General features: G+C 40.6%; 3 protein-coding genes and 1 long non-coding RNA gene across 8 annotated transcripts; 2 read left to right on the plus strand and 2 right to left on the minus strand.

The window, feature by feature from the left end:
• The first annotated feature begins 51,761 nt into the window (after positions 1-51,761).
• On the plus strand, positions 51,762-214,224 carry PDE3B (phosphodiesterase 3B). Its single transcript, XM_072619546.1, is given in 17 exon segments — positions 51,762-52,073; positions 52,075-52,804; positions 147,032-147,082; positions 153,152-153,397; positions 159,629-159,780; positions 165,737-165,828; positions 167,335-167,545; positions 169,627-169,703; positions 171,497-171,804; positions 172,375-172,512; positions 177,517-177,628; positions 183,748-183,861; positions 196,177-196,376; positions 201,369-201,572; positions 205,999-206,160; positions 211,403-211,679; positions 211,848-214,224. Coding segments are annotated over 17 exon segments (3,426 nt in total). The 5' UTR covers positions 51,762-51,900; the 3' UTR covers positions 212,027-214,224.
• A 1,182-nt stretch (positions 214,225-215,406) lies between these two features.
• On the minus strand, positions 215,407-226,843 carry CYP2R1 (cytochrome P450 family 2 subfamily R member 1). Of its 3 annotated transcripts, none has more exons than XM_072619547.1 (5): positions 226,530-226,840; positions 222,476-222,617; positions 220,434-221,066; positions 219,433-219,762; positions 215,407-217,035 (listed from the first exon to the last, which is right to left on the minus strand). In XM_072619547.1, the coding sequence occupies exons 1-5, from the start codon at positions 226,764-226,766 to the stop codon at positions 216,860-216,862; spliced, it is 1,518 nt and encodes a 505-aa protein (XP_072475648.1). In that variant the 5' UTR covers positions 226,767-226,840; the 3' UTR covers positions 215,407-216,859. The 3 variants fall into 3 exon arrangements, with proteins under 3 accessions (XP_072475648.1, XP_072475649.1, XP_072475650.1); XM_072619548.1 differs by having other exon boundaries at positions 225,970-226,531; XM_072619549.1 differs by lacking the exon at positions 220,434-221,066 and having other exon boundaries at positions 226,530-226,843.
• A 10,886-nt stretch (positions 226,844-237,729) lies between these two features.
• Positions 237,730-242,920, minus strand: LOC140510730 (uncharacterized). 2 transcript variants are annotated; one of them, XR_011969353.1, is made up of 3 exons: positions 242,636-242,920; positions 241,708-241,992; positions 237,730-239,881 (listed from the first exon to the last, which is right to left on the minus strand). It is a non-coding gene; the product is annotated as an uncharacterized lncRNA (long non-coding RNA). The 2 variants fall into 2 exon arrangements; XR_011969352.1 differs by lacking the exon at positions 242,636-242,920 and having other exon boundaries at positions 241,708-242,356.
• A 153-nt stretch (positions 242,921-243,073) lies between these two features.
• CALCB (calcitonin related polypeptide beta) lies at positions 243,074-250,039 on the plus strand. Of its 2 annotated transcripts, XM_072619551.1 has the most exons (5): positions 243,074-244,548; positions 246,381-246,476; positions 246,563-246,697; positions 249,162-249,340; positions 249,810-250,039. In XM_072619551.1, the coding sequence occupies exons 2-4, from the start codon at positions 246,391-246,393 to the stop codon at positions 249,313-249,315; spliced, it is 375 nt and encodes a 124-aa protein (XP_072475652.1). In that variant the 5' UTR covers positions 243,074-244,548; positions 246,381-246,390; the 3' UTR covers positions 249,316-249,340; positions 249,810-250,039. The 2 variants fall into 2 exon arrangements, with proteins under 2 accessions (XP_072475652.1, XP_072475651.1); XM_072619550.1 differs by lacking the exons at positions 249,162-249,340; positions 249,810-250,039 and adding an exon at positions 247,783-248,363.
• The last annotated feature ends 32,646 nt before the right edge of the window (positions 250,040-282,685 follow it).

The following is a 282,685-nucleotide window of genomic DNA, read 5'->3' on the forward strand; positions in this document are numbered from 1 at the left end:
GATCTTGTGTTATCCTGATTGTATTTCCATAATACTTGAATTGTTTCTTTCTAGCTGCTTGCAATATTTTCTCCTTGACCTGGGGACTCTGGAATTTGGCCACAATGTTCCTAGGAGTTTCTCTTTTTGGATCTCTTTCAGGTGGTGTTCTGTGGATTCCCTGAATATTTATTTTGCCCTCTGGTTCTAGAATCTCAGGGCAGTTTTCCTTGATAATTTCATGAAAGATGATGTCTAGGCTCTTTTTCTCATCATGGCTTTCAGGTAGGCCCATAATTTTTAAATTGTCTCTCCTGGATCTATTTTCCAGGTCAGTTGTTTTTCCAATGAGATATTTCACATTATCTTCCATTTTTTCATTCTTTTGGTTTTGTTTTGTGATTTCTTGGTTTCTCATAAAGTCATTAGCCTCCATCTGTTCCATTCTAATATTGAAAGAACTATTTTCTTCAGTGAGCTTTTGAATCTCCTTTTCCATTTGGCTAATTCTGTTTTGGAAAGCATTCTTCTCCTCATTGGCTTTTTGAACCTCTTTTGCCAATTGAGTTAGCCTGTTTTTCAAGGTGTTATTTTCTTCAGCATTTTTTGGGGTCTCCTTTAGCAGGGTGCTGACCTGCTGTTCATGCTTTGACTGCATATCTCTCATTTCTCTTCCCAGCTTTTCCTCCACCTCTCTAAGTGGATTTTCAAAATCCTTTTTGAGCTCTTCCATGTTCTGAGCCCACAGAATATTTAGTCTGGATGTTTGGGATACAGAGGCCTTGACTTCTATGTCTTTGCCTGATGGTAAGCATTGTTCTTCCTCATCAGAAGGGAAGGGAGGAGATGCCTGTTCACCAAGAAAGTAACCTTCTATAGTCTTATTTCTTTTCCCTTTTCTGGGCATTTTCCCAGCCAGTGACTTGACCTCTGAATATTCTCCTTACACCCACCTCGCCTCCTGATCCTCCCAGCCAGCGCTTGGGGTCTGAGATTCAAATGCTGCTCCCCAGCCTCGGGGCTTCGGCAGGGGCAGGGCTGCTATTCAGTGTGAGATTAAGTTCAGGTGCTCAGGTTGGGGCAGGGCCGCCTCTCAGGCTCAGTTCCCTCAGGGGTTTTATGCACAGACCTTCAACAATGAATCCAGGCTCCTGCCTGCTTGGGGAGCCCTGGTCTGCCACTGCGTCAGCTACTGCCTCCCGAGGGGGCCTGAGTTATGGGGGTACCCCACTCCCCTCTTGACCTGCCAAGAAGACCCTCTCACTGACCCCCTTCACCTGTGGGTGGAGGGACCCGCATGGCCGCTGGAGATCCTGTCCCTGAAGCCCGCTCAGATCTGCTCCTCTCTGTGCCGCGGCTGTGGCAGGGCTGGGCTGGGCTCCACGTCTGCAATGCGACGGACCTTTTGCGAGACGTTTGCAGGTCCCTCTGGAACAGAAATCTCCTTTGCTCCACTGTGCTGTGGCCTCTACTACTCCAGAATTTGCCATGAGTTCCTTTTTACCGATGTTCTATGGGTTGTGGGTTCGGAGCTATGTGGATATGCGTCTTTCTACTCCGCCATCTTGGCTCTGCCCCCAAGTTAGCCTATTTTTAAAGGTGTTATTTTCCTCAGCATTTTTTTGGTTCTTCCTTAGGAAGCTGCTGGCTTACTTTTCAAGGTCTTCTGTAACCTGAGCCCGTTTCATATTCATTTTGAAGGTACTAGAGGCAGAAGCCTTGACTTCCTCTGATGGTATGCCTTGTTCTTCTTCATCTGAAAGGATAGAAGGAGACACAGGTTAATCAAGAAAGTAACCTTCTATGGTCTTACTTTTTTTCCCCTTTCTTTTACCAGCCAGTTACTTGACTTCTGGATTCTTTGTCAAGAGGAGGGTCCTAGTGCTCCTCTTCCCCTCAGCTCAAGGCTGAGATTCAGATCAGCTGCTCAATTCCCCTAGGGGCTTTGGGTGGGGCCTTGGCTGCCACTGAGAGCTGAGGTGCAGATCAGCTGCTCAATTCCCCCAGAAGCTTTAAGCTGAGCTGTCTGGACAAGGTACCAGGTTGCTTCTGTGGCCACCATAGCCACCTGTTGCCTGTTGCTGCTGCTGCTGCCACCTGTGCCACCACCTGGGGCCAGTGCTGGGGGAACCCCACTCCCCTCTTGCCTAGCTGGAAAAGCCTTCCCACACTGACCTTTGGAACTTTCTTTGTCACTTTTGGGTTGAGGGATCTGGGACCCTCTGTTGCTATTGGGAATTATGCCCTGGAGGTCTGTTCAGGTCCTGTTCCTCCCAGTGCCAAGTGACCAGGGCTGGACTCCACTGTACTCAGTATCCCATGAGATCGACCTTTTCTGTCAGTTTTCCAGGCTGGAAACCTCTTTCACTCTGTTGTTCTGTGGCTTCTGCTGCTCTAGAATTTGTTGAGAGTCATTTTTTACAGGTATTTTGTGGGTTGTGAGGAAAACACTAGAGTATATGCATCTTTCTACTCTGGCATCTTGGCTGTACTTCTCCCATTACAATCCTTACTGTAGAAAGCTGCCTGTGGGTAGAGGGCTGAGTCTCAGTCTGCCCTGGGTCTTTGAATTGAAACTGGATAGTAGGGAGCTGTCAGCTAGCACTGTCCCATTATGGTGCTTTGGTATGGATCTGGGACTTCTTTTTGCCCTTGTGAAGCCTTTGCACCTGAACTCTGGAGTGCTCACTGTGGGTGCTTCTAGCCAGACCTTGTCCCCAGTTTCCCCAGAATACTTTTTCTCCCTGTCCTAACTTTGGCAGGAAAAATGACTCACTGACTTTTTCTTGGATTTCACCATCAAGGTTCCTCTGAAGGCTTCAGAGTGGGCCAGAAACTGGAACTGAGATCCTGCTTCACCTCTGGGGTCAGAGCCACATAGGTGTTGCTTGCTTCTGAACTTGTTCCTTGTTACTTACATAAGGGGGACCAAAATCGACTCCTCATCCTGGACAGGATCCCTAGGCACAGATCACGTCCTTTGTTAACTCTAGATGTGTGACTCAAAACTGGGTAGAATAAAGCTGCAGTTGACATCTGTTCACAAATTTGAGGTGCCCTGCTGTGGGTCTTGGACCTCATCTTCCCCTGATACATAGCTTCATCCTAAAGTGGAATTCTCCTGCACAGACTCTGTAACCAGTGCCCATGGACTTCTCTATTTCCCTTTGCAGACCTGGACTGAAAAAATGACTCACTGTTACTTTTTCTTGGATTTCTTGATCAGGAGTCAGTCTGGTGCATTTTCTAAATTTATTTGGTGAATTTGGGGATGGGGTAAGAGAGAACCTCATTGTATTTCTTCCTGTTACTCTACCACCTTGGCTCTCAACAGTATCATTTATAAAACAACAAAGAATTTAGTATAAATCAGGCAGCACAGAACTTGGTCCTTTACATAGTTTTGATTAAACTGCTAAAACTTGTTTTGAGTGGGCCACTTTCCCTTCAGAATAGAAACCTGTTTTCTTCTTACTTTCATAGGCCCAAACTCTCATCTCTGCAAAAATGAGATCCTTATTCATATGGAAAAATCACAAATCACAGAAAAATGCATCTTAAATACACCTACAGACACTCAGCCACACTTCCCCAGGGTTCAAAAACACAAGTGGGCTTATTGAATCAATATGTTTTTAATGGAAGGAGTCATTTGTTTACAACTATAGGAAATTCTACAGAGGGCAAAGGATGCCAGAATGAAAGAATACAAAGGCTAAATTAAGTGCCGCATTCCCAGACTTACCTGATGTTTAACATCTCATTTTATAGGAGAACTTTGGATTTGTTTGAATGGTATGTTCTCTGTATGCAGCCCTAAGTCAGAACATGTCCCTTAGTTTTTCTGGTATTTTATTAACCCCCTGGACTTCCTGCCTTGCTCTGGTTTTTATATGTCACATAATGAGAGCGATGCAGTATGTCTTAACATCTTTGGGATTAGCTGAGTCAACCAGAACACTGCTCTTGGGAAACTTCTCAAGCTCAGGACCATTTGAAGATCTTATGACAAGCCTAGCATCTTGCAAAAGAACTGGGGAATATATGAAATCTTCTCCAGTGTCTGCAGAACATCTTATGAAGGATAACTTCTATTCTTTCTTGTGATAAGTATCTTGAAAAGAATAGGAAAAGTAGCTGACAAGCAACCACCTCAAACTAACAACTACTTGAGGCTGTTTGCTGCCCTTAAGTCACATTATGAAGTCCTTTTCCCCTTTGTTCAGACAAATTTGTAGATCTTGCCACTGTTGATGACATTTCTATTTTCCCAGTTACCCTATTGACCTTCTAAGTTGTCTTTGGAGTCTAAGAAGTCTGGAAACCACCACTGCTGCCAATGATTCAGTCATCCTGAGGCCTGCTCTGGGTTTGCTGGGCCTGGGGCTATGCTGTGTAGCCTGTATTGGACAGTGCTCCACTCTAATTCTAGTGCAACAGACCTTTCCTGCTGATCTTCTAAGATGTCTTGGGATGGAAAATTGTATCACTCAGTCTTTTTGTGGGTTCTGCTGCTCTAGAATTTGTTTAGAGTCATCATTTAAAGGTATTTGGAGGGGTTGGGGGAGAGCTCAGGGGAGTACCTGACTTTGCCCCACCATCTTGGCTCAGCCTCCTATCTCATAGTTTTCTTGCTTCCTCGCCCTTATTCTTCTGCCTGAAATGGCCTTCTCTTCTCCACCTCTGTCTACCGGACTGGTACACATCCCTCAAAGTCCATATCGGGTTTTATTTTGTTTAGGAAACTTTTCTCTAATCCCCACCCATGATGACATGTCCTCCTTTGAACTTATGGGACGCTCTGTGTATTCATTTCTTAGAATATGTTAGAGTTCTACCTTGTCCCAAGTCTCATCTGTCCTATTAGACACTGAACTCTTTCCTGGTCTTATTTTTTGCATGTCCCACGTAGATGACCTTTAAGCAATGGTATGCTGAAACCAGCCCAAACTAGCCATCTAGAGCCAGTTGTTAAATTTGCAGCATGACCAATTACACTTTAGAAATCAGCAAATGCTACAACTCAGAACTTGATGTATTGTTTTGTTGACTTGAAGGTAGTGGAGAAAAATGTTAATAGTGGAGATTAAATGTAAAAGTGTATCTTGCATACATTTTTGGGGGAGCAGTCAATTGTTAAACATTTACCAACACACCCCTGACTTTAAGAACTGGTTGAATGAGTTGAATGAATTGAATGAGTATGAATGTAACCTAAGACCCAAGACTCTCTAAGCTACTCCAGGCTCACCTAGAATGAGTACCCACCTAGACAGTTTGATCTCAGAATGTCAATTTCTCTCTTGGCTCTTGCCACCGTCCCAGAATTTTACTGAAAGAAAATTTCTGGTATGAAGTTTAGGCATGTCTTATGTATAGGTATTCAAATGTGGGTAATGAGATCTTTAATACTTATAAAATCAGGTACCCAACGTGAAATATGAGTATGGGATATAGAGGCAGGGCTGTGCTTGAACCAGCTTGTACTATTTTGAGAGCCAGTTGTTAAACTTTCAGTATAAGCATTTACATCTTGCAAATAAAACTACTAATCAGGGCTTGGTTTATTGTTTCGTCAATTGTCTAGACTTAAGAAAGTGATGAAAAACCAGGAGAACATTAGACACAGCAACAGCAACATTGTGTAATGATTAACTATGCTACACTTAGCTCTTCTCAACAATACAATGATCCAAAACAATTTCAAAAGACTTGTAATAGAACATGCTAACTATATCTCGAGAAAGAACTATGGCATCTGGATGCAAACTGAAACATACTATTTTCACTTTTTTGTTGTTTTTCTTTCAGTTTTCCCCTTTGTTCTTATTCTTCTTTCACAGGATGACTAATGTGGAAATATGTTTAACATGATTGTACATGTATAACCTATATCAGATTGTTTGCTGTCTTGGGGAGATAGAGGGAGTGGGAGGGAGGGAGAAAAATCTGGAACTCAAAATTTTACAAAAATGAATGTTGAAAACTATCTTTACATATAATTGGGAAAAATAAAATACTATTAAGAACAAAAGAAGGTGATGGAGAAAATGATAATACAGTTTAAACTTAAATGTATGTTGTACATTTTTAAAGAAGTGTTGTTAAACATTTATCAGTACATCATTGGGTATAGCACAACTTTTATTTCATCTACCATGGAAAATGCACAAGATATCAAGGGCTCACAGAAGCTTTTGAACAAACACAGAAGTGAGAAGATACTCAAATTGCCCATCATGTTTTCCTCAGAAGGTAAGGAACTTTTGGCAGAAATTAGGTTTAGACCAGCAGCTTATATAATATTTCACAATAGGGTCAAAATGAATATATGACTTGAATATTAAAGTTTTATACCATAAAAAATTAGAAGACAACCATATCAGTTACCTTTCATAGTTAAAGCCAGGAAGTAAATTTTTTAAAATTCATTTTTGGTTTTCAATATTCACTTCCATAAGATTTTGAGTTCTAAATATTCTCCCCCTCCTTCCTGTCCCCCTCTGCAAGATGGCATGCAATCTGATATAGGTTCTACATATGCATTCATATTACATATATTTTCACATTAGTAGAGAAGAATTAGAACCAATGGGAGGAAACACAAGAAAGAAGAAACAAACCAACAAAAAAAGAAGCCAAATAGTCTGCTTCCATCTGCATTCAAACTCCATAGTTCTTTCTGTTTATGTGGATAGTATTTTCTGTCATGAGTCTTTCGAAGTTGTCTTAGATCTTTGCATTGGTAAGAAGAACTAAGTCTATCAAAGTTAGTCATTGCTCTTACTGTGCACAACATGTTCTTCTGGTTCTGCTCACTTCACTCAGCATCAGTTCATATAAGTCTTTCCAGGTTTCTCTGAAGTCCACCTGTTCATCATTTCTTATGGAACAGTAGTATTCCATTACATTCATATACCATAACTTGTTCAGTCATTCCCCAACTGATGAGCATTACCTCAATTTCCAATTCTTAGCCACCACAAAAAAGAGCTGCTATAAATATTTTTGTACGTGGGAATCCTTTCCCTTGGGATACAGACCTAGAAGTGGTATTGCTAGGTCAAAGGGTATGCACATTTTTATAGCCCTTTGGGCATAGTTCCAAATTACTCTCCAGAATGGTTGCATCAGTTCACAACTCCACTATCAATGCATTAATGTTCCAGTTTTCCAACATCTTCCAGGAAGTGAATTCTTAACAAAACAAGGGATAGAAATGATTACAGAAGATAAAATAGAAAATGTTGGTGACATGAAATTGAAAAGATTTTGCATGAGCACAATTAATGCAACTAGAATAAGAAGGGAAGCTGGCAACTGGGAAAATTCTTTCAATCAAATATTTCAAATATATTGAGGACTAGCACATATATATATAAGATCAAGGATCATTCTGCTCTTGATAATTTTCTCCCTTTAGGAGGCTGGTGCTGGACTACTCGAATTCTGTATCTCTTAGGAATTCTTGAACTTATATGGAAAATCCATTCTCAAGAATATTCTTCTCTGACAAATGTTCAAAAAAAGAAATAGAAAGGCAGGAGGTAGCTAAGAACTTTAGTTCCTTGAACTCCTCTCTTATGCTACCAGGATTCATGCAGGTACTATTAACTGCTCCTGGAAAAAGAGGAAGGGAGAAATCATCTCCATGTCCCCTCAAATCCGGAGAAAGTACAAAAGGGAAACTTGGAGATTAAAAGAAGTAGCACAGAGCATCCACTGCACTTGGTTTTACTGCCCATTGAATGTTCCAGTCCCTAGGTATATCTCCTTGAGTCTCAATCACTGGGAAGCAGTGTCTTAGGAAGGATGGGCCCATTTTTGAAGGAGTTGCCCCTAAATTAGCTTTGGACAAAGATTCACACATTGTGATTTCATTGGGTTGATGGAGGAGTTCATTACATTGATGTAGGGCTCCCTGATGGAGTCCACAAGCCAATTAGCTCCACCTGAATTCTAGTACTCCTATTTTGAAGCCATCCCAAGACCCTTAACTGGTGATCTTAAATGACATACAAAAAAAGAAAATGTAGCATAGAGCCTTTGGAAACATCTTTCACATCTGACTGACTCCATTATTTTCTCATTTTGGTCAATTTTTCATCCAGATTGTAGTTCCTCTCCCATTTCCTTTGCTCATATGGTTCTTGTCCATGATTTTAGGGAATACTCAAAAGATCTGTGATTCAATCATTATAGGAATCTCCCACTGTGTATACTCATGCATGTCATCTTTAACTTCATAGATAAATCTTAAAGTGTCTCTTGAAAAACTTAGAGATGAAATTACTTTCTCAGAGACACACAGCTAGTAAGTTTCAGAAGCAGGACCTCAACCCTAGTGTTCCTCTTTCTAAGCCCATCTCTCTATCACTGCTTCAGAGTGCCTTTCCTTTTAGGGAAGTCATGTAAAATATTGAGATGAAAATATCTTCTCCAATGTAAGAGAGACAAACTTGGCTTGATACAAGAATTGAAGGCAGATAACCATGTTTTCCTTACCTGCCTTTCAATACCATACGGAAGGCACTTTGCAAACCTGACACCACCACAGAAACAAGAATTCTTTTTGTTATGACTTCGATGCCAGGATTCTGTGGAATAAAAACTCATACTTAAAAATGCCTGTTTCATTGAAGACCTCTGATCATTACAATAACTAATCGTGATTCCAGAGGACTGATCATGAAGCAGGTTACCCACCTTATGACAGAGATGTAATGAACTTAACATATAGAATAAGACTCAAATTTTCAGATTTGGCTAATTGTTTTCTGTATTTGTTACAAGGGTTTTGCTTATTTCTTTTCAATGGGGTGGGTAGGTGGGAAGGAGAAGAGAACTAGAGATATGATTGTTCTCTCAAGAAAAAAAGCAAAGAAAGAAAAGAGAGTATTTGAAGATTTTTTTTTTAAATGCACAGAATGAAACAAAGGGAAGGCCCGAAAGAATCAGACAAGCAGGTTAGCTTTGAAAGTTACATGTTAACTTTACTATATTACATAAAAAGAAAAGCAAGCAGCACATAGAAACTTGCACTTTACTGTTCTTTATCTTGCTATGTATATGAAAATTCCTGCTTCATTTGTTATTAAGGTCAGAATTTTTTTAAAAAGTAAAGGAAATAAAAATAACCCTGAGAAAAACTCAAACTGGAACATTGCAGTTACAATGTTCAAGCATGATTCCAAAGTAGTGAAGAGAAGAGGTACCTCTTTCCATTGTTTGCAGAAGTGAGGCCTGTGAGTGTAGAACGTTTCATCCTGTCAGAGTCTATTCACGTATTCCATAGCTGTGATGGACTGCTTTTTTCTCCTGTCTCTTGTTTTTTGTTCTTTATTATAGGGGTTGACTCTGGGAGGGAGGTGGGGGGAGACTATCTTCAAATAAGCAGAAACTAGTGAAGGTTAGTTCAGGTGTGATCTTGAACTTTCTTCTGACTCACACCTTCAAATTCTTTTCTTGAACTTTAGAATGTTCTTCAGCAAAGTGGAAGGAAACTGAAGTTTCAGTTTCCTTGCTGTTAAAGAACTTATCTTTTTTCTCTCTCTCTTATTCAATTAGATTACTTGGAGTGCTGGACTCAGGCTTTGAATAAAATCCTAAAGCGACAGAGAGCTACCATATATCAGGGGAAAGAGCTGAGTTTCTTTTGCTTTTCACCCAAAACTATGTTCATTCCTGGCAATCACTGAAGGGAGTGGTTTTGTATCAAACTTTGCCCTGTTTGCCAGCCTTGGAGAGTCTTGCCCAAGTTTGGAGGGTTGTAACAAAACTTGACAGCAGACAAGTTTTATGTGGTCTGGAGTTGATTGTGAAACTCCTGTCTAGTTCTGCTTTTCCCCTAGTTGTCAGAAAACAGCACAAACCTTCATCATGAAGTTCCATCACTTACTAAACATATCTTTAGTTACTTAGTAGCACGTATTAGCTTGATAGATAAATATTATTATTTGTTTTTTTCTTTTCATTGGGAGAGGGAGATATGAGAGAGAGGAGAACTAGAGATATGATTGCCCCCCTCCCCCATTTGTCGATGAGCAGTAAATTATTGTATAGGGAGTGAAATTCCATTATGTGAAGCTTTATGGAGAAATAGCCTGTCATAGTATATAGAAAGTCAGACTTAGAGTCAGGATTATCTGAGTTCAAATCCTGTTTCTGCCATATATTAACTATGTGACCGTGGGCAAGTCACCTAACCCTTTAATGCACACAGACGTCTAATACTAGAAAATGCAGAATAGGTGCTAATCAGACTGTATTGATGGGGAGCAGGAAGAACTCACTATATCAGTGTCTGGATTTTTTTAAAAAAAGATTTACTACTCAAATATTTCCAAGTCAAACGATGTCAGAGGCTAAGTAGACATTAGAATGTAGAACACAGAATGCCAACATAGGAAGGACCTTTGTTACTGGTTATAACCTCAGTACATTTTACAGATGGAATAATCAGGGTTCCAGGAAGTGTCTTGTACAGAACTACAACAACAAGAACTCAGGCTCCTCTGCTTCATGGCCAATGGCCATTCCTTGATTCATGTGTATGAATTTATATGTATATAAGTGGAGCCCTGGGCTCTTGGGCTCCAGCCTAGATAATATTTTTGGAAAGATAAGAGTTTCTGGAATTCACCACTAGATGATATCTTTTATACTTGGCCATTTTGCAACTGCATTTTTGGAGAATGCTGGGAGAAAGAAGCCAAAGGAAAAGAGTCTGCTCTCCATTTTGTGCCATGTGGGTTTGCAGGTCACATATCATGTCTGATCTCCAGATAGATGCTTGCTCCCCTCTCTTTCCCTATTGAGAATTTGGTGGTATGTTCTTGCTGGATGGAGTAATTGGATCTGTAAGGTACAGAGAAATTCCCAGGAGTTAAAAGTTGTGGATGGTGAAACAATGTGAACACTGCACCAAGATGTCTCTGCAGATGGACCTCATTAGGATATCTATCTATTTCCCCATCTCTAATTCCAAGTGAAGAAGCAGCTCTCCATTAATTCCCTGACCTGTTTTGTCTCTCCTGTCCTGTAAAAGGGAGGAGTTAAAATGAGAAAAAGCTTATTCCATTTCTTCAGTTGAGAGTACAAGTTGCCAGATTCTTTCCAATGAACTATTTATTCCCTTTCTACCATTGCTCACTGTCCTTTCATTACTTTGTTTCTCTTTACACAAAAGAAAATCTAGTGGCTTCCAAATCTTTGTCTGGTGCTACTAATGCTGGCACAGGGAGATATTAGGGGGAGAAGTCTGCAGCTCTGTAGACAGATGGGAGACCCATCGTTGCTTTAGCGTGGTCAAGCAGAGCTGACGTTAACTCCATTTGGAAGGGCAGTGTAAGCATGTTGAAATCATTCTCATAGGTAAGCATAAGTTTCCATAAACAGGAGAGTCTGTAAGCAGAGAGAGAAGACTTTATATGCAGTCCTAGACCGAGTAAAGATAAGCTCTTGAAGCGGTAGTAAGCCAAGCCTCGGAAGGGGTGATTGGCTGCCTCTGGGAATTCCTGTCACTCACCATAGATAGGGACCCAGTTCAGTACCTGCAGGAGCCCATAACTGAATCTCTAAACAGGAGAGAATTTGCAGCTCCCTGGGCTGTAGTAGTCTGTCCCAGGATCTGTGGGGATTGCACAGTTCTCTTCCAAGTGGTATCACCTCCCTTAAAATAATTTGTAAGATGTAATAGACATGTACACATATAAAAAAATCACAGAATCTCAGGATTTGAAGGGACCTCGATAGGCAAGGAGTCTAATCTATATTAGAATAGGAATTTCCTCAATAACATTCCTGACAAGCAGTCATTTAGCTTTTACTTGAAGACCTTCAGTGATGAAGAACCTGTCACTTCATGAGGTAACCCATTCCGTGTTGAGATAGCTCCTGTTGTTAGAAAGATTTTCCTTCCTTGATCACCAATTCTGGCTGAACTTTATGAATATATTGATATGCATGAATCAAAACATAATATTGGTCAAACTAAACAGTAAGTTTATTCCAAACATTTAAGAAAAAAGTAAAAAGCCTATAAACTCTTCTTCTGCTAAAGTTCTGTCTCTCTAGTACCTTTAACACAAGCAGTTGCTCAGAAACAGAAGTTGCTGGTAGGTACAGTTAGTAGCTTGAAATGGTCCAGACTACAATGGGATTTACTATTATTATTTACTATTATTAATTCATTCCTCATGGATATGTTTTTCTTTAGAGAAATGGGAATCAGGGAGGAATCTTTATTAGTTGGGAAGTGGGGCTTAAGAAAATGCTGCATGTTTGGAGAACCACACAAACATACCCAGGAGACAAATTAATGAAATTAAAGTGAGTAAATTCATTGTTGGTGGAGCTGTGAGCTCATCCAACCATTCTGGAGAGTGGTTTGGAACTATGCCCAAAGGGCTACAAAAATGTGCATACCCTTCGACCCAGCAATATTGCTTCTAGGACTGTATCCCTAAGAGATCATAAAAATGGGAAAGGGTCCCACATGTACAAAAATATTTATAGCAGCACTCTTTGTAGTTGCCAAAAACTGGAAATCAAGGGGATGCCTATCAATTAGGGAATGGCTGAATAAATTATGGTATATGAATGTAATGGAGTACTATTGCACCATAAGAAATGATGAACAGGAAGACTTCAGAGAGGCCTGGAAGGACTTATATGATCTGATGCTGAGTGAAAGGAGCAGAACCAGGAGAACTCTGTGCACAGCAACGACCACAGTGTGTGAGAGTTTTTTCTGGTAGACTTGAAACTTCGTAACAACACAAGAACTTAAAAAAAAAAAATTCCCAATGGCCTTCTAAGGCAAAATGCCTTCCACACTCAGAGAAAGAACTATGGAATTCATTTGCAGAATATAGCAGATCATTTGTGTGTGTGTGTGTGTGTGTGTGTGTGTATTGTGTTTTGATTTGTTATATAATTTCTTCCATTTATTTTAGTTCATCTACACAGCATGACTATAGTGAAAACGTATTCAATAGGAAAGTATGTGTAGATCCTATATAGAATTGTGTGCCATCTTGGGGAGGGAGGAGGGTGGTGAGGGGGGGAAAAATCTAAGTTTTATGGTAGTGATTGTAGAACATTAATAAAAAAGAAATTAAAGTGAGTAGTGTGGTGGTGGTGGTCTGGTTGAAGGTAGATTCAGAGAATTAGCCCTGGAAATGTCCTCAGAATCATCTAGCTCAGCTTTCCCAGCACTTAGCATTTAGCACATAGTAGGTGCTTAATTGTCTGTTGACTTGATTTCTCATTTTCCAGATGTGGAAACTGAGGCCTAGAAGTGGGCAGTGACTTGCTCAAAGTTACACGGAATATTAGTGGCAGAATGGGACTAGGTCATTCTAGTCAATTCGAATCAACTCATATTTCTGTGTTTATCCTATTGCACCATACAGTTGGATATTTCTCAAAGATTTATAGAGAGAGGAATACTCACCACTGGTAGAAATATGTCGATATTTCAAAAATGCAGATGAGAGAACCCCCTGGGTTTCTACTCCTGCTGATGCAGATTATAAATCAGCTCAATCTTAGTGTCTAGTTGTGAGTTATTATGACTGAAAAACTCTTTACTCTGCAACCAAACTTTTGGTAATGAATTTTTCTTCACTTAGTGAGGCTGTAGCTTCACTAACAAGCCAGAGCTTGTGCTCTGCTGGCATTGCAGCAGAGGGTCCAGGGTCATCTGTGTTCTATGAAGAAGGATTAAAGGAAGACTTTAATGGGAGGTTGACACAAAATGAGTAGAAGGGAATTTGGATCACTGGGTCACAGAATCACAGAATGTCACACCTGGAAGAAACTTTAGACCAAAATCAGAGTTGGAGGGGGCTGGAAAGGACCTTCAAGATCATCAGGTCCAGTTCCCTCACATGACAGACAGGAGGAAACCGAGGCCAAGAAAAGAGCAGTCACTGGTAGTCAATGGCAGAGCTGGGCCCCATACCCAGGTCTCCTAGTGTCCAGTGGCACTATTTTCACCATATGCTTCAGATTCATTGTTTGCACAGGGGAATCTTGTCACAAAGGAAGAGTATGACTAGTAGTTGTCTAATTAATTGATACTGTCTGAAACAATCAAGAAAATCAGTTACTTGCAAATTGACTTTCCCTTCTGCTTTATAGATGCATCTTTGATGTGTATTTGTGTGGACCAGGAACATTCTGCCCTCATGTATCTATGCTAACCTCACACTAGAATCAAGAGTGTTGCCTAACATGCACTGTTCATTTAAAAAAGTCTTATTGGTAACTTATATTTTTATATCATAGTCATTCCTGAATATAAACCCTTCCTTCAAATCGTCAATAAAATTGAAACTTCCCCTGTAATGAATAAAAAGAAGTTAATCCAAAGCAACCAGCAAGTGGCCTTGTCTGACAGTCTACGCAGCCTTCTTATCCAAGTCTATTCCTTAGAGGAGGGAAGTGTATTTCATTATTTGCTTTCTAGGATCATTATTGGTTTTTCAGTTGCTTTGAGGAATGGTTCTGGTTCTGATTATTACGTTTAACTTCAGCTCACCATTCACAAATCTCCTCATATCTGTGACTTCTTACTGCACTATAACACATCACTACTTTCATATAGCACAGTTTGTTCAACCTTTTCCCTGAGTGATGGGCATGCAACATGTCTCCAGTTTTTTGTTACCAAAAAGAGTGCTGCTGTGGACATATATGCCCAAAGGCAGGATTGCTGGATTAAAGAAGATGAACAGTTTAGACACTTACCTTACATAATTCCGGATTAGTTATACTATTATTATTTACAGCTCCTCCAATTTTATATTAGTGTGCCCATCTTCCCATAGCCCTTCCAACGTTTCAGCTTTCTGTCATTCTGGCCAATTTGCATGGGATGAGGTAAAACCTAAGAGTTTTTAAAAATTGCTTTTCTCATTACAATAACAAGTAAATTGAAGCCTGTTTTCATGTGCTCATTTATAGCTTACAATTCTTTTGAAAATAGTTTTTTTCATATCCTCATCCTCTGAGGGTATAGTTTTATTAATGTCAACTCATGTCAACTTCTGATGTAACTTGGATATTGTTATCAGTTATATTTGATGCAAAGATTTTTTCCAACTTTCTTTTTCTTTTTATTCTATTAGTCAGTCAGTCAACATTTATTAAGCACCTACTATGTGCCAGACACTGTGCTAAGCACTAGGAATATAGAGAAAGGCAAAAGACAGCTCTTGCTTTCAAGGAGCTCACAGTGTAATAAAGGACACAATATGAAACAACTACATACTAACAGGACATCCATAGGATGCATTGAAAACAATCAACAGAAGAAAGTCACTAGAATTAAGGGAATCTGTTACAGATGGAGGTGCCATTTGTTTGCTTGGCAAATGTACCTTCTCCATGTATAGGACTCTAGGGAGCTTGCTTCCAGGATAATGGTGTAAAGGAAATGCCTTGGAGAGATGGTGGACCATGTGTAGACATTTTCTACCTGGTTCTGTTTGCCTTACCACATAGAAGGTAGGTAGTTGGCTACAGAGGTTGTCAAAGGGGCCAGTCAGCAATAATCATGGCCTCTTTGCTTCATTTGCATCTAGGGGAACTCAGTGATTCTTCTGCTAATGGTGTGGAGTGAGATACCATTGTTGTTATTGTGTTTTTTCCTTCATTTTCAAAGAGATCCATGACATCAGAGAAATGATGACATGATTTGCAATTGACTTTGTTTTGAGTGAGGGAGGGCTGTGTAAGGTCACCAGTCTCACTTTCTTCTCCTGAGTCATCTGGATCCAGTGACCAGATATTCATCAGGATGACTAGAGATGGCCCAGAATGCAATGGGAGACCTTGGCTTTTTAGATTAAGGCCTTTTCAGGTACTCACTTAAAGTGAGGTAATGCCCATTCAGTGAACAGGCCTCTTTAAAAAGTAATCAAGGGGATGACCCCTTTAATAGAAAAGAAAAAAATAAATACATACATCATGCTGGGAGGGGCAGGAGCCTCAGGATTGTTGTATTCAAGAGAAACTGTTACTATTAACATTCACTCTAAGCCAGGAGGGTCCAAAAACAGCCATTGAGTGGAGGCTGGGCAGGGACCCTTCGTTATTCAATCCATGGGCATCAGCGTGCATGGGGTCTAAGGTTTTACGGGTGACAAGAAAGAAAGAAAGAAAAAAGGAAAGGAGAAAGAAAGGAAAGAAGGAAGGAAGGAAAAAAGGGAGAAAGGAAGAAAGTAAGAAAGGAAAGAAAGAAAGAAAGAAAGAAAGAAAGAAAGAAAGAAAGAAAGAAAGAAAGAAAGAAAGAGAAAGAAAGGAAGGAAGGAAGGAAGGAAGGAAGAAAAAGAAAGAAAGAAAGTAAATGAAAGGAAAGGGTACTGGGTCCAAAGTTTTAGGGGAGGCAAGAAAGAAAGAAAGATACCATGCTGAGATACCATGCTGTAATGTGAAAGGCCTTAAGACTTCATCCCTCTCTGAGGTTATATGGCTCCTAGAAACAAGCCATTGGCCTTTTTGTTCTTTACTCTTCTAGGTGAAAGGAGTGGAGTTTCTAATCTTGGAAGTTTCAGAAGGCTTAGGTATTCTTTCATACCCTCTAGATTTTATATAACAGAATGGAATTTGCTAGAACCTAGGAATTCCAGTGAATGTGAAGCCAGAAGAGAGAGCATTTCAATAACCCCCTGAGGAAGAACTGCCTGGAAAGAGAGAGTAGTCTTAGCCTATGTTTTTCCTCCCTTCTTGGCAGGAAGAAGACCTTCTGAGATTCAAAAGATGTTGGACTTCTCATATTCCCAAAGGAGTCCAAGTGTTATTCCCAAATCAGCTGATGGCAATGTCTGCTTTAGAAGCCAAAGACAGATTAGACACAGATTCATAGCTTCACGAGGAGCAGAGAGAAGAATTTTGCCACATGCAAGGAGAGCTTCTCAAGCATTCCACAAATGAAAGAAAGGATTTCTGGCAAACAAGAGTTTTGACTTACCTCACATATAATTTCTAAGACTAGACCCACTTTCCTCTGGATTCTGCATGTTCTTGTGGGAGACTGTGTTATAGACTTTTGGGGAGAAGTTTTATATCAGTTATTCTTATTCTACCATTTTGTAAAATAATCCCTTTTTAAGAGCCCTTAAGGTTGAATTATCAAATTGATTCTTAACTGATAATCTTGCAGGCAAATACACTGGTGAGTGTTTGAGTTGATGGCATTGAAGAATCATATTTGATTCCTTGGGTGTATTCCTAGAAATTTGAGTGGGAGATGTAACCAAGACTCATCTGTGATAGTTAAAATGAGTATCCTCAGAGCTATTATGAGTTACATTATGATTCAGAAAATGATGGGCTTGAGTTTATTTAACTAGTGACTGTTAATCAGATCTCTGCTGTCACCAAACTACCTGGATCTTGGAGGCAGTAAAAGAAATATGACTGCACCATAGCTTGGGAGTTCCATACGCTATAATAAGAACTATCTGAGTCAATAGCAGTGGACATATAGGTTGAAGTTGTAATTATATTTATTTATTTATTTTATTAAATGTTTATTTATTTATTTATAGATTTTGACACTCATTTCCACAAAATTTTGAGTTCCAATTTTTCTCCTCATCTCTCCCCTCCCCCACGGCATAATACCTGGCATTCTGATTACCCGTTCCTTCAATGTGCCCTCCCTTCTATCATACCCCACCCTTCCCTTATCCTCATCTTCTCTCTTTTCTTGTAGGGCAAGATAGATTTCTATACCCCATTATCTGTATTTCTTATTTCACAGTTATATGCAATAATAATTCTCAACATTCGTTTCTAATACTTTGAATTCCAACTTGTCTCCCTTCCTCTCTCCCCACCCATCCCCACTGAGAAGGCAAGTAATTGAATACAGGCTATATATATGTGTCATTTTGCAAAAGGCTTCCATAATAGTCATGTTGTGTATTATTAACTATATTTCCCTCCATCCTATCCTGCCCTCCATTTATTCTATTCTCTCATTTGATCTTGCCCCTTCCCAAAAATGTTTACTTCTAATTACTCCCTTCTCCCATTTGCCCTCCCTTCCATCATCCTCCTCACCCCACTTGTTCTGTTCTCCCCTACTTTCCTGTAGTGTAAGATGATTTTCATACAAAATTGAGTGAGCATGTTATTCCCTTCTTAAGCCATGTATGAAGACAATAAGCTTCACTTTTCCCCTCTCACCTCCTCCCTTTTCTCATCCATTGAAGAAGATTTTTCTTATCTCTTTTATGAGTGATAATTTGCCCTATTCCATTTCTCCCTTTCTCCTCCCAATATATTCCTCTCTCATCCCTTAATTTTATTTTTTATAGATATCATCCCTTCTGATTCAACTCAATCTGTGCTCTCTGTCTATTTGTGTGTGTGTGTGTGTGTGTGTGTGTGTGTGTGTATAATCCCTCCAAGTACCCAAATACTCAGAAAGGTCTGAAGAGTTACAAATATTATCTTTCCGTATAGGAATGTAAACAGTTCAACTTTAGAAAGTACTTTATGATTTCTCTTTCCTGTTTATCTTTTCATGCTTCTCTTGATTATTGTGTTTGAAAGTCAAATTTTCTATTCAGTTCTGGTCTTTTCATCATGAGTGCTTGAAAGTCCTCTGTATCACTGAATGACCATTTATTCCCTTGAAGTATTATACTCAGTTTTGCTGGGTAGGTGATTCTTGGTTTTAATCCCAGTTCCTTTGACTTCTGGAATATCCTATTCCAAGTCCTTCTATCCCTTAATGTAGAAGCTGCCAGATCCTCCATTATCCTGATTGTATTTCCACAACACTAAAATTGTTTCTTTCTAGCTGCTTGCAATATTTTCTCCTTGACGTGGGAATCTGAAATTTGGCTACAATATTCCTAGGAGTTTCTCTTTTCATGTCTCTTTCAGGAGGTGATTAGTGGATTCTTTCAATATTTATTTTGCCCTCTCATTCTAGAATATCAGGGCAATTTTCCTTGATAATTTCATGAAAGATGATGTCTAGGCTTTTTCTTTGATCATGGCTTTCAGGTAGTCCCATAATTTTTAAATTGTCTCTCCTGGATCTATTTTCCAGGTCAGTTGTTTTTCCAATGAGATATTTCACATTATCTTCCATTTTTTTCATTCTTTTTGTTTTGTTTTGTAATTTCTTGGTTTCTCATAAAGTCATTAGCTTCTATCTGCTCCACTCTCATTTTTAAAGAACTATTTTTGTTCAGTGAGCTTTTAAACCTCCTTTTCCATTTGGCTAATTCTGCTTTTTAAAGCCTTCTTTTCCTCAGTGGCTTTTTGGATTTCTTTTTCCAATTGAGTTAGCCTATTTTTAAAAGTGTTATTTTCTTCAGCATTTTTTTGGCTCTTCTTTAGCAAACTGTGGACTCACTTTTCAAGCTCTTCCATGGCCTAAGAGCACTGCATATTTATTTTGGAGGTACTGGATGCAGAAGCCTTGACTTCCTCTGATGTTATACATTGTTCTTCCTCGTCTGAAAGGATGGAAGGAAATACCTGTTCACCAAGAAAGTAATCTTCTATAGTCTTATTTTTTTCCCCTTTTCTGCACATTTTGCCAGCCAGTTACTTGACTTCTGGATCCTTTGTCAAGAGGAGGGTCCTAGTGCTCCTCCTCACCCCAGGACGGTGCTTAGGGCTGAGATTTGGATTAGCTGCTGGATTGCCTGAGGGGTTTTAGGGGAACAGCAGGGCCACCACTCAGGGCTGAGACTCAGATCAGCAGCTCAATTCCCCCAGGGGCTTTAGGGAGAGTACTTCACTAATGGATGCTGCAGCTGCTGCCACCACTACTGCTGCTGCTGCCTGGGGCCAATGTTAGGGGGGAACCCTTCTCGCCCAACTGGGAAAGCCCTCTCACTGACCTTTGAAGCTTTCTTTGGTGCTTGTGAGTTGAGGGATCTGAGACCCTCTGCTGCTACTGGAGATTCTGCCCCAGAGGTCTGTTCTAGTCCTGTTCCTCCCAGTGCTGGTGCCATGTGGCCAAGGCTGGATTCTGCTCTGCTCTGCATCCCATGCAATAGATCTTTCCTGTCAGCCTTCCAGGTTGCCTTTGGCTGGAAATCTCTTTCACTCTGTGGTTCTGTGGCTTCTGCGGCTTCTGCTGCTCTAGAATTTGTTGAGAGTCATTTTTTACAGATATTTTATAGGCTATAGGGGAAGAGCTAGAGCATATGCATCTTTCTACTCCACCATCTTATTTACTTCACCATCTGTATTTAAATTGTATTTAAATCGTGACCTGTGGTTGCCCTGGAGTCAGGAGAAAATTCTATCTTTGAAATTTATTGGTAAGTGTGGTAATGGGTAAGTCCTAAACCTCTGAACTGCCATTTCTTCATCCATATCCACATCTATTATACCTTGAAGTGCTGCATAAATGTCAGTTATTACTGTAGCCACCAGGGGGCATTGGTAGCCATTCATTGGGGAGTGCCCCATTTATCCTAGGGGTTTGTATATGCCCTGTTGTGTGGAATTATTGGCAAGTTTTGTGCTCTCTGGAGCTGTCAAAGAGTCAGTGACCTTCTATGCCTTACTTTTACCTTTTTCTTCATAGCATTACAAAATTGTTATCATGGTGATGTGTAGATTTGTGTATCGATCCAATTAGGAAATTAACTCTGAGTTGTTGGTGAATTATACTTCTTTTTTTCTTCTTCCTTTTTCAGTTGTTTTCTTTTTTTATTACTCTTTAAAATTATTATTTTTTAACATTCTTTTCTTTTTAAAATTTTGAGCTCCAAATTCTCTTTTTCCCTTCTACCCTTCCCCTATTCCCTGAGATGGCAAACAATATATTAATCATACATGTGAAATCATTGGCCATAGTGTAAAAAAACCCAATAAAATAAAGTGAGAAAATTATTCCTTAGTTTGCACTCAGAGTTTATCATTTCTCCATCATTTGAGGTGGATAACATTTTTGCATCACCAGTCCTTTGGAATTTTTTTGGATCAGTATATTGATCAGAATAACCAAGTCTTTCACCAGTTGGTTATCATTATGATATAGTTGTGCCAATGACCTCCTGGTTCTTCTCACTTTACTTTGCATCAGTTCACATAGGTCTCCCCATATTTTTTCTGAAACCATCCCCTTTGTCACTGCTTACAGCACAATAGTTCTTCATCACAATCATATGCCCCAACTTGTTCAGCCATTCCCTAAATGATGAGCAACCCCTCAGTTTCTAATTCTTTGCCATCTCAAAAAGAACTACTATAAATATTTTTGTACATATTAGTCCTATTCTTTTTTTTTATCTCTTTGGGATACAGGCTTAATGGTGGTATTGCTGGGTCAAAAGGTATGTACAGTTTTATAGTTTCAAATTTTTCTCCGGAGTGGTTGGACTAGTTTACAATTGTAGCAACAGTACATTAGTGTACTTATTTTCCCCCATCCCCTCCAGCATTTGTTATTTGTGATAAGGATTAAGTGGTACCTCAGAGTTGTTTTGTTGTTGTTGTTGTTGATTTTTCATTCTTGAAATGGACCAATGACATTATGAGGGTGATATCTTGACTTGCAAGTGAATTGGATTTAATGGAGGCAGAGCTGTTCAAAGTTGTCATCACTATCTCCTTCTCCCCCTCATCAAAGTCCTGTGGCAAGACAAAAGGCAAGACGACTGGGGATGCAGTGAATGACTTTGACCTTTCTAAATTAATAGCAAAGTTGTTTTACTTTACATTTCTCTAATTAATAGTGATTTAGAATATTTTTTTGTATGTCTATAGACAGCCTTGTTTTCTTTTTCTGAAAACTGCCTATTCATATCCTTTGACCACTTGTTATTTGGGGAATGACATTTTTATAAATTTGATTCAGTTCTCTATATATTTGAGAAATGAGGCCTTTATTAGAGAAATTTGCTTTTTTGTATTATTTCATTATCTATGATACCTTTTAGCAAAATATAGTTTCCCTGATTATCTCTTTTAATTAATTTTATTTTTGCTTTTGCTTTCCCTGAGATCACAATTGCCATACCTTTCTTTTTTACTTCAGTTGAAGCATATTAGATTCTGCCCCAGCCCTTCTAACTCTACATGTGTGTCTTTCCATTTCAAGTGTGTCTCTTGTAAGCAGCATATTATTTTCTTACTTCTAACTCATCCTGCTGTCCATCTCCATTTTATGGGTAAGCTCATCATATTCACACCCACAGTTATGATTATTAGCTCTGTATTGCTTTCCATCCCATTGTCTTCTATTTATTTCTCTCTCTCTTGTTATCCTGTCCTTTCTCAAAAGTCTGTTTTGCTTCTGACCACAGCCTTCATTAATCCATCTGCCCTTTTACCCTTTTCTCTTATCCTCTTCCCCTCCTGTTTCCCTATTGGATAAGGTAGATTTCTGTGCATAACTGAGTATATATATGTGTATGTGTGTGTGTATGTATATTCTTTTCTCTTTGAACCAATTCTGATGAGACTGAGGTTTCAGCATTGCCTGCAGCCTTCCGCACTATTTTCCTCTCCACTTTCATGCCTCTTTTGTGTAAGAAAATTTTCTCCTTTCTGTTTGTTCTCTCTTCTGTCATTACATTCCTCTTTCTCACCCCACCGTGTTTTTTGGAGATCATCCCAACATAATCAACTCACACCCATGTCCTCTGTTTATGTAGACTCCTTCTAACTGCTCTAAAAATGATAAAGCTCTTAGGAGTTACAAGTATTATCTTCCCATATAGGAATGTAAACTTTATTGTTTAATTTAAATTTATTGAGTCTCTTATGATTACTCTTTCATGTTTAACATTTTATGCTTCTCTTGAGTCTTGTGTTTGAATGTCAAATTTCTATTCATCTCTGGTCTTTTCATCAGGAATACTTGAAAGCCCTCTGTTTCAGTATATATCAGTTTTCCCCTTGAAGCATAATACTCAGTTTTTCTGGGTAGGTGATTGTTGGTTGAATTATGCTCCTTTGCCTTCCATAATATTGTATTCCAAGCCATCTGATCCTTTTATTTTTTAAAAATATTTTTGATTTTTAAAATGGCTCTCATCCACCCCATCAACCTAGTATCAGTAATAATTATATACATAGTTCCCAATTTGTGAACAAGTTGTATTTCAAGAATTTGTTTAGAGTTCAGAACGTATCCTCTCAAAGAGACAATTTTGCAGTGCTAATCTGAGTACTGTGGTCTTAAATTAGAGTTCAAATATAGGGGAAAGAATGCTACGTTTGTAGTCAAGAAGACCTCAGTTCATATTTCAGCTACTGAGTTCTCTCATCTGTCAAATGAGAGGCTTAGACTGCATGACTTTGATGGTCAAATTCAGTACCTTATCTGTGAGAGTGTCTGCCCCCTTTTCTAGGTCATAAGCAAAATTTTGCAATGGTCAGAATTGTTTTTGGTATCCTCCATGCTTTTTCTGGGCTCCTTTCCGCAAACCACATGTTTCTCTACTGAGGTACATATTCTGGTAAAGTTCTCCTTCCTCTCCTTCCTTCCAATCCCAATTCTCATTCCTTCAATATGGATTTCAGGAGCAAAATGATTAATATATGAAGGATTGAAAGTGCTTCATCACTTAGGGAAGAGTTCATATTTTTCTTTTTTTCATATAAATTTGTTTATTTTCAGTTTTCAACATTTACTTCCACAAAATTTTGAATCTCAAATTTTCTCTCCATCTTCCCCCTACCCCTACCCCTACCCCATGACAACATGTATTCTGATTGCCCTTTCCTGCAATCTTCCCTCCCTTCTATCACCATCACCCCTATCCCCTTCCTTTCTATTTTCCTATAGGGTAAGATAGATTTCTATACCCTTCTGCCTATATATCTTATTTCCTAGCTGCATGTAAAAAAACAACCCCTAACATTCATTTTTAAAGCTTTGAATTCCACATTCTCTCCCTTCCACCCTCTCCACACACCCTCATTGAGAAGGCAAGCAATTCGATAAGAGTTATACATGTGTGGTTATGCAAAACACCTCCATAACAGTGATGTTGTAAAAGACTAACTATATTTCCCTCCATCCTGTCCTGCCCTCCATTTATCCAATTCTCTCCTTTGACCTGTCCTTCTACCAAAGTGTGTGCTTCCAATTACCCCTTCTCCCAATCTGTCATCCTTTCTATTATCCTCCCTCTCTAATCTCCTTCCCCCCCTGCTTTCCTGTAGGGTAAGATAAACTTGCATACCCAATTGAGTGTACGTTATTCCCTTCTGAAGCCAAATCTGTTAAAAGGAAGGCTCATTTATTCCCTCTCACCTTTCCCTTCTTCCCTTCCATTGTAAAAGCTTTTTCTTACCTCTCTTATGTGGAATGATTTACTACATTCTACCTCTTCCTTTCTCTTTTTCCTTGTACATTCCTCTTAACTCTTAATTTTCTTTTTAAAATATCATCCTTTCGTATTCAGCTTACCCTGTTTCCTCCTCTCTCTCTCTCTCTCTCTCTCTCTCTCTCTCTCTCTCTCTCTCTCTCTCTCTCTCTCTCTCCCTCTCTCTCTCTCTCTCTCTCTCTCTCTCTCTCTCTCTCTCTCTCCTATGTATATTCCCTCCAACTATCCTAATACTGAGAAAGGTCTCATGAGTTACAAATATTTTTTTTCCATGTAGGAATGGAAACAGTTCAACTTTAATAAGTGCCTTATGGTTTCTCTTCCCTGTTGGATAAGGTCAAATTTTCTATTCAGCTCTGGTCTTTTCAACAAGAATGCTCAGAAGTCCTCTTTTTCGTTGAAATTCTATTTTTCCCCCTGAAATATTATGCTCAGTTTTGCTGAGTAGGTGATTCTTGGTTTTAATCCTAGCTCCTTTGACCTCTGGAATATCATATTCCAAGATCTCTGATCCCTTAGTGTAGAAGCTGCTAAATCCTGTGGTATACTGATTCATTTTTCATGATTTTCTTGCATCACTCTCATTTCTCTTCCTAATGTTTCCTCTACTTTTATTACTTGATTTTCAAAATCCTTTTTGAGTTCTTCCATGGCCTGAGACCAATTCATATTTTTCTTAGAGGCTTTGGATGCAGGAACTTTGTCTTTATTGTCTTCTTTTGGCTCTAAGTTTTGATCTTCCTTGTCACCAGTGATGTAAGAAAATACCTCTTCACTGAGAAAATAAGAATCTATAGGCTGTTTCTTTTCCCATTTGTTCGTTTCCCCAACCAATTACTTGACTTTTGAACTTTGTTAAGTGGAGGTCTCTAGAAGCAGCCTCTGCTTTGGCAGTTGCTGCTGCCACCTTGGGTCTGGGTCTGGGGCAGTACTACGCTCCCCTCTCAGTCAAATGAGAGACCCTTCCCACTGACTTTTGAAGCTTTCTTTAGTGTTTGTGGGTCCAGAAGTCTGGAATTCACAGTAGCCACCAGAGATTCAGTCTCCTAAGGCTTGCTCCTGCTTTGTTTATGCCTGGCTGAACTGTGCTTGGCACCCCACCTGGTGCAATAGACCCTTCCTGTTGACCTTCCAGATTGTCTTGGGCTGGAAATTTGCTTTAGTCTGTCATTTTGTGACTTCTCCTGCTCTAGAATTTGTTTAGAGTAATTTTTTACAGGTTTTTTGTAGGGTTTGGGGGAGAGCTTGTAGCAGGTCCCTGCTTCTACTCTACCATCTTGGCTCTTTCCCTCCTTTTATTTTTAAGTCATTGTAGAGGCCTTTATTTAGACAACTGAGAACAATTAGATGTTCGGAAGCAGTGTAAAATGAAAGAGAAATCAAACCAAACACTTTATTCTGTACTCCCTTCTTTACAACGAAAGCAAAAGTCTTTCTGCTTCAGAAAAAGTAAAATAAATAAAATAAAAGTAAATAAAAGTAAAATAACATAAATTTAAAAAGTAAAAAAAAATACATTATTTTCCCTCCATAATAAGACAAAATAACTCCTTATTATATGAAAATCACTAAATCTTATGTGATCCTAACTGTGAATCTCTGATATTTAAATTATTTCTTTCTAGCTGCTCATAATATTTTCTGCTTGACCTGGGAGCTTCTAGCTGTTTTCTCCACAATATCATTAACCATACCAGAAACTCTGCCTTATAGGCACTTCTGTCGTGGGGCCCCACTGTCCAGATTGGTGACTATATCTTCTGGTTCACTATTTCAGGAAAACCTTAACTATCATACTTCACTTCCTTCCCTCCACTTTGGCCATTCCTTCCACAGTCTCGGCTGCCAGTGGCATGTGTTCCCATCTCTCACCCATTTCCTACATCTTCAGTTCTGGAACCATGAACCATGGACATATCACTTCTGCCATTATCTCTGAAAGAGGTGTGCCAATCTACTCTTCTGTAACTTTTTAGACCAAATTGTTTCTCTGTGAATATCACTCATGTACATATATTGTCTCCTCTACTAGAATGTAAACTTTTTGAGAGCAAAGACTGTCTTTGGTTTTGTATTATTTCCCTGATGCTTTGCACAGTGCTTAAAACATAGTGAGTCCTTAATGAGTTTCATTTGTTTTCTTTCATTCATTCCTTTTTGAACTTGTTGTACTTCTGTATTAGTCACTTGACCTCACTATAATGGAATTGGCTCTCCACAGAGGCAGGCAAACAAGTTTGAACACTGAATATAGTTGTTTTTAATCAACGTATGATTGACGAGTAAATAAACAAAACCTATTAACAAGGAAAAATGCATAATAATAAAATACATATGATAAAACCTATCAACTGAAATCCTGCTTTATTCTTCTAAATCCTGAAAATCTCCCAGACATAGGGTCAATCCAAATCCAGGAATTCTAGAAAATATATATTTGAGTTTGTTTAGTTCCTTACTATTGCTCCCTTTTAAGTATACAAAGGAGTACCCACTCAGTGTTTGACTCACTAGGCAAGAAGGCAGAAACTCCGAAGGAGCTCTGAACCTGGGATTCAGATTGCAAAGAATGGGATCTATTGCAAACCAGAATTCAAGAACTTTAGAACTTATGGTAGGCTCAGTTGTCTAATTCCTAATGGATCCCTGGTCCCAGTTAGCTTAGCTTGGAACATGGTGAGTGGATTCAGCACGCATATCACTTAAGTAATCCTGGTAGCCCATTATCTCCTGATCTTATGGCAGGTATACTTCTGCCCCAACTGTTATGCTACTTCCTTTCCACTTTCCTTGCTAGCCTAAAGACTCCATAGGGGAAGCTAGGTGATGCAGTGAATAGAGCACCAGTGCAGGAGTCAGGAAAACCTGAGTTCAAATCTCACCTCAGACACTTGACACTCATTAGTTGTGTGACCTTGGGCAAGTCACTTAACCCCAATTGCCTCATCCTGGGTCATCTCCAGTCATCCTGATGAATATCTGGTTACTGGATTCAGATGGCTCTGGAGGAAAAGTGAGGCTGGTGACCTGCACAACTCTCCCTCACTCAAAACAAAGTCAAATGCAAGTCATGTCATTATTTCTGTGATGGTGTGGTCTTCTCTGGCAATGAAGGATGAACACATACAAAAGGCTCCATAGTAGCAGGGATGGCATTACATCACTATATTATGATTCTGAAAGTGGATGGCTAGAGGCAGAAACAGCATTTACTAGGGAAGGATAATGGAAGGATCCCTAGATTTGGCAAGAATGCTGGATTTGGAGTGAGAGGACTTTGGTTCAAATCTCAGCTCTTTTATTTCTTACCTGTATCACCTTGGGCCATGTAACCTCATCTAACCTCTCTGGGTAAGTGAGCTTCACTATTTTCATCTATTAAATGATAGAGTTGAATTGTACTTAATTGTACTTAATTGAATTAAGTTCCCCTCCTGCTCAAAATCTGTGAGTCTGAGAACCAAATTTCAGTCTGGGCTTTTCCACTAACTAGCACTGGGACATTGGACCAGTCACTTCCCCTTTCTGACCCATAGCTTCTTCATCTTTAAAATAAAAACAAGCTCTTTACTGCTTCCCTCTTGGGACTGCTGTGGGATTGAATGAGACCATGTGTGGGAAAGCACGTTCTGATTTGTGGAGTGCTCTGCTTATTCAAAAACCAGACAAGATGTGTGATTCGGCTGCTTTAATAGATCTCATCTATGAGTTTCAATGGCTAAAAAATGTCATCCCTTTGGTGTCTAGCCTTTCCACGCTTAGCAAGGCTGGTCCTCAGATAATGGATACAAACTCTATCACTGTGTCCATAGTGAAGTTTTATCAGTTTGTTACATCTGTCAGAGCTGATGCTCTGCTGGTATAGTTTCCAAATAAGTACTTAGTGTCGGTTCTGTGTGAAGTATAAGAAGGGAACTTGAAAGGTATGGGGGCATATAAATTACAGTGAACTGAATCTAAGGTATGCCTTATCCTTTCCTGATAGGAACTCCAACAAAAGACTTCTACTACATGAAGAAGTTGTTTGGTATGTACCTTGGCTAGCCCTTGCTTAGCACAAGCACCCTGTGAAACTAATGGAACACGTCTCCAAAGACCATGACGTTTTGTTTTGTAAGTCTATGCTGAATATGGAAAACAGTTTCTGTAGAATCACACAATACTAGCGAATGTTCATTATTCCAAGTCTCACAACCAGGCTGGAAACTATCGGTAGCTTCACCTCACAGCTGGACTCTCTCTAGGCTCTTCTTCACCCATACCTGTCTTATTGCCATTTTGGAGAACCCTCCATCCTAAGGCCTTGCTCTTCTGGTGGGTGATTCCCTCCCATGTGCAACCATTTCTAGTTGTTCTTCACCTCCCTTGTGCCTGGACTTTCTCTGAACTCCTCCCTGCCTGCTGCATTTTTCCTTGCCTGGGCACATTTTCTCCTCAACCCCTTTCCCTTTTACCCTCATATGTAGTTTTTCCTCATTAAAATATAGTCACCTTAAGGATAGGGACTATTTTGCTTGCTTGTATTTGTAACCCACTTCTCAGCACAATCCCTGGCATGTAGTAAGTGCTTAATAAATGCTCTAAATTTTCTTTCTTTCCTTTCTTTCTTCCTTGCTTTCTTTTTGACTATAATATTAATTATCTATTTGTTATTCTTATAACAATGAAGGACTCTAGACACAGCTACCTCTGACCATTAGAAAGGAAAAATAGGTTGACATTCAGAGTCATTTTTATGTATATCATTGGGGGTGAGGGAGAGTGGGAAGTTCCACATCTGTGATTTAATTGTTCTAGAGAACTCCCTGGGGATGAAACTTTCTCTGTCAATGCAAATTAGCTTCAATTCTGTAACTTAGAGAGCTGCCTGGGTCCTTGAGAGTCCAAGTGATTTGTGTAGGGCCAAACAGCCATTATGTGGCAGAAGTGGGATCTGACCTCAGGTCCTTCTCACTCTATAGCCAGCTGTCTCCATACCATGCCATGTTGTTTCCAGGTGGTGTATCCACATGGGCATAAATATTACCACAATAACTGTGTTCCAGCCTAGTGCTGCACAATTCCCCTCATGTGAAAACAGTCTTTTATTTTTGGAAGATGGTGACTTGACTGCATTAATGGGATTAGTTATGCCATAGGTTGTAGGCTCTATTTTCTTGTCTTTTTTTTTCTTTTCCAAATCTAGCTGCCTTAGCTGCCAGACAGCTTGTGTTGCATGATAGTATGTCAGTACCTAGCAAGGTGATCATTCTTCTTTGTTAATATATCCTGTTTTTCTAGTTTGTCATTGTATCTCAATTAATTATTTCCTTAGTTACTGATTGACTTTATGAATCCAGCTTTCTAGACATAATTTCTGAACTTTGCCTACTACTGACATATTATTTTGCCCATTTGAGCCACAGTCATCTATCAAATTGCCCTGCTATTTTTATACCCTTTTGGTTCACTACTGAGCCTCCTACCAGGGGTCAGTTTTCAGTGCATCAAATTATCTTGGGCTCTCAGTAGCATTGTTCAAATGTGACATTGGTGCCCTTGACTAATCAAGCCTAGATGTTTGATACACTAGCTGCCACATATTTTTGTGAATATTGTATGAGTTTTTGAAGTTCTTGGCATCTAGATCAATGGGCATTTAAAGGGCAGGGAACACAAACACTTCTCTGGAAAAGATCCCAGGTGAATCTGGTTTTCCACAATGGGGTTTCCATTGCATGATGGTAAGACTTCTGGTAAAACTTCCCTCTACTTATTGAACCATGTCCACTCTTGTTTGAATAACTTACAGAATATTTTCTTACTCTGGCTGAGATAAACCAAGTATTCTATACCTATTCTCATAGACATAAGCTGTCTCTTTAGCAAAAGTATTTTTTAATGTTTTCAAAGTACTTCCCTCACAACCATCCTGGGAGGAAGGTCGTACAAGTCATTTTATAGTTGAGAAAACTGAATTCTGAAGCTAGGCTTTGAACACTGCTAAATTTACTATAAATTCAAGGTCCTGAACAGGGGATGCTTTAATCACTCATCTTCAAACTACTGGATTGGATTTTTGATAATCTGGGGGTATATCTCTCTTTAGGGGTATTATGAAATCCTTTAAAAAAATCCTCTAAAGAGAACTTTCAGTTAATATGAGAAACACTTTGCAAACCTTAAAGTGGTATATAAATACTATCTATTATTATTAATATCAACTAATTGATTATTTACTTTGATACTTTGAAAGATCCATGATTTCATCAGTGTAGAGATTCCTTCCATCAACACAGATTGAAGTTCTTTGTAATTTTTCATTTCATAGAATTCTTGCCTATGTTTCTTTCCCCCCACAACTTTCCATGGGATCTGCTCACTGTTGGGGATCTACTCAATTCACTGAGGATTCCCTTTTGTTCTTTTAGTATTCATTTTAATTCATTTAATAAGTATGTCCCATGCAAAAGGAATTTTTTTTTCAGGAGAAGCTAGAGAAGGAAGATAGTGAAACCTAACAAACAAAATAGAGTTGTCAGAACTCTAAAGAGGTTGTGATCATTGCCCTCATACCCTGGAAATTCAAACTTGGATATCTCAGACTAGGTTACCTTTCATTTTTGGTTAATGAGCAGAAGGAAAGTAGAAACCAAGGGCTTTTTTTTTTTTTTAAAGAGGGAGTCTACTTCCTCTTTTTAAAAGTTGCCATAGGGTGAATTGTATAGGATCTAAACCTATCTCTTGAAGTCTGGGAAATTTTTTTTTGAATTTGTACTGCTGGCAAAAAGGAAATCTCTTTTTATTCCTGGGCATCTAGCAGTAAGGAGGAGTGTTGATTTCCTTTCTATTTTAGCTACACAAACATACATCTTTGGTGTGGAAGAAGGAGGTATTCATAGTATTACAACTCACCAAGAAGCTTAACTTGAATTCTTTCAGAGGGGTGACTACAGGAGAAGAGAGAACAAACAGGATTTCCTTTATAGCTAATATTGACTTAACATTATAGGGTCCCAAGCCTAAACTCCTCTGTTTATTCATGAAACTGACCCACACTGTAGTCCAATGTGATTTACTTCTAACCTTCCCAGTTCAAGTTCAGGGGTCAGTTTTAACTCTTAGCTTCTCAGCTGATGCTGCTCACGAAGACCATAGGCAGAACCATGGTAAGGCAGAGGACTTGGGGAGTGATGAGGCGGTAGTCATGGTAATGAAGATGTTGAGTGCTTTCACTTCCCTGCTCTCCTGTCATACAGCAATCTCTTAGTGACCTTAGCCCTTCTTAATAAGAGCTGCCTTTTGGAAGGGCTCTCAATTCTGCTCTGGGTGAGAGAGCACCTACACTGTGGAAATTCTGCCTCCTTGAAATAATCCATTGCAAGTTTACAGACCAGGAAGTGGATGCTTGGAAAAGTGACGTGTTTGGCTCAGGGTCAAAGTAGGAGTTAGCAGTGAAGTCTCCAGACCCTGAGCCCTAGTCATTTGGACTTTCCATTAATGTTACTAGTTGCCTAACTCAGTGGCAGGGCAGACATGGGTAGTTTTGTGTAATTTTGTTTTTCAGAATTGCTTATGTTCTCTCATGAGAGATAGCATGATAGTGAAGGCCTGGGTGATAAAGATTAATGAATTACTGAACAAAAAAGTTTTAAGTGCTTTTTCTGTGCCAACTATAAGAACTGAGCTCTAAGTTCTGGAGATACAAAGACAAAAAGGTCCCTCCAGGACCTTTTATGTTAATGGAAGAGATAAAATATAGAAGAGTGTTGGTCTGGGAAAAGTATTTTGGTTTGAAAAGTAACAGGGGTGGGCAGAGCCAAGATGGCAGAGTAGAAAGATGCATATACACATAGCTCCGAACCCACTACCCATAGAACATTGGTAAAAAGGAACTCACGGCGAATTCTGGAGTAGTAGAGGCCACAGCACAGTGGAGCAAAGGAGATTTCTGTTCCAGAGGGACCTGCAAACCTCTCACAAAAGGTCCGTCACGCTGCGGAGGTGGAGCCCAGCCCAGCCCTGCCGCAGCCGTGGCACGGAGAGGAGCTGATCTGAGCGGGCTTCAGGGACGGGATCTCCAGCGGCCATGCGGGTCCCTCCACCCACAGGTGACGGGGGTCAGTGAGAGGGTCTTCTTGGCAGGTTGAGAGGGGAGTGGGGTGCCCCCATAACTTAGGCCCCCTCAAGAGGCAGTAGCTGACGCAGTGGCAGACCAGGGCCCCCCAAGCAGGCAGGAGCCTGGATCCATTGTTAAAGGTCTGTGCATAAACCCCTGAGGGAACTGAGCCTGAGAGGCGGCCCTGCCCCAACCTGAGCACCTGAACTTAATCTCACACTGAATAGCAGCCCTGCCCCTGCCCAAGCCCTGAGGCTGGGGAGCAGCATTTGAATCTCAGACCCCAAGCGCTGGCTGGGAGGATCAGGAGGCGAGGTGGGTGTGAGGAGAATATTCAGAGGTCAAGTCACTGGCTGGGAAAATGCCCAGAAAAGGGAAAAGAAATAAGACTATAGAAGGTTACTTTCTTGGTGAACAGGCATCTCCTCCCTTCCCTTCTGATGAGGAAGAACAATGCTTACCATCAGGCAAAGACATAGAAGTCAAGGCCTCTGTATCCCAAACATCCAGACTAAATATTCTGTGGGCTCAGGACATGGAAGAGCTCAAAAAGGATTTTGAAAATCCACTTAGAGAGGTGGAGGAAAAGCTGGGAAGAGAAATGAGAGACATGCAGTCAAAGCATGAACAGCAGGTCAGCACCCTGCTAAAGGAGACCCCAAAAAATGCTGAAGAAAATAACACCTTGAAAAACAGGCTAACTCAATTGGCAAAAGAGGTTCAAAAAGCCAATGAGGAGAAGAATGCTTTCAAAAGCAGAATTAGCCAAATGGAAAAGGAGATGCAAAAGCTCACTGAAGAAAATAATTCTTTCAAAATTAGAATGGAACAGATGGAGGCTAATGACTTTATGAGAAACCAAGAAATCACAAAACAAAACCAAAAGAATGAAAAAATGGAAGATAATGTGAAATATCTCATTGGAAAAACAACTGACCTGGAAAATAGATCCAGGAGAGACAATTTAAAAATTATGGGCCTACCTGAAAGCCATGATGAGAAAAAGAGCCTAGACATCATCTTTCATGAAATTATCAAGGAAAACTGCCCTGAGATTCTAGAACCAGAGGGCAAAATAAATATTCAAGGAATCCACAGAATACTGCCTGAAAGAGATCCAAAAAGAGAAACTCCTAGGAACATTGTGGCCAAATTCCAGAGTCCCCAGGTCAAGGAGAAAATATTGCAAGCAGCTAGAAAGAAACAATTCAAGTATCATGGAAATACAATCAGGATAACACAAGATCTAGCAGCTTCTACATTAAGGGATCAAAGGGCATGGAATAGGATATTCCAGAAGCCAAAGGAACTAGGACTAAAACCAAGAATCACCTACCCAGCAAAACTGAGTATAGTACTTCAGGGGAAAAAATGGTCTTTCAATGAAATTGAGGACTTTCAAGCATTCTTGATGAAAAGACCAGAGCTGAAAAGAAAATTTGACTTTCAAACACAAGAATGAAGAGAAGCATGAAAAGGTGAACAGCAAAGAGAAGTCATAAGGGACTTACTAAAGTTGAATTGTTTACATCCCTACATGGAAAGACAATATTTGTAACTCTTGAAACTTTTCAGTATCTGGGTACTGGGTGGGATTACACACACACACATGCACACACACACACACATAGAGACAGAGTGCACAGAGTGAATTGAAGAGGATGGGATCATATCTTAAAAAAATGAAATCAAGCAGTGAGAGAGAAATATATTGGGAGGAGAAAGGGAGAAATGGAATGGGGCAAATTATCTCTCATAAAAGAGGCAAGCAAAAGACTTATTAGTGGAGGGATAAAGAGGGGAGGTGAGAGAAAAACATGAAGTTTACTCTCATCACATCCCACTAAAGGAAGGAATAAAATGCACGCTCATTTTGGTATGAAAACCTATCTTACAATACAGGAAAGTGGGGGATAAGGGGATAAACAGGGTGGGGGGGATGATGGAAGGGAGGGCATGGGGAGGAGGGAGCAATCTGAGGTCGACACTCATGGAGAGGGACAGGATCAAAAGAGAATAGAAGTAATGGACAGGATAGGATGGAGAGAAATATAGTCAGTCTTATACAACACAACTATTATGGAAGTCATTTGCAAAACTACACAGATTTGGCCTATATTGAATTGCTTGCCTTCCAAAGGGAAGGGGTGGGGAGGGAGGGAGGTAAAGAAGTTGGAACTCAAAGTGTTAGGAACAACTGTCGAGTAATGTTCTTGCCACTAGGAAATAAGAAATACAGGTAAAGGGGTATAGAAAGTTATCTGGCCCTATAGGACAAAAGAGAAGATGGAGACAAGGGCAGAGAGGGATGATAGAAGAGAGAGCAGATTGGTGATAGGGGCAATTAGAATGCTCAGTGTTTGGGGGGGGAGGGGACAAAAGGGGAGAAAATTTGGAACCCAAAATTTTGTTAAAATGAATGTCAAATAAATAAATTAAAAAAAAGAAAAGAAAAGAAAAGAAAAGTAACAGGGATGGTGATTAGAGTCGTAGGGTAGTAGATTGACACACCCTTCGGAGTAGCACTAGCAGTACTAGTTTGATAATGGTTACAGAACTGGAAAATAAGGCAATGATGATGGCTGCTGAAAAGGTGGCTATTTAGGTAGTTTAGTCAGGTGACTGTTTAGTTTGTGTGGATTGGAAGGCCCTGACCCTTCTGAGATTTCTATTCTCCCTGGTGTGAGAGCAAGCCCTACTTTTGCCATTCTGACCTCCATGTACTGATCCCCCCTCCCCTCTTCTTACTACCTTTCACTGTTGGAAGTGTAAGGGATGGCTCTGGGTTATTACCAAAGGCTTAGGGCTTGATTCTAAGCAGTGTCAATAGAAGGGATGTGAATATTGTAAAGTGCATTAACACCCAGAAAACTGCTTTTAGAATCACCAAAATCATTTGACATATGACCACATAGTTGCTGTCAGAGGACTTGGTTACCCTCAGTCTTGGGGGTGGGGGGAGGCAGCTAGAACATTATTAGGGTTTCTGTTATTTTGGGCAATTCTCTAAGTTTCTGTAGCAATGATTAGGTCAGGAAATGGACGTCTTTTTCTGATGCAAATACATTTTTCATTTCTTTTATTGGTATGGCATCTTTTTGTTTTCTTGCTTGACTTCTTACAGATTTGACCTGTATTTGTTAGAAAAGCTGAAAAAAATAGTTGTAAGAGCTTTTATCCGAAATGCTGCTTTGCCTCCCTTGTCATTGAGAGATTAGTTTTACCACAGTAGAAAGTTAGAGCTGTGAGGGATCTGAGAAATTATCCTGACCCTCTAACTCTTGAGAAGGGAGGGGAGAATTGCCCACTAGATGTCACTGTGCAGGGTAGTTTGGCTGAGGAGCACTTCTCCCTCCTTTCGGGAGAGGGTGTAGAACTGATTCTCCCCGACCACTTCCATCCGCTGGGGCCTGCTTAGGGCATGACCTTGTCTTGAGGTGCCTGCCTCTGCTCTCCTTCCTCTCTTGCCCGTGTGTGCATAGAAAACATGATGTCCTCATAGGCTCAAAGAAGTCTGTGAAATGAGAGATAGAAAGATGAGCTCATGAGGATTTTAGTCCAGAGCAAGAGTACAAGTTGCATGAGGCTTTTCTTTTCTACAAAATCAAGAAATTTAGGAGTATAATCTATTAATTAAAATTTACTAAAATGCTCTGAGGTGCTAGGTGTTATGGCACTCATATGTAATTCTGTTACCACGGAGCCTGAGACTGGTGAATTCTTTGAGCTGGGAAATTCTGAACTTTGGTGGGCTAGAGTACCTGGGTGTCTATACTAGCACCAGTACCAATGGAGTGAGTCTTCAATAATGGGGGCCACCAACCTGCCTAAAGAGGGGAAAACCAGCTCAAGTCTGAAACAGAGCAGATTAAATTTATAATACCAATTAGTAGAGTGATCAAGCCCATAAACAGCAGCTTTGCTTCCAACCAGGCTAAGAGAGGAAGACTCAGTCTCAAAAAACCAAAACAGAATGAAAAGCTATTCTGAGGACCCAGGAAATCTTTTGATTGTCAAGCTAAGAAGGTTAAAATTTTTCACTGTTTTACCCCTAACCACATTCTCTATAGCAAAACCACTCATTTAGGATGCAATAAAATTATCTTGTCTGTAGAAAACCATCATTAAAATACAAGAAATCAGAAAGCAAATCTGAAAGAGCAAAGAACACCTATTGGCAAACAATGCTAGCCATGTACAAGAAGCAATAAAACAAATAGGGGTGAAAGAGGGGATTCACCATTATTCTGCCAACTTCTCTGGGAAGGAATGGTTTTGTTTTGTTTTGTGTTTTGTATTACTTTTTTTTTTAGATTTTCTTTTTTTAAAAGAATAATTTATTTTTTAATTTTTAACATTCATTTCCACAAGAATTTTGAATTCAAAATTTTCTCCCCATCTCTCCCCACCCCTGCTCCATGACAGCATAAAACCCACCCACATCTTCCTCCAGTCTGTCCTCCCTTCTATTACCCACCCTTCTTCCATCCCCCTTCCCCTCTATTTTCCTGTAGGGCAAAATAGATTTCTGTACTCCATTGCCTGTATACCTGAATTTCCAGTTGCATGCTAAAACAATTTTTAACACTCATTATTAAAGTTTTGAGTTCCATATTCTTTCCCTCCCTCCCCACTCACCCTCATTGAGAAACCAAGCAATTCAATATAGGTCACACATGTACAACTATGCAAAGCACTTCCATAATAGTTATGTTGTAAAAGACTAACCACATTTCCCTCTGTCCTATTCTACTCTCAATTTATTCCATTCTCTCTCTTGACCTGTCCTCCCACAATAGTATATATTATATAGTAGTATATATATAATAGTGTATATAATATACCTACACATAGATAATATACACATGCATACATACCCATACATGCCTACATGTATGTATTCCTTCTAACTATCCTAATACTGAAAAAGGTCTCACAAGTTACAAATAACATCTTTCCATGTAGGAATATAAACAGTTCAGCTTTAATGCATTCCTTAAGGCTTCTCTTTCCTGTTTACCCTTTCCTGTTTCTCTTGATTCTTGTATTTGAAAGTCACGTTTTCTATTCAGCTCTGGTCTTTTAGACAAGAATGCTTGGAAGTCCTCTATTTCATTGAAATTCCATTTTTCCCCTGAAGTATTATACTCAGTTTTTCTGGGTAAGTGATCTTGGTTTTAATCCTATCTCCTTTGACCTTTGGAATATCATATTCTAAGCCTTTCAATCCCTTAGTGTAGAAGCTGCTAAATCCTGTATTATCCTGATTATATTTCCACAATATTTGAATTGGTTTTTTCTGGCTGCTTGTAATATTTTCTCCTTGATCTGGGAACTCTGGAATCTGGCTATAATATTACTAAGAATTTTCCTTTTGGGATCTCTTTCAGGAGGTGATCAGTAAATTCTTTCCATTTCTATTTTACCCTCTGGTTCTAGAATATCAGAACAGTTTTCCTTGATGATTTCTTGGAAGATGATGTCTAGACTCTTTTTTTGATCATGATTTTCAAGTAGACCAATATTTTTTAAAATTATCTCTCTTGGATCTATTTTCCAGGTCAGTTGTTTTTCCAATGAGATATTTCACATTGTTTTCTATTTTTTCATTCTTTTGGTTTTGTTTTATAATTTCTTGGTTTCTCATAAAGTCATTAGCTTCCATCTGTTCCATTCTAATTTTTAAAGAACTGTTTTCTTCAGTGAGCTTTTGAACCTCCTTTTCCATCTGACCAATTCTGCTTTTGAAAGCATTCTTCTCCTCATTGACTTTTTGGATCTCTTTTACGATTTTGGTTAGTCTATTTTTTAAAGATGTTATTTTCTTCAGCATTTTTTGGGTCTCCTTTAGCATGCTGTTGACTTGCTTTTCATGATTTTCTTGCATTGCTCTCATTTCTCTTCCCAATTTTTCCTCCACCTCTCTTACATTTTCAAAATCCTTTTTGAGCTCTTCCATGGCATGAGACCACTGCATATATTTTTTGGAGGTTTTGAATGTAGAAGCCTTGACTTTGACATCTTCCTCTGGTGGTATGCTTTGTTCTTCCTCATCTGAAAGGATGAAAGAAAATACCTTTTCACCAAGAAAGTAATCTTCTATAGTCTTATTTTTTTCCCCTTTTTTGGGCGTTTTCCCAGCCAGTTACTTAAATTTTGTTTGAGTCCTTTGTCAAATGGAGGGCATACCACCCTAGGCTTCAGATGTTTTGTGCAGCTGTTCTCTGATACATCTCTAGAGACCTGTAAATTCTCAGTTCCTCCAGGGTGGTATGATCAAAAGAAAGGAGTTTACTCCTCTCCTGGTCTGGACTCTGGTCTGTGAGCAGCCACAAGCACTCTTTTCTGCCTTGGAACTGTGAGTAGCATTCCCTGTCCACAGCCACCACCAGCTCCACCATGCCAGTGCCAGTGCTACTCCTCACCCCAGAACTGCCACTCAGGGATGAGATCCAGATCAGCAGCTCAATTCCCCCAAAATCTTTAGGCCAAGGGCTCTAAAAGTGACTGCTGCTGCAGTAGCTGCTGCCACCCTGGGACAGGGCTTCAGCTGAACTGTGCCCCCCTCTCACCCAGGTGAAAGAGCTTTCTTACTGACCTTTGAAGCTGTCTTTGGTGTTTGTGGGTTAAGAAATCTGCAAATCGCAGTTGCTACCTATGATTCCATGCCCTGAAGCCTTCTCCAATGCTATCTGTGCTGTGTGGCCCAGGCTGAGCTGCGCTCTGCTCTGAGTCTGGTGGAATAGAGCTTTCCTGTCGGCCTTCCAGGCTGTCTTGGGCTGGAAATCTGTTTCACTCTGTCATTTTGTGGCTTCTGCTGTTTCTAGAACTTGTTTAGAGTCATTTTTTAACAGGTATTTTATGGTTTTATGAGGGGAGAGCTAGAGTAGGTCCATCCTTCTACTCTGCCATCTTGGCTTCCCCCCCAAAATACATTTTAAAAACGAACAAAACTCCATTTTCTCTCCCTTCTCTCTCCACCCACTGGAAAAATAGAAAAAAAAAAACTCATGACAAATATGCACAATTGATCAAAAATAATTTCTACATTGGCCATTTCCAAAAATATGTCAGTATGTCCCCTGAGGCCATCACTTCTTCATCAGTAGGTGGGCAGCATGTTTCATCATGAGCCCTGTGGAATTGTAATGAGCCATTTCACTGACCAAAGTTCTTAAAGTTTTTCTAAGATGTTTATCTTTACAATTATTATGTTATTATTATTACAGTTATTATGTGTTATAATACACATTGTTCTCTTGGTTCTCTGCATCAGTTCATATAAGGTTTTTTGAAACAACCTCTTTCCTAATTCTTTCAATATCATATTTTGTTACATCCACGTACATAACTTATTCAACCATTCTTCAATGAAGGGCCACCCTCTTAGTTTCCCTTTCTTTGTCACTATAAAAAGAGCTGCTATAAACATTTTTGCTTGTTCTTGTGTGGATCCTTCCCCTCTTTCTCCAATCTTTGAGAAGGCAGTTATTTTTCTCCTTGCTGAATTCTGTTAGTAGGCCTAGTGGCAGCACAGGGAAAGGCAGTTTGCAGCTGCTATCAGACTTAGTATCTTTGAAAAGTATTCTCCATCACAGACTGTTTCTGCCACTCTCTGTTGCCCCAATTCACTCTCAACAAATCTTTTCTTATCTCTTTCTAGAAAAATTTTTAAAAATGCAGAAGTAGCAGAAAAACTCCTCCCTTCAGTTCTGATCCCATGGTAATGGGATCTTTTCCAGAGCTGAGAAGAACAATTCTCAGAGTCTTTAGTGATTTCGCCCTCTTGCTAAGCAGTCAGTTCAAGTCTTTTCAGAATGATTGTGACCTGCCCAAGGTCACCTAGTGAATGACTGATGTGTTGGAACTTGACTTGAACTCCTGATTTCTGGTATTGGACCTTTCCATGAAACCCAAGCTTTTACAGTGTAATGTCCTTATTTTCTTATGAAAACAGGAATTGAGGGAATAGGAAAAGTCCAACTTTAGGAATACTATTTTATGTAGAGTACTTTTATTTTATTTTCTAAGTTGTATTACATTTTACTTTGAGAAAGAAGTCCTTTCTAGCATTTGATATTTAAAGACTTCGGAGCTGACAAAAGGTTTTGTAAATTTGTTTTTTAAGTATAGCATGCTGGTAATAACTTGGCTCAATAGTTGCATTTCTCTACTAGGTTAAGGGTCTCTATAAACAATCTTTTTTTAATCAAATTTTATAATCATTTAAAAAATTTTCCTTGAAAATATCCCATAATTGGGGGAAAACTACCAAACTCTTTCATATTAATATGCAATTCAGAGCTCTCATTTTTCGTTTATAATTTCCTTTTCTGTGGAGTTAGCCTTATCCCATTGCTTTCTGTTTTTTGTGACACTTTTTTGTGACATAGAACAGAAATCTGGGTAACAATTTTAGCCCTAGAACAATCATAGACTCTCAAAGTTGGGAGGTACAGAGATCATGTGATCTATCCCCCTCATTTTACAGAAGAAGAAACTGAAGCCAGGAGAAGGGGAAGTAAGTTCCCAAGGTCACAGTACTAATGATTGTCAAAAGCAGGAAGAGCGCCCTGGGCTCCTGACTCTCAGGCAGGTCAGGGCTTCTTTCTCTGTATTTGGCTAGCTCTTCCAATGTTCTGAATTTCTAAGGCTTAAATTATTAGGGATGTTTGTGAATGCATCAGGTCCAACATCTTTTTCATCTGTATATTCATACATGAATTATTCACATATTTACATATGAATATGTAGATTCTTTGTATATCCATATAAAATGTACACACACACAAACTCCATTTAGAGACAGTATGGCATGGTGGATGGAAGACCTGGGTTCAAGTCTCCCTTCTTATGCATGAGAGCTATGTTACTCTGAACGTCACCTAGCCTTTAAATATTCTAAGCAACTCTTTAAGGCTCTAAGTTGCAGAGAAGGTGCTGACCTGCATTAAAGGAGGGAGATTCCTTACCAAGAGTCCCCTATTGCAAGGAGATCACAGGACCAGTCTCTATCCCTTATGCATGTGTCTATATGGAAATAATAGGGTCACTCGGATCTGGAAGGGATCTCAGAAGCCGCCTTGTCTTCTCATTTTACAAATGATGAAACTGAGGCCTAGGAAGGATGAGGTCACATAGACAGTACATATTATGGGGTGAGGTTTGAAGCCAGGTCTTCTGATTCCATAACCAGAGCTTTGTCTACTGCATGTGCTGCCTCCTGAATAACAGAACTGGCACAAAGGAGAAGAGTCAGCAGGCTCTTTGTGGAGTTTCCCCTTTCTACCTCTTTTCTCCCTTCACTGCTGTGGAAATGTGGCCTCAGCTGGCAAGAGCTTACAAACCATGTTTGTGCACCAGCTCTTGAAAATTTCTCTCCAATATTTGGTGTGTTAACGCTGGGTTTTAAGAAAAGGGACCTGTAATTTCCCTATCGCCTTTACTCCTGTTTTTAAATAAGGCAGAGCCTAGAGAAGAGCCAAGGAATGAAAGGAAAGCAAATATGTTCCTTCCATTTAGCTGTATTTTTCTTACAATTTGTAGTTGTAATATATAATACTATTCAGTGTCTGTTCTGTTGCCATGGACTGCAGCTCTGGCCACAGCCAGACATCTGGCAGATGTCTGCCATTGGGGAATCCAGGCAAACCCATCCCCACCACTGGGAAAACTGCTCTGCAGGCAGGCTCTGCTCAAGCTGACCCCCAAGGGAAGCCTTCACAGATGAAAATTCAAATGCCTGACAGGTTGTCATCTCCAAGAGGGAGGACAGTTATTTTGCTTGGCACCAAAAAGAGAATTAGAAGCAATGAGTGTATATTAGGGGATGCACCGTCAAGAGAATTTTTCTGACCATTAGAACTGCTCTAACATGGAATGAGCTGCTTTGAGTGGGGAGTGGGTGTTGCATCACTTCTCAGAGGTATTATATAGAGGTTTTTCCTACCCCTGCTCATTAGACTCTCTCTAAAGTCCCTTCAACTTAAAATGTTATACAGGGTAGAACATTATTACTGCCTAAACTGGGAGTTCTAGATTCTGTACTCACTGTAAGCCTTAAAATATATAAAAAGATGAGTCCATATTATTATTGCTACCATTTAGGCAAGTTCTTTAAACCAACTGTACTCTTTTGTAATATCTCCCTTTGCATTAGGGTGCTGAGAGATGAGCATCATGGGATCATAGACTTAGAACCACAAGGGTCCTTTTAGGTCATCATGTCTTATCCCCTCATTTTCTAAATGAAACCAAGGCACAGAGAAGTTGAGACTTGCCCTGAATCACCCTGCTAGTAAGGGTCTGAGGCAGGATTCAAACTCAGGTCTTCCTGCCTTCAAATAGAGCACTCTTCCCTCTTGACCTCCTTACTGGCATATCAGATGGACAGATGAAGACCTCGTGTGTATAATGAGCATGCTTTAACATATCCTTTCATTTTTATGATGACTATTTCTGGTATAATGTGAGAGAGTCACCTGTGATGACTTACCTGAGTATAGCAAGAGAATAAGATGGAGATTAGAAGTCTTGACTATTCCCCTGGGATATAAATGAAATCTGACTGAGTCCTAAGTCATCTACTTAGGAGGGAGCACTTCATTTCATCTCCTCACCACCACCCTTTGCAGGGTACAATGCTAGAGATCTGGTGTGTTTGTGAAATATGTAGGAAGCAGACTTAAGAAGACTGCTGTAACTAGAGCAGAATGACTAGGGGTTTGCCTCAGGGTGATGAAATCTTAGGGGGGGTGCTGCACATTGTCCCCACAGCAGTCCTCTAGCCGGCCAGTCACATGTCACCACCGTGTACACCACAATGTAACTGTTCTTTCTCTGGAATAAATAAGCGCAAATAGCAGGCTACTAAATGGGCCATGGAAAACTCCTAACTAATGTAGAGTGCCCTATATTCGTTGTTCAGTCATTTTTCAGTCATGTCTGACTCTTCATGACCCCATTTGGAGTTTTCTTGGCAAAGATACTATAGTGGTTTTCCTTTTCCTTCTCCAGCTCATTTGATAGATGAGGAAACTGAGGCAAACAGACTCAAGCAATTTGGGTCACACAACCAGTAAATGTCTGAGACCAGATTTGAACCCAGGAAAATGAGTCTTCCTGACACTAGGCCTAGCACTCTAACTACTGCACCACCTAGCAGCCCATATATATACTTGAATAAAGCCTTTCTCCTGTTCCTCATCTAATCCCAGGTATCCCATTGCTGTTATACTCCTCTTCTGGGACCACCGCTACCTCCGTCTCCCAGGAGTTACGGGGTTAAGGGATTGTTGGCTGTGCCACAGGGTAAAGGTCTGAACTCTTTGGAGGACCAAACACCTACTCCAGCATGACTACTCCTGAAAAAATTATTTTCTACACACACAACCACACACACACACAACCATGCGTGCACACCTAAACACATATGAACATGCACATGTACATGTTCATGCATATACACAGAGCATACTCCTGTACACACAAACACACATCTCACAGAAACACACATGTACACAAACATGCATTTACACACGTACATAATGCACACACATCACAATGCATACAAGCACACAAAAACATGCAACATACATACACACATGCCCATACCCTCTACCCCCAAATTTTGTTTCGGGCTCCAGAAGAGCTAGTAAAGGCTGGGAATAGAAGAAAGCTCTGACTATTGGATTACGCTGATATCCAGAACAAAAATGATGTGGAGGTGGAAGGGTGAGGGCTGGGGATAAGACAGATCTGACCTGGCTCTAATCCATTTTAATGTAAACCCAGGATATTACTATAAGGTTTCTAAGACATCTGTATCTTGGTAACTTCCTCATGGCAGTTATTTTTACCCCTGCCTGTTTCCTTGTAGTTTCTGGCAGTAAAAACCTTTCAAACGAACTGTATGCTCATCTAGGGGCAGAAGCTGTGGAAGGCTGGCCTACCCTTTAGTAGGTCTGGGAAGAGAGAGCTTCATGATTCTGGAAGGGAGGAAAGGACAGAGCAAAGGGGCAGTCAGCCCTTCACAATAAGCTTCCCCAACCCATGCTATGATCTTTGGGCCATCACTGATGGGTGTGGGTGAGAATCTCCAGGGAAGAGGGCTAATTTTTCTTCATAGAGCTCCAAAAAAGTTTCAGCTCCTGGGCCTATTAGAAAAACTGTAGGGACATGGAGTCTGTGTTCAGTTCATCAGGGTGAAAATAAAGGCCTGAGATTGAAATGCATTTGAATTTCTGAAAGAGCAGGGAATTGAGAAAGAAAATTGATTTAAGTGAAGGAATTTTGATTGTTAGGGGAGCTAGGAGCCCAGAGTTTATTTCAAAACTATTTTTAGTATACGTTTAGTCAGGTTCATTCCTATGAAGACTTGGAAATGTCTGGCCTGTTTTATGGCACAATAAAACCTCAGGGTTTCCTGGTTGGCTGGTATTTGTTTAAAGAAGAAAGTGAGCTTCTGGTCAGGATAACATTGGAGAGGGGAAGAAAAGGTCCCAGGTGAAATGTTTCACCTGCAGATAGTCAGAATGGCAGCAGGAGAATTTAGACATATCCCAGAGGGTTCCTGGGCAAAAGAGACACACTGGGGAGTCAGGATATGTTGAGCACTGAGTGGGTGTCACTTATCACTTTAAACTTTATCATCAAGCCCAAATATGCAGAATTAAAGTATTTCATATGTAGTGGTGCCTCTCATTTTTTCCCACATTTTATAACTTCATTAACATGGAAACTAAAGTGTTGAGCCCTGTCAGCCAGCTGTGACTGGGAGTAGTCCAATCATAATGCTGGTGAACAGGAGTACCACAGCTAATGCAGGTTGTTTAGTGTAGGAAGGCCACACAATCCCTTTGCCTTTACCTGAATTATCCATCTAGATGTGTTCAAATTCCCTGAGTAATTGTACAGATTTCCATTTTTCCTGAACAATGAACGTTCTGAAACTCTTTAGTTAGGAATGAGGCAATAGCTCATGCCAAGAGAAAGGAGACTCAGTCTCACCTGTGAAGGTCCATTCTATCTACCTCTAGGAACGCAAGCAGGAAATCAGGGATATGTTGAGGATATGGTTTCCTGGACATGTTCACATCTCTCTCCCAAGAAGCCTAGGTGCAAATTCCCTCCTTTATGCAGATATGCATTGTTACCTTGGCCTTAACTCCAGTAGTCAGGAGTGTGCATGCCAGCAGCACACACAGTGCTGCAGACTGGGTTAGAAGTCTGGCTTCCTATACACAAGTACTTTAGATAGCACTCTTCTATTGCTATGTACAAAAATCATGGGATGACAGAGCTGGATGTCATTGCACTTCATCAGAGACAATTGTTTACAACCGTTTTCTTTTGCAGATGAGGGAACTCATGTATAAAGGGAAATAACCTGTGCAAGGTGAGTGAATTGAAGACAGAGCTGGACCTGGAGCCCAAATCCCCAGACCCTGGCCATTCTTTCCACTGCACTCTGGTGCCTCTCATATGTAAAGAGTATACTAGCATATCTTGGTAAATAATTACATTGCTAGTGTTTGTTTCTTATTTATAGGACAGTCTCCTGCCTGGTGAGTGGGTCTTTAATAGCAGATATAAGGGAAATATGGACAAGAATCACAGAGGAGGGGGAGGCAGGAAGAGGGTACCCACAGAGCCTAGAGATCTCTGATCCTTTAAAATAGAATATCCTTTAAAATAAAATATTCATTTTCTTTTAGAACTTTTACTGTCAATAAAAAGCCCCTCATGCATATAGTATATACTTAGTAAACATATATTTGATTAAATGAATTCTGGTAAATAAATTTAATAAAATTGTAGTTAAGTTGAGGGGGGAAGAAAACATTACTTTCTTCTTTTTGATAGACTGACCCATTTCTGGCTCCACCCTGAAACTGGAAGTGGCTCCTGTCTGGGGGCGAGCAAAGTGGGAAGGCAGTTTGCTCCTGCTACCTCTGGTAGCCGGCCTGGCCTGGCAGTCTGTCATTCCCTGGGCAAGAGTCCAGCTTGTGGTAGTGAGGTGGTTTTGTGGCAGGACTCCACAATTAACCACAAGTTCAGTGTCAACGGTAGGCAGCCCCCACTGGGGCTCTGATCCTGCAGGTCTGTTGGGATAGGCAGAGCAGAAGAAACTCCTGCTTGTCTGAGAGGGAAACATCAAAACTTGGAAAGAGTTTGTATCACTGTTTATTGTTCAAGGGTCAAGGCTTGGGTTTAACCCCAAATTCTGGGAAATTTCAGATTAACAATCAGGTATTGATTTAAGGCTTTAACTAGTTGTTAAATTTCAAAAATGTACCAAGCTTGTGACATAGATACCTTTAGTTCCTCTTGAAACTGGAGGCAGAAAAAGGAGAAATGCTTGCAATGCTAGAGGATATACTTTCATGGGAGAGGGGGTGGGGAAAGTAGTAATTATTGCATTTAAAATATAGACTACAGGTGTCTTAGTTGACTCTTCTTTGTCACTTGGATCTCAGATGCTCCCATAGAACTCAAGCATGTATGTCAATTTTCTTTGATCCTGGGAGAGTTCTTTTCATAGGTGTTCAGTCGCAAATGCTAGCAAGGGGCCACACCACCAAGGACTGTTAAGATTGCATTTCAGAGCAGGAAAACCTATTTTTCATTGAGGGCCACTGACCTCCAAAGAAAACACAAACCAATAAATAAAATTCAAGGATTCCTCAAGTAAAGAGAAACCTGTTATTTATTCAGTTTTTTGGAGAAATAACAATCATTGTCATCGATTGAAAAATCGATCTTTTAAAATTGAGGGAATATAAGACTTTATTCAGTTAACATAACAAATTACAATACAAAATGTACTTCAGGCTTATATGAGGCTATCTCAGAGCTGAGGGAGAGACAGAGCTGGGGTGAGAAGAGCAGGTATATACGGGGAAGCCAAATAAGGAGGGAAGGAAGGAAAAGGAGGGAGTTAAGGGGGAAGAAAGAAAAGATTCTAGGAAGGAAGAGGTAATATAGACTACTCTATATTTCACTTAGGATGTAGGCATCAGACTAAGTGGAGAGTCCTTGTTGAAAACAATATTGGACTTTAAAGCCAGGAAACAGGGGTTCAAGTCCCTAGTTTCTCTACTTACTAACCTTAGGTATCTTACCATCTCTGAGGATCAGTTTGCCTATCAATAAAATAGGGATGATGATAATATTTATACTACCTACTTCATAGTTATTATGAAGAAAATACTCTATAAAGTTCTGTATAAATGTGAGTCATTATAATTATCACTACTATTTGGAATTACTTCCTCTTTAGAACTTTAAAATTTGCTTTTCGGCCCTAGAAAGAGCTACTCTGATTTTATTTTCAGGCTTTAATTGAAATTTAATTTCACTGAAATTTAATTGTGAAACAAAGGCTCATTTTCTTTCGAAATTCCAAAGGTTTTCTGTGTAAGAAAAATGACATATTAAACAATGACTTACATTTTCTGTGCAAGAAAAAATGACTTAGGTTTAACAAATTTTCTTTGGAACTTCAGAAGTGTTAGCCAATTTACTAGCTATTTCTGACAGTTTCTTTGATGTTTAAAGCTTGTCTCAGTGACTGCCATAACTCTCTACTTTGAGAAACCAGGGCAGCCCATTCCAATTCCTAAGGATTACATTTAGAGCTAATATTTTTTTTTCAAATCTAGTTTTTTGACTTAGCTGGCTCCTAGCAATGATAACTAGAGGTTAAAGGCCTTAGTGAAAAAAAAAACAACCTCTAAATGGATTAACCACTATTCACAACTCTTCAACTGTTTTTTTTCAAACATTGAAAGGCTTCTCTTGTAATGGGATAGGCACAGCAGCTCACTATGGGGGAAACCATTCAGGGGAATGCAGAGCCATAGCCAGAGCATTATCGACTGACTGTAATGGCCAGGTGAAATCAAGCCAAGGCTTGGACTGGATCCTTCCAGAGGTTGACTGTGGTTGATATCTGTATCCCACTTTGATAATTGTGATAAAATTACCAATAGGTGGAGCTGCTGAAACTTGAAAACAGATTCTAGCAACTAGACCTTGAGTTTAGAAAAAGAGTAGGTACACTCTATGATTTTTAATATGTAAACTGTTGGGTCAGATGAGGCTCCACATCCCACTGTTGGAGAGAGAGGAGAATCAATGAGAGGGGACACCAGTACCAGAAAGAGACTCTGCAGAGATCAGCTAAGTGGCCAAGATATTCTGGTGCTTTAGGGATATTTGCACATTGGATAAGAGTTATAAACTCTTGGAACCAAAATGAAGAGCAATATAAACCCTTTGGTACTTTGGCTGTCTGAATCTGGCAGAACAATAATTTAATTTGACTTCTAAGAAATGTGGCCAAGCAACAGTCTGCGACAAAGATTGTAAATAGAAGAGGGAGTTGCTATAAACATACTAGCTCACTCTTGCTGAACATATTTTAAGTTTAGTTAACTTTTGGTGATCTTCAGAGGCATATAATCAGAAATGTCATCTTCTAAAGCTACTCAGGCTTGGTGTTCCCATCTATGCATCCCCCAACTGTAGGTGACTATGACGTATCCTTTCTCTACCACTCAGTCATGTGATTTTTGGAAAATCACTTCATCTGAGCTCCAGTTTTTTTATCTGTGAATAATAATTCTGGTCCACCTTACAGGGTGGCTATGAGGACCAAACAAAATAATGTACAGAATGTGCTTAAAGTACTACGTAAACGTCAGCTATTAACATTAATTCAAGAAGATCCATGAAATTCTGGGTGGCACTCAAGAAAAAGAGTATTTGATGGAAGATTAGGGAAGGCAAAAGTACTAAAAAAAATGTGCATTTATCTCTTCCATTTAACCCACTGATCACTGAGGACTTGATTTGTTGGTTCATTTCTCTCCACTACAAGCTTAGCTTAGTTTGAACACAAATTTATGTTTACAGCCCCTGTCAGGGGAAGGGTCTCTTAGCAGGGCACATTTTTGGCATAAGCTCAGATTCAGAACTGGAAGGGACCTTTGGAGTCATTTAATCCTAGCCTCTTTTTATTTTATACGTGGTAAAATTAAGACCAAAAGAGGTTATAACTTGGTCTAGGCCACACAGCAAGTTTAAAAGGTAAAGCCAGACTACTTCCCTTCCCTGTGCACCTGGATGCCTCCCCTGTCTTATTCCGTTTTGAAATTATTGATCAGTTGTTAAAATTGATATGTTAAGAGGTAGTAGAAGGAAGAGTACTGGAGAAGAGAGCCCTGAAGTTAGAGTCAGGGGAACTGGTTTCTAATCCTGCCCTGATGGCTAGCTATTTGTGAAACCGTGGTGGGCAAGACATTTAATCTTTCTGGGCCTGTTTCCTCATGAAGAATGAGGGCATTGGAACTTGATTACCTCTGATGGAAGGGTGAAACTGCTTTGTGATTTCCTGCTATTACTTAAAATGGACATTACATGATGCTTTGTTAAGATGCAAGATAGAAATCTATTACTGGAGAAGAAAAGGTAGCCCATGGAGTTATTAGGAGGTTGGTATATATCCTCTCAGAGGTATGCAGCCTTTAGACAGGTAGTCCGAAAGGGAAATTCCACCATGGAAGGGAAAAGCATTGACCTGAGAGTTGAGATCTTAGTAGTAAGCCTGGTTCTGTCATTAAATTACTGGGTGACCTTGGTTAAGTCACTTTACTTCAATTCTCTGGCCTTCACTTTTAAGGTGTGTAAAATAAGTGATCTCCTAGTTCTATGAAAATCTATTTTAAAATATTGTCCTATAAAAAGGAGAAGATAGGACAAGGATCTATGTTTTTCTCTCAACTCCCTCCTGCCTTTTTTTTGTCTTCCCTCAATCCCTAACTATATCTTAAATTGCTTTAAAAAATGAAGCCCCTTTGTTGGACATGCTTGTAAATTAAAAAAAAACAAGACAAACGATGTGTTTTTGGGCATGCCTATGGGTAAAGATCAGTTGGGCCTGCTTTTGTGGGATTCAACACATATTCGCATTCCCTGTAAGATGCCTTAAATCTTTCTCCATTGTGAATGATTTAATCCTTGGCTCCCAAGGCATCCATTTCTACCAACCGTTGCTGTTCAGGAGACACTGCTAGGACTATAAGTCAAAATCCTCAAACCCTTCAAAGTTCACAAAGCCCTCCTCTGGTCAAGGTGTGGAAAAGGAGGAGTTTCTACTGGCCTTGGGGTGCGAATCCCTCCCTTTCCCCCAGCAATTCTCTTTTAGGGGCTTGGCTGGAACTGATTTCTTCTCTGCTAGACACCTGAATGTCCAGCTGGAAGTTGATTCGCTATTTTATACAAGACCCACATTGTGTGACTGGACATACATTAATTTAATGCTTTTGACTAACTCACTAGAGATGTTTCAACCCGATAAAGGCATCAGGGCTGGAGTATTTTTGTGTATTTAAAGTGCAGTGGGGAAACAGATAGACTCATATGAGGCACCCCCCCATCACAGACTTTCTATATCTAATCCAACCCCCACCCCATTTTACAGATCAGGAAACCAAGGCAGAGAGGGGTCATTTGTCAGGGTCACACAGCTAGAAAGTAAGGAAGAATTTGAACCCAGGTGCTGAACAGATGAGTGCTTAGTAAATGCTTCACATTGTGGACTTTTGGACCCCAAAGCCAGTTTTCCACCATGAAGATTTCTATTGCATCAGAGCTGCAGGTAGAAGGAAAACAAGCTCCAAGAGAGGTTTGAGGACCTGACTTCAGTGTCCAGGTGTCCTTTGTCATTTATGTCATTATCCTATGTGATCTTGGGCAAGTCCCTTGCTCACTTTGGGACTCAGTATCTTCATCTGTAAAATTCGAGGGTTGTTTAAATCTAGACCATCTAGATCTTTGTGCTATAAATTCTTGGATTTCTGCACTTGAGGATGCCACTGAAATTACAAGGAAAGGGAACAAAGTCCTCTTAAGGCTCAGCGAGGTGCTCTTCTAGCAGGGACCTGGACCACTGAGGACCTCATCCCTTAGTCCCTAGCTATGAAACCTTTGAGGTCAAAGGGTAAGAGTGGCTCTCTTTCTCAGTCTATCCATCATTTCCTCTAAAGGTCCAGCCCTGGGATCTCTTCCCCACCACTGGGTCCCTCCCTCCTCCTCCCCCTCCCTGGGGCTGGGGTGTGTGGGGAGGGAGGAGGGCGGAGAGGTTACCCAACACTTCTCCCCGAGCCCCACTGGGCATGCCCAGTCAGTGGGGTCAGTCGGTCGGCCAGTGGCCCTCACCCTGGACGGACCCGGCCGGGGCGGCGGCGGCGGCGGCAGAGGGGCAGGCACGCGGGCACGCGGGTGGGGCGCGCTCCCAGTGGGGAGGGAGGTGGCGGCGGAGCACGAGGAGGAGGAGGAGGAGGAGGAGCGCGCGCCAGGAGCCCAACGGACCAAGCCGGGCGGCCCGGCGGGGGCGGGGGCGGAGGTGCGGCCGTCCCAAGTTCCCAGAGCGGCGCCGAGGAGCAGAGCGGGCGCAGCGGATCCCCGGCCCCTCGGGCTGAGCCCCGCGGCACCATGAGGCGACTCCCGCGGCGGGACGGGGCCGGCCCCCCGCGGGAGAGCCTGCGGAACGGCTACGTGCGCAGCTCGGCCAGCCCGCTGCGCGAGGACCCTCCGCGCGGCTTCTGGTACCACGTCTGCCGCCTGTGCAACGTGGAGCTGCTGCTGCCCCGCGCCGCGCCCTCCGCGCCCCCCCGGCCCCGCGCCGCGCCGCGCCCCAGACGAAGCGCTGGGCAGCTCGGCTCTGGGCGCCCTCGCCGGCTTGCTGCTCGCCCGGCTCCTGTGGCCCGAGGGCTGCGCCCGCCTCGGCCGCCCGCTGGGGCTGCTGCTCCGCGGGCTCTCCCACGTCCTGTGCCCGCTCTTCAGCCTCGCCTGTGCCTTCTTCTTCTTCACCTGCTTCCTGACCCGGTCGCGCCTCCGCCTCCGCCGGGGCACCGGCCGGGCCTGGGGGCTCCTGGCGCTGCCCGCCTGCTGCTTCGTGGGGGACCTGGTGCTGGCGCCGTGGGGGCCCTGGCCCGGGGGGCGGCTGGCGGTGCCGGCTCGGCTACTGCTGGCGCTGAGCTGCGCCGGGGCGCTGAGCCTGCTGCAGCCCGTGCCGCCGGCGCGCCGCGTCCTGCTGCTGCTCTTTTCGGGCTCGATGTGGTGGGTGTCGGTGGCCAGCCTCAGCCTGCTGCCCCCCGCCCTACGGCCCCTGCTCTCCTGGCTCGCCGGGGGCCTCGGCACCGGGCTGGCCCTGGGGCTCGACCGCTTCTTCCCGATGCGGGAAGCTCCCCCGGTGCCTCGCCTGAGCGGGGACGGCAAAGTGCCGGTGATCAGACCCCGGAGGAGATCGAGTTGTGCGCCCATGGGCGAAACTCGCCCCCGCTTCGGGAGCCAGACGTCCCGGAGACCTTCGCTGCCTTGTATTTCCAGAGAGCAGGTAAGCTAGCGGAGCGCAGCCCGGGGAGCTGGGGGAGGTTGTCTTCTCTTGGGCTGCCACCCTCGCCCAGAATGACCCTCGAGTGGGGTCTTTGGAAGCAAACATTTCCATCTTTCCTGCTGCACGCAGCCGCTGCTTTACTGACTTGGTGGAAAAGGCAGCTGCCAGCCCTGACCCTACTGCACGCTTCTCAAAACTTTGTCCAACAGACGTACTCATAAAACTAGGACCCGGTGTTCCATGCTGGCCGAGCGAGCCCACGGAAACGCCGAGGTGCGTCCTTTGAGGGTCAGCTGTTGTGTAGAATGATGATCTCCGGAAGAATGTGTATGAATTGTAACTAGGGCACTTGGACCACACTTTAATGGGCTCTTTGAAATTGTATCGAATTGTATCGAAGTTACTGTTACCACAGAAGGGAAGTCAGGTAACATAATTAACTAGCATTCTCTTGGAACTTGGGAAGTAAGATTTCTCAATTTGGATGAAGACTAGTTGAAGTGTTTTTAGAGATCATGTGGTCAGCTTTCCCCATGATGCCCCCCCTCAACAACGACAATCACAACAAACCCTCTGTGTTGTAAAGCGAATAGACTTTTTTTTTGGGGGGGGGGCAAAACAAGAAAATGTATACCTTCAATGTTTAGTAATTTGTTTTATAGAAACTTTTTCTTGCCATGTGTAACCTTTAAGCAGTGTTTATTAATGTCTGGAAAGATGCCTGAGAAAGTTTGACTTAAGAAAACCTATTTTTAAGGAATTGAAATTTTCATCTGGGAACAAACCCTTTGCTATTTGTAACCGAGTGAATCTACTTGCTTTCCACCATCAAGCAGCTTGTTTGAGGGAGTTTTGTGGGGAAGAATGTTAGTTGTGGTTCTGTTAAGAGCAAAAGTAGATTTGTCTGTGCAAATAGACACCTTAGTCCCTTTGTCATGAAATTGCTGTTGAAGCTGCCAGGAGTCTGTTGTGGTCAGTAGGGTGTTCAATAAACATATTTTTCTGCCTTCCATTTTTCCATTTTAGTTTTAGTGATAGCTGATATCATTTAGAAAAATCAAGAGTCAATAGTATTAGAAAAAATTGCTCTGGGAAAGAATGTACATTGTGGAACAAATGGTATTAGCTGATTTCGTAAGAATATCATTAGGTTGAAAAGAGCATTTTCTGTTAATCAGTGACCCTTTTAAGAACATACTGTCCCAAATGAATAGTATTGTAGTGGAGGTTTAATTAGGGCAGTTAAATTATCAATTTGGTGCAAGTTTTATTAAACTGAGCATTTCAGTTTAATGCGTTTTAACTTTGCTTTGATCTGTTGGTATAGTTAATCATATCTACTGAGAGTTGATAGTCCGTTTTTAATTTACTTTTTGTTGAATATTTCTGTGAGAGTGTTGTGACGTAGTGGATAGAGAGCCTGTTTCTAAGTCAGAAAGGCCTGGGTTTGAGTGCCGACCCTGACATTCATGGACTGTGACTGTGGGTAAAGCACTCAGTGCTCTGGGCAGCTGCCAAGGGGCAGCACCTTCTGTGCCTTGATGGGGGGGTTTGCTCACCCAGGATTTCTTATTGTACCAATGAAATCAGGGGTCCAGACCCTAGTCCTTTATAACTTAGGTTTGCTTTTTAAAATAGAATTCTAGAGAGCATTTTCGAGTTGGAAAGGGGTCTTGTGATTAGTGAAGGCCTGATGAGATGCAGTGAGGTGGTCCCTACAGCTGGGAGTGGTACGCTTTTGCTTCAGTTTTATATTCTTTGTACCATACCATGCTACTGTGCCTTTTCCAACCATGTGTTTAAATTGTGGTGTTTCTAGGCCAGGTAACCCTTGTGTTCCTGTAAAAATGATTTGTAATGTGTGAAAATGCCCTCTATGCTTCTGATAAAAATGATGGTGAAGAAACCATCTGCAATTTGGCTTTGGGATTTGTATGTTTGTTTGGTTTTTTTTGGGCATGAATATGTGTGCTAGTTGTACAAGGATCTGGGTCTCTCATCGAAGTTTTACTTTGACATTTTAAACTTGACAGCAAGATCTTTGTTCCTGTTGTCCATAGGGTTAAATAGTAGATCTGTGATTTTGCATTGGATAGAATAGTGTATTAACATGTTTTAGGGGAAGTCAGAATTTTTATGGGAATTAGAATGAGGTTTGTGTTATTGAAATGTAAACTCTGTTGTATAACAATTGGAGAAGTCTCTGCAATGCTATAGAAATTGAAAGGAAGCAGCTAATCAGGAGTTCTTAACCTGAGGTCCATGAATACTTTTGGGGGCGGGCAGGGGTTAGTGAAGTTGGATAGAAAAAGTTACATCTTTTAACATAAACTAGGTTTCTTTCTATTTTATGCATCTAGAAACATTATTCTGAGAAAAGGTCCATAGGTTTTAACCAGATTGCCAAAGGGGTCCATGACACCAAAAAAGGTGAAGAACTCTTGCACTAGATGCATGTTTTATGAAAGGACCGTTGGGCTTGGAGTGAGGGCACCATTCTCCTCCTAGTTTTGCCCCAGAAGCTTCCTGGCCCAGAAAGTTGTTGTATAAAAGGTTAGAAAATATAACCATGGTGGTGTTAGTGCTCAGTGCACTCGGACAGGAGTAAGGGACCCTGGACTGTCCTTTGCCCTGGGACTTGTGCATCGGACCTGGAGCCAGGATGTCTTCTGTTCCACCCCTGGCTCCTGCACGATGAACATTAGAATTGTAGTACTTGTTCTACAGGCATGTTGTGAAGCTTGTATGGTTTGTGTAACATACTTTGAACGTGTTCTGGGTACTACACAAATACCTACCTTTATTACCATTCAGAATCGAAACACTTCCATTTAAACAGAAAAATGTAGGCTGGGTGTGACTGGACTTATCTGATTCCTAGCTCTGCCATGGAAGCTACGTTGGAGACTTTGGGAGAGTGGAGGCCCAAGGGTATAGTGGCTAAGCCTTAGGCCCGAAGGCATAACTGGGCCCATTGGGAAGAGCCCAAAGTTGGAGGCCTGGTTTCACACACAAAAGCTACCTGGAGAGAAAACTCCTATGTAACTGTTTAGCAGGCAGGGAGCTGGGTGATAGATTGGGGCTCCAGGTGTGGGTCTGCCAACACCCGTGGGGCTTAGAAAACTGCCGTTGAAGTGACTAGAAAAAGTTAGGAAGAGTAGTGTCTAGTCCTTGTAGTGTTAGGCTGGGAGGGAGGAGAGGAGGCTTCTCATCTGGTTTCTTCCACAAAAGCCAAACAGCAAAGAAACGTTGGTTTGAATGATTTGAAAAGAATGGGCATTATGGTGCCATGTGCCCAAATCTGACTGTGTCACTTCCGTGCTCCAAACCTTCTAGTGATTCCCTCTTACCTCTTCGATCCAGTGCAGATTTCTGCGTGGCCTTTGGTGCCAGCCTCCCTTTTCAGACTTCTTTACTCACTGTCCCACATTCTACCTCCTAGCCCAGTGAGCCTCTCTGCTCTTACAACAGACTGGACCATTTTCTGACTGAGGTTAATGGGCTGTCTCACTTGCTGCAAATGCTCTCCCTCTCACTTCTGTCTCTTACATAGAATCCCATCTTCCTTCACAATTCAGCTTAACTTCTGTCTTCTGCTTGAAGCCTGTACCGATTCCCTCAGCAACTGGTGCTTTCCCTTTCTTCTCAAAAACCTTAGCAGATTTGTATACATGCATGTCTCCCCAAGTAGAACATCCTGCTCCTGGAGGGCAGGGACTGCTTTATTTTTGTTTGGATATCCCTAACACAGCTCCTGAAACATAGTAGATGCTGCTCAGTGAATGGTTGTTGATAAATGGACTCCAAGTCTGGAGACCTGGATTCTTTTCTTGGCTCTCCTACTTACTATCTAGACCTTTGAATGAGTTACCTTGTTCCCCTGCACCTCAGTTTTCTCATCAGTCAAACAAAGGGGTTGGGTTAGATCAGGAGTGGGGAACTGGAGGCCTCGAGGCCACATGTGGTCTTCTAGGTCCTCAAGTGCAGCCCACCACATGTGACCTTGAAGCCTCTGGTTCCCCATCCTTGGATTAGATGATCTAGAAGGTTCCTTCTGTGACTTCTAGGTGGCAAAGTAGATGGAGCTTCTGCCTCCTATCCGGGACCTGGAGTCAGGAAGATCTGAGTTCACATCTGGCCTCAGACACTTACTAGCTGTATGACCTTGGCAAGTCACTTAACCCCATTAGTCTCAGTTTCCTCATCTGTAAAATGAGCTGGAGAAGAAAATGGCAAGACGCTCCAATATCTTTGTCAAGACAACTTCAAATGGGGTCATGATGAGTCAGACATGACTGAACAACAAGGTTCCTTCCCATTCTGAAATGCTCTTTTCCAATTCACTGTCTTTTGTAAGATAAAAATAAGTTCAAGCTAGCATAGAATCTTAAAAGCTTGACTCGTTGTTGTTATATCCTGATATTCTCAGGTTAATAGTTCTTGAAAGTTTAACTTTGGATATCAATAATCACTTTCTTTTTAGTTTATAGTTTATTGGGGGAAAATATGGGGAGTAAGAAAGTATTTGCCATTTTCTAGAAGGGAGAGAATTTTAACTGGTCTACTCAATTCTTGGAAAAAAAATGTCACAACTTCTATGTCCCTTGTGTGTAGATGATTTTGTAGGAATATAGTAGCAAAATCATTACATACAGTCATGTGTTTTTTTCTATGAATTGACTAGACCAGTGAATGCAGATCTTTAATAATTATTAAAATTCTTTTGCAAAATATGTTAGTTTAAATCTGGTTATTGCTGACAGTTTGTGTTTTGCTTTCTTGGGTTGATGGAAATCCAACAAGAAAAAAATATTAGGTTTATATTATGTTTTCTAATAGTCAGCTAAAGTGAGATGAGGAAGAAGTTGGGGAAAAAAAAAGACCCAGCTGCTTTTTGATACAGACTATGGACATTTGAACAACAAGCTACAATTTATGACATATCAAGTGTTTCTTGCATAACTTCACTTTCAGCTTTTACTTGATCACTTTGTGATGCAGATTTAGGTAATACAGAATTGTGAAATACTGAAAAATTCACGCATTTGATATTTCCCCAAATTGAAATATTAAGTATTTTCTAAATAAGCAAATATTTTTAAGGTTTTGATAACTTCAGTCTATGCACATTACATAGAGTACAATTTATTTAAAATGCAGAAGGTTACTTCTTTTTTCCTAAGTGTTTTTAAAACATCCTACATTGTTAAGAACATTCATTTGTTTGTGAAATTAAGTGATTTAATTGATTGCTAATTAGACATTGCTTCTCAGAGTCCTTTGTCCAGTCTCATCTCACACTGATACTATTTTATATGATGAGTTTGATAGGACTTAAATATACCGGATTTCCTAAAAAGTATCATTAAAAATTCTTTTTGTTGATTCTAATAACTCATTTTACGAACTTGAAATATGTATATGAATGGGTATTTCTGCATAATAAGAATTTTTATGTAAAAGTTATGCATTTTGGAGACATCTTTCCAAAATCTGTTTTTTTTTTTGTTGCATGTGAAATGCAGTGTAGGTTGGATGTAAAGCCCGGTGCTGGGGAGGTGGATACTGATGGATTGTTTGAGTTTGGGAGCTCTGAGCTGCAACAGGGCTAAAGCTGATCATGTATTTCCACTAAATCTGACACTGATATGGTGAGCTGCCACCTCGGGAGTGGAGAATGGCACCAGGATGCCAAAGGAGGTCTGAAGCAACCCTCCTCAAGTAAAAGTGTCTGTGCTCATGAACTTTGGGATGAGGCCAGTGAAATGAGTGATTATTGTGCTTGGGAGACCAGTCTTGCCAACCCTCCTCTAAAAAATAAAATAATTGACAATATGAAAATGAGTAGTATGCACATTTGGATTTTTTTGGTTAGGGTTATTCCTTTAAATTCAGCAAATGTATGTTGAACATCAACCATGTTCCGGATACTACCCGGTACTAGGGATATAAAGAAAAAAATTCCTGCCCTTAACAAGCTTACATTCTATATAGAGGGGCACAGTGTGTTGTGGTGTTGTGTAATGTTGGGTCTGGAGTCAGAGGACTTGGGTTTGAATACTGGCACATTTGTGTAACCTTGAGCAACTCACCACCTTTGGTCCTCCCTCTTGAGAGAAATCATTATTTTACTCTTATATTAATAACCAAGTATTAAATTGAGATCCAGGCTTTTCTTCTGTTTCGTCATTGAAGCCCAGCTCTTGTCTCTGAGGGACACAGTTGATTGAGATTACCCCTACATTCAAGGAATATGCTCTTTAATCTTGGATGGATTCCACCCAACTAGGAGACCTCACTTATGTTTAGCTTCTAAACAGACTCCAGTCTGGGCTAGTTTTTACTTTGGGAAAGAAGCCCCTGTCCTCCTACCTCTCTGTTAGAGTTTAGGATGACCCAGTTCATGTAGGAGAAAACCAAGAGAGTGGTCTGGGTGGAGGTGGATTCCCCTGTCCAGGTGGTATTTTCAGCAGGAGAAGCTGAAGATTTCTCACTTACCTCCTCATTAAATATCCACCAGTCAGGGTTGATTTTTCCTTGTCCAGGAATTCCCTTTCAAAAACTGTTTAAGGCTTTCAGACTCTCTATGGGTTATTGAGATAAACCACTGATCGTCAAATTTATTGATTGCTGGCTACTTTAATAAATTGATTATAAATTACCCAGAAACTGTCTCTTTTTTTTTCATTCATTACACTCTGTTATTAGCAGAGGTTTTTTTTTTTGGGGGGGGGGGGGGGTTTGGTTAGACCTTTGCAAATTAAAGAATGAACTGGAAGGGACTTTAAAGTACAATCTAGCATAACCCATTTCCATTTAAGAGATAAGGAAACTAGGACATGAAAAAAGAAATGACTTGCTAAGGTCACATAGCTGATTAGAAGCCAGGACTCTCCCTCATGCTTAGTATTCGTTCTGTTCTAGAATGGGTTGCCTGGCTTCCCAGCAGTGTGTGTGTTGTACCATCACTCTGCTGGAGTAATATGTTTTGTCTACTTAGCTGAAAGTCAAGAGAGCTCACCCTATGCTGTAATAATAACGGAAGCTGACATTTAGGTAGCGCTTTAAGGTTTCCTTTCGTTAGGTCAAGACTGAAGTCATGAAATCTACCCAGCAGCTCCAGCCTCTTTCTGGACAGCTAGGGGCCGGTATCTTCCTGCTTTTGAATACCACGCTGTCCTTATCCAAACAGGAAAAAATGGTATCACGAATTTTGGTAGACTTTTGTAGAATCTGTAGAAACTTGTAAACTGATTTCATTTTAGCGTAACTGAGTTTTAATCATTGGGTCACCTTAATCAGGCGATTTTGTATGAACTCATAGAATTTAAGGTTGAAAAGGGATATTTACTATCCTTTAGTGAAAATAGTTTGTGTATGAGGAAACTGAGGCTTAGAGATTCAGGCTGTGGTCATGCAGTAAATTAGTGGCAGAACAAAGACTAGAATCTAGGCATTTTTGTTAAGGCATGGTGTGTCATTTTCTGTGCCTACCTCTTCTCCCAGGGAAGAACCCATATGGGACATTGTGGCTAATTGTGGGATGAAAGGATTTTCTTTCATTCAAGCAATTTCAGATCTTGACAAGCAGGTGGAAAAATGGTTTTTTCATGCCATGTGCATGAGTTGGTTCTGAGAAGAAATATGATTGAGATGTCTCTGTATAGGTATTAGGTTCCTGGGCCATGGCTTATAATCTAGGACTGGCCTTTTAAAAGTGTATTTGCCTGGATTTTTGCAAATCTAATTCCAAGAGTCTTAAATGGAAAAGGAAGGAGGATGGAGAAAACTCTACTTCTGCCTGTCCCTACTGGAATACAACAGATACTCTGAAACTTACTACCTTTGAAATCATGAGTAAGTCACCTAGTTGTCCTCAATATCCTCAGATCTTTTCTGTGTTAGAGCTACGATAAATTAAAAAGAGAGCCAGGCATAGTAACACCTGCCTGTAATCCCAGTACCTAGAAGGTTGAGGCTGGACACTCACTCTTTGAGCTTCAGTGGTGGATTGTAGGTGTGGAATATTTCTTATGATGTCAAATAAAGTAGATCGGTTTGTTTTACTTAACACATTTTCTTTTGTTACAAGAAAAGACTTGTGGGGGTGGGGTGGGGTAGGGTGGGGTGGGGTGAGGAGAGATGGATATATCCAGAAATGACTGTGATGTAAAAACAAAAAGCAGCAATTTCCATTCTGGAACAGAATGAATACTAGGCATGAGGGAGAGCCCTGGGTTCTAACTAGCTGTGTGACCTTAGTAAGTCATTTCTTTTTCCATGTCCTAGTTTCCTTATTTCTTTTAAAAAAAAAAGCAATTAAAATGTTAACTAGAGGAGATACTTGGAAGAGGCAGAGTGGAATTGTTCTTTTCATCATTGCATATTATAGACCAGTTGGACAGAAAGGAATTCAGGAAACATCAGTAGCCCTGGCATACAAATATGATCCAGTAGTGATGGGACACTTCAGTTATCTGGATGGAGGATCAGAGATTTAGAACTGGAAGAGACTTTAGCAAATATTGATTTTTACCCCCTCATTTTATGGTCCAGGTAATTGAGTTTTAGAGAGGCTAACTTATTTGCCCAGGGTGGCACAGCTAGTAAGTGTCTGAAGTGGGATCTGAGCTCAGGTCTTCCTGACTGCAAGGACAGTGCTCTATCCCTTGTACTTTGCTGCCTCTCACATGAGGGGCTTTCTCTCATCCCAAAGCAGGGCAGCTAATATTTTTTTGACTAGACTTGATGGTAATTTTATTTTTCAGAAGGTGAAGGAAGCTGTGAAGGTAACTGCCATTCTGAATCTGATTTTCATAAATGAGGAGGAGCTTTTTTAGAGGGTTAATAAGCTCTCAAAGATGAAATCATGTAGACAAAAAGAGGAACATTTCCAATTAGAATGGAAAGGGGGAGTTCTCTAAAGAGACTTGGGGGTGCATAGAGAGCTCATCAATCAATTTGGACTTTAAAAGGTCGCCTAGAGAGGAGGAAAACCAGGGCTGGTAATGCAGAATGAATACAAAACATTAAAAACTGTTAGAAGTCTAGAGCCTGCTAAGAATGCCAAAGGCTTTCCCTCCCCCAGGCAGTTAAGGAGAAAAAAGGATTGAAGAAAGGGGTTTGAACCTACTGTTCAGGGGGGAGACAATAATTTTGCTTGTTTTCTCTGCCAAGAAGAGTGGTCTTGAACTTGAAAGGACAGACATGGTGAATAAGGAGTTAAAAACTAGGCTAAGTAGGGACATAAAAACTGATTACCCAGCTGCCCTGGATCGGCTTAAATCGCCAGGACCAGATGATCTAAAGCCCAGGTCATCTACAGAATTGGCAGATGTGATTGCTGGACTTCTGTTGGTGATCTCTGAAAGGTTTGGGGAGAACTGGAGAGTTGCTGTAGCCCTCAAAGAGGCAGATGTTTCCCTGACAATGATAAAAGGGATAACACCCAAGTCTGCAAACTATTCTAATGAGCTTGACTTTGATTCTTGGGAAAATTGAAGAATATTATTGAAAGGGTGATTAATGAATGTCTAGAAAGAGAAATAAGGATTTCAAAGGACTCCTCCAAGGACAGGGCATTCCAAACTAATCTAATTATTTTTTGTCTTTTTTTTTTTTTTTTTGGACAGGGATTCTTTCCAGGTAGATAAGCAGAATGGTGTAGGCATAGTTTACCGTATTAGAGGGGTATATGAATATGGGGATTCCATTCCTTTTGATGATGTATTTGAGGGGAAGATTTAAGGAATGAACTTTTGCAAATGTTTCAAAACAACAATGTCCGGAAAGAAAAGGAGGAAACAGGTAGAAACACATAAAACCAGCAAAACTCTTCAAGTTTTGATGAAGTTTTAATGCCACTCTTTTCCTGAGTTTCAGTTTGGAGGGTTAGCAGGAGGGATCTAAATTAGGAGGAGCATGCCAGGACCCTGGTAACCTCTCAGAAAAGGGAAGAGGCAGGAAAATATCTGGCTTATAGTAACTCAGCAGTGAAATCTTTGTGATGCTGTGACAAAGCCCTCCATACTAAGATACTTTTTCTCTTAGATAAAATCTAATGTATTGGAAAGAGTATTGGACTTGGAGTCATAGGGCCTTCTTGGATTTCAGCTTTGCTTTTCTCCACCTGTATGAACTTGGGCCAATCATTTAACCTCTTTTGCCTTGATTTCCTCATCAAGAAAGTGGAGGGGTTGGACTAGATGATCCTCTGGTGCTATTCAGTTCAGTTCATTAAGTATTAAGTGCCTTCTATGTGCCCAGCACCATGTTGGGCACTGGGGACATAAAGACAAAGAAGGGGAAACTTTTTGCATTTGAGGAGCTCACATTCTGTTGAGGGCACATGGGCACAACATGGGCACCACTAAGTAAATGGAAAATTTGTACAAAGTAATTATTGAGGGTAGGGATGGGGAGAAGCCTCATCCACTTGGGAATAAGGGAGACTGGCCAGAGAAGATCCAGTCTGTGGAGGGTGTGTGGTGGTCTCTGCCTTCACGGAGCCCAAATAGACAGGCTCTTGGCTCACTGTCCTCGCCATCTCCCAGGGTGGCAGGTCAGATCTCCAGGGCAAGTCCCTCTCCCCCAGGTCTCTGTGTGACCCAGAGGTGGTGGAGATGACTCCTCATCTAAAGTGTTTCCCCCCAACCCCACGCTAACAGCTAGCCAGTAATTAATAATAGCAGTGGCTCACATTTGTATGGCACTTTAGGGTTTTCAGAGTGCTTTCCATATATGATCTCATTTTATCACAATACCTGGGAGGGGGCGGGGAGAGGAAGTGCTGTTATTGTTATTGTTATTTTACAAATGAGAAGACTGGGGCCGTGGGTAAGTGGCTTGTCCAGAGTCATACAACCAGTAAGGGTCTGAGGACTTGTTTGAACTCAGGAATCTAGTTCTGGAGAACTCTGGCCCTAACTCCAGGTCTAGAGCCCTGGCTGCTGGCCCCCAAAGTAATATTAACCGTTCTCTCCAAAGGGATATTAGCAGAAAGATATAAAAAGGATAGAAACCCAAAAATGCCTCTCTGAACTGGGATGTGTACTCATCTCTGTACCTCAGTGTCTGGAGAGAATGGACAAAAACTTATGAAGTGGTTCCTACAAAATATTCCCCTAGAACTGGGGAACACTCTCCTCTGTCACCTCCATTTCTGGAGAGAGTAAGCTCAGACTTAAATGGGTAAACTACAGAGCTTTTTTCCAACCAAGCCTATTTCTTGGTGCATCATGGCCAATGGATTATTTGTTTCCTTGCTTGTAGGATAGCTGCTGGATGGACACTTGGGGTCAATTGGTTGTTCCTCAGGGTTGCATTGGACTCAGCTGCTGAGACTGTGCTCTGGGCTCTCATTGCTGGACTTTTTCAGGCTCTTTAAAACTTCCGAGGCTTTTTGGGTCATTCTGTCTCAAACTCATTCATCTAAAATCAAGGAAGACTAAACAAAACAAAAGACATGGCATCCAGGTGGCAGAAGGGCTCCCCTATCAGGAGGCATAAAGGAGTTCCTCCTACTCCCTCAAAGCTGCCAGGGACAGAGGTGTTTGTGCCTGGTTGTGCCTTTTAACTGCATATTCAATTCTGACTCAGCAGTCAATTTAAAAAGTCTTCACCGTGTAGTAAGAAGATAGGAAATAGTTACAGAATGCATTGCCCACCCATGCACTGAATTGGGTGCAGGGCCCCTCCATATGTGTTACCAGCATTTCAGGAAGCACCACATAGATAGGTAGGAGGCAGAAAACACAGGCCACTTTTTCCTGTTCTAGGGTGAATCAGTGAATCAGAATCTTGATCTGAGTCTTGAAGAATTGGGGGAGAGGGCCTGGGACTGTTTGTAGGCAGTCAGGTAGGAGTCACTGGGTAAGTACAGAATGAAAATGAATGATGGGAAGAGATGGGAGGGGAGGGGATGAAGAACATAAGTATAGAGGAATTGACCTTATCTTGGAGAAGAGCCATCTCTTCCTCTGAGGCTGGAGCAAAAGAACAGAGTATAGCAGATGATATTGAAAAGATTTGAGGGATAGAATTTATGAGAAGAGGATCCCATGGTAGATGGCTTCCATCTTTTTCAGGGAAATCCAGCCCCTTTTTTGAGAGGGAGGAGGAGGAGCTGTGGGAAGCTGTGAGGGTGATGTAGGTGATTGGAGAGAGGAGGGTGTTGAAGAGCCCATTGTGGTGAGTGAGAGCACAGGAGCTGAGCACTGAGGGCTCAGTGGAGAGCAGGTAAAAGTGGTTGGGGCTGCATCCAGTCAGCACCATTGCATGACTTGTACTACTACCATGCAGCGGAGTATGAGTAGTAACAGAGAGGGCAGATGATGGGAGTGACCCAGGGTTGGAATTTGAAAAGGGAAAGGGATTCAAGGATAGAGGGCAGTATAAAGTTGGACTCATTAACTGTAGAGTCAATATTTTGAAGAGAGGAAAGTAAGATCATACATTGCAGGGTGATGACCTGGGTAGAGAGATCAGAGGTCATTGGTCAGGGCAAAGAAAAGTTTAAAGGAGAGATGAAAGGATAGGAGCTTGTGATCAGATAAAATAACTTGAAAGGTTTCAGTTGTGGAAGTAGACTGTCCATTCATGGTTGATGGTGAGATCTCTAGGGTATGACCTTTCCCGTGTGTGGCTGAAGTGAATGAAGAACTGGGGTGCAGTTGTTAGAGGGCACCAGCATAGACACAGACAGCTTTCCACGTGAGGATGGTGTTAGGTTGGAAGGGAAGACTGAGGCAGATGTTGAACTTGAACAAGGAATAATAAAAATAAAACCGAGAACTGCTAACAGGTCCTGGTTGGGATTATATATTCAGTTGCAGTAAACCTCAGAGGGAGGAGAGGTTGTTGAATAATGGTGGTAGGGGAAATGTCTGGAAGTAGTAGCGAGAAGCAATGCCTCTTCTTTCTTAGCTTAAGAGAAGCTACATCCAATGTTGATGAGGAAGGCTAAGGCCATGGTGTCTGTCGGGAAGAGACAGGTTTCAGTGATTGGGAGAAGGGAGGAGGAATATAGAGGAAGAAGTACATTAGAAAAGAGGGTTAATACTAGAAGTAAAAGGGGAGGGCAGTGGGAGAAGGAGGCTAAGGCATGGGTAGGGCTGACATGGATGAGTGCATTCTGTTTGGGCAGCCACTTAATCTCTGGCATTCAGGTTGGAGAAGAAGGATTGCTAGGTATAGGACAATACTTTCTCCTACCCTTCAAAGTAATACTGCCAGCTAAGCCCCAGGCCTGTGGCTCACTGTTTGGCCAGATTGGGTGGGTGGGTAGGGGAAGGGGCAAGGTAGGACAGCTGGTGAGCTCTACTCTGCACTTCTCTTCTGGAGTTCCAGGTCTCTAGAAAATCCTTTGTTAAAAACAAGAAAACTAAACTAAACTAAGTGGATTGTTTTTGATTCATTTCCCTGAATGCTCATGAAACACCTATATTTAGCCCTATTTTTATCTTTAACTGTTCAAGTTCAAAACTAGTTACCAGTAGGAGCTACTTTTTAATGACACTTCAGAGAATATTATGGAGGTAAGCATATCTTCAGGAAATAAAGTTCAGGATAAGTGAATTTTCCAGATAAGGAAAATTTACTAGCTTGAGTGATGATACATAAAATTAAAACGATTTGGAATAAAATCTTTGTAAATTGTTTTATCTATTTCTTGACCTTGTTTTCTCTTTAAAGAGAATATTTTGACTAGAATTTTAATGTTTTCTTGATAATTCCATCTCATCACCAAGAATATTAGTATATTTGTGTTGAAGCACAATGTTGGTCCAGATAATAAGATTGATGGATAGTCAAGTGAGATGTTACAGTATTATTGGTGTAACACTAGGAAGCAATGCACAGAGAAGAGAGATGTTGTCTCTGCTATACTGTCAATCCAGTCACACACCTAGCTAAGGCAGGGAGAAGAGCAGGGAAGGAAGAAGAAGCGTTACATTGAAATTCTAGAGCCTAAGATCTTTGGCATGTTAATAATGGCTTGACTTTCTGTGATCCTGTGAACAGCTCACTCCATGACCTTCCCCTCCTTCAGTTAGACTGATATCTTCCTAAGGGTGGGGGCCATCCTTTATCTAACATTTCTGCGTCTCCCAGCATCTGCCATGGTATTATACACATAGTTGGTACTGAAAGGTTTATTGAATTAACTTGAAGTCTTCTGAAGAAAATGTACAGCTTATTGCTCCTCCAAGAACAGAAAGATGCTTCCCTCAATCTTCACTCAATCCAGCCACCATTCCCTTTCTCCTTCCTCCCTCTCCTCTTTCTCTTCTTCCTTCCCACTCATTGCTTCCTTTTCTTCTCTCTCTTTTCCTCTTCCTCCCCCTCCCTTCTCTTCTCCTTCTGTCTCCCTCTCTATTCTTCTGCCTGTGCCTTCCTCCCTTTCCTTCTTTCCCTCCCCCCATTCTAGCATTGCTCATTTAAGTAGATGAGTATTAAATCCAGTCCACCTAAGATAAGGAATTTTGCTCAGCTGTATAGTCCTATGAAGATCTCTCCATGTGTGTCAGAAATGAAATTCTTTACCTAGTATCCAGACATTTGAATAAACCCTATGAAAATGATAGATGTAACCAAGGCTGCAAAGCAAATGATTCAGGACTCAAGTTATTTAGATCTATGTTCCTTTTCCTATAAAATATTGTGACTGCTAACTTGGATTTTCTTCAGATATCAGTTTTTCCCTTACTTATATTCAGTGCCGTATCAAACTACCAAAAAATTATTTAATAGAGCTAAAAAAAATATCAAAATTCAACTGGAAGAACAAGAGGTCCAGAATATCAAGGGAATTAATGAAAAGAAATGCCTGGGGAAGGTGGCCTAGCCCTGCCAGATCTTAAATTATAGAGAGGCTTAGATCAGTGGAACAGTTGCAGCCAATGACAATAGCAGTCTGCTGCTTGATAAACCCAGGACCCCAGCTTCTGGGCTGAGAACTCACTGTTTGACAGAAACTGCTGGGAAGGCTGGAAAGTAGTGTGGAGGAAACTGGGCAGAGACCCATGCCTGACACCGTACACCAGAATGAAGTCCAAATGGGTATGTGATCTAGGTATAGAAACTGATACTATAAACAAATTAGGGAAGCAGTGAATAGTGTATTTGTTAGATTTATGGAGAATGGAGGAATTTATGACCAAACAGGAAGTAGAGAACATTATGAAATGCAAAATGGATAGTTTTGATTACATTAAACTGAAAAGTTTTTGCATAGAGTCAGTGCAACCAAGATTAGGAGGGAAGCAGAAAACTGGGAAAGAATTTTTACAACGAGTGTCTGTGATAAAGACCTCATTTCTAAAATATATAGAGAACTGAGTCTAATGTACAAGAATACAAGCCATTCCCTAAATGATAAATGGTGAAAGGTTATAAACAGGCAGTTTTCAGAGGAAAAAATTAAAGTTACCTATAGTCATATGAAAAAATGCTCTAAAGCACCACTGATAATTGCTGATTAGTATTGACTAGTATTATATAGTATTAGTATTTGATTACTATTGTTTTGTTTTCACTATGCAAATCAAAACAATTTGAGGTACCACATCACACCTCTCAGATTGGCTAACATGACAAAATAGGAAATGATAAATGTTGGATAACATGTGGGAGAGTTGGAACACTAATTCATTGTTTGGGGAGATGTGAGCTGATCCAACCATTCTGGAGAGCAATTTGGAACTATGCCCAAAGAGCTATAAAAATGTGTATACCCTTTGATCCAGCAATAGCGCTTTCTAGTGTTGTATCCCAAAGAGATCATAAAAATGGGAAAAGGATCCACCTGTACAAAAATACATAGCAGCTCTTTTTGTGGTGGCCAAGGAATGGCTGAGCAAATTGTAGTATATGAATGTAATGGAATACTATTTTGCTATAAGAAATGACAAACAGGTGGACTTCAGAAAAACCTGGAAAGACTTATATGAACTGAAGCTGAGTGGAGTGAGCAGAACCAGAAGGACATTGTACGCAGTAACAGACACAGTGTACGAGGACTGTTTTTGATAGACTTAGTCCCCCACAGCAGTGCAAGGACCTAAAACATCTCCATAGGACTCATGATACAAAATGCCTTCCACATCCAGAGAAAGAACTATGGAATCGGAACGCAGAATGAAGCAGACTATTTTCTCTTTTGTTTTGATTGGTTTTGTTTAGTTTTACTCATGCTTTTTCCCATTCATTTTAATTCTTCTATGCAATATGACTAATGTGAAAATGTGTTTAATAAGAATGTATGTGTAGAGCCCATATAATTTTGCTTGCCTTCTTGGGGAAGGAGGGGGAGAAAATTTGAAACTTATGGAAGTGATTGTTGAAAATTGAAAACAAATAAATAAATTTGGAGGGAAAAAAACCCATGTGGTATAGAAAAAAAGTGACTCACTTCTCTAGAGGTGTATCTTTTCTCTTTTTAGCAAAAGATTGTCTTGTTACTCTTTCTTGATATTTTAGCAGTTTGGTCCCATGCTACTTAAGGAAGCTAAAGGCTAACTAGGAAAAAAAAAACCTAAAATTTTGTTACCATTATCCACATTTTGTCAAATAAATTCATTTTCCTTTAGAAACTATTTGATATTCATTCTCTATACATAGACATGAATAGATTCATCGGAATTTGATCTAAAGTACAAAGCCACTTGTCCAAAGTGAGTAAAAGGTGATATCAGGTAAGTAGAAGATAGTGTTGATTTTACTTGGCTCAAGGGCAGGTCGACAAATACTTTTTTCTAAAAGGTAGGCTGGAAAACTTTTTATTCTCACTTTCAAGATAGTCATATTAGCAATTTCTTTATGAAGTTAAGGAGGCTAAATGAATGAACTCTTTAATTCCTGCCATATTCCCACTTGTTTAAGAGTATTCATGGGAATGTATAATTTTGGTAACTTTTTGATAAGTGGAAAGGAAAGGACAAAGAGGGACAGATAATAAATATGTTCCAGGTAGCTTTTGGGGATAGACTATCAAGGACAAATAGATGAGTGAAGAAAGATGTATAAATGCAAGCATACACACTGATACATACGTACACTCATTAAAATATTCAAGTTAGCATGAACAAATGATCCAAGGTCATCAGGTTTATTTCAAAGTATGAAGAGCTTTGAAGTTGAAGGTTTTGTAGTTCTGATATACCATGTGAGAGGAAGCCAATAGATGGTCTAAAGAGTCTTGTATGGTCTTGACAAGAATTCATGATATTTTATATCTGGGGAGAAATTTTGAGTTTTCAGAGTTACTTTTGGCAGGTTTGCTTTCTATATCATCCTGTGCTTTTCATTCTAAGTCAAAAGCTTTAGTAACCCCTCCTGCCCACCAGAGGGCATGTAGAGACAGTTGGCCAACATCGTTGGCATCACTATGAGGCAAAGGATATATAATATTCCTCTTCAGAATGCCTGGGATGAGGAATCTCTTACTTCTTTTAATTCTACCTTTGCAAGTAGAATCACTTTCACCATTGCAAGTTTCCTGTTCTTTCTGTAGTTCACTGGGTGAGATTGAATATGGAACCCACTAGTGGTAGAGTGTAGGACTGGTTTAGGGATCAAAAAATAGTTTCAGAAGTCACTAGGCCTTAGCTCCCTCTCATCTGCAGATTGATTCCCATGAGTGGCTTAATTCCTACCTAATTCCCTCGTTTTCCATATGTTTAGCATCCATTTTCTTATAATATGAGATTGAAAGAGATTCTGGATAGACAAAGCTCGTATATCCTGAATTATGGCCATCTGTGTGTGTCAGTGACTCCCAGTTCTTTATGTTGAGTCTAGCCTTTCCCCTGAGCTCCAGTCCCACATTGCTTGCTGCCTGGTGGACATTTCAGACATCTCACTCAGTATGTCTCCAACAGAACTCACTGTCTTTCTCTTCTTCTCCTCCTCCTCCCCATACTACTTCTCCTGTCAAAGGCAGCCCCATTCTGGTTTCCTAGATGTGTATCCTCAGCACCAGCCGGCCCTTCTCATCTCATGTGGCCTGTCAGCTGCCAAGTCTTGTTCCTTCTCCCTCCTCACTCTTCCTAAACACTTTGGCCTTTCCATTATTTCTCTGCCTCATTAGGCCCATCATCTCCACTGCTGTGAAAAGTGCCTTTCCCCATGTGCAGATGTCACTGTCCTATTTAATAAACCTCGGTGTCTCCTTCTTGCCTCTTTTGACTCTTAAAGACCTTTGTAGTCTGGCCTTAGCCTCTGTGTAGCCTCATCATAGATTGTCTTCCTTCTTGCACTGTATGATACCATTAACTTAGCCTTCTCTCTGTCCCATATGACCCTCCATTTCCCATTTCCAGATAAGAGCCAGCCTGGCTCATTCTCTGCATGCCTCCTGCTTCCCCTCTGTCTGCCTCTTGAAATTGATCTTTTCCTTCAAGATGTAGCTCCAACTCTAGCCCACAAATGCTAATCAAAGGGAGCCTGGGAGGTAGTAGGGGCCTTGGTGATCAATTGGTACTAACCCCCTCATTTTATAGATGAAACCTGGAGATTTTAAGTGATTTAAGGAGGCAGTATGGCACATGAAAAAACAGTGAGTTTGGAATCAGCAGAGACTTGGGTTTCCAACTTGTGCTTATCCTCTCAGGTAGTTTCCTCATCTGTGATATGGTAATGAATGTAGCACCTGTAGCTACATCTTAGGGTTTTCATGAGACTCAAATGAAATGTAATGAACATAAAATGTTGTGCAGATCTTAAAGCTCTGTATAAATCTCAGCTATTATTATTATTGTTGATGTTCCTTATTTCTTAGCTAATAATGTCCTGAACCTAAACTGGCTGCTGACCTTCAGTCTTGCATTACCAACTGTCTTTCAGACATCTTGAACTGGATGTCCAGGACACTCAGTATGAACAAAACTGAGCTTAAAATCTTCCCCCTGAACCCTCCCTCCCTCCTCCTGGCTTTCTTATTTTTGTAGCTGGCTCCCAGTCCCTCAGGCTTGCAACCTTGGAGTCATTGTGGACTCCTCTCTGCCTCTGTATTTCTGCCTCTTTCTCTCTTTGTCTCTTGTCTCTCCCTCTTCTCTCCTCTGATACTGCCTCCACTCTGAATATCAGGCCACCGGACCCAGATGACTCTGGAGAAGAAAGTGAGGCTTGTGACCTTGCACAGCCCTCCCTTACTCAAATCAAAGTCAACTGCAAGTCATGCCATCATCTTGATGTCATGGTCCTCTTGGCGAACAAAGAACGAGCACAACAGGAAGCTCCAACTCTGCCTTCTCTGAGCCCCCCAACCAGAGAGCCTTCAGGAATCGCCCTTGTCTTTTGCTATCTTGCTTTTTTACTTTTTATTTATTCTGTATGCCTCTCTAGCTAAATGTTATTTCTTCTGGTAAGATATAGATTCCTTGAGAGTGAGGGATTGTTACATTTTTTTGTATTTGTATCTTGGGTGCCTGGCATATTGTTTGGTACATTGTAGGTGCTGAATAAATAATTGTTGATTTGGTTGATAGTTTGTGAAGTTTATTGTTTTGGCAAGTAGCTAAAAGTATGCCTTTTCTTGATTTCATTTTTAGCATTAAAAAAACACCTTTTAGTCAAGAGTTTAATAGTCATATTTGTTTCTTGTCACTTTTTAGTAAGTTGTCAGTAATAATACGGGTTTGGTTTCAAAGCACTATTTTAAGTATTTGGCAGCATGGATGCTTTTTTTCTGTGGAACCAACAGAACATCAGAACTATGCACATTTTCAAGCTTTGTAGGTAAATGTGCTCACTGAATCCTAGCAACTGAAGGCAAATAGACAGATGCGTCAGTGCTACACCGACAGCAGCAGTCAGTCATGTTTGCTTGTGAACGCTTTGGTTTTCGGAGGTTGTTTACAATGGGCGCTTCAGTGGCATAGGGCTGAGTGACTGAATATGTACTCAGGGCTGTGCTAATCCTTCCCTCTTTTTCATAAATTTTAGTATGTGGAGAGTTTAGATTCATCAAACTATTAGCAATTGCAATAGAAAGATTAAATGATGTTTTGTTTCTTTTTCTTTGCTGGGAATAAAATTTCATTGTTGAGCTCTGACCATTCATAGTAGACAACTGAATATTCATTGCTGATTTTTTTTTACACCGTGTTCATGATAATACTGTTTTTCGGAGTGTGTACTATTCGGTATGGAGCATTTTTCAGAGGAAAATTCTAGTGGTTAAGAATGCAGTCATCTTAATTGGTCTTGATCAAATTCCCTGGCTTCATAGTATGTTAATTTTAATTTTATTTTTAAAAAATATTTTTATTTATTTCATTAACTATTTCCCAATTACATGTAATTTTTTTTTAACATTTGTTCTTTAAAAAAATTTGAATTCCAAATTCTCTCCCTCCATCCCACCCCTCCCCTACCCATTGAGAAGGCAGGTGATATAATGATTATCCTTATGAAGTCATACAAAAAGTCTATGCCTATCTTATTTATGTTGCAAAAGAAAACACACACACACAAGAAAAATTAAGAAAATTTAAAAAAAAGGTATGCTTCAGTTCTGCACTCAGAGTTCAGCAGTTCTCTCTTTGGAGATGGATAGCCCTTTTTCATTGTGGGTCCTTTGGAATAATCTTAGATCATTGTCTTAGTCAGAGTAGTTAAGTCTTTCACAATTGATCATCATTACAATATTGCTGTTACTATATACGATATTCTGGTTCTGCTCACTTCACTTTGCATCAGCTCATATAAGTCTTTCCAGCCTTTTCTGAAACCATCCTCCTCTTCTTATAGCACAGTAGTATTCCATCACAATGATATATCAAAACTTGTTTAGCTGTTCCCCAATTGATACGCATTCCTTCAATTTCCAGTTCTTTGCCACCGCAAAAAGTGTCACCTAAATATTTTTGTACAAATAGGTCCTTTTCCCCTTTTCTTTGATATCTTTGGAATGCATTCTACTAGGTTGAACCAGCAGTGCATTGTTGTCCCCAATTTTTCCATATCCCCTCTAGCATTTGCCATTTTCCTTTTCTGTAATGTTAACCAATCTGGTAGGCGTGAAGTGATGGTATTTCAGAGTTGTTTTAAATTGTATTTCTCACAATAGTGATTTAGAGCATTCCTTAATGTGACTATAGATAGCTTTGATTTCTTCTTCTGAAACTCCTAGTTCACATCCTTTGTTGTTGTCAGGTTTTTTTCTTTCATTCATGTCTGACTCTCCATGACCCCAGTTGGGGTTTTCTTGGCAAATATACAAGAGTGGATTTTTATTTCCTTCTCTAGTTCATTTTTAAATATGGAGGAAACTGAGGCAAACAAGTTTAAGCGACTTGCCCAGGTCACACAGCTAGTAAGTTTATGAGGCTGAGTTTGAACTCAAGTCCTCCTGACTCCAGGGCTAACGCTCTATCCACTTTACCACCTAGCCTTTGACCATTTATCAGTTGGAAAAATCTTAATTTTTCTTAGCGATCCTATAAAATGTATTGTAAGTTTCAGCTATTTATTGAATAGCCATTTATCAGTTGGAAAAATCTTAATTTTTCTTAGCGATCCTATAAAATGTATTGTAAGTTTCAGCTATTTATTGAATAGGTATTTTTTGACTGTTGGTATTTGGAAAAGGAGTGTTGGGAAGTACAACATAATAAAGATGGTGTAGTATACAGCAGTGGACATGGTTGTGTTTGTCCTCCGTTCAGGAAGAAGACCGTGACACCAAGATGATGACGTGACTTACAGTTGTCTTTGATTTGAGTGAGGGAGGGCTGTGCAAGGTCACCAACCTCACTTTCTTCTCCTGAGTTATGTGGGTCCAGTGGCCTGATATTCATCAGGATGACTGGAGATGGCCCAGGATGCAGTGGGAGACCCTGACCCTTTCAGGCTAAGGTCTTTTCACATTCTCGCTTTGAGTGAGATACAACCATTCAATGAATAGACTTCTTTAAGTAGTTGCTCAAGGGATGGCCCCTTTAATAAAAAAAAATAATAATCAGACTGGGAGGGGGAGACCCTCCGGGTTCCTGGGTAAAACAGAAACAGTTACTATTTAGTAATTACATTCACTCTGTGCTAGGTGGGTGGGGACTTGTCCAGTTTACGAGTTCGAGAGTGAATTGGGTTTAAGGCTTGGTCTTTGAGCAAGAAATGTAGCCAGTAAACCCAAAGGAAAAAAGGAAGCTTTTGGCCATGGAGTGTACCTTCCCCTGGGGAGAGGAGAGAAGAGGAGCTGCTACTCACTCACAGGTTGTGTTGGTTCTTCGTTCTCGAAGAGGATCATGACATCAAGATGATGACTTGACGCAATTGACTTTGATTTAAGTGAGGGAGGACTGTGTAGGGTCACCAACCTCACTGAACATGGTATCAAGTGGACCTGGTATCAAGAAGAGGAAAGTTCAGCTCCAACCTCAGATACTTCCTAGTTCTGGGAGCCTGGGTCTTTGTTTCCTCATCTATAAAAGGAAGGATCTGGATGTGATGACCTTCCAGGTCTCTTCTATCTCTGAATTTATGACCCTTTGATCTTAAGAAGTAGACATGACTTGAACTTAGCACTGGAGAAATGATACAGAATAGCATTAAAGGCTGTCTTTTCTAGTGTATCATAATCGGGCATTTATGAAACACCTGTTATATGTCAGAAACTATTCTAGGTTTTGGAGATACAAAGACAAAAATGAAATAGTCTGATCATCGGGGAGCTTATGTCTGGGAAAACAGCGTGCCACACATATGAGCATACAAAAATATGCAAAGTAAATTCAAGATAATTTGTGGAGAGAGGCTCTAGAGTTGGGGATCAAGAAAGGTCTTACGTACATAGGTGACGTAAGCTGAGTTTTTAAGGAAACTAACGATTCTCAAAGCCAGAGGTGAGGAAGGGGTCATTCTAGGCATGGAGCCAGAGGTGTGAGGTTGGAATGTCATATTTGAACAGAAGGCCGCTTTGGCCACATGGTAGGGTGCAGGAAGCAGATTAACATTTAGTAAACCTGGAACAGTAGATGGGTGCTAGGTGGTAAAAAAAGGAAAGTTTATGTTGGATCCTAAAGGCGATATCCAATTTTCTGTATGCAGTGTTCTCCTGGTTCTGCTCATTTTGCTTTTCATTATTTCATGCAAGTCTTTCCATGTTTTTCTAAGATCACTAAGTTTATCATTTCTTATAGCACAATAGCATTTTATCGCTATCATACAGGACAATTTGTTTAGCCATTCTCCAGTTGATGGGCATCCCTGCAATTTCCGGTTCTTTGCCACCATAAAGAGAGCTTCCATAAACACTCTAGAAAATATCTGTTCTTTTCCTTTTTCCCTAATCATCTTTGGAAACAGACCTAGCAGAACAGTTTTTCAAAATGAGAAAAAAGAAAGAGCAACAAGGGAGTCAGTAAAAGTTAAACCCAAAGACATACAGATTCTAAGAAGAAACATAATATATGCTCAGAAATTTAAGTGTAGACTTTCATTTTGTACTAAAATGAAAGATTGAATGAATCAAAGCAGACTTGGTTTGAAACCATAATGAAAGTTCATTTAAGACAGTAGGGGACCTTATGCAAACCAAAACACTTTTAGTTCTATCTTGAAGGTACCAATATATTCTTATGTAGTTATTCTCCTTCCTCCCCCCTATCCCATGATATTTTTTTTTATCCATTTGAAGTTTCTTCCTAATCTAAAATCCTTTTCTTATTAGGAATCCACACACAAACGGAACAGCATCCCCCTTGTAATAATGATTCATGTCTTTGAGAGAATAATTGCATCGTAACCTTCTATTCCCATTTCTTTTAATCTTTCTGTCCCTTTAATTATCTGTCATGCTTGTCTAACCCTCTCCAGTTTCTTCACATTAATTTTTTTGAAAAACAAAATGATTAAAACTGGACACAGTACATTAAAAGCAGAGTGCTGTAATATAAAAATCATAGGAGCCCATGGTTGGAAGGAACCTCAGAAACCATCTAGTCTGGTCCTTATCCAAAACACGAATTACCTTCACAGTATCCCCATTGGGTGACCATCCAGCCTTGCTTCAAGATCTTTAGGGACTAGAAACCTTCTATCTGGACCCAGTCTATTTCATGTTAGGAGAGCTCTGATTGTTAGATCTTGGTTTAATAAGGTACACTATCTCCAGATTTTTACTTCATCTTCTTATTCTAGTTTAGATAATTAGATGGCAGCAAGCAGAAGTCTGATCCTTTTTATAACACAACTTTTTAAATATTTGAGGACTACTTCAAAATTTCAAATGATATGATTTCATTAGTGCGGATATTCTTTGTAGTATTGCAAATCATTGTCCTTCTACGCCCTTGTAGACTGCTTTATGAGTTGTTGAGGCAAGAACAATATCACTTAATGGCTGGTCGACTGAGGATGATCCTTTCCAGTATTAGCTTTGAGTAGGAGTCACAGGCAAGCTTTTTTTAGGATGTGGAGCTGAAAAGACATCAAGTGCAGCCCAAGTTTTGTTGGCATAGTTCAGAGGACCTGTGGTCGCCTCTGTCTGTCATGAAGTCATCAGAGGAGGACTATCATGAATGAGATATTTGAAGAATATCTTGTGACAAATCATAGAAACTAGACCTTGAAGAAACTGTAGAACTCACTGAAAGATGAGCTAGCTTTCTTACTGTTCAGATGACTTAATGGAGAGGGAGGTCAGGGGGCAGCTGCTGAGTGACAGCTGGGATGGAAAATGGAAGTACTTTCTTCTCCATCTCATTGTGGTTCCTTTCCTGAATTTTCATATCACTATTAAAAAAAGAAAACAAAGCCCAAGCACCTCTCCTCTCGTAGTCATTTACAACCTAAAAGCCCTTTTCTTCTCGACATGGGCTTAGCTATTCATTCTCAGGACCCTATTTGAAACATTTTTTTTTTGTATGTGTCAAAATGTAGTGCTTTGAAGAGTTTAATTCCTTTTTAAAGATTCTCCTCCTTTAATTGTTCAAGGTAAATTTCAGTTTTAATAACATGTTAGCAGTCCTAACCAATACATTACTCCCTGTAATTTTCTTGAACATATTTTTGATTCTTTTGTCCAGATCATCAAGAAGGATGTTAAGTTGAATAAGACTAATTGCTGAAGAATCATTAGGATGCCCATTTAGTATGCCAGAGCCCACTTTCACCTCTGAGTCATGGACAATTACTCTGCTATCTGTGCAGCTGTCAGGTTGGTTGTTCACCCATAGCTGTGAGAAGGTTACGATGATGCTTTGTAACTCTTCATGTGGGAGAAAATCAAAAGTTTTATTTAAATCAAGATAGAAAAGTGGAAAATAGGAGTTGTAATCTGTGTGGGCTGTTGTTTTCAGGTGTAGTCTTTCTCCTAAACTCCAGTCATTCACATCACACCTACCCACTGGACATTTCAAATTGGATATACTTATATATATGTGTATATATAATATATCCAGTTTGAAATGTCCAATACACACACACATATATATGTATATGATATATATATATATATATATCTCAAAATGAACTATGTGAAACTGAATTCATCGTTATCCTCAAACTCCCCTCCTCTTCTGAATTTCCCTATTTCTGTTGAGGACACAATCATCCTTCCAGACACCTGGATTTGTAGCCTTGGAGGCTCACCTTGGCTCTTCACTCCCACACACCCCTTTGCTCCATCTTGTGATTTCAGCCTTTCCATCTCCTCCTCTCCATTCAGAGCTACCCCTGTGTTTTAGGCCTTCATTCCCTCTAGTTGGTGTTATTGGACTTCTTTCCTGATTGGTTTTCCACTCCAATCCCTCCTCCTCACAGCTGACAAACTGATTTTTCTAAAGTACAAATCTGACACTGCCTCTCCTCCTCAATAAACTCTAATAGATCTTTGTTATATTGAGAAACAAATATAAACTCCTCTGTTTGACTTTTCAAGTCCTTGATAGCCTGGCCCCGACAGAACTATGAAGCCTCACGCTACTATCCTCCATGTGCACAGCTGCAGTCCAGCCAGGACCTAGCTCAACATCTGTCATCTCCATGTGCCTTTGCCCTGTCTGTTCCTTCTCCCTCCAATACCTGGCATGCTCTTCCTCCTCACCTCAGCTCTCAGAATCCCCAGTCTCCTTTAAGGGCTCCACTAAATGCCACCTTTCACATGAAGCCTTTTCTGATTCCTCTCTCACTTCTTCCCCTTACCATCACCTTGTATTTTATTTTATATGTGCCTCAGTAGACCCATGTTCTCTTTGAGCTACCCTGTAAGCTCTCTGGCTGCAGTGATGATTTCCATTTCATGTTTGTAGCCCCAGTAGCCAGCAACATGTCTGGCACATGGGAGGCTTGTAGTAAATTCTTGATGCTTGGTTCACTGTTAAATTGTCGTAGAAGAAAGTTACATTGGTCTTATATGCCTGTTTTTGCCAGTCATAGATTAATATGTAGCATCTTATGTTATTCTAGGTACAAGTATTAGCTACATATTTGTATAAAATCTATTCAGCATTCTAGGGTAGTGGTTGCTGAAAGTTGGGGTGACTGTGGCAGTTTCTTAAAATAAGACCACGATGAACTTTGCTCATTGATTGACACCTCCTTTCACTTGAATATTTAGAAGCCACTGTAAGGTTATTAAGGCCTAATTGCAATATTGTTTTCCGGGAAACAGGGAAGCCAGAGCAGAGGGAGAGAGAAAGGTCAGTGGAGCATTAGAATACATGCAACATTTATTAATTGAGATTGGCATCTTATATGGGTGGGGTTCATGGTGATCCAAAACAATGACAGTAGTAATATCAAAAATCACAGATCCCCATGACAGATGTAATAATAATGAAAAGGTTTGGAAATATTGTGATGATTCTCAGAATGTGACACAGAGACTTGATGGGAGCATGTGCTTTTGGAGAAGCGGCGTTGGTAGACTTGCTCGGTGTAGGGCTGCCACAGACCTTCAGTTTGTTAAAAAAGAAAAGCAGTGTCTTCTGAACAGGATAAAGTGAAGCATAGCAAAGCTCCCACTGCCTCTCAGAGGGGGCTACTTCGCTTTCTGAGCGCTCAGTAGTAAGTTGAGCCTTCCTCTCTGGCATCTCAGCACCGCGATGGTCACTGCAGCCACGGCTGAATGAAGGGTTCGTTTGCTTTCTGCCGACTGCTGGGAACTATTGTTTCTCTGACTAGCAAGGGCTTGGAGAGAATTTTCTGGAGTTGAAGAGATTAGCTTGGCTATCTGCCTGAAACTTGGGGTGGGCCCTTCTCAGCCTGGTATGTTTGATTGCCAGACCTTCCCTTTGGCTCCTTAGGTATTTGGATATTCCCACTGTGCCTTTTTACAGTCAAAGTTCCTGATGGGGAAGTAGATGCATTAGCATTACCGTCATCGTAGTTGTCATCATCCACACTTTTCTGGGGCTTTAGCATTTTCTACAGCTGCCTTTGGAGGCATGGAGTACATGCTCTCGGTATTTTTCCTACTTTATAGATGTAGAAAACAACTTAGGTTAAGTGACTTCCCCTTGCCCAGAGCAAGATGGTAGAATATCATCAATAAAAGATTTTCTCACTTCAAGTTTTTCTGCTGCCCAGGTGATACCTCTATATCCTGAAACGTGTAAGAATTTGGGGAGGTGAGTGTGATTAGCTGGGATGTATGAAATGGTTTATAAGATTTATTCACTGCATTAATTTCACTGAAGTTTATTGACATTTTTATTAAAGTCGAGGAAGCTTGAAATGGATTGATTTTTTTAATAAAGTTTGTTCTTTTTTTCTATTTATATAATAGTAGCCCCTACTCACTATGGTAGTAATGTTACTACATGAGGAATTCATTAATTTGGTAAATTACACAAAATGTTTTTCAGAAAGGCATTACTCAATAGCTTTATAATTTACTCATGTTGAAAAATTATTTATGTTACTTACCAGCACCTATTTCCTGATTTTATAACCATTTCATTTTTGTTTGAGATTTCTGATGGTAATAATGATAGTTGACTCCGTTGAGAATTGTCACCAAATTATAGAGCTGAGTCTATTATTTAAAATGCACAGTGTGCCAATAACATGATTTCGTTAGCTTCATTATGAAATCCCAAGAAGTTTCTCATTTCCGCATAATGTGATTAGTGAGTCTGACTCTCTTTGATTTATACAAATTCTCATTTTAAAAGTGACATAGTTGGAAAAAAACCCATATTATTACAGCAAACAAATAGTATTAAAGGCTAGTTACTAGGGAGCTTTCTTCCAGAAAATGTCATATAGATTCTATATTATATTATAGCATTTTAGAACTGAAGGGTACCTTAGAGGTGAGGTGGAGAATATTGAGGGTTGAATAAAGTTAATCAGACTTGGCAATTAAGAGATCATTGGTAACTTTGGAAAATCTTCTGCAGACACTGTTTAGGAGGCCCATGACACACATACAAAGCTTAAGAACTGATGTAAAAAAAGGGTAAAATTTTAATGTGCTTTGTAAATGAAAGTAATAATAGATTTGGCAAGGTTGAATACGTCAGTCTTGGATATGTTGGAAGCATCAGTCATGACAAAAGGTTTCCATCCTGCCTACTTCTAGCGATCTTAATCTTCTTGAATTCTTTCATGACTGGTTGTAACTATTTGTTTGGCACATATAGCATATACCCCTTTTATGACAGAATCATGTACTACATTCTCTTAATGTCTAACGTAGTTCCTTTCACACATTAAATCATAACAGTTATTTGAGAAATATTTTATTTGGGGGTTTCTTTTATGAAGTGATTGGTAGATTCTTTCAGTTGCTATTTTGTCCTCTAGTTCAAGTTTTCTGGGCAGTTTATCTTTATAACTTCTTGAAGTATGATTTCTAGGCTTGTTTTTGATCATGGATTTCAGGTAGTCCAGTTTTTCAGTTTCTCTTCTCAATCTGTTTTCCAGGAAAGTTGTTTTTTAAGCCTATGAGATAGTTCACATTTTCTCCTATTTTTCATTTTTGACTTTGTTATATTGTTTTTTTGATATCTTATGAAATCATTAGTTTCTACTTGACCAATTCTAATTTTAAAAATTATTTTTCCTATTTTCTTTTCATTTATTTTGTTAGGTATTTTCCATTAGCTTTCCCAAAAATATTATTTAAGCATTTATTTTTAAAAATTTTGAGTTCCAATTTCTCTCTTTTCATCCCTGTCCCCACCTATTTAGAAGGCAAGCAATATATACATTATGCATGTGAAGTCATGCAAAAAGTATTTGTTTTAGCTAAGTTGCAAAAACAAAGCAAAAAAAGGTAAGAAAAATAAAATGTAAAACATTATGTTTCATTTTACACTCAGAGTCCATCATTTGTGTCTCTGGAGGAATACACACATGTGTGTGTGTGTATACATATATATATGTGTATTTATCATGAGTCCTTTGGAATTGTCTTAAATCATTGTGTTGATCAGAGTAACTCAATATTTCATGGTTGCTCATCATTACAATAGTGCTATTACTGTGTACAGCGTTCTAGTTCTGGGCATTTCACTTGCATCAATTTATGTGTCTTCCCAAGTTTTTCTGAAAACCATCTCCCTCTTCTTATAGTGCAGTAGTATTCCACTATAATCATATACCACAACCTGTTTAACCATTCCCCAAATGATGGGCATCCCTTCAGTTTCTAGTTCTTTGCTAACACACAAAGGAACTGCTTTAAATATGTTTGTACGTATAGATCTTTTTCCTTTTTATTTGTTCTCTTTGGGATACCTACCTAGTAGTGATATTGTTGGGTCAAAGGGCAGAAACAGTTTTATAGCCCTTTGGGCATAGTTCCAAATTTTTCTTCAAAATTTTTGGACCAGTTTACAACTCTACCAAAAGTGCCTCAGTATACCAATTTTCTACATGCCCTCCAGCATTTGTCATAATCCTTATCTTAGCCAATCTGATAGATGTGAGGTTCTGTCTCAGAATTGTGTTAAATTTGTATTTCTCTGATTTGTGATTTAGGGCATTTTTTTCATATGACTATTGATAGCTCTGATTTCTTTTTCTGAAAACTGCCTGCTAATATACTTTGATCATTTATCAATTGGGGAATGGCTTTTATTTTTATTAATGTGGCTCAATTCCCTATATATTTGAGAAATGAGGCCTTCTATCAGAGAAACTTGCTGTAAACCCCTGGAATCCCCTTCCTGTTTTTCTTTCCTTCTAATTTTAGCTGCATTGATTTTGTTTGTGCAAAACATTTTAAATTCAATGCATAGGTTCTCAAAGTGGGAGATATTGCCCCTCTGGGAGGCATTGGAATGATTCAGAGGGGTAGCAGATGCAAGTGCAGCTGGGGGTGTTGGAAAAAAAGGGCTATCCTAATCTAACTCCAGGGGAGTGATGAGTAATTTTTTTTTAAAAGGGAATGGTAGACCAAATAAGTTTAGGAACCTCTGAATGTAATCAAAATTATCCATTTTATCTCCTGTGATCCTGTCTCTTGTTTGGTCATAAACTTTTCCCTTATCTATAGATCTTAAAGGTACATTTTTCTATGCTTCCCTAATTTTCTTGGGCAGTTAGGTGGTACACTGAATAGAATGCCAGGCCTGGAGTTGGAAGACTCATCTTCCAGGGTTCAGATCTGACCTCAGACACCTCCCAGCTGTGTGACCCTGAGCAAGTCACTTAACCTGGTTTGTCTCAGCGTCCTCATCTGTAAAATGAGCTGGAGAAGGAAATGGCAAACCAGAATGGTATCTTTGCCAAGAAGACCCCAAATGGGGTCATGAAGTCAGACACAACTGAAAATGATTAGATAGCAACAGACATTTACTTATGATTTCACTGTTTATGTCTGTCTTGGTATGTGATGTGAGATCTTGGTCTATGCCTAGTTTCTTCCATCCTACTTTCCAGTTTTGCCAGCAGTTTTTGTCAAATAGTGAATTTTTATCCCCGAACCTTAGCTCTTTGGTTTTATCAAACACTAGATTACTGTGGTCATTTGCTACTCTATATTGTGTACTATTCTATTGCTCCAGTACGCTATTTCTTAGCCAATACCACATTTTTTTTCATAATTATTGATTTGTATTATAGTTTGCAATCTGGTACTGGTAGCTGCCATCCTTTGCATTTTTTAAATTGGTTCCCTTGATAATCTTGACCAATTTTTTTCTTCCAGATGAATTTTTAAAATAATTTTTTCTAGATCTAGAAAATAATCCTTTGGTAGTTTGATATCATACTAAATAAGTAAATTGATTTAGTTAGGATTGTCATTTTTTATTATGCTTACAGCATAATAATAAGGCTTACTCATGAACGATGAGTATTTCTCCATTTGTTTAAATCTGACTTTGTTTGAAAAGTGTTTTGTAATTGTGTCCATGTAGGCCCTGGATTTGTCTTGGCAGTTAGACTCTCTAGTGTTTATACTGTATGTAGTTATTTTAAATGGAATTTATCTTTCTATCTCTTCCTACTGAATTTTGTTGGTAATACAAAGAAATACTGGTGGTTTATGTGGGTTTGTTTTATATCCTAAAATTTTGCTAAGGTTGTTAATTGTTTCAACTAGTTTTTTAGTTGATTCTCTGAATATACCATTACATATTTACAAAGAGTGATAATTTTGTTTCCTTGTTGCTTATTCTTACTACTTCAGTTTCTTTTTCTTATTGTTCAAGTGTGGCTCTTTGATTGAATCCAAACTTCACAAAACAAATCCCCTTGATAAGTGAATTTGTGCTGTAAAACTTGGACTCAGTCCAAAGGCCGTGTCCAAGGACCTGGAAGGCCATATGTGGCCTGGAGGCCACAGAGTCTCCACCCTGTGGAATATGGAATAGTAACAGTGTAACAGATGTCTTTGCTTCATTTCCGATCTTACTGGGAATGCTTCTAGTTCAATCCCGTTACGGATAATGTTTGCTTTTGGATTTACATGGTTACTACTTAGCATTTTAAGAAAAGTTTCACTTATTCCTTTGCTTTCTAGTGTTTTTAATAGGAATGGGTGTTGTGTTTTGGTGAAAGTTTTTTCTGCGTTTATTGATGTAATCATATGATTTTTTTGTTGCTATTGATGTGGTTAAATATGCTTATAGTTTTACTAGTATTGAACCAGCCTTGCATCCCTGGTATAAATTTCACTTGGTGATACCATCTTTGCGATATATTACTATAGTCTCTTTTTTATTAACATTTTTTACATCAGTATTTATTGGGGAAGTTGGTCTAGAGTTTTCTTCATATTTGTGTTGTCACAGAAGGAATTTGATAGGATTACTTCTTTACCTAATCTTTCAAATAGTGTATGGATGGTATTGGGAATAATTGTTCTTTTAATGTTTAGTAGAATTCACTTGTAAATCCTTCTGGTCCTCATGATATTTTCTTAGGGAGCTCATTTATGGCTTGTTCAATTTTTTTTTTCTAAGAGGATTATTTCCTCTTTTAATCTGGATAATTTATATTTTGGTAAATGTGATTGTCAGTTTTTTGAGGTATAATTGAATTGCTCTAATTTCGTCTTCATTGGTGATTCATTCATCTTTTTCAGTTTTTGATACTGGTAATTTGGTTTTCTTCTTTTTAAAAAAACAAATCAAATTAGCCAATGGTTTATTTTATTGCTTTTCCCCACTCCCCACTAAACCATCTAGCTTTTAGTTTTATTTATTACTTCAGTATTGTTGTTGTTTTACTTTCAGTTTTGTTAATCGCTCCTTTGGTTTTTCAGGATTTCTGTTTTAGTGTTTAATTGGGGATTTTTAATTTGTTCTTTTTCTAGTTTTTTTTAATTGCATGTCCAATTCGTTGATTTGATTTTTTTCTCTTTTGTTATGTACTATTATGTAAGCGTTTGTTATTCTTACATTTATTATGTATTTTTTCTAAGTTGAGAGATACATTGTCCACTTGTTCTTTAGAATTAGATTATTTAGTTTCTAATTAATTTTCAATTTCTGCTTCTGAGGCTCTTTATTGAAGGTAACTTTTTTTTTTTTGCATTGTGGGACCAAAAAAGGTGCATTTACTATTTCTACTTTTCTGCATTTGTGAGGTTTTTACTGCCTAATACAGCTCCAATTTTTGTGAAGATACCATTTATAGCTCAGAAAAAGGTGTATCCTTTGTATTTCCATTCAGTTTTCTCCAGAGGGCCATCATATTTAAATTTTCTAAGTCTATTCACCTCCAATTCCAGTTTTCAAGGAGTTATTTTCTTTAGTGAGGTTTTGCACCTCTTTTTACCATCTGATTTTTTAAGGAGCTATTTTCTTCAGTTTTTTTTTTTTTGTTACACTTTTAGCATTTGGCGAATTCTGGTTTTTAAAGAGTTATTTTTCTTTAGTATTATTTGTGCCTTTTTTTTTTTTTTTACCAAACTCCAGTTGATTCTCTTTTCATGATTTTCATTGCTCTTATTTCTTTTTCTGATTTTTTCCTCTGCTGCTTCTATTTTATTTTTAAATTAATTTTTTCCTCTTTTAAAAAAATAACTTTCACTCTTTTAGGAATTCTTTTTGTCCTTGCATCCATTCTGCATTTTTCTTTGAGGCTTTGCTTTTAGATGTTTTCAAGTCATACTCTTCTTCTGAATTTGTATTTTGAGCTTACCTATCATCATAGTAGTTATTTATGTTCAAGTTCTTTTTTGTTGTTTGTTCATTTTCCAGCTTTTTTTTTGATTTTGGATCCTATGGTAGAGTAGGATTCTGCTCACCTCTGAGGGTGGGGTAGGAGCTTCTGTCTTTTATAGACTTCTGCTACTTTTAGCTTACTGGGTGTCTCTAAGTTTTTGGTGCTTCCAAAGTGGTATGATCTGAGGAGAGGTCTGATCATTGCCCTTGTGGCTTACATTTTTTATCTTTACACAGAGCCCCTCTTCCCTCATGGCTACAATCCAAACTAGGTAATGGGCAACCAATTGCCATGAAACTGTGACCTGGAACTAGATATGGGTGACAGTGCTGCCAAATGGCCCCCAATCCTGTACCCAGTGCTAGTATAGGGGGTTTCCTGGGATCTCCTTCTGACCAAGTGTTCAGCTCCCTTACCATCTCTGGACACTTGGTTTCTCCTGCTGCTGTCACCCTCCTGTCAACAGCTAGTGCTGCTTCTGCTGTGCTGTGCTTCCAGCCAGACTTCACTTCAGTGTCTGTAGACCTCTCTTTCTGTCTTTCTCAGCTACCCTGGGCTGGAAAGATGATTCACTCTGACTTTTTGTTAGTTTTCCCACTCAGAATTTGGATTGACATATTTTATAAAAGTTGTGCTAGAGGGCTATGTTGGAAGAAATCTGCAAAAATACTGACCTCTTTACTGTCTTGACTCTCCCCCCCAAATATACATTTTAAAATATCTTTTCTTCAATAATAATAATAAAAATTTGTCTTGACTACACATGTATAACCTACATCGAATTGCTTGCCTTCTCAATGAGGGAGGAGTGAGAATAGAGAAAGGGAGAGAATTTGGAACTCAGAGTTTTAGAAATGAATGTTCAAAATTATTTTTTACATGTTATTGGGAAAAATAAAATACTAAATATGAGGAAAAAAGTTTGTCTTGAAGCTTTACTGACCTACATTTAGAACAGTTTGAGCCTTTTGCCATTCAGGATTCTGTATTCCATATAGGATTCATCTGGGCCACCAGGTAAACCATGACTAAATATGGTCTTGACAAGTTGTAGGAAAATCATAAAACTGCTGTTGATATTGTTCCTTGGAATCTCTGATTGCATTCTTTCATGTATTGTAGTGTGTTCTCAGTTTCCTAGGTCCCTACAGACTTTTTTTAAAAACAAACTATTCCCTTACTTTTTTGCCATGACATGTGGCATGTAGTAACTAGGTTGTACCAGTACTTGGTACTTGGTACCAGATGCTGTCAAAAACAAATGTACATTTAAAAAGTTTTGGCCGATGTTTTTGGGAAAATGGTTAGTCTTGAGTGTACATGTACAATTATTTTTATCATAATTGAATGCCTGCTTATACAAAATATCAAGATGGTTATGATTTCATTCCTTCTGTAGTAAGTCCACTTATTGGACAAGAATTTCACTTTTAGTCTCCTGGATAACTAAGTTAAAGTTTACAGTAAGTCTGAAAATTGTGATTTTCTGCCATCACTACAAAAGCTAACCTGGGCTTCCCAGAACTGAGGGCCATTTTGTGTTTTTCTTTCTTTTTTGGGTTTCCATGACCAGTGAATTCATCACCAAGTATCCAGTCTATAGGTTATGCCTCTCTTGATATACCTAGGCTAGTCTTCAGAAAAGAAGCTCAGTTTGTTCCCAGAATTATACCCATCATTGTGTGTTTTCATGTATAGAAGTGGTGTGAAAAGCGGTAGCCCTGGACCTGTTTCCTCAGCTATGAAATGTCAGGGTTGGATTGTCTATTTCTGCATTCCCTTCCACTTCTACATCTCTGATTCTAAGAATTATATGAATCCTATGCTAACGTGGATGATCTGCAATTGCTGTGGCAACCAGCAAATGGTTAAGTAAGCAGTGTTGTGTGTATGTTACATTGGCTGCTTAGTGAAACAGGAGGCTAGTGCCTGCATCGTCAGACCGAGGGCAAACAAATGAAGAAATCCTGGAACTGGCCCTTCAGAACTTGGGCTGTTGTCAGGGAAACCATTTGCGTCATATTCACTAGCAATTAGCTTAACTGCTTTTTATTTTTGATGATGACTGTGCAAAGCTGAAGTTGACTGTAATAAAGGAAGAAATGACTTTAGCTCAGAACTTTCAGTTGTGCATGTAAAAGGCGATGTTGAATTTGAGAAAAAAACCCCAAATTTTAAAGTACAGTATTCTCTTTGAAAATGGAAAATTGATCAGCTGAGTTCAAATCATTTTGAAAAAATATATTGATGTCTTTTGTTTTTAATATTACCATTATTTCAAGCTATAGTAATCTTCCTGAGAGAGCCACCTTTTGTGACAAAGAATAAAAAATGGAAGGAAAAAAGTATAGCCCAGCCAATTAACCCATCTGGATCTGACAATATTTGTCTGTCGTGTTGCACACTCATTGTCTCCGTGTCTACAAAGAAGAGAGGAAGGTGCAGCTTATCCCTTCTTTTTTTGGGACAGTTACAGTTTCACTATACTCTTTCCTTTGTTTTGTTGTTTTCTCCTCATTTACATTATTGTAGTCATTGCTTCTTATTTTCCTGGATCTGTTCACGTTGCTCAGCATCAGTCTCGGTGTTTCTGTGTTTCACTGTGTTCTTCACATTGAGACTTTCTTATTCTTTCTTATTCCAGTCTAACATCCCAGTGTTCCATTGCATTCACATACCATGAAACTTTAGGTGATATTATTGTGGACTCTTGTTCGTTTTTTGTTTTGAAGAGGACCGGTGATATCTCGTAACAGTGATGTCTTGACCTGCTTGTTAATTGAGTTTAAGTGAGACAGAACTGTGCAAAGTCGTCAGCCTCACCCACCTCTTCCAGAGTCATCCAAGTCTAGTGGCAGGACAAAAGTCAGGATTATTGTAAATGGCTGAGGATTTAGTAGATAACCTTGTCATCTTGGATATCTGTGCAAGCTTTAAGCGCTCCCTAGAATCTACTTCAGCGGCCAAAGCCGTTATGACAAATTATTCTCATCTGCCCTTTCCAATGGGGGAAAGTCTTCATGTGCTTGACAGATACCACCTAACTCATTGACAGGTTTGCAGCCCGCCAGTTGCCCTCACCCAGGTTTAGCCCATCTCCTGAGAATATTTTATTGGGGTGTGGCTGCTGCACATACCAGAACTTCTTGGAACCATAGTGGAGAGTTGAATGGCAGGTGGACACCAAATGTGGATGAGCAGCCCTGAAAAGGGCTCAGCAAGTCCTTCTACTAGAGGTGTTGATCCTCCCTGAATGGCCTGCATACCCCTGTGGACACTTACATTTACCCCTAATAGGGAAGTGAGGCTGTCACATCTACTGTGTTCCAGTTTTTTCTACTACAAAAAGTAATACTTTGGTGTATGTAGGACTACATTTTCAACCTTTGACTCTGAGTTACATGCCTGGCAGTGGAAACTTTGGGTCTGAGATTGTGTATGTTTTAGCATATTACAGGCAGGTGCAAAGCTTAGGAAATTCATTTACTTAAAAAAAGAATAATTCAACTAAAACATGCACAACCGCAGTACTATTTAAATAATTCCAAATTTCTTTCTAAAATAAATATACCATTTTATAGCTCCATCACCAATGTACTACTATGCCTATCATTCCACAACCCCTCCAACATTGACTCCTGCAATTTTTAAATCATCTTTCCTAATTTGCAAGGCAAGAGTTGAAACCTCAGGGTTGTTTTGATTCGCATGGCTCTTATTATCAGTAATTTGGAGCATTCTTTCACGTGATTTTGAGTACTTTTCAATTCTTCTTTTGAGAGCTGTTTGTTTTATCACTTGACCACTTCTCTGTTGTGTGATATGTATTTGTCTCTTTCTTTTCTTTGTATATACATATGCACATAGTATATTTGTCAATTACTTATATATCTTGGATATCAAACTCTTATTAGAGAAATTTGATGCAAAGATTTTTTTTTCCCATTTGACTATGTATCAGACTCTTACCAGAGAAATTTGGTGTAAAGATTTTTTTTTTCATGTGGCCACTTCTTAACCCAGGTACATTAATTTTGCCTGTGCAGAAGCTTTTCAGTTTCAAGTAATCAAAATTATCTATTTTATCCTTTGTGATCACCTCTCTTGTTTGTTTAAGATACATTTCCTTATCATTCCTGTGAGATGTGTGTCATCCTGTTTTCATAAATTTTGTATAGTATGATCCTTTAATATTAAAGTCAGGGTTTTGGCTTAGGGTAATTTGTTTTCCACTTTATCACACATTGGGTTATTGAGTTCTATTGTTTCTGATTCTCCCTTGTCTAGTCTATTTCAACGATCTTTTTCTTTTTTTAACCAATATTATCTGTCTCTGTTTTTTAACCATCAAAACCAGATTTTGATGACTGTTGCTTTATAATATAGTTCGAGGTCTGGAAGTGCTATTCTCCTTTGCCTCTGCTTCTTTTCATCATTTCACTTGATATTCTAGATCTTTTGTTTTCTGAAATTAAGTTTGTTGTTATTTTTTCAGATTCTGTAAAGAGCTTGGTAAGTTGATTGGCATAGCATTAAAAGTATAAATTAATTTTGGCGGTTTGCTCACTGTTGTTATATTGTCATGGCCCAGCCATGAGTACTGAATATTCCTCCAGCTACTTGAGTTGCTCTGTATTTCCTTGAGGAGCACTTTATAATTGAGTCAATGCAAGTCTCTTGTGTATTGTTGTAGGTTGGTCCCCAACCATTTGATGCGTTTTATAGTTATTTGGAAAGGTATTTCTCTTTCTATTACTGCTTCTTGGGCTTTGCTATTATTATATTATTATAAAGAAATATATGTTATGTTATATATTATTATGTAGAAATGCTGTTGAGTTTTGAGGGTTTATTTTATAGCATGTAATTTTGCTGAAGCTACTAATTATCTCAATTAGTGTCTTTGCTGATTCTCTAGGATTTTCCAAGTATACATCATACCATCAGATTGTTCTGGGTAATATAAAAATATGCCAATCTTCTAGGAACTGTAGTAGTTAAAATAATAACTCATTACATTGTAGATTAGATGTCTATAAATATCTATGTAAAGGAATTATGCAGTTTTTGCCTAATTTTCTGTATTATATAAAAACACGACTTAAAGGTAAGTAGCTCTTTCTGAATAATCTGAACATGATTCTCTTTTTTATCCTGGCTCCAAAGTGAGCATTACCTTTTTTCTTATCTTTGTTGCTGAAGGGTAATAGTAGAAACCCATCAAGGGAATTTTACATGATTTTTGGGTAGCTTTTCTGCTTTCAATGGCTTTGTAAAAGTTGCCATGTTTCTTTTTAATTAAGATACATATGTAATATATAGGGAGAATCTACTGGTAAATGGGAAGGAATACTTGGAAGTATAATAAAAAAATGCCATTTTAAACTCATTGCTCTCTTTCAAGATCTTAAGTATATCTGGGTACTATCCATATCTGCAGTTGAGTTTTACATTTTATCCCAAAGATGGTGGTACAATTCTCAGGATGTTGTCAAAACTTAACTGAAATGTGGTGTGTGTATGTATGTATAAATGAGTACTCAAATGGTAACAGTAACATGATCACCAAGAGTATTTATTGTGAGATTTAGGGTTTTGTGTCCAAATTGGAGTACAAGTGATTTTTTTCCACAGTCTAACCCTGACCCCTTTCTACCTTTCCTGTTTTCTTAAGCCTCACTTACCTCCTTGTACTCTGTGGTGATTCAGTTGCTGTTTCTTGAACATGATAATGTATCTCCTAATTCTCTGATTTTTTACTAGCTGTCCCCCATGCCTGGAATTCTTTACTTGCTTGCCTCTGACTCCTATTTTCATTTGTCCCCGCTAAAACCCTATCTTCTACAAGAAGTCTCTTCCCCTTCAGTGATAATGCTTTCCCTCTGTGATTATCTCCAGTTTATTTTGTTTATGTATCTAGAGGTCGTATTTGTACATAGTTACTTGCATGTTATCTCCCCATTAGACTTTTAGCTCCTTAAGAGCAGAAACTATCAAAAAATTTTTTAACCTTTCTTTGTAACTCTAATATTTAGAACAATACCCCGCACATAGCAGGTACTTCATAAATGCGTGTTGACTTGACTGATAAACTGCCTATCCCCTGCTGCCTGATATATCTTTCCTGCCATTTTGCTTTTCCTTTTCCTGTTCCTTGTGCCTGGAATGCTCTCCGACCAGCTCTTTTAAATGTTCAGCCAGGTGGAGAGACTGACTCACTTGTTACAGAAAGTTCCCCCAGCTGATCCCACAAGCTTGGACCCTAAATTGGAATCTCTTATCTATTTTCCAATGATGGTGAAGTGAAAATATTTGTGAACACGTTTTAATTTAGCACGCACCTTTGGTATACTTTAAGTTGTTCTTAACTTAGTGTATAAATCAAAATAAAAAGTTGTTTCTTTTTGACCTAACTCCCCTCAGCCCCATCTTAATATTGGAAAGTATGCTAAATACCTGAATGTACTTTTACACTTATCATTGTATATTTTAGAAAAAAAATTGTTGAGAAAGGCTAAAGCAATTGGCACACAATATCTTTGTTTCAGTTTATGGATAACTGTCCTTCACTCTTGCATACAATTTGACATATCATCCAGTGGTTTTATACATTTGTATTGAAGTCATTATTTAGCTGTTTTAGTGGAATGACCTTTAATAAAAAAATTTAGCTTTAAGAAATGACATAATAGGTGCTTTTCATTCCAACTCTGTAGTCACATAAAAGGTCATTAACCTTCTTTCCACTCTTACTATTCATGGCTACACAGCCTACAAACCTGCTATTGTAAAACATAAATGTGAAGAAATACAATTTCAAGGGAACATTTCCCTCCTCCAAATCAAAGTTCAGGAACCATCATCAGATACATTTTATCGATTTAGATAAAAACTAGATTTAGAAAAATCCTTTCCATCCTTCAGTCAAGCTGAAGTCCTACTTCCTTCAGGAAGTCTTCCAAACCTAACTCCAACCCAGAGTAACGTTTTTTTCTTCTGAATTTATAGCATTGACTGCTTGTACCATTCATTTAATACTTAATCAAGTATTGTCTCATGTTCCTTCTGTAAGTTTTTTAGCTTTTCTTGTACTTATGTTTCATCTTCCTAACTTGATCATAAGTTCTTTGATGGTCTCATATGTCCCTATCTCCTGTTGCTGCTGGCACCCTACTTTGCACATAGATAACCCAGTAAATATTTGTCAGTTGATTATTAATGCAAACTTGAAGAGAAACAATATAATATAGTAGTGAGCACTGGATTGGATTTCAGAGGACCTGAAATCCTATTTTCCTTTTTACCTGTTTAACTGGATAAGTTTTTTAAACTCTCTGGATCTGAGCTGTCTCATCTGTAAAAATGAAATTGGATTGAACTACATGATGTCCGAGATGTTTCACTTCCAAATCACAGCATACATGCTTTCCCCAGCTTCTTGAATGACAATATATTTACCTTCTCTCAGCATCTGCAGTGTGTAGGAGGGTACCTGAGTTTCTGATACTGTTTGAAGTGATCATTTATTTTCATGGGTAATTAAAAATAATCCTATGTAAGTATGTTGTTGCTTACCCCAAGCATTGTTTGATCTTGCTAATATGTAGTAAAATTGTATAATCAAATGGTTATATGACTGATTGCCCTGTTCACTATTGGAGCTACTAATAGAATTTACTGTATTCCCATTGAAACTTCTTATTGTAGGTTTCTTAGAGTAAGGTTATACTCCTCTACTTGCCTAGTTTAACCCATAATATAAAATTATAGTGCTTTTGTTTCCCATTGGAAATAAAGGGGGGGGGGAGCAGAATTTTCTTCAGCTGTGTGGTGCACTGAGTATGAGCCCTGGACCTGGAGGCAAAAAGGCTTGATTTCAGATCAGGCCTCAGACTCTTAGTAGCTGTGTGACCCTTGGCAAATCACTCCACCTGTTTGCCTCAGTTTCTTCATCTGTATAAAATGGAGGTGATCATAGCACCCACCTCAGAATTACTGGGAGAATCAAATGAAATTAAATATGTAGACTACTTTACACACCTTGAAGTGCTCTATAAATGGCTATTTTATTTTATTGGCTCCCCGCCCCTACTTCTTACTCTAACCTACTCACCTGATTTTGAACGGGCTCTGTCAATTCCTGTGTTCAGAATTTCCAGGCTTGTGTGCTTGCCCGTTCTGGGAGGAGTAAAAATTGACATGTCATATTTCAAAAGCTGGCTTAGATAAGTATGTCTAACAGATTTGATAGATTAAGCTCAGGGAGAGTAATGGCTATCATAATTTAATGTGTTGGCTTTCTAGAACCTGATTTTCCGGTGAGGGTTAAACATATTTATATAATCATATGGTTTGCATTGTCTATACTCTTAACAAAGATTTTGCACATTAGCTCAGACTGCTGACACTTGATAACCTTTGTTTTGTTAACGACTTTTAAGGTATTAAAAGATAGTACTTTTGTTTTTCTAGTGTGAAATTCTTGTAGTTGGCCTATTCAGTAGTATTTCTTTTTATAATGACACGTTGATGTTAAATTTTTCCCTCAGCGTGTTCGCCTTGAAAAGTTTTAAACTTCATTTGTTTGTAAAATTTGGTTTCCAGGAAAGAGACAGATGTAGTGTACATCTGTATTTGTATGTTCTAGTATGTTCTAGTTCAGTATGTTCTAGGCAGTTATAATAAAAAATCGTACTTTGAGTTATCCTTATGGTATTTGTAAAGATCATGAGTTTAGCCTAATGATAATAGAAAATAAAAATTCATAATTTTGATTTTGGCCTTGTGTTTGTGTGACGTTGGCAAGTCGTTTACTGGTACTTTGGTTCCCCATTTAATAAATGACAGTAATTCCTGGTGCAAGGAATATTAGCCTGTTTTGCTTGTTTTGGGTATATTGGTGTTTTGTTAATTTGCCTTGTGTTATAATATTTCTGCCTTTTTAGTACATCACAGAAGAACAAATAATTTATTTCCTAGGATGATGAGATTAGGAAAAATAAATGAGACCTGTTTCATGATGTGCAGTTGAAGCTTGGGTTGGGTTAGTATCAACTGACCCAAGAAATTCTTTATTTTAATTTTTAACCTATAAACAATAGTCCACAAATTTCATTTACTAAAAATGTGATGCTTTTCTTTATTTAACCTCCTACTTTTTTGTTATTCCTTTATTTTTTCATACCAGTAATCTTATTTTGATATTGTAAAATGGCATTGTATTATTTAATTGGTTTACACCCTTTTTGGGTATATTTATATTACTCCCATAAAAAAGGTAGCATACATGAGGTTCTGTGACATTTTCTGGTTTTTGCCCTTGGGATTTATGGTACTACTGTACTCTAGGAATCTTCCCTAAGAAAACATCGGTTAAAATACATGCCATCTTTAGGGAAAAATAAATTTTTTTGTAAATTGTAAATGTTTAGTTTTATCCCATTGAGCTACAGCCATTTTTATCTGACTTTAAGGACATCTGGTGAGAGTGCTATGTCTACCCACTTTTCTACCAACGGGCTACTGTGCTTAGGACTTACTAGTGGGGTACAAAGGGGCCCATTCCTGTTGAAACTTGTTGTCTGATGAGAGAGATGAGGCTCCTTTTCTCAACTTTTTGACTCCTTTATGTCCCCTACCTTAGCACTCTAAGGAAAATTGCTGAAGGCTTAATTTTTGACTCTCATCTAGGTCTCCTCACAATGGGGAGGGGTAGTAGAAAAGTTCTTCATGTATACTATGAATCAGATATGGGACAGGTGTTTGTTTCCTATACACAAAAGAAATGCTAGAAGACAATAACGACTCCACAATGCTAAGACAGAAGCAATCTGTACGTTATAACTGCTATCACACTCTGGAGGGGTAATATGTGACAAACATCAAAACATGAAGCCATTTGTGGCACCACTGAATAGGCACAGCCATATTTCACCTTGTTTCTGCACGGTCTAAACAACTCCAGGTCATATTTCTGCCAGTGGTCACCTTCTCCAATGAAGACCCTCCTTTGCTGACAGTCAGGGGCACCCAATGGACCCAGGACCTTCAAACCTGGGTTACTTCTTAACCTGGACATACCCATTTTCACTGATGTCAGATCACCTATTTAGGAAACACCAAGGGGAGAGGCAACCAGAAGCCCAGGCACAAGCTTGCCTAGGTGAGTCCAAGCTTTTCTGAAGAAGCAGAGTGAGATTGACACCCATTCTCCCTCATTCCATTATGGAAAGTCTACTAATAGCACCATGAGAGAGGGAGCCCAGAGCTGTCTATCTCTTCTTTTTAACTGATGCAGTTCTACCTTGCCCTTCTTCCCCCTCAGACCTCCTAGGTTTTGTCACATTATACAAAGTGCCAAGGTTCAGTGCTGAATCATTCCTGGCTCCAGGTTCATAATCCCCAAATTGCCAAGTCCCTTCAGTCCTGAGTCACACATGTAAGTGGGCTAGAAGCACAAAGGTCAGTTTTGCATATGCTCCTTTCTACCCTTTATACTCAAAATAGTGGAATGAAGGAACTGGAAAAGTCCGAGTATTTTTGTTTTTTCTGTTTCTCTTCTAGAGGTTTTCAGCTCTGCTTCCCTTTTTTCTGCACAAAACAAAACAAAACAAAACAAAAACTTGTATCTTCCTTAGAGCAATCACCAAATTAACACTTCTTGTCTCCATCCAACATGACTTTTCCCTGAAATTTAGAAATGTATTCTCCTACTCTTCACAGAGGACACTTACTGTTTTTAATAGGAGTTACTTGAAAGATGATCTCTGTTTGTCTGAATTACAATCCTTTTCTAAAGTGGCTAATTTTAAGCTGTTGCAACTCAGCCTATCGATGATTTTAATGGGTAAACAGATCACTACTGTTAAATGTCAACTAAGCAAATGCCTTATCTCTCAACCAGGCTAAAATGTGGGTGAATCTTTTGATAAGGCCAGAATACTCCTTTGACAGCTTTACATGAATTTGTAATTTGGAGGTTCTGTACTGGGTTACTGAGAATATTGCTATTAATTAATAACATAAAAAAATCCCCTTTGCTTAAATTTTACTTTTCCTTCCTTATCTTGTTTGATTTATTCATCTTTGGTTTTTAATTTTATAGTTTATTTGTGTTTAAGAAAACAGGCAGTGCTCATGTTTTGATTGATTTGGCCATTTCCTTATAAGGTTTAGAATGTTTAGACTGTCCCAGAGTTGCAGTATCATGTTTTCGTTTCCTATGTGGAATCTTTTAAGATGTATGACATTCCATTAAGGCAGTGATGAAAATCATGCTCATATATCATGAAAATGGTGTGTTAGAACTGTTTAGATGATGTCTTCTTTAGGTTTCATCCAGTTTTGAAATGGAGTAAGTTCTATCAATATTTGAAACTATAAAGTTTCTGTTTTTTCACGAATGACAGACATCCTATTGTTAGCCTTAGGTGATGGCTCTGCTGGAGAAACCATATTACTCTGGATGAAGACCATTGGTAGTTCTTTGAAATCCTCCCATAAATTTAAAATAAGGAAAACTGAGCACCACAGAATTGATGCTTTCAAATTGTGGGTCTGGAGAAGACTTTTGAGAGTCCCTTAGACAGCAAGGAAATCAAATCACTCAGTAGTTAAAAAAAATAATGCAAACTATTTGTAGGAAGAATAGATACCAAGGCTGAAGGTTAAGCACTTCTGCCACATAATGAGAGCACAGGGTCCATTGGAGAAGTCCCTGATGTTGGAAAAATTGAAGACCAAAGGAGAAAGGGACGACAGAGGATGAGATGGATAGTGTCATAGAAGCAACAAACATGAGTTTGGATAAACTTCAGAAGATTGTGGAGGACAACAGTGCTGTGGTCCATGGGGACGTGAATAGTCAGACACTGCTGAATGAATGACCAACAACAAAATAGATTAAAAAATAATTTTGAGTTATTACTTGAACAAACACTATGGGATTATGGCAATGATAGTAAAAAAATTAAACAACCTGTGATGCCGCTGGCACTAAGGAGAGCAGCAGTAGAAATGCGTTTCTCGTCATTGTTCTGGAAATTAGTCTTCCTGGGGTATATCTACTTCTTTACGCAATATAATTAATTAGTATCTTTAAATTTATTCAATGAATACTCTAGAGAATTTTTTTTATTTATACTTTCTTTTAGCTTTTTAAAAAAGCAATTATGTAAATCCCTTAAGGGGATTTCTTTTCTGGAGATTTATTAGTGACAGAAAATAATAACCAAAGCAAATTTTCCTTATTTTATCTCTTCTTGGTTAGTTACGAAGAATTTATGAAATTTCCACTTCGCCCAGCCACTCTGGAGGGATGAAAAAGAAGCATGAGATGACCTAGTCCTTACCCACAAGGAACTTAAAAAATTTTAAACTTAAAAAAATTTTGATACAAAAGTAAATTACTTTGAAAGTTCATTTTGCTTTCCTTTTCTCAATGGGATGAACTAGGTGGTCATGGAAGTCTTTTCTAACTCTCGCATTCTGATTCTGGGGTCGTCTCTCAGTTTTCCTGTAATTTTGATAATACAGAAAAGTAGAATTTAGTTACCTCTACTGTGTGACTTAGGCAATTATATTTAACTTAGTGTTTATACATTTTCAAGACATTTTCATATATGTTAACATTATCTGGATTCCTGTTGAGTAATGACATAGAAATTTTAGAAATGCTTTAGTCAATTGAAGACAGAAGTAGCAATCCCTGCTATTAACATCTCCAGTAGATGCTCCTGAGCCTTCGCTCCAGGGCCTTCAGAGATAGGGCAAAATGAGAGAACAGGGATGGAGGATAAGTGAGGGAAGATTAAGGAGTTAGCTAATGACTTGAAGATATCAGTCAGGTTTTAAATTTTTACTGTTGTTAACCACTTAAGCAAAAATAGGTTGACTTTTCCTTCTTGTTAAAGCAGTACTTCATTTAAATTGTTTGCCCACCTGAACTTTTTTTTCTTTTTAGCATTACTAACAAGGCCCCCAAATGAGGGATTCTTAAAGAGCTGACCATAAATCCACCTCTGGAGATCTCTGAGATCTTTTTGGGTCCTTGAAGAGATCAAAACAATTTTCAAAATCAAATTTTCAAAATGTTAAAAAGACATTATTTGCCCAATAAACTACTCCCTTTTCCAAACACATATCTGTGTGAGACTGGATTTTTTTCATGTACTTTAACCCAAACAACATATTGCAACAGATTGAATGTAGCGAGAGATATGACAATCTAGTTGTCTTCTAAAAATATGACAGTGACACTCTTCTTACTAAATTTTTTTTTGTTGTTTTGGAAAAGTTATTTTCATAAAATGTTGTTTATGTTAATACATAATGGATTTATTATTATTTTAAAATAAGTATTTAAAAATTTTGTCAGTTTTAATTTCTAATATGGTAAATATCTATACTAGATATGGATATTCACCATATTAAATAAAAGCTCTTGGAGGTTTTCAGTAACTTTTATGAATATAAAGGGGTCCTGAAGCCAAAGAGTTGAAGAGCCACTGCTCTAAATGAAACACTGTAAAACATCTTTAAAGCAAAGACAGTGGTATCATTGGTCATTTCTGATATAAGGTATGCCAGAAGTCTTAGTGCAGTAAAGCTCTTTATGCTATTAGAGCTTAAAATTATACCAGAACTCTTTGGGGACATATATGTATGTATGTATATATACTTGCAAGGATTACCATGATAAGTATTTTAAAATTTACTTGGGAGGCAGTTTTGGTATAATAGATCAGCATTTAAGCCATCAAGAAACCAAGTTTCAAGCTGATACTATAGAAAAATTGCTTCCTCAGGGAAGGAAAAGGCCTCAGTTTCCTTATCTGTAAAATGGAGTTGAATTAGATTACCTCTGAAGACCCAGATTCCAGCTTTATATAATTCTGTATGCTTTATATAAAGAAACTCTAAGATATAGTGTTATCCTCTAAATCAAGAATTATGAGAGATTGAATAACTTGCCCATTTTGAGATACTATTTGAATGCCATTAGCCTAGTGCATAAAGTTCCTGTACTTGAGTTTTACTGGCTGTAGTTATTGGGAAATAAGTAATATTGGCCTATTCTACGTTCTACAGAGCCTCAGGACATTTTACGTTAGGAGAATTTCTAACAATTACCTGAAAATTTCAACATGCACCCACTTGAAATCTCACTGCTACAAATGACCAATGGACAGTCTGCTATTCTCTTTTATTTATTATTTTATTATGAAAATTTAAATTTTCTAATTTACCCAGGATCACACAGCTAGGAAGTGTCAGAGGCCAGATTTGAACTCATAAAGATGAGTCTTCCTGATGCCAGGCCCAGAGCTCTGTGCACTGTGGTATCACCTAACTGGCCTACTATTGTAGCATATAGTAGGTGCTTAATAAATGTACATGTGCTAATTGAAACTCTCAGACTTTGAGGACAGATTTGTAAATATGTATAAAAGTGCTTAAAATACTTCTTCATTCCTTAATTTATCTTTTCTCCCCAGCTCCCTACTTTGCCTTCTTTTTTCATTTCCCTTTCTGCCTCCTTGACTGTAGTATGAAGCTAAATGAATGTTTTTAGAACTTTTTCAATAAAGTTTTATATTCTCTATTTTAGTTTAAAAGATGAGATAAATGTTTTATGTTATCAAGGAAAATAACTTTAAATTATGTTTTCGCTTGTTTATTTTGTGTGGTTTATCATCTGGGTATGAAAAGATTCCTTACTCTTTGATAAGCATCTGATGACCTCTGGCCTTGGAGTCGGAAAGACCTGAGTTCAAATTTGTCCTCAGACCCTTACTAGCTGTGTGGCTTTGGGCAGATCACTTAACCTCTGTTTGCCTCAGTTTCCTCAACTGTAAAATGGGGATCATAATAGCATTTACTTAGAAGGATTGCTATGAGGATGAAAAGCACTTGGCACAGTGCCTGGCATGTCGCAGGCGTCGTAGAAAAAGATGCTCAATCGCTGTGTCCGACCGTCATTGCCTTCGATTTTTTTCGCAGATGGGGTCTCTTAGTGGATAGTACCCATGTGCATAAGTAATGAAAACAAACCTCCGGGTGTGCTCCCTCATAGTGCATATACGATGCCAGTTACACAAAGCAGACTAATAGTGAAGGTGATGCTGCATATGCAGATCTTTTGGAAGTAGGTCTAAGATCTGGATAGGAAACTTTTCCTCAAAGAACTTTTAAGTACTTCCGAAGGCAAAGATTCTTAACCTTTTTGTGTTTTGGACCCCATAGGCAGTCTGATGAAGCCAATGAGACCCTTCTTAGAATGTTTTAATATCCATAAAAATAAGATACATAAGATTACAGGAGAAATCACTTGTATTGAATGTAGTTATCAAGATAAAAAAAAAGTTCACAGATCCCAAGTTAACTCTTATCTAAATTTTCTCTGATAGGTTGGGAAGGAAGAAACTATTGTTACATTTAATAGCAGGATGGTAATGCAACATTTTGGGATGAACATTCTAAGTCTTCATTTTTACTCTAATGAATGCATTCCTCAGGTGGTTCTTTTGACATTCACACTGTGAACTCTGGGGATTCAAGAATTAGAGTGGTAAGTGGTTACAATTCAAGTGATGCAGAGCTGTTCCTGTGCTTGGTACAGATCTTTATGATGGGGCCAGCAGCCCACATGAGCTTTGGATTCACAACAGGGGAATCCAGTTAAGTTCACCTACGTTAGGACCTCGGGCAAGGGGGTGTTGGTAAATGCTCAACAACCCTGGGGGCTAGAGGTGGGGTTGTGTACACACTTTTACATTTAATCTGCATTTTTAACACTTTCTTTAGTCTGGGCTGTCAACAAAACAATAAATCCAGCCGAGATTTGTAGCGGTTGCCAACTTCTGAGGTGTAAATTCTCACACTGAAAATTTAGCAGTTGCCCCTCTGAGGTTTGAGCCTCTAACCCTATGGTAGCGATGGGAGGGGGAGAGAAGGGGAGAAAGAGGGCAGCAGAGAATGGGAGTTTTTCCACCCTTCTTCCCATAGCCATAGCTGTAGCAGCTTGGATCTAATGGGATGAGATTAGATACCATTCCGTTGTACTTGGTGGTTTATAATTAGTACTATGTATTCAGGTAACTTTGTTTCCACTGAGCGCTTAGCTCAGTAATGCTAATATTTAACCAATGTGTGGATTTGGGCATTTGGGGGTTTTCTTGTGTGCGCATACAAACACACATATACATAAACATACATATACACACATATACATGTATGTATATGTGTGTATATTATACATACACATGTATATTATACATATATGTGTATGTTATACATATATGTGTATATATTTACAAACTTTTATTTATGGTTTCTGTTATTAGTGTGAGGTCTCAGGTAGATGCTTGGCCAAATCAGTTACAAAGAGAAATGTAGAACTCACCTGCAGTTTTTTTCCTTTTCTTTTTCTGAGAAGTTGGACCCCAGATATAAGGGTGGCTGCCCCTTCATTGTGGTGCTGTGCTGGAAACGTGCCATTGTGGGATCCAGTTCATTTCTGATGAATATTTCTGAAATTCCTCAGCTTGTGGTGTGTTAGTTTTTCCTGCAAACACATGTTTATTATGACTTTGCCTTTTTTTTTTTAAATTTTAAGTATGTAGGCTCTGTTCCAGGGGAAGAAAACCATTGCTGCAAAAGAAATAATATTAGTGTTCAAGACCACATGTTGAATTTTTTTTAGCCTTAGCCCAGGAGAGAAATGATGTAATTTTCATTAGGAATTGTTTTTGTGTAATATGACATTTTTTCTCTTAATTTAAAGTTAACCTTTAGGGTCCTTTTAAAAGTAGCTTTCACAACAGATTTAAGAGTATTAAATGAATGTTGCTCCAGGGGGATTTCTTGATTTTCCCTTAAAGACACTTTAGTATAAAGCCTTGTTCCCCTTTTCAGATATCATTTGATTCAATCAAATATCAGTTTGTGCCTTAAGCTCACTGAAAAAAATGTAACTTCTTCCAGGAAGAGGTTGGGTTCATTTTTGTCTTTGTATTCTCAGTGCTTAGTACAGTTCTTTCCACGTAGTTGCTTTATAAATGATTGTTTAACCTATTATTGAAGCCGAGATTTTACTTTAATACACCTGTGATTTCAGTTATATAGGTGCTTCTCTATCAGTTCCAGCGGCAGCCCGTCAGCGCCTTTGTGTCTAATGCAGTTTTTGTCTCACATCTTTTCATAAATGCTTCGTAAAGATCTACCTGAGGTACTGAAGGGCCTCCTTTGACTCTTCTGTTTCTGCTAATGTCACTCTCAGATTGTCTGTTATCTTTGATTTTAGTTACACCACTGGTCTGCTTCCTATTGAAAATCCATATTTTCTTTCTTTTAGTAGTATTTCCCCCCAACTACATATTGATAGTTTTTAGCATTCATTTTTACAAGATTTTTGAGTTTCAAATTTTTTTCCCTACTTCTCCTCCCTCCCTTCTTCCTAAAATGGTAGGTAATTTGATGTAGATTATACATATGCTATCATGTAAAAAGATGAAAATGCATATTTTCAATCGTGTCTTTCATACTGCCTCTTGCATGTGTGCCAGGGTTGTCAATATGTTGCGACATATTTAATCAGTAGACATTTATTTTCCAGATGCTAAACACGCCCATTGTGTCTTTTAATTGCCCTTTGGGTCCCCTTAACTTACCTTTATATAAAGCCTTAAGGTGCCTAGTATAATCATCTTGTTTAGTAGGTAGTAGAAGTTATTATTCCCATTTTATAGGTGAGGAAACAGTCACTTTCCTGAAATCACACAGCTTTTGAGTATCTGAGGAAGAGATGAATCCAGCACTCTATCCAAAATATATTTTTATGCTACATGGCTTTTCAGTTATTATTTTTTCCTTGATCAGAATTTGCAGCCTTATTCTGTTTCTCTGTGTAAGGTTCTGGGGAAAGACACACCCCTCTACACTGCTTTCACATGTATCATTTCTCATTTGCTCCAGCTTGGGCTCTCGCTCATTTAAGCAAATCCATTTGTAGCCTTTCGAGAACAGCTCTCTTCCTACCTAGGTACATCTATTCCTTGCACGTGGAATATGACCTTCCCTTTCCCCCTCACTTTCCCTCACTATCTAAGTCTTGTCTTTGACTGGTACTAACTTTGTGACTCCGGGCAAGTCACCTGACCTCTGTCAACGTAGCTTTCCTTCCTTTCATTCAGCCACCCTGGACTGGAAGGATAACAGGTTGGATTGCTCTTTTAATGAACTCACGTTTTTCTCTGAAACACAGGCTAGTATTCTTAATACCAGTTGTCTTGTGCCATTTTTGTATGGCTTCAAGGCAAGGAACATGACAGTTTTCAAAGAACTGAAGTTTAGAATCAAACAAAGGGCAATGGTGAGGTACGTAGTGGGAAGGAGCAGGTTACATCACATGACAAATAAGAAATAATAAAATAGACACATATAAGTGAAAAAGAGGATGTGCCGATCACATGGCAAGAACAAATGATGAACCACAGACAAGCTAACATGACTCAGACTCTTGCCCAGGGGCAAGAGCTGTTACCTTATGCCCAGAACTAGGTCACCTGGGCACTTCCCAGATACCTCCAAAGCATGCTGCTGATCACACCCCCTCTAACGTTGACTTTCTCTGTTAGAATGCAAACTCGGTGAGGCCAAGGGCTGTTTTGCTTGTCTCTCTGTCTCTGTCTCTCTGTCTCTGTCTCACACACACGCGCACACACACACACACACACGCAGTTTGTATAATAGATATTGATATGCTAATTTAGCGGGCTCTTTAGTGAGCACATCATCCCCAGCCAGCCAGCCACCTTTGCAGGACATCTTTATTTATTGGGAATTCTGACTTGGATCTAGATGTGCTTTGGCCAACACATGGCCTTAGACACTTATTAGTTCTGTGACCATGAGCAAGTCACTTACCTCTGTTTGCCTCAGTTCCTCATCTGCAAAGTGAACTGGAGAAGGGAATGGCAAAACACCGTAGAGTCTGCCAAGAGAATTGGACACAGCAACAGCAGCAGCCACAGCAGCAGCAACAAGAATGACAACAGCATTCCTGAATGATGGAGATGTTTGTTCATCTGTCCTTAAGGGGGAATGTGTATTCTTGAAAGGCAGGAATGGAGGGGAGGCTTGTTTCCTGGAATCAAGATAGCACAGATGAAGAGAAGGCCTCAAGCGACTAAATCTCAAGCACCTGTGGCGATTTCCAGACTTTACAACCCCAAAACGCTGAGGACAAATTGGAATGTCAGTGGAAAAACCCTGTGGGACCTGTGTGAGAGAGTAGAGTGGTCTGGCCCCAGCCCCAGGGCAGCAGAAGGGGTGGAGGAGCCTGCATCAGTAACAGGGGCCACTGCAGCCACTATTTCCAGAGCATTAGACTTGCAGATTATGGGGGGATCAAGAGGCTGACAGTACACCCCCAGCCCCACTGGAAGCAGAGAACTACCTTGACAAAGAGCTCAAAAGTCAAGTAAATGACTGGGGAAGTGAGCAAAAACTGAAAAAAGAATCAGACTATAGAATCTTACTTTGGTGACAAGGAAGATCAAAACATGCAAACAGAAGACAACAAAGTCAAAGCTCTTCCATCCAAAGCCTCCAGGAAAAATATAAAGTGGTCTCAGGTCATGGAAGAGCTCAAAAAGAATTTTGAAAATCGAGTAAGAGAAGTAGAGCAAAAATTGGGAAGAGAAATGAGTGATTTTCAAGAAAATCATGAAAAACGAGTCAACTGCTTCTAAAGGAGATCCAAAAAATGCTGAAGAAAAACACTGGAGAAAAATAGAGTAACCCAAATGACAAAAGAGATCCACAAAGTCAATGAAGAGAAGAATGCCCTAGAAAGGAGAATTGGCCAGATGAAAAAGGAGGTCCAAAAGCTCACTGAAGAAAATAATTCCTTAAACATTAGAATGGAGCAGAGGGAAGCTAATGACTTTATGAAAAAAATCAAGAAATTATAAAACGAAGCCAAAGGAAAGAAAAAATAACAGGCAATGAGAAATATCTCATTGGAAAAACAACTGACCTAGAAAATAGATCCAGAAGAGACAATTTAAAAACTATGGGACTACCTGAAAGCCATGATCAAAAAAAAGAAAAAGAACATGGACATCATCTTTCAAGAAATTATCAAGGAAAACTGCCCTGATATTCTAGAATCTGAGGGTGAAATAAATATTGAAAGACTCCACCAATCACCTCCTAAAAGAGATATGAAAAGAAAAACTCCTAGGAACATTGTAGCCAAATTCCAGAGTTCCCAGGTCAAGGAGAAAGCATTGCAAGCAGCCAGAAAGAAACAATTCGAGTATTGTGGAAATATAATCAGGATAGCACAAGATCTAGCTCCATCTACATTAAAGAATCAAAGAGCTTGGAATATGATATTCCAGAAGTCAAAGGAGCTAGGATTAAACCAAGAATCACCTACCCAGCAAAACTGAGTATAATACTTCAGGGGGAAAATGGTTATTCAATGAAATAGAGTACTTTCAAGCATTCTTGATGAAAAGACCAGAGCTGAATAGATAATTTGATTTTCAAACACAAGAATCAAGAGAAGCATGAAAAGGTAAACAGGAAAGAGAAGACATAAGGGACTACTAAAGTTGAACTGTTTACATTCCTACATGGAAAGATAATATTTGTAACTCTTGAGACTTTTCTCAGTATTTGGGTAGTTGGAGGGATTATATACATATAGAGAGGGCACAGGGTGAGTTGAATAGGATGGGATGATATCTAAAAAAAATAAAATTAAGGGGTGAGAGAGGAATATATTGGTAAGAGAAAGGGAAAAATGGAATGGGGCAAAGTATCTCTCATAAAAGAGGCAAGGAAAAGCTTTTTCAAGGGAGGGGAAAAAGGGGGAGGTGAGAAGGAAAAAGTGAAGCTTACTTTCATCACATATGGCTTAAAGAGGAAATAACATGCACACTCAATTTGTTATGAAAATCTGTCTTACACTACAGGAAAGTAGGGGAGAAGGGAATAAGTGGAGTGGGGGGGAATAATAGAAGGGAGGGCAAATGGGAAGAGGGGGTAATTAGAAGTAAACACTTTTGAAGAGGAACAAGGACAAAAGAGAATAGAATAAATGGGGGACAGGATAGGATGGAGGGAAATATAAGTAGTCTTTCACAGCATGATTATTATGGAATTCTTTTGCATAACTTCACATGTATAGCCTATATTGAATTGCTTGCCTTCACGGTGATGTGTAGGGAGGGAGGAAGGGAGAGAAGTTGGAACTCAAAGATTTAGGAATGAATGTTGAGAATTGTTTTTGCATGCAAGTGGGAAATAAGAAGTACAGGTAATGGGGTTTAGAAATCTATCTTGCCCTACAAGCAAAGAGAGAAGATGGGGATAAGGGCAGGGAGGAGTGTGATAGAAGAGACAAGTGATTGGCAGAAGGGGTAATCATAATGCTTGGTGTCTTGGGGTGGGGGGAGGGGAGAGATGGGGAGAAAACTTAGAGCTCAAAATCTTGTGGAAATGAATGTTGAAAACAAGAAATAAATAAATTAAAAAAATAAAAATATAATAAAAAGAAGAGAAAAAAGAAAAAAAGAAGAAATTATCAAGGAAAATTTCCCTGATATTGTAGAACCAGAGGGTAAAATAGATACTGAAAGAATCCTCTGATTGCCAACTGAAAGAGATCATCAAAGAAAAACTCCTAGGAATAGGAGGCAAATTCCAGAGCTCCCAGGTCAAGGAGAAGATACTGCAGGCAGTCAGAAAGAAACAATTCAAGTATTGTGGAAACACAGTCAGGATAACATAAGATCTAGCAGCTTCTGCACTAATGGATCAGAGGGCTTGAAATATGATATTCCAGAGGTCAAAGTAGTTAGGATTAAAACCAAGAATCATCTACCCAGCAAAACTGAGTATAATACTTCAGGGGAAAAATGGTTATTCAATGAAATAGAGGACTTTAAAGCATTCTTGATGAAAAGACCAGAGCTAAATAGAAAATTTGACTTTCAAACACAAGAATCAAGGGAAGCATGAAAAGGTAAACAGGAAAGGCAGATCATAAGGGACTCATTAAAGTTGAACTGTTTACATTCCTATATGGAAAGATAATATTTGTAACTCTTGAGAGTTTTCTCAGCATTAGAATAGTTGGAGGGATTATATACATATAGACTGAGGACGCAGGGAGAATTGAATATGAAGCGGCGATATCAAAAAAAATAAAATTAAGGGGTGAGAGAGGAATATATTGGAAGAAGCAGAGAAGGAGAAATAGAGTGGGGTAAATTATCTTTTACAAAAGAGGTAAGAAAAAGCTTTTTCAATGGAGGGGAAGGGGGAGGCAGTGAGAGGGAAAGAGTGAACTTTACTGTCATCACATTTGGCTTAAGGAGGGAATGACATGCACAATACATTAGGTATGAAAATCTATCTTACACTACAGGAAAGTAGGGAGAAAGGTCATAAGCAGAGTGTGGGGGGATGATAGGAGGGAGGGCAAATGGGAGGAGGGGGTAATTAGAAATAAACACTTTTGAGGAGGTACAGGGTTAAAAGAGAGAATAAAATGAATGGGGGCAGGATAGAATGGAGGGAAATATAATTAGTCTTTCACACCATGACTGTTATGGAAGTCTTTTGCATAACTACACATGTGTAACCTATATTGAATTGTTTGCTTTCTCAGTGGGGATGGGTGGGGAAGGAGGAAGAGAGAGAAGTTGGGACTCAAAGTTTTAAAAATGAATGTTAAAAATTGTTTTCACATGCAACTGGGAAATAAGACATATAGGCAGTGGGAAACACAAATCTATTTTGCCCTACAAGAAAATAGAGGGAAAGAGGTTGAGAGAAGGGAGAGGTGTGATAAAAAAGAAGGCAGATTACAGGAAGGGGAGTATGTACAATGTTTTAGGGTAGGCAGAGGGGAGAGATGGGGAGAAAATTTGAAACTCAAAATCTTGTGGAAGTGAACATTGAGAACTAAAAATAAATTAAAATTAAGAAAAATAAAGTTCCTTGTAACCCTAAAAAAATGGTCATCTTAAATTTTACGTGGAAGTGCTCATTTTATATTCTGGTTATTTTCTTCCTGGCAGCCTGAATTCCTCTGTTTTCAAATTTCCTCCTGTTACTGGAAATAATCTCCTCACAATGTTGGGTGGTGAGTGGAAGAGGAATCTGATACAGGAAGATAAGCTAGGTGGGTCACCAGATTCCACATCCATGCTTTGTGGTCAGGAGCCTGGCAATGTTTTGATGTTTTGAGGTTGAGGTGACATTGACAAAAGAGAAAGAACAGATCACCTCCCTTGCATAGCTATTTGCAAACCAAATTAACTAAATATTTAGCTTGTGGTAAGGTATTTAAATGTTTATGCATCCCCAAACTAGTATGAAATAATTCTATTTACAGAAGTGTTCATCTTTTGAGGAGACTTTGAAAAACTTGGTAGTTGTCATTTCAACAAAATAGTTACATTAAGTTACATTGTTGTTTCTTCCTTAGTCTAACATGGTACTTATTTTTAATTATCCAGTTTTTATAGGAAATGATTTGGTAAATCGACATGCATGATATATGAATATATGCCAAATTTGTAATAGCATTATTTTCAAAAATTAATTTTTGTTGTAGTGTGCAAATTCCAAGAATTTAAATGTTTAAATATAAACTCAATCTTCTTTTATCTCCTGATGTAATTAAAATAAAATTTTATTTATTTACACGTTTCATTTTTCCTGTGCAGGTAGTATAGTGTTTCCTTTAGCACTACTACATATATAATAAAGATTATTAATTGTACTTTATCAACTTAATGTGTAGTTATAGCTTAGTACTGTACTAAAGAGCAAGAAAAATTTTTTAAAGGAGGTGTTTTATTTAATTACTGAATTCTGAGAGTGAATTCAGATCATGTCATACTCTGGGAGGCAGCCCTCCCCCTCATTGAAGTCCCTACCCTTAAAAATGCTTGCATAATTGAGTACTTGTTCTGTGACTTATTGATGGCTCCTGGGTATGTTTTTGTTTCTGAACCAGGTTGACCAGAATCCCGGTTTACATTGGCATCTGTTTTGTTTTGAAGCAGGTGGCCTGAGAGAGCAATACCTACCCGTGCATTAAAACATGGGCTTTTTCTATGGATTTCACATCTTTCTGAGAAAACTTCTAACATTTTGGCATTGATGAAATTTTGAAGTCACAGTATTATATTTTTAGCATTTGCAAATAGTTTATTTTCACCTATATAGTGCCCATATCTACATTCTATTTATCATCATCTTTAGTTTCAGGATGTAATTAGGTTTGTACCTTGTTTTGATTTAGAAATGTTCTGCAAAGATAAAAAAATTATGTTTTCTTTGGGGAAATCCTTCTGTTCTAGTTATTTAAATTCAGATCCTGATGGAATGGATTAACATTTAACCCATTTAGCAGTTACACTTAGAGGGGAAAAGCTTTTCAAAATTTGGTTGCCCAGAGAAATTCATCAGTATTGTACGTCAATTTCATGATGACTTGCTTGCCTGGGTTCTGGATAGCAGACAATGCTCTTGTGCCTTCTCAGTCACCAATGTAGTGAAACAAGGCTGTGTGCTTGCTCCCATGCTTTTTAGCATGTTTTCAACCATGTTGTCAAATGCCTTCATTGGAGATGAACATGGCATCAAGGTCAACTACAGCACTGATGGTACATTTTTCAATTTGGAAAGGCCAAGATCAAAGTAGAGAAAGTATTGGTGCATGATTTTCTGTTTGCCGATGATTGTGTACTCAATGCAGCCTCCAAAGCTGAGATACAATAAAGTATGGATCAGTTCTCTACTGCTTGTGCTAATTTTGGTCTAACAATTAACACCAAGAAAACACAGGTGCTTGATCAGCCACTACCTCATCATTCATACGTTGAACCGTCAGTGGCAGCAAATGGAGAAGTTTTGAATGCTGTGGATAAGTTCACTTACCTTAGTAGTATACTTTCCAGGGATGTATACATTGATAATGAGGTTGATGCATGCATTGCCAGAGCTAACTCAGTGTTTGGAAGGCTTAGAAGGAAAGTATGGGAGAGAAGAGGTATTATTAGACTGACTACCAGACTAACGGTCTACAGAGCTGTTGTGCTGACCTCGTTGTATGCCTGTGAAAACATGGACAATTTACCAATGCCATGCTAGGAAACTGAATTGCTTCCATTTGAATTGTCTTAGGAAGGTTCTGAAGATCACCTGGCAGGATAAGTTATCAGACACTGAGGTCCTTATTCGAACTAAACTGCCAAGCATTCAAACTATGCTTCAGAGAATGAAACTTGGATGGGCTAGGCCATGTTGTTTGAATCAAAATGTACATACGTTTGCCAGAATATTTTATGGAGAACTCACACAGGGCAGGAGATCACATGGTGATCAGAAGAATTGATAAAGGGTCACTCTTAAGGTCTCTCTCAGGAACTTTGAAATTGATTGTGTGACATGGTAGACATTGGCACAGGACCTGTCAGCATGGTGTGCCCACATCGGAGAAGGTGCTGTACTGTATGAGCAAAGCAGGATTGAAATGGCTCAAGGGATATGCAGGATGAACAGATTTGGGGTATTTGTGCCCAGTTTGTGGGAAAGCATTCCTAGCTGGTATTTGTCTGATCGGCCATGGTTAGACACATTGAAACTTGATTTTTTCATAGAGATATCATTTTGGTCTTCTTCAAGAATGAAGGACAGCAGCCAACGAAGGGGAAAAGTTTTTCTATATTTTATCACTATGGTTGCATAGAGGAAAGCCTCATTTGCTTGATTCATTATACTTGGTGACCCTTCTACACGTATTTTGCATAGTAGGAAGGGTTAAGCTAGGAAGGAATGAGACTGGGAAGGTGAAATTTGCCTCCATCTCTCTAGCTTATTTCTTGATAGTACACAAATAAATGATTTTAATATTATTTCCTCTGTTTTATTTCGAACTTTTGTCCTTGGTAATTGTGAGTTGACTATAGTTTTATGTGAGTAATAGAATATGAAATTTTTCAGTACTTGAATAATTAATTTTTCAATAGAGGAGATACACTAAGGAAATAGAAAGCTACTTGAAAGCTAAAACTTAAAAAAAAATAAAAGCATAATAAATTGACTTTAGGTCTGAGAGTTATCTAGTAACTTAGTTTTTCTAATTAGTTTTCTAGAATCATAGACTCTTAGAGTTGGAAGGGATCCTCGGCCTTATCTCATCCAAACTTCCCCCTTTGTGTACAAACACTTTTTAGTGCCCTGATAGGTAAGCATTCTGTTTCCTTTTTGTATACTTTGGAGATAGAGGCTTTAGGTAAAAAAGAAGGTGATTGAATTGATAGTCTTACAAGTGCTCAGAAATAAGTTATGTGTTTACTGTAACTGAAGGGAATAGAAATAGAATTTTCAGGTTTTTTTTTTTTCAGAGAATAAAAACTTAGCAGATCTACATATTGCTAGATGGATATAATCTTGAGCAACAGAGAACTGGAATTAGAGTCTCTTTGGAGATTTGATAATAATTGTCATTTAATTGAAACAGGAGAAGCAATGATACTTTTTAGTAACTTGTATGTAATTTTCTGTTATATAGTTAATTGGGTGCACATCTTAAAAATCTCATAGCGGTAGAGGCTCATTTATCATTTTATCTCCTTCAAGTACCTTGTATGCTTCTTTGTAAAATGTGGGTAGTTAATTGATATTTTTTTGGATAGATGAGTTCTACAGAGGGACTATATGTTTTTTTACGGGGCTTCCCCAAGTTGAGTTCAGAGAACATGTACAAAACAATTTAAGAAAGTACTCCCAGAAAATGTTTGGCACGTATATGTAGAGATTGACTCAACACCAGATATATCACGTATCATAAAACAATTTCACATAGAAAGTCGAACTGTAAAAAATAAGTATAAAGAGACAAAAGAAAAGGATTATGTTCACATGACCCATACTTCAGTGAAAACATTGCTACCCATACACTGCTGTTATGTAAAAACACACACAAGCACATATAGAATTCCTGAATGCTGAGACCTTGGCTCTTGGTAATGGCTCATCCAGTTAACTTGACAGAAGATCGTCATCATTGCAGTACAAAGCCATTTAAAAAAGTGCCACCAAATAAAAATTTGTAATACACAAGCATATTTATATGTGTACATTAGCTACAAGTGTATTAAAGGGTAAGCTTATTATATGTATATATAAATAGTAACATAATCTATTTGATAAATGATTTTACAAAGAAAACTGAATAGTAAAAATATGTAAGATGCAAGACTTAAAATTTCTTTATTCTTTTTTTCAAGTGCCCATTGCCTCTCCCTTTGGACATTGATTTTTCTTTGAAAACACTTAGTATGGCAACAAGCAGCAGGAAAATAGCTTCTTTCGATGTTCTTTATTTGGTTTCACCCGTGAATTTGTTTTGCTCTCTTTTGTGTCATATTTATCGGGAGACATGTCTTGTCTCTAAGATTATAAGCTCTGTGGGGCAGTATTTCAGCTCTCTTTACCTCATTGTTCAGTATAATATTTACTGCATAGTAAAGAGACAGTGGGTCAGCCTTGGGGTCAGGAGAACCTGAATTTGAATTCTGCCTCAGACATTCTCAGCGTCATCCTAGGCAAACCTCTCTGCTTCATTTTCCTCCATAACACAATGGAGAGAGTGGCAGCATCAGCCTCACAGGGATACTGCGAGGACCAAATGAAGTAACAAGTGCTATAGAAATGCTAGTTAGTATTGTTATTTCTTTTAGGCACTTAATATATTATTAACAGAATAAATAGATTGTAGAGAAACGTTATTGGGTATTAAAAAGAGGCTTCCAGATGTGAAAACTGGGTGTTATTTAACACAGAGAGATATTTGTAATTTTCTTTGGGGTTAAATTAGACACATTACTCTAAGATGTGATTTCACTGAGTCTCATTTTGAAAGTGGCATCCTTACCCCTTAATGCTTATCATGTTATAGAAATGCACAGACCTTTACCATAATTTTCATTTGGGGATGGAGAGCAGGCATTCAGATTGCAGTGTAGTGCCTAATATATCCCTTCTCTATAGTAGTTAATAAATGTTTCTTCAATTGATGCAGCATCAAATAAAATTCCAAGGAAAGGTGATTTTTTTAAGGAGATAGATTTGGCAAATAAATTCCTATTAAAGTCACTAAATCTACGAAGCAAATCTTTTTGAAGCTTTATTATATGTTAGATCATTCATAAGCACTGTGGTGGGAGAAGACGGTGGTAGCAATTCGCTTCCTTCCCAGTTGTCCATTTTTCTTCAGAATTGCAATATAATGTAGTAGAAAGATTGCTGGGTTAAGAGACTGGTGATCTAGATTCTAGTCCTGACTCTTCCTTTCATCAGCAATGTGACCTTGGGGAAGTCCTTTGAACTCCCTGGGTCTCTGTTTCCCCATATGTTAAATTCAAGAGAGTACATTGAGTGATATCTCTGGTGACTTTCAGCTGTAATGTTCTGTGACCCTGTGATTGTGTAGAGTTGGTGGCATGTTATGTATTGGTCTTGGAGTCAGGAAGAGGTGTTTAAGACCTGTCTCTGACATGAACTGGCGGTGTTACTATGGGCCAATTACAACCTCTCAATACCCTAGATAGCATTACAGTTAATGTGCTTATTTGGTAAAGTAGGTGTCATATTTGGAAATAAAATTATAAGCCTAATGTAAACAGAGTTTTCTAACTTCCTCCACTAGTTCCTCCAAGGTAAGTATTTAAGTTCTAAGGGAGTTCTATTTATAAACATGCCACAACTTAACTCAATGTATTTAGTTTTAACCCTAAATAATTTTTTATGTGAAAACAAGATTTATTAGAAGAGAAATGAGCATGCATGTGGAACCTAAAGGGTTCTCAGTATTTTTTTTAAAATATGATTTATTTATTTTCATTTTTCAACATTCACTTCCACAAGATTGGAGTGGCAAGAGTGGAGTCAAGGCTCCTACATATACCCACACATATGTAAATATACATACATGCACATGTACCTACACATATGTAATATGTACACATATTCCCTTTACCCTAATACTGAGAAAGGTCTCATGAGTTACACGTATCATCTTACTGTGTAGGAATGTAAACCGTTCAACTTCAATGAGGCCCTTATGACTTCTCTTTCCTATTTACCTTTTCATGTTTCTCTTGATTCTTATATTTGAAAGTCATATTTTCTATTCACTCTGATCTTTTCAACAAGAATGCTTGTAAATTCTCTGTTTCTTTGAAATTCCATTTTTTCCTTGAAGTATTATGCTCAGTTTTGCTGTGTAGGTGATTCTTGGTTTTAATACTAGCTCCTTTGATTTCTGGAATATCATATTCCGAACCCTATGATCCTTTAGTGTAGAAGCTGATAAATCCTGTGTTATTCTGATTGTGTTTCCACAATACTTGAATTGTTTTTTTCTGGCTTCTTGCAATAGTTTCTCCCTGATCTGGGAGCTCTGGAATTTGGCTACAACATTCCTAGGAGTTTCCCTTTTGGTTCTCTTTCAGGAGGCGATTGGTGGATTTTTTTCCATTTCTGTTTTACCCTCTGATTCTAGAATATCAGGCAATTTTTCTTGATAATTTCTTGAAAGATGATGTTTAAGTTCTTTTTTTGATCATAGTTTTCAGGTAGACCAATAATTTTTAAATTCTCTCCCCTGGATCTATTTTCCAGGTCAGTTGTTCTTCCCCTGAGATATTTTACATTGTCTTCTATTTTTTAATTCCTTTGGTTTTGTTTTATAATTTCTTGACTTCTCATAAAGTCATTAGCTTCCATTTACTCCATTCTGATTTTTAAGAAACTATTTTCTTCAGTGAGCTTTAAAACTTCCTTTTCCATTTGGTCAGTTCTGCTTTTTAAGGGATTCTTCTCCTCATTGGCTTTTTGGATCTCTTTTGCCATTTGGGTTAGTCTATTTTTAAAGAAGCTGCTTTCTTCAGCATTTTTTGGGGTCTCCTTTAGCAAGTTGTTGACTCATTTGTCATGATTTTCTTGTATCACTCTCATTTCTCTTCCCAGTTTTTCCTCTACTTCTCTTACTTGGTTTTTGAAATCCCTGTTGAGCTTTTCCATGACTTGAGACCATTTCATATTTTCCTTGGAGGCTTTGAATGTAGGAGCTTTGACCTTGCTGTCTTCTTCTAGTTGTATGCTTTGTTCTTTCTCCGGTTGTGTGCTTTGATCTTCGTCGTCATAAGAAAATACCTTTTTACAAAGAAAGCAACCGTATGTAGCCTTGTTTCCCCCTCCTCCCCTTTCTGGTAATTTTCCCAGCCAATTACTTGACTTTTGAGCTTTTTGTTAAGTGGAGGGTGTACTGCCCCAAGTTTCAGGGGTTTTGTGCAGCTGTTTTCAGAGATATCTCTAGGGACCTGTAAATTTTCAATTCCTCCAAAGTGGTGTGATCAAAGGAGAGGTGTTTATTCTTCTCCTAGCCTACACTCTGGTCTGTGAGCAGCCTCAAGCACTCTTTTCTGCTCTGAAACTGCAAGTAGGATTCCCTCTCCATAGCCGCCATCAGCTCTGCAATGCCAGTGCTTCTCCTCACCCCTTGCAGACCTGGGGCTGGGGTTAGACCATGATCCTCTCTCACCCAGGTGAGAGAGCTTTCCCACTGACCTTTGAAGGTGTCTTTGGTGTTTGTGGGTTGAGAAGGCAGGAAACCACTACAACTGTCAGTGATTCAGGCCTGAGGCCTGCTCCAGTCCCAGTGCCAGCGTGGCCTACAATGGGCTGTGCTCCACTCTGAGCCTGGTGCAATAGACCCTTCCTGTTGGCCTTCCAGATTGTCTTGGACTGGGAATCTGTTTCACTCTGTCATTTTGTGGCATTCTGCTGCTCTAGAATTTGTTTAGAGTCATTATTTTACATGTATCTTGAGAAGTTTTGGGGGAGAGTTCAGGTAGGTCCCTGCTTCTAGCCTGCCATCTTGACTCCACCCAACCTTAAATAAAATGGCCAATAACTGACTACGTAGAAAGTATTGAAGAATTCTCCCTTTTACTTGTGAAATGATTTTGTTTAGGTGTAACATACTACATTGTGTACTTATATCATCTTTTCTTGTAGATAGTCTTAACTAATTTTTTTACTCTGTAGTTTTCTTTGGCAAATGGATTATGATGTAATTATTTATGCCAGTGACTAGATTTTTAATGGAAGCACTTCCATAAATTAATTTGTACTGAATTCAATATTGACCTTCTCTTGAGGTATCCACTCCCCTTCCTCTCTGTAATGGATGGAGAAAATAATAAAGAAACAATATATAATATTGTTTATATATAATATAAATATATAATAAAATAAAAAAAAACAAATAGCCTTTTGTATAAAAGGACATTAGCTTCTAAGGATTTTAGAAGGTGAAGGCAGCAGTTCTATGTGGCTTCTTTTCTTTGCAAAGTATAAAAGGCATAAAATGCAAATATGACTAGTAAGATACCTAGATGTCCTTGCCCCTGTCCTTCCCCAAGCTCTTGATAGCCAAGCCAAGATGATGATCTTGGAACCACTTATACCCCATTAAATATCCACCAGTTTTCTTTCCCTCTCATACTTCCTATATAGCAGAACACCAACTCAGGAACCAAATGTTTAAATGTCTAAATATTTGGCAACTTTGTGACTCACTGCTTCTGGTCAATAGCACAAGGTGGAGAAAGAGATTCGCAATTGTTCTAGCAGTTTCTTGGAGACGACTGAGTTCGGTCACTCTCTGTTGGACTGTCTTAATAGGACAACCTGCCAGTTAGGGAAAGGAAGAAGACTCCAGATGTCCATTTCTGTTTATCCACCACTGCTGCTGCTCCAAGTGCTGCTTCTCTGGTTGGGCTTCCTGACTTCTCCAAATTCCCTCTAAGCCTTCTCCTGAGAGCTTTTTAAACTCTCTGTGCCTCAAGCTCCACCTTGGGCTGGAAATCTGAAGGCTCATCCTTCAAAAAACCTTCTCTCTTCTTGGTTTGGATAAAATACTACTCCCAAGGTCTTTAGTACCCTGTGCCACCTCGGAGGCTGTTAGGTCCAGGTTTGCCAGGGGAGCAGTTATACATAGCTTCACAAATATGAGCAGATTTTTAAAGTTAATTCTTAAATTCATTTTATCTTCCTTAAAAAAGATACCAGATAGCCGGTGACCTTTTTATTTTGAAAGAAAGAGAAATTTTTCTTTTATTTGATGAATGAGTTTTTTTCAGTGAGTAAAATTTAATGATCATAAAATATTACATTCTGTTTTCTGGAATACTAGAAGGTAAGACACCCCCAGTTTCAAAACTGCCAGGGATGTCTGATTATTGAGTAGTGATGATTCGGAAATAAAAGAAAAAAAAATGGAAATATCAATCATAGTCAGTATTAGAGCAGAAACTTTTATGTTCATGATAGTTCTTTCCAGAGTAGTGACTTTGAGGCTTGTGTTTCAGGGACTTCCTGTTTGGATAATTTTGAATAACATATTTACGGTGACATATATAAACAATCAAGTCTTTAGACAAAGTAAAATGTGCTGTGATAGTCTTTCACCAAGCCAGATATGTAGGGTTTTTTTTTTTAAACTTGAAGATTATTTTAAAATGTAATTGTGGAATTTGAGAGTGGGGATAGTTTAACGTTATACAAGTGACATGTTCTTGCAAAGGTATATAAATTTTTTTGTGTGTAAAATTGAATCCTGTTTTTCTTTGGATTGGCAATTTCATTTTCATTGGCTACTGGGTCCACTAGTACTTTATTTCACTGTCCTTTAATATGTTAGTAAATAAACACTGATGTGTATTGGCCATCTTGTATGTCTTGATTTTTGTACACAGCAGTATGTCAATTAATGATACCTTATCTGATGACTCATTGCTATCAGAAATAAAACTAATAGTAATCATTGATCAATCCGTTATTTATTAAATGTCTTCTGTGTGCCAAGCCCTGAGTCAAGTTCTGGGATTCAAAGACAAAAAGTAAACCATCCCATCCTCAAGAGGGAGTGTATATTCCATCAGGGGACAACATATACATATGAAACAAAGTCACTTCTGGAGGGGAAGAGATTAAGAGAAGTATTTTGTAGAGGTAGCTCTTAACTTAAGTTTTAAAGGAAACTAGGGATTCTGAGGTAGAGGTGAGGGTGAGGTGATAGGCAGCCTGTGCAAAGGCAAAGCAGTGGGAGAAACAGTACCACATATGAGCCACACAAGAAGGCTAGCTTGGCTGGACTATAGAACATGAGAAGGGGAATTGATGTATCATAAGCTTGGAAAGATTGATTGGAGCCAGGGCATGAAGGGCATGAAATTACAACTCATAGGATGTGTTTTATTTAGACTTTTAGACTCTGTCAGAGTTCAACTGGACATTCTCTTTTCCTTCCAATCCAGGCAGAAATTCTGTCTGTTATTACTCTGGGTAATACTTTGACAATTGATGCTCAAAATGAAGATCTAAGGCAACCACTGAAATATCCTGAATCACTAAAGAAAGGTTTAGGTTTGTTCAGTGTTTTTTTCAGTGGCATGTTTAGTTTTACATTCGGATTCTTTTAAAAGTGGAAATCCTTGCCAGTTCCATAAAGTAACTTCATATTTGTCAAAACATTCCATAGAATCCTATAATTAAGAATATAGAGGTCATGCAGTCTTAGCTGCCTCTTATACCCAAGTCACTTTACAGCAACTCAGACAAGTAGTCATCTAACCTCCTCTTGGAAACCTCCCATTGGAATCACTAGAACATCTAATTTCCCACCCATGTTAAACATCATGCCTTTACTGTAGTTAGTCTGTTCACCTGGGAAATGTATACGTAGTCTACCAAAATGACTTTTATTGGAACTTAATTTCAACTATCTTTAAGGTGAGGCAACAATGCAATGTAAAGAACCCTGGACTGGGGAAGAGCCGAACTATCTTTGTTCCATTTCTACTCTACCACTTAACTCCTGGAGCTGTTAATCCCCTTCTCTGGCTGTCCCACATGCCTGGAATGCGCTCCCCACTCTGCTCTGACTGCTGACCTTCCTGGTTTCCTTTAAGTCTCAACTAAAATCCTATCTTTAACAGGAAGCTTCTCCCCCACCCCTTTCATTCTAGTACCGTAGCTCTGTATTTAATGTTTATCCCATATCTAGCTTGTTTGCATATATTTGTTGTCTCTTCCATTAGATTGTCAGCTCCTTGAGGACAGGGACTGCCTTTTGCTTCCTTTTGTATTCCTAGCATTTAGCACAGTGCCTGTCACATTGTAGGCTTATTTAGAAATGTTTATTCTTCCCCACCCCTGATTTTGAGGCACACCTGGACATTGTGTGACCAGTCCAGTTGGCTAACCATGTGGTTGGGAGAAGCCTTTTTGATTGGCTTTGATTAGCTGAAACTGTCCTGAAGCTCTCCTCCCCCAGTACCATGTGGTAAAGGGAAAGGCCTTAGGGCCTTCTCCTTTTTGAGGTCATATGGCCCTGTCAAAGTAGGGTCCTTGGTTTTCTTGTTAGTTTTTTTTCCCATTCTTGGTAAAGCGAGTATAGTCTCCGACTTTGAGTCTCAAAGTTTGGGAGAGAGAACATCAAGAACTGAGACTGGGCTTTGTAGCTATTTGCACTAGTGATAAAGAGATGGTCTTTGGGAGTAACCTTTGGGACTCAGACTGCCCTGGACAGACTTGCTGGGTAGTGATTTAATGGATTTGACCTCATGTGAGCTGTGTTTGAGAGAGCCATGGAGACCCAGGCTCAGGTTCTGTGTCACACACTGACTGTGCCATCTTGGGCAGAGCACAGGTCTTCTCCAGCCAATTCTTTAAGGTGATGGTCTGCAGAGACGGTGCTGACCCACCTTGGCAGAAGACATTTCCTTCCCTGGGAAATCACAGGTCCAGTCCCTACCCTTAAACCTATCTTTAACTAAAGAATAGACTGCTCCAGCTTCATGAATTTGTTTTAAAGTTTGTTTTGCTTGTGAAAGGCATTAATAGATTCATTAGTTTTTGTTTCATAAGATGATCACTTGGTGTTTTTTTTTTCCATGAAAGAGAGTTTCCTACAGTTTTGATTTTTGAATCAAGTTGCTATGGAGTTAGTATCTTTGTTTGCTTAATTTTATGCTAGGTTACCATGGCAATAGTTATTTACTCAACTAATGCCTTGCAGTGTCAAACAGATGCTACTGGCAACTTGGAATCATTTTCATTTAATCAATAGAAAAAATCCTATGCAAAAATTTTAAACATTTGTTTTAAGTGGAAAAATGTTCTTTAATAAATTGGTTTTTCTGTTTTGTGCTAGTTTTTAGATTTTTGTACTGGTTAACACTATGTATTTCTAACCAGCGTTTTTCTGTAATTTACATTCCCTTTTTTAAAATAACAGATAAGAATTTGGAAGAGATTATATGTGACATCTTTGAATGTTGCTGTAGGTACCAGTTATATACTGTTTTATTTTATACTCATAGGAATAGAGCTAAGAGACCATTGTATTCAATTTTATTTTATACTCCTGAGTGAATGGGATTATACTCCTTACAAATAGGATTAATTGGGCATATTATGATAGATTGTTTTAGTCCTTCAGTTAGGAAGTGACATGATGAGAATATAAGAAAAATCTTAAAAAGCAACCTCCAAGTAGTTTGGGTGAGGCAAAAGAAGAGTAGTGGTGATAGAAGCCTTTTAGTAGTTCTACAGGAAGGAAGTGATGAGAACATCAAAAATGATGTAGTAGTTGTGAAAAAAAGAAGAAGATTTGGAAAATCGGGATTGATTACATAGAAGAAAAAGAGAAAAGTCCAAGATGATTGCAGAATTATAAACCTGGGCAATTGGGAAGAATTAGTGATGCTGTTTAGTGTGCTGTACATATTAGAATAGGTAATTCTTCAGGGAGCTAATAAATTTAGTTTCTTAATGACTAAGTTTTAGGTTCATTGAATGTTTAACTAGAAATATCCTACAGAAAATGAAGAGATATTGATTGTAAAGAGAAGGGAAGGTTGAGTTAAGGCATGCAGCTTTTATGATCACTGCAAAGAAGTAAAGATCTAGAAAAATTTAGAAAAAGTTTTTTTTTTACAGAGGCATTTTATGAAAAATTTAAACATTTTAGATTATTTAAACATTTTTAGAGTGACTAAATGCATTTTCACACTGTAAGTTATTCTGTGGAGAAAATTAACATTTTGAAAATATAGTCAAACATGCATTTTCAAATGTAGCTTGGATCCAGCCATATTCTTATATTTAAGATGCATTCAGTGAGTATTTGAAAAATGTTTTGGGGCAGGGGCATAGCTAAGTTGGCAGAGTGAAGGTAGAGACTCACTTTAGCTTGCCCAAATTCGCCTCCAAACAACTTTAAAATAATGCCTCAAAATGAATTACGGAGCATCAGAATCAACAAAAGGACAGAGAAATCAGTTTTCCAGCCCAGGATTACTTAGGAGGTTGACAAGGAAGGGTATACCCCTTTGGGGTGAGAGTGGAGCACAGTCCAACATAAACTGCACTTCAGTATACCAGCAGCAGGCCTTTGGGGAGGGAGACTGAGTAGGTTGTGATAGTTCATAGAGCTTTCATCTCGTAGATGGGTGGGGGTGGAGTCAGACAACAGATCAGAAGGAGATGACAAGGAACCATTTGCTAGCTCTGCATGCAGGACTCTCCTGTATTGCCCATATCCAGGCCATTGTCCTAGGCTGAAGAGAATGACTAGTACACTAGAATGTGCAACTGAAGGGGAGTGGGGCCCCTGGTCACAATTCCAGGGCAGGAAAGAGTGTTTGTGGTCATTCAAAGAATAGATTACAGTCTAGGAGAGCAGTGACCATGCCTTTCCTTAGTGTGCTTCACCTTGGAAGAACTGAGCTGAAGAACTGGAAGAACTGAAAACTTATAGAATGCATCCCCCATCTTCCAAGCTAGCTCTGAAAACAGCAGCACAAAAACCATGAAGCTTGGCACAATGCCCTCTCCACCCCTGAAGCAGAGTCGCACTTTAATATAAAGTTAAAAGTCAAGAAATGGGCTAGAAAATATGAGTAGAGAACAACAAAAAGAACTTGATCATAGACAGTTATTATAGTGACAGAGAATATCAAAATACAAACTCAGAAGACTACAAAGTCCAAACATCTACATCCAAAGCTCCAAAGAAAAATGTAATTGTCTCAGACCTAAAAAAGAATTCCTAGAAAGCTCAAAAAGAATTTTAAAACTCAAATACGAGAGGTAGAAGAAAAATTGGGAAAAGAAATGAGAGTGATGCAAGAAAATCATGAAAAAAGTCATCAGCTTGGTAAAGGAGATGGAAAAATATGGAAGGAAATAACACTTTAAAAAGCCACAATTGGCCCAATGGAAAAAGACTTACAAAAATTCACTAAAAAAAAATCTCCTTAAAAAGTAAACTTAGCCAAATGGAAAAAAGAGGTACAAAAACTCACTGAAGAAAATCATTACTTGAAAATTTAAAGTTGGGCAAATGGAAGCTAATGACTCAATTAGATATCAAGAAACAATAAAACAAAATGAAAAAAATAGAAAAAATATGAAATACCTCATTGGGAAAACAACTCACCTGGAAAATAGATGCAGGAGAGATAATTTAAGAATTATTTGACTACCTAAAATATATGTCCAAAAAAAGAATCTACCCATAGTATTTCAATTAGCAAGGAAACACTGCCCTGATATCATAGAACCAGAGGATAAAATAGAAATTGAATGAGTCCACTGATCACTTCCTGAAAAGCATCCCAAAATGGAAACTCCCAGGAATATTACAGGCAAATTCCAGAGCTTCCAAGTCAAGGAGAAAATACTGAAAGCAGCTAGAGAGAAACAGTTTAAATATCATGGAGTCGTGGTCAGGATAATGCAAGATTTAGCAGCTTAAAGGATCTGAGGATTGGACACCTTGGAAAGTGATGTTCTGGAGGGCAAAGCAGCTAGGATTACAGCCAAGTATTACCTTTTCAGCAAAACTGAATATAATCCTTCAAAGATGAAAAAGTAGATATTTAACGAAATAGAGGACTTTCAAACATTTCTGATGAAAAGACCAGAGCTGAATAGAAATTTGACTTTCAAATAGAAGACTCAAGAGAAGCATAAAAAGATAAAAAGGAGAGAGAACACATAAGGAATTCAATAAAGTTAAACTGTTTACAACGCTGCATGGGAAGATGATAACTTGTGACTCCTAAGAATTTTCTCATTATTAGGGCAGTTAGAAGTCGTATACCTGGACAGAGGACACATGTGTGGATTGATTATGATGGGAAGGTACCTAAAAAATTAAAGTTAAGGAATGAGAAAGAGGGTTGCACTAGGAAAAGGAAGGAGGAAGAGGTAGAATGGGGTAAATTGTCTCACATGAAAGATGCACAAGAGCTTTTACAGGAGAGGAGAAGATGGGGGTGATGGTGGACAATGCTTGAACCTTATTTTTACTGTAATTAGTTCGAAGAGGGAAATAACATACATACTCAGTTGAGTATAGAAATCTATCTCACTCTACAGAGAAGTAGGAGGGGAAGGGATAAACGAAGGTGACTATAGTGACTATGATAGAAAGGAGGAAGGATTAGGGGAGGGTAGTAGTCAGAAGGAAACACTTTTGAGGGCAGACAGGGTGCAAGGAGAGAGAAGGATAAGCAGGGGGAAAATGGGATGGAGGGAAATACACAGTGAGTAATCATAAGTGTGAAAAAATTTTGCAGCTAGTTTCTCTGACAAAGGACTTATTTTTTCTAATATATAGAGAGTAGCATCAAATTTACAAGAATACGAGTCATTTCCCATTGGACAAATGGTTAGAGGATGTAAACAGGCAGTTTGTAGAGTAAGAAGTCAGAGTTAGTTGTAGTCATGCACAAAATGTTCTAAATTAGCATTAACTAGAGAAATGCAAATTAAAACAACTCTGAGGTAGCATCCCACACCTATTGGATTCGCTAATATTGACAGAAAAGGTAAATGACGAATGTTGGAGGGGATGTGGGATAATTGGGGCCCTAAAGCACTGTTGGTGGAGTTACGATTCAGCCATTCTGGGGAGCATTTTGCAACTATGCCCAAAGGGTTATAAAACCGTGCATACCCTTTGATCCAGCAATGGTCTTTATCTATATACTATCTATATCTGTATCTATCTCTTGTGTGTGTATATATATATATATATATATATATATATATATATATATATATATATATATATATATATATATATATATATATATATATATATATATATATATATATATATATCTCCTAGGTCTTTATCCCAAAGAGATTAAGAAAAGGAAAAGGACCTAGATGTACAAAAATATTTATAGCACCTTTTTTTTTTTTGTGGTGGCAAAGAATTGGAAATTGAGGACATACTTATCAATTGGGAAATGGCTGAACAAGTTTGTGGCATAATAATTATGATGAAATACTACCATGGCATAAGAAATGATGGGCAAAATGCTTTCTGGAAAGACATGACAGCAATATTGTATGATGATCAACGGTAAAGACTCCACTATTCTCAGCAACATAGTGATCCAAGATAATTCTAAAGGACTTAGGATGAAAAATGCTATTCACCTCCAGAGAAAGACCGGATGGTCTGAATGCAGATCAAAGGATAGTTTTTAAAACTTTCTTTATTTTTCTTGTGAGTTTTTTAGGTCTGTGTTTTTCACAACATAACTAATATGAAATATGTTTTGCATGGTTGCATATGTATGACCTATGTCAAATAGCTTGCCATCTCAGAGCAGGGGGAAGGAAGAGGATTTGGAATTCAAAATTTTAAAAAATGAATGCTAAAAATTATTTTACCTGTAATTGGAAAAAATAAAATTTTATTTAAAAAAATCTTGGGTATAAATGAGGAAGATTATAAAATACAGTTTGATCTTCTGAAACTTTTTTCTGATTTTATTTTTTAAAAATTTATTTATTTGATTGTTTTTAATTTTCAGCAATTACTTTCATAAGTTTTACATTTTCTCTCTCGCATCCCCCCACACCTCAAGACGGCAGGCAATCTTATATGGGCTTTACACGTACATTTTTATTAAAAACATTTTCGCATTAGTCATGTTGCATAGAAGGATGAAAAGAAATGGGAGAAAGCATGAGTAAAACTAAACATAATGGAAGATAGATTAGTCTGCTTCATTCTACATTCTGACTTCATAGTTCTTTCTTTGGATGTGGATGGCATTTTGCATCATGAGTCCTTTGGAAATGTTTTAGGTCCTTGCATTGCTGTGGGGTACTCAATCTATCAAAAACAGTGCTCGCACACTGTGGCTGTTACTGTGTATAATTTTCTCTTGGTTCTGCTCACTTCACTCAGCATCAGTTCATATAAGTCTATCCAGGTATTTCCGACGTCCACCTATTTGTCATTTCTTACAGCACAATAGTATTCCATTACATTCGTATATCACAACTTGCTCAGCCATTCCCCAATTGATGGATTCCTCAATTTCCAGTTCTTGGCCATCACAGAAAGAACTGTTATAAACATTTTTTGTACACTTGAGTCCTTTCACCAGTTTTTCTGATCTCTTTGGGATACAACCCTAGAAGCGGTATTGCTGGGTCAAAGGTTAATGCACATTTTTATAGCTCTTTGGGTATAGTTCCAAATTGCTCTCCAGAATGGTTGGATCAGCTCACAGCTCTACCAACAATGAATTAGTGTTCCAACTCTCCCACATCTTCTCCAACATTTATCATTTTCTTGTTTTGTCATGTTAGCCAATCTGACAGGTGTGATGTGGTACTTCAGAGTTGCTTTGATTTGCATAATCAAAACTAAGTAATACTAATCAGTAACTAATACTAATACTATATTAGTATATGCTAATACTATATAATACTAATCAGCAGTGATTTAGAGCATTTTTTTCATGTGACTGTAGATGGCTTTAATTTCTTCCTCTGAAAACTGCCTGTTCATATCATTTGAGCATTTATCAACTGAGGAATAACTCGTATTCTTGTAAATTTGACTCAGTTCTCTATATATTTTATTTAAAAAAATTATTTTGTTTTTAGTTTTCTACAGTCATTTCCATAAGTCTTAGATTTTCTCCCCCTCTCTCTCCCTTCCCTCCCTGAGAATGGCATGAAATCTTATATGGGTTCTACACATACATTCTTATTAACCACATTTTCACTTTAGTCATGTTTCAAAGAAGAATTAAAATGAATGGGAGAAACCATGAAAAAAAAAAACCAAACCAAAACATAACACAAGAGAAAATATTCTGCTTCATTCTGTGTTCTGATTCTATAGTTCTTTCTCTGGATGCAGATGGCATTTTGCCTCAAGACATTTTGCCTTTGGGAATGTTTTAGGTTCTTGGATTGCTGCGAAGGGCTAAGTCCACACACTGCGGTTGTTACTGTGTACAGTGTTCGCCTGGTTCTGCTCCTTTCACTCAGCATCAGTTCATATAAGTCCTTCCAGCCCTCTCTGAAGTCTTCCTGTTCATCATTTCTTATACTACAATAGTATTCCATTACATCAGAGAAATATGACCTTTGAAAATGAATGACGAACACAGACCTGTGAGTAGACTCAGCTGCCCTGCTGGGTAACAACTCATCTGCTCCCTTCTGTCCCCCACCCCCTTCTCCTCTCTAAAGGAGAGGATGAATCTGGATGGTCAAAAGATGTCCTGTTAACTTGGGGTTTATGGGCCAGATTCCTCCTCCCTCCCTCCTTTCCTCTCTTTTTCCTTTCCTTCCTTCCTTCCTTCCTTCCTTCCTTCCTTCCTTCCTTCCTTCCTTCCTTCCTTCCTTCCTTCCTTCCTTCCTTCCTTCCTTCCTTCCTTCCTTCCCTCCCTCCCTCCCTCCCTCCCTTCCTTCCCTCCCTCCTTCCTTCCCTCTCTTCCTTCTTTTCTCTCTTGTTCCCTCCCTTACTTCGTTCCTTTTCTTTGCCAGAACTTTACTCTGAAGCCCATACATTGCACAACAATAGATCTCTGCCCATAATTCACTTGAGGGCTCTTTTGCTACACTCCTGGTGACTCTTTCCCTCCCACCTCCATTTACTTATGTTTTTTTTCTTTCTTTTGCTCATTAAAGGGGCCATTCCCTGTTTACTTCTTAAAAAAGTCTATTCACTAAATGGGTGTTACTTCACTCTAAGTGAGTACCTGAAGAGGCCATGGTCTCCCAGTGCATCCTGGGCCTTCTCTAGTCATCCTGATGAATATGTTATCACTGGATCCAGATGGCTCAGGAGGGGAAGTGAGGCTGGTAACCTTACACAGCCCTCCTTCACTCAAAACAAAGTTAAGTGCAAGTCATGTCATCATTTTTCTGATGGCATGGTCCTCTTCAAAAATTAAGGATGAACACAGATTCTATTACATTCTTATACCACAACTTGTTCAGCCATTCCCCAATTGATGGGAAACCTCTCAATTCCAGTTCTTGGTCACCACAAAGAGAACTGCTATAAATATTTTCGTATATGTGGGACCCTTTCCCATTTTTATGTTCTCTTTGGGATATAGTCCTGGAAGTGATATTACTGGGTCAAAAGGGTATGAACATTTTTGTAGCCCTTTGGGCATAGTTCGAGAGTGCTCTCCAGAATGGCTGGATCAGCTCACAGCTCCACCAACAATGAATTAGTGTTCCAACTCTCCCACATCTCCAACACGTATCATCTTCCTGCTTTGTCATATTAGCCAATCTGATAGATGTGATGTGGTATCTCAGAGTTGTTTTGAGTTACATTTCTCTTATCAATAGTTAATTAGAGCATTTTTTTCATATGACTATAGATAGCTTTAATTTCTTCCTCTGAAAACTGCCTTGTCCATATCTTTTGACCATTTAACAATTGGGGAATGACTTGTATTCTTGTAAATTTGACTTAGTTATCTATATAGTGTAGAAATGAGGTCTTTATCACAGACACTAGTTGCAAAAATTCTTTCCCAATTTTCTGCTTCACTCCTAATCTTGGTTGCATTGAGTTTGTGCAAAAACTTTTCAATTTAATGTAATCAAAATTATCCATTTTGTAATTCATAATGTTCCCTATCTCTTCTTTGGTCATAAATTCCTCCATTCTCCATAAATCTGACAAATAAACTATTCGTTGCTCCCCTAATTTGTGTATAGTATTGGCTTTTATACCTAGATCATGTACCCGTTTGGACTTTATTCTGGTATATGGTGTCAGGCATTGGTTTATGCCCTGTTTCTGCCACACTGTTATCTGGTTTTCCCAGCAGTTTTTCTCAGTGAGTTCTCATCTCAGAAGCTGGGGTCCTTTGGTTTATCAAACAGTAGATTGTTGTATTAATTGACTACTGTGTCTTGAGTACCTTAACTATTTCACTGATCTACCCTTCTATTTCTTAACCAGTACCAAGTGGTTTGGTGATTGCTGCTTGATAATACAGTTTAAGATCTGGTATGGCTAGGCCACTTTCCCTAGCATTTCTTTTCATTAATTCTCTTGATATTCTGGACCTTTTGTTCTTCCAGGTGAATTTTTATATTATTTTTTCTAGCTCTAGAAAATAATTATCTGGTAGTTTTATTGGTATGGCACTGAATAAGGAAATTAATTTGGGTAGAATTGTCATTTTTACTATATTAGCTCAGTCTACCCATGAACAGCTGATGTTTTTTTCCATTTATTTAGATGTGACTTTACTTGTGTAAAAAGGGTTTTGTAATTGTGTTCATGTAGTACGTGGATTTGTTTTGGCAGATATTTTTATAGTGACAACAATAATTTGAAATGGAATTTCTCTTTCTATCTCTTGTGATTGAGCTTTATTAGTAATATATAGAAATGCAGATGATTTATGTGAATTTATTTTGTATCCTGCTACTTTGCCAAAGTTTTTTTATTATTTGAAGTAGTTTTCTACTTGATTCACTAGGATTCTCTTAAGTATATCATCATATCATCTACAAAAAGTGACAACTTAGTTTCTTCTTTGCCTATTCTAATTCATTCAGTTTCTTTTTATTCTCTTATTGCTAAAGCAATAAGCAATATTTCTAGTACCATATGGAATAACAGTGGTAATAATAGACATACTCATTTCACCTCCAATCTTCTAGCTTATCCACATTACATATAATGTTTGCTGATGGTTGTAGGTAGGTTCCATTTATTCCCGTGCTCTCCAGTGCTTTCAATATGGGTGTTATGTTTTGTCAGAAGTTTTTTCTGCATCTGTTGAGATAATCATATGGTTTCTATTAGTTTTGTTGTTGATGTGATCAGTTATGCTGATAATTTCCCTAATATTGAACAAGTTCCACATTCCTAGTATAAATCCTACCTGATTAAAGTGTATTATTCTTATGATAAGCTGCTGCAATTTTTTTTGCTACTATCTCATCTAAAATTTTTGCATCTATATTCATTAGGGAAATTGGTCTATAATTTTCTTTCTCTGTTTTGACTTTTCCCAGTTTATGTATCAGCACCACTTTTGTATCACAAAAAGAATTTGGTAGGACTTCTTCGTCAGTTTTCCCAAATAGTCTCTATAATATTGGAATTAACTATTCTTTCAATGTTTGATAGGATTCGCTTGTAAATCCATCTGGCCCTGGAGATTTTTTCCTAGGGAGTTCATTGATGGTCTGTTTACTTTATTTTTCAGAGATGGAGTTATTTAAGCATTTTACTTCTTCTGTTAATCTCAGCAATTTATGTTTTTGTAAATATTCATTTAAATATTTTTGTAAATATTCATTCATTTCACTAAGATTGTCAAATGGGCATACAGTTGGGCAAAATAATTTCTAATTATTGTTTTAATTTCCTCTTCATTGGAGGTGAATTCACCCTTTTTATTTTTGATACTGGTAATTTGTTTTTCTTCTTTCTTTTTTTCATGTCAAATTGACCAAAGGTTTATCAATTTTTTTTGGTTTTCTCAGAAAAGCAGCTCTTAGTTTTATTTATTAGTTTAATAGTTTTCCTAATTTCAATTTTATTAAATTCTTTTGTTTTCAATATTTCTAATTTCATATTTAATTGGGGATTTTCACTTTGTTCTTTTTCTAGCTTTATTAGTTGCATGCCCAATTCATTGATCTCCTCTTTTTCTTTTTTATTCATGTAAACATTCAGAGATATAAAACTTCCCCTAAGAATTGCCTTTGCGACATCCCATAAGTTTTGGTAGGTTGTTTCATTATTGTCATTCTCTTGAATGAAGGTATTGGTTGTTTCTATGATTTGCTGTTTGATCCACTCATTCTTTAGGACTAGATTATTTAATTTCCAATTAATTTTTGGTCCATCTTTCCATGGCCCTTTATTACATATAATTTTTATTGCATCATGATCTGAAAAGAAAGCATGGACTATTTCTGCCCTTCTGCACTAGATTGTGGGTTTTTATTCCCTGCTACATGGTCAGTTTTTGTGTATGTACCATGTGCCACTGAGAAAAAAGGTAAATTCCTTTCTATCCCCATTCTGTTTTCTCCAGAGGTCTATCATATCTACCTTTTCCAGAATTCACTTCCTTAACTTCTTTCTTGTTTATTTTGAGGTTAGCTTTATCAAGTTCAGTGAGGAGGAAGTTGAGTTTCCCTACTAGTATAGTTTTTCTGTCTATTTCTTCTTGTAATTCTCTTAACCTCTCCTCTAAGAATTTTGATGCTATGCCACTTGGTGCATATATGTTTAGTAATGATATTACTTCATTGTCTATGGTCCCTTTTAGCAGGATATACTTTCCTTCCTTATCTCTTTTGATTAGATCTATTTCTGCTTTTGCTTTGTCTGTTTTTTTTTTTACATCAGCTGAAGCTGCTCTTCTGCTCCAATCTTTTACCTTTACTCTGTGTGTACATCTCTGTTTCAAATGTATTTTTTGTAAACAACATATTATAGGATTATGGTTTTTAATCCATTCTGCTATCTGCCTTTATGTGAGAGTTCATCCCATTCACATTCACAGTTATGATTACTATCTATGTCTTTCTCTCTATCCTATTTCTCCCCCTCCCCCATTAAAGGTTTTATTTCTCCCTTCTCACTTCCTCTCCTCAAAGGAGGTTTACTTGTGACCTCTGCCTTCCTCAGTTTTCCCTCCCTTGTACCAGCTCCCTCCCTTTTCTTTCCCTTTTCCCTTACTACTTCTTCCCTCTTTTCTAACCACCCACTCCCTTTTCTTCTCCCTTTCCCCTCCTTCTGCCTGTAGTGCAAGTTAGATTGCTATACTTAACTGAGAATATTCTTCCCTCCGTGAACCAAATCTGATGACAGTAAAGCTCAAACAGTGCTCATCTCCCTCCCGTCTTCTGAAAAGTTTTGATTCAAAAGACCAATGTAGAGGAAAAACTTGAGAGGAGATTTTATTGCTCATCTCAAATATGCCTGCAATTAATTGTAACCTTGGGCGTGTCTCTGTACCTCAATTTCCCAGTCTGTAAAATGAAGGAAGTTGAGTAGACAGTCTCTACGATTCCATTAAGTTCTAACGTTCTACATATTTTACTGATGCCTCTATAAAAGCATTGTCACATTTTTACCATATCAAAGTAGCCAAATATGGGAAGCCAGTTACATAAAAAACCTCAACTTATCACATTTTTGTTTAGAGACAGGATGATGCCGGAAGATCAGAGGCAAAAAAGATCAAACTGTCAGAGTAGAACCATCTTCTTCTGGAACTTTCATATCAGTAACTGAAAATACATTCTGGTAGAAAGTTTTAAGTAGCAAAGACCCTCATTCTGTATGCTTAGCAAATGTTCTTTTAGCAGGCCTTTTTAGAGCCAGAATGTGAATATAGGCAGTGGGATCCATACACCAAGAATCAGTGAAGTATACTTATAGATAAATGAAGAAATAACACAAGAACCCTTCAGTCTTCCTCCCCACCTTTTTAATAGAAACTTTAAAACAGAATCAAGCCCACTGACAAATGAGTACCTCAGATGTGAAATCTGTGAAGTCCTACAGAAAAGCTAGTTTGCAGTCAGACATTTTGTTTGCTGATGATGACAATAATCTCGAAGCAGCAAAGCAGATAATGCAGGAAGTTCCAAATATTAAAGCAATATAACTGATACACCATAGCCTGAACTTCTTAATAGCAGAATGGAGTTGGTGAGTCCTAAGAACTGCTAGAAGTAAAAGGAGTTGTAAAACATGTATGCAGGCAGAATGAGTGAAGAACTCAATCTTAAATAAACTGTTCATGTTGTAACTTCTTTCTTTAAGAAGGTGTGAGAAAAATATATAAAGGGCAGACTCGTCAGGATGGTGGAATAGGAAGTAGTGGTAATCTCAAACTCTTCCCCCGCCCCTTCCCTCCAGCTAATCCAGTAGAGTCTTAGAAAGAATACCAGACCAAAACATGATTGTGAGATCCAAGAAAAAAATCATAGAAAATAATTTCTCAGACACAAGTTCACTTAAGGAGACAGAAGTCTATAGACACTGGGGACACGGATCTAGCCAAGAAGGTGCTGAGCACAGAGCTTGTCCAGCTTGGACTACTCTTGTATCTAAGCTATGTCCGGTGGTAAGCAGAAGCCAGCATCAAGAGGCTGAATGCTGTGTAGTGCGCAGAAATGGGAGGTAGTTGGCAGCTCCGTTAGTCTTACCTCAGAGCTGGGCTCTGGATCCAAGGTTTATAGAGAAAGGGAGAACCTGTATTTAGGGGTGCAGATAGGGCAAGGAGAGTTGTGGGCCTGAAACTGTGTTGTTTGCAGGAAGGGGAAAGAGCAGCTCTGACTGTTGGAGGATCCCGGTTTAGCCCCTAGCCCATTCTGAGGCCTTCAGCCAAAGAACCAGGTCTGGAGAACTTGAATTTCTGTTGCTGTAAGCCTGCATAGCCTTCCAAGTCCCTAGACTGAGGCACCTCTCAAATCCTTCAAAAACTATGCATTTGATACTCAGAGAATTAGCAGGACCCAAGAGATTATAAAACAGGATCAAGTATATCACAGACGTTTGTGTCAAATGTGCATAGTCTTTTTCTAACATAAAGACCTAATGCAGGAAGTAAAGCTGGAAGAAAGAATAGGCAAAAAGACTCCCACAATAAAGAGCTGTTACAGTGAAAGTGGTGCCTAAGACATAAACTGAGAAGAAATTGACTCCAGAACATCTACAAGCAAAGCCTCAAATTTAGGTAGCTTGGGCACAAGTTCAACTAGACTTCCTAGAAGAAAATGAAGCAAGAGTTATAAAAAAGAGTATAAAATGATTTTATAATTATAATGAGAATTATAGGGAAAAAAGGAAAAGAAATGGTAGTTTTGGTGGAAAGACTTAAAAAAACAATGTCTTCGATAAGGAAATAAAAACCTTACCTAAGCAACAGGTACTCCTTGAAAATTACAATGAAACAAATAGAAGAGAATTTTTTTATCTTTAAACATTTTCATTTAGTAAAAAAGAGAAAGGGCATCACTAAATTGAAATGCAACTTTAAAAAAAATCTACAAGTTCATCAAATTAAAAAAAACCCTGAATTAAACACTAAGTCTTTCACAGTTGATTGTCTTTCAATATATAATAGAATATAATAAAAATAAACTGGCATTTCCTTATATGACAAATAATATGTCTAGAACCTGTAGTCAGCATTATGTAGTCATGGGAATAAACTGGTGTTCTTTCTAGTAAGATCAGGGATAAGGCAGTGGCATCTACAAATATTGTTACTAAATTTGGAATAGTGCTATAAATTCTAGCTATAGAAATAAGACAAGAAAAAGAAATTGAAGGATTAAACATCTGCTTTTTGCAGATGTTCTGATGATATACTTAGAGAAATTAATTGAAACAATTATATTTGCAAAATTTTAGTGTATTAAATAAGTGCACATAAGTCATCAACATTTCTGTATATTACTAACAAATACTAGAAGGAAGAGATAGGGAAATTCCTTTAAAAGTAACTGTTGGATATATAAAATACTTGGTAGTCTGTTGACCAATACCTACCCAGGAATGGTGGTAAATCATCTATAAAGTGCTCTTTATAGAAATAAAGATGGGCCTAAATAATCAGAGAAATGGCAATTGCTTATAGATGGGCAGGCGGGCAATAGACATTTATTAGGAAAGAAAAGAAGGGAAACAGCATTTATTAAATGCCTAACATGTGCCATGCACTGTGCTAAGAAGCACTTTATAAATATTCTGTCATTCGATCTTCATGGTGAAGTAAGGACCTAACAATGTGACAAGAATTGTTCTGTGCTGAGGATATAAATACAAATAATAAGGAAAGACAGGGAGCTTATATTGTAAGGGGAGGAGATAACACATAAAAGGGACATGAAAAGTAGGGTTTTTAGGGAAAAGTACTCACAGCAAGGGAACATGGTTGTAAAGTCTAGAGAGTCATAAGCACAGCCTGGGCCTGTTCTCAAAAATGGAAGCCCCAGAGGGAACTTGCCAATGAGAGGAAGGGGTTGTCAGGGAGAAGGGAGGTTCCAGAGTGAGAAAGCCCCTGGTACAGATGGAAGTTTCAAGATGAGAAAGCAGATGAAACATGGTAGCAAAGTTAAAAGAAGGGTCAGATGTACACCTAGGAGGCCAAAAAAATATAATGGAAACCACATCATTATTAAAATTAATTCATGTATGCAGTGCCATACTGGTCAAACTACTGATGGATAACTATATAGAATTAGAAAAAAAAATTATTTGAAAATTCCTATGGAGGATCAAAAGGTCAAGAATCACAAGGAAATTAATGCATAAAAGTGAAAAGGAAGGGGATCTATCTGTATCAACTTCTAAACTAAAGTATAAAACAGTCATCAAAATTATTTGATATTGGATAAGAAATGGAGATCAGTGGAATAGATTAAATATATAACATTTAGAAGCAACTGAACATAGTAGCCTAGTGTTTGATAAACCCTCAGATCCTAGCTACTGGAATAAGAACTTACTCTTTGACCAAAACCTCTAGGAAAACTGGAAAGTAGTTTGGCAGAAACCAGGTACAGGTTAATACATTACATCATATACGAAGATAAGTTTCCAAAGGGTACATTACTTAATTGTAAAGGGTAACATCATAAATTAGAGGTATTGGGAGGAAGTTACATTTCAGATCTATGGATAAGGGAAGAATTCATGACCATACATCAGCTAGAGATGATTACTGAAGAATGATGGTTTTGATTATATAAAATTTAAAAAGTTTTGTACAAACAAAACCAATGCAGTTAATATTAGAAGGGAAACAGGTAATTGGGGGGAAAATCTTTGCTTTATTTTAATCTTATAAGGGTTTCATTTCTAGGATATATAAGAAACATTCAAATTTATAAGAATAAGAGTCATTCTTCAATCGATAAATGAGCAAATTGTATAAATAAGCTATTTTCTAAGGAAAAATTCCAAGCTCTCAATAGCTATATCAAAAAATTTTCTAAATTGTTAATAATTAAAGAAATGAAAATAAATCAACTCTGAAGTTCCCCCACACACTTATTAGATTGAAAAAGTTGACAAAAGAAAGGAAAAATGACATGTTGGAAGATCGTGAGAAAACAGGCACATTAATGAATTATTGGTGGAACTGTGAATGTGAATGGCCATTTTGAAAGCACTTTGCAATTATGCCCCTAAACTGATCATGCTGATATGAAACTGATCACACTCTTTGACCCACTATGCCCCAAAGTGGTCAAAGAAAGAGAAAAAGAACCCACATGTCCAAAAACTGCTTATGACCAGTTTTTTTTGTTTGTTTGTTTGGTTGGTTTTTTGTCTGGCAAAGATTGGAAACTGAGACGGTGTTTGTTAATTGGGGAACGGCTGAGCAAATTATGGCATATGAATGTAATGGAATACTATTGTGGTATAAAAAGTGGTGAAAGGGATAGTTTTAGAGAAACCTGGGCAGAATGCATGAACAAATGAATAAAGTATTTATTAAGCACATAATACGTGCCATGGGGCTACAAATAGAAAAGGAAGACAATTCATGCTTTCAGGGAGATCATATTCAAATGAAGGAGACGATACTTCCGCAAATCAGATGGAAAAGTCTCATGGCTCTTAAGGTGTAGCATTTCACCTTAGGGTAAAGACTTGAACGTATTGATGAAGAGGGAAGCAAGAAGAAGAAGCAGAACAATTTGTATGATGGTAACAACACTGAAAAAAACACTTTTGATAGTTTTAAGGGCTCTTACTGATGAAATAACTAAACCCAATTCTACAGGACCAGAAATCAAGCAAGTTACCCATACTCCTGACAGGTGATAGCCTTAGGGTGCAGAACAAGACATAGTTTTTGGACATGACCAAAGTGGGAATTAGTTGTTTTTTTTTTTTTTTACCATAAGTGTTTGTTACGATGGTTTTATTTTTATTTTTTCAATGGGGAATAGGAAGGAGGGAGAATGTTTTATTAAAAAATAAAGAATGTGAAGAACGTAGTTACAGAAATTTTGTTGTAAAACCATAGGGAGGTAGATTGACAATTTGAGAGCTTCTTGAGAAACAGAAATTCTTCAAGAAATAATGATTGTTGATAGTTATAGAGCAGTATGAGGTTTGCAAAGTACTTTAAATAATCCTCATTTTGCAGATGAGGAAGTAGGCTTAAGAGGTTCAGTGACTTATTCGGTAATAAGTCTATAAGACAGGGTTGGAATCTAGGTCTTCCTGATTCCTAGGCCAGTGCACTCTCCACTATACCATACTTCCTGTTGGCTTCATATTTCAGTGTGTAGCAAACGTTCAACTTAGAATGTGACAGTTGGAAGTGATGTTAGATGAATCCCCTTATTTTGCAACCACATTAAGGTTCATGTAAGCAGAATGATTTGTCCAGGATCATATAAGTCATTGACCAGATGTGATCCTAGAACCCAGTGCTTCTGACTTCTTGTTCTATCTCTATCCTGTATTTGAGGTGGTGTGACCTCAAGAGCCTCCTGTAGTGTTTGCTATAACAGTTATTTCACAGCTATATTGTACAGAACATATTGACTTTAAAATTCACTGAAATGTAAGCTTTAGTAGTTTTCTTTTTATAAATCTTTACTACAAGGGAAGCCTCACTGGGAAGGAGATGGGGAAGGATGTTCTTGGCTACTTAGTAAGCACCTTATTAAGCAGTAAGGCCCTAATCAGAAATTAATATGATGTAAAGACAAAAGGTTATCAACAAAGTTTTTAAAAGAGCCAGTTGTATAAATTTGGCTTTGGGCACATAAATGTTTTTCTCTTGAGCTACATGAGGAACAATGAAATAAACCTCATTGACGTAATTGAACCTGATAATATCTCCTGATTATACTGCTGACGTCTCCCTGTGGTTTTGTTGGTTTGTAGAGCTGTGCAAGGCAAATTTGGCTTCTGGTCATGCTCAATCAGAAACTCTTTACTTAAAATACAGTTTTATAGCACGAATAAGTTGCAGCTAAATGATGGCATTGTGAAAAGTGTTGGGAAAGTGCTTTGTCAAATGAAATAAAGACATTTTTTATAACTTTTTTTTTGCTTAGAGTAACATTGTAGACTTAATAGGCTGCTTAGAAAAAATGTCTTTTAAAATGTAATCATTCTAGATGGTGTATGATATTTGCCTTTAGAAAGTTGTGGCAATAGAAAGTCACTGAAAATATTATATCAAATTGTCATAGATTTGTTTAATGAACTTTTGCAATATAAAGAACTGTATTGTGAAATTCTCAAGCAGAAACCAGCATTATACAATAAACAGTAAAAAGAAAGATTTGATTGAGACTATCTTGGCAAATGAAACAAAATTATGAAAAAAGTTTGTTTCATCTTATATTTAATAAAATATTAAATATTAATTCCTGGAACTAATAATTAATTTTTTAGAATGAACAAAGATTGAGTTAAAAGTTGATTTTTGGTCCAGATTTTATCTTTTGGACAAAATTGTATGATAGGCCTCAAAAGATGTCCTTTAATTTGTGTTTGGCATTTTCCACTGTGATCTTAAGAAATAGGGTCATTGCTACAAAAATGTTGGAAGATTTCACAGGTTTTTCCAAAGGCCTCTCTTCATCCTTTGATTTGCAAATGATTCTTTGTTAAGTACCTCCTGACAAGTTGAGAAAAACTTTTGCTTCCTTATCCAACCTGAAATGGAGGCTGTGCAGTGCAGTTAATAGAGAGTAGCTGAAGAGTTAGGAGGACTCCAGTTCAGGTACGACTTCTCTATGTTGTTGTTCAGTCATTTCAGTCATGTCTGACTGTACAAGGTCCAATTTGGGGTTTTCTTGGCAAAGATAATGGAGTGGTTTGCCATTTCCTTCTCCAGCTCATTTTACAGATGGGGAAACTGAGGCACACAGGATTAAGAGACTTACCCAGGGTCACACAGCTTGTAAGTGTCTGAGGCTGGATTTGAACTCAGGAAGATGAGTCTTAATTTCAAGTTATGCTGTCTAGCCACCTCTCTATTTGTATAGAGATACATACTTTCTTTGTGATACAAACTTTCTTCCATTTTGTATCCACAATAATTAATTCTAGAATAGGAATTTTAGCAATAATGTTGAATGACAATGAGGCAATTTGCTAAATAGTATGCAGCTCATCGAGTGCTGCAAATCAGTTAACTTCTGGGTCTTCAGGAAACACTTTTAAAACTCATCAAGTTGGAGAACAAATGTGGAACTGCATTGGGTTCTCCCCACTTTTCTCAGATGGAGTTCACTACACCCATTAAATCATAGATGTATACCCAAACACAATGTAACCTAGTGTAATAGAGATTACCATGGCCCCCACTACTTGTGGGAAAGATCTGTTACATTTCACTGCCCCTACCCAAGGTTCTCTGATAGTTTAACAGGGCTGGAGTAGAGATGGGGGGTGGGGAGGTTGTCTGGGATGTCTGCGTTGGCTTCAGCCCTCATGGGTGATGTTTCCTCACTTGTAGGGGGTCCCGTGTACCGCAGCTCTGTTTAACTACTTAACATCAGATTAGCTTTTGTAAGGAAATAGTTGCCTCAAAGGTATAAGAATATACAAATGTTCTTCTCAACATGTGGGGCACAATCCCACACTCTCCCCATCCCCTTTATAATCTGGGAAGTGGGACGGGATTAGATTTATAGTTTAACATGTTTCCTGAATTGCATAGCCCCAAGTGCCAGGTCCAAGGCCTGCTTAGACTTGAGTCCTAGGCATCTTAGGTTCTTGGGACTTCCCTGCTAGGACTGTCATCTGGTGGGGATTATTACCTGTACCTGGAACTGAGAAGACCAAACAGAAACCCCAGGACAGTTTCTTGGGTCTTGAGAAGAGGGGTGGGGTGAGGAGCATCCCTTTCTTCTCCTTCACTGGTTAAGTTCATGATGTCCTGTTCTGGATGAACTTTGGTTTTCATCCTCTCTGGACGCTGAGTGGGACGAAAGGGGAAACAGTGCAAGGATAAAGAGAACTTCAGCCTCAGTTTGATAGTTTTGTTTTTAGAGGTGCAGCCGGTTCTGGCTAAATAGCCATTGGATAGAAGCTACTTTCACCCACATTGTAGAGAGACATAAAATGTCTTCTCCCAGAAGCTGTTCCTTCCCTCTTGGGTGATTTGGGCACACACCAATACCCTATTACATTAGCAACTATAAAAATGTGGGGAATGGATACCCAGATATAGGATCTCACCCTTCTCCACTATACAATAAAAGCATATTGCTTGCAAAATGAGCAGAGTGGATTAGATGACCAATAATGATTCTTTTAGTTCTACCATTCTTTGGGGGCTGAACTTCAGGAGAATCACAAAATATTAAAGGGAGAATGAATGCTCAGATTTTACTATTAATGTAACCAGTTTTAAATTTTCATACATTTTGGTAACAGGAAGATGTAGTAGATTTCCATTAAATCCATTAAATTAAAAAGCATATTTCAAATTTTAAAGTAGCACTCCAGAGACTTAAATTCTTATAGTATTCATATAACTGACAATACTTTTCACACCTGCAGAAAAAACTGGAAAATTCTCACAACCTATTCTGTAACATTTACTTTCTTGAAAATTAAGGCTTCTTAGGAGAGTTTGTGGCTCAGGGTACAATGTTAGATGACCACATCTTGTGGATCCCATTGGAATTAAGTATCTTCATGAGAAGAGCCTCTAGGTATCCTGTGGCAGAGAGTTTACATTTACATTCTAATTTCTATTTAGTCTGTGTACTATAGTCATCCTTTTTGTTTTTTGCTTTATTTCATAAACAGACTGCAGTGCCGTGTATTGCAGTGTCATCTCTTCCTGCAGTGTTCGTTTTTCTGAGTCTGGTTTTTGGTTTTGTTCTTTGGCTTGTGCCTACTTAATTGATAATTGTTTAGAATTACTTTTGTGCTGTTGCAGTTTTCACTTATCTCTAATGCTTTACATTTAATATTTCTTTTAAAGAGCTCAGTTTGTATGTCATTTGTTAGCAGCATCTGTTTTTTGGGGGTGAATTTTCTGGAGCACATACATTTCTTACGGTAACTGTCATCTGATAATTGAACTTGAGTGGAGGAGTAGCTGCTTTAGGGCAAAGAGCATGGTGTGGTGTTGAGGATGCATCATGAGCCCAGTGAGTTCTAGTCTTAGATTGGTGCTGACTTGCTGTGTGGCCTTGGACAAATCCTTTCTTCCGTCATCTTCAGTGAAGTTTAATATTTAAGGTCTTTTCCAGCTCAAAAATTCTGCAGTTCTGTTATCCTTCCGTTTTACAGACACATCGTTCCTGGTATTCACAAAATGTCCCTTGAGTATCTGGGTTAGCTTTCCAATCATGCTCCAGTGCAGGTTTGTGAGTGAGCTGCTGAGTGCTAATGAGGATGGCTTTCCAGCCTAGAGACTGCCTTGACTACCTTTGACCAGTTGATGGCAGCAAATTCTAGTTGTAGACCTGAGACTGTTCTGGGAGCATAATTAATCACTTCTACACTGTTTGTTTCTTGAAAAATGCAAGTAAAACTTTCAGAATAGCACAACCTTCAGAAAAGAATGTGATTTCTAACCAAAGCCCTGTACTCAGTGTGCCAAAGAGTCAAATCAAATCAGCAAGCATTTAGTCAGTGCCTACAATGTGCCAGGCACTGTGATTCATTTTATGCCAGAGATTCATGGAAGGGCAGAAAATAATTCATACTCTCAAGGGTATAGGGTAGTTGGTTACATAGGGGAATCAGCTATGTGCAAACTAGATATATGCAGGATAATTTAGAGACCACTGTTAGCAGAAAGGAGCCAAGATTAAGGACAAGGAAGGGCTTCTTAGAGAAGTTGGGAACCAGAATCTTACCAGTGGGACAGGACCTCAGTGGACCTCTAATACAGCAGCATTCTGATGGTCATACAGTTTCTGCTTGATCCCTTCTGTCTGTAGAAAGATCAGTTCCTGACGAGCCGACCTATTTTAAGCAAAACAAGTTTCATCCTTTTTCTTTTTTATGATAGCCATTCAGATGTGTGATAGCAGCTAACCATCTGTCCCCCGCCCAACCCCTAGTTTTATCTTCTCCTGGTTAAACATTCCCCTTTCCTTTCAACAGTCTCTCTGGTCACCTCATCATCCTGGTCACCTTTCTCTGGGAATAAACTGGCCCCAGCTCGGCACTGCCCCTCTCAAAATGTGGCTTCTAGGACTGAAGACATTACTGAAGTGTAGTCTGCCCAGGGAGGGGACAGTATCCTTTGTGACCATCACCTCCATTGATTTGGCACCCTACTTCAGTAAACGCAGCCCCACGTCATCTTAGTCTTTGTGGTTGACAACATCATGTTGTTCAGCCATGTTGAACTTGTAGGGATTTTCCTTGTGAAAGATCTTCTATCCACATCTTTCTCATTCTGTACTTCTCTAATTGATTTTTTGCAAAACAACTGTAGGACTTTCCTAGCCCTGGTAAATTTTATTTCATTAGTTAAAGGCTCTTGTTTCAACCTATTGAAATGCTTTTTGGATTCTGATTTTGTCATCTCATACATTAGCTGTCTCTTCTAGCTTCCTGTCATCTGAAAATTGGATTAGCAGCTATCTGTGCTTTGGGGTCTTTGGCATAAATGTTGAATAGAACAGTGCCAGTGGTAGTCCTGTGGTACACGAGACTCCTTGAACCACACGTCTGTCCCAGTTCAGAAGAGGGAGTAGACTTTTGAGAATCAAGCACACACTTGAGGAACTGCTGGCATGGGGGTGTGAGCAGGTAGTGTGGAGGCCAAGTCTGCCTTCACATACTAGATGTACCTACTAATTTTAGTATTGATGGACATACATCAACATTTAGGAATATAGAATCAGAATTGGAAGGCCTTAGAGAGTATCTTTTTTAACCCTTTCATTTTATGGATGAAGCAGAGGCCCATAAGTTAAATGATCTTTCTGAGGTCATAGTCAATTACTGGCAGAATTGGGACTAATGTCCAATTACATAAGAATGAAAAGATTGGAAAAGTTTGGAGCTCTGCATTTGTAGGATTTGTAGCACTACTATCACAAGAGCCATGTGTGCTGTCTCTAGACTCTCAAGAAAATCTATGAGAAGAAGTCTGGCTCTACCTGCTTCTGATCCCTGAGTTACTTTATACTGTAAAAATTCATTTAACACAATCTCTAACAATTTGATTCACTTTTCTCAGGAAATTTCTATTGATATCTCTTTCTAAATATTACCATTAAAGGTAAATATACTTTTAAAAATAGTGTCACAGCTGAAGAAGCAAATTTTGAACACAGTGCCTGGCATAAAGTAGTGACTTAATAGATGCTTGCGAATTGATCCAAGGACATACAAAGCAGAACTCATTATCCTTCTTCAAAATTCATCTCTCTTCCTAACTTCCCTGTTCCTACTGAGGGCACCATCATCCTACTTGTGACTTAGGTTTGAAATCTTAGATTAATCCTCAGTCCTTCATTTGCCCCATCCAGTCAGTTGTCAAGTCTTAGAGACTATCCTCTGCATCATCTCTTACTCTGATTTCTTTTTCCCACTCGCACAGCCATCATCCTAGTTCAGCTCCTCATCAGCTCACCTCTGGGCTGTTAGAGTAGCCTCCTAGCTTGGCCTCCTCGCCTCCATCTCTGCCCTTTCTATTTCATTCTTCGTACAGGTGTCAAATTGACAGTCCTAAAGCACAGCCATGCCATTTACTTCCTCAGTCATGGTTCCCCGTGTCTTTACTGTTATATACAATTCATTTTTAAGTACATGTTAGATTGAGTATGATAGTGACCACATAGCCCTGTTTACGTCTCCTTCTAAAGTTGTTTTTGTTTTCTTCTGAGTACTTTTTACATTTTATTGATATTTTTCTTTGTTTTTCATCCTTTTACAACCTATTACCAGATGACCTTCCTTCCCCATTTTTTCATGCTGTCCTTTATATCTCCTTGGAATATGTTTATCCACACATGTATTTTCTTCAAGTAGAGTGTAAGTTTTTTGAGAATAGGGCCTGGTTTCCTTTTGGTCTTTGCTCTTTATTCCTGGCACCTGACATAATGCCTAGTGCTGCACGGTATGTCACCATTCTGAATGCTTTACATACACAAATAACTGGGATTGCTTCAAGGGGCTATATGGACTGGTTATTGAGTTGATGTTTTAGTTGTCAGGGTCAGTAGAGAAGTTCCGAAATAATTCAGGTGAGAAAGAATTACCACAATTGTATCTAAGAGTAAATACTTTACAGCTGAGTTTCACTTTGAAGCTGATAAAGATTCTCCATATTTCATTTAAAGTATTATAGTAAGCCAATTCTTCCCCTCCTTTCATTTTTTATGATGTTAAAGAAAAAAAGAAAAAGCCTGAATGGCAGCCTCTTTTTAAAAAATATGCTTTGATACGAATTTGCTCCTCTCTACCTGTGAGTTAGCAAATTCAGTCCTATTTTATTCATTTAGAGCCTTCTCTGTGCAGAGAACTGGATTTGCTACTTGAGGTTCCCATCCAAATTGAGACCTACCTGGGCTCTGTCTTTGCAAACCTTGTCCAACATTCTGAATTGAAATAGAAAGGAGCAATGATGGAAAATGGAATTTCTTAGAACCAATTTATCTTGCAAAAATCAAACAATTTATGCTCTTATTTAACACATTCTATATACTTTGCAGTGGAGTGTTTGATTCACCCCACAACCTTCCCTTACTGTGTTAATCATGGCTTATAATGATATTAGAATATTGCAGAACATGTTAAATTAATACCAAGAGAGAATATGATATAGAAAAACCCACAGACTTCAGGACATAAGACCTGCTTTGGAGCCCACATTTTGTAAGTAGTAATAAACTCTGTGCTGCTGGCAAATACCTCTCATCAGTCAAAGGAGGGGATTGGCCCAGCTTGAGGGGGCAAACACTACCCCAGAGCACACTGTGCAGGCATCTCAGAACCAGATTAAAATGTAACTGAGTATCAGTTAATGAAATGCAAATACAGTAGAATATAGATAATGTTAATATGTAGTTTTCCAAGTCAGTATGCAGCTGCCAGGATCCTTATGTACAGCTTTGGTCCTTTTTTCTATTTGAGTTTGACACCACTGGCCTAGATGATTTCTAGGCTCTTTCCAGCAGCACTGTTCTGTTCTGTTCTAGTGACCACAGGAAGAAACATGGCTACTATTTATATCAGTATGTCAAGGATCTATGGTTTCTGTCATAGTCTGGGAATTCTTTCTGCTGATGCAGATCACTTTCCACCCATAACTTAGATTCTTAGAGAATTGTCTGTGGCTCAGATAGGTTTAACGATTTGCCTCTGCTTACATGACTAGTAACTGGGTCATAGTTGAGATTTGAACCAGGGTTTTCCTGACTCCAAGTTTTAGAAATCTCTCCACTTTGGCAGTTCAGTCTTACTTTATGGAAAAGATGTTCCAAAAAAATGGGTCACAAAAATAAAATTTATCTCAGGCTCCTCCTCCTTCCTCAAGTATACATCTACTGAATAGGATGGAGAAGCAGATTTGTAAGTATATTTAGGGGGCAGCTGAGGGTGGAAGCACTTTCATAGATCCTTCATGTGTAGAGAATCAAGAATTAACTGCACATAGAGTAGGGATGAAAGTAAGTTTGAGAAAGTTACTCATTTATGCTCCATCTAACCACAGGAAATAGGCACAGTTTAAGTGAGGGCTGCTTTTTATAGCAACACCTAAAGTATCCTAGGCAAGCAGTGCCCCCCACTGGCATCAATGTTCACTGGCCATGTTTTCTTTTTGCTGGTGGTGAGTGATATGGGATGATGTTTTGTTTATTTCTAACAACAGTATACACTTCTTAGATGGTAGCTACCATGCAGTTGGCTAATTCATTTGCTTATTCTGTACTTTTCACTTATTCAGGTACTGATATTTGGATCAGAGGTGGGGAACCTGCAGCCCTAGAGGTCCTCAAGTATGACCCTTTGACTCAATCAGAAAAAGGACCATGCTTGAGGACCTAGACAGCCACAAGTGGCCTCGAGGCCACAGGTTCCCCACCCCTGATTTGGATGAATGAAGTCTTCTGTGTGAAAATAATTTTGCCTTTAATCTTTTTTGATTCCACTCCCAAATATGAAGCTTTTTTTTAAGTAGCTAGAGCTGAAAAAGCTAAATTTTGCCTTTTAGTTTCTGTTAGTTTATAAATGAATGAAATTTCTTTTTTTTTTTTCAGATGATTCTTTGGGATTGGGACTTGAAGCAGTGGTCTAAACCTCATTATCAGGTGAGTGTATGCACAAGCATGAAGGAAGAATGATGTTTGTGAGAATCTTAAAAGAAACATTTAAATTTAGAAATAGAACTTCCTATAGTAAGCACTTGATAATCTGGAATATAACTAACTAGAACCTGCAATTAAATGGATCTTTTTTCTGAATTCCACTTGTAGGAAAAAGAGGCAAGTGACCCCCCAAAAAGCTCATTTAAAAATAATTCTTCAAGCAAGAGGCTGGATGACCTCTTGTCGGGTATGTTGTAGTGGGGGTTCCTTTTGGGGTGTGAGTTAGATTAGATGGCTACTGAGGTCTTTCCCAGTTCTAAAATTCTGTGGTTCTATGGCTTAAAAACCAAACAGTCGTCATGGGATAACCTGGGCTTAGCTTAGGCTTCAACCCACATTAGTACAAGGACTCTTGTTTTAAATTGAGGACACTGACTGAGGGAAAAAACAATTTAGGGTACTTAAAAATTAATTCCTTTCAGTTGTTTTTAAAATCAACAAAAAGAAGCACAAAACTTTATTCATTATTAATATGACAAATACTAAAGTATTTTTCGAGTCATGCTGTTCAATGGCCTATTACGTACAAAACATTGTGAGCACTGAGATACGAAAATAAATTAGATATGCCCAGCCCCCCCTTCTAACCTTCTCTCCATTCCACTTTATAGTCTAGGAGGGAGACTAAAACACACACACACACACACACACACACACACACACACACACACACATATCACGACGATAACAACTACCACGTGGTAAGTACAGGAGCCCTGTTTGAGTTCAGAGAAAGGAGAAACAGTTTTAGGCTTGGAAGCTGGAATCAAGGAAGGCCAAGTCTGTAACCTTGCTGAGCATTGTAGGAAGCTTGGTGGCAGTGTGAGCTGTACCTGGAGGACTTCAGTAGGCAGACTTGTAGGGCAAGTTTGATGATGCCAGCTAGGGTAAGGTATAACAAAGTTCCTAAGATGCACTGAAAGTGGCTAGAAGAGGAGCAGATCATAGTAGGATGGGCCACAGAACAGGTAGACCTGAGATAAATAGGGACACGTTGTTGCAGGAACTGGCTAACTGGGGTTACAGTTCCGCAAATACATATTATGCACCCACTATGTGTAAAGGCATGGTGAATACAAAGACAGAAATAAGTAGTGGTAACTGCCTTTGAGGAGCTTATATTCTCCTGGAGGATACGTGAAAAACAGATATGTAAATAAAACACAAGTTGAGAAGGAAGAAATTACTAACGAGGAGAAGGTTAAAGGCAGCTGGGAATTTGAAGAGGCTGAGCTAAGAAGGGAATCCATTCCAGGCATGATGGAGAGCCAGGAGATGCACTGTTGTGTGAGGATCAGTGGGCTGGAATCTGAATCCGTGAGGAGGAGGAAAATGAAATAAGCCTGGAGCAGGATTGAAGCACCAGGCTGGGGGTCTGTGCTTTCTCTCTGAGCTGATAGGCATCCACTCATTCTTTCTGAGCTGGGGAGTGCTGTGGTCATATTCACGCTGGCTGCAGAGACAAGGGTGGACATGAGAGAGGCGAGACTGGAAGTAGAAGGACAATGTTGTAGTTGTCCAGGTGGGAAGTGATGATAGATCCCACTGGGGTGGTAGCTGCATGAATGGAGAAGAGGGGATAGATTGGAGAAGTAACAAGGCTTTTTAGCTGGTGGGGTCTGAGGTTCGAGAGAAGGGGAGGAGCAGAAGAAAGTTTCCAGGCTGTAACCCTGGACAAATGAAAAAATTAGTGGTACCTTCAGCAGAAATATGAACATTTAAAGAAGGGCAGGGTTTTTTTTGGGGGGGGAGGGAGAAAGATAATTGTGTTTTGGACAGGTTGTGTCTGAAATGTCAGTGGGATCAGCTGGAGATGTGAGACTAAAGCATAGGAGAGAGATCAAGATTGGATATAGAGACTTGGAAAGTGTCATTCTAGCGACAGCAGTTGAACCTACGAGGAGCTGATGAGGCGAAGTCAGGAAGGCAGCGTAGAGAGAGAAGGGAAAAGGGCCCGGCCAGAGCCAGTTTACATTTAGGACGCAGGAAATGGATGATGGTTCAGCAAAGAAAACTGAAAAGTTGTTGGGTTGGTAGGAGCATCAAGAGAGATTACTGGCAGCCATTCAGCAAGCATTTATTAAGCACTTGTTGTGTTCCAAGAATGATGCTATGGACTGGGAATACAAAAAAGATCCAGCAGTTCCTGTTCTCAAGCATCTCACCTTCTAAGGACAACGTGGAGATAATTAGAAACATATTAGACATACTGAGCAGATGGAAGAGCTGCCGGGATGGAATGTAGCCTGGGAAATACCTCCTAAAGAAGATGGAATTTGAACTGAGTCTTGAAGGAAGCCAGGAAACTAAGAGGCAGAGGTGAGGAGGGAGGGCATTCCAGGCATGGGGAACAGCCAGGGCAAAGACCTGGAGCTAAGAAATGGACTGTCATGGGTGAGAAAGGGAACAAAGACAAGTGAGGCTGGATTGTAGATTTTGTGGAAGAAGACTGGAGAGGTAGGACAGGATCTGGTTACTCTTGGTGATGGTAATAATCATAGCACTAGCTAGCCTTTATAGAATTCTTTAAGGTTGGCAGAGTGCTTTACACATGTTACCTTATTAGAGCTTTAAGTGCCTCACATAGGAGTGTATCTATTTGGTCCTGGAAGAAAAAAGGAGGAATTTATAGAGCAGGAAAGTGACATGGCCAGACCTGCACTGGAGAAAAATCACTTTGGCAGCTGAGTGGAGGATGGATTGGACTGGGGAGAGATAGGAGGCAAAGATACCAGGAAGAAGGCTGTTCCAATAATGCGGGTAAGAGAAGGCCTGGACCAGGGTAGTGATTGTGTAAAAGGGGAAAAGGGTGTGTGTGTGAGAGATGCGAAGGTAGGAAAAACAAGGTTTGGCAATGGATGGAATATGTGTGGTGAGTGCAAATGACAAGTTAAGGATGACCTCAAGGTTGCTGGGCCAAGTGACTGGATGATGATGCCCTTGATATAGCAGTAGGGGAATTTTGGAAGAGAAGGGGTAGGTTTTATGGAAAGATAATGAGTTTACTTTTTGGATATGCTCAGTTTGAGATGCCTATAGAAATCTAGTTTGAGATGTCCAAAAGGCATCTAATTTCGCAGTGTGGGATTGTAGCCCAGGTCAGAGACTAACATTGGATATATAGATGTGGGTATCATCTGCAGAGAGGAGATAATTTTAAAGCTAGGGAGTAAAGAGTATCTAGGAGGAAGGTTGTTAATAGTATCCAAAACTGCTGAGAGGTTAAGAATGATGTGTGCTGAGAAAGGGCCATCAGATTTAGCAGTTGTGAAATAGTTGGTAACCTCTGGAAGGGCCCTTTTAGTGTGATTTTCCAGTAGAAGTCATGTTGCAAGGGGTTGAGAAGCAAGAATGTGGAGATGAGTTTAGGTGGCTTTTCTGGGAGTTGACTGGGAAAGGGAGAAAGATATAGGAAGATATCTTGAGATGATGACAAGGATAAAGGAAAATTTTGTAAGACTAGAGAAGACTTGAACATATTTGTAGGCATCAGGGAACAAACAGAATTAAAATGGGGAAATAGATTAATCTTGGTAAGAAGGGTCCTCTGTTTCTCAAAGGCTAGAGCAAGAAAAGAGAGATTGAAGGTTGGAGTAGAAGAGAGAAAGGAGCTCACTTCTAGGCCTTGATTGCTTCAGGAAAGTAGGAAAGATTGTCCCCTGAGAGGGAAGGAGATGGTGTGGAGAAAATTAGGGGAAAAGAAGCGTTTGAAACAGCTAATTCAGGGGTAGAGAGAAAATAGTGACCCATAAGAGTTTGCTCTGAAGGGAGGAGTTGGGATGACAAACATTAGGTAACCAGAAGGTTGGGAGATAAATTCAAGAGCCATGATAGGGCATAGAGAGTGCTGAGTAGACACAGCCTGCTTAAAAGGAAAAGCTAGTTCTAGTTCTAGTGTGTGGGACACAGAATGTTGATGCAGTGTTTCCAAGGCACCCTAGCACCTAGGGAGTGTGCCATCTCTAGGCAAATGTCTCTCCATTAGTGGCTGCAGCATTTCCGATGGGGATGGGAAGGAGATAGAGTTTTCCCCTTATAATCATAGTTGGACTATTAAAGTCTTACTCTGATTCCTCATCCTAGTGTAGCAGTGACCTTGGGTTCTTAGAGCCTGTGCCAAGAGAGTTCAGCTTCTGGCAGCTATCATAGAATTGGAAAAGTAGGTTTCTAGTACTGTTCTGGAGGCAGATTGTGAGGCTGTCATCCTAGGACAGCTTCCCCACCCACAGAGAGGCTGCTGGCTTATGAGGTGGAGAGAGTGCCTAAAGAGGGACCTTTGGAGTGAAAGGATGAAACAGGGCAAGAAAAGAGATGTACAAAGAGGGAGAGAAAGAGAGACAGGCATGCAAGGAAGAGGGAGAAGTTGGGGATCACCAGGGAAAGAGGAGAGAAAGAGCACCAAGAGAAAAAGCCCTCCTAAAATAGGAAAGAGAAGAGATGAGAGAGGAGGAAGGAAAGATGAGGTCAGCAGATAGAGAAGCTTAGACAGTTCTGAAGTGACAGTATTATCCGTTACTCATTACACCCACATCCAGCTCTCCCCTGGGCTCTTGGTTTCCAGAGTGAGTTATTAATATTAATCAGTGTCACTCAGAAATTTTGATAAACTTCTTACTCCCTATAACTCTTCCACTACTTTTTGCCTTGAAATCTTCTGCAGAATAGCCGTGAGTCCAGAAGGAGGGGTTGTGATCTGGATTTCCGCTGAGACAGTGATGTCAGGGCTTCAGTCCCATGAGATGGAGAGGCATGGGGCAGGCTGTCGGTTCCTGCAGGGGCATCTGAACCCATCATGCAGGATGCTCCGGTGATAGTCAGCATGGGAAATGATGGCACAGACAGTCATCAAAGATGAATTCCACTCCATGTGGTGGGTTCCTGACTAAGGAAGGGAGGAAAGTCTATTCTAAGGATGTATTTAAAAGCTGTTTCTTATTGCAGAGTTTTTGAATTTATCTCAGAAAAATAAATAACTTGAACACCTCATTTCTTTTCCAGCTTTACTGTACTTCTCTTGGATCCATCCCTTCCCCCTTCATGATCTATTCCCTGACAGGAGTATTTGGTTTTAATATAGTTATCTAAGTAGTGGCTACTAATCCACTCTCTAGTGGGTATTTTCATATTGATTGCAATCATCTGTTCGTTCTGAGCCCACTTCTATCTGGTTGGTGTTTCTCTGTTAAAGCATGCTAGACATTTTGTTCTGTAGGCAGTGTTAGATGGGAGACTTATGAAATTTCAATTTTTATTGACTTTACCTTTATTGAAACCATGCAATGAGCTTTGAATTGTGAACATTCCATTTTAAAAAAATTTTTCCACAGAACTCAGTTTTCTTAAGATAGACAGCAGCATCTATCAGTACCATTTTATGGAATCATTAAAACAGACTGCTAGACTCTGAGGCTAAATACTATTTTCTCAAATTTATATTTGGATGAATGATAATCTCATGTCTTTTCCCTTTTCCATTTAATATTAATTCAACCATAATTGATAAAGATTAAGACCTTATCACTTTTATATCTAGCTATTGTGAATTCTGAATTTAAGAGTCAGAAATCTTAACTTATACTCATCGTAAATTATCAAATGAGAAGTGGAAAACTCTGTTGTGAGTATGACTTAGGTGATGTATCTTTAGCTAGTTTAACCCATAAGTGGAATGAGCTGCTTTTGAATGTGTTAAATTCTTGAGCTAGAATGCATAATCATTTTTCAGACATGTCATAGACAGGATTTATACTTCAGTTTGAGATCAAATTTTTAATTACATTTTAGAGGTTATATGAATGAAATCTCCAGTTGTGACATTTTCCCCCAGAAAGAAAGAATAATATGTGTCACATCAAAATTATAGAAAATATGAATTTTGAAGTGATCTAACTTAATGAAGTTTTACTGTATAATCTATGGTTTATTATGGAATGTTTTTGTTAATTTGAAGTTTTCTCTGTAACCAAATTAAAGAATTAATATAACTTTAAGCATTTTTCTCTCTTTTTTTAGAATGCTTCACGAGGAGCTGATGTTGATCTTTCAATGCTAAATGAGGCTCGCCAAATGGTGACAGAACTAATGATGGATCCAACCCTCCCCCCACATGTGGTTACTTATCTTCGAAGCATGGACAGTTTGATGGGGGCTTTCTCCAAATCATGTAGGCCAAATATCAACACATTCCCACTATTTTCTGGGTTTAACCCTTGCTGTGAAATAGAGGACCCAGATGAAAAAGACACAAAACCTAACAAGGTCAGAGAACTGTAGAATAAATCATACAGCCTTCAAAATAGCTTCTTAGTGAGATTTTCAGATAAAACTACCTTTAAAAATCTTGTACAAAATAGAATAATTTTGTGACTAGACTGATTTGTAAAATTATGTATTAGATTGAATCTTCTCAATCTTTCCAGAGATATTTATGATTCACATTTTTCTTGTGTCACATTAGATAAGTTCTTGTGTGCCTGATGGTAGAAATAAATGTATTCCTGATCCAGTGATATTAAATGTGGCATTTATGACTTTCCATCATGATAACTGTGATTGTTTGTCTAGTTTCAAGGCTGATCCTGTACAAACTAAAATTTAGCGCTGCTTTTTAGAGGAGTGTGTGTGTGTTCATTTGGAAAACCTAAAGAGAATGATTTTCTGAATTTTGTAAAAGTTAATTTACAGAGTTTTTTTTTTTCCTATCTGTTTTCCTTTTGGTCCCAGTTTTTTTCTGCTTATTTATATTCATTGGCAGTTACTATGACTTAGACCTTGTCTTGAAGAGTCAGTGTGATGTGGTGAGTAGAGTGCTGGACCTAGAGTCCGGAGGATGTGGGTTCAAGTTCTGCCTCAGACTCTTACCAGCTGTGGAACTCTGGGCAGGTTATTTAACTAACCTCTCAGTGCCTCAGTTTCCTCACTTGTAAGGGGTTGGATTTGATGGCCTCTGACCTTCTGGGTCAGAGTCTGTGATCCTATCACCTTAATTTTTTCATCATTAGATATAGAAATAATCCATCTCTTCCAACATCTCATTTCTTTGTGAGTTATTTTTAAATAAGATTAACTAGTGCCTTGACTTTTGAGATTTAATATACATGTATATGTGTAATCCTAACCAGCAAAGTAGATGGCCATGCATCGTTAGTATCAGGAACCATTTGATTTGCCAAAGATTTTGGTATGGGGGAATTTGTGTTTTGGTTCTTTAGTAGCTGTGGCTAAAAAACCTGCCAAGGCATCTGCTAGGATTTCTGGTTGCTTCCTTGGAAAATGGCTGTGGGACTGGACTGGAAGCAGGGCCCCTGGGGCAGCAGAACTTGTACACAGCATCCTTGGCTGTCTTCAGTGGGGTTAGAGGAGGTTCCTTCCTCTTGGCATGGCTGCCCTCTCTCTTTTTCTCAGAGCACTTAGCTGCTTTAGTTATTCTGACTTGCCTGGAGCTAATGATCTGTGGAGTACAGTTAGGATGAAGAGTCAAGCAGGAGTGGAAGTCTCATTTAAAATTTTTCTCCTACTTTTATTAGATAGCTAATGATCTTACTGTATGGACTAATTTATTATACCAGGAATATGTTAGCAACACTCCTTGTCATACAGTTGGAGAAATGATGTCTAGTTTTAGTCTGGTGAGATGGGTTATAGAAATAGGTGATACCCTTCTTGTGAATTACTGTGGTCTCCCTTTATGACTTCACTGGTTTGGAATTAGTCTGTTTTCTCTTTGATAATGTCAGCTGGACCAAACTGGCCTGTAACCTGTGGATGCCTAGAGCTGAGCAGAGCAGGTAGAGACAGGAGAGGGAGGAATCAAACAGAAGTTTAATTTCAAAGTGAAGGAAAAGGCTTGCAAGAGAGGAGGCAGATTAGACTCATGAGCTGGGACCCTGCCCCTAGGCGGAGGACCTAGGTAATGTGGGGAGATCTCAGTACTTACCTCTACGGCTTTGCAGTGGGCTGTAGCCCTGACGTTGAGGAGAAACAGCAACAGTGAGACAGGTTATTCAGAGCAGGGCTTCATGACCAGAACTTGTCTGAGCTTGTCTTGTCTGGTACTTGTCCGAGCTCAGAGAACGCCTGGTGCTGGTCAAAGCAATACAGGAATTACATGCTTTTGCCAGAGAGTGAGATCACCCAGAGGGTGAGTGCAAAGGATTGTGGCTATGCCAACCTCGGCACAGCTTTCTTGCTGGGCCTTAGCTCTGGAAACAGGGTGTCTCTTAATATTTTGATAATAGCAATGTCCAAAGACTTCAGATGGATGGCTCTTAGATTGTTGGGGATCTCTTCCACCTAGCATTCCTTTTTAAATCAAAACTCTATTTGATTTTGCTGTGCTATGACAGAAAGGTCCTTATGTCATGTCAGAATCAAGAAAAGAGGTAAATGATCCAGCCTAAGGGAGCTGGTAATCTCTGAGACACTTGCTTGGATTGGGATTACTGATTACTCATCAGTAATGGTTAGAATCTCTTGCTAAGTTGCCTTTTATCAGCCTCTTTGAAATTAATAAGTTATTGGGTTAAGAACAGACTTTCCTGTTTAGTATTTGAAGCCCTTTACAACCTGTCTCCAATCTGCCTTTCCAGGCACAGGATACATTTGGACACATCTTGGATAGTGTTCTACCTCTGCCTCGTAGAATACCTGGTTTCCTTCAAAGCTCATCTCAAGTTCCACCTCCTATATGAGAACTTTCCTAATTCTCGCCCAGGTGCTGGGCCCTCCCCCCAGACTGCTTGGTGTTTGTCTCTCCTTCTGTGAACACAGGTTGTGTCGCTCCATGGGACATGACCACACCTAGCACTTCTGTGGCGCTTTAAGGTTTGCTGAGATGGTGTGATTACCATCTCTTTTGATGTTTGTAGCAACCTTGGGAGGTAGGCACTCTCATCCCTGTTTTACAGCTGAGGAAACTGAGGCAGACAAAGTGTCTGTGAGTAGGCCAGGGTCACACAGCTAGTCTGTGTCTGAGTCCTGACTTCAGGTCCAGACTCTCCACTGTGCCCTCCAGCTGTTCCTTGAGAAAGTGATTGTTTGTATCTTTGTGTCCATCCTCTGTAACGTAGTGCTCGGCACACAGTAGGTGTTTAATAAATACTTGTTGATAGGGCGATTGAATTTGTTTTCAAAGAAGTAAATATTTATTCCGCAGACAAAACACTTCTTTCTGCCCTTTCTCTGCAGCCCTCCCATCTCCCAGCTGCCTTTCAGACGTCTCAGACTGGGTGGTAGACCTCTGATATATCAAAAACAGAGCTCTCTTTTCCTTTCCTACCGTCCCTGTCACTGTAGAGGACAACACATCCTCCCAGTTCCTCAGGCCTGCGACCTCCCAGTCATCTTCTGCTTTTCAGCATCTCCCATCCTCCATATCTAGACTATTGCCGAGGCTTGTCGGCTTCACCCTTGCAGATCTGTTGAATGTTCCCCCTTGCCTTCTCTGATGTTGCCATCCCTTTAGTTCAGACCTTTTTGACCTCAGGAGCCTGCTGGTGGGTCTGCCTGCCTCTAGGCTCTTACCACCCCAATCTACTCTCCATTCAGCTGCTAAAGTGATTTTCCTCAAAGACAGGTCTATATCACCCCCCCTCCCCTACAGTTCCCTGCTGCTTACAGGATCAAGTAGGAAATCTTCTGTTTTGTGTTCAAAGCCTTTCTGGGCCTAGCCTGTCTCCCTCCTGCCTTTCCAGTCTTCTTACACTTTACTCCCTGCCACACAGACCCTGATCTAGTGACACTGACCTCCTGGCTATTCCACAAGCAGGATGCTCCATCTCTCAGCTCTGGGCGTTTTCTCTGACTGTCCCCCATGCCTGGAATGCTTCCTCTCTTACTTGATTCCTGTTGGCTTCCCAGGGTTCTGTTAAGTCCCAATTAAAATCCCATTTTCTATAGGAACCCTTTCCCAACTCCTCTGAATTCTGGTGCTTTCTCTCTCTTAATTATTTCCTGTATAGATAATGGTAGACCTGGAGTCAGGAAGACCTGAGCTCAAATTTGGTGTCAGATGCTTAGTAGCTTTGTAACCCTCGACAAATCACTTCACCCTTTTTGCCTCAGTTTCTTCACCTGTAAACTCAGATGGAGAACAAGATGGCAAACCAGTATCTCTGCCAAGAAAACCCCAAATGGGGTCACGAAGAGTGACTTAATAAGACTGAAACAACTCAACAACAGGCAGCTTTTTTGCACATAGCACTGTGTTATCTTCCCCCATTAAACTGTAAACTCCTTGAGATGAGGGACTGGCTTTGGCCTCTTTTTTATACCCACTGCCTGGCACATAGCAGGTGTTTAATAAGTTTATAAATTAGTGCTTCATAAATTTAGTTTATTGACCAAATACTTTACGTAGTCATTAGAGTAGAGATACCTGAAGATAATTGTTACCAACCAACAGCCAGAGATGAAGGGAAAGGAAAAAAAGAAGCAAATTCTCATGTGTCCGCCAGCTTCTTATATACCAAAAAACAACCCTGTTGCAGAAGCATATCCCCTGCCTTGATTTATTTCCTTTCTTGAATACTAAAAATTGATGCTAAAATTAATTACTAAAGTATCTTCCAAGATATGTGCTAGGGACAGTTGATCTTCAGCTCAAGCCTCCTGTATCTTCTTCAGTGACAAATGACATTTAGAGTAATGATTCGTGAGCCTCATGAGGCACCTAATTAGCCAAAAAGAATTTTTGATTATGTTTGTTGCAGTATTCACTGCTACGAACTGAAGTCTAAAAGTGTCCTTATAACCGTTAGAAGAGTTTCAGTAACAGGATTCAGTTAATAAGAACTGATACTTAAATCTCATTCCAGTTAAGGCTAAAAATCAGATTCTTAGGAACTTGAGAATGTTTGAATAGGAGGAAGTAGAGATTGTTTGAGCCAACCTCTTTCTGCAGACATTGAAACCCAAACTTAGCAAGGATGAGGAGTTAGCCAAGGTCCTACTTGGAGCTGAGTTAGTGGGAGAGCCCAGCGCCCTCTCTGCTCTGCCAAGCTTCCTCTCAAATGTTTTGAGTTGGTTTCTCTCCTTCTTAAAGTGTGCGAGGAAATGAGGGAGAGTTCAGAGAAGGAAAACATAAATGAGCCGCAAATTAGGAAGTAATCCCTATGAGTGAGCATGAGTGGAGCTGTGATCTGCTTAGGAAAAGTGAACATAAAGAAGCAATAATATGGCCTTCTAGTATGTAATAACTTCTCAGCCTTGTGTACAGAGAACTAGATAAGATTCCGTGACCTTACCATCAGAGACAGTCTGGATAGACGGAAAGAAGAATTGGATTGTGAGCGTGCCTGAGGAGTGTGATGGGCTTAGAGTTGATTGTGGAACTCTGTCTTCCATTTTTATTGATTTCGTGATATTCCCCAGCTATTGAAAACAGCAGTCTAATAACGTTAGATGCCTTAGGCTGACTAAGTCTAATGCTTTACTGAAAACCAATTTAGAAAAAAAAAAAACGACTTGACAGGTTTCTGTAGAGTTTCATTATTATTTTCTTCTGCTGTGCCATAGTTGCAAACTATTATATGGAAAGAGACTTTGGAGTTTTTAAGAATTCATAGCTTCTGCCTCCTGGAATGCTCTGAGTTATTTTGATGATTTTAATTGTGTAGAGAAGCACAGGCAGGTATTCCAAGGAAATAAGCTTTGCAGACGCAGATCTGAGGATGCCAGCCTCTCCCTCCTGGCTGGTGGGAGAGGGCAACATTCTGGGGCTGTATTGTGCTGCAGGGAGGTACAGAGCTGTCATGCATGAGGAACCGGACTTCAGTGGCTTAGACTGTCGTAAATTACAACGCTTGATGATTCGTATAGTACTAATAATTAAATCTTGTGGTCTCAGGGGTATTATGATGAATATTTGCCTTCATTCAGCAGCTCTTGATTTAGTACCTACTATTTGCAAAGTTTAAACTGAGCGTTGTGCAAACACAAAGGACACAATTTAGTCTTTGCTCCCAGGGAGCCCATGGTCCACAGATAAAGATAATACAAGCTAGGCTGTTTAGGTGAAAGATGAAACATGCTATGGAGTTGAGAGGAGGGGAGATCCCTTCCACCTGGCAGCAGAGGTGACAAATAGTTACCGTTGTACTTCGGATGTCTGAGGTTGGACCGAACTAGACTCCAAGTATGCTTGGGAAGTGGCATTTTAAGAACAAATCCCTCCTATCAGCTTGTTTCCTTGTTGATTGTCTCTTTTCCAAAAGCAGAGTTTGGAATGGGTAAAAGAAACATCTAGTTGTTCATCTTCCTGTTCATTGGATTCCAGAGAAAGCAAAGTTTACTGTAGTAACCATTTTAAAAGGCAGAAGAAAAATGGAATATGATAAAATGTGAAATTTGCAGGAATAATTAACTCATTTCTAGGAAAGAGTATGATTTAATTTCTCTCTGGCTTGTTGAAAAATATGTTAAGCATATGGATGTACCAATATATAGGTCATACAGCATAACAATTTTAAATGTTGTTTTATTATTCAACAGATACCAAGTAATAGAAATAATGTCCTGATGCTACAGCTGAGAAACTCAAGAACCTCGGGTCTCCCTCTGCCACCCCCTGAACAGTCTCCTTCACGATGGGAGTCCAGTCCCGGAAGGCGCACGCTCCCTCTCCGACAGCAAAGTACTTCGAGGTAAAACGCATCCTGGCCCACCTCACCTTGCTCAGTGACATTAATGTGATGTACCCAGCTCCCCGACACTCGAGCCAAAGACGGGAATTGTGGATTGTGCTGGAGGTGGGGTGGGGGACATAGCCTTGCCTCTTGGAAGGGACGAGTCTGGTTCTACCCCTCACTAGTTAGCTGTGTCCTTCAACCTTCCTAGGCTTCAGTTTCCTCATTCGTAAAGTGGAAAAGTTATATCAGATGTTTTGAAAGGTTTCCACTTGTTTCTAGGAGAAAGTCTTTAGCTGACCATAGTCTCCAAGTCATAGAGTTAGTATGAACCACAGGAGAAACAGGTAGCCACGGCCAGCTCCCTCACCTTGCTCCAAACAAGTCTCCAGTGACGGCTCTGTGGAGAAAAGACAGCTTCCAGTTTTTCAAGCCAAATTGTCTTGGTTAAAGTTAAGTTGTACTAAAGTCTGTTACCCATGAGCCCGTAGAAGTAACTTGTGCTGCATGATTTGCCATTGGTCACAAATACAAAATGCTTGCAAAGCCTCCTTTCATAAATTAGCCTCTTCCTCCCTGGACAGTCTTTCTCTCCTGTTTACTTCTTCTTCGACTCCGGTCGAGCCTCTAGACTCTTTTCTCACATGACATGCCGGCTCCTGAGGCTGAGCATTTCCCCCTCCTTGCCTGAAGTGCTCTCCCTCCCCTTCTCTGTGGGTTATTGGAGGAGTGCAAGGCTGAGGTTAGGCAAGGAATGAGCATTGCTAGGACAGTGGGGAGAGGGATTCGAGAGGAAGGTTGGGGTCGAGAGTTGGTACAGGATACAGGGAGACTGAGGAATTGGAAGATTTAAGGAGGTTATTAGGGAGAGGCTAAAATCTCTTCATTTAAGGGCTGGAGCTGGGGAGGAGAGGATGGCAATGACCCAGATGCTGAGCTCCCTGAGGAGGCAGGGAGGCAGTATGGGGACTGATATACAGCAGATGCTGTGATCTGGATTAATTAGAAAGTTTAAGTTAAATGAACTTCAAGGAAGGAGAGGTTGCACAGGGGCAGTCAGAAGCTGGAATGGGGAACAAGGAGTATTTCAGTTTTCCCTCCAGTACCTGTGTGCTAAGGTGGGAAGTGGGGTGGTAAGTGAAGGTAAAGCCATTGGTAGGCAGAATGGTCAGGGATGCAGTGACATGGGGGGAGTTAGGTCTCAGTGAGGGTGAGTAAATGTCAGACAAGAGGATAAAGAGACACTCTTTTTAAAAATTTGGCTATTTAAAAAAAGTTAGTGCACTGTAAAAATTAATCTGCCCCTCCCTTAATCCTATTTAGCAATTAAAAAAGAAACCCCCTAAAATCAAGCCACCAGCACGTAGTAGTTATGTACAAAACCCAATTCCTCCATTAGCCATTTCGGTCTCTTCCTGCATTTCAGGTTCATCACCTCTCTTCCAGGGGTGAGGAGGATATTTCACCTTCATTCTTTTGGACTCATGATTTGTCATTGTGTTGACCAGAGTTTCAAGTCTTTAAAGTTATTTTTTCCCATAATTTTATCCTTGCTCTCCCAGTTCTCCTTCCTTCTGCATCAGTTCTTAGAGATTGTTCCATCTTCCTTTGAAATTGTCCATTTCCTCATTTCTCATGGCATAGTACTATTCCATTCCATTCATATTTTGAACATAATTCATTTAGCCATTTGTCAGAAGGAGTTCCCAACTGTTGATTACCTCTCAAAGAGCTGCTATTAATAATTTGTGTAAATATGGATCCTTTTCCTCTTTCTTTGAGTTGGGTGTAGGCCTAGCAGTGGTCGCGCTGGTTTAGAGAGTATTCATCCACATACGTAAGATAATCTTAAAAGGAAGACATTAGGATTAGTGAAGCCTGGGAATGAGACCTTGAAGAAGGTGATACCTTAGCTGAGACTTCAAGAAAGCCAAGGAATCCTGGAAGCAGAGATGAGGGACAGCCCAAGGAAATGTTTGGAGTCTGGAGATGGTGTGTCAAAGGAGAGGCCAGCAAGCAGGCCAGGGTGAGGATTTCAGAGTACTTAGAATTGGGGAAGTAAGATATAACACGACTGGAAAGGTAGGAAGGGGTCAAGTTAAAGGGCTTTAAAGGCCAGACAGAGAACTTTACATTTGCTCCTGGAGATAATAATAGAGATCCACTGGAGCTTACTTAATGAGGGGAAGTGTGGTGTCATGATCAGACCTGTGCTTTAGGAAGGTCCGTTTGACAGCAAAGGAAGGAGAGACTTGTCATAGGAAGGCTAACCAGCAGTCTCTTGTAGTAGTCCAGGTATGAGGTAATGAGGGCATGTCCTGTATTAGGTTTAGATCTGCTTGGCAAAGTGTTTTAAAATTTGTATAATCAAAACTGTCCATTTTAGCGATGATTCTGTTACTACCTTACCTATTCATAGATCTGAAGGGTAATTTCTTCCTTTCTCCTCTCATTTTTTTAAAATGATATGCCCTTTTATAACTGGGTCACATATCTGTTTGGAGCTTATATTGGTGTATGATTTGATATGTTAGGATAAACCTAATTTCTGGCAGATTACTGTCCTCCATCATTATATTACTGCACTTCAATAGTGAACCCTTCCCTCAGTCGCTGGCGCCTCTTCTGCGAATATTTCTTTTTGTATAATCTGTGCCTGATAAGTTCCACTGATCAACCTCTCTCCCTCTCTCTCCCTCTCTCTCTCTCTCCCTCTCTCTCCCTCTCTCTCCCTCTCTCTCCCTCTCTCTCCCTCCCTCCCTCCCTCTCTCTCTCTCTCTCTCTCTCTCTCTTTCTCTCTCTCTCTCTCTCTCCCTCTCTCTCCTCCCCTGTCTTTCTCTGTCTCTCTCTCCCTCTCTCTGTCTCTCTCTCCCTCTCTCTCTCTCCCTCTCTCTCCCTCTGCCTCTCCCTCTCTCTTTCTGTCTCTCTGTCTCTCTCTCCCTCTCTCTCTCTCTCTCTCTCTCTCCCTCTTTCTCCCTCTCTCTGTTCTGTTGTTTGTTAAACAGCAGTGATGATAATATTTCTTAATTTATATTACTGGAAAGGCATTCATTTTTTTCACTGTATATGGTGTCTACTCTTGGATTTAAATAAATACTACTTACTATATTAAGGAAAGTTCCATTTATTCCTATTGATTTATAGAATTTTTAATAGACACAAGGGTTGAATCTGATACATTTTCAGTATCCATAAGAAATGTTCTTATAGTTAATGTTGCATGGAATTCATGCAGATTCTAGTTTATTGTGCAGGATTATTTCCCATAGAGAAGTCATCATAATCTTATTAACAAAGCACTTTTTTCCATGGGAATATAAAAAGAATCCTATAATTTTATAGTTGGAAGCAACCTTAGAGATCATTTTAAGCCAGCCCTCTCATTTTCATAGGAGAAAATGAAGACTCTTGAAAGGGGACTTTGCAAAGGAGGCATAAAGGGAGATTCAGGACTAGATTCTGGGTCTTTTCATTCTCCTTTCCACTCCACTCTACTTTTTTTGCTACACAGGACTTTTCCTTCAGGTGGTGAAAATCAAATGAGCACCTTAGCTGGGTCTGAGGCAGAGATGCCCTTGCTGATGAGAGAGGGTGATTTCCCCAAACACGGCTCCAGTCCCCCATAGCTGGTGTGGGTGCCTTACTCCAAGCTTCTTAGCTTTATTTCGAGGGGGAAAAGTCAAGCTGAGTTCTGAGCTGGAGGGGTTTGACAGCCACGTCTTCTGTGCCTAGTGTACCTTTTCTTGCTCAGCTCTGTGGTTCAGAATCAGAGGTGGCCTAGGCACAGATTCCTGCTCCCCGCTGCCTCTCCTTTCTGTCTCTCCACTATCTTCCCCAGGCCTGCCTGTTTTCTGTGCCTAGCTCTTGGTGGCCTGTATGGCTCTCCTGATCAATTCTTAATGAATTGTCTTTCACATTAGACCTCTTCCTCTCATAGTGTTTCCATTTTCTTTGAATCCCAGACACTTCCCTCCTTAGACACCTTCTCTACTGCTGGATATACTTTCATCCCCTTCCCCCTTCCCACCACATACACATGTACTCACTGAACTGGGAGGAGGCGGAGGAGGGGGAGGGGTGCTGTCACCATCACTCCGCCATTCTTCTTTGAAGGTCCCTCCATATCATACTCAAAGAAGACTCTAACCTTTGATCTGAGTCCAACGCGTCACATTTGACTGATTTCTTTTGGCTCAGAAAAGAGTGAATCAACAGCTCCCTTCTGGTGGGAGATAGCCTTTTTTCACCCTGTCTCTACTTGCTTTTGGTAAAGGAAGAGGACAAGCATTTATTAAGCACATACTAGACACGGTGCTCAGCATCTTACAAATATTATTTCATTTGGTCCTCATAACAGCTTAGGGAGGTGAAATGGTTATCCCCATTTTACAGATGAGGAAACTGAGGCACATAGAAGTTTTCAGTAACTTGTCCAGGATCACCCAGCTAGTGCGTGTCTGAGACAGGTCGTCCCCATTGTAGGCCCAGTACCACAGTACCACCTTGGAAGGAGGAAGGGCACTTAAAGAATTTTACTGGTCCCACTCTTGGGCTGTAGCTTAAGAACATCAAATAGACAGAGGAAGGTCCATATATGTGAAAACAGAACAGCATTTTTCTGTGGTAGCAGAGAACTGGAAACAAATTAGGTGTCATTGATTGGAGAATGTTGTAAATATTTGTCATAAGAAATGGTAAATACAGAGAATTCAGAGCATCAGGAGATATTTAAATTAATGCATAGTAAAGCAACAGAAGCAAGAGCACAGTATCTGCTGTGACTTCTGAGGAGAGCAGAATTCTGAAGCTGGATGGAGTGCTGTGCCCCCTGCTGACTGGGGCAGGCTCCAGGGAGAAGATTCAGAGAAGCGGGGTGCTGCTGTTTGGGATATCACATATGTTGACTTACGAGGGAAATGTGGCAGTCAGCTTTGCTCAACTGTTTGTTTTTTAAATCTTTGTTACAAGGGAAGACTTGATGTGGTATGGGATGTGTGGAAACGGATGTGATGTAAAAATAAAAGACGTAATTTTTTTAAGGAGTCATCTTATGTGCTGTATGTGATTAAGCACCTCAGAATCCTCAGAGAACAGGGCTACTTCACCAGTTACAGAATCATAAAATGTTCAGCGTAGGAGGTACCTTAGAGATAATCTTATCCCCTTTCTCCCCTTTTGTACAGGTAATAAAATTGGGGCCCAAAGATGGAACATCCTAGGGCTATAAATATAGATTTAGAGACGGAGAAGATTCTTGGGAGTCTCATTTTACATATGGGAAAACTGACTCTCAGAGTGTGAAGTGGTTTTCCTGAGGTCGCTTAGGAGTCAGTCAAGCCCCTGACAACCTTCGGCCACCTGTAAATGTTTGGCTTCTCAGGACACACAGTTGGTCAGTGGCAAAGCTGGAGATCTAATCCAGATCTTCTGATTCCAGTCCAATGATTTTGATCCTTCATGGCCCACTACCTGGAGAATCTATTTTCTAGTTAGTGATTTATGAAAATATTACAGAGTATGCAAGTACAGGTAGTGACAGTTCCTTTCGACCGTCACTAATCAGTGAGATAATGAATTTTATGTAAGTCCTGAAATGGAGTCTATGGTGAGATGATTCCTTTGCCCTCTGCCCTCAGCTATATAAATTTTTACTTTAATTTTATATGTTAACAAATATATTTCATTTGGTATCTATCAGTATGTAGGTGAGTGGGGATCCTTTGGTAAGATAGTGTGGTTGTCTCAATGTCTGTTTACATATCCTAACTTCATTAACGAATTTGTCAGTTCACTTGGGGCAAGTGTTTGGGTCCTAGGAAAGCTAAATCTCTGGGCACAGAAGATCGTAGGGAAGCTCAGACTGAACAGGAGGCAGAAGACCATTAGAGAAGCAGAATCAGATGTCGAGGGGTGTTAGAGGTTGCTAAGTCCAACTGCTGCCTGAGCAGGTACTTACCTTGTATTCTCCTTTTAGCCTAGAATCTCCAGATTCAAATGTATTTACATTCCCAAAGCAAAGGTCATCTTCAGTAACCTTGACTGACTATAGGAGTCCTCTGAGAACTGGTAAGATACTGGTCTTTGTGATTTAAATAGAGGGATTCTTTGAAAACATGGCATTTTGGGGAATTCTTTCAGACCCTCTTTTTTTGTTTTATTCAACTTACGATTGTATAAAAATCTATGTGACTCAGCAATTTTTATTGGTTTTCATTTAGTCAAGGGGAATTAGTTGCAAAGTTGCATGATTACAGTTCCAGTAATGGAGTATTCTGCATTTGGGAGGGTGAGGGGAATTCTCCAGAGAGGTAATAACCATCCTCTTGTTGTCCCACTCTATGGAACGGTAGTTATAGGGAGAAAGTTCTAGGTACAGCAGTTTGGGGGAGTGAAAAACCTTATTTTCCCATGGTTGGTCCCTATACCTAAACCTTTCAGTTGACAGTATTTTTCTCTGAATTGAAATATAAAGAAACATTCTTAAAAGAAAAATACCTTTCCATTATCCAGGATAATGAAGGAAGCCATACTGTAAAATGATGGAAAATTTGGATTAGTTCAGACTTTTTTTTTGTATTTTATTTTGTAATGTGTTGTTAGGATTATGTTTGCTTGCTATTATGTAACTAGAAGGTTTTCCAGGTTTCCCATTTTATCCCTCTTCTCAGAAATTGGCTGTTACTTGTTCCATACTGCAGGTTAATTATATAAAGACCTGCAAAGCACTAGCCTAGAAAGTTCTGCATTCCTGTTCCCTCCCTCTGGCCATCTTTCAGGTTCATAGTCACCCAGCAGGTCAATATGACAGCTTAATGTTCTTGGTGGGCTTGGAAGAGGCATATTAGAATGAAGAGACAGCACTGCTGAGCCGGGGGAGTCGGCTGAGTCTTTGGAGAGCCTCATAAACTGGGAGCCCCAACCAACTTTTCTCTTCCTGTCCCTACCCTTTTTCTTGAAAAGTTGAAAGTATCTAATTGAAATTCCAAAAAATGTAATTAAGTCTCATATTCCTTTTCAGTCAGTTAATGGGACTTGGGGCTTCCCTGGTTATAGCACTACTACTCATTGTCCTGTCCTGAACATACAGGCTGTCCCAGAAGTCTTAGTACAGACACTGAGGCCACCCTGTAGTCGTTACTACTGATAGTCCTTTTTCTTGATGGGAAAACAGTTTGGACTGCTGAAGAAGGAGACGTCATGCTATGCTGAAGATTGTTGGGGGGTGAAGAATAAAAAAACATCGTGGATGGTGTCAGCATCTCTGCTCATGGGATTTAGCTTTGGTACTTGCTGTGTGACTCATTGATCCAGCACTAGAGAAAATGTGAAATGCCCACACGAGAGTGAGAAACGTATCAGTGTGTGTGCCCTGGAAGGCAGGTTTTGGCCTTCCTCCTCTTCTCTACCTGTTCTGGGTACCCAGTCAGCAGTCATTGTATGGGGAAGAGTGCCATGTTCTGCTGGGGTTCCAAGGGAGCCCCAAGCAGAATGTTGACGTGCCAGGAGCAGTCTTGTGTTGTAGATTCTCTAGCTTCTTTAAAGAAAAGAACCGCACAATTAATTGTTTTTTAGGTGCTTCACCCAGCCAGAATCCTGTGAGTTCACCTGGCCATGATTCAGTGTCGCCTGGTTCCCTAGTTCACCAGTCACCCATAGGATTTCCTGACACTGCTGATTTTCTTACTAAGCCAAGTGTTACTTTACACACATCTCTGGGGAATGCACTTAGTACTCCAGGTTTGCCTCAGCAGTTTAGAACTTCTGGTAGCCATATATGTAACAGGTAAGCCCCATAAACTTTTACTTATTTTATTATCGAGCTGTAGATGTCAGTTTGCTCATTGTGCTCATGTACATTTTTCTTTTCTGTTTCCTCTTCATAATTCCATGAAAGACTGGATAGATGTGGTCCTGCGTGCAGGATGACCGTTCTGTTTATGTAATGTTTTTGTTCTATCACATAGGCTTTATCTATTTTCCAATGAAAGCACCTACCTCTGGGATGAAATAAAGGGCAGTTTTGAAATGTTTCCACTTAAAAATTAGGATCACTGAATAATAACATTACAGGATATCAGGAAAGTTTTGAATGGGGAATGGAGGGGGTCTCTCGGGCATAGGTTCCTTAGCTACCTCGCCAGTGGTTTAGGTCAGAGCACGTAATGCTCAGTAGGCCTTGGGGCTTCCTTTGCTCTAGCCAGCCCCCATTGCCTGGGAAGCCCTTTCTTTTAACAGGCATATCCTGTTTCTGCAGGGTCAGAGCAGGTCTGGCCTCCTAGAGAATCGTGGACATTCAGAGTTCTCTCTTTCAAAAATAACCCAGGGGGCGCCTGTCCCTTTCCTGGCACATTGTAGTGCTGACTCCAGTGGTTGTTCCTGGCCCTTTGCAGTATTGTTTGGCTCCTCAAAACCTGTTCACCTGCTGAAACGAAGGTATAAACCACTGCCATTCTGCTCCCTCAGCTGGGCACCTTGAATGGAGGCTTCCAGTAGAGTAACCTTTATCCCAACTTGTGCAGCTTTCTTCCTCTCCCATCTCCTCTTCCTCCTTCAGGGAGGAGAATAAGAGATGACTCCCAGGAGACAACAGGGCCGACAGCCTACTTCTCAATGGGCTTTCTCCATGGGATTTGAAACTCCCTGGGTGAGGTCACAGACAAATGAACAAACATGGCCCCAGGGTGCTGCTGCTTTCCACCTTACTGGTTTTTTAAAAAAGACAGCTCCTTTTACGCCTTTTAAAACTGTAGGGATCTGCATTCAGTGTGTCTTTTCCCTCTCATTTTCCCTCTCTTTTTGTCCTTTGCTTTAGGCTTGGCCTGACCTGCAAATCATGACTTGTCAGACCCAAAGCTGCCCTGTTCTACTCTTTTCTGCAGTTTATTTGACTGTTTGATGTGTAAGAGGCTGAGGATTTTGTTTCTGTTCTAAATCTGCAGAAGCAAGTTGTCAGCTGGGCAACAGAAGAGGCCTGCATGGAGGTGGCCTGTAGAACAGACCACTAGCCATTGGATTGGGTCGCTTTTAACTCCTGGGCCCTTTCGTTCCAGCTTTGGCAACTTGTCCAGTGTGGCCTTCTCCCTGACTGACACTTGTATTTAAAATGCAATTGCTCCAGTTGTACTCGGATGATAAATAACCTTATTTAAAAGTACATATTTTGCCTCAGTTGTATTGTCACTTACTCATTGCTATAGTCATAAAAATTCCCTTCATGCCCCATTTTAATTCTAGCAGTGTAGTGCACAAAAAGTGCTGAAGTTGACTTGGGAGCTAACTCTGTATAGAGGCACGTAATTGAATCTCTCTGAGCCTCAGTTTCCTTCTACGTATAAAATACTTCCATTGCCTTTTCCCTAGGAGGAAGTTTGAGGCAGCTAGGTGGTGCACTGGGCCTGGAGTCAAGAAGCCCAGAGTTCACATCCAGCCTTAGTAAGCTAGACTTACTAGCTGTGTGACCCTGGGCAAGTCAGCCATCCTCTGGCGGCCTCAGTTTCCTCAGCTGTTAAATGAGGATAATAACAGCGCCTACTTCCCAGGGTTGTGAGGATCAGATGAGATAATGTTTGTCAAAACACTTATCACAGTGCCTGGTACTTTGTAGACACTATGTAAATTCTTGTTCTCCTTTCCCCCTTTTCCCCAGTGTTACTGGGATCAAATGAAACACCAGATCAAAAATACTTCGTTACCCTCAAATGGGAAGCACTGTTATAATGGTTTCTGTAAGAAAACCTCCTGGGTTAAGGAGGTTGTGGCCGTAGGTGAATTTTTCATTGGGTTTAGGTGGGAAAGTAAAAATATTTGGATAAAAAATAAAAGAAATAGCCTTACGATATACCTTTATCTAATTTATTTCTTAAGTTGTGGACGTGAGGTACTGAAGCATATTTCAATACATGAATCTGAATATGATACAGATGACCAGGGTGGAAAACCAGGTGAGATTTCAAAAGATATGTACACTTACTCGTGATTAATTGTATTTGTTTTTTGGTTGGTCTAAAAGTAAATGAAGAAGTAATTTGTTAGTATGTGTTACAAGTACATAAATATTATGCTAGAATTTTAAAATTATTTTTTATTGTTTGCTGATCTCAGCAAATGGAAAGTGCTCTGTAGCATTGTATAGAACAAGGCCCTGTCATCATTAGTCAAGGTGTAATCAAATGAGACTTTAGATGTGTCAGAGAAAACTACATACAGGCCTAGTAAATTACTTCTGTGAGGGAGAACCCATGATGGAAGCAGTCCTATAGATCATCATTCTGTAATAAATTTATCCCTTCCGCTGCTGATTCTCAGAATTGATCCAGAGTTAAATTCAACAGTGAGATAAGGAGAAGCCATGGTGTAAGGGCTTGAGGAGTCTGGAGAACTGAGTTCTAAGCCAAGTTCGGTCACTAACTAGATGGTCAGCTCCAGCCAATTCGTTTAACTTCTTTGTATGCTAGTATGCCCTTCTATAACACAGAATTATGTCTTGCTTCACAGGATTTTTAGAATGGAAATATCATAGAGAATGAATTAAGGAGTGAAAAAAATCTGTGCAAATACGAAGTAATATTATCATTACTACTAATAGGATAATAAATACTTGAATTAGTCATACATTGAATTTGGGGCCTTTATGAGTGTTTTGAATGTACACAGATGTGAGTTTTTTGAATATTTTTATGTTTTGGTGTAAAGAAAAATTTAAAGCAATTCTAATTATTTTATAGCCATGAAATATTTTGTATTTCAAAACTAGAAAATTTATTTTTAATGATTGTCACAGTGTAATATAATTAGAAAAATGCGTATTTTTACTTCTATAATAATGGTGATAGAGGTTTTCTTAAACAATTTTTATAGAGTACTTGTTAGAGGAGCAAGGACAGACTTAGCTGTCTTAGCCAGAATTGTATTTCCAGAATGGCTTGCCTCTTGCCCAGTGGGAGGGAATGTAGGCTGTTTTCCCTTGCCTTCAATTGGTATGTGTTAAGGAACTGCACATAGATTTCAGACTTATCCTAAACTGGGCACAATGAGGGAGGCTGTTCTATGACAAGAAAATCATAGATGGCATTCCAAATATAAACAATTGTTGACCTAGACAAATGAAAATTGACTGATTCCACTCTTGTAGTCTGACGACTTTATTTTTACAAGTTAAAAAATATGTTCTGCAACGTGAAGATAGGGTGATTGATTTAATGGAATTGTCATGATCAGTTATTGAGACCACTCAATGGATCAGAGTCCAGATTCTCTTTCCCACAGGAGGTAGACCAGGAATTTCAAGTCAGATACTTTGTTGGAAGAAAGAACATCTTAATTTAGGGGATTGGCTGCTGTTGAGTGGACTTGACTTTTTTTATAAATAAAATTTTAATAACTGTGCTTGGAACTGTGCTTAGAAAATTAATGTCACCATTTCTAGGAACTGACTAAATGTTTTTCATTCTTTCCAAACTAGGCATTTTTTTTTCACTCTGAGATGTACAAATTAAACAATTTGTGGGAAAGATTCTTTTGAGAGCTGGGGCTCTCTTGGAAAGGACCCAGCTTCGTGTCATTGAATAACTAGTGCTACCAGTCAGCTCTGGTAACAGCCTGTGCCTTAATATAGTCTAACAGTTATAACCAAATCAAGACATAACAAGAAAACAACATTTTTTCTTACCAAATTGTCTATCAAGGTTCAAGTAAATATATGCATTACTTCTAATTTTATCTGTTTCTTTGAAAGTTGAAGAGGGAAACACCAATATTACCCAAGAACGAATCAGAGAGTCAGGGAAGGAGCCAGAGCAGGAGCCAGACGAGAGACTGGACCGAGAACTGAAGGAGGAGAAGGAGGGAGAGGAATCGGAAGAGGCCCAGTGTGAACCCTCCGGTAAACCAGGAGAGGACTTAACTAATGACCTGGTTACATGCAACCACCAGAAGGCCTCGGAGGAGGAAGATGAGGAGGAAGAAAAGGAGGAACAGAAACTGGAGATGTCAGCAGGGGCAGTGCAGGATAAAAACTCAGAGTGTCATTATGGAAATGCTGAGGTAACACTGTTGTCAAGAGTAGTGCTTTTCAGAATTTTGGAAAATTTGTGTGACAGTGTGATCTTTTTACTGTAGCCACTCTTGGTTTGTGAAGAGGACAAAAGAGGGAAAAGCCCCTGTTTTCTAGCAAATAACCCTAAAAACAGATATAAATGTACTAGTTTACATCTTATCTCAAGACATACATGATAAAATTTTAAATAAAACCAATGAATTTTAGAATTCATTCAGTGGATTTTCAGTATTTTTTTTATTTATAGAAATAAATGCTCTGTTTCCAATTTTAGGCTCCTAGAGTGGGGAAGTCATCTCCCTAGTGTCATCTGAATTTCCTAATGTTGTAGAAGCCTGTAAATATAATTTATTTAAAGTGACTTGAAGGTATTATTCTGCCAAAATAAGAAATGATAGGAAGAAAGAATAAGGGGTGTGTGTGAGGATGGCATTTGAGAACATGATATTGAGGATTTGTAGCATCAATTTGGGGTCGTAATGGCATATAGATGAATTTGTCACCTACCACAGAAAACTGAAGTTTCCTTAGGTTTATAAATGCGTGTTTGCACACAGATAGATGAGGAGTGCTTACTGGAACTGATATTAAGAGAAGATCACGACGCATTAATAGCGAAGATGAACAACTGGAATTTCCCCATTTTTGAGGTCATGGAAATGATGGGAGGACCATCAGGCAGGATCCTGAGCCAGGTTGGTTACTCTCTGAAGAAATCCTGCCCATACAGAGCTCTGAGGCTAAGAGCCACAAGGACTTGCAGAGGCCCCTCAGGCCAGGCTCCCCTCCAGGTTCCAGCTCCCTTCCATCAGATGACCTTCAGTGACCCAACAAGGGAGTCTATTCCATCTTTGGGCCACTGAGTGGTTATAAAGTTATGTATTATTTTGAGCTGAAATAAACCTTCCATATAACTTCTACCCAGAGGTTCAGGTTCCATCATCTGGATAACACAGTGCAGCATGCCCATCTCCCTTTTTCCAAATAATAGTCCTCATGTAGATGGGGAATTACAGTTTGATATGCTGTCAGATAAAGTCATGGTATTTGAAGAATCCTACGTGTCGGAGCGAGAGGAGATGAGGTGACTGTTAAAAAGGATAAAAATGTGTTCGTAAAACATTTTTTTTCCAAAGAATTAAATAAATAACAGCCTTTTAAGCTGTTGTATCAACCTATGGACTTCACCTCAGTCCAAATAGCCATAATTTTTCAACTGTTTTAAACTGTTGTTCCAGCTCCCTGGTCCCCTCTGACTGGCTCAGTTCAGTTTATCAGTGTTCTGCCTAAATTAGACATGGTTTTCCAGATATAATCTGTTCAACAGAACATGGTGGGGTTATGGCTTTCTATTGTCTGAACGTTATATCAGTGCAGCCAAAGTTTGTGGGAGTTTTTCTTTAGTAGTTTCCTTAAACTGTTGTTTCATAGCAAGCTTGTGATCAGCTAAAGTCCCAGATCCTCCCCTACTCTATATTTCTGCCATTGACTTTTTTTTTAAACCCTAAATATTGGGTTTGATCTCAGATAGGGAGGGAAGTTGCCCAAGGTCAGGCAACTAGAACATGACAGATCCTTGGTTCAGTTTTAGACTCTTTTTACTACATTTGTCTGCCTCCTGTAAATGGATGAGCTCTTGGAGGGAGGGAGTTGGAGACAGAAGGAAATGGGGTGGGGAGACAGGAAGAGGGAAGAAGGGAAGGGCTCCTGGGATGTTTTTCTACAAGGGCCTCCTTTGATGCTCGCTTCTACTCTGATGTGCTTGAGAACATTAAAAATTATATTTTTCCAACTCTGTTCTGGGAGTGAGCACATGGCCCCATCTTCCCTCTGCCCCTTCCCTTGCTTTTGAGTGGCGTTAGAGTGGACAGGTAGATCCTGACTAACATCTGTAATTAGTTTCTTGAAAATATAGCACTGCAAGGGGTATTCAACTTCATGGGATCTAGGAAGGCTGTGCAACAGTTGGAGCATTTGATTGTAATGTATTGATGGCATGGTGGCAAATTTGGGCTTTATGTCAGGGGAAAAACTTCCTCACAGACAGTTCTCTGTAAGTAGAATGCCCTGTGTCCAGAAGCAGTGGGCTTCCTCCTCTTGGAAGTTCTTCAGTCAGAGGCTGAGTCTGATGCATCTAGTGAGGATCCCTGTGTGGGTGGTGGCTGGAATTGGTGGCCACTACGACTCCTCTAAGTCTAAAATGTGATTTTGTGATTCAGTGACTTGATTGTTGCTAAATTTTCTTAGTAGCTGCAGCCCAGAGTTGTAGCCTGTTGCAGATATTCTGAATCTTTATTCTATCCTCTGTCCTATCCCTTCCACCTTTTGTCTTCTGAACATTTTATAAGCATGCCTTGTGTGGATTCTTCTGTGGCATTCTTTCATTGGGTCATTGTTATGTGCCTGTCGTACTTAAGGTATTGTGCTGAGTAGCAGGGGAGAAAAGAGAAAGTTTGGATCCGACAAAGCTTCACTCTACAGGAGTGGGAGACACCTAGACCTGTGTGCCCCAGCCATAGGTCTTTAAGAAAAATGTTGGATAGATCGCAGTGTGGTGCTTCATCAGGAGACAACCTAGAGGTCTTTTAAGTATTAAAACATTTTTTCTAACTTGCAAAGATATTTTTCTAAGATTGTAGAGCACAGCTCTAATTCAGAAACGGCAACAATGATCTTGTGTAAACAATAGGATGCAAATGCAAACATAAATACGTCTGACATCATGGGCTCAGTGCTCATTGAGGAGCTGTGCTAATGTCTGGGAATTTAAAGTCGTTAGGAATGGATAAGCATCTGGAGTTGCTTACATTAGCTATTTCCATTCATACACATGCAGTTTGGAAGATTTAAGTTTTGTGTAAATTGAGTCTGGTATTAATACTGTTTCACTCCATTTTAGCCAATAGTAGTCATTTACTAGTGCTTCTGATGTATAAAATACACTGGGCCTTGTAAATATAGAGACAGGAAGACGAGTTCAGAACTGGCCTCAGACACTTGCACTTACGCAGGCCACATACTTTGACCCCTGGGCAAGCTCCTTAACCTATTTACCTATTTTCCTCATCTGTAAAATGGAGGTAATGCTAGCACTCCCCTCCCAGGGTTGTTGTGAGGATCAAACAAGATGATACAGTTGTAAAGCGCTTAGCTCAAAGCCTAGCACGTAGTGGGTGCGTGCTGTCAGCATTACCTGGTATCTTTTAGGTATTTCTGTTCATCGGTATTGAATAGCAAACTTTAGATGTTATTTTATTTTAACAGAAGCAGGTTGTCTTTGAGAGGATGATTTTTGTCCTTCATTTCTATCTCTGTTCTCAGGAAGTAGAACAAAATCTAAAAAGACATCTGTCACATTGCTATAGGAGATAACGCAGCTGTTTCATCTAGACATTATTTTGCATGCCATAATATAACTTGCTATTACTGCCAAGATAAAGTCATCATTTAAAATGCAATATAAATACACAAAATAAAAATACGAAAGAAGCGAAAATATCAAATAATTTTTATCTGCTTTTAGGAATGGATGTTCATCTTCCTCATGAGGGAATTGTTTATTTTTAAAAATAGTTTCTGTGTCTTTGTAATTTTATTTCTGAAAACAAAAAGATTATAAGATATCAAACATAAATATCATTTTCCTAGATTTTAAGGAATACAGTTGCATATCTTAAAGGATATCATTGTACTAGAGAATGTAGCCCCTTGGAACTGAGAGGGACCATAGAAAACATCTAATTTAAATCCATACCTAAGGCAGGAACCTTCTTTAAATGTCCCCAGTATCCATTCTTTCAAGCCTCCAGAGATGAGAAATTCATTACCTCTGGAGGCATCCCCTTCTGCTTTGATACTGTTTTTCTTGAGTGGTTAAACATGATAACCTTAGATTGTTAGACCCAGAAGGCCATCCTAATGGTCATCTGTCTGATCTGCTCATTATACAGAGTGGGGGAGGCTGGACTCTGTCACAGTTCAGGCATCTGTGTGGTGGCAGTGTCTACCTAAGAACCAGGGTCTCTTGGTTCTTTGTCTAGTAATCTGTCCCTCATAATGGGTTCTCTCTTTAGTTTAAGGCCGATTATTAATTTATTCTGTTGTATATACCTTTCTGCACCTATAGAAACATTTTATAAACTTCATATGGATTTGTTTAAAAGCATAATCCAAAGCAGTTGAAGGCTAGATTAAGTATGCATTCTTTAAAAAGAAAAAAAGAAATCCACATCCAGTGAAGTAGATTCTTAGTTAACTTCTCTCCTCCTTCTCCCATTCATTTTAACATTTTGATGGAAGTGTTAACATTTACAAATACTGTATTTCAGGCAGAAGTCTTCTCCTTGGTCTCATTCCAGAGATGAAATACTTTTTTGAAAAGCTGGCCAAAAGCTAATTTAGTTTTATTTCATTAAATATAGCTGCATAAAGAGCTGAATAGATTAATTGTGTTGAGAAACAGGGGAATTTCTTAATTTTCAAAATTCTTGTACCTGTCTCTCTAGAAAGAGACAACGTGGCATATTGGATAAATACTTAGCCTCAGGACCAGGTAGATTCAACTCCCTTCTCTGACATGAACTGGGCAGGTGACCCTGCCTCTCAGTGATAGTGCCCTAGAAAACTCTCTCTGATAAGATCTGGTCTATATTGGGTACTTCTATGGATCTGTGATATCTTCAGTATTGATGTGCTCTCCAGTGATGCAGATTCCAACCTATCTGTAGGTGTCTTCCTGTGGCATTCTTCTCTGGGGCCTCTCTGGAGTTCTATAAAGCGGATCCACCCAACATGTGGGAGGCCCTTTTCACTTTCTCTGGAAGGCACCCTGCCTGCCCAGGTAGCTAGCTACCCCATCTTCTTTTCCAATCATATATTTCCTGGATAAAATAGTCTGTCTTCTTCTTGTTCAAAGTTCCACTCATTTCTCATTGCCTCCAGGTAATAGTCTCAGTTTCTTCAAGGCTGCCATGTTCCATTTCTTGCTGCCATATAGCCCCACTAAATATTAAAAAGATGAGTCTTTTCGGTTTCCCAAAAGCAGTCCACTTCAGTCTTCTCTTGCTCACTTTAGGTCCAACTTGTCCCTCTTTTGTGGTCTGTGCACTGATAAACACATTGACAGATAAGCCCCCTCTATCATACATACAAATGCATGTCATGATCTGAGCAGTAGGCCTTCTTCATCCACTTGGTCTTCTCTGTTGAGATGGTCAAGCCAAACTCTTTCGAATGGTTCTCTCTCTTCTCCAGATTATATGATATATTCAGTATTGTAGTTTGTACAGTCATTCAAGGCTTTATCAAATGACTGTGCCACTAGCAACTGACCTGTATTACCTCAGATGAATTCTGTATGCTCCCAGTTTCCTCATTTGTAAAATGAAGAAATCAAACTAGTTGATTGATAAATTCCCATTCAATTCAAATAGTGACTTAGGATTTAAACATTCCCAACTTCTTTGTAGATAGTGCCCTATCATTTTTTAAAATAATTTTTGTAGTCTTCCAAGATAACAAATTGGGGAAGGGGAGGTTTTAGTGAAGTATTGACTCAGTTTAATGATCTAATAAACAGAGTAACATTTCTATTTCTAAGTGAAAACTAAAAAGTGATATGTCTTTAAATGAGCCATAACTAGTTATAAAGCTTAGGAATTCTTATCCTTAAAATGAAAATTGTTTGAATTTATTCTTAGACTATGTATACCTTGTTTCAAGACACTGGTTTGATGGACATGTTCAAAATCCCCATTCCGGAATTTGTGAGCTACTTCCATGCATTAGAAAATGGCTACCGGGACATTCCTTGTAAGTATAAATCAGTATGTAATAAAACTGCAATGTAATTGAGTCACAAAGGGAAAGTATTCTTTCTGAAATGATTAGCTGCTTCAAACAGTTAGAGTAGTTCTGAAAAAGGTCCACTTGATCATTTTTAAAAGTGTGTTTTTTCTTAAACATTTCTGAATGCACTAAAGTGTCTCCCTAAAGAATGATTTTGAGGAGAGTATGTGCTTCCTCATTTGTTTATATGACAGGTTAAAATTTGAAAGTATGGGCATCATGCTAAGACAGTAGATATGTAAGCATATCATCTTCCTATTTAATAGGTCGAACACACCATTGGGCCTCTTTCCTCATATTTCCTTGAAATAATGACAGCTTTCTTTTTCGCATCTTTTTTTTTTTGTTTTTATGGAGGGATATCTTTAATTAGGAACACAAGAGTAACATGGAAAATAGTCGACACAAAATATTTTAACAAGAAAGATAAGTACAACATTTGTAAACAACTGTATAACAGAAGCTTTTAGAACATGCTAACGGTGCTGTAAGGAAAATACTGGTGATTGACTTTTGTTTGACTCAAAAAAGCCATTGCTGCTGCGTATATCTCAGAGGAAACGAAGTATTTTTAAATCTAAATATAAAGAAAGGTCTTTTTAAGGTAGGCAAATGTTACATAGGTAGAACCAGCTTTTACTGATCAAGGGTTGATCATTTAGTTGGTAAATCACCTAGAATTCTTGCGTTCCTTCCTTCTCAACCCTACCCATCCATGACGGTCAAGGCAAGAAGGCAAAAAGTAGAATTGATTAAATTTGGCATCTTGATAAAACTCGGAGAAATTTTTAATGTTCTAGGAATTGAAGTCAGTTTTCTATGAACACAAGTCTGATATTCTTCCTTGGTTGGCCTACACCCAGGATTTCTGACTTGTTTGTACACTGTGGATGAGGGTACAACATACTTTTGTGTTGGACAGATAACAATAATTTGTCATAATTCCCTCATGTAGAAGACATCTTGTAAAGCTAAAAATTTACCTGGGAAAATGAGTGAATCGTTTGTTTATTAGTCAGGGAAAAAACCAAGACTACATATGGAAATTTAGAAAACCTAGCCCTGCCTATTCTGTGGGCAAACACAACATTTATAGGTAGCACTTTACATGTAAAACCCCACTGAACCCCATCAGATGCCTGTGTTAGACTGATGTTAGACTCATAGCTCAAAGCTGCACTAAGACTTTGAGGACTGGATGTAGAATTTGAGAATTTACAAAGCACTCTGCTAACCACAACCCTGTAAGGTAAATATTAGAGACAGAATCATTCCCATTTTGCAGGTGAGCAAACTGAGGTCCACTGAAGTTAAATGACTTACTCAGGATCACAGAGCTAGTGATGAATGAGAAAGTGACAGAATTTGTTACAACACACCTCGGTAGCCATCTAGTCCAGCCTACACACAATAGGACTTCTGCCTCTGATTTTCCTGAAGGGCCATCATCTCACCTCTACCTAAAGATCTCTAGGGATGGGGAGCCCCTGGCCTCTGGAAGCAGCGCATCCTACTGTGGGCCTAACGTTAAGCCTCAGTTTGTCTTTTTGAAGCTTCTTCCCATTTATTGTTGGTTCTTCCGTTTAGGACTGTCGAGAACTAGTCTCAGAGAGCCCTCCACAGTGTCCCTCCTGGGCCCCTCTCTTCTAGGCTCCTCCTATGCTGATGTCCTTCAGCCAGTCTTCATGTGACCTTCACTATCTTGGTTGTCTTCCTGTGGACATTCCCCAGATTAGGAATATTCTTCTTAAACTGTGGTGCACACAGCTGAACGTAGTCCTCCAGACCAGGACTGAGGAGATAGGAGTGCACTGGGAGGACAAGCACTTCCTCTTTCCTAGGAGCTGTGCCTTTTCTAATAGGTCCTACAGTGACATCAGAGTTCATAATTGCTCCATCAGGCTGCACGTTCATTCAGCTTGCAGGCTGCTAACAACACTCCACAAGCATTTTTTGGAACAATTGCTGCATAGCCATACCTCCCCCATTTTGTACTTGAGGAGTGGATTTTTTGTACCCAAGTGTGAGGTTTCTACATTTACACCTATTGAATTTCGTGTGTTAGTTTCAAAATAATACACATTTGGCTGTCAAGATCCTTTTTCAAAATTTATTTAAGCTTTGTGCTTCCCTCCTAATCTTGATTGCATTGGCTTTGTTTGTGCAAAAACTTTTTAATTTAATGTAAATCAAAATGATCCATTTTGCATTTCATAATGATCTCTATCTCCTGTATGGTCATCAGTTTCTCCATTCTCCATAAATCTGACAGATAAACTATTCCTTGTTCCCCTGATTCGCTTAGAGTATCAGCCTTTATATCTAAATCGTGTACCCATTTGGACTTTATTTTGGTATACAGTGTCAGACATTGTTCTGTGGCCAGTTTTCTGCTATTGTCTGTGAGACTTTGAGATATCAAGGTGCTGTGGAAAGATTGCAGGGAGTCAGGAGATTTGCGTTTGGATCCTGGTTCTGTCGTTAACTAGGTCTGGTACCTTTCTCTGAAAAATGATGGGTTTGGTTTAGGTGAATGAGGTCCCTTTCAGCTCCAACAAATGATGAAATCTCTGGGATAGTGGTTTCTCATTGCGAGCTTGCTCTGTTCGGCCTCATTGTCTCTTGGAGAAAATGGGGCAGCATGTAATTCTTAGGGTTTCAAGTGGAAAAGTAGAAAAATATGTTTAAAGAGTTAGAGTTTCCATACTTTCATTATCACACAATAAGTCAATTTTAAAATCCAGATGATGTGGCTTCAGTTGTGCTGAAGGAAATAAGTTTATTTTCTTTTGCTCCAGTTTGAGCCACTTCTGGGTGGTGATGTTCTCAGCCTTTGCAGTTGTTTTCCTGTAGCAAAGTAATATAGTGTTACCTACATATTTAGATCCAGCATGATCAGGAAATAAACCAGAACCAGAAGATCCTATGTATTCACCAGAGTTGTTCTTACTTTTGTTACACAAGGCTACTCAGACACTTGAATCCCTCATCTCCCATAGGCACTGGAGCTAGGCAAACTTTCTGGCAGAATTAATGAAGGTGCACAGATTCATTGCTAAGGCTGTTACCATTTTTGAAGAGTCAGAAAGCACCATCTTCCCAGAAATATGGTGATGTAAGAGGGGTGCTGTGCCTTTCTATTACAATGAAAAACCCATATTAGGAAAGAAGATCATATCTTGTGTGCTGCAGAATAGATGTGTCTCTTTGCTGACTGTAGGAGCTCTGGAACCATAAGAAATACAAGGGATCCAGTTGGTCCCCATGGTCACCTTTTCCATGAACTGTTGGCAGAAGGTGGGGGGAACTGACTGACCCTGCAGACCATGCTCTGCTTCCCCCACTTGCCTGCAAGCCTCCACTTGACTCCATGGTCAGCAATGAATTACTCAACAATCTAGTCTTTGATTTCTTTCAGGACTGAAGGATGAACTCCATCTCGGTCAGGGGATTTTGATTCAAAGTCTCTTCTCTCTTACTATTTCTTACTTACTTTTATGAGTGTCAGTTCCCTTTTGGTCATTTTCAGAGTGAATTGAAGTCAGAGCAGAAGTAAGCGGCCTTAGCTGCCTCCTCCCTGTGGTCATTTCCCATCTTCCCACTCACCCCAGCAACAGTCCTTTCCTGATCTGACCCTCTTTGGTCTCCCCCTAGAGCTAAAAATGATGCCTGTGCCTTGGCTCACCAAATGCCTGGGCCAGCTATTCCTTCCATGCATCTCCTGCTGCCTGGCCTGGCTTCTAGCTTCTGGCTTGGTTTGTTGTGTGGTGAATTCCTTGTGTATCCACATTGATTTCTTCAGACAAGTCTCAGGATTTTTTCTGGTTGGAATTGTTTCTCTTTGTGTTTTCAGAGGTTTATTCTTGAATATCTCCCTTTCCTCCTAGGTTGATTTTCTGTGAAGTATTTTGTCCAAAACATGCTACCTATCTGTTCTTTGCATCCTTTGGAGTTTGCTTTTCCAAAATCTAGGATGTGTGTTGTACTACGCTCAGAGCTCCTCTCCTCTATCACTAACTAGGATGACGTGGTTACTTCCCTACAAATTTCCCCTAAGTCTCCCCACCAAAGCAGCTGCTTCTTCCCTGTTAGTAAGAATCAGATTTAGAACAGAATTTCCCCTTCTAGGTTTCTCTAGCTTTTGAAGGATAACATTATTTTTAAGGCAAGTCATTAGTTTTTCTGCTTTGGGGAGAGAAGGGAGAGGAAAAAAAAAGAGGAAAAGAGAGGGGGGGAAAACTATGCTCTAAGAGATGTTAATTTTTATTATCTATTTAATATTAATTCATAATAGCATTTACCACTTCAGAAAGAGTGTTTTTCTTCTTTTGTAGAGACAATTTTCTTTTAAAAGTAGGAATAGTGATTTGGGAGGACATGAAGAATACCTGCCCCAGGAGGAGTAAATGGGCTGCTGATAGCGTAGAAGTGGTCAGAGGATTTGATAATCATCGAGGAGGCAGAAGGCCTGATTTCCAGGTCAGGTTTTGCTACCTAATCATGTGACTGAGGACTTAGCACTTCCTATTCTTAGCCCCAGGATTCTTATCTATAAAGTGGAGAGAATATTTTTATCTCCCAGGGTTATTTGGAAGAAAGATCTTTGTAAATAGTGAAGCAGCAAATATCCAGCACCCCTACACACGCTGAGCTCCTATTACTGCCTGCAAAATCGTGGCTCTCTAGAGTTTATGAGTACATGCTAACTGAAGAGGCCCCATTCTCACTGAACAAATAACAGACCTGCAAGAATATTTTCTAGGTGATTTCTCAGCTTAGTTGCTGTTCTAATGAGTATTTTATTTGGTAAATCAGAACTCATGGTTACTTGGAATTTTTATTATAAAAAGGCAGATAATGGCTCTGGAGTCAGAAGACCTGAGTTCAAAACCTCTCTCTAATCCTTGCTGTTTATGAGTCCCTGAGGTAGTTGTTTAGTCTCCCTGGGCCTCAGTTTCCACATTTCTAAAATGAGAAGGTTGGACAAGATGACCTCTGAGGGCCCTTCCCATTCTGGATTAGTGATCCAGTGGGTCCCAAGAAGAGATCAGGACTTTATCCCCAAAGTTAGGATGTGGGGATGCAATATTTCAGTATTGTAGTAACAATCACAATATTATTGGACCTGAGAACAAACTGTTGGTGTGGACAGCAGTTTCTCTTTTAAAAACATTATTTCCAAACATTTGCTTCTTGAGATTTTGTGATATACCACTAATTGGGTTATACTTTCCATTGTCCTCTAAATAGTAATATAGAGGAAGAAAAGACCTTTTACAAGTAAATGCTCGTTTGGGTGTGCTGGCCCAGACACTGCTCCCTGTTCCTGGGGAGTTTGACACTCAAAAATTCCTTGAGCTCAGGAGTTTGGAGCCATTCTGGGCTAAGCTCATCAGCTGGTTGTCGGCACTACATTTGGCATTAATATGGTGAGCCCATGGTGGTGGGGGCCACCTGGCAGCCCAAGGAGGTTCACAAACAGAACAGGCTAAAGTTCTTTGGGATCCAGGAGGATCAGGTCCATGAGTAACCCTTATTTTCCAGACTGGGAGAGAGAGCAATCCAGTCATTAAAAAAAAAATGCTTGTTTATGGATCAGTTCTGAAGACTGGAGGTTGATTTTATTATTATTTTATTATTATGATTATTATTACTTGAAAAGCAAGCTGTATATAATAGAAGTCTGTAATCTCAGGTACAGTCCTTTTCTGTTCTAGGATGTATATAGAAATGTTCGTCTTATTTAGCATTGGAGTTCAGTTAAAACTGTGTGCTAGGAGAAAAAATGCTCACCAATCTTTCAATTTTGCCTTAATGTTACCGAGAAAGCAAGTGGTTAGAGCAATCTTTGGGAAATGACATTTTTCAACACATGGGTGGAGATGTAAACTATAAATGAAAAAGGAGAGAGTGATAAGAAAAATGTGTGAAATGGAGACAATACTTTCCTTCTTAAAGATCTTTTTTAGGTTTTGAACAAAATGATAAGACTTTTTAACATCTCTTCAGTGTCCCATTTTTCACAGTTCTTTTTTCATGCATAATAGATAAATTTATTTCTCTAATGTTTTAATGATTTGTAGATCACAATCGTGTACATGCTACAGATGTCCTGCATGCAGTATGGTACCTGACAACTCGGCCGATTCCTGGATTTAAACAGATCCGTCAGGATCTTGTGAAAGTGATTCGCACAGGTACTGTATTCAGTAAAGGAGTCAAGGATAAGCCTGAGAATAAGTTAGGCAGTCTAGAAAACACTCTGTTGCATCTTCTGGGCAACTCAGTAAGTCCAACTTTAATGAATTTTTGGTTAATAAGATTAAACAACTATTTTAATCCACATAGAAAAGTCTAAATTAATTGGGTATCGTTATATGGTGCTCATATTACAAAGGTTTTTGGTTTGGGGATGCAGAGGTACGAGTTTAGGAAGTAGCATCAAGCTCTATGTTTTGGCATAATTAGTTAATGCCCGTGCCAGAAAATATGCCAGGGAGGGATGAGGAAAACACTCGTAATGGAATTGCAGATGAGTTGACTTTCTGATAGACCCATAACCATAGAGCTGCTCCTGGAATGCTGGCCCCTTTCTCTCTCTACCACCTCCTCTGATCTTTACCCTGTTTCTAGGGTTCTGTATCTTGGGATAGACAAACTTTTCTTTTTTGACTTGAGACAAAGGTTCAGTATTTCAAAAAAGAACTTCACCAGCAACCATGGAAAAATGTAAAATAAAAAATATCAAGTGCAGAAGTTTACACAACATTAAAAAATATGTACTAGGAGATTTGTAATCTAGCAATAAATATCTGACACAGTTTCCTTATCTAATCCTTTCTTTATCATTCTTATTACCCTGTCATATAGGTTGACTTTGCCCTTGGGTAAAATGCCATTCCATTACCTTTTGCTCTAATCCAGGGCTATTTCAAATATGTACTCATTGCACTGATCTCATGGTCAATTAACCCATTCATGACCACTTCCTGCCAGCACCTAAGGCCAGTTCCTTTTCTTTTCCAGCACCCAAGATCTGGTTTCCTGTTGTACCTCCCAAAGTTCTGGCTTCCACATGCTCTTGGCCTGTTTGCAGAACTGGAAGGAGTGATACCAGCTATGTTCAGTTAACATTCAGACTAGAATTCCAAAGAGTCAGGGGATATCCTTATATATTATCCATAAAACTTAGAATTTTACCTCAAAGATCATCTATTCCAACCAATAACAAAGCAGAAATCCTCCCATATACAGTACTCCCTGGATAAATTGTGCCAGCCAGTCTCTAAATTCTTCTAGTGACAGGAAATTTGCTTTCTCCCAAGGCAGCATATTTTATTTTTCAAAAATCTATAGTTATTAAATTTTTCCTTCTATCAAGCCTAGACCTATCTCTGTAGCTTTTACCCAGTGTTCCTATTTCTGCCTCTAGAGTTGTTAAACCGAAGTTGTTAAACTCTACCACATGCCAGCACTTCAGGTCCTTGGTGATGGTGATCATGTACTTCTTCCTAAATAGTTCCTTCTCTGGGCTTAATGCTTCTGGTTCCTTGAGCCTGTTGTCCATTCTCTGGATGAGAAGAGGAGTCAAGCCTTCCTCTGACTGAGGCCCTTACCTTCTCCTTCTGGGTCCAGCATGTCCCCTGAGGGAAGGTGAAAAGGGCCAGACAGAGTATCTCCCATCTGCTCCAAAGCAATGGGCTTCCTTCTGTGCCAACATCAGGCAACGTCTGTGTTCTGATGCCAGCCTGATCTCTCAGGAGCAACCTTCGCTTTGACTATAGGCCTTCTGTCTCCTGCTGAACCTGTCCCTTGAGAGAAGAGGAAAAGGAAATGTGGTGGAGAACCAAACGTCTTTCTTCTGCCTTCTGATTGTGGCCTTTCCTGCCTAATCTACAGCCTTTGGAGGGAGGAGGAGTAGAGCAGTCTTCTGGACTATTGACTCTGCCCCTCTAGTCTCATGCTGCACTTGCCTCCAGCCTGAATTCCATCCTCCTTTGAGAAAAGGAGTGCTACCCTCCATTCAGTAATGAACATTCCCACACCTGGTCACACCTTTCACAGTCTCCATTCCCACTCCCACCTCCTGATTCTTTATTCTCATTCCCCTCAACCTTCTTATCCCAAAGTTTCATTCAAACATCCCCAGCCATTCCACTGTGCCCTATGGAACACCTGTTTCATAAGCAACAAAAGTCCTTTTATCCTAAATCTTTTCCTCTCCCACTCCTTTCCTCTACTACCTATTATTGAAATCTGGCTCCCCGCTGATGACACAGACTCTCTGAACACCTTTTCTGGCATACTCTCTGCCTTGTTGGCATTTTCAGGCTCTCCTCTTTCCTATTCATATCTACCACCCAGTCAGAATCCTGTAGCCATTGCCTACAAACCTTCCACTCACTCCCCTTCCTTCCTCAGTGAATTGGACATGTGGCTCACAATTTTCCTCAACTCCTGGCTTATTAATAGGGAACTTAGAACATGATATTGATTTTCCCTGTAATACCCTAACCACCCAGTTTCTCAGTCACCTCTTTTCAACTGCTGCTCCACCCCACCTCAGCAACATAGAAAGATGGTCATACTCTTGGCCTTGCCATCACCTACAAACGTGACACCTTCAAAGCCAAATATTCTGGAATCCCCTTACCAGACTGTAATCTATTGGCTTTGTCATATAACCCACTCTTCACCTGCACTGTGACCTCCAGTCTCTTGACTCCTCAGTTCTTTCCCAGGATATTGACCCTGCACCAGTCACTCCTCTTTCCATCTTGACTCCTCGGTGAACCCGTTCACTTCTATACTGTTCTCTCTTGAATCCCTAGCTCCTTTATCATTTCACTGATTAGGCCCTGCAAAGCTTCAGCTTTGGTTCACTCCCACCATTTGCTGCCTTTGCTTCTAAACGTGTTACTGAGCAAAGGTGGAGAAAGTCATGTGACTGTTCTGAATGGGTCCAATACAAATTTATGTTACATAACGTCAACCAGGCTCTCAGTTCTGCAGGGCAGTTCTTCTATGCCTTCCTTATCAACTCACTGCCTGCTCTTCACACTGACTCTTCCAAACCTTTCCACCCCTCCTCAAACCTCTCATGGTGCCCTCTCCCCCATTCTCTCACCTTACCTCATATTTTAGAGAAAAACTGAGGTCATTTGCCTCTTTTTCCCACTTGATAATTTTGTATACATTATATGTTTTCTGCTCTTATCTCCTCCTTCACCCAACTCACATGAAGAGGTGGCCTTACTCCTTTCCAAGGGCCCCCCCTTCACCTGCACATCCCATTCCATCCCATCCCCTCCAGCGGATTGGCCCCTTTGTCATCCCCACTCTGTCACTTATTTTCAGTGGCATATTCCCCACTACTTAGAAACATTCCTGTTGTTCATAATGTCAGGATGTGGGATTGATCTTCTGCAGTACCAGCTCTCAGGTCCCTGGGAAATAGGGAAGCTCCAACAAATCTAAATCATTGCACAGATCATATGAAATCACAAATCCCATGACAGTATTTGCCAGAAGGTGAGATCATCCTGAGGGTGAGTGACAGCAAAGGATTGCTGTGATGCCACGCTCAGACCACAGCTTACTTGCTGGTCCTTAGCTCTGGAAAACAGAGTGCCTCCTAATACCTTGACACTATCAGGGCAATGTTATCCTCCCAGCTCCTCACACTCACACTGTCCTATGAGTTGTCCTCAGCTCTTCCTGTCACTGTCCCTTCCCTTCTCTCTCCCATTCCCATCTGTTGCCAAGGTATGGTGATTTCACCTTTGCAACATCTTTTAAATACTCCCCCTTCCCTCCTCTGATGCTGCCTCCATTCTAATGCAGGTCCTCATCATCTCATGCTGGAGTAATGCAATAGAATAGGATTGTTCTGTTTCTCCCCACTCCAATCCATCTTCCATTCAACCACTAAAGTGATTTTTCTAAAGTGGAGGTCTTATTCAGTAAACTTCAGTGGACTCCCTGTTGCCTCCAGGATCAAATACAAAATCCTCTGTTTGGTATTCAAAGCCCTTCATAATTTAGCTGCCTCCTACCTTTCTAATCTTCTTACACCTTCCTCTTTGCCACATTTTTTTGATTCACTGGCAATGGCCTCCTGGCTTTTCCATGAATGAGACACTCCATCTTTTGTCTCCAAGCATTTTCTTTGTCTGTCCCTCTTGGCCTGGAATGCTCTCCCACTTTATCTCTGCCCCCTGGCTTTAAGTTCCTACTAAAGTCCTGTCTTCTACAGGAAGCCTTTCCCAACTCCTATTAATTCTAGTGACTTCCCTCCATTAATTATTTTCTATTTATCATGTATATCTGGAGAAGGAAATGCAAACCATTCCATTATCTTTGCCACCAAAACCCCAAATGGTGTCACAAAGAGTAGAACATGATTGAAAGGTTGAACAGCAACTGCCAAGTCATGCCTTGTTTGCACATACTCGTTTGTGTGTAATTTCCCCCTTTAAATGGAAAGTCCTTAAGGGAAAGGACTGTTTTTTGTCTCTTTCTATATCTCCAGTGCTTAACACAGTTAAGCCTGGCGCTTAATAAAGGTGCTTAATAAATCTTCATTGGTTGGTTGAATGAGTTCTACCATATCATTGTTATTCCTAAAGTTTGGCCCTGTGAATTGTGGTTAGATCAGGGGAGAGGGTGGAATGATTATATAATCTCCCATTCTGGACACTATATTAAGAAGAAACTTCAGAGTCCTCTAGCTTGTTTGGTTGCCGTGTTCAGTTTGTGGAGCACAAATTCTGAGGGGTCTTTTTCACATGACGTGCATATCCATGACTATTTAACTCTGTTCTTGTGTAGTTGTGCTTTTATTTTTTTTCCTAGGATGTCTTTTGTTAATTTATTTTTTATTTTTTATTTTTAGCACAGTTGATATCATATAACACAATTCCAACTTTTGGTCAGGTGATATTTCTTTTAAAGCATTTACAACATAGACCACAAACGGATTTTTTTTTTTAACATTAACCAGCTGAGACACCAATAATAACTATATATGCTAACTTCATAAGCCCTTGACCTAATTGTCTTCACACTATTACTAAGAATTAAAGGACCCTACTTTTAGACTTAACCTCGGATGTTCGCTGACCAACAATCTATAATTTAATAGATCTGGTATTAAGCTTACAAGCCTTTTGACTATAGAAAATTGCCACTAAGAGTAGGGGCATTGTAAGGAAACATTATCTCCCCAACTTCATGTCAGTTCCAGGCAGGAGTAGATTGTCAGCTTGCATTCAGTGAGGCTTAGAGTCTGTCAGGTGTCAGTGGGGAAATTGAGTCAGGAGAATCCTACCTCAGCCCAGGCTGAACAGCCACTCTCCTACCCTTCCCATGAGATCACCTTTTTCAGTTCATACCAGCATCTCACAGGCTTACTGGCAACATGGATTGGAGGCTCAGACCACCTTTGTTGCTATCCATACCTGGAGTTAGACTCAGAAGAACAGTCACTTAATAGTCCCATAGCATTTTAAAATAGCAAGTTCCAATAACCAGGTTTCAGATAGGATGGTAATTTCACATTGGCTAAGGAACATCTTTTGAGGCAAGTTTTAAGTGGCTTACATGCCTTTCTATACATGTTCTAGATCCTGCTTAAATAACAATCATAAGTCAAATTTACCATTAAAACCTTAACTTTTCCATCAATGCCAAATTTTACCCAAAGTTACCTGCTTCTAGGAGACTTAGACTAAAATTCATTTCCCCAAACTAAAGATGTCTCTGATTTAGTCTCAGTAATTCATCTAGTCAATTCTTTTCATACTAACTGCTTTTACATCACTTTGTAAGATGTTCAATTTTTCTCCCCATCTCTCCCCTCCCCCTAATACCTTGCATTTTGATTACCCCTTCCCTCAATGAGCCCTCCCTTCTATCACATCCCACCCATCCCTTATCCATATCTTCTCTCTTTTCTTGTAGGGCAAGATAAATTTCTGTACCCCATTACCTGTGTTTCTTATTTCCCAGTTATATGCAATAATAATTCTCAACATTTGTTTCTAATACTTTGAATTCCACTTTCTCTCCCTCCCTCCCCATCCCCACTGAGAAGGCAAGCAATTCAATACAGGCTATATATGTGTCATTTTGCGAAAGACTTCCATAATAATCATGTTGTATAATACTAACTATATTGCCCTCTGTCCTTCTCTATCCCCCCTTATTTTTTTATTCCTCATTTGGCCTTGTCCCTTCCCAAAAGTGTTTATTTCTAGTTACTCCCTTCTCCCATTTATCCCTTCTATCATTCGCCTCACCCCACTTGTAGCCTCCTCCCCTACTTTCCTGTAATATAAGATAGATTTTCATACCAAATTTAGTGGGCATGTTATTCTCTCCTTAAACCATATGTAGAGAGAGTAGCTTCATTTTTCCCCTCTCCCCTCCTCCCTTTTCTCCTCTATAGAACAAGATTTTTCTTATCTCTTTTATGAATTGTAGCCTGCCCCATTCCATTTTTCCTTTTCTCCTCCCAGTATTTTACTCCTTCACCCCTTAATTTTTATTTTATATATTTTTTTTGTGGATATCATCTCTTCTGATTCAACACAGCCTGTACTCTCTGTCTGTATGTGTGTGTGTGTACAATCCTTCCACCTATCCAAATACTAAGAAAAATCTCAAGAGTTATAAATATTTTCTTTGCATGTAGGAATGTAAACAGTTCAGCTTTAGAAAGTCTTTTATGATTTCTCTTTCCAGTTTACCTTTTCAAGCCTCTCTTGATTCTTGTGTTTGAAAGTCAAATTTTCTACACAGTTCTGGTCTTTTCAACATGAATGCTTGAAAGTCCTCTATATCATTGAATGACCATTTATTCCCTTGAAGTATTATACTCAGTTTTGCTGGGTAGATGATTCTTGGTTTTAATCCCAGTTCCTTGGACTTCCGGAATATCCTATTCTAAGCCCTTCTGTCCCTTAATGTTGAAGCGGCCAGATCCTGTGTTATCCTGACTGTATTTCTACAATACTCAAATTGTTTCTTTCTAGCTGCTTGCAGTATTTTCTCCTTGACCTTGGAACTCTGAAATTTGGCCACAGTATTCCTAGGAGTTTCTCTTTTTGGGTCTCTTTCAGGAGGTGATTAGTGGATTCTTTCAATATTTATTTTGCCCTCTGGTTCTAGAATATCAGGACAATTTTCCTTGATAATTTCATGGAAGATAACATCTAGGCTCTTTTTTGATCATGGCTTTTGGGTGGTCCCATAATTTTTAAATTGTCTCTCCTGGATCTATTTTCCAGGTCAGTTGTTTTTCCAATGAAATGTTTCACATTATCTTCTATTTTTTCAAACTTTTGGTTTTGCTTTCTAACTGCTTGGTTTATCTCATAGTCATTCATTTCCCTGAAATTCTCTTTCAGAGAACTATTTTGTTCAGTGAGCTTTTGAACCTTCTCCTCCATTTGGCTAATTCTGCTTTTTAAAGCCTTCTTCTCCTCATTGGCTTTTTGGGCCTCTTTTTCCAATTGAGTTAGCTTCTTTTTAAAGGTGTTATTTTCCTCAGCATTTTTTTGGTTCTCCTTTAGCAAGCTGCTAACTTGCTTTTCAAGCTCTTCTACTGCCTGAGCCCAATTTAAGTTCACTTTGGAGGCCCTGGAGGCAGGGGTCTTGCCGTCCTGTGACAGTAAGCCTTGTTCTTCCTCATCAGAAAGGATGGGAAGAGACACCTGTTCACCAAGAAAGTAACCTTCTATGGTCTCATTTTTTATCCCTTTTTTGGGCATTTTCCCTGCCACTTACTTGACTTCTGAATGCTTTGTTAAGAGATTAGACTGAGCTGCTCAGGTCCCTTGGGCTTTGGGTGGGGGCGGGCCATCACTCAGGGCTGGGGTTTAGATCAGCTGCTCCCTACTGGCAAAGGCTTTAGGCTGAGCTGCCTGAGCAGTGGATCCAGGTTGCTTCCCAGCATGTAGCTGCCTGCAGTCTGCTGCCTTGGCTTCTGCTGTCACCTGGGGCTATTCTTGGAGAAACCCCATTCCCTGTTGCCCAGCTGGAAAAACCCTTCCCCACTGACCTTTGGAGCTTTCTTTGTCAATTGTGGGTTGAAGTATCTGGGACCTTCCTTTGTAGGAACTCTGCCAGGAGGTCTGTTCAGGTCCTGTTCCTCCCAGTGCCATGTGGCCAGGGCTGGGCTCCACTCTGCTCAGTGTCTGGTGACATAGACCTTTCCTGTTGACCTTCTGGGTTACCTTTGGCTGGAAACCTCTTTCGCTCTGTTGTTCTGTAGCTTCTGGTGCTCTAGACTTTGTTGAGAGTCATTTTTACAGGTATTTTGCAGGCTGTGGGGGAAGCGCTAGAGTCTATGCATCTTTCTACTCTATCTTGGCTCCATAGTTGTGCTTTTAAAAAATTCCAAGTGTAAGACTTTACATTTATCCTGGCTGTATTTCCTCTTACTAGATTTTGGCCCACTGAAGTCTTTTGGGATCCCAGTTATGTCACCTAATCTGTTAGCTCCCTGCTTCTTTCATCATCTTTCACATGCTTGCATGTGCATTTCATCTAAAGCTTAATCCAAGTCCTTGAGAAAGGCATTAAACTAATACTCTAACAGAACACTTAAGACAACTACCCAGAAGAGTGAAATGATATAGACTCAGAGAAGATATTTCATGCAAATTGGAATGAAAACAATCATGGGGAGGACAAAGAGTAGAAATGGACTGCAAAGTCAAGGACACAGGAGAATTTCTACCATGGAGCGGTTCTCCTATCCTTTCAGAGAAACCTCAATCATACAATAATATTGCAACTATGTGGAGAACTACACTGATCTCTGGTAGAGACTGAAGCTTATGTTGCTGGTTCTTTGCTACTGCAAAGAGTAGTACTATGAATATTTTGGTGCATCTTTATTCCTGTCTTTAACTTCCTTGAGGTATATGGTCAATAGGGGGATCACTGGATCAAAGAATATATAGACAGTTTGGTCACTTGCATAATTCCATATTTATATCTAAAACAGTCAGACCTATTCATAAGTCTACCAACAATATCTCTGAAAAACAAATTTACACAGATGATGTCTGTTGTAAAGTCTCCAGCTCCCATTACAGAATAGATTTTTTTCCCCATGGCAGTATTCTTCAGTGGGATCCCCTCTCTCCATAGAATTAAGATATCTTCCTTTCTTCCCCCTGTTCCAATCTCTTACTTTGCCATTTCACCTATTTTCCTATAGCCTCCTCTCTTCATGAGAGACTGCAAGAGTTATTTTCCCTTCATTGTTTACTAATGGACTTGATTAGGGTACATTACACATTTCCCTCAATCTTTTTTAAAGCTCCCTTGCATTGGCCCCCCCATTCTACAGATAAGTCTCACAAAAAATAGTGATTTTCATGTTTTTTCATGCCTGTTTCTTATTTCTGTTTAGGTTCCACTTTTATCTTTATCTCTTTCATTAAATCCATAGTTGACTTTGTGCCTCCCACTGCCTGGGATAATTTATTCAGTTTTTATACTTTCTTTAGTAACTAAATTCACTTCTTTGTGTTTCTGTTTTTGCAAATAATTTTTGCAAAGCAAAATTTTGCAAAACAAATAATTTTCTCAGCTAAGAGGTTTTTTGTTGTTGTTAGGAATGCCTCAAAGTGCATTTTTAACAATTGAATGTCCATCTTTTTTCTTTAATGATTAGACTCATATTTAATGGCAATGTCACTTCAGATTATATTTTGAGCTCCTTTGCCTTTGGGACATATATTTCATTCCCTTCTGAAGTTTTTGGTGGGTGCAAAATAACCTTTTACTCACATTTCTTTTTCTTTTGTAAAATATCTTAAAGCCTTTCTCCTGGTTGCTAACAGAATTTATTTTTTATCATTGGAATTATTTAAATTAAGCCACTGTGTGTCTTTAGGGTTATAGCATAGGGTTTTGTGGTTGTTGTTCTGGAAGCAGTCTGTGGATTCTTTTCAGTGACTCTTTATTTTCTGTATTTAGAAGTTTGGGGAAATTTTCTGGTAGTATTCCTTGCATTGTGGTATTCAGGTTTTTGATCCTAGTTGTGTCTACACATCCTGTCAGTCCTCAAGATCAGTATGTTTTGCTTTTATAGAGATACGTGTTCTTTCTAAATGTGTGATTTTTGCTTCCCTTCTTCCAGATTGTCCTTTCTTCTGTATGTTTGTGTTCCCAGATAACCATTCTTTCTTTTGCTCCTGTGGAGACTCACCACTGTGGAGTCACGTTTTTCTATTCTGCCAATTATTTCTGCTAGCAGGCCATACATTCTGCCCTCATGCTTCTTTTGTGAACCATTCAGAACATCTTGCTGTGGTTTCATGGTCTCTAGGGAATCTACAGAGTCCCCTGCCTAAATTCATTTTCCTTCATTTTATGATATTTATTCAGAGATGTTTGGACTTGTTTAGATGTTCTGGGGACCATCCTTCCTTCTATGATTAATAGCTTCCCCATCAGTTTATGTACTTGTGCTCAGGGCATTTATGTTTTCTTTTTCTTGAGAACCTGGATACTTTCTGTCCTTTTCCTTCTGTATTCCACTATGATTCACTTTCTTACACCTTCTCCTTTGATGGGAGGTGGCTGGGCTGGGTCTCAGAGCTGTCATAACCTCTTTCTGTATTGGGGAATTCACTTTTCACTGGCCTTAGTTCCTATCCCAAGTGGCATCGGGAGGGACACAGTTGGATTTAGCTAGATCCCAGTATCTTTTCCATCAAGCCTGCCTTCCCTCCCCAGCCCTTCCCCCCAAACAAGGTGCTTGAAGCCCAACCCAGAGCACACTTTGACTTCAACTTGCTGTTGCTGTTGGTCTTGTGTTCTCAAGGAGGACTGTGACCTCAGGGAAGTGATGCCATGACATGTGAATGAATTGGATGTGAGGGAGGGAGGGATGTGTAGTCACCAGCTTCACCTTCTCCTCTGGAGCCAAATACAGAGAAGGGTGAGAGGGGTGACTGGAGATGGCCCAGGGTGGGCAGCAGTGAAGTCATTGCTGAGGGCATTGCAGGGAGCAGGCTGTGCCGCTTTGTCTGTTTGTGAGGGGTGGAAGAGGGCATGCTGAGTTAGGGCTTAGGGATTAGCTTTGTATGGTATTAATTTATGGTATTTGTCTATATTAATTTTGTGCTCTTAGTTTATCAAGTTGTTGCTTTCTTAAACTTGGTGTATTGGCCTGTGGAGACACAAGTAGTTACCTCTTGCAAATAATTCTTATTTTGAGAAGTTTTGAGAGTTTCGGAAGATTGGAGAAAATGTCTAGTTCTCCATCTTGTTATTCATGACATCCCAAAAGGGCTAAAGAAATAGGGTAGAGTGTCACTTGGGAATGCCTTCTAACTCACCGTACTAATGAAGGGCAAACTGGGTTCTTCCATATTGTGATTCTGTCTTTTTTGTTGTCCATCAGCTCTGACTTCTGGTTAGTCTAGGAACACCACCATTATTCTACTTTGGGCTACTGTCATCTCTAGAAACACATGGTACCTCTTCTCTTAGGACTGTGCTGTTGTTTGGACTTCGCAGATATGCCAACTCCTTCGCCAGGGAGCTGAGTTTGAGTATCCATAGTCTTCCTCTCCCCGACACTCAGCTCTTTGTTTCTATCTCTCTTTTGAATTCTCTTGTAAAGGTCACATCCAGGCATGTAGCCTAGGGTTATAAACTGGTTATGGATCAGTCAGTTATCCTTAAAATGCAAATACTGAGTCAAGAAGTACCTAGGACAACGAGAGTTCATATCCCCTTAGGGGAGGGCTTCTTCAATTTCAGAACAAAAGATCCCTATACTTTAGCCTGGTTAACCTGAAAGCCAAGTAGCTAATCTAATCTGCCTCTTGGGAACACCCTGTATAAAATATAGACTCACATCATTAAGAAGGCAAGATGACCATGGTCAAGATATTTAATCTCTCAGTGTCCCAGGCAACTCTGATGCTATTAAAGTATGCAGTAGTTACTAGTCTGCTGTCATAGAGACAGTTTCCTTAGCAGAAGATCCCTATACCAGTGAAGTCCTAAATCCAGCAACAACAAGGAAGTTGATCATATATGCTTCAGAGCTGATAACTGTTTAGTTATCTGTGTTCCTCACTGCATGTAGAGAATTATAAGATTATGTATAGAAAAAATAAGGCAAATAATCCTGAATGTGAGGAAGCCTGGCATGATGACAGGCTATTTGGAGACCAGTTGAGATTCTGCTTCTTCTGTGAAGCTTTCTTTCATTTCCCTTTCCCCAGGTCACATTGACATTTCGTTCCAAGAGTTTATAGATCATTTAGCTTATTGTCCTCAACATATTCTGCTTTCCAATAGAGTGTCATGTCTCTGTGTCATACTGTCTAGACTAGACCTTAAAGTCTATGTGAAGGCAGGGGTTCTGGATGTCCTCCAATATCAAGCCTTCATTTTTTGTAATAGGTACTTTAGAAATCTTGGTTGCCTTGAAGTGAAAATAATGACAGGTCCTTCTGTTCTTTATTTTTATCCCCCAGAATATAGTAGTGGACTTTCTCCTATACGCATTTCATACACTTCCTCCAAGAGTTGCCCAATGACGGATCCAAACTATGGCTGTGTGGCGCTGAACATTCCTGCCTTGGAACTGATGGCTCTGTATGTGGCAGCTGCCATGCATGACTATGATCACCCAGGACGGACAAATGCATTTTTGGTGGCTACCAGTGATCCTCAGGTAGGAACAGTTTTCAATCCCAAAACTTGGAGAGGAATAGTTAAGAAATTTTTAAAAACAGTATAATTATATTAAATTAATTATAATTAAATTAAAAAATAATATAATTATGTAACACAGTTAAATTTTCCCTTTGGACTCTTCATTGATTTTTTAAGGGATGTTGATGTGTTGCACACATTAGTGTGTCCTAAGGAAATGGTCAAAAATCTCCCCCTTTGTTTATCTAAGTGGACATAGATAGATGGTTTATGAAAGACTGACATTGCTGTGAAAAAAACATTAGAACCTTTCCTGAATGATTTTGCCTATGACCTGGAACATGAGTCTGATTCTCTGTAATCTTCCTTTTACAATCACTCAGCTCTTCGGTTCTTTCTGTTTCTTGAACTCTTTTTTTATAAGCCAGGGCCAGGAATGTAGCTCAGGATTATGACTTGGTTCTGAATCTGTTAGTTATCCTTAAAGTAGAAATAATGGGTCAAGTTTACCTAGGACAAGGAGAGTTCATACCCAGTCATGGAAGGCATCATCACTTTCAGAACATCATACATTAGCCTGGATTTTGGATAGAGGAAGGACTCATCTGTTTTCTAGAAAAAACTGTTTCTAGGCTGGGTGTGTCTGTGATGAAGGTAAATGAGTTGGCAATGAGATCTCTTATTGTTTGTTGAAACCTTAGGACAAGATGCAGACTACTGGGACCTTGGAACTTCTGATCATGCCTTAGAATGTCTCACATAGGTCTGAGGATGGGGATTGAGCATGAGAAGAATCTTTAAAGCTATGCAGTTTGTCAGGGCTGCTCCACGTGCCAAGCACAAGAGCATGGGAACATACTTTGACCAAAGGTTCCTTGTCATGCAGTGAGCTTCTTTTTCTTTTACTCTTTGCCTTTTAGTCACAGTTCTGTGGCTCTGGCAGTTTTTCCTGCCTTCCTCTTTTGTGTTGTTCAGGCACATCTAACTCTTTGTGATCCCATTTGGGGCTTACTTGGTTCATTTTATAGATAAGGCTCGTTATAGATTGGTTCATTTTATAGATAAGAAACTGAGGCAGGGAATTTGCCCAGGGTCATTCAGTTAGTGAGTGTCTGTGGCTGGATTCAAACTCAGGAAAATGAGTCTTCCTTACTCCAGGCCAGGCACTCTATCCATTGTGCCACTTCTTCAGTCTGCTTTATTCTCTTTTCTGTCTGGACAAATCCCAAGTATGTGAGTAACCCTGGAAAGAAGCAGCTTCAGGAGTTATTGAGGGGGAAGGACTTTGGAGGAGAAGAAACAGGGTGGGATTTGGCTAGGAAAACTATATGAATTAAATGTTGTTTTAGGAGATTCCTCCCCATCATACCCCACGTGTCCATAATAACTCCCATATGCAAAACATTCAAATTTATAAAGGATGTTCTCTTAACAATCCTGTCACATAGTATAAGTACCATTGACCCCAAGACCAGGGCTTTTTCCATAGCATTTTGCAAACACACACATAACACATATTTCAAATTATGCTTCCTTACTGAATTAAAAATAATCTCCAAATAACAAATGATGCATCATTTATATTTGGATTTGGAATATGATTTTAGATGAACATGTGGATATTAGTTTATCAGGTGTTTTTGGAATTTCGAATGCTTCAAATAGCAAAGACCTGCCTGATCTTAGGAAAACGTAACAGTAGCTAGCTTCAGTATATTGCCTGCCTGTCCAGACTTTATAGTTTTCTACAACTTTGGGCTAAAAATCACAAAAGCTTTAGTGATCTTGTTCAAGATTGCCTTAGTATCTTGTGTAAGTTCAGGGATTAATACTGTTTAAAGTTCCTGAAGGAGTAGCCAGTCAACAATCAGCTAAAGTGGACAATGCTACTAGACCAGAGAAAAGAATAATTATGATGCATGAGCTGATGCAGAACTTCTTATAAAGAACTTATTAGGTCTGGTAAATAAGAGGATTTAGTGAGAATAGTCTACATAGACATCCTGCAGACACCTGTTCATTCATCCATACATACATGGTTTAAGGGGCAGCTAGGTGGTGCAGTGGATAGAGCACCAGTGCAGGAGTCAGGAGGACCTGAGTTCAAATCTCACCTCAGACACTTGACACTCACAAGCTGTGTGACCTTGGGCAAGTCACTTAATCCCAACTGCCTCATCTTGGGTCATCTCCAGTCATCTTGATGAATATCTGGTCACTGGATTCAGATGGCTCTGGAGGAGAAGTAAGGCTGGACCTGCCCAGCCCTCCCTCACTCAAAACAAAGTCAGGTACAAGTCATGTCATCATTTCTCTGATGACATGGGACAAACACACACACATGGTTTAAAGTTCCTGTATGCTAATGTTGAAGGAAGGGTGTTGAGCATCATTGATAAGGAAAGGATGTGTAAAGCCTACATCATCTTCTGTTGCCTACAGGGTAGAATTTTTTCCTCCAAAATAAAAAATCCTCCTTGCAGTAGGTTCTTTTATCTAGAAAGGCCTCATATTGTTCAAGTCATTTGTCCTGCCTTTACTATTCAGCTGCCTCTTTGAACTTGGGCAGAAATCCCTTTCTTTCCCTCTTGGGGCCATAGGTTCCTCATCCATAAAATGAGAATTTTAGATGAGAGTATCTATCAAGTCCCTTCTAAATCCTGTGATTTTTGTTTTATGCTCTACTTTTCCCATCCATTAGGGAATAATTTACCCCAGTTTATTTTTGGACATTCCTTACTGGGATAGATTCTTTAGCCACATTGTATTCTTTGATGTTTCTGTGTATTAGGTACAATGTTTGCCTTTTCTTATTGTCAGAGATATTTGTGGAGATGATGGTCATTCACTAAGATGGTCTTCATAAAGTAATATTTAACACTTCAGTTATATAGTCCTTAGCTCTTCCTATATTTACACCTTATCAGGAAGTAAAAACAAGATGACCCTCAGCTGGGCTTTCCCCTTCTGCTGTGACCATGGAGAGACAGAGGAGGGGCCAGAAACTTCATTTCACTAAGCATTTACTGATAAGTGTCCACTATGGGTCAAGCGCTGTGCTAAGTGATAGGAATATAAAGACAAAAATGAAGATGGTCTCTGCCCTCAAAGAGCTTATTTTCTATTGGAAGAAATCAAATTGTTTATAAATATTAACTTAACATGAGATCTTTGTGCAGTAGGAATACAAGTTGACATTCCTACTCAGAATCTGAGTCATACCCATATTAACATTCTCTCTGTAACTGAAACCAGGAGAAAAAATAAAGGTGGATCTAAACTGAAAGATGGTTCATAGGCTCCCTCTGGATGGGCAAATAAAAGAAAGATTTTATACAAAAACAAATAACATTTCATGAGATTCTTTGCCATTTTAAATGGCAGAATATATGATATGTAAAAAGATAAACATCTATTGTAGAGGATAAGAAGCAAGAGAGATCCTGGCAGGATCCCAGTAAGATCCTCCAGATTCATTTCACATGTATTGTAATAGTGACTTCATTGCAAAGGTGTGGACATAAGGGCACCTTGGAAATGTGGGAAAAAATGTGACTCAGGAGTAAGAAACAAAAGGGACCAGAGACTTTTAGACTACACGAGGCCTTATGCCTTTTTGTCATTAGTATTTTATTCAAGAAGAGACTCAGGAGATGCTGAATAACATAAAAAAACTGACAGCAAACAATTGATTACAATGTGAGACTCATTTCCAAGCCAACTGTTTATATAGTGATCATCATATGGCACGGATCAAAATCAAGGAGAAAAAATTAAAATGAAGAAATATGGCCAGCAGTCTGCCTCACTTAGTTTTTAGCCTCCCAGAAGGGGAAATGGAGAAAAGAACACTGACATAGAGTATTGCCATTTTCTAAAGAAGTTTAAGCAATGAAAAGCAATCACCATAACAAGGAGATCAAAAAAACCGAGAAACCACCTTAGCCAGTAAACACCTCCTTTCTATACCAAGTAGGGAAATATGGCAGTTAACATTACTGGTTTAGGACCTATATTTGTTTATTAAATCTTATGCCAGAAGTCTCTGGTTGGTTTTTCTGAATTGCTTTTTAAAAAAATATATCTGTTATAAGGGGAGGTTTCTAGGTAGGGAAAGGGAGAAGGGGGCATATTCAGAAACAAATTGAATATAAAAATAAAACATTATTAAATCTAAAAAGAAAATCTTGCAGAGGGTGGTGGAAGGTTATGAACATCTTAAAAAACAGTAGTTGGTATAGCAAAAGACAGGTTGATGAAAGAGACCTTGTTAAGCTAAATTTTCATGAGAGCGTTTAAGGATGAAAGGTGGAAAGACAGCAAACAAAAGATGGAGAGACCGTTCAAATGACTACAAACAACTCTTCCCTACATTAATGATGGTGGAACCCACCACACTTGGGCTCTAACCTCACAATCCTCAGGGGCTACATGAGGAGGTAGAAAAAGCACTCACAATTATAAATGGTGGGAAAGGCATCTAGATTCATCCATTTGTAGCCAGAGGGAGTCTGTGCCGGAAATGAGTCAATTTTGAGTATGTTATAGTATAGATCCTCAAGAGATCGGAAAAAAAGGGGAAGATACCAGTGAGAGATCCTTGGAGAAAAAAATCACTTGTGTGATTATTTCCTTCCTCCTGAGTTCTATGCTTATGTTTCCATTTCTGCAAAATCTTCATGAGAATAATCTCTGTACATATTTAAACATTAATCCTTGATGCAGGTAGAAGAGAACAGCTGGGGGTTTTGCAGGTGGTATTCTATAGCATGTTAATGGTCCCATGTTAATGTTAATGTTAATTCTGTAACATGTTAATGGTCCCATAATTAACCAAAAGATGAAGTTAGGCTGTGTGACTTCCAAGTTTTCTAACTCTTAAGTTTATTTGATTTTAAATAATGATTGCATCTTGTCATTTATCTTCTCTTGGTTTCAAAGTCTTTTAAATGTTTTATTAAAATGTAATGTCTTCTGATGCTTGCTTATGTGTTTCCTTATTCCTTTTTAGGCTGTATTGTACAATGACCGCTCTGTCCTGGAAAATCATCATGCTGCAGCTGCTTGGAACCTGTTCCTTTCTCGGCCTGACTTCAACTTTCTCAGTAACCTTAACCAACCAGAGTTCAAGCACTTTCGTTACTTGGTGATTGAAGCCATTCTGGCTACAGATCTCAAAAAGCATTTTGATTTCCTTGCTGATTTTAATACTAAGGTTTGTTGTATGGGTTGCTATTTACGCTTAAAGGCAGAAAAATAATTTGTGTCATATTTAAGTGAGTTGGATTGGAAAGACACTCTCTCTGTGTCTTAGTTTGTCTGTCTGCCTAGCTCTTTGTTTTCATAGAACATCCATTTCTGAATAGATCCCTTTGCTATCCAGTGAGCCAGTCCATATAACAGAGTTGAACACTAGTTTAGCAAGACCACCCCACATGCTGTATCTCAAAGTATTGTAAGACAGTCGATGGTCTATCCCTTGCCTCTGTGATGAATTTTCTTAACTTGGTTCTAGGCTCAGCTCACTCCTTCCAGTTCTTAGTGTTTGTTTGCCTTTTGTAGGTGTTTTTTTGGCTGTGGTTTTTTCATGTTTTTCTGAAATCTTCAATATTGTTGCTAACGGCACAGTAAGTCTCTTACATTCAGATATTCTCATTTGTATAGCCATTTTTCCAGTTCTTTGCTCCCCCAGTGCTGCTTTGAATCTTGTGGTGGATATTGGACTTTATTTCTGTTTCTGACCTCCTTTGGGAGCCCTCCCAGCAAGGGGATCTCAGAGTCAAAGGGCATGGAACGTGGAGCTGCTCTTTTAGAGTCGTTACCAGTTGCTTTTCCCAGTGGTTAGATCATTTCAGAACTCTGCCAACAATGTGTTAGTGTCTGTATTCTGTTTAATTCAGAAAATTAGAAGTCTTTTATGGGAAGGTTTTATAAGAGTCATTGATAATTTTTATTTATGATTATGCCTTGTCAAATCCCAACAATGATCTACTTCCTTTGCTGCTAAACAGAGCTGGAGGAAATTAGTAGACTGTGCTGTCTTGGTTCCCTTGGTTTTTGTCATAAAATCTCAGCTGTGTCATCTCATTCTGTTGTTCAGTCATCAGGTCATGCCCAATTCTTTGTGACCATAGCATGCCAATACTGACCGTTGGGTTTTCTTGACAAAGATACTGGAGTGGTCTGCCATTTCCTTCTACAGTGAATTGAGGCAAACAGAGGTTAAATGACTTGTCTAGGGTCACACAACTAGTAAGTGTCTGAGGTCACATTTGAACTCAGGTCTTCCTGGTTCCAGGCCTAGCACTCTATCTACTGAGTTAACTCTCAGCCTCATTCTACTTCTCCCTAATCGAATCACTTCATATTCTCCATGCTGGATGTTCAAACCTCACATCTTCTTAAGCCTCCCCATGCTGTCAGCTGAAGACCATGACTAACCATTAACTGAAAACACTGAGGCCATTCACTGAGAGCTTCTTCTCACCTCCCACTTACCACACAGATATCTTATCTATATCATACACCTTTCTTCACTTTATCTTCCTTCTCTGTTGTCTCAGATGCAGAGGTGACCTTTGTCCTGGCCTAGGCCAGCTCCTTTACATCTTTTATCTTCTCCTCTCTCATCTCCTCTAGCATACTGACCTCACTCTCCTCTCATTCTCTTGGTGTATCGTCCCCTTCCCTTCTACACAGAAACACACTCATGTCTCCTCAGTAGTTGAAACCCTTACTTGATCTGACCATCCCCTCTAGAGATTATCTTTTCTCTCTCCTTTCCTTTGAGGCTGCATTCCTTGATAGAGCTGTCTACAATAGGTGTCTTGTCCAGTTCTCTTTTAAGCCCTCTCTAATATTGCTTCTTATTGTGCTGTCCTGAAACAGCAGTCTTCAGAGTTACTAATGGCCACTTCTCAGTCCATTCATCCTCCTTGACCTTTGATATCGTTGATCACCATTTCCTTCTGAGGACTCTCTTTTCTTTGGGTTTTCCTGACTTTTGTGCTTTGTTGGTTATTCTCCTACGGATCTTCATGTAGGTGATGCCCACTAACCATAAGTATCCCCACTGCTCTGTTATTGGCTCTCTTCTTCTGGCAATCAGCTCCCATGGCTTCACTTTCCACCTCTGTGCAGATGGTTCCCACACCTATTTATCCAACCCTACTTCATCCCCTGACCTTATCCCTTGCTGGTTGCATTTTGGACAGTTCAAACCTGATACCCCATAGGCACATCCAATTTAACCTGTCCAAAAACATCACTCATTTTCTTTCCTTCCTAAACCTCTCCCCTTCCCAACTTCCCTCTCACTGTCAAGGGCGTCACCATCTTTTCTTCCACTCATTAAGGCTTGCAACCTAGATATCATCCGTGACTCCTCTCTTACTCACCCTCCATTTCCAATTAATTGACAGCTTTTGTCATTTCTGTCTTTGCAACATCTCTCAGAAAAGTCCCTTTTTTCTGCTCATGCAGCAATCATTAGTTCAGACTCATCATCCCTTCTCACCAGGACTACTATCTCAATAACCTTTTAACCTGTCCTCTTAGCTCCAAAATTCCCCTTCTTCACTCTGCCACTTGTCTGCCAGTTACTTTTCCAACGTGTAGCTGTTGTCACTTCAGTAATTTCTTGTTACCTCTGGGATCAAATAATCCTTTGTTGGCCTTTCTTCGTGTGCCCAAGGCTTAGCACAGTTCCTGCACGTAGTAAAGATTTAATAAACGTTTTGGTGAATGTTCTCGTTAGGTTAGGACAAAGATTGAAACGTCCTCCCACGTATGGCTCTGCATGTATTAAAGGTGCTGTAATAGTACAGAGATCCTCCTGAAAGAAACTATCTCTGTTTTGCGCAGTCCTCCAAGTGTCTCCCTGTCATCTCCAAATCTCACCCCCAGCATCCTCCTCAGAACTAATAGCTCACCTTTTTGCTGTTGTGGCAGCAGGAAGATAGTTTTTTTTTCCCTTGGGGCACAGATTAAATAAAACTCTTCCGACATAAATAAGCCAAGACTTGCTTCTTCCTGGCTTCTGGGTAGAGGAGTGCTGGCCTGGCAGCCCATGGGAATTCTTGTCTGAATTGTTGTTTCATAGCAATGTGAATGGAAAGAACAATAGAACCAGAAAAGCGGACTGCTGTATGGTTCTAACAACCAGACTTAGTCCCAGAGATGAGTCGAAAAAAGCCTGGCCTAGTCTTCTTGGGCAGAGGCGGACCCTGACTGCAGGTTGGACTGTAGTGCATGGTTAGCATCTTGGTTAGTTCTGTGGGACTGCTTGTTTTCTCTTTCTTTAAAAATTTTTTATTCCCAGGGGTGGTCCTCTGAGTGGAGGAGGAGAGAGATATTTGAAAATGAATGTGATGAAACAAATATGTCAATAAATTTTTGTTAAGAAAAAAAACTACATGGCTATGTATACTCTCAGATGGTAGAAATGATTTTGAACTAGAAAGGACCGTCTCTAGTCCAGGGTCCTCTTTTTATTGATGGAGACTCCGAGGCCCATAGACATGAAATGACTTGTTCAAGGTCCTCTAGTTGGCTCAAGTTTAGGTGCATTCCAAGTCCTCAAACTCTAAACCAAATGTTCTCTTCATTGTCTCCCTCTGCCTCATCATTTTTACAAAATCAAGAGAATAAGCTTCCCCGAAAGTTAGCTGAGTACTCTTATTTTTTTGTAGTTATCTCATTTTCCTCACCTTTATGTTAGCGTTCAGGTAGAAATGGTCCAAGGAATAGCTGTCATACTGCCATTATTCTTTTGTATCTGATATTTTTTAAATGAATTTTAACTAAAGTTATAAATTACATAAAAACTTAGAAGCAGAGAATCTCAGTCCTGGCCGAAGGGATGTTCGTGATCATTCAGTTCAGACCTCCTATTTCACTGGGAGGCCCAGGTGGTCAGTAACAGTTTCTGACATCTTCTGGCCCTGACTCTGGATACATCACTTCCCGGACCCTAGGCCCTCTGGAGCTGCACTGGGAGTGGAAGATCCTCACCAGGGAGATGCTGTTCCAGTGGAATCCCAGCTCTAGGCCCTGGGCTAGTGGGGAGAGAAGGGTTCATGGTCACTAAGCCTCACACAGTGTCACAGGTGGGCCTGGAACTTAGTGCTTCTGGCCTCCCAGGCTGACTTTGTCTACTATGCAGCACTATCACTGTCATTATGTTTGGTGCTTATAAATATAATTGAGAGGAAATGTAGCCTTTGGATAGAGAGCTAGGTTCTAAGCCAGCCTGGCTTCATATTCTACTTTTGATGATTACTAGCTGTGTGGTCCTAGGCAAGTCACTTAACGGCATTCAACCGTCATACTTTCAGCTGCTAAGAAGGTGCTGATCTACCTTTATAGAGGGCCTTTCTTCATGTCTACTAGTGAAATCAAATAAATTCTTATTACTAAAAATGGTTATTGAACTCTTTAAGTTCACTTTACTGAGGGACAAAAAAACCGTAATGTCGCCTTAGAGGACAGCAAATGTCATTGGAGCCTTAGAGGTCTTGGCCTAGGTGACTGTTAAGAACTTAAGGAAATTATTATCTCTCATTTGGACAAAAATCATAGTCAGGCTTAGTGGGGAACAATGATGTGTGATGCTTACAGAATCCTTCTCTTTCCTCAAACAGGCCAATGATGTGAACAGTCCTGGCATACAGTGGAATAGTGAAGATGATCGGCTGCTCGTGTGCCAGGTGTGCATTAAATTGGCAGATATAAATGGTCCAGCGAAAGCTCAGGACTTGCATATGAGGTGGACAGAAGGTATTGTCAGTGAGTTTTATGACCAGGTAAGTGCAGATGTAAGAAGGGATGCCTGGAAAAGTAGCTGTCACAGCACATGCTCCTTCAGGAAAGAGAGGAAAGGGAAGCCTTCAGTTTCCCTTTCTCCTTTCCAACCGCATTTGACTTTTACCAGCAGAAGTAAGAACAAGTAAGAACATTACCGAAGGCTAGTTTGAATCTGGTTGTGTCCAGAGGTGAGGCGAGTCTAGCTTACAGGAGTGAATGAATAAGAAAGCATTTTGAAAGCATGGAAGCTCTGCGTGCTGAGCCGTGTCCTAAGAGGTGGGGACACAGATAAAAAAGGAGAGACCATCCCTCCTTCTCCAGGGAGATCTCACTCCTGTTTGGGGGAAGGGGGATTGGGCAGGGCAGGGGCAGCCCATCCAAGTGAGCTCAGGTTTAGGGAGGATGTAAAGCCCTGGAAAGCCTAAGGGCAAAAAAGCTTGTAAAGCCCACAGGGTCCTTGGGCAGCAGCAGAGGATCAGGGGACTATTTCTGGGGGTGTTCCATCTTCTTAGAAGGAAGAGCCACGTGAGCAGTCAAGTGTCCTGGGTGGTCTAGGTCAGAAGCAGGAAGTCAAAGGACAGGGGTGGTCAGAGTAACTGCTGGGCAAGATTTTATAGTTCGTTAGAGATCATTTAGTCGTTCCCCCCCCCCCCCCCCCGCCCCCTCCTTTTCCAGATGGGAAAACTGAAGTTAAATCACTTTACATAAAACAACCCAGCTAGTAAGTGACAAGACTAGAAGTGAAACCTAGGCCATGTGACTTGAATCCCAGCATTCCCTGCTCCAGCTCATTGCCTTGGGAGATGAACAGTCAGCTGGGGTGGGGAACAGGTCACGGGACTCCGACGGATACCCTGCTTTTTTCTTCTTATTTGGTCTTCAAGAGGACAGAATCACAGATTTCGATCTGGCAGGAACTTTAGTGGTCATGAAGTCCAACCTCCTCATTTATAGATAAGGAAACAGAGTCCAGAGAGGGGTAGAGTTTGTTCGTTGTCACCCAATTAATAAATATCTGAGGCAGGATTTGAACCCAGACTTTTCTGACCACAATTCCAGTTCTCTGTCCACTACACCATGCTGCCTTCTCTCTTATTCTTTCCTTTTTTATCTTTCTGTTTTTTGTCTAATAAAGTTTCAGCTTTAAAAACCCTGTCTCTGCTGCATATACAGCTATGATCCCTGCTGCTTCCTCTTCTGACTCCTGGGAAAGGAGAAAAGGGCCCAAGAAGACTGAGGAGTCTGTAGAGCTCCTTGCTTGCTAGCCAACTCTTGGTCAAAGGCCACTGGGCCCAGATTCAGGCCCAGCATCAAGCAAGGACAGTTCCCTCCAGAATGATATTTCTGCTATGTAGAGACACCAGAGGGTTGGAGTTGGGATCCTGGCAGTGGTGATAGGGTTATGCCGATCCATCCACACAGTCTCTTTACTAGGGTGACATGGTGAACAAGAACATGAATTTGCAAGATCTCGAATCTATGGCAGGCAATCAGAACAAAGTCAGCTGACCCCAGGGGCACTCCCTCCCTCCCCCCAATAAGCCATAGATAAAGAAGCATGTCCACAGTTTTATTTCTAGGTTTGAAAATACTGAACTCTACGATTCTTTTGTTAATAACACTTATTTTAGTTGTAATGCTGTCCACTGAATTTCTGATTGCTCTCCACTCCAAACCATTCTTCACTAGATCTTCCTAAAGCACAGGTCTGGCCGGGTCACAGACTCCCATCCCCATTCAGGACTTATCTTCAGCCTTCAGAGCCCTTCATAACTTGGTCCCTTCCTGCCTTTCTAGTGTTCTTATCTTTGTGATCAGTGTGTGACCACACTCTGGCTGTGAACCACTAATGACATTGGCCTCCTCACTGTTACTTGAATAAGTACATTTCCACCAGCTGCCTCTCACACATGGAGCTCTCCCATCATCCTCTCCATCTCTTAGCTTCCTTCAAGTCCTAGCAAAAATCTCACCTTCTGCAAGCCTTTCTTGGTTCTCCATGATGCCTGTGCCTCCCTTCTTACTCTAGCTTACTTTGTCAAGATCTGGTTTGTCCTTCGTTGTCTGAATGTTGTCTTCCCATTAGACTGGGAGCTCCTGGAGGGCAAGGCTATCTTTTGTCCTTCTTGGTAGTGCTTACTGCAGTGCCTGGAACACAATAGGTACTTAATAAGTGCTTGTTGATGAGATTGTTGACTGTGTTTGACAGAGGCCACACTTTATGTTGTGCTAGAATTGTGCTAGCATCTGACTTCAGATTCAGATAACTCATTATTGTATTTGCCTATGGGTATACTTGAAGATCTTTCCCACATTATCCTGGGTTGAATATAAACTCATTAGTTCAATGGAGAATCTCTGGAAGATGATATTCAGGTTTTTCAGCAGATAATCACCTTTAACTTCAGAACTAATTATCATCAGTGGAGTGAGTGATGGAAACCCATTAAATGCTTAATACGAACTGACTTACTGAATACTCACATGAAGGCTCAGATGGCACCAGGCTGTCTGTCCTGAGCTCTTAACCTGCCCTTCGTGGTGGGGATGTGAGAGCTTCACAGAGAGTTTATAATTATCAGCTTGAAAGTATTTGAAATACATAAAAGCGTATCGCAGGTATATTTTACTCTGCATTCATAATCGTAATGCTTATACCATGAACATAAACACGAGACTTTTCTGGGGACAGCCTTGCTTGGATAATCCTACTTTTATTGACTTTGCCACTAGGTTTCACTCAATGTTTAAGCAAAGGTGACCACTCTTTCTGTAATTCTGTTTTTAAAACACTGTGAGGGTGCTTTCACCTGTTGGGCATTCAGCTTTCTCCCCTTACATACACTTGCTGGCTTACAAAGAAACAGTCAGCGTGCAAAGTGCCCTAAAGTTCTTCTTACCCTCCATTCCATTCAGGCCTTGCCTTTTGGCCCCAAGAGACTTTGGACTATCACTAATTCAAGCAATACAAAGAAAACATTATGCGTGTTGGTTTTCTCTCGACATCCATGGATTTCTCTTCTAAGCAGGCTTAGCTACACTGTTATCACTTGAGCAGAGCCCTCTTGAGGATTTTTAATTAGTCACCGTTCTTAATTCCAAAGAATTCCCATTAACTTTTTCTTTCAGAAAATCTCAATATTCCTTTCTTAATCATCCCTAGTGGAATGACCTAGGATTCAGGAGACCCATGGGAGCAGAGCATCTGATACATTCCTTTTTGTTATCTGTTCCAAACACTGTCCATGAAAGCTGGACCAAACTCTCTCATTTTACAAATAGGAAGGTGAGGCCCAGAGAGGATCACAGTGGTGATATAACCAGGATTCAAGCTCAAGTTGATTAGCAACTCCTCCGTGACTTATAGTTGTAGTTGCCCAAGTCCGACATTGAGTGACTACTCACCCACTGTCTTAAAGTTAGCTTTCTGTACATTACTTTACACGACCTAGCCTTTATAAAATATCTAAAAATTTTAAAAATCATAATCTTTAACACTGGTAGAATTCTCTTTAGGGATGCATAAATTACAGTATGATATGAAGCTGGGATTCTAGTATCCTCATAATAATGTGGTATAGTGATTTTATCACACTGTGACCCCTCTCTGGACCTCACCTATCTGTAAAATGAGGGAGTTGGTCTAGCTCTTGTGGATAGAGTTGGAAATAGATAAGAAGCTCAAGAGGTTCTTCTGTCTCGTAACTGTGTGATCTTGGGAGAGTCACAGCCCTTCCAGGCCTCAGGCTTTGGTCAAATGGAGATAACTTTGTTGGACTCATTGTAGGGATGTATGTGAAAGTTCCTGGCTACGTTCAAGTCTGGGTTCTCCCTCTACTTTGCTTTGACTTTGAACAAGTCATTTCCCCTCTCTGCTCATCTATATGTAACAGGACTTCTTCTCTGAAGGAGTCATAGCTCTGGGATTACTCTTTACTCAGACTCTCACAACCTTGTCCTCACCGTCCTCCTTTCCACTCTGCCCTCTTGGATGCTGTCCTGGGAGTCCTGTCAGGTCAGTGCTGCCTCTGACAGGGCCCTTCTGAGGTGGTACAGGACATGTATTTTCATAAAATGGTGTAATTTTATTTTTGAGCAGTATGCTCACAGATCACCTACTATATAATTTCCTTAAATGGGAATCCTATGAATCTCCCATACACTCCATACTATCTCACATTGTTTTAGTGCCTGCTTAGAGACCCCTGGGATAGAGAGTCCACTCCCTCATACAGCAGACCATGATCAGAAAGCACCTCTTCACACATCGCTGAACGCTGCCTGTCCAGCTTCTGTTTACCCTAACCTACTCCCTCGGAGTCCAGCAGAACTGGCAGGCCTTGTCAGCCGCAGAGCTTCTAAGCGTGGTGCACGGGTCGTGTGTCCGAGTGTTCCTTCAGATTCACAAATGATTGTTGTCTTTTCTTTTTTGAAAGTATTGTCCTTCAGTGAAAAAATAAATACTGAAGTCTTACTGTTGTGAGAAACTGTGCCCCACCAAGCACCCCAAAGGGGCAGCGTCCCAGGCTGCCCTGCCGCTGTCGCAGGACTTCAAACCTTTCTGTGAGCCGTGGCAGGACAAGGCATGCCTACTGTCCTCAGCAGCAGGCCTCTGAAAGTGCTGGGTTTGGGAAGGGAGGGAATTTATTGTTCCCCTCACTCCTCATGGACTTGGGCTCTCAGTGGTTGAGGGGAGAAGGATTTTGGCAATCCTACTGATTCTCCGTGAGGAAGCAGTCTTCTTTTTGGTGCCGTGTCACTGCTGAATGAACATAAAATCCCTTGGTAGAAAAAGAATAGGAAACAACTGCTGAAAATGGAAAGCCCAGAGAGGTCTGCTTGTGCACTCGATGCTTTCTAAAGGCCTGGCTGTACTTATGTGTGCTTAGAAGCACAGAAAACTTCTCAAGGTGTCAGCCAGCACACTTTTTAAAGAGAATAAAATAGCATTAGGTTGGCCTCAGAAACAGGGAAACAGCTGACAAACAACAAATACTTGCCCTCCTAACTGCCCATTGTTAAATGTCATGTCATCCCCATCGTTAAATGGAGAGCACAACACTCATGAGAAGTAACCAGTCTCCACATGAATCTTTTGAAAGGCTGTGATAACTTAGAGGAAAACTCTCTTGTGCCCTACTGGAGACTGGGGTTTAGGGTAGGGAAGGGAACTTGGCGGTGTGCTTTGAATGCTGGAAGTCTATAAAAATGCACCTTCTGTTTGTTTCTTAAACTCTTCAGGGAGATGAAGAGGCCAGTCTTGGGCTTCCCGTCAGTCCTTTCATGGATCGCCACTGTCCACAGCTTGCAAAGCTGCAGGAATCTTTTATTTCTCACATAGTGGGGCCGTTGTGTAATTCTTACAATGCAGCAGGCTTGCTTCCTGGCCTGTGGATCGAGGAAGAGTGTGAAGATGCTGCAAATGAGGGATTCTGTGAAGAATTACAGTTGGAAGAGGAGGGAGCTCACGCTCCTGCTCCTATGGCTCCTGCTGCTTCTCCACCTAGCACCCGGCCAAGTAAGGCACCCACCCTTGTCGTGCCAGTGCATGCAGAACGTCACCAGTGTGGCTTTCAGAAAGTTATCTTTAGGTTGCCAAGCTCTTGTGTTCATTTGTGAGTCAGTCATAGACAAATCTTTGTCATTATGGTGCTAAGATTTTAAAGCTGTATTTTAATTTTCACAGAACCACAAAGGAAAAAAAAAGTCAAGTACCGCAAGTTTTGCCAGCTAACACAGCATCTGAATGAAAATCATCAGCTGTGGAAGAGGCTGGTTGAGAGAGGAAGTGAAGACTCTGCTGCAGACGTCAAGCCATGTGTGGAGGACAACAATCCACTTCCATCTCCAACCACAGAACTCTAAGTCATGGAGGAATCAGGTAAGGGAGAAATGCTGCTGCCACTATCAGCACCACCACCATCTTCCCATTCATCACCTCCACTAGGCTGAAGGAGAAGAAGGGAGGCTCCGTTGTTACCTTCCCTTGGGAGAACGGGTGAAGGAGCAATGCTTGAAGAGGACTCTACACCCTGGCCTCAGTTTCTTCACTGTGCTGACTTTAGACCAGCCCATCTTCTGGGAGGTGGGAAGGCCTTCATACTGTGATAGGATCCTCGCTGCCCTAGCTGTGTCCCCATTCCTATGTACTTGACCACATGGAACAGAAAACTGGGTTTAATCCTTCATAAATCTCATGATTGTAAAGTCTCTGAAAGCTCTACTTTGTGGCCAGATCTTTTGGGTCCAAGGCTACCTTGCTGAATCCAGAGCTCATCCTTTCCACACAGTTTCAGCAAGTTGAGAAAGAACTCTTCAGTTGCCAAGGAGGCAGAACTTTGGTTGGTGCAAGACTGGGATTCACTCTATTCTGTTCTTGCATCCTGATAGCTCTTAGTGTCTAATGATGAAGATGGCATTTGCAGTATAGTCAGTGGGAGGGTCTACATGGTGTGTTCACTGCTACCCTCCCACTTCAGTTTTTCCATTTGGGGGCTGTGATATCTACATTATATTCTGATTTTAAAAAATTATTCAGATGGATGAAAGTGCGTCAATTTATGATGCCTCTGACTATCAGTTTTACTGAAATGATTTAGGTTTGCAGTGAGCATCAGATTTTGTCTTTTTAAAACTTAAGCCTTGATGCTCCATGGTAGAATTTTTTAATCTTTAAAGAGATTTTTTTAAACTCAGTACTGCTACATTTTTTTACTCTTACTCAGGATGAATGTTTTTAAAGTATATTCCACTAAACCCATCAAACTCCAATCCTATTCCACTGTTGAGCCTGAGCTATAACCACATACATACATTTTGAGACAGATCAAAGCCAAAAAAAGAAACTCTCTCTTCCTCATTCTTTTTTGTTGAATTGAAATCCCCTCTTATCCTTATTGCAGAATATAATACAAACCACTTCTACAAAAAGCCAAAGGAAAAATAATACTCTGTATGTTTGCATGCAGTATAAACAGAGTTGGAACAGCTATTTTCCAAGTCCGAATTCCCCTGGTCAGTGCACCTGAAAGGATGCTTGAGTGGCACCGACATACCCACCCCCTTTGGATCTGCTTCCCTCTACCCTACGTGCATTCTGGGCCATGTAAGAGAAGGATGAGCCTAAGATGACTACTGTGTATTTATTCCTATTGCCCAGTTGCTGGTTTAGTTTCAGGATCACCTGATATGACCCTGTCTTTCTCTTGCTGCCTAAAATTACATCTTATTTCCTAAAATGTCTTGGATGACATTGGCAAACATGGTTGCAAAGCACACCTATGTGAAGCTTTTCTACAGCACTTGTGAGCTAGAATGGCTGCACGTGTGATTTTGTGAGCTCATTTGGAACGTGTAGGGGAAGCACCAACAGCCACCATGCAAACAGATGCGTGTGGAATAATGGCCAGTGGAGCTCAGTCTAGACTAAAGGCATCAGGTGGTGCCTGTGACACCCTCTGGTCTTTGGCAGTTTAAGTAGGTGTTCTCTTTGCAAGGCTGGTGTGACTTGGAGCTGTCTCCCTGAAAGGGACCTGTGACCATGCAACTGGAATATGGTTTGCCATTTGCAAAAGACCCTTTGGTGAAGTGCTTACGCATCAGTCACCTCCTTTGTAATGCCCAGGGTTTCCACCGTCTGTCCCACACTCTTCACATACACACATTCACCCAGTTTTGCCAGCCTCAGAGGAGCACCGTTGCTGTTGGCCCACCTATCTGCCACGACAAAGCAGGCACTCACTGAGGCCTTTGCGGTTAGGATTTTGAAGGGGACGCAGGGGGATTTAATGTACAGCTTTCATTTAGCTTCTCAATAGAAGCGTGTTATTCTTTTTTATTCTTTTAGAATATTCAGTTACTGGAATTTATTTTAAAATAATGGAATAATTTGACAATTGGCTGTTGGTTTTTCAACATTAGAGCTTTTCAACTTTTTGTTCCTTGATTATGGCTTATAAACAGGTGACTTTAGCTCAAAGAAACTCTGCAAAGTATTTTTGTCCAATTTGTTACTTCCATAATCATAAGGAACTGTTATGATAATATTAAATATTTTAAAGCTACCAATTGTCCCCAAGTGTAAATTTTCTGTTGTGTTGGGGGAGGGTGTGGGGTCTATGCTGAGGTCCCATTGCATACCTGTCTCAAAGAATCTTGGCCCTCTGCTCCTCCAGAGAAGTCTAGCATATTACTTTGTGAATTACTGTAGCTGTTCTAAGCTAATACAGGGGAATTAACAAATAACAAATTAAATACAAAATCAGAATCCTAGAAGCTGAGGTAAGCCTTTGAGTTAGTCTAGTCCAGACCTGTGGTGCAGCCTGAGTCTCTTCTACACACCATGACTTGTCTGCAGCTGCACGTAGACCAGATAACCTACCATCTGCCCAACAAAAACTGATTCCAAAACTGAGAGCACCTTAGCCAGACCAGAGCAAATGGCTGCCCAAGGCCAGCTTCTCCCTTCAGTTCTCCTGAACCCCAGTTTGAACTCAGTCTCTCAGGTACTTAAAATAAATGACCTTCTCTAGAAAGCAAAGATTTCCATGCTGTGGAGTCTATACTTTGCCCAGGAATTGAGATTTCTTAATATATTCATTTGTTCATTCAACAGATACCTACACACACACGCACGCACGCACATGCACATGCATACACATGAAGGCTCACTAACATAATTTGGAACCATCTTTGAATCAGAGAACTTACCTAACTCCCTGCCCAGTGGGTGAAGAACTACCACTTCTGTGATGAACTCCCACCTGCCAGGGCTGCCCCTTCTGCTTTCAGGAAGCTCTCACTCCTAGGAGGCTCTTTTTAATTCAGCATTGGAATATGCTTCTTTTTCAGTCTTCACCCAATCTCCCCTTTGCTGCTGGGCTACTTCGGAGATCCTGAATGATGTGAACACAGCTGATGGTACAAAGGGAGGACCTTTCTCCTTTTGGATGGTATAGACTTCTCATTCAAGTAGTCTAAAGCTGTATGAGTTTTTAGCAGTTAGAACACACACTTTTTAAAAGCTCACACTAAGTTTGTGATTAACTACTAATATCCACCCAAAAGCTACAGTGTAAAGGGGAGCAAAATTTTTACTGGCCCTGGAGATCACTATCAACAGAAACTACAGTGAGATAAGGCATTAAAAACTGAGATATAGGATCCAAATGATGGGAGTTAACAGTTTCCCTGACCCCTGGGAACGTTTGGTCAGTTTGGATTTGAAAGAGACAAGGGCAACGCAATTTTCTATCAACGTAATCATATGCTTTTACTTATGTCTGAAAGTTTAAATGTCAAATCTTAACATCAGTTTCCAAAGTGAAATCAGGGATACCACATATCTCCCAATGCTTGAACTGAAAGCGTTTTGGCGTTAATGAGATTGAGAGATGGCGCCCCATGGCCTGCCAGCTGTCGTCCTGACCACCGTCACTCCTGTTAAATGGGAATAGCCTTCCTGACAGAAGCCACGTTCTTAGCAGTAGGACTAAGCTGTGCGAATAAATCCCATTCTTAATGTCAAGGATTTCTACATTCTCACACTTGGGGTTCAGCAGCCACGTAAAAGCTGCCACCTTAAACTTGAACCCCACGCGTGATTTCCAGAGTTTGTTCCAAAGGCCATTTCCGACACCCCACTTTGGGTTGGAACCACTGAGAGGAAGTAGCATAAAGCAAGGACAAGTGCAAAGGTACTTGAGACAAGACCAGCCAAGCAGCTTAAGCAGGACCACCACTGTGTTTTCACCCTTGAACTATAAGATTTGAGGTGTTCCTCTGAGGGGAAGAAGGACCAAGTCTGTCTCTTCCAATGACTTGCTGATAAGAGGCAAGAAACTGCTCCTTAGTTTGAAGGTCTCTGCCTGCCTTCCATTCCCCAGCGTGGGAAGGACACTGGGTTTGGTGCCTAAGGCAGAATGTCCACCAGTTCCACAAAACAGCTCCTCCCCTCTGGCCCCCAAAAGTGATGGACTTTTCCCCTCCTTTCTGTTAGGAGAAAGATGTTTTTCTTCATTCCTGTCCCTGGGACCACGTGAAGCTTTGTCTACAGCCCCTAAAACAGCTAGTTTTAAAGTCCACTGATGTCTTAGGGGATGCCAGATAGCAATGGTATTGATTAGTTTTCCCCAGAGAGTAGAATGTTAATATTTGTTACTGTTTATGGTTGTAAACAGCTGATAAATGAGAACACTAGGCAGACAGGTGCTTGTGTGAACAACAAAATCCTTCATGAACAGAAGTGTCATTATTTAACATTAATTAAACTCTTACAGTTTGGAGCCAAGGAATAGCCTTCCCTGGAGAAGGGCCTGATCCTAAAGCCAGGGAGGAGAAAGGCCAGTATTTTACTGAAGGAACCAAATCTCACTCCCCACCAAATGCCCCTTAGAATCTTGTTTCCCATGATTTATTCCTTCTGTAACACTGCCTCCAAAGAGAGAGGGCAGAGGAGAGTCCGCTTTCTTGATACATACTCCCAGAAGGCCGGAATCTAGATGGAAAGGTGGGCAGTCAGAAAGGTGGGCTTGGGGGTATAGCCGTATATTTAGAAAACTATGTACATTTTCATTTTTCCATTTAGACTTGAAAATAGTTTCAAATAATGTTATGATAATGGAACCACTGCTCACATTCTGAGTGGGGGCAGAATCTTCAAGGTCTGAAAACACCCAAGTCCTCCTAATAGCTCTTTGGCTACCGTCTTTCGGCACAGAGGAGGTATGGTAGTGGCTGCAGTGTCATGCCTAATTTGGGTTTGAGATTTGGAACTACCTCGGGTGGAAAATGCAAGTGGAATCGCTGAAGCAATGATGTAAAAAACAAAAACATTTCCATCCTAGCCAGCTGTTCTCCAAGACAATGTCTTCTTCCTAAATAGAAGGGGGGGAAAATCAGTCTTTTTCCCTAAGATCAAACAATTGATGCCTTTTTCCGATCCCCCCCACCAACATATTATGTATCATTCAACTGGAAGTGTTGGGACAAAAAATTTAGTGACCTCAATTAATAAACATTAAGGACCTGCCATGTGCCAGCCCCAGCTATTAAAGGAAGGTGCTTTGGCAACAGTGGCACAGAAAACATGGCCAGACTTTTAAACTTGCTTCTCAAGGTCCTTAGAGGTGCTTAAAGTTAAATGCAGGATTACGGATACTCCTTAGTCCAGCTTGCCCAGAGCACAGAGGCAGAAAGAGAAAGCCCCCGGTGAGGGCTTTATGTTTTATTGGGTGGCAGCACACTCAGAGCTGCTCCATCACAGGGCATCTCCTCTGGGCTGTGTTTGTTCTACTGATAGAAATAACCCCAGCTCCATGTCAAGGAATGCCTGGGCAATTCCTTTAAACAGATCATAAGGCTATGCATTCACTCAGTTGTTTTCTACTGGTGAAGCTACAGTTCAGGTGATACGGCAAAGGGAAATGGAGGATGCGAGTTTGATTCTGCTGCTTCTTTACTGTGTGACCATGGGTAAGTCTTGCCCTCTCTGGGACTCAATTTCCCTAATTGTTAAATGATCCTAATCCTCACTCTTCTTGACCTGACACTCATCTCTCTAGTGTTTGGGGCGCCCCTGCCTCCTGGTTCTCTTCCTACCTGTCTGACTGCTCCTCTGTCCCCTCTGCTGGATCTTCTTCAGCTCACACTCTCTAAGCATAGGTATCCTTCAGAGTTCTATCCTGGACCCCTTCTCCTTTCCCTCCATACTTCTTAACTAGGGGATCTCACTAGCTCCCATGGATTTAATTAGCGTCTCTGGGCTGATGATTCTCAGAGCTGACCTCCCATCTTGTATCTCCAGTTGCCTTTCAGACATCTCCAACTGGATAACCAGTAGACACTTTCAGTTCAATACATCTAAAACTGAACTCCTTATTTTCCCCCTAACCCTCCCTCCTTTCTATCTTCTCATTACTAGAGGGTAATCCCATCATCCCCAGTCCCCCAGGCTCACAGCCTGGGAGTCACCCTAGACTCCTCACTCTCACCAACCCTCCCCCCACCCTGCTCCAAGCCAAGATGTTGCCAAGGCTTGTCAATCCCACTATGCAGCATCTCCTGAATCTCTCTCCTGTAGGCCCTCTTCACCTCCCACCTGGACTACTGCAGTGGCTTGCTGCTGAGTCTGTCTGCCCACCTCTCTCCCCATTCCAGTTCATCCATTTAGCCAGCAAGATTACTTTCCTAAGGCTCAGGCCTGGCCATGTCACCCCCCTATTCAAGAAGCTTCATGGTTCCCTCTCATCTCCTGGGCCAAATACAAAATGCTCTTTTTGGTCTTCAAAGCCCTTAGTAACTGGGTCCCCTCCTCCTTTTCCAGTCTCCGTAGCTTTCCTCCTCACCATCCATAGACGGTTAGATAAACAAGACACACCCTCTCTTTGCTCCAGGCATTTTCTCTGGCTTTCCCCCTAACTGGAATGCTCTTCTATCTAATCTCTGCCCCAACTGAAATTCTACCTTTTACAGAAAGCTCTTCCCAGTTCCTTTTAATTCCACTGCCTTCTGTCTGTTATTTCCCATTTATCCTATAGATAGCTTGCTTTGCATGTGTGTGTGTGGATGTTGTCTTAGCCATTATTAGATTGTAAGCTCCTTAAGAACTGCCTTTTGCCTCTTTCTGTACCCCACCCCCCCAGGTGCTTAGCACGATGCCTAGCACATAGAAGGAACTTAACAAAAATTACTGACTGATGATCTCCATAGTCCTCTCAGTTCTTACATGGGCTGGGACAGAGAGCTGACTTTGGGGCCAGGAAGACCTGATCTCAAAGACTGCCTCAGGCACTCACTACTGTCACTTTAATCCATCTCAGTTTTCACAACTGTAAGATGAGGGTGATGATAACAGTGCCTCTCTCTCAGGATCATTATAAGATCAAAATGAGATTATGTTTGTAAAGTGTGTTACAAACCTCAAAGTGCTGTATAATGCCAGTGATGATGATGATGAGAAATGTATTGCTAAGAACACTCTTATTACTGTAAACAGCAGCCAGTCTTTGAGTGCATTAGGACCGACAGAAAGCTTTCTTTATAACAACTGAGGGAAGGAGGAGTACGGTTATGTTTGTTCCAGAAATCACCTTAACTACATTTCAAAAATAATCAAGTTTATCATTATTCTGACCAGCATCTTGGCCATTCACAAAGACTCTCTCCCAAGAAGCAGCTGGCTGTGGCTCTTTCATGGTGAAGGTCAGCAGTGAAGCTTCTTGCTATAGATCAACTAAAGGTCCCAGAGACCCTCACACCCAGGCTGACCTTACCTAGTGAGAAAGGAATCAGCGCTTCTTTCTTAACAAACTGTCCATGGCTGTCCAGGAATCGCTCTGGAGAAAATACTTCTGGGTCTTTCCAATACTTTTTGTCAAAGTGAACGGAATAAAGATTTGTAATAACTGTGGTGCCCCGAGGAACAGAATAACCACGTACAACCGTATCTTGAGAAGTTGCATGGAAAATACCCATTGGGACTACGTTACAGAATCGCAAAACTTCATGCAAAACTGCCTCAGTAAATGGCATTTGGGATTTGTCCTCCAAAGATGGCATTCTATTGGGACCCACAATTAAATCAATCTCTTTGTGAACTTGCCCTGTTAAAGGAAAAGGGTGCAAGATATTAGGCAACTGTTAAAATCATAAAATTTTTCATTATTTTGACTCAAACAGGAAGCCCTCTGTAACCTGAGATTGAAGATATCATTGGGCAGTCCTGAAAATGTATGTTCTCCCAGATTCCTCCTCCTTTTGTTTCCCTGTCTGTTAAAAGGGGATACTGGAAGGTGGCCTCCAGCTATAACAGCTGTGCTGAAAATGAGCACAACTAAAATGTACTCCTTAGAATTGATGGCACTCCCGGGTAGTATCCTGGGCAACCATTTTTCCTAGTAAAGTGTGGTACACACAAATAAAACTTGGTTAAATTTTAAAACAGTAACAGATCCTGAAGGGGAAAAGCTATATTTTGGGAGAAAAAAGAATATCATACTGTTATATCTTCCTAAAGACCACATTTAGTCTCTACTTTGAGAAACAGCTCAGAATGTGGATCATAGATTGAAGGGTTAGCACTAAAAGGGCCTCAGAGGCCCTCTATTCCAGCTCATTTGACAGTTGAAGGAACAGGTCCAAAGGGACAGACTCAAACAAGGTCACACAGGTAGATAGTAAACGTGTGTGAGTTCAAATGCCCTTTCCTCAGCAGATGAGTTCTCTGCCACTGCTGCTTCCATAAAAGTGATCCCAAAGGTAAAAGACTTCTCACCTTGAATGTTAGGATAAAGGCCCATAAAAAGAACAGCCCATCTTAGTACATTGGTGGTAGTTTCTGTTCCCGCGATGATAAGCTCCCCCACAGAGAAAATCAGGTTTTCCTTAGAATATGTGGAGCCAGGGTCATTTCTCCCTCTATCCATCTCATCTAAATATGCATCTACAAAATTCTGAGGTGAGTGTGGTTTCCTATTGGCAGACACCTTTTCAATAATTTTAGAGAGAAAATCATAGACCACAGCTGCATTCTTAAATAGTTGTTGGTGTTTCCCAAAGGGGAAGATGCCAATCCAGGGGAAAGAATTATATAAGAAGACAGAGGCGCTGGCGGCCAACTCCACATTCTCACTAAAGATCTCAATCATGTGCTGAAATTCTGTGTCTTCGTAGGAAAAGCGTTCTCCAAAAATAATCATGTTGGTGATGTTTGAAACAGCGTTTGTTATCAACTGCTTAAGATCAAAGGGTTTCCCTCTATAGATGTCAACAGCGTCGATGAAGCACTTGGCTTCTTCAGCAATTTTGGATTCAAAGGACTTCTGACCAGAGCCAAAATAGCGGAAACTGTTCACCGCTAGCCTTCTGTGGTCAATCCAACCCCGGCCGTACGTGGCATTGAGCAAACCTACAGGAAAGACTGGACCAGTTATCCCCTTCACCCTTTCATCCCAACCTAGCTCTAACTACCCACTATATGCACACACAGATTATGTCTGAAACTAGATACCCAATGCTTCAGACCCAGCTGGAGATGGAACATTTCCTCCAATGGGAAGCTCTGTAGATTCAAGACTAAAATCATCATTTGTCTTCCAAACTAACCTCTTCCTCTGACTGCTCCAGCTCTGAGCTTCCCCCACCAGCCTCACAGTCACTCAGGCTCAAAGCGTCAGAGACCTCTCGGATGCTTTCCCTACACCCACCATGTTAATCAGGTGCCAGGCTGCTGACACCACCTCCACAGCACACTAGGTGTCTCTTCTCTCTTGTCTTCCAGTGGATACCAAAGGTCCAAGCCAAGTCTCCACCTGCCTTATGTCTATTCCTGTTCTCTCTGATCCATCATCTTTAAGAGTATGCTCTGGCTGTACATAGAACCTCCCAAAGCCCAGCTCTGATCACATCACTCCTCGTTCATGCACATACAGTGGTTTCTGCCTAATAAATAAAGTGAAATTCATTGGCCTGATATTTAAGGCACTCCCCAGTCTGGCTCCAATCTACCCTTCTCACCTTAACTCATTCCATACCCTTTCATGAACTCAACCAAGCCTAGAATCATTCTCTACTTTCATTCTAACCTCTCCCATTTCTCCATACTTGCAGATACTGTCCCCAGTGCACCCGATGAATTCCCACCTCTGCTTACGGAAATCTTCCCTTTTCTGCAAGGCTCAGCTCATGTGCCACATCCTCCAGGAATCCTCTTCTGATTACCTGGAGTGGTTGTTTCCTGATCAAATTTCTTAAAACATTTCTTTTTTTACTTCTTGTCTGTATGACATTATTTGCATACATGTCATTTCCTCTATTACAAGGGAAAATGCTCCTGAAGGACATGGCCCATGGTCTTTTCATCATATTAAGGGGGCTTAATAAATGTTTGTTGGACTGAAATAATTGTTTTCCCTTAATAAGCTGCGATAGACTAAGATGAAAATGGATACTAATTCTAATATGCACTATGGGTTTAAATGTTTAAAGATTATGAAAAACTTGAACTATATCATGTCTTCTCATACTGACAAGAACCCCATTAAGACGGTTGTATGAATATTATTCCCATTTTTCACACAAGGAAACTACTGCTCAGAGAGGGTGCCCAAGGTGAGGAAGAGAGGAAAAACATATTTATGAAAGCACCCACACAGGCCCTGTACTAAGCTCTTTTACAAATATCTCATTTGCCCAAGCCCTTATGTGCAGGGTATTTGGGGTTTTGAATGGCATAGATTGTGTTTTCTCAAATCAAATGATGCTTGAAATTGGCTTAAGATATTTTAATAAGTCCTTAATAGTTGAATATGCACATACCTCCCATTTTGGTCAGCTTCTTGAACAAAGGGAGAGCAGGCCTGTCTGCAAAAATGTCACCTTGATGAACGAGACATTCTTTTACTACATCATAGCCATTCAGGACCACAGTGGGCAATCCTCCAAGATCTAAACTGAAAATCTTTGGAAAGGGAAAAAGAAGAAAAAAACAATTTAAATGACATGTCATCTGGAGAAAGATCACTCAGGAAATCTCTATATTCTTTTCTAGGCCTTATCAGAGTCTAAGTTATTATCCGGAAGTACATTAGGTGTCTGCCCAAGCCTTAGTAAGTGACCAACAAATCTTGATGGAAATGGGTAAAGTCTTAGGAAGACCACAAAGGCCTCCTTCCTGCTGGGCCCTGCACCAAGTGCAGCCTCCTCACTGGCTCTGTGCCTGGAGCAGTGCGTGATTCAGTGGGCAGAAGGAGAGCACAGGGTGAAGAGTCAGGAAGTGTGGGCGGCATTGAGTTGGGGTGCTACTACCTCTGACTGAAGGGAGCTCACACAAGTCATTCAGGCCAAACTCTGGGCCTAGGTTCTCCTCTGTAAAATGGGGGTGGAGGGGGTTGGAACATATTCCAGGAGTCTGCTCCTGCCCCAGCATGGTCTGTGTCAGTGAGAGGTGCCTTCTTATTCTGGCCTGTGGCAAGAGAAATTCTAACATCCTTCCTTATTTCTCCTTTCCGTACAGAGCTCAGCATTGTTTCTTTACTAATGACCTGTCTGCACAGATTCTTATTTATTTTGATCATTATTTGATCGTTACCTATTTACTAATGTATCTGAGAATAGAGGTTTCACATCCACTCTTAATGACAACTCCCCTTTATACACAGAACTTCAAGTCACTTTGTAAAGTCCTGTGAGACATCGGGTCCTTTTATAGAAGACACTGGCTCAGAGAGAAGCACCTGGCCAGCCCCTAAAGCCAGGCTCTTGGGCTCTCGCTCTGGTGACTGCTTGACCCCTGCTCCATTCTTGCTTGGTCTAGCAAAGCTTGCTGCCTTTATCGATGGTGGTGACTATCCTTGTTAAGAATTTAAAGGGCCTTTCATTTATAAGCCACTTGACTTACAAGGATGGTTTTTAACTATGTAATCAATTATGATTTTAACTACAACCCATCAGTAACACGATTTTCTAATTCCACTCCATGCAATCAAGAAAGTGATGCCCCTATGGCTGACTGGACTTTCTCAGGACACTAACCCACTATCCAATGGTAAGCAGTAGGACATGGTGAGAAGGCAGCCACCCTACCTCCCAAACAGAAATCCTTGTGTGTTCCAGCATTCCCTTCCTAGAGAAGTCACTCCAAACCACAGGTTTGGAGGGTACTAGGCCCACCTCTGTGCTTGTGCACACTCCACACGCTTTGGTGCTTTTAACATGGTAAGTCTTGGCTAATGAGAGACTCTAGAACATGTCTGTTATCAATCAGTACCTAAATCATGTTGTATCCTGTCATACTCTTACATTCCAATAATTTAAGAACAAATGTTCTATCCCAGGGGTGGGGAACACGTGGCTTTCTAGGTCCTTGGGTGTGATCTTTTAACTCAGTTCAAGTTTTACGGAACAAATCCTTTTACTAAGGGATTTTGTTCTGTGAAGTTTGGATTCAGTCAAAGGACTGCACTTGAGGACCACATGTGGCCTCGAGACTACAGGTTCACCACTCCTGTTCTATCCTCTGCTTGTGTGGCTTCAAGGTTTCTGAAATGCTTTAAATGTGTCCATTTTTACAGTTTTCAAAGCACTGCCCCATCTCCTGTGTGCCTCACAACAACTTTGTAGGGTAGGAAATGCCAGAAATAATGTTCATTTATGGAAGGAAATTTATGCTTGGACAAGTTAAACAGCTTGGAAAATCACTTTAGCTGCTGAGTGGGGGATACTGAATGGAGAGAGACTTGAGACAGGCAGACCCACCAGCAGCTTTCGCAGTCGTGTTTGCATGAGATGTGGGGGCTTGCACCAGAGCGGACCTAGCACTAGGACCACAGGCTTGAGCCTGGACTTGGAAGGCCACCACTTCCCTGTCCCACATAGATTCGCCAGGTAAGGAGTTCTACAGGTGACTAATGCTGGCATCAAGAAACAGAAAATGACTGTGGTGTTGGATACATGTGTGTTTTAAATCAGCTTGCATAACATCACATTTGATGTGAGATCTGGAAAGGACTTTAGACACCATCTATTTTTTCCGACACCCAGATTTTACAGATCTTGTAACTAAGGCTCAGAGAGTGAACAGCAAGCCCTCGCCCAAAGGTCACATAGGTAGCAGAACCTGGCTTGAACCCAGGCCCTCTGGACAATAAATAAATACAAGCCAATTTCCACTAGATCACACTGTCTTCTTTAGTGACACCACCTTTCAGCCTCTAATGGGATTTTCTAAAACATGGAAGTGGAGGTTCCTTCATTTTGGCTTCATACAAAATTGATGCTTGAGGTAAACACATGCCCAAGTCATCCTCTCAGAGTCACCATGCAGCGGCCCAGCTGACCTCCAGTCTCCCATCTGCAACTGTCTTTCAGACATCTCTGACTGGATGTCCAGGAGACATCTGAAACTCACTGTGTCCACAATCCAAGTCCTCATCTTCCCCACTAACCAACCACTCCTTGCCTCCTTCCTTCCCTGTTACCGCACAGGGAGGCACCTTCCTGCCAGCCCTGCAGGCTCCAACCCTGGGTCATGCCAGACTCCTCCCTACCTCTCAGCCCCTCTATCCAAGCTGTTGTCAAGACCTAGCCATCCCTCCTTTGCAACCTCTCTCCAATATGCCCCCTGCCCTCCACCAACACCGCTGCACCTCAGGGGTGGGCCATTATTACCTCCTTCCTGGATTACCGGGGTAGCTGCCGGTGGGTCTCTCCCTGTTCCAGGAACTTAATAAATGTTTTTTGATCGACTGATGATCACCACCAGCCTACCTGAAGCATCCAGGTGCTGAGGGACAGAGGGTGGCAAAAGTGCCAGGCTGCTCAAACCGCTGGGCTACCTCCTTCGACTATAGCAGTAACCACCAGTCGTGCCTCCATCTATCATCCAGGAGGCCAGTATAGAGGGGAGGGGACCCGGTCCCCAGTCTCTGCAGAAGCTGCAGCCCCAGCTACTGAGGCCCCCCAAAAGAAAGCGCTGACCACCAAAACCCTTGGCACCATCAAACGGTTCTCATCAGAAATGGGCATGGCTTTGTCACTGGAAGGGACAATAAAGAAGCTGCGTTACTATCAGCTGTACCTGCCTGGCATGGGCACCGGGCTGTGGCACCTGACTTCTGGCTGAAGCTTCCTATGTGCAGAGGTGGCTCGGCCCTCGGACAGTGGTTTACACGAAGTACACACTTGGCTATCACCCGGCCTCTTTCCTCCATCCATTCCTTCCAATGACAAGTTTCAGACTCGGGCTCCAAGTGAGCTCTCCCACCACACCCACCAAGGGACCCCCTTCTTTAATGCTGATAGCTACCACTTACACGCTGCTTACTAGTCCAGAGGAGTGGGGCCTTCCTGCTCCGGCTCAATTGACAAATGGGGAAACCGAGGCAGGGCCAGGGTCCGGCAGCGAGGAAGTGTCTGAGGCTGGATCTGCCTCCAGGCCCCTAGCCCCGGCCGCCCCGACACCTCCACACTCCGGACCGCTGCCCAGAACCCTCTTTTTCAACGTGGAAATACTGAGTTAGAAAGAAAAAGGGCAGAGGCAGCGGGGAGCCGGGGTCAAGGCCCTGGCCGGGCCGTCCTGAGGTCACCCAGTCCCACCGTTAACCATTAACCATTAACCACGGGCGGCCTGGGAGGCCGCGTGCTAAAGTCCAGGCCAGGCCCGAGGCCACCTCTCCCAGGGGTGGCCAGCCGGGTCCGACCACCCCCAGCACTTGGGAGGGGCGGGTGAATGGGGAAAGAGAGGTGACCTTGGGGTGGACGCTAGGAGAGAGGACGTGATGGCCGCGAGGGTGGGCGCCAGTTCGGGCCCGGATCCGCTGTTGCCGCGGGCGGGCAGACCTGGCGGCGGTGCCGGGCGGCGCGGAGGCGGTACCTGGCCGTGCACGTGGCTCTGCTGCTCCATGTAAACGTACGGCAGCTGCGCAGAGGCGGCGAGGGAGAAGATGTTGCCGAGGAGCGGCAGCCCCGCGGGGCCCGGGGGGAAGCTGGCAGGCCGCTTGGGCCGGAGCAGGAGCAGCAGCCGCAGCAGCAGCAGGAAGAGGACGAAGCCGCCCAGCGCGGCCGCCCCCGGCAGCCCGGGGCCCTCGGCATTCCCGCTCAGGCCCCGCATGGCCCAGCTCCGCGCCGTCCTCAGCCCACCCCTACCCCAGGCCTCCCGGCAGCCTAGGCCTCCAGGGCAGCCTGGGCCCCTGCGCCGCTCCTATTGGCCGCCGGCTCGTGACGTCACGCCGTGCCGAGAGGCGCGGCGCCTCCCATTGGCTGCCGGCCCGGAGCGGTTACTAGGTGACCGGGGCCCCGCCCCTCCACCCTGCTGGGAGCGCGCCTGTTGCGTTCCTGTCGAGGGCCAGGCGCGGTCTGCGTTTGTGTCCCCGGCCTTAGCCTCGTGTCCCGCACGCATTTTACACACGGAGACTGGGTTACACAGCCAGGAGACGGAGCCCGGGCTTCCCGGCCCAAGGGGCCTTAGGCCTCTCACTCTGTCCCACAAGCCTGAGGACGTGCCCTAGGCCCGGCCGTCCGGGGCGAGGCCTGCAGGCCGGGGCCGCCCCCTCGGGCTTCGGGGGCGCCCGCGCCGAGCCCCGGATCTGCCCCCAGACACGGCCACCCCTGGCGAGGTCTTTAGGAAACATCCTGTTGTGTTCCATCGTGGCTCCTTCGGAGGCCGCCCGACCCAGCGGAAGGGGGAGAGCTGTGCACCCGGGCTGGGACGGGGAGCAGGCCCTGAAAGCAGCCGGAGGAGCGCTGGGCCAAGGGAAGCAAAGTGCCCGGACTGGCCTGGCCCGTCGGCCCCGCGCCCGGCGCCCCTTCTTTGGACGGCACGCGCGTGTCCCTTGGCATGATGCCACCCGCGGGTGCTGCCGTGCCAGGAAGCTGAAAGCATGGCCATCGTTCGTCCACACTGGTAGACAGTCCCTGGTGGTTTTGTCCTCTGGTGCGCTTTGGGAGGCTTCGTTTGTGCCCAAACCTCGGGGTTCTTGGCAGCTTGACTCCGGTTTATAATGACTAGGCATCCCTGGAGGACCTGGGCAAGAAGCATTTATTAAGTGCTTACTGTATGCCAGGCCCTGCAAAAAGAAAGACAGTCCCTTCGTTTGAGGGGCTCACGTTCTGAAAGTAGCAGCTCACTGGTAAAAGACAGCTGAAAAGGGGCAGGGAGAAGGTGCCCAGAGAGGACTGACAGGGGAGGCCTGAAAGTTGGCAGCACAGCCAGAAGGGCGACGAAATGCGCCCGACCTGGGCATGTCCCCACCAGGGAGGTCCTGAAAGGGACTCACCTGTGGGGGAAGAAGGCTTGGCAGAGGGCATTCAGGTAAGACTATAGCTGAGTCACGGTGGTGCCCGCCAGGAGGGGCCACTAACCGTCGATGCCCCCTCTTTCCATCCTTGAGGCAGCTAGCTGAAGGGAAAGGTAGCTGCATAACATCACGGTTCTGAATCATTGTAGAGGTAGAAGGATATTGTCTGGGGACGTGGTGAGCCTGCTGTCCCCACTCCCTTCTCCCCACCCCCTCTCTGCTCAGAAGGCAGAGTCAGTGCTGGATGACGTAGACTGTCACAAGGGTCACTGAAGTCTTTTTTTAAATGGAGAGTTTAGAAGAGAAGGAAGGCCAGAAAGGTTGGAAAACCACAGGTTCATTTTGCTATAAGAGGACCGTGACACCAGGGAGGGAATGCCATGACATGCGAGGGAATTGGATTTAAGTGAGGGAGAGCTGTGCAAAGTCACCAGCTTCACTTTTTCCTCTGGAGGTTTCTGGGTCCAGTGGCCAAATATAGACCAGGATGACTGGAAATGACCCAGGATGCCGGGGAACCTTGAGCTTTTTAAGCTAAAGTCTTTCCTAGGTTTTGGTTTGACTGAAGCAACGTCAGTGATTAAGGCCTGATGTCATCGATCCTCTTCCCTCTGTCCACATAGAGTATCATAATTTTGCTATAGACTTAAACAGAGAAGTATGTTGTACAGGCTGGAGATCTGCAGCTTCATGTATAGTCCTCTGTTTCTGTTCCATGAGGATTTTGCAAATGCTCGTTCTGTTTGGTTTTTAAATTGGAAATAAAAATAAAAATTTTAAAAAATTTTGAGAAGAAAAAATAAAAAAGACTGCCTCCACCTGGTGGGACTTATGAGTGTACACATCCAGAAGTTCCCAGGCCTCATCAGACTCATGTGCCATGTTGATTTGCCCTTTTAAACCATATAAAAATGTTTGTGGAAAGAGGGCTGATCTGCCTAGCTTGGAGCCACTCCATGACTCCACCAATACTAAATATATTTTCAATATTGTTGTGCTTCTTAAAGTAATTCTCTATCTCTGTATCTCACGCAGTAGCACTGGCAGTGACTTATGCATAGTTGATATTTAAAATTTTTGAACTAATTTGATTTGAGGAGTCTTCTAGTATTACCTCCCGGGTCTCCAATGTTTGTTGGATTCAGTAGGCAAATTATTTTATTCAAAATACAGTTATATTTTCTTCAGTTGTTTTTCAGTTTTGTCTGACTCTTTGTGACCTAATTTGGGCTTTTCTTGGCATTTGCTTTGTTTTGCCATTTCCTTCTCCAGCTCATTTTACAGATGAAGAAACTGAGGCAAACTGGGTTAAATGACTTACCTAGGGTCATAAAGCTACTAAGTATCTGAGGCCAGATTTGAACTCAGGAAAATGAGTCTTCCTGACTCCAGGCCCAGTACTCTATCCACTGTACCACCTAGCTTCCCACAGTTAAATTTCCTCCATTATAAAAATGAATATAATCCATTCTGTTTGCCAATGAGTTCAATTACCTGGTTGCTTTCTATAAGTTATGTTTTACCAGTGAGAAATGTTTTGATCTCATCCTGTGGAATATTCCTATTTGTTCCCATTCAGTGTCCAGGATATTAGCTATATTCGCAGACAGATCATATCCTTAGCACTGCAGCACCTTTTAAATAATTCATAGATGTTTCTCTTTTGTTTTGATGGGAGCCTTCCCCAGCCTGGAGAGAGGCATCATGGTCTAATGGACTTGGGGGTCAGAAGGCTCAGGCTTCTGTCCCAGTTATAACATCAGTTGCCACTTCACATCTTAGTCTCGGTTTTCTCTTTTGTAAAATGGGGATGGTAATACCTCATAGGGTTGTTGTACTTTGTAGAAAGTTTGAGTTATCAGTGTGAAAAAGGTTTCCTGTCTTTATTCCTCTCCCCAAATTCCACCATTAGTGGATTCATTCCTTTGGGATAAGTATTTCCCTCCTAAGGATTCACTTTTTATATTCTAAACACCTCTGGAAGGGAAACTCACAAAATCTGAAACACTCAGTACAAGTCTATGAGATGCTTGTTTTTTCTCCTAGACAAAAATGAGGTTATTGGGGAAGGGGGAAACACTAAGTAAGGAGAGAGCAGTAAATGGTAAGAGAGGGAGTGTGTGTGTGTGCGTGTGTGTGTGGAGGGGAGGCTATGAGCAGAGAAAGCAGTGCCCCTGAGACAGATGCCAAATTCATTAACAATTTGTTTGGAGAGGGCAGGATATAGGGCAACAAACATGGTGCATGGGATTGGGCAGTGGATACAGGCCCAAGAATACCCGGATTCAGATCCTGTCTTGGCACTGTGTGACCCTGGACAAGTTACTTTAAGTTGATTTGATGTCATGAGTCTTCTAGTACTACCCAAGGGGTCTTCAGTGTTTGAAGGATTCAATAGGCAAACTACTGGACTCACATTATTACATTTCTACCATTATAAAAAATAAATACAACCCATTCTCAGTGCCATTGAATTCAATGACCTGATTGCTTTCTGTAAGCTGTATTTCGCCAGTGAGAAATCTGCTTTGATCCCATTTTATAAAATATTCCTATTTGTACTTTCAAGTGAGATAATATCTGAAAAGCTCTTAACACAGTGCCTGACACAGAGTAGATGCTTGTCTTCCCTCCAGTGCCTGGTGCCTTAGTTACCTCACCTGTAAAAGGAGGGATTTGACTTTGACATCCTCTAAGGTTCTTTTCAACTCTAAATCTGTGGTCTGATGACTAAGAAAGGGAGACAAACATGGCATCTTCTTGTTCTCCTTTACATCCATTGTTCTAGCATAGAAGTGGTATTCTAAAACCATGGTCCTTGAACTGGGGGGAACCTCCAGGACCTTCTGACTTTGGTATTTTTATGGAGGGGGCCCCTAAGGCCAGGAAGAGGAAGTTACATTCAAGATCCCAGCTAGGACCTGAACAAGGTTGTCTGACTCAATTTCCAACCCTTATGCCATTATTATACCCTGAAGAGGGTGAAGCATAGTTCAGGACAGACAGCAAAAGAATCTTGGTTTCCCCACTAGCACTCTGGTGCCCAGCATCAACAATGAAGAGGAGGATGAGAATTCCCCTTTTCCCACAAGGACTTAGTGGGTGATGTGGAAGTAAGCATTCTGAACATGCTCTCCCAAGAGCTGGGGAATTCCATTCCTGGATATTGGGCAAATGTTCTTCCCTCTCTGGGCTTCCTCTGTAAAAGTAGGGAGTTGGGTCGATAACCTGGAAGGTGTCTTTCAGTGATGGGGGCCTTGTTAAGGGTCAGAGGACAGCCCTTCAAGACTGGACTCTGCCCAAGCTAATCAGCCTCTCTGGGTCTTCATATGAAGCTCTGAGAAATGAGGGACAAGAGCAGCCTTGGGGGATGAGAGATGGCTTCAAATAACACCATAATGTCATATTGATTGTGTGACCCAAGGGAACTCATGGAACCACTCCATAAGCTGACCTGGAAATTGCTCAGAAGGTTCTACTCTGTACTGGAGGAGGGAGCTCTATATTCCAAGGGAATCGAAAGCCCTGATCAAAATAGGGGGGTTAGACTAAATCAGAGAATCTTAATCTGGGCTCCATGGACCCCAATGGGTCTGTAGACAGATTACAGAGGGTCTCTGAACCTGGATGGGGAAAATTCATACATCTTTATTTTCACTAACCTCCAACTGAAATTGAGTGTTTCCTCCAATTCTGAATGTGAGTAACAAACTACGGTGTTCCCGATACCTGTAACTTTTCACCAATAGAAACCACAGTTATTTTCCTATCACATTACAATTGCTGCAGATATCTTGAAATATCTTTTATGCTCATCATTGCTTGGAAATTACTGTAGTTCTTGGAAGCCAAACTATGGAGTCTTTAATTCCATTTACAACAACCTATCTTTACAAATCAGGTTATCCACACTTGTAACTATTCAAAGAAAAACTCAAAACTAAATTGATGTTCATTTGATGCTGTACATATTGCCCTGTTAAAGACAACCCCACAGTTTAATGTTATTTTTCAAGCTAAGTAACAATGACTTTTAAAAATAAAATTTAATGTTAGGTAACTGTAATGTTAATGAGAGTTAAAGATCTTCCCCCTACCATTCACAGACCTCACTCAGGTGGAGCCCATTAAGGGAAGCTTGCTTAGGAGAGGCTTGTTTTGTAGGAAGGCCCACACCTTTTGTTAATTGCTAATGAAGGCACTGGGTCACAAAGGTTGTGATGCCCTCTGGCTCTGAAAAGTATGTATATACTCTGAGGTGAGGTTTTACTTTGAGGCTTACTCTTTGGAAGAAGGTTCATGTGCCAGATGAGGCTCTGGGTAACTGTTAACCCCTTTGAAAACCCAGCTGTTGGTGTTTCTCTCCCCGGTAACTATGTATCTAATGATCAGACAGTCAGATCTGTCTGTTGATCTGTGATGTATGTATTGCTTATGGTCAGACAGAAGCCCTATCTGTTGGTCTTTATTTCTCTGCTTGTATGTTATCTGTTGGTGAATGTGATTAAAGAAAATTGTTGATGCCTCAAAAGTTGCTTTCCTTTTAGAAAAGCAAATCTAAGAACCTGTGCTAGCATGCCATCCTGGATGTGTCAGCCTGCTTGCTGCTGCAATAACCTATATTTTACAACATATTGTCTTGTTATTTAATATATTGATAAGGAAGCATGTATATTACTATATTACAATTAAAGCATTTTGATAACTGCATGTCATTATAATTAGTTTCTTTGGTAATTGTATGTATTTTATTATATGTATTTAGAAACATTACTCTGAGAAAGCATCCTTAAGTTTCCCCAGACTGCCAAAATTTGTTTCAGGAAACAAAAAAGATCATTTTGAGTTCTAAATCTGTGATCGTATAATCACTCTCTTCATCTCCTCTGAATGTCCCAGCCACAGGAAACCCCAGGGGTACTGGGGATAAGGAGGGACAGACCTCTCTAGTTCCTTGAGCCCTCTTCCCTTCCCCACTCCTGAAATTGATGGTCTGATCCAGAAAATAAATCAATCCCCTCTCATTCACCAGTGACCTTTTCTCAGGTACCTAGGGCTTCAGACTCTAGGGTCCTTTACATTTTAATTTAAACTGACTGGCAGCATTTGAGGGTGTGAGGGCATTGATTTCTTAAGCTTGTTTACCTTCTACTTAAGGGTGTTGTTTTGATTACTGCACATATAACAAGGATTTTTCAAAGTGCTGCTGAGATCCCCTGGGAACCCATCTACAGAAATGAGACATGTAAGAGGGGAAAGAAAAGGAAGTCAATGGGTCCTCAGAACATCATCTTGGAAATAAGAAGCTGATTCAGTTAGAAGTTTCAGTGACTGTTACAGATCAAGAGGGACTGGACCTGTGATTTCATTGATGTAGGGAACTTCTAGGAGAGAAACTTCTTCCACATGCAGGTTGGCACCTTCCCTCTGTCTCCCTCCTCTCTGTCTCTGTCTCCCTCTCTCGCCATCCTTCCCTTTCTTTTTCTTCTCTCTCCCTTTCTTTTTCTATATCTCTGTCTCTGTGTCTCCATCTCTGTCTCTATTCCTGTCCATCTCTTTCTCTCTCTGTCTTTCATCACTAAGCTAATGAAATTTTATGTGTAAATGATTATCATAAAGCAGGTATTTGAAAAGACAGAGAATACTTGAAAGTGGGAGAAAAGGAATCTACTCAGTTATTCTCGCCTCACTCTCATCCTGAAAGTCTTCCCCATTTTTTTATACCTTTCCAAATCATACCCACTCTTCAAATTCTGGCTAAAGTCTTATCTCCTACTTCTTTTCCAGAAAACTGTCAATAATTGCTGATTTATCTTTTGAACTTGGAACACTCAATGACTATCTTGGTTTATTCTCAAATTGTGTCACTTCCATACACAGACTGTGAGGTCCTACCTGTGAGGTAGGGACCAGGTCTGGTGTTTCTTTGTACCACTCCCAATCACTGGGCATACTGTCCTTACTGCTGACCCAAGTGGTTCCTGTAACCTCAATTTCTACTTGTATGAGCTACTGAGAAAATAATAGGACATATTTATCTAGAATTAGAACACTCGTCACACAATTGCCCCATGAGATAGGCAAGTATCATCGCTCCCATGTTACAGATGAGGGACACTGAGACTCAAGAACTTAGGAAACTTGCCCAAGGCCACACAGTTATCGTCAGAGACAAAATCAGAACCCAAGTTTCTTGAATCTGACTTCACTTATGATTTCCATACAGATAGGCCCCTGACTCTCAAAGGAGTTGGCCTCTTAGTCAGGGGACCAAGCATAGATGGAGGCATGTTTCCCAACGGAGATCATGGGTGCGGTGCCTTTGTTCTGTGGGTGTATGGTATGCAGGTAGTCAGGTAGTTGCTGTTTCTCCTTTTCCTTCTTTGAGGGAAGGCAATGGAGAGGGAATAATTTAAAATTATTTTCAAAATAAATTGTGTTGATAGTCTTTCAGTCTTCCTCTCCCCACTGAACCTCCTTTAGACAAAAGAAACCAATTAGACAAAAACAGCTGTCAATTGCATCTGATGTTACATGCGTTATTTTTTTCCTAGTAATCCTGAGACCCTCCCCCCATCTTCCCACCTTGTGATCCAGGAGGTATCAGGGAGATTGTTTCTTTATTTGTTTTTTAAAACTTTCATTGTTCAACTTTTCCCACCTTGGCACCAGTTTATACAAATCTTTCTATGTTTCTTTAAATTTCTCTTACTCACCATACCACCACAATACATTCAGAGATAATAATTTTATTTTGCTGCTCCCCGATTGATGGTTACCCATTTTGCTTCCAGTTTGTTGATACCATAAAGAGCATTGCTGAGAATATTTTGTTACATATTGGACCTTGTTTCTGGCTTTGACGTCTTTGGGATTATTTTCCCAGTAGTGGGATTATTGGGTCAAAGGTGATGGATGGTTTAGTCCATTTTCTTGTATAATTTGGAATTATTGTTCAGAAGAGCTGGACCACTTCACAGTTCTAACAAAAGGTACACCAGCACACCTGTCTGCCTACTGCCAGCATCCATTTATTTTCATCTTTGCCAATTCAAATTTGCCTCGGGTCAGACCTCAGCATTGTTTTAATTTTCATTTCTCCTACTTGTAATGATGCAGAGCTTATTTTCATGGGATGATTTATAGTTTGCAATTCTATTTTTGAAAGGATCGCCACTTTATTGAGTAATGACTCTGTTGTATTACATATTTGTGTCAAGTACTTGTATTAGAGAAATCATGACTTTTTTTCCCCTTTCCTTTTCGTTTCTTTTCTCTTTTTTGCTGTCAGGAGTGAGGTGGACAAAAGCCAGTGCCTAATGCCCCAGCTTTTGCTGTATTGGCTCTGCATTACTTCGTCTCTAGTCTCTTTGATGCTGTGACATTCAGGAGCTCTGCTCATTGGGGAAATGATAGAAAAGATCTTTCCCTTGACCTGCAGTTTGACTTCTCAGCTACATTCCCAAGAGGCAACAGTGCAGCCATAAATCAAGGCATATTAACCAGGCAAAAACAAAAGCTGACTGACCTTGCTGCAAGGGGGCAGAAGAGAGTATTCCCAAAACATTCTTTGAAATTTGGAAATGGAAACAAACTTGAGAAATCTGTGACGGAGAACTGGGAACGCTGAAACCATATAGTTCAACTTTCATATAGTTCATTTTTCAGATAGGAAATGGGCAACCAGGAGATCAAGGGATTCTCCCAAGGTCACTTGGATAGTAAGCAGCGAAGTCAGCATTCAAACCAACTTCCATCACTCCAGAGCCTGTGCTCTTTCTATGGGTCCACAGCCAAGTCAAGCCTTTCATTTGGAAGATGAGAGGCATAGAGCTGAGTGGGTCAGATGAGTTAAAATATATAAGGCTCTTTGCAAACCTTAAAGTATGGTATAAATTCAGTTAATATTATTACTTGTCGTCATCAAGGTCACTTACAAGTTAATAGTGAGAACATGTCTAGAATATAGTTCCTACTCCAAGCTTGTTTCTCCCCTGAATCCATTTTGTTTAAATGTAAGCTTTCATAAATATAAAATTTAGACAATTTTAGAGTGTTGGAGTGTTTTCTAAACACTCTATAATTTACAAAAAAAAAAAAAGAAGTTTCAGCACAAGCATGCCATAGTGTCAAACTAAAGGAATTAGAGTGGCCTTTCATTTGCAAGCCTTTCAGCATTTCCCTCACACTTCCTTATAAACATTCAAAAAAATTGTTATTTCCTGTGAATAATTTTTAACACAACAAAAATAAAAACCCATGTTTCCAGCTTTAAAGCTATAAATATCCCCAAAGATCACCCTGGACATGGAGACAATTTTGCCTTCTGTCATTGTGTGTCTCTATGAACTGGCAAAGTCCCAGGCAGGCAGACCTGCTTACCTGTTTCTTTGTGCCAAGCCTGAACCCAGTTAGGAGAGAAGCCTCACATGGGAGGGGAAGGCAGCACAAAAATTTTTCCTGTTCCTAATAAAAGACCTCAATGGAATGAAATTAATGTCAAGGATGAAATGCAGATTTAATAAGAAGAGGGCATTGAGAGGAACCAAGTCCCTCTTCTGAGAAACTTGCCATCTGTTTGAGGGAGTGCTTGATTATGCTTCTATATAATCAAGGAATCACAGAATCTTCAAGTTGGAAGGTGCCACCAGAGGCCATCTATTCTAACCCATATCCCAGGAAGAATCTCCCTACTTTATGCCTTCATTTTTGGGGGTCCCATTTAACTATAAGCAATTCCTTGTTGGCTGTAAGATTTCTGGGACAATAACTCTCTGTCCTCCCTGCAATTTTATTTCCAAGTCCAGCTGTTTTGAGAGTTCTAAAGAGAGCTCCTACCTGAGTGCAGTTCATCTCTGTGTTGGGGTGACCAGGTTTGCCTGGGATAGGAAGAACAGAAGCACCTTAGCAGCATGCAGAAGGTGCCTCTGGGTTGTGGTTGTGGGTCTGCATCTGATTTCTCCAACCCCCTGCAGACACAGGCCCTCTGATGTAAGAGGGCTCTGTTATTCCTGAGGTTCAGTCTTCTTTGGGGATACTAGAGAATGAACTGAATTAAATTTTCCCTAAATCCTTGAGGGGGGGGGAACGAGGAAGGGGAGAGAGGAAGAGGTGGTGGGAGGAGAAGGGAGAAGGCAGGCTCTTTTTCTTTAATGCCTCTCCCACTCCTGGATTGGTTCAGCAGCTGTATTTTAAGCCTTGGGTCTAAAAAATGGCCTTTCAATAAGTATGATCTCAGGGGAGGACAACTTTGAAAAGATGGCATTTGGAAGGTGCGATTTGTTGCTCAATCCAAGAAGCAAGAAATCAGTCTCCAAGAGTAATAGCCAGAGAGCTTACACTGGAATCTAAGGGGACTTGCATCTGCTTTCTGACTGTGTTTGCATAAGCACTCTTTTTATTTGAATATTTGTCTTTCTTGAGAGACAGAGAAAAAGAGAGAGAGAGAGAGAGAGAGAGAGAGAGAGAGAGAGAGAGAGAGAGAGAGAGAGAGAGAGAGAGAGAGAGAGAGAGAGGAGTAATGTGGTTAAAAGCAATAGAAAGTAGCTTCATAAATAACTGAATTACTTTAGGATTGAATTATCACCCCCCCCCCCCCACCACCACCACCACACATGCACACGCTAAAAAAAAAAAGGAATGGTACCAAATGTTTGAAAGTTCGACATTCTCCTGGTTGAATATCCGTGTGTCCTATCTTCCCTGGAATAAGGGAATGGCTAAGTGAGAGATGCATTGCAGCACAGAAATCCAGCCAAGGAGGATGGAGGGCAGCTGTTCAGTGTCTCAGGCAAATTATCTTTATTAAATTCTTCCTCTTCCACTGAGTTGACTTGGTAATACAGAAATGGGTGCAAAAGAGAAGCAAGTCTCATCTTTCCAAGCAAGAAAACGACTCAGCCCTGAAAACAGGAGACACAGACGAAACACTAGCAAAAATATAACTCTTCCCCTCAATTTTTTTATCCTATCAAAGGAGGCTCGCCTTTCTTTAACAAAGCTGTCTGGAAGGGAAACATAATTGCCACACCCACTCAGTGTACTTGCTCCGAGCAAGGGACGCGGGCATTGGCCAATAGACCCCATCATGACCCCCCCCACAAGCCTGCTGTGTGTGACCCTCCCGGTCGGGAGCAGGGAAGGAGACCACCTCTTTCTTTGCCGGATCCCGAAATCTGTCTGTCTGCCTTTCTCTCTGTCTCTGTCTTTTTCTCTCTCTCTTCCTTTACCTCTCTGAAGGCATTTGCACGGAGGTTCGCTATCTTTGTGGGGAAACTGAGACGACAAGAGCTCGGGAAGGAGGCTTACAGTCAGTAGGGCCATTTTCAAACAATATCGCCCCTTGGGGAAAGAAAGCTAAGCTTTACAGGATTTGGAGCTTGGGCCAGAAGCAAGGAACAGCTTAGTGGGGTGCGAAGGGTGAAAAGACAGCTTCAGGGGTTTGGGACCCCGGGGCTGGGCCGGGGAGGTGGGCAGGAACAAGACTTTGGGACCAGCTGTGGAGGCCGAACAAAGAGCTCAGCTTCGAAGGGGAGGACGAGGAAACGAAGGAAAGGGCGACTGGCAGTGGGGCGCTTTCAGCTCTCGCTGTACCCGCCCGATAAGGGGGTTTCGCTGTTCTCTAACCCGAGTTCTGCCCCACGCAACAAACCTGAACCTGACCCTGACTCGTCTCATCCAGTCCAATCTGGCAGAACTCCTGAACCCCAGCCCAGCCTCAGCCCAACTCTGCCTAGCAGAATTGTCTGTTGGGATTTGGTCGGATTTGGGTCCTAGTGACTCGAGCAAGACCTGAGCCTCAGAAGCCCTCGGGGGAAGGGCACGCACGGGGAGAGGGGGGGAACTTTTTGAAGCTCGATGCCCCCGCTGAGTCCTTTGGTGCGGTTTGCGTTTGGCTTGGTGGAGGTAAACTACCCACGTCCCTCTGGTTGAGTTCGATATATTCTGTCGGGCTATAGGATTTGGACCTTAGGAACCAACGGTAATGGAAAATAAGGTCTGGAAAGACTGAACTTTGTCCATGGACAAACAGTAAGACTCAGACAAAGTTTTACAGCTGGAGCAAACTTCGGAAATTGTCTAGTCCCACTCCTCATTTACAAAGGGAAACTGAGGCTCAAACAGGGAAATCCCTGGACTCCTACAGTAGACTCCAGACCCAGGGCCTTCCATTACTCCAAGCTTCCCAGTCTGGCTGGGGCTAGGTATGAGCTTTACTGGTCACTGATTCCCAGCTAAGTCATAGGATCATAGATTTGGAACTGGAGGGAACTTAGAGCTCATCTAGTCAAACCCCCTCATTTTGCACATGAGGAAACTGAGGTTCCAAGAAGTTAGGAGATTAGCCTGCGTTCAAATAGCCAGTAAATGGGCTTGTCTTTCTGGGTATTCCTGTCGTCAACCTCAGCACTATCCACATTCTAAACCATGTTGACTCTCCTGGTGAATGGACAAAGCCCGCACCCAGCAGGAGCCCTCGAAGTCAGACCAAGCCCAAAGCTGTGGAGAAAGTACAGGGAAACTGACGGGGCCTTCGGGTCAGGAAATGAAGGGGTGACGCTCTATGTAGCTAGAGTTAATTTTCAGCGGCTCAGGTCTCGTTAGGGTACTTAACTTTCCGAGAAACTCCACGGGAGGGCGGTTTGTAGACAGCTCTTGGGCTTCTTTCCACTTTCCTACCTCTCTCTTTCCCCATGTGGGGGACAGGAATGAACTGGAGTCTACCTCCTGTCTGTTTTGGAGGTCCCGTGGAGAAGGGGAACAATTTAACAATTCACATTGGTCGTGTTAGATGCTGCTGGGGGAAGCATGGCAAAGATCGGTGTTTTCACTGGGAATCAGGACTCGTGGGTTCTAGTCCCGGCAAAAGCTTGTTCCCGGCGGGGCCTGGCGCGAATCCCTTCCCCTCTCTGGATCTCAGTTTTCCTTCCTGTAAAAATCAAGGGAGGTTACTTAGATGATCTCCAGAGTGCTTAGAGTTCTAAAACTATGATTCTAAGATACAGCAGAGGCTACAGACTGGGAGCCTACAGTCTGAACTTATTTGGCAGAAAGTAAATTGACCGTGGGAAGAGATCTCTGCCACTTAGTTCTTCACCCCAGCTGACCTTAAGCAGTTTATTCACTCCCTGTGGACTTTCTGTCTTTATCTAAAAATGATTATTTTTTGGTTTAGCTTTTGTGCCGCAATCTATCGACTACACTGCGGGATTTAGAGTTCAAAAAGCACATATTCACAGATGGGAAGAGTCCTAGGCACCTCTAAGGTTCTTTGTAGTCTCCGCGGCTCGGTCCTCCGCCTAAGCCAAGGGGTTTGCATTCGTTGCCTGAGATCCGGCCCTTTAGGAATTTTGTATTCTTGGTTTAGGTTACAGAGTCGGAGATACCCTATTTCCCTTCTCGAAACCCTTGATTAGGTCCTGAGGTCTCTCACTCGTTCAGACTATTGTGTCTGGGACACGGACAGATCTCACTACCTGGGCAATGCCAGTCGAAACTCGGCTCCTTAAAGCCCGGTCTCTGGCCTCACAGCACCCTTGGTTTACAAAAAATATATATATTCAGAGTGGCCTCTACTTTTACAAGTCAATCAGAACCCCAGAGAATTGGGAGATAGGGTTTTTGCCTAGATGGTTTAAACCCCAGGGCTAAATTTGGGAGTCTCACATCTTCTCAGGAATTCCATCGTCTTCCCTAGAAGGGACCACTTTTCTCCCACTCCTCTCTTCAGCCCTTCATTGGCAGGATAGCCCAGGGTGTTCTGGGTGTGAATGTTCAGCTGGAATCAGCTAAGGAGCTGCTGATAGACCCGGGTGGCCCCGAGGCCACACGTCTACCTCCTCAAGTGCAGCCCTGTTACTGAATCCAGACTTCACAGAACAAATCCTATTCGGTCAAATGGCCTCCCTCGAAGACCTAAAAGGCCACATGTGGTCTCCACCCCTGGGATAGACAGTATCCCACTCCCTGGACCCCTCTTTGTGCCCTAGTTTCCGTTCTTCTAGGCGGGAGGTCCGGGACGTTCCAGTGTAGAGGTGAGGGAGATGGTGAGAGAGGGATACTTGGGCTGTTCCTAGGTCAGACTACTCCTAAGTCTGGGTGGGATGGACTGTTCGTTGGGGGTGGCAGATGCACAGAAGGGTAGCTGTCTAGGTTCCCACGTCCAAGAATGGACTGGATGTCAGGGCATAACGAGTGGGTTCTTTGAAAACAGAAACTTCTGTTTCTGTTTGGCGATAAGGAAAAGGCTGTTGAAAAGACCCCAGGTCAGGCCAGGGGATCTGAGTGAGCAAGTCTCACTCGCCTAACGACTCAGAGGGACAGCTCCCGGCCTGGGTGGAATCCCGGGCGCCCTGCGGGCTTCCCCTTCCACCTTTCTCCCTCCCTCTCAGTCAGCTGGGGAACATCTCTCTCTTCCCAACCCTCAACAAAGTCGCCAGCCGTCTTTCCTTCTAGCCTTGGCCGAGTGCAGAGTCGGGTCAGGCGTCCAAGGGTTCCCAGTGCAGAGCTATCTCGGGGCAAACAGGCAGACATATAGACAGACCAACATATAGACAGAGACAACGATGTATAGACAGAGACGGATAAAGACAGACAAACTGACAGACAGACGCCACGCCCCTGAATTTACGGTAGCACATCGCCCAACCAAGCTTAAGCCGACAAAAAGTCACTTTAGCCCCCTTTTTGTCAAACACCAGGTAGGTACTTGCAGAACCCAAGCTCTCGCTGAATGGACCTTATTCTTGGACTCACCTAGCTCCACTCTTGTTCCAGCTCTGAGCACAGCGCTGGGAGCGCCTCTTGCTGCTAGCTTCTCCCAGAGCTCCCGGGACTCCATCTTCGAGCGCCCCCATCTCCATGTCCTGCTCCCCGCAAGCCGAGAGTTGACTCGCTGTTCTCCCTGTGAGGGCTGCAGTCGGCCAGAGCCTAGGATGCACGGTTGTGGAGCGCGCAGCTCAATCGCGCGCGCGTACACCGCCTAACACACCCATATTCCCAGGGGCATTTACACACACAATCGTAGTCACGAAGAACGCACTAGGAAAGGAGCAAGAGTCTCCTCAGCATCCCTCAGAGAACGGATGATAAAACTTAATTCTGGGACTGAACAACCCAAGGTTTCTGGATCAGGGAGGCGGGAGGGAAGTGAAGGCTAGGGACATTGGTAGACTCTCCGAAAACTTGCTTTTCCCTTGGACGAGAACCTGCAAAGGGTGTGTGTGTGCACGAGTGGGACTACTAACTCCGCACAACTTTCCGTCTCTAATCCTTTTGCTTCCCCTTCCCTGGGACAGACCCTTGCTTGGAGCCTTTAGTCTGGGGACTGGTGGGGAACCATAGTGGGAGGCTGCAGGGAAATAACAAAGGAACGCTTCCAGCCCTTCTGGGTAACTGCAGAGAGGGTCCCTGAGGTATCCGGCAGCTGTGCAAACCGAGGGCTCTCGGGCTCTGAATCCCACTGATGGATGAAGCAGAGAAATCTCTCAGCCCGGAGCTGGAGAGGGGGGTAGGGGTGGGCTTCGAGGCAGGACTAGGACCGGAAGGGAACAGGAGGAGGTCCGAGGAGCAGCCGAAGCAACGCGCTCTTTCCTGCCAGGGGCCCCACCAGCCCAGGGTTTGGGAGAGGGAGGTGGGAGCTCCGACGGCCTCCTGGGCTCAGGCCCGTGATAACTAGCCTTACCTGGTCCCCAGTCCGCCATCCAGAAGAAGGTAGAAAGCAATCCTGGAGACCTAGGGAACGGGAGCGATTCGAGAGAACACTTCAAGGCAGGGCTGGACTCCCGCTCACCAAACGGTCAAAACCTGTGCTGCTGGCGACTTAGCCTTTAAAATGCGGGGTGACGGTCGCCCGGCGCCAGGTTCCTGAGCTTCCCAAAAACAGCTTAGACAACAGTCTGGTTTCTCGTTTTCTTTTTCTCCTCGGGATGACTGTCCTCTCCAGAGCAGGCCACTTCCGTAAAGACATCGCTGGAGTTCGGCTTTCCAACAAGTTAATAGCGCATCCAAGGGCGGAGGTTTGAAGCCCTTAACACCGAGGAAGAAGGGGCTGGAAGCGGAAGGGAACAGGTTTTCCCTTTCTTTGAGGAACCAGAGGCTGCCTGTGGCAGCGGGGCAAGCTGTAGGTCAATGGGCCTAGAGAATCCTTGCCTCTCTGGGTCAGTGGGAGAGGAAGACGGTCACTCGGACTTAGTCCAGTAGGGATGGGTTCCTCCAGTATTTTGGGTGTCTGTGTCAGGGTATGCTCCTCGACTCTGTCCTCCCTCTGAGTGAACCCTGGCTGTACAGCTGTGTACAGAGCCCTGGAACTAGGAGATCTGGGTTCTAGTTGAAGCCATGACACTAATTAGAAATGTGACCTTGATCAAGCCTCCCTCTATTTTTTTTACACATCTGTAAAAGGAGGAGGTTGGATTAGATAAACTCTGAATTCCCTTTGAATTCTGACCTTCACAGGGCCCTGCCTGCTCTGGAAAGGGGCAATGGTGCCCATTGAGGCTTAGGGAGTCTCACCTTGATTCCCTGGCTCCCCAAAGTCAGGTTTCTTTTTTAATTCATTAGATTCTCTTTCCTTGCACTCTGGGCTTGCTAGACTTGTAATAAACTAATGAAAGGGGGAAGGGAAATGTAGGAGTAAATAAAGCACTTCAGTCAATAGCAACAGGTGTTGGTGACTACCTGGGAAGTTAAAAGAACCACTGTATAGACCAACTATGGTGGTGGTGGTGGTGGTGATGGTGGTAAGAGTATTGTAGATTCACAGAATAGGAGGTTAGCTACAGCAGTGTCCCCTTTTCATTCAGGACTCCCCACTACATGTCCCCTAACCATGGATACTTTCAGCCACAAGAGCCACTGAGACCAGTAGGTTGGCAATGTCTCCAGCTACCAGGGATTCTACTTGGCTTTTGGGTGTGCTGCTCTGAGCCCACTCCTTGGTGTTATCTGGTAGGCCTCTCTGCACACAGAATTAGGAGAAGTGAGGATTGCAGTTTGCTTTCACACAAACAGTTTCTCAGTTGTAGTTCCCCTTGCAATGCATATCTTTTTGCTGTAGATGTCACTTGCATTAAGTATCTAGACTAATATATTCCATGAAGCGATGTGGTCCTCACCTTGTCTCAGGAGGCCACGAAAGTGTATCTTTCCATTACTGATGACGTCAAAAAATTTCCCTTACTTTTAATTAACTTTCAGAGTTTTGCTCTTCCCTTTCCCAGTTTTCCTATCTTCCTCCCCTCCCCCCTCTTTTTATTTTCTTTTTTTTTCATTGCAATGACCTCAATGCAAATGTAAGCCTATGAAACAAGGAGATGCCTGGCACGTTTTGTGAATGGGATACTGGAATGACTGGAGGCTGACGTCATTTGAACACCTAGGCTATCAAGTCCTACCTCCGATTGGTTGGTTTGGTCAAGAGGTTTTTTGATTGGCTGGCCAGGGCTTCTCAACCGCCTACGCTCATCTGCCTGGCGGTAGATATAAACCAAGAAGGCTTCAGCATTGGACAGCAACAGGATTAGAAACTCAACTCAGGCAGAAACCTGCACCTTGGCTCCCAGGGCTGCAGTTCTTCAGGAAACCTCCTTCCCCCAGGTAAAATAATTTTTTTCTCATGGCTAAAATAGTGTATGTTTTATCTACGTACAGATGTGAAATCTCTTCATAAATATTAAACTACATTGTGCTTTTAAAAATGCTTTCCTGTCCAACTTTGCCTCTCTCTCTCTCTCTCTCTCTCTCTCTCTCTCTCTTTCTGTCTGTCTCTCTGTCTCTCTACCCCCCGCTGTTCTTTAGAAATGCGCAGGCAATTTTTCTGTTTGGAGAAGATTATTGTGCTTGTGAGATTCAAAAGGGATAGAATTTTTTCTCCCTCTAAAGAGGTAGACCGTTAAAAAGATACTGTATTTCACCACCTGTGGTTCCGCTATTGTGCTTCTGTGGGCTTAAGAACCATTCCAGGCGACCTCTTTCTTTAATAATCTTAGCTTTAATTTTAGAACAATTCTGGATTATGTCAATTCAGCCTGAGCAAGAGATTCGAAATAACAGTGTGTGTGCAATGAATTGCGTTTGAAAGAGCAAAACAAGCAGCTTCCATTTCTGAGGGCTGAGAGAATTTAGCAGCCCAAATCATGAAGGTCTCACAGAGATGCGCAGACCTTTTTAAAGAGCACAAGTAGCTAGCTGATTTTCCAGGCACCTCCAGCCAAGGTATATTGTTCTTAATTATTTGATTACAATTTGATGTGATTCTTAATTATTTGATCAGAAACAAATTTTACTCTAAGCCTCTGGAAACCAATTCAAAAGATGTTATTTGAAGAAGGAGGAAAGCCATGCCTAGTAACAATTCCTTGAGCCTTTAGTATGTTTCATTAGACATTTTCTTAACTTTAGCGTGTTCCAGAGATATTTTTCTTTTTTAAGAAAATCCTTCCTCAAATAAAAAGTTCTGTGTTGAATATCAGAAGGGTCACCAATCAGCTTGAATTAGCTTACTTAAATGGGCATATAACATGCTACCGATTTGCAGTTTGTGCATTTTCCTGGGGTTAGCAGCATTTATTCCTAAGTAAAAAAGGAAAGATGGATAATTAGTTGGACTAATATTCTCCAAATTAAATTCCTGGAATAGGGTAGATTCAACATGCCTATTTAAGAAAATCAGAGCAAGTCTTTAATAAAGTCAGCTTTTGAGGGCACCTGTTGAAACCAACACTCAGAATGAACACAGAAGCAAAACCCCTGTTTCCCATAAAAAGGCCAGGAATTCTCTCATAGCTAATGAACAGCTTCTTACTCCTCAGTCCTTTAGAGATATTTCAACGAGAGAGACTTATAAGGCTGTTGCAGGAGCTCCCTGTTCTCTGTGGCTTGGTGCCTGGGCATTGACAGTGATTATACCAGTCGGGGCAAAGAGAGATGCCCAGAAGGGAGTGGCATCTTCTTAACACTAATGAGAATCCTCTCTATTCCTACAACACTTTTCAGTCTTGAAAACATCTCTACAGCCATTAGTTCATTTGATCAGCCTCTTTGACTGTAGGAAGGTCAGAGCTTATTGTTCTCATCCTTTCCAGAGCAAAGAAACTTAGTCTTGGAGGGGTGGTGACTTATTGATGTCCAGGAAGAACAAGGACTAAAACCTAGGTCTCCAAGCTCCCTGTTTACTGCTTTCCTATCTAGTACAGACATAGTTATTTAGAAAATAATCCAATAGAATATAAACTCCTTGAGGGCAGGAACCATGTTTTTGCCTTTATCTTTCCAACACTTAGCCCAGTGCTTGGAAAATAATAAGAGTTAAATAAATACTTTTCTATTGGACTTGGAAGCCCCTCAATTTCAGTGAACTGTGAAGTGTTGGGGTGGTGGTGGTGGAGTGATCCAAGAGTCCAAAGGTTTCTGTTTCTCTCTTGTTCCAGAGAGGACGCCATGATCCTCCTAAAACCCTCATCTTTCCTGACTTTCTTTGCCTTGGTTGTGTGCCAGATGGACAGCCTCCAGGCTGCTCCATTCAGGTAAGAGGTGGCTCCACCCCAGATGCCCTCCTGGGGAGGGGTGCTCTCCAGTGGCCAACATGGCAAGAGTTTCCCTCTCCCCCTAGGCCTGGTTTTGAATCTGTCATGCCAGACCATGTGACTCTCAGTGACGATGAAGCTCGGCACCTGCTGAATGCTTTGGTCAAAGAGTTTGTGCAGATGAAAGCTGATGAGCTGGATCAGGTGACTGAGGACAACAGGTAAGGTCTACCATCTTATCAGAGTACAAAACCAGTCAGAAGGGGGTTGCCCCTCCACCTGCCACAGCCCTGAACACTGATGCTTGTCTTTTCCCTCCTGCTAACACAAGGGAGATAATTTGTTTTCCAAGCCAACCTACAATGATTATGTTTACAAAAGAATACATCTGGCCAGAAGTTGCCTTAGGCTCCACTTGTTATTCAGGGGATGAGGACCAGCTGTTCTAGGTATCTATAGAAGGTAGAGTAAAAGGCAACTGGCTTCTAGCTGCAGTCTAAGAGATGGAGGCCAGGCTCAAGGATTTCATGTTTGTGAGAGTTGTTACCAACTGGACCTAGATGTTCTGCTAGTTCCTTCTCTGGGAGATCTCCCCCTCCAATCCCATGGAATGGAGGCTCCTTCCTTCCCTTACCACAACTGGTTCAGGTGTGATGATGCAAAGTCTGGGGGATGGACACTATAACCTGACAAGACTCCCCTGACCATTCCTGCCCCTTTAACCTGCTTCCAATGATCTCTTTGCAACTTTTAATGACACACCCCAAAATGCCACTAGAAGGTGAGTTGGACTTAGCAAAGAAAGGGCAATATTAAAATTTAGCTGGTTCACAGGTATGTTTGTAGATCAGGCCCAGCTGTTGCTCCTAAAATTCTCTGTTGCAATGGTGCATGCTGCCCAGAGGCATGGAGTTCAGATCCAGTCCCCTCCTTCCTCCTTCCTCAGCATCCTCCAGATTAGAGGCATGGGAGCTCTTTGCATCCTCTTTAATGAATGCCTACTGCTGAGCATGATAGGCTGACCAGCATGCTGAATGCCTTAGAGAGAACCTCCAGTGCTAGCTCTAGGACAAGGTGCATTGACCACCACTTTCTTTCTCAACTGGCGTTGTCTCCCCTTCGGACTGTGTTCTCCTGACTCTGAGTATATGGTCTCTCTCTACAAAACCTTCCAAACCCTTCCATCCTGACCTCTTCCCTCCCCCTAAACCGCCTCAGCCCTTTGCATGAAATCAGTTTAAGGCTAGTGAAGGGCAAGCGCATGGTACCATTGCATGTTACCTTCTGGCATGTTTTTTCCCTGCAGCCTGGACAGACCTAGAGCTAAACGGTGCAGTAATCTGAGTACCTGTTTGCTGGGCAAGCTCTCGCAGGAACTGCACAGGCTGCACACTTACACGCGCACTGACGTCGGGGCGCGAACACCTGGCAAGAAACGAGACGTGCTGAACGACCTGGAGAATGACCTTTATGCAAACTCTGAGGATGCCCTGGGGAGCAACTAGTCTCTCTTGGCTTTTTCCCATGTTCTCTCCTTAGCTTCCTTTCTCATTTCCTTCCTTTCTGACTTTACCTTGATGCATGCATTTTTTTTTTTAAATATGATTTCTGATTCTGCTGTGTTCATTAGATATGATTGCTGACAGAGAAGGTTTGAGACTTTAAAGGGAGAAGGTCAGAGGTCATGCACAAATAAGTCTGGCTAAGGAAGAAAAAACAATTCAGATTTTTACTTAATCACTGACTCAATCTGAAAGTGCTGCCAGAGGGTACAACTCGTTGTCTAGGACTTTTCATTCTGCAAATCAGCCTTTGGTTTCAGGTTGTATGGATGGGCACAGCTTCCGTGCTTAGCCATGTTGAATAAACCTGTTATTTTAAAAAGGTTCTTAGCTGTCATGTCGATTGTTTCACCCCTTTACCCCTCTCTCCCAAATATTGTGCTCTCATCAAGAGTTAGACTTGAGGAACCTCAGACTTAGTCTGAGTTCATAGATTGCTAAAAGCACTATTTGGCCATAACCTTTTGAGACATGCCTGGGCTATAGAGCAGGTAAGCAAGCAGTCATTGAAAGGTGACTCACTTCCACCTCTCTGGTTATGAGGACTCCTTCAGGTAAGCCCTTTTCCCTATGTTTTGTGGCTGGGAGTGTGACCCTGGGAAGTCACTAGAGAGGTTAAAAGGGGGCCACCCTCCTGTACTCTCCTTTGTTCTTGACTGTACTGGAACTGTCCATGTTTATTACATGAAGAAGAGGGTGTTTGGATGAACTCGAAATAGATTGTTATATTTGACTGAACAATGACACCAGTGTTTCTCCTCCTTATTCTCATAGGTCTTTGCTGAACACAGGCTCTTGGGGCATAGGGAGGAGAACCCAAGCAGAAGTCAGTAAAAAATGGCTGAGGGTTTAAAGGTTTAGAATTTTTCATTGTGGAATCCCTAAAATAATAGAATGGGTGCCTCAAAGGGACTCCAGGGAATATCTTCCTTCTTAAGGGTCCTTATGATCTTCAGCGCTGGTAACTAAGTTTAAAACAGTCCCTTATTGTTATGTGATGTTTTGCCAGTTGGTAACTTCATGCTACCTTGGTGTCTGCATCTGCCTTTTTTGAGCCCCTAACATGGCTCTTCCTGTTGGGAGAGGCTGGCACCTAACATTTCTTTTCCCTTCTGAAAATCAGTGTTACTGCTCAGAAGCGAGGTTGCAACACTGCTACCTGTGTGACCCACCGGTTGGCAGATTTCCTAAGCAGGTCAGGAGGTGTGGCCAAGAGCAACTTCGTGCCAACCAATGTGGGGGCTAAAGCATTCGGCAGACGACGGAGGGACGTCTAGGCATCTGAGTGAATCCAGGAGGAAAGTGAGTGCTAAGGTCAAGGCAGCCTCACTATGGAAGGGCTTTCTTTATGCCTTCATTTCTTACGATTACAGGATCCAGAGCTAGACGGGAAATTAAAGGTCACTTAGTACAACCTTATCATCTTACAGAAGAGATTGGGGGCCATGAGACATTAAGTGACTTGCTCAGTATCTCCTTGGTAGAAAGTTCTAGAGCTCGCCCAGAAACTCTGATGCCAAATTCATCAGCTCTTTCTTGGCTATATAGAGCTGAGGAAGAAGGGGAGGTTGGGCTGGATGCCCACTAAGGTTCCTGCCAACTCTGTGATTCCAGCATTCCTTTCCAATCTAATTTTATTCCAAACCCCAAGGTTATTATTGTTAAAACAGTATTTTCGAAAATAAGATTTGCTCTTTCCAAGTCCTAACTGGGAGTGGAAGCTATTGGGCCAGTGATTGTAGGCTAGTAACCAGAGCTTGCTCTCTTCCAGATGACCAAGAAACTGAATCTCCATGGCTAACTTAATTTTTAACGAAAGCAACGTTCCTCCATGAAGCTTGAAGGCTAAGTGGATGCTCTAAGTTTTTTTGCCTCCTAGAAATGGATGAGTGTTTTTCTTTGTTCAAAACTGCTGTCATGTATAATATGAGATGAGCTAATTCTGGTTAATTATTGTACATTCTTTTTTATATGCAATTCTATTTCAAATAAAACATCATAGCAGCTTGTACTGTTGGTCTCTGAGTTCTCAGATTCAACTCAGCACAGTCTATGGATCCTGGGAGCCCCTAGAGGCAAGCATCTCCCAGGAAACACAAGCTCTCTTAGATGGAACATAGGCATGGGCTAGGCCTCCATCTAGGACTGACAGGTGATTGGTTTTATAGTGAGTTTGAGAAAAAAGTTTTGTTCAGTGTGTGAGCTACAGCGAGGTTTAACAAAATGTCTAGTGTTTCACATGAACTTGGATTCAGCTCTCAGTTTCCCATTTTTGGCTATATCAGGGGTGGTTTGTCACAAGGGAGTGTTCTTCCTCCCAGGTGCTCCACAGTAGTCACAAAACTACCTCTGCCCTTGGTTGTGACAGTGGTAGCCCCAGCTTTAGGAGAAAGCTCCTTTTAGTTGAAACAATTCTGTTAGCCCATTTTATCCTGAAAGGAACAACTCCCAGCCTCCATAGGACACATTCCCTTTGTAACTCCCTTCTTTCTCACACATCTCCCATCCCTTCCCTGTCCTCTTTCCTTTGCGGTAGAGTGAAAACATTACTAAGCTTGAGACTGGGGGCTGTCTCAGTTTCAACACTTATTGTTACATATATCACCCACCCTGTAGTATTCCCTGTAGTCTCCAAAGTCCTTTAGAAATACTCCATATCCTAGGACCTGGGTTGAGGATCAGAATGTCAGAACTGGAAGGGACTGCAGAAACAGTATAGTCCAATGACATTATTTTACAAAGTGGAAAACTGAGCTCTAGGCTTGACCAAGTTCATGCAGCAAGTTGGTGGCAGAGAAGGTCTGGTTCCCTGGGTAGCTGGCTTCTAAGGTCTCTGATAGATGATGATGAAGAGAAAGAGAGGGAGGTTTTGGCTACCTGATCAAGAGTAGATTTAGTAGTGGGCAGTTCATGGAGGTTCTCTCCTGTATAGTTCAGCCTTTTTGACTTTTGAAACCCCTCAGGAGTTCTGGACTAGTCTTGTACCAATTCACTACTGCTTGGCAGAGACTCAATGCTAGAACCCCAAAGATGGAAGTGGCAGCATTTTTGATGGGGCTCATCCAGCCTGTGCTTGAACACTTCCAGTGACAGGGAGCTCCCTACTTTACAAAACATCCTTTTCCTAATTTTAGAAAGCTACAATTGTTAGGAAGTTCTTATACTAAACCAATGTGGATCTCAGAAAAAATGGAAGTCAAGGAGACACAGTGTGGGATGGGTAGGTGGTGGTAGGAAACAGAGATGGAGGAGGGGGGAGGGCAGAAGCAGAGGCAATGTACTAGAAGTGTGCCTGTGCTCTGTGCCAGCTCTCAGAGGGGTAGCATTAATATCAACCCCTCCTTCTGTTTCTTCCTCCGTACTCCAATTTGTTCATTCTTCAGTGCTCTGACTTGTTTCCATCCATATTACCAGAGCTCCAGGGGAAGTAGAAAAATGAACTGATCTGGGAGGTTTGAGAACCTGAGTTCTAATTCTAGCCCAACCCCACCATGACCAGCCACCTCTTTGAACCTCAGTTTCCTTACCCGTAAAATAAGAAATTAGATATGATTTGATCCAACAGCTATTAATTAAACATGTACTGTGTGCAGGGGGCTAGACAATGAGCAGGAGGGTCTCTCAATTCCCTTCCCACTGCCAGATTCTACAAGTTGGTTTCAGAGATCTTAGTGTTGAAAGTACGTGTATGTATGTATATATGCATGTATACTTATACAATACATGAATACACATACACACTATGTACATGCTTATACTCACATATATAGGTTAATGAGTGGTTAATGTTTGTTGGCTGACTGACTGAATCCTGATTCTGCCAACCCACGTATTACTTATCTGCCTCAGCTTCATGTCATATGGAAACTGAATAGATGTACTTTCTCTGCCTTCATCCAAGTAATTGATAAGAATGTTAAAGGGTACAGGACCTGGAATGGATCCTTGATGCAGTTCACTAGGGACTTCTCTCCAAGCTGACACTGCTGTATTAAAAACAGTATATGATTTTTTCACTATGAACTAGAGCACAATTGTATTCAGTCCACATTTCTCCCTGTTGCCCTTAAGAATACCACAAGATACTGTCAAAGACTTTGCTGGAATCCAGACACCAGCATCTATAACATTCCCCTGATCTCCCAGGCTGGTAACCCTATTATGAAAGGAAATGAGATTAATTTGACTTTCCTTACTGGCTCTATGCTGTCTACTAAGCTCCTAATACTAAGTGCCCACAAACCATCACCTATAAAGATATGATAACATATCTTTGATAATGTTTCTGGGAATCAAAACTCATCTCAGGAGTTTCTGAGATTCATTTGCTCCTCCTTTGAAAAACAGAATGTCAGGCATGATGGCACATGCCTGTAATTCCTGTCACTGGGATGACTGAGGCTGCTTGTTTGAGCTTAGGAACTGTGAGCTGCAATGAGCTAAGTTTGAGTGTTCAAGTAAGTCTGGTACTAACATTGGTGAGTCCTTCCCTGCAACCTCCTCATCCCCTGGAGTGGGAGACCATCCCATGAACCAGCCTAGGCTGGGAAGAGAGTAGGTCAGAGCTCCTTAGTATTAATAGTGGGATCAGACCTGTGACTACTACTACTACTACTACTACTACTACTACTACTACTGCTACTGCTACTACTACTACTACTACTACTATTACTACTACTACTACTACTACCACCACCACCACCACTACCACCACCAATGATCACTTCCAGTTCTATAGTACAATTTTTTAAAGTAGAATGCAAATTCCTTGAGGAATTTTTTTCATTTTTTGTATTTATATTCCTAGCACCTAAGCCTGAATCTGGCACATAGTAGACACTTAATGAATACCTGTTGATGGCTAGCCCTTTAATTTTTACACAGCAGTCTCTGGCTGGGTAGACAGTACATGTGTTCTAACCTGAATTGGACAGTTAAGAAAATGGAGGCTCAGAGACTGGAGGTCACTTGACCAATGACACACAAAGGCTTGGGCTCAGATCTTTTCCATCATAGTAAGAGCTCATGATGTTTTTATGATCTTCTTTGAACTTCGCAGCCAATGAACTAGAAAATTATGAAGGGCATTGTTATCGACATTTTACAGATGGGCAAGACTCAGAAAGTTTAAATAACCCGCTCATGGTCATGCTGTTAGTAAGAAGTGGAGGAAGGACTTGAAGTCAAGCTTTCCTGACTGTCCTTCCAGCATTCTTAGTTCTTCTACCACCCACTCTCACATCACGATGCTACTCAAATATACAAGTTGTTCCAGGACCCTGGGGTATAATTTATCCAAGTCAAGAGACCTGAACTCATGTAAGTGTTGAAGCAAGCCCTTACTTCCTTGGCTTTAATTCTTTCTTAATCTTTTTCTCCCCTCCTAATTCTATCTGCTTAATAGAGAAGCCTAACAAAATAGGAGGTAAATGGTTCTGAGTTCTCTCATCATCATCATCATCACCATCATCATCATCTTCTTAGCATTTAGAGAGCATTGTAGAGTTGGTAAAGCACTCTCTATGTGTTATGTCATTTGGGCTTCACAACAACCCTGGGAGCTAGGTGCTATTACTATTACCTCCATTTTACAGATGAAGTAACTGAGGTTGAGAGAATTTAAACAGGGTTACATAGTGAATAAGTATGAGGCTAGATTTGAACTCAAGTTTTCCTGACTCCAAGTCTAGCCCTCTGTCTGCTATATTATCTAAACATGTTGCTGTCCACACAAGCTAGGGACCTGGCCCTTCCTTATTCTGACTATTGTTTGCATGGAACCTTGAGATTTCACAGATCTGGGATTTCAGTGGTACTGGTGATATAGCTCCGAGTTCCTTCCTCTGTGTCTTTCTAAAACATCTTCATCAGTTCACTCCTTTCAACCTCATTTATCCTTCAATCTCCATAGATGAACCACTCTTATCTCTGATTGCCTAGTCCTCAGACGATATCCATACTGTGTCAATAAATAAATATTGATGAAGCACCTACTAAGTGCTAAGTGCTGTGTGTCACCAGGTCCCAAAGCAACTCCCATACCTGCATGAGGTCAAATGAAGCATTGTAGGAGAATTTGACTTAAGGGGCTCCCAATTTAGCTTTTTAAAAGGGTATGCACATCATGTGTATCTAAAGCACAGGACTCTTAAGCAGGGGTCAACCTGATTCATCTTATTAACCTGAACTTGTTTTTTTAAAAAAATCTGTTGATGACTATATTTTAATATAATTGGTTTTTGTTGAATCCCATGTAATTTATTTTCTGTACTTTAAGCACATTATTATGAGAATATAGGTCTCAGTCACCTCCCAGAGGAGTTGGTGATGTTGTCTTGTGTACTCATCACTTCCTTCCAATCTCAGTCCATTTGGGGCTCTACGCCTTTCTGTCACCATTCTGTCAAGGATGAACATGTTGATTGTATCTCTCCTTGGTTATTTGCCCCTGCTACCATTTTTTGTGCTCATCTCTTTTGGTCCAAGTTGATTGAAAAGATTCCCTTTGCAGCCCATGACTATTTAGATCAGAAACGCTTAACAATTTGTGTCTTCTGGACTCCTCTGGCACTCTGGAGAAATATATCCTCTCAGAATAATGTTTTTAAAATGATGAAAATAAATTACATAGGATTGCAAAGGAAACCAATTATACTAAAATATAGTCATCAACATATTAGCAAAACAAGTTCATGAACCCTGGGATAAGAGCCACCTTGTTTTAGATGTACCTCACTCTTTTCTCATAGGATTAGTTGGTATTATAGTGTAACTTCTGTTTCTAAGGATCTCCTCTGTCTCTGGAGCCAAGGTGTCACTATGGATCATATGGTTTAGAATTAGAAGGGGATCTTAGAGATCAACTAATTCTGACCCTCTCATTTTACATAGTTGGAACCAGAGAATTTGGGTGATGCGCTCAGTCACATGGATTCACAGCTGTACCTTCAGTGCTCTTTCTATTACCTACTGTTGCGTAAGCTGTAGATCAGAGATAGGGAACCTGTAGCCTTGGGGCTACATGTGGCTTTCTAGGTCCTTGGGTGTGGCCTTTTCGCTGAGTCCAAGTTTTGTAGGACAAATTCTTTTATTTAAGGGGATTTGTTCTGTGAAATTTGAATTCAGTTAAAGGGCCACAATTGAGGACTTAGAGGACTACATATGACCTTGAGGTAGCAGGTTCCCCACCTTTGCCCCAGATCTTGCTGATTGAGTCAGTTTTCAGGAGTGTAAGCTTTTCCTTGGAACAAATTCAGAGTTTTAGCACCTGGGTTTTGTCTTGTACTAATTTCCAACTTTGGCTGCTCCCTAAGCCCTGCTCATGGCCCTGAGCTTCCTGACAACCTTTGTTCTATACCTACTTGGCTTCCTGGGATAGCATTTGACTACATCCTGGCCTCAGGTTACTTAGGGTCATGGGATCTAGAATTAGAAGAGGCCTTAGAGATCATCTCCTTGAATCACCTAATCTTAAAGATGAAGAAATGGGAGCCCAGAGAGTTTATTGGCCACCCTCTTCCACTCTTGCTCTTTCCATATGTATATCTGATTTTAATAGTACTGCCCACTTTCCCTTCTTCCCATTAAAATTAGAATTAGGGCATCTGGCTTCTAGTTCTGGCCCTATTCCTGACTCCTTTGGAAACTCAGTTCACTTTTTTGGGCCTCAGTTTCCTCATCTGTCAGATGAAGGAGTTGGATTAAATGTTCTCCAAAGTCCCTTTCTGCCTTAAATCTGTGCTCTGTGAATTACATTCTGGGCCTGTTATGGGAGTACCACGAAGCATAACTGAGACGAGTGTGGGAGCAGTCCCTAACACTCCCTCCATGGATTACAAGGTTTTTTTTAGTGTATGTAGTAGGTTTCTTTTTTCTTATTCTTTTGGTCTTTTTTTTGTATCATCTCCTATGCCAGTGTCTGGAATATAGTAGGCACTTAATAAAAGCTAATTAACTGTATAGATGACAATTTTTATCTGTAATATAATTATAAATATGTAATATAATTATAAATATGTAATATAATTATAAATATGTAATATAATTATAAATATATATTATATATAAATAAATTATAAATATAAATATTTATTAAAAATAAACATAATTATAAATCTGTAATAAAATAATTTTCCATGACAAAATCTTAGTCCTGTTCGAGGACTTTATCCTATCATCAGCTACTAGCTAAAGGCATAGTGTGTATTTAGGATGGTATTCATCATTAATGACAGTAGTTATAAATCTATAGGGATAGGGGTTTGATCTATAATTTTACTGGAATAGGGAACTTACTGGTGAGGAAACTCTCTGCCAATGCAGACTGGAAACTTCTCTGTACAGTTTGAGCAAATTCCCTAGAGTACTTAGAAATTGTGACTTGCCCAAGGTCACACAGTCAAAATGTATTAGAGACAAGACATGAATTCATAGCATCTTGACTCTGAGATCAGTTCTCTATCCCTTATGTCATGCTACCTTATGTTTTTTAAAAACTTGTATTTTTTCCCAACTGCATATGCATATAATTTTTAATGTTCATTCTAAAAATTTGAGTTCCAAATTCTCTCTTTCTCCCAGGACCTTCATTGAGAAGGCAAGCGATTTGATATAGGCTACACATGTGTAGTCATGTAAAACATTTTTCCATATTAGTCATGTTGTAGAAGAAAACATAGACCAAAAAACCTCCCAAGAAAAATAAAGTTAAAAAAAGTATGCTTCACTCTGCATTCACACTCCCTCAGTTCATTCTCTGGATTTGGATAGTGTTTTTCATCAGAAATTCTTTGCAATCATCTGATTGCATTACTGAGAAGAGCTAAGCCATTCACAGTTGATCATCGTATAATATTACTGTTACTGTGTACAATGTTCTCCTGATACTGCTCACTTCACTTTGTATCAATTTATTGTCTTTCCAGGTTTTTTAAAAAAGTATCTTGCTCATCATTTCTTACAGCACAATCATTTTCCAACACAATCATATACCACAACTTGTTCAGCCATTCCCCAAGTGATGAGTATCCCCTGAATTTCTAATTCTTTGTCATTAAAAGAACTGCAATAAAAGTTTTGTACATATAGATCCTTTTCCCCTTTAGAAAAAATATCTTTGAGATACAGTCCTAGTAATTTTATAGCCCTTTGAGCATAGTTCCAATTTGCTCTCCAAAATGGTTGGATCAGTTCACAACTCCATCAACAATGCATTAATGTCCCGATTTTCCCACATCCCTTCCAATATTTGTCATTTTCCTTTTCTGTCATATTAGTCAATCTGAGGTGGTACCTCAGAGTTGTTTTAATTTACATTTCTCTAATCAGTGGTGATTTATAGTATTTTTGTATGATTATAGATAGCTTTGATTTCTTTGTCTGAAAACTCATGCAGCCTCTATTAATTCATATTTTCTATTATTGGAAGTTATTGATAATTTAAATCATTGATTATTTCAACTGGGGGGATGAGTTGTCAGACATGGTAGATCAGGATTGTCTTTACTTCACAATATCATTGATCAAGAACCCTTTAGCGTAGCATTAGGCAAAGTGTCTGCTGTCATTTGATTGTTGTGTGACTGTGTTTCCCTCATTATATTATCTCCAATCTGCAGGCTTTTTGCAGTTACCTTTTGAAGACACTTTTCCATTTTATGGATGAGTTTAGCTGAAACTAGAGAATATGATCTATTTTCACCTTAAAACAACCAACTGGTCATCTTCTATGAATGTACCTCACTCAGGAACCCATTCTTTAGAATAAGCTAGAGAATGGAGAACTATTTTTCAAGTTCTGTCATTTTCTGAGGCAAGGGAGAGCAACTTTGCATTTAGAAGGCATGTGGTAGTGGGTGGAGAGGCAGTGTGCTGTAGTGGAAGGGGAGTCAGGAAGACACCTCTGACATTTAATGACTGTGAGCCAGGGCAAATAATTTAACCTTTCGATTTCTCTTGTCTCAGTTCCTCCCTAAGTGGCAGAGAAGATGCTGACTTGCATTGGTAGGGGAAGTTTTTTTTTTTCCCAGGGAAATCTTATACCAAAGAAATTACAAGTTTTGCTTTTATTCTTATAGGGGTGAATGGTTCTAGCAAGCAGACAAACAGTGGTCTCAAAAAACCTTAGAAATCATTTTTGTTTGACAACCTGTCAAAGCTCCCATTCTTTTTGGACTAACTGCCATTCTCAGAAGAGATTAGGAGGGAAGCATCTAAACAAATGGAATTCTCACCAAGGAGGGAATGATGGAGATCCTCTTTGTTCTTTAACCCTCCAAAGTATATTCACATTTCAAGAAAGGACAGATGGCAGGCTCAAGAGAATGACTCTAATGGGGAGGAATTCTAGACCTCTGACATATTCTTCCTCCCCCTCCCTCCCTCTCTCCTCTCCTTCTTCCCTCTCTCTTTCCTTCCTTCCTTCCTTCCTTCCTTCCTTCCTTCCTTCCTTCCTTCCTTCCTTCCTTCCTTCCTTCCTTTCTGTCTCTCTCCCTCCCTTCTTTTTTCTTTCTTTCTTTCTTTCTTTCTTTCTTTCTTTCTTTCTTTCTTTCTTTCTTTCTTTCTTTCTTTCTTTCTTTCTTTCTTTCTTTCTTTCTTTCTTCCTTCCTTCCTTCCTTCCTTCCTTCCTTCCTTCCTTCTCTTTCTCCCAGGTTGGAAGTTTAGTGGCTGCTCACAGCCCAAATCCTACTGCTGATTGGCAGGAGATCTTTGACTTGATTTGTCCCTGACATGACTTGGTTTATTCCTTCTTAGACAGCCAGATCGAACCCCCAACTCTTAGTACTCACCATATAGATGTTAGACTTAATATAAGCACCCAATTGGCATTAGACCACAGTAATTCAGAACTCTTGAGCCAAGCAATCCAGCAACCTTTCACCTCCTGGGTAACAGAGATTACAGGTATTTGAGGCCATCTTTGGCCTCGATAAATATTTATTGTAGGTCTATTCTATGCAGAGTATATTCCACATTCTAGAGGAGATATGAGGGTTAGAGAAAGCACAATTTCCCCTCACAGAGCTCACAGTAAGATACAAACCCAGATAATTTAATGCGCAATATTGCATGTTAAATACATCAGAGAGGCGCAGAATAAAATTCTACCTGAGGCTTGATGGGAAGGTCATCACTGATAGAAGGAATCAGGTAAAGTTCCATGGAGGAGGCAGCATTTGAGTTGGGCTTTAAAGTGTGGGCAGGAGTTATTAGACAAAGAAGAATGAGGGCATTTTAAGCACAGGGGACATGCTGAGTATAGACATAGAAGGAGGAATGAGTAGGAGAGGTGTTCAGAAGGCAGCTTAGTGAGAAAACACAGATATCATGGCACCTCAGAGAATATCTAGTCTAACCTACACCTGAGCATATTATTATCCCAGATGTGGTCTAATCTGGGTAAAAGGTGGCAGGGCTATTCACTCCCTCACTACGGGAGGTCTCCCTTAATACTTTCTAAGTATTGCTTTCTAATTAATAATAATAATTTCTTTTTAGATAGGCTCCCCTTTGACTCTCAAGATACATGATTGACTCATATGGTTGACTCTTTGCACAAGGACCTCCCATGTACCTTATTTATTATCCATAATTGGGGCATTCACCAGCAGACCTCTGAGACCACAGGTCATCTTTCTTGATGGCATCCCCTTGGAATTAGTGCTTCTCTCTACTGAGTTTTTTCCTATGTTGATTTCAGTTTGGCCAAATCCTAGACTTGGCGGAGGGCAGTAGCATGAAATAAATGAAACTTTTCAGCGAGGGTGGGAGAGGGCATTTGGCCCATAGCATTTGGAACTTAAAGGGCTCTTTGAGATTGTTTAATCCAATTTTCTCCTTTTATAGATGAAAGCAGTTTTATAGATGAGACTTACAAAGGTAGAGGGACTTATTCAAAGTCACACAGTTGGGGCTTGAACTCACTTGCATTTTTTCTTTCAGATTCAGTGTTCTTCTATCATTACTTTTTTTGGAGGGGGACAGTAGGGTGTCTTTCCCAGGACACTAAGAGCCCATCATAAGATGTTTTTAAGAGTCAGGAAAGGTCCCACCCTGGACTGAGGCAGTGTCTGCAACTACAAACTAACTGCCTTAGGAGAAACTGGATTCCTGGGGAGGCATAGGTTTATGTGTGTGTAGACACATTTTAACTGCTGGGAAATTGAAGGAAATCAGCATTTTCATTTCCTTCCTCCCAATCTGAGGTTGGTTTGGAGTGAGCTGTCTTCTTAGGGACCCATTCTTCCTGGACAATTATCCATCCATTTTCAATAATGTCTCTGGGTGGGCAGACAGGGCTTCTTCAATTATTCATATCTTCAGATTTCTCTTGATGAGATTAATTTATGTTTTTTTCTCTGGAAGTTTCCATATCTGTTGCTTGTAGGGAAGGAGGTGTGCTGGAGAGAGAGAGAGAGAGAGAGAGAGAGAGAGAGAGAGAGAGAGCGCACTTTAAACCAACTTTAAACTGTAGCAGAGTAGAAAAGAACACTGGGTTTAGAGCCCAAGGACTTGGGTTCCAGTGTTAGCTATTCCACTTGCTAACTGTGTGACCTTCGACAAGTCATTTAGCTTGGCTTCACTGGTGAAACAAAAGGGTTGTTTCCAAAGGTTGAAACCTCTGGGGCCCCTTGGTATCTCTAAAAATAATTACTAAATACAAAGACAAAAGCAGTAGGATGTTACCTGGTGTCAGAAGACCTGGATTCTAATCTAGGCAACTTTGAGCAATCACTTTCCATCTCTGGATCTCAGTTTCAACATCTGTAAAAATTAAAGGATTGAACTTGGCTACCTCTAAAGGTACCTTTTAGCTCTGACATTCTCTAAAGAAATAGAGCTAATAGTATTTCAAAACCCACCAGTGGACAAGGACTTTGGACTTGGGTCCACTATCTCATTTAGAATTGTGAAGCAAAACTAGTAGATTGGTGATTTCCACACAAATAAGATGATCAGAGGTTTTCTGGAGAGTTGAGCATGTCTAGAAGTGAATATAAACATGAGAGACTCTGTGGTCTTTCACTGACTCACAATAATGGATTTATCTGGTCTAATGCCTGTGTCTGATGATGGATTCAGCACCATCAATCAGCTGGAAATGTTTTCTTTCCTGAACTCAGAAACTCACTGAGAAATAAATTCTCAGAACTGGAATAGACCTTAGAGACAGTTCAATTTAATTCAACTTACATTTATTAAACTCCTGCTGTGGACCAGTCACTATGCTAGGGTTAGGGAGAGGGTTTGGGGGGATCTGAAGATGGAAATCCAGCCTTAGGGACTTCTTTTGTCCCACTATTCTGATGAAGTTGGGTACTGCCATCTTCCTTCAAAACATCCTCTTATTCTGAGGAACTAAGAGAAAGTCAGAAGACTGTGAAGAGAGATTGATTCCCACCCTATGTCTGCTTCCTGGGAGAGAGGACTTGCCATAGCAGAAAGAGACATTGACCTCACCTGAGAAAGTCCATATGTCTTTCTTACTCCCAAACCTGCAAAGGCTCAAGTTCCATTGAACTTTCACCTGGAGGGGAACACAGAAGGATTGCTGGAAAGGACCTGAGAGGTCATCTAGTCCAATCTCCTTATTTTAGAGATGAGAAACTGTGGCTAGAGGGGTTAAGTGACTTGCCCAAGGTCACACAGTGGCTCAGTTAGGATCTGAACTCAGGTCCTCTGAATCTAGTGCTCTTGCCGTTGTTTCTCATCGTCTGTCATGATCCCATGGTCCAACAAATGATTCTTCTTCCCATTTCTTTTGTATATCATTGACTATTCTTCCATGAAAACTTTCATGTCCCGTGTCTCATTCCTTCAAAGCTCTTTGCAAGGTCACTGGCTAACCAGCTCATTATCAGATCAGTTAATTAGTGGTACTGTTTCATCTTCTAACACCTCCTTGGGTGATAGTTAGCCTTATGACTTTCATGCAGAGGGAGATATGGACTCATGTTTGGCTGTAAGAATGCTGAATGTCAGGATACATATCTATGTAAGTGGCAGACACTTCAGACACTTTTAGAGAGATACTCTAGGTCTCAAGGAGGAAGGTGAATGAAAGAGAGAGAGACAGAGAGACACACACACACAGAAAGAGAGAGACAGAGCAGACAGACGGAAAGGAAGAAACAGACACAGAATTTTGAATAGTGGAATGGAACCCTCAAAGCTGAGGACATGTGTAGGAAGCTGTTCTTGGACTTCTTTGAACTTCACGACTTGCAACTCTAGAGGCTGCTGAAAGTGGACCTCTCTTGGGTGAGATCATTCTTTCCTTGTTTCCCCCCTTTCCCCCTCTTTCTTTTTCTCTCCCTTGCTGTCCCCTCTCTCCTGAATTGACCTTAAATCTTATTTTGCTCCCAGCTGAAGAACCTATCTACCCTTGTGTGTTCTTCAGTATCTTCTAGTCTGTAGGACTCCTATTTATATTTGCTTTTTTGCTTCAATAAATAGGTTTCCTTGGTATTTGTTATTAGTGGTATCTTCTGCAGGTGGCATCCCTAAAATGTCTCTAGTGGTATGAGTTTGAGTTCAGAAAGAGGCTCACTTCCTTGATCCCCTTAAAAGGGGAAGAGAGCCCTGAGCTTAAAGTTTAGATTCTCACCAAACACTGATTATGTAAAAGATCAGTACAAATGCAACTTCTGCTCATCATTCCTAGCACTCAGTCAATTAGGAGTCCCATCTCCCTCTGATTATACAGCACAAAGGTCAGAGGGCTGGTTTTTTAAAAGGAATTACCCAAGGAGATAAGACCATTGCTGGACAATTAATTGCCTAGGACTGCTCTGTGTGATAGATGGTAGAAGGAAAAGGAAGCTGAACATCCAAGCTGGGGTTACAAGCCAGGTTTCTTGGCAGTGTTCTTTGCATGGCATCAGGCTGTTACTGGGGCAGGGGGCTCTGGGAGAGTTCCTCTAATAGCACCCTGAGTATTTCTTTATATGTCCAGGCAAAGTTCTTTAATTTCCTCCTAGACTTAACTTTTCCTTAGGGGGCTCTGCCCTGGGTCAAGTCCAAACCCTCCCACCCCAGGCAGGTAAACCTCTGGAGTCTGGTGCTACTGTTTGAGATTTGAGTCACTAACTTAATTAGTTGCCAATCAGATGCGAGAGTTTCTTCCCAACCATGTCTCTGCTGGACTCATCAGACTGTCTGTGCAGAGGCTTCTCTGATGGGGAATTGAAGCCTTGGAATGGGACCCACTTTTAGTTTTTAAACTTAGGGAGCTTAGGAGAATCCTGGGGCCAGGGAGTAATTACTCTGGGCAGAAAAGCCATGCAAGCTTCCGGGTAGATAGATCAGCATGTATTAAGTATTTACTGCATGTCAAGCATTGTGCTATGCAAGAGTGGTACAAATACAAGCAAGCCAGATGGAACCTGCCCTCAAAGATCTTACATTCTAAGACAAGAAATAACAGGGAACTGAAAATGAGGAAGCAGAATGCCTGTGGAACACTGCAGAGATGGCTGGGGGTTCTTTCTAGTTATCTGCCATTCAAATATTGTGTAAGGTATTTAGGTAGAACAGGACTGGACCTGGAGTCAGCAAGACCTGACATCAGTTCTGGTCTCAGATATTTGGATCCTGAACTTGTCACTTAACTCTGTTTGCCTCAGTTTTTGCATCTGTGAAATGGGAATAACCATAACACCTACTTCTCAGGGTTGTTGTGAAGATAAAATGAGATAATAATTGGAAAGTGCCTAGCAACTATTAAAGCATTTATATCAATGCTGGCTATTATTACTATCACGTGGTAATCAGTGAAGATGCGTTCTTGAGTTGGCCCTAAGTAAGGGTCTTGGGATCCAGTCTTGACTCTGACACACTAACTCACTGTATGACCTTAGGAAAATTCCTTCTCTTTCCAGGCTTCAGCTTTCTCATTTCTAAGATTTAGGAGTTTGGACCAAGAGAAAAAGCACCCAAAAGACACTGGATTCACAGCAAAAGGGCCCGGTTCTGCTCCTGACCCTATTTCCTGACTTAGTGACGTGAGGAAATCGTAACTTTTCTAGACTGTGTTTTCCTCATCTATAAAACCAGCTGACTGGACCATCCCAGGGGTACCTAGCCTTTCCATGTGTCTTCAAATTCTTTGGCAGTCTGGGGAAACCTTGGGACCCCTGCCCAGAATAATGACCTAACATACTCAAAATAGACAGGGTTATAGAGGAAACCAAAGGCTGGTGATGATAAAGATGTAGCCAAGCTCACAAGACCCCCAGAAATCTACCTACACAGGCCCACTGATGCTAGGTTAAGAACTACTGGACTGAACAGTTTCTAAAGCCCCCTCCCTCCCACTTTAAACTCTATTATCTTGGACTAGTTAAGTTCTAAGAGCTATTCCAGTATACAGAAAATCTCCAAAGAGTGACATGCCCAGAATCATTGTGAATTAGTGGCCCTTTTCTGTGTTTTCTTTGCTAATGCCTTATCAGCTGTCTGACATTATCTTCCTGCCCCCTCCAGTCCTGTGTCTCTAGCTCAGGAGGGGGGAAGGAATGTTCCCAGAGCACGGTGAGCCATTTTCTGGGCTCATCTCTCATCTCATCTTCTCATCTCTCTGGACAGAATCCTCAGTGCCACTGGACATTCTCTTGGGACTCAAGCTCCTTGCAATGACGCCTTGATCTGTTATCTCTCCCCAGAGAGTCTAGGTGTCTATGTGGCCATCTGGATATTTTTATGCCCATCCCTCGTCTTTATGACCTTTGCTTTGTGAGGCAGGTGTTGTTGTCAGAGGCGCAAGGGCTAATGCCTTCCCCAAGATGTCCTCAAGAGGAGGACTATATTTACAACACTAAACAACAAAAGATATGGATATTGAAGTAGGAAAGTCAGAGGTTAGCAAAGGGGTCATGCCAATGAGGGAGATCTACCAAGAATGGGGTGGAGTGTTTACCCCTTGGGGACTTTCAGTAGAGATTCCAGTTGTGGATCTAAGCTTATAGATTTAGAGTTGGAAGGGATTTTAGAGGCCATATTACAGATGAGCAACTGAGGCCTAAACTGAGAATGAGCCTTGCCTAGGGTCAGACAGCAGGAGTGAGGCACGATTCCAAACCTAGGTCTTCCTGACTCCAAGTCAAGATTGCGAGCAGGAAGGACTGAAGGCCTTTTCTATCTCTTATTACCAATAGACTCAGTATGTCATTGGGGGTGATGAATTGGAAAAGTCTTGTATGGCCAGGTACCACAGGAATGGTTGGTACAAATTACCTTTCCTTTAGAGTATGGAATCCATGGAGGAGGGGTGGTAGAACTAGGAAATTGGCAGCCTATTTTAAAAATGTCATCCTGTGTAAAGAGCCCTGGACTAAAAGGTGAGAGACCTGATTTTAAATCCTGATCCTGTATAACCTTGGGAAAATTCTTTGGACCTCAGTTTCCCCATGAAAAATGAGGGAGTTATACACAAACATAAAAGCAAAGACCCAGAGAAGAATTTGTTAGGGAAAGTATATGTCTGTCTGCCTGTCTGTCTATCTATCAATCTGTCTCTATATCTGTCTCTATATGTATATATGTATGTATATATCTATGTCTAAATGTATTGCTTTTAATTGTAGCCTTCTTGGAGGGGTGGAGGAGGAAGGGAGAAAAAAGTAAAAAGTGCCCAGCGGAGAACAGAAGAAAACTTACAAGGAAGCAAAGATGGACAGCTCTCAACACAATGAATAGTGTTTATTATATAAGTTTTTTTGAAATGAAAATTTATTGATGTATATTTCAAATCCTCTATTATTATATTATAATATATTATATGTACAATATAATATATTATAATAATCCTCTATTCTGCTGTGCACATGACATGCCTTTTTTTCTTTTCTTATTTTGTATTTAAGTTTCGGTGTCTAAATTTATGTTTCTTTTTCTTTTCTCTATTGTGTATTTAAGTTTAAAAAAAAAGAAAAAAGAAAATTGAGACAGGTGGGTCCCTCTAGGAGAAGGATCTCTAAAATCCCCCCTGGCTCCAACTTTTCTGTGCTCCAACCACAATCCTGGTTACTCTATGGACCTCTCTGAGTGACCAGAGACCTCCAGATAACCTTGAGACCTCAGAAAAAGACAGGCCAGCCTCTCCTTTTTCCTATTCCCAGAACCCTGTTCTTCTGGATACAGATCCTGCCTCGGATACTTCCTGGCTATGTGACCTTGGGCAATTCACAAAACTTCTCTCAGCTTCAGTTTTCTTATCTGTAAAATAGGGATCATCCTAGAGATGCTTCACAGAGAAGTGGTGAGGCTCAAATGAGGTGGAATGTTGAGAGTTTTGCAAACCTTAAAGTGTTATACACACACACACATATGTACACATATGTACATATACATCATCATGGTTAGCATATATACATATGTGTGTATATATGTATATATACATATACATGCTAACCATGAGAATGATCGTTAGCCCATTCTCAGCCTTTTGGATGGGGTTCAGCTTGAAATGGCCCCGGGACACGTCATTAGCCTTTTCTATTTGGCATCCTATAGATTAATGTCTTGTTCTTGCTGCTCAGTCATTTTGGTTGTGTCTGACTCTGTGATCCCATTTGAGTTTTTCTAATTTTTGTTTTCTTGGCCGAGATATTGGAGTGGTTTGCCATTTCCTTCTCCAGATCATTCTACAGGTGAGGAAACTGAGGCAAACAGAATGAAGTGATTTGTTCAGGTTTTTCAAAAGAATTTAAAATTTTAAATTATTAATACTTACTATATGTTAGCTGGAACAGCTAGGGGGGTGCAGTGTATAGAGTTCAGGGTCTGTAGTCAGAAAGGCTCATCTTCCTAAGTTCAAATTCCATCTCAGATACTTACTAGCTTTGTGACTCTAGGTAAGTCACTTAACGCTGTTTGCCTCAGTTTCCTTATCTGTCAAATGAGCTGGAGAAGGAAATGGCAAACCACTCGGGTATCTTTACCAAGAAAACCTCAAATGGGGTCACAAAGAGTTGGATGCAACTGAACAACAACAACAAATGTTTTAGGCACTGTGCTAAGTACTTGTTACAACAAGCAAGATGGACACTGCCCTCAAGGAGCTTATATTCTAAAGTGAGGGGAAATTACATATAAAGGAGAGCTGGAAATGTGCAGAATGCAGACAAGGGAAGTTGAAAGCTCACTTCTCAGAGCCCAGGGTGGTCTGATGGGTGGATGTGGAAAAGAAGGCATTGATAAGTTCACGAAGGTTTCAGTGAGCCCTTTCTGAGGCCCCTATAAAGGTGAACACTCCATGCTATTATGATGATGTGCTTGGTGGGAGGAGAGGAGAGGGTAGCTCTGTTTGGCAGTGTTCCTGGGAATTCCAGACTAGGTTGGTAGAAAATGACATACATATCATGTTTCCCCTGGGAGCAAAAAATTAGGAATGCAGGTGGATGTGGGACCTCGTTTAGCTGCCACTGGGCATATGGGATCTTGCTTGCTGGATTGGAGTGGCAAAATGTGACCAGGGCTGGATTGTGATTAACTTCTTTGTTTAAAAGCAAATATGCAGGGGAAAACTGCTTGTCATTTGGACTTTCTTCCTGGCTTAGCAGCCTACTGACTTTGAAGCCAAAGGATGTAGGGTATTTCAAAGAACAACCTGTCAGCTTATTATACCAGCTCCATTGCCAATGTAAAAGCCCATTATTACAGATCAGCAACTTTTGTTTGTGGAACTCTCTGGAGGTGGTCAGGTACTCCATGCCCTGAGGCAAAAAGGAGTCTGGCAAGATGATAAAGTGGCTTAGATCATAGGGGTTTGGCAAGGGTTAACTGATCAGCTATTTAGTAAGCTGAAACAGCTGTGTATTTGACTGGGCTGAGGGTGAGTATTAGAGTTTCAATAGGAAACTGATGAACTTCAAGTTGAGAAGCTTGGGGATGAAGGAGACTCTCCCCCCAAAATGCTGAATTTGGAATCAAATGGCAGGGGTTCAAATCCAGGCTCTGAAACTTATTGTCAGCAGGGCATTGGAATTTGGGGGAAATCAGGAAAGACACATGTAGAAGATGGTGCTCAAGGCTCCTCTTGAAGAGATTCTATGGTGAGATAAGGAGGGAGGGCATTCTGGGTATGGGAAAGTCTGGGCAGTGGAGCAGACTGTCACATATGGGGAATAGAGAGAAGCCCAGTTTGGCTGCCTCGAAGAATGTAGGATTGATATAATGTACAATGGGGTTGGAAAGAGAGATTGGGGCCACGGGGTGAAAGGCTTTAAGAGCTAAATAGAGACATTTATATATAATACTAGAGACACTAGGAAGCCACTGCAATTTATAGAGTAGAGAAATGATATGGTCACATCTGGGCTTGGGGGAAATTACCTCAGTAGCAGTGGGTAGGATGGACAAGAATGGGGAGATATTTGAGGCAGAGAAATCATCCAGGAGGTTATTTGAACAAGTTAGGTGGGAGGTCTTTATGGCAAGAACTAAGGTGGCAGCTGTGTGAATAAAGGTAAGGGGTCATATTGGAAGGATGTTACAGATGTAGAAACAGCAAGATTGAGCAACTAATTGGATGTAGGGGATGAGGGACAGTGAGAAATTGAGAATGTTATGAACCTTGGAGACTACAAAAATGAGAGTTTTTTTTTTCAGAAAAGGGAAGTTATGGATGAAGATCCATCTCCTTCCTTTCCTTCCTTCCTTGGAAAGGAAGATGGAGAAGAGTGAATGTGAAATGTTTAATATACAGTACTATCAGATGACATCGATGTATTGGTTGATTTTTCTTAACTTTTTGTGGGTAAGACTCACTGGGGGTAGGTGCTGCCGATATCAGGACTATATATACAGAAATAACAAGGTATCACTATAAAGGTTAAGGTATCTATATAAAGACTGAAAGCATCAACAAAATGTTAAAAATAAAGGAAGATAGTTTGGTTAATGAAGATAGATTCAGTGACAGTAATCGGAGTAGTTAGGATGAGGAAGACTATATATACTCTCTTCTGACAAGGTTGAAAATAGACTAAAATGGAAAAAGACAAAAATGAATGCTAAGTGCAAATGGGCTAATTACAATTATAAAAAGAAAAAGTACCTGGATGAATTAAAATAATTACAGTAACCCAGCAAGATGCTACCTACAAATAACATACAATGCAAAAAAGACATGAATTCAAGACATGGACGTTTATGTGCAAATAATCTTTAGGGAAATGGAAAGGATCCTTACAAAACTATAAACTACCCAGTGAGGATGATGCAACTTAAATAGAGTGGTTTAAGAGGAAGAAATGTCAGTAATGTTAAAAAAAAAAAAAGCCATGTTTATCCGTAGGCAGCATTGAATACTCGCCAATGTTACATATAGGAGATTACTTTTTTTAACCCTGTAAAAAATTACCTGGCTTGGCCTCTGATAGTGACCCTATGGTTCTCAAGAGGCAGCTATCAAGAAAAACAAACCCCTCCATGCAAAGATGGCCTGACAGGGCTCCTGGTATCCAAATTACCCAAGAATGATGGACTTGGTGGAACAATGAGTGGTACCAGGAAAGTTGCCTGGGGAGCTTAAAGACATAGTATGATGAATAAGGAAGGAGGAGAAGGAGGAAGAAGTAGGCACTGAAAAGAAGATCATCTGCCCTTTAGATACTCTAAATTAGAAAAGAAAAACTAGAAAGGCAGATAGTCCAATTTCTTAGGAGTAGATAAGGGTAGAGAGGGCCAAAGAGGTTTTCCATTATGGCTTGTGGATACCAGGGAGAAACCACTTTTGGGGCTTACTAGAGAAACAGACTCAGAGGTAGGAAGACTTAGGTTCAAGTCTTGCCTTTGATACTTACTGGATGTATGACCCTGGGTAAGTATTTAATTTCTTTGGGCCTTAGTTTACTCATTTTTAAGATAAGGGGGTTACTGAATGACATCTATAGTTCCTTCCAGTTCTAAATCTATTATCCTCTGGTAGGATGCCCCCTCTTCCCCCAGGAACTAAGACATAAGGCTCCTTCACTGGGCCCCTTTCTGGTGACTAGAAACTGATAAACTCAATGAGCAGGACAGGCACCAATCCAGATGCCAGAGATAGTGTGCTATACTACTGAAGACCTGGGTCAATTACAAGCTGAATTCTAGTAATTTCCATTGGATGCTTAGGCAGCAGGACAATATTGTAAGCTGTATTGAATTGACCTAGGGTGAAATAAATTCCAGAGGATATTGATAACTGACCCCTTGCGATGCTCTCTCAAATGCAGCAAATCAAATAGAGCCCCAGGATGAGGAAAATTGAACCATTTTCCAATGAATAAAGGGGATTAGTATGACTTTAGTGGCTCAAAAAGGGGGTTTTTCTTCTGAAACTAAATTAGATGAGTGTATTGACAAAAGTCGTGGGTGCTTTCCTATGGGGGTGGGGGAACCAAGCATTGCTGGACTAGGAAGGAAATAATTCCAGCCCCCATTGTATAGCCTTAGTAAATATAGAAATGAGTATGGCTCTCATTGATTTTCATAAGGCAAAATTGATCTTGATTTTTAAACTAGGTAAAGAAAACATGGAAAAAGATAATTATAGATCAACCTCTCCTATTGTTTTGGCACAAAGATATTACCTCCAATACCACTTTGAGATATTCTAGCAAATAGAATACCTCAAAAATTATTCACTATGACTAAGTCATGTATCAAGAAGGCATGTTTGACTCAATGTTAGGAAGATGGTCTATATGATTCATTGTAGCAACAAAGGGAAATCTCATCAATTATATCATAGATGTAGGCTTGACAAAACAGCATCAACTTGTGATCAAAACACTAAAAAACATGGATTTTTTCCCCCTTGCATATTGAAAAATACCTATTTAAAAGCAAAGGCTGTCACATGTGACTGAGAAACTGAAGTAGTAAACAAATTTATTGTTCATTTTCATCACTCTTAATAGAGTATTAGAAATGTCAGCAATCTCAATTAAGTACTCTCCTGTATCCCTAATTTCATCAGTGGATACTTTCTCTACCAATAGACAACATAAAGGTACCATCCCCACCCACCAACGCCATCTTTTCCTGTGTTATTCCTGTCTATGTCTTTCTATAAGTTCTCCATAGAGGATATTTTGAACATTGAAGGCTTTCTTCCCTCTATTTTAGCTGGAGGCAATTTCATGATGGCATATTTGCCCATGTTCTGGATAGTAAGCAACATTCTTATGCCTTCCCAGTCACTAATGAAGTGAAACAAGGCTGTGTGTTTGCTCCCATGCTTTTTAGCATGATGGTTTCAGCCATATTGTCAAATGTTTTTAATGAGGATGAACGTGGCATCAAGGTCAACTACTGTACTGATGGTAGGTTCTTTAATCTGAAAAGGCTACAAGCCAAGACCAAACTGGAGGGAATGTTGGTGCATACTGTTCTGTTTGCAGATGATTGTGCACTCCATGCAGCCTCTGAAACTGAGATGCAACAAAGGATGGATCAATTCTCTGCTGCCTGTGCTAATTTTGGCCTAATAATTAACACCAAGAAAACACAGCTGCTCCATCAGCCACCATGACACCATCCATACTTGGAATCATTGGTTACAACAAATAGAGAAGTTTTGAATGCTGTGGATAAATTCACTTACCTTGGTAGTGTACTTTCCAGGGATGTACACATTGACAATGAAGTTGACACACACACATTGCCAAATGTTTAGGAGACTCCGAAGAAAGGTTTGGGAGAGAAGAGGTATTAGACTGACTACTAAACTGAAGGTCTACAGAGCCGTTGTGCTGACCTCATTGTTGAGCGCCTGTGAAACATGGACAGTCTACAGCACCATGCCAGGAAACTGAATTGCTTCTATTTGAACTGTCTTAGGAAGATTCTGAGGATAACCTGGCAGAATAAGGTACCAGACACTCAAGTTATTGCCCGAGCTGAACTGCCAAGCATTCAACTATGCTTCAGAGAGTGCAACTTCAATGGGCTGGCCATATTGTTCGAATGTAAAAAGTATGCTTGCCAAAAAGATTATTTTATGGAGAACTCTCGTGGAGCAGGTGATCACATGGTGGTCAGAAGAATTGATACAAGGATACAAGGTCTCTCTCAAGAACTTTGGATTTGATTGTGCAACATGTGAGACACTGTCACAAGACCGTTCAGCATGGTGTGTCCACATCAGAGGGGGTGCTGTGCTCTATGAGCAAAGCAGAATTGAGATAGCACAAAGTAAACCTAGAATGCACAAATTTGGAATATCCACCTCAAATGTTCACATGGCCTATCTGTGCCTGCCAGGCCTAGAGGCCTAAGGGCTACCCGAGTCTTACCTTACCTATCGCAGGTCTTCGGCTGGCCAAACCGGATAAACGTATGAGAGAAGAGACTTTCCAGAGTCGAACAAGGGTTAGGCTTTATTCAGGGTCTTGGTTACATGTGCAGGGGGAACTCTTCCTGAGGAGAGAGAAATCTCCCAAGGAGGCAAAGATCTTACAGTAAGAGATTGGAAATGGAAGTGGAAGAGGGAGAGAGGGGAGAGGGAAGAGAGAAGAGAAAAGAGAGGGAAGAGGGGTCTTCTGTCCTCTAAGGGCCCCTCAGTGCTAAGAGCACCTTCAGGCTTTCCTGACCCTACTTAAGCTCTCCTGCCACATAGTTTGCACCTGAATACCGTGCCTGTTAGACAACAATAGGTGTGCTCAGACCCTGGGCCAATCTTGAGGGCAGAGATGCTCTCTCCCAGCACGTGTCCCACAGGAAGAGGCAGAAATGCACGAGATAGCCCGGTCTCACACCTCAATTCCCTGTTGTTCCCTGGGGGGCCTCAGGAGAACTCTAAGGTTTAGAAGTCCTCACCTTTACCCGCCCGAGACTGTCCACATGGAACTGAGCTTACACGTGTGCCCAACCTGTGATATAGCACTCTGAGCTCACATTGGTTAGATCAGTCACAGCTGGACACACTGAAACTTGAGTTTATTATGGTGATGCCATTTTGGTCCTCTTCAAGAATGAGGGGCAACAGTCAATCAATCCTGTCTATGTCTTCCCACAAGTTCTCCATGGAGAATACTTTGAACGTGGAAAGCTTTCTTCACTCTTTTAGCTGGAGGCAGCTAGGTGGTGTAGTGGATAGAGACTTCCACTTGGAGTTAGGACAGAACTGAGTTCAGATTCAGATAACTTCCTAGCTATGTGACACTGGGCAAAGTAACTGCTGCCTACCTTAGTTTTCCCTTCTGTAGAATGGGGATAACAAGAGCACCTACATCCCAAGGTTGTTGCGAAGATCAAATGAGGTCATATTTTTAAAGTGCTGTACCTATGTTCAGCCAGGTCTTGATGACTTGATGAGTGAGAGTACTGAATCTATTGAAATGGTCCATTTGAATTCACACCATTCAAAGTTATAATTACGTAAAATCTGGTCAATTCCATCCCATTTGGAAATACGCAGCATAAACTCAAAAAATGGGCCCACTTCAGGATTATCATTATTTTTACTAATCATGACTTCGCTATATTTTAGTATTACAGGAATTCTACTGTACCACTCAGCCTAGGCCCACTACATAGTGCAGCCCACTTACTTTTTTAGCCATCCTTCATAACGCCTTTTTTTTGGCCAAGTCTCTCACCTGCCACATTGCTGCTAGGGTGAATATGTTGCAGCCTGTTTATACTTACCAGGAGTCTTGCCATTATCACTTGGGCCATTTGCCATTTCAATATTTCTGCCATTGTGGTCTCCAAAGGTTGGTGGCCATACAACATTAACGAGAGGACGTGGTTGTGAAAGATGAGGTTTGGATCTGAGCAACAGTCTGGGGTCATGGAAAGCAATGAAAAATGTCTCAGATGAGACTCAGCCTAGTCCCTTTATTGAATCCGGAGCTCAGCTAATTTTCCAATAACACATGAAAAAGAAATCAGAGAGACAAACTTTCTGCAGATGACATGACTACATGCTTAGAAAATCCAAGGAACTTGGCAACAAAACAAATTGGAGCTAAAGAAAGAGTAGCATGGGGCCTCAAAGTCATTTGTTGTCCTCTATGGCACTAATGAAAACCAAGAAGAATTAATTGAAAAAGGAAAGATCCTATTTATAATCATTATAAAACTGTAGATTATTTTGGTATCAAATTTATCTGAACATGCACACATATATTATTTTCTATAATTTTCTATGAATTATAAAATTCTAATGGCAGAAAACAAAGGCAAACCTGAATAACTGGAAGAGGCTCATGGTGAGGAAGGTTGAACATAGTAAAAACATCAATATTTCTCCAATTAATTTATTGATTTAATGCCAGTTAGGTGGTGTAGTGGATAAGAGTGCTGGGCCTGGAGTCAGGCAGGAAGATCTGAGTTCAGATCTGGCCTCAGATATTTACTAATTATGTGACTTGGATAGGCCCCTTATCCCTGCCTGCCTCAGTTTACCCATTTGTAAAGTAAAAACACCTCTCTCCCAGGGCTGCTGCAAAGACTAAATGAGATAATAATTATAAAAGCTTAGCACAGTGCCTGGAACACCTTAGCTTTTAAATACCAATCAAATATCAATGAGTTTCTTTAGAGTTGGCACTATTTGTAACTTTTTCCAGTATGTCAGTTATTCCTTTATTAAAATTACCCATAAAATGTCTGATTCTAGGATAATTTAGGCACATAAATCTCAGATAAAGATGAAGATACAGATAGATACAGATGGCTAGGTGGTGTAGTGGATAAAGCTCTGGGCCTGGAGTCAGGAAGGTTCTGGCTCCCAGTCTAATGTCCTTTATATTACACTTTATATAGGGAATCTCAAAATCTTTAATATCTTTAAAACTTCACTAAAATTTATGGGCACCCTAGATATTCCGTATAGAGGCAAAGTAGACAAAGTGAACTGAGGGCATAATATCTCTAAACGTGCAATCCCTTGTATCATCTTAGACTATGACACAGGCAGTCACCCTCTGCTCCCTTGAGTCAGTCAACAATCATTTATTAAGGGCTTGCTTAGTGCCAGGCTCTGGGCTCAGCCCTGGCGATCTCCAGTCCTGCCCTCAGGGAGCTCCTGTACATAAAAGTAAAACACAACATGCTCCTGATTGACTGATGGTGGGTGGTCACTGGCAGTGTCAGGTCATGTCTTGGGGCATCAGCACAGCCCCATCCTCAGGGTCGCACACTTCTCTGGTCAGCTCCTCACCTGTTCAGAAAACTTTCTCAGAAAGCCAAGGCTTGGCCTGTTGCTTAGCAACCTGACTTTTGAGTTGCCCTGGAGACTTCTTGAGGATTAGAGCCATCCTAGCTGATGGGGTGAGAGGTCATCTTTGGCTGACTCCCTTATGGACTCTTCTTCCTCTTTCTCCTTCTCCTCTCCCCACCTTGCCACTTGTCACTACAAGTTTATCCCACTTGACTCTTGATGACCCTGAGAAGCAGTGAGGGAGATATGGAGGTATGGATCTGTTTGGTTTGGAAAATTACTGCAATGGGAGGAATTCCCATCTCATCAAAAGGGAAAGGGCTGCTGAAAAAACCCCAAAGTCCAAATGGTCTTTAGGGGTTAGAAAAGCCCAAGATCTCATTGACTTCTCCCCATCCAGGGTTCCGTCAGCTCCTCTAGGACTTGAGATTTCACCAGATATTTTGTGACTTTAGGGAGCAGGGGTTCTAAACTGGGTCCATGAACTTGTTAAAAATATTTTGATAAATAGTTTTAACATAATAATTCTAGAATCGATACAGTACTTTGAAGTTTCCAAAGCCCTTTACAAATATGATCTCATTTTAACTTTACAGCAACCTTGGGAGAGAGATGCTATTATTATCCCCTTTTTATAGATAAGGAAATGGAAGCAGACAGAGGTTATACTCCTGGACTCAGAATCATACAATTGTAATAGTCTGAGGCCAGCTGTGAACGTAGGTCTTCCTGACTTAGGGTCTAACATTGTAGCCACTGAGCCATCTAGCCACCACATGATGTATTTGGTTTCCATTGTAATCCTATTTATTTTGTGCATTTGAAAACGTTATTCTGAGAAGGGGTTCACAGGTTTCACCAACGTGTCCAAAATGTCTGTGACACACCAAAGGTCTTCCCCATTTGGTCTTCCCCCTTTGACTGAAGGGGAAACTGAAATTAACAGATGAATTCGCTTTGGTTCAAGTCTCTTCTCAAACGTGGCTGGAGGAGCACTGGCTGGTTGTCAGGGTTATCCTATTGTAAGGAGTCTGGTTCTGTGGGTCAGAAAGGGAACATGCCTCCTGGTGCTCATCATCAACCTGTCTCCTCCTTTGTGATCTCAGGATCATGGTGATGACACTACTACCCCCCTTGACTTGCTTTATTTCCCTTCCCCTTCACTTCCTTTCATACAGAAATGCCCTTCTTCACTTGAAATTGCTCCATTCTCCAGATTTCAGACCCTGGAATTCTCTCCAACTACAAACTCTTTTTCCTTCACTTTTATTCCTGCTGTTCTTGACCTCACTAAAACCTTCAGTTCCTTGGCCCCCTCCCTGTTCTCCCAATTCCCAAAGATGCCATTTCTGGCTTCAGTCAGAACTTCAATATTCAACTTCAAAAATGATTCTTTAAAATGACTTTTTTCCAATTAACAAGCATTTTTTCTTTCCCCTCCCCGCAAGTCCCCAAATCCTAGTCACTAATATGCACAGTCAAGCAAAATGAATTCCCACACTGGCCACATACAGAAGTGATTCTGCATATCTAGTCCATCACCTCTCTATCGGGGGTGGGCAGCATAATTCATCATTAGTCCTATGGAATTATGGTTGGCCACTGTACTGATCACAGCCCTCTGCCCCCTTTGGTTTTTCATTGTACTAACTGAAGATCCTCAACCTCCAACCATGAATAATAATTGTTCTCTCTCATCTCTCTCCTGTGCTTTCGGTGTTCCCCCTTCCTGGCTACTAAGCTTTGTTAGGGAAAAATCATAAAAAAAAAACACCAATTGAATCCACCTTAAATCCCCAAGAGGCAGGCTGGTCTTATAGTTAGGAAGACCTGAGTTTGAGTTCATACTTTTAAATCTGATCTCCCTTTGCCTTCAATCCTTCCAGAGGCACCAGGAGACATGAAGGTCCCCTTGTGAAATTATGTTCCAAATTCCTCTAAGGAATGTGTGTCTAGGGCAATAGTATATGACTCTCAGGGACTTGTTAAGGAGATAACATGTCATGACATAGAATGACAGCCTCTGGGTATGTGGATAGAGTTGCCAACAGCTCCAGGCATTCAGTGTCTAAGATCATCACTCATAGCTGATGTCTGTTCCCTCAAGATCTCTTCTCCTTCCCCTCCCTCTACTTCTCCTTGGGGATCTATAACTACAGGGTCAGAAAACTAGGTTAGGGCAGCACCAGGCCCCCAGTGGAGCTGATGAGATATAGGGGTCAGGAAAGGGAGCTCCCGGTCTTCTACTGAGCTATGGTTCTGCATACTTTGACATTGGCAAACAGTTACCCCCTTTCCACCAAGGTTCTCAGGCAGAATAGATTCACTTATCAGAGAAGAAAACTTCTGAAAAGCTAATTTGCAATCAAGTGTACCTATGACCATCCTTCCCAGGGTCATGGACGTTCTAAACAAGTCTGGAAAGAAAGGGATGATTTTAACAGCCCACTTACACCCTAATTCCATCCCTCTCCCACAATAGAGCCACAGTGGCTAAAGTACCACACAGTTAAGCATGTTCAAGCTGAAACTCTAACAAGTAGTTTAATAGGGTTTGTGGGGAATAGTGGCAAAACAGGCAGTGAGAGGTACTTGCTAATGCAAGGAGACAAAGCAGCTTGATGGTGATAGCCATGCACAAAAAATAAGATGGGATGGGTGGCCCTCCTTTTCTTTATTTTTATTCTGGTTCAAATTCATTTGCATTCTAAGTTCACAAGGCAGGGAATACACATTTATTAAGTACCTACTATATGTTAGACACTGTTCTCAGTACTTTAAAAAATTTTATCTCATTTGGTCCTCACAACAGCCCTGTGAGGTAGCTGCTATTATTATCACCAGTTGATAGAGCTGAGGAAACAAAGTGGTTAAGGACTTGTCCAGGGTCACACAGTTAGTAATCGATGGAGGTTGAACTGAACTTGAGTGTTCCAGACTCCAGGTCTAGAGCTCTGTCCATTGTGCCACCTAGCTGTTTCATAAATATCCACACTTCTGAAGTCAGAATATTCTGTGCTACATGACCTGTGAGCATTTGTTTTATGATAAATCGTGCTGTGTGTGTGCTAACTAAAGGGAAGCTGTAAAGCGTTAGATGAAATGCAACACACAGAGACTATAATTTTCAAAACTTGCTTTGGACCAGACACATGTCCCACCTCTAAATTTGCTTCTCTCCCTATGTCCTCTTTAGAGACACAGTTGCACCTTGTGAGGGGTGCAGCATTGCACTTTTTAAAGTAAAAACATTTATCAGATCTGATCCATGCTCTATAAAGTGTGTGCGTGTGCGTGTGTGTGTGTGTGTGCGCGTGTGTGCGTGCGTGTGTGCATGAGCGTGTGTGTGTGCGTGTGCGTGTGTGCGTGTGTGTGTGTGTGTGTGCGTGTGTGTGTGTTTAGTAGCTGGGTGGAGGAGAAAGTTAATAGAGTCTTAGTTTGAAAGTTTGTCTCTCTATCTCTTTCTCTCTGTCTCGTTTTGCCTGCCAATTTCTGTCTCTGTCTGTCTCTTTTGTCCTTCAGTGCCCCCTCCCCTCCTTCCCCAAATCCCAGGAAGATAAATCAGAGCCCTCCAGGAAAGCCCAGTGAGTCCTCTCTCTATGGCTGGAATCTATGGTGTCAGGATTGGGGAAACAGAGGCTGCACCAGCCTAGGATAGATTTATCAAAAAATGGGCTCAGATCTAGAGGCTCTTTATCAGATCACAAGGAAGCATAAGGCTCTTTCCCTCTTTGCCTTCTATCAAGGAACGAATGTAAAAGCATTTATTAAGCACTGACCATGTGCTAAGCTCTATCCAGAGCACTAGTGAGACACATAGAAACAACAGCAGGACTGTACCTGCTCTTGAGGGCTCACATTCCAATGGGGAGAGACCATGTAGAAAATCAGGTCAGCTGCAGAGCTGATAGAAAGACCTAGAAGGAAATCCTAAGGTTTCAGTGGTGGGATGAATGGCCAAGTAGAGCAGTCCTTAGGCAGAGATACACTAGTAAATGTTTAACAATTGGCTCTCTGAAAATGCATACCCTACTTTAAAATTTAGCCTGCATTATTAACATTTTCTCTATTACTTTCTGAAGTCTAAACAATCAACAAAGCAACAAATCAAGCCCTGATTTTTGCTTGTTTCTGAGGGCTAATGATCACATTGAAAATTTAACAATTAGCTTAAAAACAGATATGCGCTTGGCTCTAGCCTACCCTTGTGGCCTCAGGTTACATAACATTAGCTAGTATTTAGATAGTATTTAATATGTGCCAGAAATGTACTAAAAGCATTAAAATGGTTATCTCATTTGGTCCTTATAACAATCTTGGGAGGGAGGTGACATTATCTCCATTTAATAGGAGAGGAAACTGAGGCAGACGGAGGTTAAATGACTTGCCCAGGGTCACGTAGGTCACATGAAAGTGATAGGGAGCTTGGAGGGTGTAGGTTAGGGCCAGTGATAAGGACTGGAGGGCCATAGGAAGTTGTGGTATGATATATGCTAAGGCCTTGGAGGAAATGGAGTGACTGACCCCCATCTCAGCCAAGCCTTGTGAGGAGTCAAGCAGCCCAGGTGAAGGGGGAATGCAATGAGGAAGAGCATCCCTAGTGGTGGAGAGTCTTCCCATCACCCAGCAATATTCTCTCTTACTCATACCGTTCATAAAAGTTTTCTGGAGCAACTTGGGGGTCCTGATCCTGAAGGAAAGGCCAGGAAACATTTTTCTATCATGGACCCTAGAAGGAAAAATCAATTTAGTATTTTTCAGGGGAGAGTGAAGTAAAAAATACAAAATGTTCGTCTTAAAATTAAAGAGTCAAGAGTGTAAAACTGTATTCAACAAGTATAATAATGAATACGTACTTTAGTTTTACATATTATGAGTAAGAAAGAGAGAGACACAGAGAGAGAGAGAGACAGAAAGACTGACAAACAGAGACAGACAAAACCACAGAGAAAGGAGACAAGGAGAATGTTAGAGACAGACATGGAAAGAGAGACAAGGAGACAGAGGCAGGAGGAGTGTAGCAGAAAGAAAGAACAAAGACAAAACCACAGTTGAGGAGACAGGAAGGGAAACAGTTACACACACACACACACACACACACACACCAACCACATGCACAGAGACTTGGGAGATAACACTTGCCCCAAAGCCAACACTTACTAAATTGTTTTAATGGGGAAGAAAACAAGAGGCCACCCTCTGCCTCTTTCTGGGAGAGAGAAAGCTGAGTCAGGAGCTGAGGCTGTCTGTGTGGGAGCCTGCCTGAGGGTAACCATGGGCACTCAGATGTACCACTGTGGTCCCATCTGCTGGTGGTTAGTTCCCTGCCTTTCTCTGGCTCCTTGGCCCACACCCTTTGTGGGAAGGCTCTCAGGCTCCTGGAGTTTGCAAATGGTGGGGGCGGAGGAGAGGGGAGAGGGATAGATGTTCAGGGGCCAGATTCCTGATGCTAGAGAGGGCTTGTCAGAAAGCATCTGCCATACTCTTCATCCATCATTTTCCACCGCTTCTAAGAAGAGAAGGAGGCATCTTTTCTCAACTCTCCTCTGAGGCCAGGCTGGGTCATCATAATTACACAGCATGTAATTTTCTAGAAAGTATAATTAAAGAGATGGTTCATGAGGAAATGGAGATCACAAAAGACCAGTTTAGCTTCATCCAAAATAGGTCAAAACTTTATTTCCAATGTTGATAAAAGGGAAGTTTAGGAAAATGCTAATGATGCCTCGTTATTGTTCAGACATGCTTGACTCTTCATAATCCCATTTGAGGTTTTCTTGGATACTGGCATGGTTTGCCATTTCCTTCTCCAGCTCATTTTACAGATGAGGAAACTGATGCAAACAGGGTGAAAGAACTTGCTCAGGGTCACACAGCTAATAAGTGTTGAGGCTAGATTTGAACTCAGGTCTTCCTGACTCCAGACCCAGTGCTCTATCTGCTGTGCCACCGAGCTGCCTTGTTTTTTACTTAGATTTTAGCTAATTATTTGATATATGTTGCTATCCCATCCTTTTCTTGTGTGGAAAATGGAGAGTTTAGAGCTAGATGATAGTACATTAAGGTAGATTTGGAATTAGTCGAATGACCAAACTCAATGAGCTGTCAGTCATTAATGACTCCAAATCCACCACTAGGAAGGTCTCTAATGGAGTGCCCCAGGGATCTGTGCTTGCCCCTGTGTACTTAAATGTTTTTATCAATTATTTGGATAAATGGATCAATGACATCTTTATCAAATTCACAGATGATATAAAACTACACCCTGGATGGCAGTGGAGATCCAAAAAGATCATGACAGGTTAGACTACTGGGCTGAATGTAGTAAGATGAATCTTAATAGGGATAAATGTAAAGTCAAGAAGTTGGCTTCACAACTGCAGAATTGCGGCAGATTTGGCTAGAGAGCAGTTCATCTGAAAAAAGATCTGGGGGTTTGAGTTTCTCAGTTTGATTCAGCAGAGTGGCATGGAAGTCAAAAGGGTGAATGCAATCTTGGGCTGAGCTGAGAGGAGAACTCCCAGAAATAAAGAGGAGATAGTGTCCTTGTCCTCAGCCTTGGACATACCATAGTTGTCATATTGGGTTCAGTTCTGGGTAGCCCATTTTAGGAAGGATATTTGATAATTTCTTGCACATCTAGAGGATGATCACCAGTAGTCAGGGTCTAGAATCTATGCCCACTGAAGACTCATTGGAAGTACTAAGGATCTTTAACCTGGTGAATAAAAGGCTCAGAGAGAGTCATGATATCTGTCTTCAAATAATAATAATTTAATTTTAAAAAGGTTTTAGGTTTGGAAAGGCTTCAAATACATTACCTCATTTGATTTTCACAACAACTTTCTGGAGTAAATGTTGTTGCTGTCCCCATTTTATAGATGAGGGAACTGAGGCTTAGAGAGGAAATGCTTGAAAGACTGTGGGCTTGAAGAGGTAAGGGATTTGTTTCTGTTTGTCTCCAGATGATATGTAGAGATCCCAGAAAGGTAAATTTAGGTTTGGGGAAGGGAAAACGTTCCTAACAATTACAGTTACTGAGCTCAAGTGCCACTTTCTACATAAAACCTTTCCTGATCCTCCTGGTTGCTAATCCACCCTTCCCTAACTTACAACTTTCTTTACTTTGAATGTATTTTGAATCTGCTTCTATGTATGCATTTTCTCCTCAGTAGAAGTCTCTTGAGAGCAGAGAGTGTTTCCTTTAAGTCTTTGGATTCCCAGCCTGAAGTACAATTCCTAAAGAAGAGTGGATTGATTGGTGGATTGTTGCAACATGGGATGATCTGCCTTAAGTAGTGGGAAGGTGGAACATTCCACCTCACTGGACATCTTCAGACCATGGTTGAATGACAAACATGGAGTGTGCTGTACGAATTGTGTTCTGGCTGTTGGCTGGATGAGTTAGCTATTGAAGGTCACTTCTAACTGAAGTTCTGTGATTTTATCTGCATTTTACCTATGGTAGCTACATTATACATTAGAATTCCTCA

This window comes from Notamacropus eugenii, chromosome 6 (genome assembly GCF_028372415.1).
Source record: "Notamacropus eugenii isolate mMacEug1 chromosome 6, mMacEug1.pri_v2, whole genome shotgun sequence".
Lineage (NCBI taxonomy): Eukaryota > Metazoa > Chordata > Mammalia > Diprotodontia > Macropodidae > Notamacropus > Notamacropus eugenii.

Excerpts from the sequence above, each read along its gene's own strand:
- CYP2R1 (XM_072619547.1), bottom strand. The coding sequence starts at position 226,766 with ATGCGGGGCCTGAGCGGGAATGCCGAGGGCCCCGGGCTGCCGGGGGCG. Across the intron at positions 219,763-220,433 it reads CCTTTATCCTAACATTCAAG|GGCAAGTTCACAAAGAGATT; the intron begins GTGAGAAGTCTT and ends TTCCTTTAACAG. Across the intron at positions 217,036-219,432 it reads GCTGATTCCTTTCTCACTAG|GAAGAAGACATTGTCTTGGA; the intron begins GTAAGGTCAGCC and ends CCTTCTATTTAG.
- CALCB (XM_072619550.1), top strand. The coding sequence starts at position 246,391 with ATGATCCTCCTAAAACCCTCATCTTTCCTGACTTTCTTTGCCTTGGTT. Across the intron at positions 246,477-246,562 it reads CTCCAGGCTGCTCCATTCAG|GCCTGGTTTTGAATCTGTCA; the intron begins GTAAGAGGTGGC and ends CTCTCCCCCTAG. Across the intron at positions 246,698-247,782 it reads CAGGTGACTGAGGACAACAG|CCTGGACAGACCTAGAGCTA; the intron begins GTAAGGTCTACC and ends TTTTCCCTGCAG.